The 243793-nt window shown below is 44.5% G+C and overlaps 4 protein-coding genes across 8 annotated transcripts; 3 read left to right on the top strand and 1 right to left on the bottom strand.

The window, feature by feature from the left end:
* The first annotated feature begins 2842 nt into the window (after nucleotides 1-2842).
* LOC140468133 (retinol dehydrogenase 8-like) lies at nucleotides 2843-23143 on the top strand. 2 transcript variants are annotated; one of them, XM_072564327.1, is made up of 7 exons: nucleotides 2843-2902; nucleotides 10443-10560; nucleotides 15882-16043; nucleotides 17362-17541; nucleotides 17683-17776; nucleotides 19750-19933; nucleotides 22496-23143. In XM_072564327.1, the coding sequence occupies exons 2-7, from the start codon at nucleotides 10464-10466 to the stop codon at nucleotides 22721-22723; spliced, it is 945 nt and encodes a 314-aa protein (XP_072420428.1). In that variant the 5' UTR covers nucleotides 2843-2902; nucleotides 10443-10463; the 3' UTR covers nucleotides 22724-23143. The 2 variants fall into 2 exon arrangements, with proteins under 2 accessions (XP_072420428.1, XP_072420429.1); XM_072564328.1 differs by lacking the exon at nucleotides 2843-2902 and adding an exon at nucleotides 5772-5923.
* A 5353-nt stretch (nucleotides 23144-28496) lies between these two features.
* gpr108 (G protein-coupled receptor 108) lies at nucleotides 28497-79038 on the bottom strand. 2 transcript variants are annotated; one of them, XM_072564325.1, is made up of 19 exons: nucleotides 78925-79017; nucleotides 73774-73980; nucleotides 71053-71169; nucleotides 67508-67558; nucleotides 66986-67077; nucleotides 65149-65306; nucleotides 60266-60348; nucleotides 58791-58856; nucleotides 58597-58707; nucleotides 57454-57587; nucleotides 55683-55758; nucleotides 54165-54238; nucleotides 53447-53564; nucleotides 49477-49607; nucleotides 47864-47907; nucleotides 46055-46104; nucleotides 43666-43749; nucleotides 40351-40472; nucleotides 28497-31551 (listed from the first exon to the last, which is right to left on the bottom strand). In XM_072564325.1, exons 2-19 carry the CDS (start codon nucleotides 73879-73881, stop codon nucleotides 31464-31466), a joined length of 1707 nt encoding a protein of 568 aa, XP_072420426.1. In that variant the 5' UTR covers nucleotides 73882-73980; nucleotides 78925-79017; the 3' UTR covers nucleotides 28497-31463. The 2 variants fall into 2 exon arrangements, with proteins under 2 accessions (XP_072420426.1, XP_072420427.1); XM_072564326.1 differs by lacking the exon at nucleotides 73774-73980 and having other exon boundaries at nucleotides 78925-79038.
* A 1001-nt stretch (nucleotides 79039-80039) lies between these two features.
* Nucleotides 80040-93105, top strand: LOC140468131 (protein Dr1-like). 2 transcript variants are annotated; one of them, XM_072564323.1, is made up of 4 exons: nucleotides 80040-80084; nucleotides 85200-85616; nucleotides 87569-87732; nucleotides 92542-93105. In XM_072564323.1, the coding sequence occupies exons 2-4, from the start codon at nucleotides 85244-85246 to the stop codon at nucleotides 92677-92679; spliced, it is 675 nt and encodes a 224-aa protein (XP_072420424.1). In that variant the 5' UTR covers nucleotides 80040-80084; nucleotides 85200-85243; the 3' UTR covers nucleotides 92680-93105. The 2 variants fall into 2 exon arrangements, with proteins under 2 accessions (XP_072420424.1, XP_072420425.1); XM_072564324.1 differs by having other exon boundaries at nucleotides 80074-80093.
* An 8144-nt stretch (nucleotides 93106-101249) lies between these two features.
* On the top strand, nucleotides 101250-228706 carry LOC140468129 (cdc42-interacting protein 4 homolog). 2 transcript variants are annotated; one of them, XM_072564321.1, is made up of 15 exons: nucleotides 101250-101536; nucleotides 184546-184661; nucleotides 188903-188959; nucleotides 193369-193516; nucleotides 194700-194762; nucleotides 196414-196518; nucleotides 198536-198664; nucleotides 199911-200057; nucleotides 201044-201241; nucleotides 209424-209582; nucleotides 218325-218434; nucleotides 222764-222896; nucleotides 223794-223912; nucleotides 224983-225116; nucleotides 227271-228706. In XM_072564321.1, the coding sequence occupies exons 1-15, from the start codon at nucleotides 101513-101515 to the stop codon at nucleotides 227423-227425; spliced, it is 1797 nt and encodes a 598-aa protein (XP_072420422.1). In that variant the 5' UTR covers nucleotides 101250-101512; the 3' UTR covers nucleotides 227426-228706. The 2 variants fall into 2 exon arrangements, with proteins under 2 accessions (XP_072420422.1, XP_072420423.1); XM_072564322.1 differs by lacking the exon at nucleotides 209424-209582 and having other exon boundaries at nucleotides 101252-101536.
* Nucleotides 228707-243793: the final 15087 nt, after the last annotated feature.

Here is a 243793-nt window from a genome sequence, read left to right as displayed (position 1 = left end):
CATAGAGCCATAGAGATGTGCATCACAGAAACACAACTCGTCCATGCCAACCAGATATCCCAACCTAATCTAATCCCATTGGCCAGCACTTGGCCCTATCCCTCTAAACCCTCCCTATTCATATACCCAACCAGATGCCTTTTAAATGTTGTAATTGTACCAGCCTCCACCACTTCCCTCTGGTAGCTCATCCCATACACACACCACCCTCTGCGTGAAAAAGTTGCCCCTTAGGTCACTTTTATATCTTTCCTCCTCACCCTAAACGTATACCCGCCATGATCTCATTGAATAGTGAAGTAGATTTAATGGGCTGAAATGCCTACTGCTGCTCCTAGGTTTCCTGGTCTAAAGGTGGGCTTGTATTCCCTTGTGCACAGGAGATTAAGAGCTAACATTAAGATGTACCAAGAGAAACAGTATCAAGAACGTGCTTTTCAGCTGTCCTACAGTCCAAAGACGTGCAGATTAGGTGGGTTGGCCATTGGAAATGCAGGATTACAGGATAGGATAGGTGGGACGCTCTTTGGAGAGTCAGTGTGGACTTGTTGGGTTGAATGGCCTGTTTCCACATTGTAGGGAATTTATAAACAATAAATAATTGGTTAAATAGAACCGGTGTGGCGAAAAAGGGACATGAAGTTGAAGTTTTTTTGTCTTTCACCCATCAGAACAAAATACAAGAAACAAACTTGGCAACAGATGCTCAAATTAAAAACAAAATACTTCAGATGATGGAAATCCATATTAAAGAGAGAGAAAATGCTGGCAGTATGTCTGGAGAGAAACAGCTGGTCTTGTGTGTCCAGTATAACTTTTCTTCAGAACTGAAAGGAGCTGGAAAATGCTGGTGATTTGGCCTCTAGTTTCCATCTCTATCCCTTCTTTACTATTCATTAGCACTCCGTTTGCGTTTTGCTCTGTACACCCTCACCGTCTGTTCCACTCATTTCCACCCCTCAATCAGTTAACAGACACTAACTGTCGGTCACTCCGAGTGCTGTAAACCAGGCAACAGGGCAACTAAAGGACTCTCTCACCCTGACTGCTGGAATCAAATGCACTCGGAAGGAATTAAAACTCAACCAATCTGCAAAATGAAGGAATATGAAACCTTCTTTGCCAACAGTAACCTCCATTAAAACAACCTTTAATGATTAATTCTTTGTCAACAACACAGAGGCAAATCCATCTGTCTGTGCTCTTTGGGCGTTTAGAACTTTGGACTTGTTTCATTTGTAATTTTTGTGGAGATAGAAGGCTAATGCTTCTCACTTTTTAATAATTAAAAACTTTCCCTCTTTGTTGGGAAGAAAGCTGGATACATTTACTCCCTTTTAAAGCGCAAGTTCATTTCAGTCTGGGAAAAAGATATCCACAAGGCAAAGAGAACTTACTAACTTCAATTTATGATCAGAGTGGTGCTGGAAAAGCACAGCAGCTCAGGCAGCATCTGAGGAGCAGGAAAATCGACATTTCGGGCAAAAGCCCTTCATCAGCCCTACCTGTCCATCTTCCTTCCCACCTATCCACTCCACCCTCCCCTCGGACCTATCACCATTACCCCCACCTCCATCCACCTATTGCACTCTCAGCTAACTTCCCCCCCCCCCCCCCCAGCCCCAGCCCCCTCCTATTTATCTCTCCATCCCCTCGTCACACAAGCCTCATTCTTGATGAAGGGCTCTTGCCTGAAACATCGATTCTCCTGCTCCTCGGATGCTGCCTGACCTGCTGTGTTTTTCTAGCACCCCACTCTAGACTTATATATGGTCAAGATTAGGAGAGTAAGTGGCAAATTGAGTCAAGCATAAAGTCCTCAGAGGTATTGGCCGGGTGAATGCGGAGAGGATGTTTCCTCTTGTGAATGAACCTCGGACGAGGGGTCAAAATAAGGCATTGTCCATTGAAGGCAGAAATAAGGGGAACCCTTTCTCACAAGGTTTGCAAACACTTCCTCGATAGGCATTGGAGATGCCAGTGTTGGACTGGGTTGGACAAGGTCAAAAATCACATGACACTAGGTTATAGTCCAACTTTTTTATTTGAAAATGCTAGCTTTCGGAGCGCTACTCCTTCAGGAGCTCACAAGTACCTGATAAAGGAGCAGAGCTCCAAAGGATGCACAGACACCTGGTGTCGTCTGACTTTTGTAACAAAGGCATTGGAAGCAAAGTCCTTGAATATTTTTAAGGCAAAGGAAGAGAGACTCTTGATCAGCAAAGGGTGTGAAAGGCTGTTGGCATTAGGCAGGGACATCAATGCAATCAGATTAGCCGTGAGCTGTTTGAACGTCAATGGATCAGCGGCTCAGTGGTTAGCCCTGCTGCCTCACGGCATCAGCGACCTGGGCTCAATCCCAGTCTTGGGTGACTGTCTGTGTGGAGTTTGCAAATTCTTCCTGTGTCTGTGTGGGTTCCCTCCCTTGAGATATGGAGGTTAGGTGGATTGGCTGTGCTAAATTGCCCACAGTAGTTATGGGAAATGCCGGGGGATAGAGTAAGTGGGATTCTCTTCAGAGAGTTGTGTGGATTTGATTGGCCTAATAGCCTCCTTCCACGTTTTAGGGATTCTACCATGTCCATCTGAAGCAGAAATACACACTTGACTGACCAAACGAAAATGTGGAGTCTTTTTGTTTAATATTCAGTTCAAGATAAATCAAAGTGCCATTTGGTAGGTTCTGGTTAAAAAATAACATTCGGCAGACAACATCACACTTATAATTGCTTAAGTTATTCAACAAAAACAAAAGAGGTACAAAAACTAATGAAAACTCCGAACACGCACAGCCCCTGCGTGTGTCCGTGTGGGAAGCTGTTGCTAGGGATTACAGTAAGCAGATCTATTCTGACCAGAGTTTAGTCCTGTTGCTGATGGTCAGACTGCGCTCAATTAAAAGGTAATGTGCTGTTATCCTGCGCAATAATTTAAAATTGCTGCCTTTGTATTAGTCCTTGTGTATGCATTTATGTTATCTAATAATTTCTACAAACTTGCTAAAAATCACATTTGTTGAAAAAAATTACATTGGTGCATATAATAGGAAGAAAGGGAAGGAACTGTGTGCCTGCTTTTTGATGAAACTCTGAATAAGCACCATCTTAACTGTAATTAAAAATGTTCACTCATCCTTGTTCAAATTAAGGCAATGTTTCTCTTGAAAATGTAGGCGTTTGCAACGTTACTCATTTCTGTTTTATCTTAATTGCCATCCAAATTTCCATATTCTCATAAACTATTTTCAACACTGCGGTCTCTGTTGCAACAAATCCAAACTAGAAATAGCTTTCAGCTATTAGAACAGAATGCAAAATAACTGGGTCACCCGAAACTGAGCACCATTTAGCCTTGAGAAATTGTCACGTTTCCAGTCCATCTGCGTCCACCAATTGCTTAATTTGCTCCGTAGAAACTCGTGGAAATATATTGTGACAGTTTTTATGCATGCAAGAGTTGCAATGCATTGAGCAGTCGTGCAAATCAGTATGACTATTTCCCTGTCAATTGTCCGGTGCAGAGGAGAAAACATGAAGACTTCAGCCCTGTGCTGTTACTGATTGCAGACATTATACATCAACAGCGACAAACTATAAGCAATTTTCAGGGTTCTTGTGGTACAGTGGCAACACACATATCTCTGGGCCAGGAGACCCAGGTTCAAGTCCCACCTGCTCCAGGGCTCCAACAACATATGTGAACAGGTTGGTTAGAAAATATCCAGCGAGCTACAGGGCTCTTGTGACAAAGTGGTAGTGCCCTTTCCTGGTGACCCAGGTTCAAGTCGCACTTGCTTCAGAGGTGTACAATAAAAGGTTTTAACAGGGTGACTGGAAAATATCTGTCAGCAATTTATGTTGACAGACTGTACAAGGTGGGATTGTTCTCCTTGGGAGCAGAACAATGGTTGAGGCTGGATTTATTAAAAACATTTAATTTATGTTGGCTTTGAATAAATTAGGTAGGGAGAAATTGTTTCCAGTGGTGATTAAAAGAACAGGTATGAAATAACTAGCAAAAGATAAAGGAGGATAGGTGAGGTGAAATCTTTTTTACTCAGCGGGTTATGATCTGGAATGCAGTGTCTAACAAAAGATTCCACAGTAACTTTCAAAAAGGCAATTGGAATAATATTTAGAAAATAAAATAGTTCCAAGGCTGTTGCCAAAGAATGGAGAAACAGGACTAATTGACAACTTTGTCAAGGTTCCTCATGGCAGACTGGTACAAAAGATGAAGTCACATGGTATCAGGAGTGAGTTGGTAATTTGGATACAGAGCTGGCTTAGTCATAGGAGACAGAGGGTAGCGGTGGAGGGATGCTTCTTCGGAATGGAGGAGTGTGACTATTGGTATTCCACAGGGATCAGTGCTGGGACCTCTGCTGCTAATGGTCTACATCAATGATTCGGAGGAAAATGGGGCTGGTATAATTAGTAAATTCGCAGACAATTCAAAGATTGGTGGAGTTGCTGATAGTGAGGAGGTCTGTCAGATAGCGGAGGACTGTCAGATAGCACAGCAAGAGATAGGTCACTTGGAGGCATGGGCAGAAAAATGGCAAGTGGAGCTTAATCTAGACAATTGTGTTCGGGAGACCGTGTTTAGGGAGGTGAAATTGGAGCTGGATGTACTCAGGATCATCCGAGATGCTGAGCACGTCATAGATAAGTGTTTTAGTGAGATGAAATAGCTGAAGAGTCATTCAGTGAGGCTTTGTGGGTAGAGCTAAGAACTAAGGGGATAGTGACATTACTGAGGTTGTACTATAGGCCCCCAAATAGTCAACGGGAATTCGAAGAACAAATATGTAGGGAGATTGGGGAGACTTGCAGGAGCAATAGGATTGTCATAGTCTCCTAACATAGACTGGGTCTGCCAAACTGTTGAGGGCTCAGATGGAGTGAAATTTGTTCAGTGCACTCAGGAAAGTGTCCTCAAGCAGTATATAGAGGGTCCCACTTGGGAAGGGGCAAAACCCGACCTACTCTTGGGAAATAGGGTGGGACAGGTGACAGCGGGGGGAGCACTTAGGGACTAGTGACCATAATTCTATCAATTTTTAAATAGTTATGGAGAGGGACAAAATTAGTCTACACGTTCAAATTCTAAATTGGGGCAAGGCAAATTTTGATGGAATTAGACTGGAACGTGCGGGGGTTGATTGGAGCATTTGGTTTACAGGCAAAGGAGCCTCTGGCAAGTAGGAGGCCTTTATAAGTGAGATAGCGAGAATTCAAGGTCTATGCGTTCCTGTGAGGGTGAAAGGCAAGGTTGGCAGGAATAGGGAACGCTGGATGACAAGAAAAAAGGAGGTATGGCTCAGATACAGGCAGCTGGGATCAAGGGAATCCCTGGAGGTATACAGGGGATACAGGAGTTTACTGAAGAAGGAAATCAGTAGGGCGAAAAGGGGGCACAAAATAGCCTTGGCTGAGTAGAAGAGGGTGAATCCAAAGAGATTCTTTAAGTATAGTAAAGGAAAAAGAATAACTATAGAGACAATAGGGCCCCTCAAGGGCTAAAGTGGACATGTATGTATTGAACCTAAGGAGATAGGTAAGATTCTCAATGAATATTTCTCCTCTGTGTCCACTGCGGAGAAAGACGTAAAGACTTAGGAACTTGGGGAAGTTAGTGGTGATATTTTGGGAACAGTCTATATCACAGTAGAGGTGGTATTGGATGTATTACAATGTATGAAGGTGGATAAATCTCATGACCCTGACCAAATATACTCAAGAACACTGCAAAGAGGCTGTGGAAGAAATTGTGGGGGCCCTGGCTGATATTTTTGCATCATCGTTAGCCATGGGTGAGGTCCCGGAAGACTGGAGGGTAGCAAATGTTGTACCCTTATTCAAGAAGGACTACAAAGAAAAACCTGGGAACTGTAGACCAGTAAGCTTAACATCTGTGGTAGGTAAGTTACTCGAGAAGATTCTGAGGGATAAGATATACGCGCATTTGGAAAGACAGGGTTTAATTTGGAGTAGTCAGCATGGCTTTGTGAATGAGAGATCATGGCTCAGACATTTGTGAGAGTTCTTTGATGAAGTGGCCAGGAAGGTTGACGAGGGCAGGGCGGTAGTCTATATGGATTTCAGTAAGGCCTTTGATATGGTTCCACATGGTAGGCTGCTCTGGAAAGTTAAATCACACTGGAATCCAGTGGGAGCTGGCAAACTGGATTTAAAATTGGCTTGATGGTAGGAAGCAGAGGGTAATAGTGGAAGGATGCTTGTCAAACTGGAGGCCTGTGACTAGTGGAGTGCCTCATGGGTTGGTGCTGGGCCCATTATTATTTATTATCTATATCAATGATTTGGATGAGAATGTACAAGATATGATTAGTAAGCTTGCAGATGACACTAAAATAGGCAGTATCGTGAACAGTGAGGAAGGTTATCAGAAATTGTAACAGGACCTTCATCACCTGGGGAAGTATGCCAAGAAATGGCAAATGGAGTTTAATACAGATAAGAGTGAGGTCTTGCATTTTGTAAAGTCAAATCAAGGTAGAAGTTTCATAGTGAATGGTAGGGCCTTAAGGAGTATAGTGGAACAGAGGGATCTTGATATTCAGGTGCATGGTTCTCTGAAAGTGGAGTCACAGGTAGACAGGGGAGTGAAGAAGGCTTTTGGCACACTGGCCTTCATCAGTCAGGGCACTGAGTATAGAAAGTTGGAAGTTATGTTGCAGTTCTACAGGAAGTTGGGGAGGCCACACTTGGAATATTGTGTTCAGTTTTGGTCACCTTCTTATTGGAAGGATGCTATTAAACTGGAAAGAGTGCAGGAGAAATTTACGAGGACGTTGCCAGGACTTAGCGGACTGAGTTATAGGGAGAGGTTGGTCAAACTAGGACATTTTCCTTTAGCATGTAGGAAACTGAAGGGGGATCTTATAGAAGTGTATAAGATCACAAGAGGCCTGGAGAGGGTGAATGCACTCAGTCTTTTTGCCAGGTTTGGGGAATCAAGGACTGGAGGGAATCAGTTTAAGGTTAGAGAGGAAAGAATAAAAGGGAACCTGAGGGGCAACCTTTTTACATAGAGGGTGGTACACATATGGAATGAGCTGTCAGTGGAAGTGGTTGAGGTTGGTACATTAACAGCATTTAAAAGGTAGTTAGACAAATACATGGATAGGAAATGTTTAGAAGGATATGGGCCAAGTGTAGGGAAATGGGGTTAGCGTGGATGGATATTTTGGTCAGCATGGACCAGTTTGGGCCAAAGGGCCTGTCTCGGAGCTGTGTGACTCTTTGACTCTAAATGTGATGTGATGCATTTTGCAAGGTCATTTACACATGGAAATTATACAGTGAATGGCAGAACCCTTCAGAGTATTGATATGAAGAGGGTGTGCAGGTCCACAGATCACTGAAGGTGGTAGCGCAGGTAGATAAGGGAGTAAACAAGGCCTGTGGCCTGCTTGCCTTCATTGAAAGGGACTTTGAGTATAAGGACAGGCTCATTATGCTGCATCTTTATAGAACCTTAGTTAGACCACACTTGGAATGTTACCTACTGTTCTGGTCTCCAGATTAGCAGAGGGCTATGAATGCTTTGGAACGGTTACAGAAAAGGTTTACCAGGATGTTTGCCTGGCATGGGGGATTTTAGCTCTGAAGAAAGGTTGGACAGACTGGGTTTGTTATTACTGGAACAAAGGAGATTAAGGGGCAGCTTGATAGACGTTTATAAGATTGTGAATGGCATGGACAGAGTGGGAAATATGAGGCGTTTTCCCAGGGTGAAGAGGTCAATTGCTCAAGTTCAAGGTTCAAGGGGCAGGGGGGGGAGTTTAAAAGAGATGTGCAAGGCAGGTTTTTCACACAAAGGGTGGTAAGTGCCTGGAACACGCTGCCAGAAGGAGGTGGTGGAAGCAGAGACTATAGCAGTGTTCAAGAAGCGCCTGGACAAATACAGGAATAGGAAGGGAATAGAGGGATATGGATCCTGTAAGGGAAGACAGTTTTAGTATGGAAGGGCAGAATGTGTTGGTGCAGGCCTGGAGGGCCGAAGGGCCTGCTCCTATTGGTGTATTATTCTTTCATCTTTGTCAGTGAACTATCACAAGCATGATGGGCTGAATGAAAACAGAAAGTGCTGGAGAAATTCAGCAGGTCTGGCAGCATGCGTGGAGAGAGAAACAGAGTTCATGTTTGGAGTTCAGTCCGATTCTTTTTTAGAACTGAACTGCACAACCTTCTTCTGTGTCCTAACATCAAAGGGTTATCTGTTTCAAACAAAAGAGAGTCGGCGTATGGTTTCCAAGATGTATATAAGTACAGTAGCGCCTCGACATACGACGACTACCGTTCACGAACAAATCGGTTTATGAACAGGATTGTACGTAAAATTTTGCTTCAACGTACGTATGAAATTCAAGGTACGAACGCAAAAAGCCCGTGTGCGACCACGTGGTTTCACTGTTCTGCTTTGCTACACGCTTGTTGAACGCAAAAGCTCTCGGGCCCTGCATGATCTCATTCAGTTCGTCTTTGGCGCGTGAACAGCGTTCGTTGCTACGTCCAAGCATTCTTACGCTATCCGAACAATGGGAAAAATTGATTCAGTTCGCGAACCGGGTCCCGGAACAGATTAAGTTCGTAAGTCAAGGCGCTACTGTACATCCTCCGAAAGTAACCCCATGTCAGAGCCTGAGGTTGGGCAATAGCATGTGACTGAAGAAAATTTCAAAAAGGGAAAGATCTATAATTTAGGCAAATAACCTCATTACCTGTAAATCAAGCATTATGCTCAGGTACACGAGAGTTCTCAAGTTGACTTAGACATGCATTTACTTACAGTACATATGTGCTTCCAGATAGGCATGAGCTTCCAGCGAAGCAACCTCTTGATTCTAAAATTATGTCATTGCCTCGCCCCTTCCTGTTTCTTTAATCGTCTCCGACTCTCCAACCCTTTGCAATTCTGGCCTTTTAAAATCTTCTAAGTTTCATGATTTCACTATCGGCCACCCTGCCTTCTGCTGCCAGGGTCCCGAGCATTAGAATTCCACCCCGAAACAGCTCCAGCTTGCTTTTGCTCTTAAGACATGCATTTTAAAATCGAACACTTTAACTATGCTTTTGGTCGTCGACCAGAATATTTCCTTATGCAGCTTGGTGTCAAAATATGCTTTATATTATTTCGTTAGATGTTTATATACTTAAAGGTGCTACATAAATGCAGGACGTTGTCATGTGGATCACCCATGCTTAAGGTCAGTGAAGAGACAGATGGATACATTCATAGAGGGACTGTATCTGTTCTTTTTTAGCTTCTTTACTTATCACCATGGAAAACAAAACAGCTCAGTTGTCTGGTTTGTGATGCAAAATAATGTCAACAACGTGGGTTCAATTCTCTCACTGGCTGAGGTTACCATGAAGGACTTTGCTTCTCAACCCCTCCCCTCACCTGAGGCGCAGTGACCCTCAGGTTAAACTATCACTAGTTGTCTCTCTCTCATGGAATATGGCAACTTGCCCTTTTAACTTATTACTATGCGATCTATCCCTGGCATGGCAGCTATAGTATGTTATAGACCAGGCTAAAGCCCCTCAAAACATTTCAAGACAGTAGCCCAGACCCTAACTCTGCAAGTTGTTTTAAGCAGGTATAACACAAATATCCCAGGAGTAATGCAGTTGGTTCAAGCTATTTAGTTTTAAACAAAACACAATTTATTTACAAGATTACTGAATGAAACACAAACAAAAGAGAACAGAATATGGAATAACTTAACCTATCTGACAACCCAACAGATTATCCCAACTTAATGATGCCATTCCCAATACGTACAACAATCCCCATAAACACCCCTTGGCACAAAAGGTAAAATCAAACACAGTGCCTTACAGGAGAAAGAGCGATGGCAGAGAGATTCAGCGTGGAACTCTTTCTTCCATGTAGCTGCTCCTTAGAGCAGCAGCCTCAAAACTGACTGTCTGTTTTCAGTCAACAGCCAGACTGTTAACCCAAACCAAACCAGAGAAAAGCTGAGCTGGGAGAACTGGGCACTCCCCTTTCATTGTGCAAGTGTGTGTTTTTTTTTAACTTGAAAGCCTTTTTTACCGAGGCAGTATCTGTTGGCTATAATCAAATTGGCCCTAAAACCCTTCAAACCCAGACTTTTCAGAATCACTGCTTCATGACCTCTCTGAAAACAAAAGCCCAAGGACAGTAAACCTTGTTAAAGAAGTAGCATCATCACAAGTAACCAGTCTGAGACCTTTTTTTAGAAAAGTTAAATAAATCACCATAACCAATTATTAAGCTTGCAAATGGATTTGTGAAGAGCCCTGTATTTCTCAGGACCAAATGCAAGCTTTTCTGTTTAACACACGAATCTATGTACAGATTGTTTTGTTCAGAATCAAAATGCAGAACCTTACGGACCCTGTTATCTTTTTCTGTGTTTGAAATAGTCCACAACAGGAAAACCCACCATGTCTCCAAAAACGGTTGTAATCACAGGCTGTTCCTCTGGTATTGGCCTGGCGCTGGCAGTCAAACTAGCAAAAGATCAGTTGAAACGATTCAAAGGTAAGACAGCTTCTGCTGTGTTCTAACCAAGAGTTAATATTGAAGCAAGATCTTTAGGCTATGTTGTGAAAATGTACATAAAAATGTACATAAATGTACATAAAAAATTCCAGCACAGAAAGACATCATTGTGACCACCATGTCTGTACCAGGAGATGGGCGTTCCAGTTTAGTTGTATTTTCTAGCTCTTTCTATGTCCATACTCCTTGACTGACAGTTCCATAACCTCCAGGCAGGGGGGTTAACAAGGTAGGACGATACTGCACAGGAACAGGCCCTTCAGCCCACTATGTTGTGCCGAACATGACACCAAATTAAACTAATCCCTTCCACCTATCCTTGGTCCATATCCCTCCACTCCTTGCATATTCATGTGCTTAGCTAAAAGTCCCTGAAACGCTCCTACCATAACTGCCTCCACCTGACAGCACATTCCAGACTCCTAAAAATTCTTGGCAGAAGTGGGTACTGCAGATGCTGGAGATTAGAGTCAAGATCAGAGTGGTGCTGGAAAAGCACAGCAGGTCAGGCAGCATCCGAGAAGCAGGAAAATCGGTGTTTCGGGCAAAAGCCCTTCATCAGCCCTCCTAAAAAAACTTGCCCCTCACATCTCCTTTGAACTTTCATCCCCTCACCTTAAATGCATGCCCGCCAGTATTAGACATTTCAACTCCGGGAAAAAGATCTTGACCGTCAACCCTATCTATGCATCTCATAATTTTATAGATTTCCATCAAGTCACCTCTCAGCCTTCACCACTCCAGAGAAAACAACCCAAATTCTTCTAGTCTCTCCTTATTGTCATACCCTCTAATCCAGGCAGCATCCTGGTAAACCTCTTCTGCACCCTCTCCAAAGCCTCCACATCATTCCTGTAATGTGGCAACTAGAATTGAATGCAATACTGTAAGTGCTGTGTAACCAAAACCTTATAAAGCTGCAACATGATATCCTGACTCTTGTATTTAATTCCCTGACCAATAAAGGCAAGCCTTCTTTACCACCCTATCTACTTGAGTGGCCACATTGCAGGGAGCTATGGACTTGAACCCCAAGATCTCTCTGTACATCAATGCTGTTCATGGTCCTCCCACAAAGTGAAACAAAATTTGAAGGGAGAACTCTTGACCCAGTTGGATTGCAGTTCTGAAACTCTCAGTCTGAAAGTGTGATAGAGACAGGAACCCCCACAACTTCCAAAAAGGAAAGGAGGCCACCCCTGGGTTCTGAACGGGTGCAGGTTTACTCGCAAGGTCAGGACACAGTGCAGGACAATGTAAAGCAGCCATTCGGAAAAGCCCCTATGTCTGATCTTTAAAACTGCAACCTGTATGAGATCGCATGCATTAGTACAAGCGTTCATAAGTCAGATGTTTGTAAATCAGGTTTCTCCCATACATGGACCTACATTCAAAATGGAATAATTTATAAGACAATGGAAGAAGAGCTGAACATGAGATTATGCTGAATAGCTATTTGTCAGTCAGCATGGACACAATGGGCTGAATGGCCTCATTGAACTATACATTTTAAAGATACTACGATTTGCCCTTACAGACGATCAGTTAAAACCGGTGTTAATACAGAACTTGCTTTTAGAACTCTGGTGCACATTACTATTAGTAAGAGTGTCAATCCTTCATTACTGACATTTAACTTGCCTTCACACAGTAAAACATCAAAAGCTGTTTGACAATTTGGTGAAAGAACCAAGTTGGGATTTGGAGTCGGGGGGGGAGTTTGGACGATCAAGGAGATAAGTCTTATAAAAGTGATGATTGAAGATTGGGAGAGATGTAATAATATAAATGAAATTGGTGTTCAATCCATTTGGATGTAACTACCTATATCTCACTAAACGTGGGAAATATAAGCAGGAGTAGACCCAATATCCCATTCCAATGTTTGACATGATCATCACTGATCCTCGACCTCAAACAACCTACTCCCCCCAACCCCTGCCACCATACCTCTTGACAGCCATAGATTCTAAAAATCTATCTCTTGAAATATATTCAATTACTTAATGGAGTTCAATCTGGACAAATGCAAAATATTGCATTTTGGTACAATAAGCAATGGTAGGGCCTTGGGTAATGTTGTAGAACAGTAGGACCTGGGGGTGCACGTACATAATTCTTTAAAGTTTGCATCACATATAGAGAGGATAGCTAAAAAGGCGTTTGGCAGACTTGCCTTCATTGCTCAGTCCTTTGAGTACAGGAGTTTGGATCTTATATTGAGGTTTTACAGGGCATTGGTGAGGCCTCGTCTGGAGTACTGTCCAGTTCTGGTCACTCTGTTATAGGAAGGATATTATCAAGCTGGAGAGAGTTTAAAAGGGATTTGACATGATGTTGTTGGGTATGAAAAGCTTGAGTTATAAAGAAAGCTGGATAGGCTGGGGGATGTTTTTCACTGAAGCATAGAAGGTTGAGAGGTGAGCTGATAGAAGTTTATAAAGTAATGAGAGGTACAGATCGGGCTAATGGTAGTTGTCTTTTCCCCAAGATGGGGAATTTCAAGACTAGGGGGCACATTTTTAAGCTGAGAGGAGAGCCATTTAAAAAAGACGAGGTAAACCTTTTACACAAAGGGTGTGGGGAATGAACTTCCTCAGGAAGTGGTGGATGTGGGGACAGTTACAACATTTAAAAGACATTTGGATGAATACGTAAATAGGGAAGGTTTGGAGGGATATGGGCCCGGAGCAGGCAGGTGGGACTGGTTTAGTTTGGGATTATATCCGGTGTGGACTGGTTGTACCACAGGGTCTGTTTCGGTACTGTATGATTTAATGACTTGACCTCCACAGCCTTCTGTGGCAGAGAATTCCACAGGTTCAACACCTGACTGAAGCAATTTATCCCAATTATCTCAATCGGAAGTGGCTTACTGTGTGTCGTTCCTGCACAGAATTCTGAGTTGCCTGCATGCTATATTTAAAGCAAAGCAAAGGTTATATGCACAGAGTGTCAGAATCATAGAGTTGTACAGCACAGAAACAGACCCTTCAGTCCAACTCATCCATGCTGACCAGATATCCTAAATTAATCTAGTCTCATTTGCCAACGTTTGGCCCACATCCCTCTAAATCCTTCCTATTCACATACCCAACCAGATGCCTTTTAAATGTAGTAATTGTACCAGCCTCCACCACTTCCTCTGGCAGCTCAATCCATACACGCATCACCCTCTGCATGAGAAATGTTGCCCTTAAGATCCCTTTTAAATCTTTTCCCTTTCACCTTAAACCTATGCCCTCTAGTTTTAGACTATTCACCCTATCCATGCCCCTCATGATTTTATAAACCTCTATAAGGTCACCCCTCAGCCTCCTGACGCTCCAGAGAAAATAGCCCCAGCCTGTTCAGCCTTTCCCTGTAGCTCAAATCCTCCAACCCTGACAACATCCTTGTAAATCTCTTCTGAACCCTTTCAAGTTTCACAACAACCTTCCCATAGAAGGAAGGTCAAAATTGCACAGAGTTTAATTTCGATAATAGTGAAGTGCTACACTTTGGAAAGGCAAATCAGGGTGGGACTTAACGCTAACATCCCAGGGAGTGTTGCTGAACAAAGAGACCTTGGAGTGGAGGTTCATAGCTCCTTGAAAGTGGAGTCACAGGTAGATAGAATAGTGAAGGTGTTTGGTATGCTTTCCTTTATTGGCCAGAGTATTGAGTACAGGAGCTAGGAGGTCATGTTGCAGCTGCACAGGCCATTGGTTAGGCCACTGTTGGAATATTGCGTGCAATTCTGGTCTCCCAGCTATAAGAAGGACATTCTGAGGAAGGGTAATTGGACCCAAACCTTTAACTTTTGACTTCTTTTCCCAGATGCTGCCAGACTTGCTGAGCTTTCTCCAGCAATCTCTGTTTTTGTGTCTGATTTACAGCATCCATTTCATACAGCTTCATTTTGATTTACCCAGAACATTACCTGGCTCTTCAGATTAATAATATCGCGATAATACCACTGGGCCATCACTTCCCATATGCTGCTTTGAAGGCGGGGTGTTGAACTGAATTTCTGACTGTTTGCCTCAGGTGGTTGTAAAACATCTTATGACACTCTTTTAAAGACCATAACATCGCCTTGACCAATATTTATCTGTCAATTGACAACAGTCAAGCAAATTATCTGGTGTTATTCCATTGCTGTTTGTGGGAGCTTGCTGTGCATGAATTGACTGCTCTGTTTCCACAGTAGTGACTATACCTCAAAAAGGATTTCATTGGTGACAAGGCACTTTGGAATATTCTGAGGTTACTAAAGGTGAGATAGAAAAATGAGCCTTTAATAAGCAAAGCTGGTTTGATGGACTGACTACATCTGTGTTCAGTTACGAAGAAAGACGATCACAGAGAAAAGTACACGCATTTGAGAAATAAGATGGAATGGTAACATGGATTAAACTGATATTCAGCTAAGGTGAGACAAAACAGTTCAGAGGAATTCAGAACAGTTCACAGTATAGCTCATGCTGCAACTATACAAAACGCTAGTGCGGCCACACTTGGAATATTGTGTACAATTCCGGTCGCTCCATTACAGGAAAGATGTGGAAGCATTGGAAAAGGAGATTTTCCAGGATGTTGCCTGGTCTGAAGGGAAGGTCTTACGAGGAAAGGCTGAGAGACTTGGGTCTGTTCTCATTGGAAAGAAGAAGGCTAAGGGGGGATTTGATAGAGACATACAAGATGATCAGAGGATTAGATAGGGTAGACAGTGAAACGCTTTTTCCTAGGATGATGAGGGGACATAGCTACAATTTGAGGGGTGGTAGCTTTAAGACAGATATCAGAGGCAGGTTTGTTACTCAGAGAGTGGTAAGGGCGTGGAATGCCCTGCCTGCCAATGTAGTTAACACAGCCACATTAGGGAGATTTAAACAATCCTTGGATGATGATGGGATAGTATAGAGGGGTGGACTTAGATTAGTTCACAGGTTGGCGCAACATCGAGGGCCAAAGGGCCTGTTCTGCACTGTATTGTTCTGTGTTCTATGTTCTATAACTTCATCTAAATCTTATCTTGTGAATGGACATGACTTGAACTCCCTCTATGTGATTTACAACATGGATTCTACTGTTAAATTGCATTGGTGACTATTATTGCACTATTAAACTGGGTTAACTGATCACTTTTTAAGCTCAATACTCATTCCAACTCTGTATTGATATAAAATGAAAACAATATAAACTATTATTTACGTTTAGAATATGAAATATGTTCTGTGTATACCAAGTGGCTCTATTATACATCAAAAAGAATTGCCACAAATAAGATGCCACAGTTTAACTTTATCTTGTTGGAGTTATTGCAACAATGCGAGATTTAGGCAAGAAGAAACAATTGGAAGACGCAGCACGCGAGACATTGGACAACATGCTGGAAATTAAAGAACTTGATGTTTGCAGTGAAGATTCCATCTGCAAATGTGTGAACAGTATTCCAGGACAAAAAGTGGACATTCTGGGTGAGGTTTATACAACTAAAAGAAAGAAACACAAGATGAATTCATTTTTAAAGTTTCCTCATTGAAATAATAAAAAAAGTAATTGAATAGAATCAAGTCACCCTTGAACATAATGAGCTTTATCCTAACTTCAGTCCTGGAAATCAGTTTAGCCCAGTTGCTGGTTTAAAAGCAGTGTGATGCCAACAGCGTGGGTTCGATTCCCATCACTGGTTTGAGGTTACAATGAAGGACAGTCCTTCTCAATCTCTCTTCCCTTGCCTGAAGTCTGGTGGCCCTCAGGTTAAATTACCACCAGTTGCTTCTCTCTCTAATGAGAGAGCAGCCCCTGTGGTCTTGTAAGACAATGGTGACATAATACAACTCCAACCCTAGTTCTAAACCTAAAGCCCCAGCTCCATGGTAAAGCTAACTATAACTACATCCGAACCTCAAGCAATTCAGACTAATTGGAAACCCACCTCTAGCTCTTAACCCAGCCAAACCCTAATTTGACTTCAAATTTTTGAACACAATTCTATTCTACAGATTATTCTCAGAGTGGGAACAAAGTAAATTAGGACACAGAATTCGCTGCAGCAAGTTTATTGCTTCAATTCCACTGCTGTGGAAGGCAGCGGAGGCCAGCTACTTTTCAACAGGGTTTTTTTTTCAGAAAGAACCACAGCATAATACAACATAGGAGGATGGTGCCTCTACAGGTTCAATCAAAGAGCTATCTAATTATTCCCACTGACCTGATCTTTGCCTCATAGCTCTGTTAAAGTTTCCTAAACACATCATAACCAGGGCCAAGGGCTGCATGGTGGCTCAGTGGTTAGCACTGCTGCCTCACGGCACCAGATACCCAGGTTTGATTCCAGCCTCGGGTGGCTGTCTGTACGGAATCTGCCTGAGTTTCTTCTGGGTGCTCCGGTTTCCTCCCACAGTCCAAGAATGCGCAGGTTAGATAGATTAGCCATGCTAAAATTGCCCTGTAGTGTCAAGGTGCAGTGAATTCGCTATGGTAAAAATACAGGGTTGCAGGGATAGATTGGGGGTACGGAATCAGGGTGGGATGCTCTTGGAGGATTGTCGCAGATGCGATGGGCTGAATGGCTGCTTTCCACACTGCAGGGTTTCCATGGTAGCGTTAGTTCACCTCTATTCACAGGTAACTAGGAAGAACAAGCTCACATAGGTAGTTAGCATTATGAAAACTTAAGTCTTAATCAGTTCCACACTTTGGGGTATAACATTTTACATTTGTTTCTGATTCATGATAACATCTATTTGAGCAAAATCATTAAATTGCACTTGATTGTTCTCTTTGTTTTAGTAAGCAATGCTGGAATGGGACTCATCGGACCAGTTGAGTGCCAAAGCTTAGACACCATGAAAATGGTGTTTGACACAAACTTCTTTGGTCTGACTCGCTTGGTGAAGGAGATTTTACCTGACATGAAAAGAAGGCAGAAGGGCCACATTGTCGTCATGAGTAGCGTTATGGGAATCCACGGTAGGTTGGAGATTTTGATGTCCCATCAGCTCAGTGACATTTAATGTGTCTGCAGTATGGAACGCATAACATTTTATTATCAAATTTAAACTTCGCTTTCATTTGGCTGGGAATAACATCATTTTTTCTTCATATTTCCAGGTCTTCTCTTCAACGATGTCTATGCAGCATCAAAATTTGCTGTGGAGGGTTTCTGTGAAAGTTTGGCAATTCAAGCCTTAAAATTCAATATAAAGTAAGAGCATTGAAGATTTTTGAACCAGAAGTTTTAAAAAAAATTCAGAAATCCATCCTTTTAAAAGGCTCAGGCTTCATTTACATCTGGTGTGTTCAATAAACTTATATTTTCTTCACTTCCCTAGTTGCATGACGCTGATCTGATATGTAGCATACGCACGTATTACTTTGCTTAGCCAAGATCACCTTATCTCAAAATAGCCCCTAAGCTTGCTAGCATTATAGAATTCAGTGTCACAAATCATAGGTGTAGTTTATACACTTGTTGAACTTTGTGATTCTTGTGTTTGAGGCGTGATGTTTCCATCCCTGAGCTAGGAGAGGTGAGTTCAAGTCAACCTGCATGCAAATGGTTCAGTTAGAAAATACACCTGATTTACTGATTAGATTAGATTAGATTAGATCACTTACAGTGTGGAAATAGGTCCTTCGGCCCAACAAGTCCACACCAACCCGCCGAAGAGCAACCTACCCAGACCCAGTCCCCTACATTTACCCCTTCACCTAACACTACAGGCAATTTAGCATGGCCAATTCACCTAACCTGCACATTTTTGGATTGTGGGAGGAAACCGGAGCACCCGAAGGAAACCCACGCAGACACAGGGAGAATGTGCAAACTCCACACAGAGAGTCGCCTGAGGCGGGAATTGAACCCGGGTCTCTGGCACTGTGAGGCAGCATTGCTATTTACTGATGATGGCTAATAGATGAAACAACAATACTCCAGGTGTTTGGGTGATTTAATGACACATTCAGATTTGTGTAAGAACATTTCTGAATATTAGTTGCTAAAGAAAGATCAGGGGAGCTCTTAGGGGCTCTTGTAGTGCCCTTACCTCTGAAGCTAGGAGACCTGAATTTAAGTCATACCTCCTTCAGAGGTACGTAATAATATCTTTGAACAGGTTGGGTAAGGAACAAGAATCTCGGGAGCTATAAGGGTTCTTGTAGAGCAGTGCTCCACAAGATAGTGGCCCTATCTCTGATCCAGGAGACCTGCATTCAAGCCCCACCTGCTCCAAAGGTGTGTAGTAGCATCTCTGAACAGGTTTATTCAAAAATACAAAGAGAAAATTCAGGTAAGCTACATTTAGAGAGAGGTGAGCACCACAGGGGTTGGAGTGCATTGTTTCTCTCTCTAATTCACTTTTTAAAAAATTAGTGTGCTGCTCTGAGGGCTCTTGCAATGCAGTGGCAGTGTCTCTACCTCCAAGCCAGGAGACCCAGGTTCAAATCCTACCTGCTCCACATTCAGGTTGATTGAATAAACATTTTTTCAAAGAAATCAGGTGAGCTACAATGCCTATACTGCCACTGGTTCATGTTGTATTGAGATAATAACTTGAGGCCATTTTAAGATGGAGTGTCTTGGAGCTATCCAGGCTTGCTGGTAATTGGCCATTCATAAGGAATGTATTTAGAAGTCAGAGCTGTACAGCAGGGAAGCAGACCCTTCAGTTCAACTCGGCCATGCTGACCAGATATCCTCAATTAATCTATTACCCAATACCAGGTTATAATCTGGAAGCACTAGCTTTCGGAGACAACCATCTGAGGAAGGAGCAGCACTCTGAAAGCTTGTGCTTCCAATTAAACCTGTTGGACTATAACCTGGTGTTGTGTGATTTTTAACTATGTATACCCCAGTCCAACACTGGCTCCTCCAAATCATAATCTGTTACCATTTGCCAGCACTTGGCCCACATCCCTCTAAACCCTTCCTATTTGTGTACCCATCCAGATGCCTTTTAAATGTTGTAATTATGCCAGCCTCCACCAATTCCTCTGGCAGCTCATTCCATCAATCTACTTCAGGACAAAATATGTCTTTGTATTCTAGAGGTATTCCAATGATGAAAGGTATGTTGACATACCCTTCCATTATTCCATTAGGTCCATCTAACCTGTAATTACATTATTTCTCCATAGTTGGCCATGCTGATGCACTGTTCTTGTCTTTTCCTTTAGCATCAGTCTCATTGAGCCAGGACCAGTCATCACTGAGTTTGAAGCCAAATTGTATGAGGAGGCTGCTAAAATGGACCTCTCCAGTACGGATGAGGAAACAGCAAAAATGTTTCGGCAACTTTACCTTCCCTATTCCAAGAAAGTCTTCCATACTCTTGGACAAACAGCAGAAGATGTAGCAGAGGTATTCTTTAAAAACCAGTGGTCTTGAGCAAATCGTATTTGTAATTTTTATTGGTTTGTTACAGTTTCTTTTTCCTGCATAGAACGTGGGTATTGCTGGCCAGCCCAGCATTTATTGCCCAACTCTAAATGGCCAGGGGCCAGTTATGAATCAACTACATTGCTGTGGGTCACATGGAAGTGAGACCATATGAGGACTGCAGTTTTCAGAGAATCCCTAAACTGTGGAAACAGGCCTTTTGGCCCAACAAGTCCACACTAACCCTCCACAGAGTAGCCCACCCAGACCCATTCCCCTACCACCCTACATTTACCCCTGACTAATGCATCTAACCCGCACATCCCTGAACACTACGGGTAATTAAGCACGGCCAAATTGTACATCTTTGGGTTGTGGGAGGGAACCAGAGCACCTGGGTGAAAACCCACGCAGACACGGGGAGAATGTGCAAACTCCACACAGACAGTTTCCTGAGGCAGGAATTGAACCTGGGTCCCTGATGCTGTGAGGCAGCAGTGCTAACCAATGAACCACCCGGCTGTGCCACTCCAACTGGTGGCAGAAAAAGAACAGCAAAACTTCTATATACGCAGAGATGAGAGCCTAGCATTCATTACTTCAGTAGTTAAAATGAGTGACATAGATGGGAAGTTAGGTAGCTATGGGTGGGATAGGAAAGATGTATTGATGGGAGGGGTTGGCTTTCTCAGTTGGCAAGACCAGTGGTTTGCGATGCAGAGCGATTCCAACAGCACAGGTTCTATATCCACACCAGCTGAGGTTACAGTGTACGTCCCACCTTCTCATCCTCTCCCCTCGCCAGAGATGCGGTGACCCTTGGACCACCAGCAGTCATCCCTCCCTAATGACAGAGCAGTCCTCCAGGACCCTGGCACCTTTACCTTCATTAATGATGTAACAGCAAGGAAGTTGGGAGGAGGCTTGATTAAAGCTTGGATCTATGGGGCTAAATGTCCTGTTTCTGTGGAGTTAATATATCGTAATACTTTGTAAACTATCGGGGGTGAAGACCTGAGCAGGGGAGAAGTGAATTCCTTTATATAGAGACCGGTTATAATCTGAAATGCATTGCCTGAAATGAAAATTGAATCGATGCATTCGTGACTTGGATAATTCTTTGAGGGGAAGAAAGATTTGCACAGTTCAAAGATGTGCAGGCTAAGTGGACTAGCCATAGTCAAGATTAGACGAGTTGGAAAAGCACAGCAGGTCAGGCAGCATCCAAGGAGCAGGAAAATCGATGTTTTCCTGCTCCTCGGATGCTGCCTGACCTGCTGTGCTTTTCCAGCACTACTCTAATCTTGACGTTAACCTCCAGCATCTGCAGTACCCACTTTCGCCGGACTGGTCATAGTGTTCAGGAATGTGTAGGTTAGGTGCATTGGTCAGAGGTAAATATAGGAGAGGGAAATGGGTCTGGGTGGGTTACTCTTCGGAAGGTCAGTGTGAACCTGTTGGACCAGAGGCCTGGTTCCACCCTGTAGGGGGTTCTATGACCACATACCCTTAACTCGGTGGGCCTTTTTCAAAGGCAGCAGATAAACTAAAAGGTTTAGCAGTGTGGTCCCATATTCCTGATCAGGTATGGATATTGCCAAAGGAAAGGGATTCTTTGGCTGTGATGCCCATCCACTCATAGTGAGGAGTCTGAGGCAAATCACTGGAGAGTGCTGAATGTCCACTGAGCTCTATCGATGTCTCCAAGAGGAAACGGGACAAGGATTGACAACACAGGAGCAAAGACATGCCCCATTTCACATGAAAACATTCGGAGAGATGAGCAAATTTGCTCACTGCAATCCTTGGCTCAGATACTTTGTCGATTGATGCACATTCATTCTATAAAGACTAAAAAGACTATGAAATCATAAAATACAGGAGCAGAATGAGGCTATTTGGTCCTTTAAGTCTGCACTACCATTTGGGCTTATCTGATCTGTTTCTTAATCCCATTCTTCTGCCTTCTCCCAGTATCCTTTGACCGCCTTATTAATCATGCTTATCAATCTCTCTCTTAAAGACACTCAATGACTTAGCTTCAACAGCCTTCTGCCACAGATTGACCACCCTCTGATGGAAGAAATATCTCTTCATCTCAGTAAAAGGAGTCCCTCTTGCATCAATTCAACATATGTTCAGCTGTAGGTAAAAACAATGACTGCAGATGCTGAAAACCAAATACTGGATTAGTGGTGCTGGAAGAGCACAGCAGTTCAGGCAGCATCCAACGAGCAGCGAAATCAACGTTTCGGGCAAAAGCCCATTATTCCTGATGAAGGGCTTTTACCCGAAACGTCGATTTCGCTGCTCGTTGGATGCTGCCTGAACTGCTGTGCTCTTCCAGCACCACTAATCCAATATGTTCAGCTGTGCCAACTAGTGTTGGGTTTGAGTTCAATAAGACTGTTCACATTTGTAAAGTTAACTGGGCGCAGTGGGGAAATGGGACAGGGGAAGGCAGTGGGAATGCAGATTAATTGGGTTTGTGCTTGCGAATTATGAAAATCTTGGCTTATGTCATTTTTCTGATCCTGTTAACAGCACACAGTGAAGGTGATTACAGCCGAAAAGCCTCCGTTCCGTTACCAGACCAACAGTCTGTACACCCCACTCACGACATTGAAATTTGCTGACCCAACCGGGAACCTGCACCTTGACACTTACTACAAAATGATCTTCCAACATGACAGAATATTCAATGCAAGCCTCAGCCTTATCAAATTCTTAAGAGGGAGAAGTGGAAACCAGCCAGGAAGAAAACACTCTTGATTTCAATCCAGCTCAAATATTTCCTCTGGGCTTTTGCCCGAAATGTCGATTTTCCTGGCCCTCAGATGCTGCCTGACCTGCTGTGTTTTTCCAGCACCACTCTAATCTTGACTCTATTCCTTCTACAGTCTGATTCAGATAATATCTGTGTTTGTCACAAAGTTGTTTAGTTTACCCTTATTCAGGGAAAGAGGGATAACAATCAAAGTAACTACCAATGCTTGGTTGATTCTGGGTTGCCTGGGTTACAACAATGATTGTAATTCCAAAGTGGTTCATTGGCTATAAAATGCTTTGGGGAGTCCTGAAGTCACGAAGGGGATGAAAAACTCAAAACCTTTCTTTCACTGTTCTAAAACGAGCCCAGACAATGATTGTTAAATGTCTCTAAGGAGCAATAAAGATGCTTTGAAACAATAACTGCTGGAGATCATAGTGGGTCCTTAGCACATTGCAATGGCGCAGTGAATCAGTGAAAACTGAAGTAACAACATCTCATCCTGTAACCCGGCAACTGAGAATGCAATAGGTCAATGGAGGTGGGAGAGAAGGTGATAGGTCAGAGAGGAAGGTGGAGTGGATAGATGAGAAAGACGATGGACAGGTCAAAAGGGCGATGCCAATTTGGAGGCTTGGGACTGGGATAACATGGGTGGAAGGGAAATGAGGAAGCTGTTGAAATCCACATTGATCCCATGTGGTTACAGGGTCCCAAGGCAGAAGATGAGGCATTCTTCATCCAGCAGTAGGTGGTTAGGGTTTGGTGATGGAGGTGGCCCAGGACCCTCATGTCCTTGGTGGAGTGGGAGTTGAAGTGTTCAGCCACGGGGCAGTGGGGTTGGTTGGTATGGGTGCCCCAGAGATATTCTCTGAAACAATCTACAAGTTGGTGTCTTGTCTCCCCACTGTAGGGAAGACCACATCAGGTGCAACAGATACAGTAGATGACATTTATGGAGGTGCAGGTAAATTTCTGGTCAGATGTGGAAGGATCCTTTGGGGCCTTGGACGGGGGTGATAGGGGAGGTGTGGGCGCAGGTTTTGCACTTGCTGCAGTGGCGGGGAATGGATCTGACAAGGGAGTCACGGAGGCAACGATCTCTCTGAAACTAGGGGTGGGGAGGGAAAATGGTAGTGGAGGGAGCCAATATTTAATATGGGTGACAACTAAGCAGGCTACTTTGTGCTGGATGGTGGTAAGCTTCTTGAGCATAGTTGGCGTTGTGGTCAACCAGACAAATGCAGTGTATTCAATCACACTCCTTACTTAGAGGAAGGGGTGGAGGCTGGTACAATGACAACATCAAAAGGCATTTGAATGGTAGATGAATAATGGGTTTAGAGGGATATAGGCCAAATGCTGGCAAATGGGACAAGGTTAATTTAGAATATCTTGTCAGCATGGATGAGTTGGACTGAAGTGTCTGTTTCCATGTTGTACAGCTTTATAACTCTATACTTTGTAAGTGGTGGGAAAGGCTTTGGGGAGTCAGGAGGAGAGTTATTTTCCACAGAATTGCCACCCTCTGACCTGCTTCAAGAGCCATAGTATTTGCATGATTCATCTAATTTAGCTTCTGGCCATTATAGCTTGCTACTTTTAAGGCATTCACTTCCTTACTGTTGTATACCAGCATGTGTCCTGGATACTGTGCAGTGTCTCTCCAGCCTGGCCACTTCAGTAACACCCAAAAAAAGCAGCGACCAAAATTACACATGATAAACGACCATTAACAGGGCCTCCAGCTCTTAAAGTACTAGAAGTAGACAGCACTTTTTGATGTACAAGGTTGTGAAAGATGCGTAACTTCAAGCAATTCTAGCTATAAAAAGGAATTAAACAGAAATATAGAGCTTTTATCAATTTACTTTAATTAAAAGGCCATTTTTAAAAAGTCCTACTTTTGGGGCAACAGCTAACAGGCTAAATGGTTTCCTTTTCCATGGTCCCAATTGTTCCCATAATGAAAGCAGTGAAACAAACCAGACTTTGATTACTTCTGTGAAGGAGATAAATAGAAGCTGGAGTCTTCAGTAGGTGTGAAGTATTTGGGAAAGGCAGCTTAACGTTTTAGATTACAAAATCAATTAAAATAAAAAAACGTCCCTCGGAAATTGTGAATGCAAATCCTTGTTCTCCATTTACTTTAACAAATTGCAACTGTCAAGGTAGACAACTTACTCCCTGTGGTAGAAACAAGTCATACTTCATTATTCCTTTTAGAAACACTTTCCTTCAAAAGACCTGGATATTGTCTCACTCACCGCATAAAAGATATATCTAGTGTGCATGTATTTCACGTGGTGAGACAGCGTCTGGAGAACTGCGCCCAGCACAGAAGGGTGTTAATGCTTTGGAAGCAGTTCAGAGAAGGTTTACTAGACTAATACCTGGAATGAGTGGATTGCCTGATGAGTAAAGGCTAGACAGGCTAGGCCTGTATCCTCTGGAGTTTAGCAGAGTCGGAGGTGAATTAAATGTAACATGAGATTGAGGGGACTCGACCAGGTGGATGATGAACAGATGTTTCCTCTTGCGGAAGAATCTAGAACGAAGGGTCAAAATAAGGGAGCGCCCATTTAAAACAGAGATGAGGAAACATTTTTTTCCTCTCAGAGAAATAATGTCTTTGGAATTCCCTGCAAAAGATGCCGAATCTTTAAGTTAGTTTCAAGACACATGTAGATAGACTCTTGATGATCAAGAGGATGAAAGATTATCAGGGAAATGCAGGAATGTACAGTGGAGGTTAAAATCAGATCAGCCTTGATCGTACTGAATGATGCAGTGGACTGGAGGGGGTGAATGGCCTATTGTTGTTCCTTGTTTGTATGTTTCTGTGAAAAGAAAAACAGCCTTTGGAAACAAAATTGCAATAGCAAAAAACTAAATCATGGTTTCTGGGTCAGCCAGTCTTTGTTGAAAGGATTTGTCTGTACCGATACAGCTTGGGTGTTTGTTTTCGAATGGGGAAAAGGAGGCAGCTTCAAATTGTCTAAACATTGCAGCAGAGTAAATGCCAGATGTGGCAAAATACTTTTAATTTTCACTCTGCTTTAATATAGCACTGATGTAAGTTTTTAAAAATAATCAAATAATTTGTAAAAATGATGCCACACAGCTTCATAGCAGTGTAATCAGACAGAAGTTAACATCGGGCCAAAGGCAGAAGCCTGAGAACAGGTAATCAAAAGCCTGATTAATGATGCAAGTTTTCAGAAGGATTAAAAAGAAAAAAAAATGGAGAGGTTTGGGGTGGAATGCCCAGTGCTTTGGACTTGGAGGCACAGTAGCCAATGGCAAGATGAAGGTCATGCAAAAGCTGCAGATAATCAAAGGGAAATAGACTCTTCCCTTTCACAGCAAGTCTGCACCACTGTGCTGCGTGGAAGACTCCCATATTCTGTTACTTTCTCTCAAGAGATAGAGAACATGCTGTTGAAAGCTACAACTCTCCAAGAAACTACAACCAAGCAAAAGATTGTAGAGATAGAAGTACTTTACTGGACAAGAACACAATTAAAAAGGGGCCCACCAACTACATCAGTGCAGGTTTACAAACATCACTTTAGTCCTACAGTATGCTCAAGATGAAGATATTACAACCCATCCACTGTAGTACACAACACAACTGAAAACATAAGTTGCTGGATGTGGAAAAGTTAATGAACAAAAACATAACTGAGTATTCGACAGAGGTGGCAGTATACAAGAGGTTATAGGAGTTCAGGCAGCACAGAATACAACCCATTCGGTCTATGCTGGCTTGTATTCCACATGAATTTCTGCTCACCCCTCTTCATCTCAACCTATAACCAATTCCAGTTTGCCTTTCTCCCACGTGTGCTTATCCAGCCACCCTTTAAATACACTCGTACCACAGGGGGCCCCCAATTTATGAACATTGTGTTCATAAGTGTAAGTCTTCGTAAGCCCAATGCCGAAGAAGGGTGCAAGTTTGAAGGAATGACATATAATCATTTCCTCTACTTACAAAACAGCAACTTTATATTGTCCTGCATTATTTTCTGACTAGTGTACAAATCAACCTGTGAACAGACCACCTATATCTGCCTCAACCAATCCTGGCTATAGCAAGTTACTGGAGAAAGCAATGGGATAAAGCCAACCTTGGGGCAGATGGTCACCCAGGTGACAATAGTGAACATGAACAACCAGGTTTTATATTACACTTGTGGGCGGCACGGTGGCACAGTGGTTAGCACTGCTGCCTCACAGCGCCAGAGACCCGGGTTCAATTCCTGTCTCAGGCAACTGTGTGGAGTTTGCACATTCTCTCTGTGTCTGTGTGGGTTTCCTCCAGGTGCTCCGGTTTCCTCCCACATTCCAAAGATGTGCAGGTCAGGTGAATTGGCCATGCTAAATTGCCCGTAGTGTTAGGTAAGGGGTAAATGTAGGGATATGGGTGGGTTGCACTTCGGCGGGGTAGTGTGGACTTGTTGGGCCGAAGGGCCTGTTTCCACACTAAGTAATCTAATCTAAAAACTTTGGTTTATCCAACTCTCAAAATGAGCCTACAGCACAGCAAGGACCTTGAAAGAGCTAGAGTAAATAAGACTGCTCTCTATTAAAAAGTCCAACAAAGTAATCAGATTTGAGATGCAAACAAAGCTCCAGATGATTTAATACTCAGCCTGTTGCTTAGCAACCATGCGTCATTACAAAAGCAGATCCAGCACCTGTAATGGAAGTGATCATCAATGACCTGCTGTCCTTCAGATAAATTAGTACTCTGCAACACAGCAGAAGATTCAAAACTTTGAACAAAATAGGTTACTCACACAGCACATGGTTTGCTGATAAAGGATCCGCCACATATAGACTTACCTGCATTCTCAGATACTAATGCTCCAGTGTTTCCGGCATCTGTTTAGTACAGGCTTGACCATAGTTCACCAGGGCTCCAGAATGTGGCTTTTAGAGACTGGGTAAGAAGCCTGTCAGACCTTGTCTGAGGTAGACAGAGGAACAGGGGAGTAGCCTCTTTGCTGTTGATCATTAAAATCCAACTGGCTTATTTGAGAAAGAACCCCTATGGCACTTACCGGGTCTGGGATTACACGTACCGGGCCAATTCCAGGGGTGGTGAGACTGACGTATGAGGACAGATTGAGATGGTTGCTGCTGGAATTCAGACGAATGAGGGGAGATCTCAGAGACTTATAGAATTCGGACAGGGCTAGGTGGGGTAGATGCAGCGAGGATGTTCCCGATGGTGGGGTGCGTCCAGAACCAGGGGGCACACTGAGGATTCGGGGTGGACCATTTAGGACGGAGATGAGGAGACATTTCTTCACCCAAACAGTGGCGAGCCTGCGGAATCCATTACCACAGGAAGTCACTGGTGCCAAAAAACCGAATGTATTCAAGAGGTGGCTAGTTATAGCACTTGGGGCGAATGGAATCCAAGGTTATGGGGAGAAAACAGGACTTGGCGACTGGGTTGGACAATCAGACAATGATTGTGATGAAAAGTGGAACAGGCTCAAAAAGGCCAATGGCCTCCTCCAGCTTCTATGTTTCTATACATCACTTCTGAACTGCTGTTTGATGCAGCTCCAGTAATCAGTTACCGTATTTTTCCTGTGAGAAAAGGTTAGGGCAGTGACATTCAGACAATCATGTTAAGAAGACAACTAAAAAAAAAGTACATTTGTGGCCACTTGAAGGAGACAATGGATCAGAAAGAATTGCTCTTTAATAATGAGATATGTAAAAATCAATTCACACAGCCAAAGTTTAAAAAGTTGGTAATTTGTAAACTAAAGATTTATTTTCAGGGGTAAAGAGGATTAAATTACAGAAGCAGGATGCTTAACACAGCAAAGAAATTCCACTGCCACATCAAAATTTGTGTTTTTAAAAAGATCACACAAAATTGTACGTTTCAAAACTGGCGAGAGTCTAAAAATAAACTGGTGTGCAGGTGTTGAAATTAAATAAATTTATTAAATATTAAAAAACAATTAAGCAACTTCTAGACCAGCACTTAAAACGCCACAGTATAACAAGCTATGGATTGGTGTAGTTGAGTGTTTGCTGGTCAGCATAGATACGATGGGCCCGTATCTATGCTGTATGACGCTATGGAAAGCCAGGTACAGGTGTCAGAGAGTGAAGCCTATTGTTTAGGTATATTTGGGCAGACAGGGGGAGGGTAGACTTTCCAACTTGATCAGAAGTGATCCCAGGACTCTGAATCCACTAGCCGTTACACTGGACATCACTTCTTTCTATATGATACAACGGATTGAATGAATCAGGTCTCAAACTATAAGCCAATCCATAAAGTAGAGTCTTGCCCTGGCTCATGAGGGAACATGATACAACCTTAAATACATTTCTTCACTCCAGACTTCTGGAAATTTCCAGTGTTGCAGCAACGACACAGGGTCTTAATCTGGTGATTTAGAGCAGAGTTTAATCTTGCTTAAAAATAAAAACTGGTTGCAGCAACAGTGAACCAATTTAAAGCATGAACTTATTTATAAAGAAGAAAATAAATATACAGCTGGTGTCTCACAATTTTGGGCTTCGAAAAGAATAATTATTTTCCAAGATCAACAGCAAATATGTACAAGCATGTCTGATTAGAAACTGCAGATAACCACACCACTGATTATTGCTTTGACATTGTATCTACAATTCTGCACTGGCTGTTATAAAAAGCAAATTGCACCACGAGGTCATCACTGTTCCATATGGGTATGAGACAGGCATAACAATGCTAGCCATAGACAATAACGATCCTAGCCAGCAAGTAACCATCAAGCCAAACTGCTGGAAAAGGCACTCATGGGATGTTATTTTGTTGAGACCAGGATCTAGTTTGATGATGGCGACCTCTCTTCAACACTGTCCATCCCACAGTCAGACAAGCTGCTCAGTCATTCTCTTGTTTTGGACAAGACTGACCTCTGACAGCTCAGCCTGTGGGACAGGAGCCCAACAATTAACCACAGAACACAAGAGAGAATGAGACAGAGACACTGGCTTACACATGGAGACAGAGTGGGAGACAGAGTGGGAGACAGAGTGGGAGACAGAGTGGGAGACAGAGTGGGAGACAGAGTGGGAGACAGAGTGGGAGACAGAGTGGGAGACAGAGTGGGAGACAGAGTGGGAGACAGAGTGGGAGACAGAGTGGGAGACAGAGTGGGAGACAGAGTGGGAGACAGAGTGGGAGACAGAGTGGGAGACAGAGTGGGAGACAGAGTGGGAGACAGAGTGGGAGACAGAGTGGGAGACAGAGTGGGAGACAGAGTGAAACAAAACTGGTCTTGAATTGTCTATTCTTTTCTAATGCTCGAGAGGGAGACAGTGTCATTCAAACAAAGAGGCAGAATGAGGAGAGACAGAAAATGAAACGAGAGAGAGAGAGAGAGAGAGAGAGAGAGAGAGAGAGAGAGAGAGAGAGAGAGAGAAAGTACAAAAATGAAATAGCTGATTTGAATAATTCTTCAAGAGTCCCATAATCTGAGCACTAGGAATGCAAATTCAAAAGCATAAAAGCTCTTTTTTAAATATATATTGTACATAGGCTTGTAAGAAAATTATACAACTCTATACCCACAATTTCTTTATAAAGATCAATTTTTATACAAATTATTATTATTTCCTCATCAAGTTGGTTCAAACCCTTTTAAAACAGGAAACCCAAATCAGGAGTTCTCCGCGATACAGCACTGAAGTTATCGAAAAAGTAAACACACTACAAAACTGGCCACCTTTAAACCACGCTCTGGAAAAAAAAATCGGGAATGAAGCAGAGTTCGTACCAATCCAAGGGCTCAGCAAAATGTCACTGCCAAACCAAAATCATTTGCATTTCACACACAAAAAAAAGAGGTTCTACTCCATTGCAGCAACCCAACTGATTTTCATACCTTCTCCAGCAAACGCATTGGAAAGTTGAAATTCTTGCACAGACACCACGCCATCTCTTTGCCACCACCTCCCCAAAAAAGGACTTACATTTATGCAAAATACCAACAAAAATAGAGTAATAGGGAAAATGGTTGCTGTGTTCTGGCTTGTTTTCCTTACTCCCAGCCATAGAGAGTTGTCACAAATCACGTGCACTCTCACATGAGGTGATACTGTGTTTCAGTAGAACATGGGCTCTCCATACAGGAATCGTGCCCGCAGATTTGGGTTGGGAGACCAACAAGCCACAGTTCACAGTTCTTCTGAACCAGTCGAGAGAGCTAGGTAACATTATCTGCTCTTGGAAAAAGGGGACAGGACTGACTGGACAGGCCACGGGGGAGATTATACCACTGCATATGGTGCATATCTGCAAACTGACTGTAGGTAGAGTGGGCACACAAGCAGTTCATATTTACAAGGTAATTCGAGCAGGAGGACAGTCGCATGGGAAAGCAAACCACAATTTAAAGGGAAAATTAGTTCCCCAAGAATCTGCCTAATCAGAGTCAAAACTGTTTTCCACCAAAACTAAGAATTTGGTTTTAAAGATTCAGGCAGATATACTCCAGTTTGCTACATTATATAAAGATATACCTTTTTGTATGACATATATACAGATCAGTCAGTCACATTGCTTTGCCTAACAGTTTTATAGCAGGAATTTCCAATTGTTTGCCAATCCATTTGATCTGTTTGGAATTCCTGCGTTAGTTCCTTCTCCCAATGTCCGTGTGGAGATCAGAGTGGGCCTCTTTTCCTTGGTAACTGTCAATCCTAAATTGCAAATGTTCATACTGAGGAATCCCGGATTTGCTCCCTTTCAAAGTTGCTTTTCTTCACTCTGGTCACACTTGCCAGCAAACCCGACTCAGTCACTCTTCAAGAAAGCAAATATCAATGAGTGAACACACCATCCAACCAATTTGTTGACCTACCGCGAGAAAGGCTTAAGCCTGGTTTGCAGATTAATGTTGACATGTTGTTTTTAAACACCATACTTTTATTTTCAAAGCAGTATAAATATATAGCTACCTGCAGCTGTTAAAAACACAAAGTCACTCCAATAATACAAGGCAGCACTGAGAGGAAAGGTCGCAAAGTAGAGTCTGCACATGGACCAACACCACGTCTTCAGATGATGTGGCAGCATGAATACAGTAGGAGACAAAGGATAGATCTTTGGGCTGCTGGTGACAATGGTGTCGGAAGAGAACTCATGGCAAACTGCAACTTAAGACCATGCTAGGGAGATCCCACAGAGTTCAGGGGAATGGAAGAGAACGGCACCATCAACTGTGTTAAAGCCTGCTGCAGAGAGACATGGAGAGATAGTGCGTGATGGTGACAGTCACAAAGGACTGTGACTGATAAAAGCAATCAAAACCACTCAAATTCAATTAAAACAGAATTGATAGGAGTTAGGAAATACCTGAAGATATTTTCGGTTTAGTTTGATAGTAATGCAGAAGGGATGTTACTGACCAATGTTGCAGCGTCTGGCACCCCCACCCCCCTCACCAGTTTATCTCCTGGGAGTCTCTGTGGGTGTGCGTCATAATCAGGTACTGTACTGGGACTACCAAGAGGCAATGTGGACCCACAGCTGGCATCATTCACACCAATGGGAAACCTTCCCCCACCCCCCTTTCAGCTGTGGTATCTGTCATTTGGTGTGGCACACTCCAAGCTGTGTGCGTTCCTTCAGGCTGAGTATACCCAGGTCAGTTCAGGGACTGAGCTAGAGTCCTCTCTCTGTTGACAGAGTCGATGCAGGTATTGGTCAAGGCAGCCACAGAGGCAGTAGCAGGGAGTTCATATTAATCACTGTGAAGCAACAAGCATAGTGACTTTTGCATTTTAAGCAGAAGATGATCAAATTTGCTGCACCCATCTTTTTAAGATGGAACTTGGATACATGGAGTAGAATTCACTAGTTTTGGACTACCCTTGTCCTTCAGAAAAATCACAGGTAAAAACAAACTGTTCAGTAACCATTTTTAAATAGCGTTTTCTACAACTCTGTAGTTTTCACTGATGCTCATTTGTTTAAAATAAAACATGCATATACCCAATTAAGTTTTGTAAAATACAGATTAATTTATCAGGACCTCAGCAAGAATGCCAATGTAAAGGGGAATGATATTATTACTCTACAGGAGGGCGTGCAACATGGGAAGCTAGCAGTTTCATGTTGCTACTCTATGGTAGCAAAACAACATTTGGTATACTGTGTTCAATTCTGGTCTCCCTGCTTTAGGAAGGATGTTGTGAAACTTGAAAGGGTTCAGAAAAGATTTAAGGATGTTGCCAGGGTTGGGACAGGCCAAATAGACTGGGACTGTTTTCCCTGGAGGTGAAGGGGTGATCTTAGAGAAGTTTATAAAATCATCAGGATCATGGATAGGGTGAATAATCAAGGTATTTTCCACTGGGTAGCGAGTTCAAAACTAGGAGGGTATACGTTTAAGGCGAGAGGGGCAAGATTTAAAAAGGGACCCAAGGGGCAACTTTTCGTGCAGAGGGTGGTGTGTGTATGGAATGAGCTGTCAAATGAAGTAGTGGAGGCTGGTACAATTACAACATTTCAAAAGGCATCTGGATGGGCATGTAAGAGTTTAGAGGGAAATGGGCCAAATGCTCACAAATGGGACTAGATTAATTTAGGATATCTGGTCGGCATGGAAGAGTTGGATCGAAAGGTCGGTTTCTGTGCTATACAGCTCATGACTAAGTGGCATTCACAACCACGCCAAAAAGACGTACTGCCTATCACAAATGGGCTCTAGTATTTCATTTCTCATGTCAAGCCAGGTACATTCCAAAGACTGGCTGCTTGTACAGGCAAGCTACTTTTCCAATATCCAACCAGCCTGTGCTTAGAAAACTCTAACCACACTGCCCGATATTGGATAGCATTTGGCAAATGGATAACATTTGCTGAATACACATGAGCATGTTAAATTGGCTGTCAGTGTAACAGTTATGATCGTCAGTCAGACAGTGAGACATAATAAGAGGCCTGCTCTGGGCAGATAGAACATATATACGCAAAGCGCCAATCTCAATTGGACAAAATAGGCAACAGCAATTCTCTCGCTCATTCCTCAGAGGAATGGCCTGACCAATCACAAGTCAACATGCCTGGTTAAAATTTAAACAAGGTTTGACAGTTAACTGCCAGTTATCATCTACTGATGTAAGAGGGCAATATCTTTACGGATCACATTCCATTTGCCAACCAGTCTGCATCCTCTTACAAGAATGAAAAATGTTGCTCCTTTTATTTTGATGTTTGTTGCAAACGTCCCGACTAGTCCAAGACAAAAAGCTTCAAAATGTGTCTTTTTTCAGCAAAATTCAAGTCTGTACTATATGACAAAAGCAACTTTTAGCATGTTGTAAAGCAAGATTAAATTTGAAGTGGATACAAGGCATGAGTAAAGTTCAAGGGCTGCACAGTAGCTCAGAGCTTAGTGCTGCTGCCTCACAGAGCCAGGGACCAGAGTTTGATTCCATTCTTGGACGACTGTGTTGAGTTTGCATGTTCTCCCTATGTCTGCGTGGGTTTCCTCCAGGTGTTCCAGTTTCCTCCCACAGTCCAAAGATGTGCAGGTTAGGTGAATTGGACATGCTAAAATTGCCCAATAGTGTTCAGGGATGTGTGGGCTAGGTGCATTAGTCGGGGGTTAAGTGTAGAGTAGGGGAATAGGTGTGTGTGGGTTATTCTTTAGAGGGTCAGTGTGGACTTCTTTGGCCGAAGGGCCTGTTTCCACACCATAAGGATTCTATTAAAAATATATATCTATGCAAATTATTATGACTCATACATCCTTTCAATAACTTGACATTGTGCACACATTTGAAAATCTGGGAGAGTGCCTTACAATCACATTGTCAAGGAAGATTCTGGGTAATCCAAGATGGAGGACGGGAAAAATTTCTGGCTGTAAAAGGCTGCTCCTTTTCTGAAGTATTTTAAATGTTGGAAGTGATTTCCTTGAATTCCAGGAGCAGCAATTATTGTTTTATATGCTGTTGCAATTGTTTCGGAACTTTGAAATTCAAAAAAGTCAAAACAACAGCACTTTTAAAAGGGAGAAAGATAGACAAAGGCAGCAAGCACACGGTCTGTAAGAGAGAGAGAGAGAGAGAGAGAGAGAGAGAGAGAGAGAGAGAGAGAGAGAGAGAGAGAGAGAGAGAGAGAGAGAGAGAGAGAGAGAGAGAGAGAGAGAGAGAGACAAGGAAACCTATACTGCTAATTGAGCACAGCAGTGAATCTGCGCAGTTACTGCCTTTGCTGTTTGAATTCATGTATCGCTGGACATTTGACTGTGTCTAGAAAACTTAAACAGCGAGATCCACAACTGATCTTGGAAGAACCTGTTTAGGAGGCGCCACAACACAGAAGCACAAGTAAATAGTTTTAAGTATAGCCTTGCTGTAAATCTACGATAGTGAGTAGAGTGGGGTGTTTCTTGATTTTATGTTTTTATTGGGATCTGTCTCTCAATCCTGGAGCAGTGTTTTGTAGAGCAATAAGATGGTGTTATTTTCTGGGTCTGTAGATCGGAAGGAGCAAAATGGCTTTTAGTAGAGTGTTATGCTCTCCTTGTCGGATGTGGGAGTTTTGGGAGAGTTTAAAGGTTATTGAGTATTATATCTGTAATAGGTTGCAAATCCTATCAGATCGGATGGATCAGTTGGAGTGACAGGTAGAGACAGAGACAATGAGGAATTTACAAGAGCTAGGGGGTGTGATGAATGGCAGTTATAAGAAGGGAAAAAAAGCCACAGATACAGTCAGGTAGATGGGTTAACTCCAAGAAAGGTAGGAGGGTACAGGAGTCTTCTGTGGCTATCCCCATTTGAAACATGTATACTGTTTTGGAAAACATAGGGCGTGATGGACTCTCAGGGGAATGTACCATGAACAGCCAGGTTTCTGGTATCAAGACAGGCTCTAATCTAATGAGGGGTACATCAGGTGCCAATTGATCAATTGTGATAGGGGACTCTAGTCCAAGGTACAAACAGACACTTCTGTGTCCAGCAGCGAAGCAGCAGAATGGTGTGTTGCTTCCCTGGTGCCAGGATCAAGGACGTCTCAGAGAGGGTGCAGGATGTTCTCAAAGGGGAGGTGGGTCAGCAGGAGGTCATTGTACACATTGGTACCAATGACATAGGAAGGGAAAAGATGAGATTCTGAAGGGAGAACATAGAAAGTTAGGCAGGAATTTTAAAACGAGGTCCTCAAGGGGAGTATAATCTGGATTACACCTGGTACTATGAGCTGGTCAGGGTAGAATAGGAGGATGGAGCAGAAGAATGTGTGGCTGAACAGCTTGTGTATGGGAAAAGTATTCACATTTTTTGAAACATTGAAATCTCTTCTGGGGTAGAAGGGTGGATTGCACCTGAATTGGAAGGGGACTAATATACTGGCAGGAAGATTTGTTAGAGCTGCTCAGGAGGATTTAAACTAGTAAGGACGAGAGAGTTGGGACCCAGGGAGGTATGGAGGAAAGATCAATCTGAGACTGGAACAGTTGAGAAAAGAAGCTAGACAAACATCTAGGGCAAGCAGGAACAAAGCAGAGAACAAGGTAGGGCCGATAATTAAACTACATTTATTTCATTGCAAAAGGGATGACAGATGAACTCAGGGCATGGTTAGGAACATGGGACTGGGACATCATAGGAATTACAGAAATATGACTCAGGGATGGACAGGACTGGCAGCTTAATGTTCCAGGATACAAATGCTACAGAAAGGATAGAAAGGGAGGCAAGAGAGGAAGAGGAGTGGCATTTTTGATAAGGGATAGCATTACAGCTGTACTTAGGTAGGATATTCCTGGGAATACGTCCAAGGAAGTTATTTGGGTGGAAATGAGAAATAAGAAAGGGATGATCACCTTATTGGGATTGTATTATAGACCCCCCCCCCCCCCCCCCCTAAAAGTCAGAGGGAAATTGAGAAACAAATTTGTAAGGAGATCTGTTATCTGTAAGGATAATAGGGTGGTTATGGTAAGGGATTTTAACTTTCCAAACATAGACTAGGACTGCAATACTGTTAAGAGTTTAGATGGAGAGGAATGTGTTCAGAGTGCACAAGAAACTTTGAGTCAGTGTGTGGATGTACCTACTAGAGAAGATGCAAAAACTTGACCTACTCTTGGGAAATCAGGCAGGGCAGGTGACAGAGGTGTCAGTGAGGGAGCACTTTGGGGCCAGCGACCATAATTCTATTCGTTTTTAAAATAGTGATGAAAAAGGATAGACCAGATTGAACAGTTGAAGTTCTAAATTGGAGGATGGTTAATTTTAACAGTATTAGGCTAGAACTTTCAAAAGTTGAAAAATGTGGTGCTGGAAAAAACACAGCAGGCCAGGCAACATCCAAGGAGCAGGAGAATCGATGTTTCAGGCACAAGCCCGGAAGAAGGGCTTATGCCAGAAACGTCGATTCTCCTGCTCCTCGGATGCTGCCTGGTCTGCTGTGTTTTTCCAGCACCACATTTTTCCAACTCTGGTCTCCAACATCTGCAGTCCTCACTTTCTCCCAGAACTTTCAAAAGCTGATTGGGTTCAGATGTTCACAGGTAAAGGGATGGCTGGAAATGGAAAGCCTTCACAAATGAGATAACGAGAGTCCAGAGACAGTACATTCCTGTGAGGGTGAAAGGAAAGGCTGGTAGGTGTAGGGAACGCTGGATAACTAGAGAAATTGAGGGTTTGGTTAAGAAAAAGGAATGTCAGGTAAAGACAGGATAGGTCGAGTGAATCCTTAGAAGAGTATAAAGGCAGTAGGAGTATATGTAAGAGGGAAATCAGGTGGGCAAAAAAGGGAGAAAGAGATAGCTTTGGCAAATAGAGTTAAGAAGAATCCAAAGAGCTTTTACAAATACATTAACAATAAAAGGGTAACTCGGGAGCAAATATGGCGGATTAAAGATCAGGAAGGCAGCCTTTGTGTGGAGCCGCAGAAGATGGGGGGAGGCGCAGAAAAGAGGAGATACTAAATGAATATTTTGCATTGGTGTTTGCTGTGCAGAAGGACATGGAAGATATAGAATGTGGGGAAATAGATGGTGACATCTTGAAAAAATGTCCATATTACAGAGGTGGTGATGCTGGATGTCTTAAAATGCATAAAGGTGGACAAATCCCCAGGATCTGATCAGGTGTACCCTAGAGCTCTATGGGAAGCTAGGAAAGTGATTGCTTGGCCCCTTGCTAAGATATTTGTATCATCGATAGTTACAGTTGAGGTGCCAGAAGACTGGAGGTTGGCTAACGTGGTACCATTATTTCAGAAAAGGTGGTAAGGACAAGCCAGGGAACTATAGACCAGTGAGCCTGACATTAGTGGTGGGCAAGTTGTTGGAGGGAATCCTGAGGGACAGGATGTACATATGTTTGAAAAGGACTGGTTCAGGATAGTCAACATGGCTTTGTGCGTGGGAAATCATGTCTCATGAATGGGATTGAATTTTTTGAAAAAGTAACAGAGGATTGATAGGGCAGAGCTGTAGATGTGATCTATATGGACTTCAGTAAGGCATTCGACAAGGTTCCCCATGGGAGACTGATTAGATCTCATGGAATACAGGGAGAACTAGTCATTTTGAGTCAGCTCTGTATCCAAAAGGTAGAAGACAGAGGGTGGTAGTGGAGGGTTGTTTTTCAGACTGGAGGCCCATGACCAGTGAAATGCCACAAGGATCGGTGCTGGGTCCTCTACTTTTGGTCACTTATATAAATGATTTGGATGTGAACATAGGAAGTATAGTAAGCAAGTTTGCAGGTGACACCAAAATTGGCGGTGTAGTGAACAATGAAGAAGATTACCTCAGATTACAACAGGATCTGGATCACATGGGCCAATGCGCTGAGGAGTGGCAGATGGAATTTAATTCAAATAAATGCAAGGTGCTGCATTTTGGGAAAGCAAATCTTAGCAGGATTTATACATTTAATGGTAAGGTCCTAGGGAGTGTCGCTGAACAAAGACTTTGGAGTGCAGGTTCATAGCGCCTTGGAAGTAGAGTCACAGGTAGATAGAATAGTGAAGGCAGCCTTTGGTATGCTTTCCTTTATTGGTCAGAGTATTGAGTATAGGATTTGGGAGGTCATGTGGTGGATGTGCAATTCTGGTCTCCTTCCTATCGGAAGGATGTTGTGAAACTTGAAAACATTCAGATAAGATTTAAGGATGTTGCCAGAGTTGGAGGATTTGAGCTATAGGGAGAGGCTGACGAGGCTGGAGTTATTTTCCCTGGAGTAAAGGCTGAGGGGTGACCTTATAGAGGTTTATAAAATCACGAGTGGCATGGATAGGGAAAATAGACAAAATCTTTTCCCTGGGTTGGGGGCATCCAGAACTGGAGGGTATAGGTTTAGGGTGAGAGGGGAAAAGATATAAAAGGGACCTCGAGGCAACTTTTTTCATGCAGAGGGTGGTGTGTGTATGGAATGTGCTGCCAAAGTAGTGGAGGCTGGTACAATTGTAAAATTTAAAAGGCATCTGGATGGATATATGAATAGCAAGGGTTTGAGGGATGTGGGCCAAGAGCTGGCAAATGGGACTAGATTAGGTTGGGATATCTAGTCAGCATGGACAAGTTGGTCCAAAGGGTCTGTTTCCATGCTGTACATCTCTATGACTCTGACTCTAAGTAGGCTATTCAATCAGGAATGTAATATATATCTTTGAAAAAGTTATCCAACTTCGGCCCACCTCCCTGCTCTTTCTATCTCACCCTGCAAATATTTCCCCTTTAAGCATTTACCAAATTCAGCAATATCTTTCAGATTGGAATCTGCTTCCACTACCCTTTCAGGATATGCACTCCAGAATCTTAGTTTTCTTAAATTTCAGTTCAGATTAACCATTTATCTAAAGGGATGTTAAAATGTGAGCTAAGTGCTGGATGTAGAGAGGAAAAGAAACCGTTCTCATTGTGGGTCACTGGAGTATCTAGATTTAAAACCGATTACAGGAATCACACTAATACATAGACAGCCAGCTTTCATTTGGGAGAGATGGTCACAGTGATAATGTCACTGAGGTAGCAATCAAGTAGCCCAGGCTAATGCTATGAGGACATGGGTTCAAATCTCACTGTGGCAGCGCATGGAATTTACTTAAATTCAATTAATAAAATCTAGAGTGTAAAGCCAATCTCAGAGTCGGTGCAACATTGAGGGCCAAAGGGCCCGTTCTGCGCTGTATTGGTCTATGATCAATAACGTGACCAAAACTGTCAATAGTTGCAAAAACCATCTTGTCCCTCAGGGAAGGAAATCTGCTATCCTTTACTTGCCCATCATCTATTTAGTAGGATGAGGTAGTAAGTAGAATAAAAGGAGTTTGCAAGAAACTTTCCAAGCAGCATTGACTAGGTTGGGAACAGGTTTACCATCTGATCGGTTTGGTCACCAACATCCAATATCTGCCATCCTTCACCTGCTCTGACCTACACAGGACAGAGACACAATGTGGTTCACTCTGAACTGGCACAACATGCTACTTCTCTCAAGGGCAATTCGAGATAGGTAATAAATGCTGACTTTGACAGCAACATCTGATGACAGAATAAATAAAGAATTTGTCCATCTACTATTTGTGTAAAAAGAAATGTTGTTACTGAGAATACGTCCAGTTACTTACACTTCATCCATCGTGACATCTTCCTCATCCTGAGGGAGCTGTAAGTAGGGGTTGTTGGAGGCTGGCCGAAACTTGTACCCAGTCAGCACAAAGAACACCAGTGTTGACGCCTCTACTAGAAACTGGAATGTTGAAAATAAAACAAAGTCAGAAAATAAAAGGACAGGACATAAAATGCCAAACAAATGAGATTAGAGCTCCTGCTTGTGTAACCAGTAACATTTGACTGAAATCTCTTGGACTGGCACAATAAATTGAAGACATTCAAGATGTCGGGTGGGAATCCAATTTGTCTTCCATGTTCAATAACAGCAAACTAGAAAGCATCCCTGCTTTAAATCAAAAAAAAGAGCACAGCAATTGTCCACAGACTGCACTGTTTCAGAAGACTATCAAAATGAAAATCTGGGATTTTTTATTCAATGAAAAAAAACAGGTACATGGGCAGGTGCACTCTAAAACATTTAATGTTCGCCAATAAGATGGCTACTGCACAGAAAATTTGTATGGTGTTCAGCATGGTTTTCTGTGGTATGAAATTGGGATTAAACACTCCAGTGAGAATGCCTCATGATTAATTATTTCCAGTTGTACTAATAAAACTGAACCAGATTTTCAGTCCAATATCAAGAAATCAAATATCAAGAATCAAAGCAAGGAAGAAAAATAATGACCCTCTATTACGATACCCACTTGCAGTGGCTCAAAAAAGATATTTACATTAATGAAATGAATTAGAGAAACTTGAACTAATTTCACTTTGGGTCAATCGTGCTATTTGAGAAACGACTTACACCAGTTTGCCAACTATCCCTAGCTTTTAGTGTAGGGCATTTAGGAATCAAATCAGTCGTCAAGGTGTTTCAGTAAATAAACTGGTGTTTTCCCAACATTGAACAGAATGCAAAAGAACATTTGCCCCAAAAAAAACCCGTCTTTCCAACACCCCAATGCTCACAAACAACTGCCCTATCTGACAGATTTTATTAAAATGCTTATTCCTTGCACAGAGAGGGGTTGCTCCTAATACCCAGTTTAAATGCATTTCTCAGACATATATGTGCTTAATTTCTAGTGCTATAGTCCCACAAATTTTAAAGTGATATTCTGGGTTCAACGTATTTCAGATTTGCACTTCAGTAAGGCCTTTGATAAGGTTCCAAGTGGTTGCTCTTGAAAGTTAGATCGCAGAGAATCCGGGATGCGCTGGCAAATTGGATACCAAACTGGCTTGATGTTCGGAAGCAGAGGGTAATAGTGGAAGGATGCTTGTCGGACTGGAAGCTGTGACTAGTAAAGTGCCTCAGGGATCAGTGCTGGGCCCATTACTGTTTGTTATCCACATCAAATGATCTGGAGGACAGCGTACAAGACATGATTAGGAAGTTTGCTGATGACACGAAAATAGGCGGTATCATGGATCGTGAGGAAGGTTATCAGAAATTGCAGCAGGACCTTGATCAGGTGGGGAAGTGGGCTGACAAATGGCAAATGGGAGTTTAGTATAGATAAGTATGAGGTCTTGTATTTTGGAAAGTCAAGTCAAGGTGGGAGTTTCATAGTGAATGGTAGGGCCTTAAGGGGTATAGTGGAACAGGTTCACAGTTCTCTGAAAGTGGAGTCACAGGTAGACAGGGCACTGAAGGCGGCTTTTGGCACACTGGCCTTCATCAGTCAGGGCACTGAGTTCTGTTGCAGTCGGACAGAATGTTAGTAAGGCCGCACTTGGGAGTATGGTGTTGAGTTTTGGTCACCTTGTTACGAGAAGTAATTTACAGGGATGTTGCCAGGACTCAATGGCTGGAGTTAAATGGAGAGGTTGGACAAGTTAGGACCTTTTTCTTTAGAGTGTAGGAGGCTGAGGCGCAGGCGGGGGGAGTCTTATAGAAGTGTATAAGATCACAAGATGCATGGATAGGGTGAACGCACTCAGTCTTTATACCAGGTTTGGGAAAATCGAGGACTAGAAGGCATCAGTTTAAGGTTCGAGGAGCAAGAATAAAAGGGAACCTGAGGGGGCAACTGTTGTACACATAGGGTGGTACACATTTGGAGTGAGCTGCCAATGGAAGTGGTTGAATATTTAAAAGGCATTTGGACAAATACAGAGGGGAGGATTAGAAGGACATGGGCCACGTGCTGGGAAGTGGGGTGAGCACGGATGGACATTTTGGTCAGCATGGACCAACTGGGGTCAATGAGCCTGTCTCTGTGCTGCAGGAGTCTATATTTAAAATACAAGGTCACCCATGAAAACCTCTTCAAATCTTGCTAAGCTTTCTCCTGCCATTTCTAACAAACTCTTTAGTTCTGGGCAGCATGGCGGCTCAGTGGTTAGCACTGCTGCCTCACAGCACCAAGGTCCCGGGTTCGTTTCCAGCCTCAGGTGATTGACTGTGTGGAGTTTGCACATTCTCCCAGTGGCTGTGTGGGTTTCCTCCGGGTGCTCCGGTTTCCTCCCACAGTCCAAAGATGTGCACATTAGGCGAATTGGCCATGCTAAATTTCCGATAGTCCTAAGTGCATTAGACAGAGGGAAATGGGTCTGGGTGGGTTACTCTTCAGAGGGTCAGTGTGAACTGGTTGGGCCGAAGGGCCTGTTTCCACACTGTAGGGAATCTAATCTATGACACTATAGGCCCGTTCCTGACTTTAGCTTTTCATACATCTCTATCAGCAATCGTGGCAACATCCCTTCAGCTAATTGGACCCCAGATTTACTACTCTTGCTGAACCGGTTTCCTTTCTCCATCTTTTGGACACTCCTTAATATTCAATTCTTCCCAAACCTTCTAAACATCAGTTTCATCCATTCCTTTTGGGATATTTTGCCAAGTTAAAAGGCACTGGAGTTGCATGCTATTGTTGACCATCTTTTCTCTCTGATGTAAATTTCCAATGTATTTCCTTTGTATTAGAGACATTGTTGATTACCTTAATAAAAAGCCCCAATAAGTGATCACAGCTCTATGTACATTATTCAATAATCAGAAGTATTCAAAAAGTTCAAAAATATCTAAACCTTCTAGTAATTCCCACATACACCATTATTTTATAACACAATACAAGCACCACTTACATTTCAGATCTATATTGAAAACATCCATATGGCATTAACTTGTTTTTCAACAGTTGCCAAAATTTGGAACTTTTGGTTTTAGCTGTTCCAATCTCCATTAGCTTAAGCCCTGATCAATCTTCCTTCATCTGTCAGACTAAACAGGCACATTCCATCATTTTGCTGTTACGGTTCACTTATCACAAACCCACAAATCTGTGCTGGTCACAATACTTAGATAATTGGTCCTTACTTACGTTGTACATCCACTGCCACTGAAACGGGACAGTGAATTTAAGAAGAATAGCGATGATTCTGGTGAAATATATATAACAAACAATCTGTGGAAAGACAAATTAGCAATTAGTAGAGACATTTTTATCTTCATCCCAAAATGGTCAACTCCTCGCCTTGGGACTATGATTTCCCCTAGCTCGAGACTCCTCAGGGAAGGGAAACCTACTCTGTCTGCCTTACCAAGGCTGCTTAAGAATTTTATGGATTCTAGCAAAGCCTTTGACAAGATCTCATATGGCATCTCTGATGGAGAAGGTAAACGCACATGGGATCCAGGAAAACTTAGCAAGTTGGAGCCAAAATTGGCATAGTGGCAGAAAACTGTGTGACTGGGAGCCAGTGTCCAGTGGCATAGTATAGGGATCAGTGAAGGGTCCCTTTTTGAGGATTATATATAAATGATCTTAATGAAAACATTGGCAGAAGGATTGGATGAGTAATTTTGTGGAAGTTTGTCTGGATGGTTGAGTGGACGAAAAAGCTCTTGGGTTACAGGAGGATATAATTGAAATCGGTCAGATCAATGGCAGATGGAATTTAACTCTTAAAAGTGAGACACAATACACTCAAAGTAACAAGACAGGGAAGTACTCAATGAATGGCAGGAAATTCAGAGTAACAAAGGGATCTTAGGATACTCGTCTAACGATCCTGATGGTAGCAATACAAGTTAGTAGAGTAGTTTTATATATATGAGTAGGTATATGGGACACTTACTGTCATCAGTCATGGCATAGATTACAAGATTATAGGGAGGTTATGTTAGTGTTATACAGAACTATGGGTAGGCCATAGCTGCAGTAGCATGTGCAGTTCTGGTCACACCAATATAAGATGAATGCGTGCAGAGGAGATTCACCAGAATATTACCTGGCATGCAGCATTTTAGATATAAAGGGAACTGGATAAGCTCACGTTGCTTTCTTCAGAGCAGAGAAGCCCAAGAGAGAACCTGACTGAAGTGTAGAAAATTATGAGGAACATGCACAGGGTTGATAAGAAGGAGCTGTTCAACCTAGTCAAAGGGTCACCAATGAGGAGTATAATCTTAAAGGGAAAAAGGCAAGCAGCTTTGAGGAATGTTGTTTCACTCAGAGGGCTGTGGGAATCTGGAATGCACTGCTTGGGAGGGTGGTTGAGGTGGGAAACCTCACCACCTTTCAAAAGTACTTGATGAACACTGGAAATGTCATAACATTCAAGGCTATGGGCTAAATATTGGGAAGTGGGACTGGTGTAGATTTAAAGGTACTTTGTCAGTGCAGACACCATGGACCAAAAGGGCATCTTCTGCACTATATGATTCTATGATTTTTATAAAATTTAAGTTTGTAATAAACATAGCAGGTCTCTGTCCTCCAATGTTACATTCCATTTACTTCTGAAACCATTACAGAAATAGGAAAAGGTGTCGAGAACACGGGCCCTGCTCCAACACTGAACAAAATTATGGTTGATCTTCACTTTTCTGCCAGTTCCATAACCTGACATTTCCTCAGTCCAAAACCTGCCAATTTCACTCTAATGAAACATACATAGGACCATGGGAAATAGGAGCATTAGGCCATTTAATCCAATCGATTTTACTCCAACACTGAACTGGATCATAGCTGAACGCCCACCTCATCACCTAACCTGCACTATCGCCAGAATCCCTTGATAGCTTTAAAATCCAGGAATCCATCAATCTCGGACTTGAACAACCCAAGAAAGTACTGATTGGAGAATGGAGAATTTTTTCAACTGTCTCAAAATGGTAAACTCCCCATCCTGAAACTGCAAGACTCCTAGTTTCAGGCTCCCTCGTGATGGAACAGAGGCTCTTGGTACCTACCCTGTCAAGCCCGCTTTAGAATTTTATACACTTCACTAGAAACAGCATCCACAAAACGGGAAAAGTCTTGTTCCTAAGGTTTGGAGGGAAATGGGCCAGGAACAGACAGCTGGGACTAGTTTAGCTTGGAATTATGTTCGGCATAGACAAGTTGGACTGCAGGGTTAATTTCAGTGCTGAATGACTAACTCTAACCTCTCACTGGTAAGGTAGATCACTCCATCCCTGATGTGGTTAGCCTCACCATTTGTAGCAATCTCAAAATGCACCACAAAACCTGCTTTCCAAAAGGCTGGATTGACATTTGTGGCAATTCTTGGCCTAACCCTTCACTAACTTTTTATAAAACCAAAGTCTGCCCATGAGGGATTTGAACACTACGGTCACGCACGGCAATATTTACGCAGCTCTCTCACTGATCCAAGCGGGATCCAGGGGGAGGAAAAAAAACAAAAGCCACGTGTTAAACAAACAAACATTTACACTTCATACAGTGACAGTGCGCATATACCCACCATGACATAAAAATGCCTGAAGAGTTTCAATTTGGCCAGATTCATTGCAGCTGCAGATAAAAATCAGGAAGAAAGTAGAATTAGTGATGAAAATCAGGACTGCATTTCCAGTTTGATCATTTTCTCATTTGCGCAAAATTCCATATTCTCTCCCTTTCACCAGTTTCTCCCTGCAAGGACAAAGGAACTGCAGTCGGAGTCATTGTCATGAGTAGTACAGTGTATATTATGGGTAGTAGCCCAATATTCAAGCATTCGGCATCACAAACTACCCCAAAACCAACATGCTCACACTTTGAATAAGTGATTTTGATTTATTACTACTATCACATATATAGGAGGTACAACGAGAAGTGTTGTACTATGTGCTCTACATGCACATCATTAAAGTGCATGAAGGTGACAGAACAGACTGCATAATAGTGTTTACAGGCAGACACACAGAGACAGACACACAAGAGGGTTCTTTGATTATGTTGGCTGCTTTTCCAAGGCAGCAAGTGGTATACTTGGAGTCAGTGGATGGCAGGCTGGTTCGTGTGATGGACTGGTCTGTGCTCACAACTCTGTAGTTTCTCACCGTCCTGTGAAGAGCAATTGCCACACCATGCTGTGATGCATCAAGATGGTTTCGACAGTGCATCCATGAAAATTTGAGCGCTTTATGAACATGCTGAATTTCATTAGCCTCCTGAGGAAGGAGGGATGTTGTTATCATCTCTTGACTGTCACATTGATGTGGGTGGACCTGGACAGATTGTTGGTGATTGTCACTCCTAGGAATGTGATGCTCTCGATCATTTCCACCTCAGCACCATCGATACAGTCAGGGGTGTGCCCTCCACTCTGCTTCCTGAAGTCAATGACCAGGTCCTTCATTTTGCTGATGTTGAAGACGACGTTGTCTTTACATCACAGTTATGCATTTGATCTCCTTATATGCCGTCTTGTCATTGTTTGAGATTCGATCTGCAATAATGGTGTTGTCAGCAAACTTTTAACTGGAGGTGGTGCAGAATTTGGCCAGACAGCAGAGAGTGTAGAAGGAGTTTTAGTAGGGGGTTGAGTACACAGCCCTCTGGGGTACCAATGTCGAGGATCATAATGGAGAAGATGCTGTTGCCTATCCTTACTGGCTGCAGTCTGGTCAGGAAGTCAAGATCCAGTTTGGGGGGGGGGCCGGAAAAGAGTGGGGAGCGGATCGAACAGTCTCAGCTTCTGGAGTTTACAGATGAATTTGTTTGGAACATGCTAAAAAATCTCAATCAAGAGCAAGAACACAGGCTGATATTTTCCCTCCCTTCTATCTAGGGTTAAAAATAATTGGACCAAAAATGTCACTATCTTATGGTCATGAAGAAGATTGAGTACGCGTTAGTAGATAGCAAGAGGTATTTACCCTTGGATGGAGAGTCTAGTACTTGGGGGGTCAGAGCCTTTGGACAAGTATCAGCCGCTTAAGACCGGTGGCATTTTTCTCTTTGGAGAATGATGATCTTAGGTCTGAGTCCAGAGAGATGTGGATGTTCAGCTGTTGCATACATTCATGTCAAACAAACCAGAGACATGGGGATGCAGCAATTGACCAAAATTGATGTAGAAGATCAGCCAGGATTGTAATGAACACCACACACAGCAGGCACAAGGGGCACAATGGCCTACTCCTACAGACAAACTGCAAGTTGCTAACAATACTGCAGCATCTGACAGTTCATAGAGTATATTTCGATTGAGCTTTAAAAACAAATTGAACTGATCAATAATAACTTACTGTCGCCTTCCACGTAGCTGTTAGGCTATCAAACTTACCCTTACCATCTGTGCTTGAAGCCTCCTGCAAGTGCCTAATTGACCTGAAAAATACAAAAGATCGAAATCAAATTGAATTAATGATGTTCCCTCCTATCATTTTAAAATAAGTCAACTATCTGAATCAGTCAAAAACAAAAAAAATTGTGGATGCTGGAGATGTGAAACAAAAACAAAAATTGTTGGAGAAACTCAGTAGGTCTGGCAGCAACTGTGGAGAGAAAGCACAATCGACATTTAAAGGTCCAGAGACCCTTTTTCAGAACTGAAGTACGCTGTGCGCATGCATCAGATCCACACAACCTAACTTAAGGGCCCATCACAAAGTGCTCTGAGCAACTGCTTGAACACTTCCCAGATGTCCGGTCTGAATTTGAGCAGACAGAGAAAATAACAAAATGAAGTTTCTGAAGAAACCAATGAAAATGTATCAGAGAACTGCAGTGTTGCATTATCCATGTCCTACCACCAAGTGGAGCAAGGGGACAAGATAACATTCAACCCTGACTACCCTTCTTATATCACAGAAGAAACAGCTGATTCAGACCAGCCAGCACCAAGACATCCATGTCACTGTTTAACTTCCACCAGAGTCTCTGCCTGCTCCTTGTCAACAGAATGTGCTTTGATTTCAACTTAGGTTTCCCCTTAGATTCTATTCACTCTTCATCAAGTCATATTCTCACAACTCTCTCTGTGAAGAGGTTTCCCTAACCTTCTTTATGAATTTACCTTGCAGTTGCTAGTTTTGGACTCTCCCCACAAACGAATACACCTTCTCCAACATCTACCAAAAGCAAACTTTTCTCAATCTTGAGGACATCCAGGAGGTTACACCCCGGTCTCTTGCAAGAGACAAACCTTCGCTGATATTTAATTCCACCTAATTTTGGTTAAATTCAAAGCTTATAAACTCGAAGCTCTGAGCCCACAAGTGTAGTGTAAGCATAATGGGAAAATCAAAGCCAACGTCAGCTGCACAAATGATCTGTTTTGTAATGTTTCATCCAGACCAGGACTTCACCCAGTCTGGGTGATAACATTTCCTGAAGTGTTTTTTTTTAAAACAAATAATGAGTGGGAATTTTAATTGGCAGGTGCATCTAGTGGCTAGAAAAGAGAAGGCTGAAGGAGTTCTTGTCAAAGTTTAAGATATTCGCAGTAATTAAAACAAAGGTCAGCAAGGTGAATGTCACAGAATAGGAGTTCTCTGATTGGAGCTGTTCAATCTGGCCCAGTCAGGGAGTCCAGGATGACAGACAGCAAACAGGGCACCTGACACTCCTGTTTTGAGAGCTACCTCTGACAGAGCTGGATCAGTGTCAAGGACTGTAGAGAAAGGGTGACTCAGTAACAGGATACCAGCCTCTGGAGAGTTATTGCAATATTAAAAAGGGTCCGATAGGAAAGGTTGAGAGAAATTATCTTTGCTGGTTGGGGAGTCTAGCAGTAAAAGGACATAACCCATAAGGTGAAGGCAGATCTTTCAGAACTGAAAGTAGGAAGCACTTCAACACGCAAAGAGCAAAAGGACGGCAACACATGAAAATAGAAACATAAGGGAGAAGACATTTGTCGTACATGCATTTCAGAGCTTTGCAAAGAATACTTACCAAACAACAGGAAACAGAATCGCTCCACAGCAAATAAGATCCACTAGGAACAGAATCTCCTTCCACAAAGCGTACTCACTCGTTCCCTCTTCAGTCGATTCAATGATGATAAAGGCTGTATTTGCTAACACCTTAAGAGACAACAGAAAAAGGAATTTAACATTTCTGCCCCCCCAACAGTATTTTTAATTTAACAAAAAAAAATGGAGAATTGATAGTTGCACAGCACTTTGTCTGAAATAGGTTTTATACAGTCAGTCGGCTTTCCTGTTACCACATCCTATTACTGTAGAAATGCAGTCCAAGCACTGCTGAATTGAGCTGCCCCCGCTATCTGCTGGCCCAGTTACTCAGGAATTAAATCCTTCCCAGATAATTGCAATTTTTCTTCAATTGCCCAACTTCCTTTGCCATCATTAGCAAATATGGTGCTCTGCCATGTGTAGTCTGCAAAGCCAAGATTCTAACATATTATACTGTCCAAGAAAAATTCCATTTCCTGCAGGCCTTATGTAATTTTTAAAATCACTAAAATAAAACAAACAACTGTGGATGCTGGTGATGTACAACAACTAAAAACAGAAATTGCTGGAGAAACTCTGTAGGTCTGGTAGCATCTGCAGACAAATCAAGTTAACGCTGGAGTTCAACGATCCCTCTGCCTGATGTGCCAAGTTTCTCCAGCAATTTGTTTGTTTGCTTCGTTTTTTGTTAATCAAATGCTTTCAACCCACTTTTACACTTTACCTCAAGTCTGGTCTGCCATTGACGAGGCAGTGTGGAAACCAATGTGAAAATGTTTGATTTTGACAATATATTGCTGTCACGTATGGTTACATCCTGAACCAGAGGACACCTGTCAGAATATTGTTCAGGACACAAAAATACATCCAATTTCTTTGGTGCGGTCATATCATAGGGTTCTCAAAGTTCACCTGAAAGGTTAAGCAACTCTGGGTTCAACACCACTCCCTGGAGATAATCAGGACTGGTAGTCAGATTCACACAGCATGGAAACAACCCTTTAGTCCAACCAATTCATGCCAAGCATAATCCCAAACTAAACTAGTCCCACCTGCCTGTGCTTGGCCCACATACTCCCCTGAACACTTATTCATGTACTTACTTAAATGTCTTTGAAATGTTGGAAATGTAGCCCCATATCCACCAGTTGCTCTGGAAGTTCATTCTACACACGACCCACTAAAAGAAAATTGTCCCTCATGTCTTTTTAAAATCTTCCTCCTCATCTTAAAAATCTGCCCCTTAGTCTTGAAATCCCCCATCCAAGGGAAAGACACCTGCCAATCTATACTCATTATTTTATAAACCTCTAATGTCACCCCTCAACCTCTGACACTCCAGTGAAAAACATCCCAGCCGATTCAACCTCACCTTTAATTCAAACCCTCCATTCTGGTGACATCCTGAAAAACCTTTGCTGAATCCTTTCCAGCTCAATAATATCCTTCATCTAACGCAGTGACCAGACTAGAGACAGTACTCCAGAAGAGGCCTCAAAAAGAGTACACTTTCTGAAACATGTCAAAAACTTCTCAAAACTGGCAAACATGTCATTTGAAGAAAATTGCTAACCACTATGAAAGTAGAGCAACCCTCATCCTGCCTGTCTATTTTAATAAGTTCCTCTCAACTCTGGAAGACATTTTCAATGATCTAACATTCCACCATGAATATTAGCCATGCTTGTTATGAGTCTAACTTTAGATTTGAACTGTATAAGGAGGAGAGAGTATCCGATTATGAAGGACTGCCCACAAATTGTTCATGTCCACAATCTTGTCTTCCCACGCACCACTGCCTCCAAAGTACAAACTGTCCAACTGATGAGCACCAGCAGACAATATTGTTGCTGCACAGTCAACAGGCCAGCGTGTCACATACTGCACAGCATCAAAATTATAACTTTACAGTAAAGAAGGAGGCCAATCAACCCACAGTGTCTGTACCAGCTCCCAAAAGAGCCATCCAGCTAGTTCCACTCTCCATCCCTATCTCTGTGGCCCTCTAACTTCATCCTTTTCAAATATATATCCAGCTCTCTTTTAAGCCCTCCTACAGAATCCATCTTCACCACCTCCCAAGGCTGCTCATTCCAAACCCTAACAACTGAGTAAAGAAGTTTCTCCTCATCCCACTCCTAGTTCGCTCCCTGACAATCTTGAAATGGTGACCCCCTATTTACTGACACACCAACCAATGGGGATAGAATATGCTGCCCTACCCTGTCAAAATTGTTCATAATTTTGAGCACATCAGTAAGGTCACCTCTTAATCTTCTCTCTCCAAGGAGAACAAGCCCAATCTCTCTCGTCTTGTATTATATCTAAAGTCCCTCACTTCTGGTATCATTCTAGTAAATCCCCTTTGAATTCTCCAGGACTTTAATATCCTTTCCTTAAATAAGTGCCCAGAACTGAACACAATGCACCAAATGTAGTCTGACCAATGTCTGTAGAGATGTAGCATTACTTCCTTGTTGTATTCTATGCCTCTATTTTTGAATCCAAGGATCCAACAAGCCTTCTTAACTGTTACAACTTGCCTGGCCATCTTCAGAAAATCATATGTGAAACCCAAGTTCCCTCGAAGTTGTACCATTGAGTCTGTTTTGTCTCTCCATGTTTCTTCTACCAAGATGCATTGCCTCACATTTCACGGCATTGGAATTTCATTTGCCAGGTGTCTGCTTGATTGGCCAACTTGATGCCCCTCTGAATTTGCTCAGCATCACCCTCAGTTCACTACTCTCCCTAGCTTAGTGTCATCTGCAAATTTAGAAATCTTGCCCTCAACTCCTATCTCCAAATCACTTGTATACATGAGAAAAGACAAGTGTTCCAACAACAGTCCCAGGGGAACACCATTTTCAAGTAGTCTCCAGTTTGAGACTTTCCCATCTATACCTAACCTCTGTTTCCTAATCTACGCTGTCTAGGACCAATCCTAAACATTTCCAATTTGCTCACCAACCTGGCACATGGCACTGTTTCAAATGCTTTCTGCAAGTCCAAATATACAACATCCACAGCACTACCCTCACCCACTCCCTGAGTTATCTTGTCAAAGAACTGAAACGTCCAAATAATTATATTTTTACATTGTTGGCTGCTCCTTGATTTCCATAGTCCTAGGCCTTTGCTGTGGGTCTTCGTGTTTTACATAAACATATTAAATTGATTAAAGTATTTTACAACTATTCTTGGAACAAGAGAGGGATCAAGGGGCTTTGCAACATTTTTAGTCCTGGACACCAGTGGATTGTTCTCCTGAAATGGCTTTAGTGATACGTAACTTGCGTAATTTGTTCAAACCACTATCAAGTTTAATAGTTGACATTAAAAAGGTGAAGTGCACCTTGACATAATGGGACACAGTGTTACAGAGCAGCAATGCCTCAGCTCAGTTCCATGTAATGAATTACTAGATTCAGGAAGAGTAATGATTTAAAGACGCTGAGGAAATTTTTCTGACTTCTTGGCAGGTTAAGAGGAGATGAGAAGCAGAAGTACTGTGCGGTGGGGAAAAATAAGGCACCTCAAACTCTTGCAGCTGCTGTCTAACCCAGAAGCCCCTCTGAAAAAAGATGACGGGACAAGATTGGTATCATCTTAGATGACTTCACCCTCCTCCGCACAGAGAGATGTCCTACTGATACTTTGTTGGAACTTAAGCAAAAGGCCAAATTGACAACTTCCAAGATAGCCCAGTGACTGTCGAATCAGGAGAATGGAAATAAGGAGAAGAAAAGAAGTGTTGGAACAGAAAAGTCAGAATGGAACTGGAAGCCAGTTTCTTTGTGAACTGTAAAAACTAAAGCATCAAAATGTTTGCTGACATAATTACTTTTAAAATCATCTACTTAGTACTGCAAAACTCCCTGCAGTTCTCAAATCCTTACACATTAAACAGATGAATTCCAGTCCAGAGTATTTGAAATCTTCTTTACCTGAAGAGGAATCACGATCATAAAGATTTTTTTGTCTTTATCTGACAGGATATATTTTATAAAAGCCCATCCTGTGCCGATCAAAGCCAAAGTAATAAACAGCAAGGCACCTTTCAATCTGCAGAACAAGGTGGACATGAAGTTCAAATTGTTACCATCACTTGAAAAGAAGCATCCTTGTCAAAAATATTTTGCACATGGCTTTTAAACTTGATTCAAGAAAAGATTTCCATTTGTACATTACATCTTCCACAATCTCGTGAGCTCTCAAGCCACTCTCTACCCTGTTGCAATGTTAAGGAACACTGCAGAATTTCTGCACACAAGTGAGCTAGCACAGCAACGATCAGATAATGCGTTTCGGTCATGTACTTTAGATGGTAAATACTGGTAAAGGCAACAAGTCCTCTGCCCTTCATCAAACAGTGCCTTGGGATTTTTGAAGTCTACCCAACTGTGCGGACAGGGCTTTGGTTTAATATCTCTTAAAAAAGACAGCACTTCCAACACTGTGGCACTCCCTTAGTACCTACACTTGTGACTTGCTGACTCAGAGGAGAATGCAACTCAAAAGAGCCACAACAAACACCAAGACTATGGTAGGAACAGAGACCAAAAGGGAGTTAGTGTTCAATGGTCAGCTGAAGCTTTGAGTGGAAGCCCAGAAGTCCTCCACAGTTCAAACCACACCCTCTCCTTCAAACATCCAAGTACTTACAGATGAGTAATGTAGTACATGACAGCCCAACCTTCAATCGCTGATCCTTTAACAGCAATGAAATAGTAGTTTATCTGGAAAAGAATAAATGAATAAGAATTGTAAATAAAACTGGAATGTTAGACAAACATTAATTCAAACAGTTACAGCCAGTGTACATCATCGCATAATGGTAATGTCACTGGATCAGTAACTCAGAGTCCAAGGATGTTGCTGTGGGGACAAAGAGAATTTGCTGAGAAACCCATGTCAGTATCTAAAGTCAGTGAGCTGTACAGCATGTAAACAGACCCCTCAGTCCAAATAGTCCACACTGACCAGATATCCTAATCTAATCTAATCCCAACTGCCATCATTTCACCCATATCCCTCTAAACCCTTCCTATTCATATACCTATCCAGATGCCTTTTAAATGTGGTAATTGTACCAGCCTCCACCACTTCCTCTGGCAGCTCATTCCATACACACCATCCTCTGCGTGGAAAGGTTGCCCCTTAGGTTTCTTTCAAATCTTCCCCCTCTCATCTTAAACTTATGCCTCCTAGATTCGGGTTCCCCCAACGTAGGGAAGAGACTTTGTCTATTCACCCTATCTGTGCCCTTCACGATTTTATAAACCTCTGTAAGGTCACCCCTCAGTCTCCGACGCTCCAGGGAAAATAGCCTCAGCTTATTCAGCCTCTCCCTGTCGATCAAACCCTCCAAGCTCAGTAACATCCTTGTACATCTTTTCTGCACCCTTTCAAGTTTCACAACATCTTTCCTGCAGCAAGGAGATCAGAACTGAACGCGGTTTTCCAAAAGTTGCCTAATCAGTGGCCTGTGCAGCTGCATCATGACCTCTCAACTCCATTCTCAATGGCCATCTGTGGAGATAAAACAGAGTCAAGTCACTGAAAGGTCACTGCGCACGAAACATGAATTCTGTTTTGTCTCTCCACAGATGCTGCTGAGTTTCTCCAGCAATTTCTCTTTTTTTTTTGGGTTGCCAGTGTCCACAGTTCTTTGTTTTATTGGCCTGAAGACATGGTTCAAATCCCACCAACGCAGCCAGAAGTTAAATTTGGTTAATAAATCCAGAATGTAAGAAGCTAGTTTCAGTAACAGTGACCATGAAATTATTGGCAAATGTCAAAATAAAGACATCTGGTTCACTAATACCTTTTAGGGAGGAAATCTGCCAAGGTTTCCTGGTCTGGCCTACTGCCCTCATAGCTGAGCAGGTTACTCATTTAAAGGGTAATCAGCAATGGACAATAAATACTGGGTTTTCCAATCATGCCCAAAGACCATGAAAGAATTTTTGAAAAGGTTGGATACTGCCCAGAGTAGTCTCGTGCATCATTTTGGAACAGTTATTTTTATTCTGCTCTTATTTCATCCCGTTTTTTTTTAAAAAGGTGGGACTGGGAGCAGTAGGAAACTTTAAAGACCAGCTTTGTCTTTAAAGTGAGAAGTGAAAGCAAGTTGCTGGTTTTGAAGATTTGCCACTAGTTGCAGTGGTTAATAATACTTACAGCGTGGAACAGTATGGAGATGGATTTGGTGAATGCCAATGCAGCCATCAACCAATGGATTTTAAACACACTGCTCCTGGGAGAGACAAGTACGATTAGGGTGCAGTAGGAACTGATAGCAACAAAATCAAATAAACACTGAAATGGAGGTCAGGCAGCATTGGCACAAAGAAACACTTTCATATTGTCTAGCAGAGTCGAATACCGCCCTCATTTCCTTACACCAGCCTGTTTAGTGTCTGCTACAATCTTCAGAAAACTTACTTTTGATAGATGTGTGCAGTTTCAGTTTTCCTTTCTTATTTGGAGTGCAGTAATAAATAAAATCCATTCCCAGCCTCATTAATCTGCAGCTCATTACACTGAAACACTGAGGATTAATCTTGATGAGTGAACTTTCTTCATTGGGGCAGCACAGTGGCTCGCACTGCTGCCTCATAGCACCAGGTACCCAGGTTCAAATGCAGTCTCGGGTGACTGTGCAGAGTTTGCACATTCTTCCAGTATCTGCATGGGTTTTTCTCAGGGTGCTTCAGTTTCCTTGCACAGCCCAAAGAGGTCCAGGTTAGGTAATTTGCCCATGCCAAATTGCCCCATAATAAACAAGAACATGCAGACTAGGTGGATGAGCCAATGCTAAATACAAGGTGATGGGAATAAGCGGAATCTGGACAGGATGCCCTTCAGAGGGTTGGGATAATTCATTGGGCCAAATGGCCTCTTTCTGCAATCAGGTGAAAGTGAGGACTGCAGATGCTGGAGACCAGAGTTGAAAAAAACACAGCAGGCCAGGCAGCATCCGAGGAGCAGGAGAATCAATGTTTCTGAAGAAGGGCATATACCCAAAACGTCGATTCTCCTGCTCCTCGGATGCTACCTGGCCTGCTGTGTTTTTCCAGCACCACATTTTTCAATTCTTTCTGCAATCATACAAATCTGGGGACAACATGGTGGCTCAGTGGTTAGCATTGCTGCCTCAGAACACCAGGGACCCGGATTCCATTCTGGCCTCGGGCAACCGTCTGTGTGGAGTTTCACGTTCTCCCTGTGTCTATTTGGGTTTTCTCTGGGGTTCTGGTTCCTTCCCATCGTCCAAAGATAGGTAGGTTAGGTGGATTGGCCATGCCCTCTAGTGTTCAGGAATATGCTGGCTAGGTGGATTAGCCATGAGAAATATATGGTTACAGGGAGAGAGTTTTTTTTGGGGGGGTTGACATGCTTTGTGGAGGGATGGTATAGAATCTATGGGCTGAATGGCCTTCTTCCACACTATAGGGATTCTAGGATTCTAACAGCAGATCACACCTTACAGCTCAACGCCACCTGTTCCAAACTATTCACGCTACCCCTTCCTTTCAGTTTTGGTTAGTGCAGTGACAACAGGATAAACGGAAAATATTTCAAATGTAATTGGTAAAGACAGAAAGAAGCTAGAATGTGCTTATTAAAACATGCAAATTAATTAATTATTCTAAAATATACAAAGTGTTTGAGAGGACTAAAACAGCAGACACTGGCTAGATTAAGGGTAACTCAAATTTCCCTAATCCTGAGTTTTTGTTGGTTCACAGCTTGGGCAGCTTAAAAGGTCAAATCTTTGAAAGGAATAAAACTAAAATTGTTTGTCACCACAAGACAGATTACCCAGCTCACCCACATCAACACAAAACAGTTGTTAAACAGCTCACTGGTACTCTACAAAGCATTGAGTCACTCACATACTTCATCATAATAAAAAAAACTTGAAGAGTGGACACTGAAGGAGCATTACCTGTGTTTTAGGAGCAGGGAAACCCAGAATAAGGCTGCCACAAAGAAAAAACCAGACATCACTAGATACAGCAGAGGCAGGGGGAACTCGCCAGCCGAAAGGTAGGTCCTCGGATTTCTCGCCGTTATGTCAATCTGTGAAGGAAAGTCTGAAGTGCTAAAGTACAGACTGTAGACGTTAAGGAAAAAAAAAGGAGTGACAATAGCAAATAATAAGAACCATCTGAGCTCCACTTATGTGCTGCCCAGTGTGTACCCAAGCAGGATCGTAGGTTTGAGCTTTTCAGGAAGTTACTTTGATTAGCATGCCAACTGGACTTTGACACACTATCCTCACAACAGTACTTCATCTCATCTCAACTCACTAGTCTTTCAGCCCCAATACCTCCAATGTATTTGTTACAACTACAAATAACAAGTTATGTTCAAACAAGATTATACAGGTCATTCAGAGTTAGAGTGTAGTTTCACTACAGATCACCCAGGGAATCAGAGTTGCTGTATTTGACATATATTATATAGCCTGGGGTATGGAGAGATCTAAAAATGTTCCTTTATCTCTCCCTTCCCCCCACCCCCACAACGTGGATAACCAGGAATCTCTCTGGTCTTACCACCTGCTGTTGGTGTGTTGGAAGAATTTGCAGATTGATACTCAACATGTTCGGCATGTCATATGTGGACCACCCTTGGCCACCGTGGTTGGGCTGGGACTTGAACTCCAAAAGGTTCAAGGTCAAGGGCGCTAACCACTTATCCACACAACCTTGTGTAGCTGGCACCAACAATCAACCTTCGGAAAACTAAGATTACCTGATGTTGGCACCTGTCGCGGTGAGAAGCCAATTAAGCGTGTTTTATTTAACATGCACATTCCAATTTGCATGAACTGCAAAGACACTAACTAGGAATTGAGCAAAACGTTTTATGGAATACAAGAAGCGATGGTGGGATCATAGGTACAAGATGGCAGCCGTTCAATCCCCCTTGAGCTTGCTCCTGCATTCAACCTGACCAGAACTGATCCGTATTTTAATTCTATCTACCTTCCTTGATTTGTTGGAAAGCTAGAAACTTAAAGGCAATTGAGGAGAAATAGATCTCCCATTTCCCCCTCCCAGTGTCCTTCAACAAACATACTTACTGTCATGTCAAATGCAACAGCATGTTTTTTCTCTGAAGGGATCTTATGACAGTTGTGGAAGCTGAGCGTATAAAGACCTTCCTCTGCTGGGCTTAGAATCTTCACAAAGAACTGTGTGGAAGAATTACAAAATGGTACTAAGATCAATACATATCACAGGAAGCAATTAGGTTTTGTGAAGAAAAGATTCTTACATTGAAGGTGTAGCTTGCATTTGTGTAGAGCAATTCAAAAACTTCCTCGTTCTTTTCAGCATTGCTCTGCAGAAGAAACAAATTTGATATAAGATACTGCAAAACACTTAGCCAAGCAGAGAAACTGAGAGAACCACCATAACTTTGTTACTGAAGCATATAATCAGGGAGCAAACGGGTGCCTGCACTATGGACAACTGCCACACACCCAACTTGAACCTAGCCAAGCCCTTCGAACAGAAAGGTCACCCACTTCACCAGCTTTAGAGACTAACATTCAATATGCACCACCAAGAAAACTGATGATCTACTGTTTACCTCAGCGCTGCTTTTGGGATCTTGCCTTATGCAATATCCCTACATTACAAAGCAATTGCATTTCGAGACATACAGTATTTTATTGAACTATAGTAAACTTCATAGATTTCAAAAAAGTCTGACGTTAAGAAAGAGGGGAGTTTGTTTCTACAGCTCAGGATCCCCCAGGTTCTCATCATTAATTAAAAGGAGTTATGCATTACGCCTACACCACGCCAATAAAGCTCAACCTGGTATTAATAAAAAAAACTGCACTGACAATTTCAATCTGTACTCCCTACTAGAATGCTAATTATGCTCCACTGCTACTCCCTTCAAAGCTTTCTTGTTCTGCTCTGGCTCCAGCTCTCCACATCCTGAGAGAGGATGAGATGAGATTGTAAAGGAGAGAGCAAGTGAGCACTTTCACAAACCAGATGAATGCATACATACTCAACTCAATTATTGTCACTTTGTGGGTCAAAAGGCCTCCTCCAGTGCCGTACATTTTTATAACTTGAGGACCTAGTAACAGCTATGCCCGTGCAAATGAATCTGATCCACTCACTTCCTTCAGCTTGGAGCTACTCATCCACAGAGACAATTCCCAACTCCGCTGCCAGACTAGGAGACGTACCAACCCAAAACATTTCCAAGTCTGGAGGCGGTAAAACGAGACTAGTGATTTCACAGTGTCTCTGTGACTCCCCTCTCCTGCTTTTCTCTGACACATCAGAACAACCCTGCTCCCCCATCCTCACTCACCACCATATTTTCCTCAAATGGTAACTTTAAATATCTAGTCAGTGCCATCTTTCCCAGGCAGCCCCTTCCAATAACAGCACCCATCTATAATCTGCAGACAACCAAATTTGACCAAGGACCTCATGAAAACATTGATTTGACTTACTCAGTCACAACAAAATCCAGAACCGCAAGAACTATTTTATACATTACAACAGGATAGAGCAGTAGATTCTCAGACACAATGAACAGTTGGTTAGGAAAAGCTATCTCCCTAATCTGGTAGGTGTCAGGGTCACTAGTTTGAGTCCAGCTGCATTCTCTGGTTAGATAGAAGGTAACCGTGCCAATGCTGATACTCAGAGTAACCATTTTCTCTGAAATGGAATTTGAACCAAAACATTTGATGCAATTATAACGCTGCAGAGACCAACCTCTTTAACCGGCTGCACTTTTCCTTTTGGCGCTTCTTTGGCCTTGCTTTGATCGGTTTCTCTTTTCCGTCTCGTCTTTGAACCTAGTGAAATACAATTTCAGCATGAGGCCATACCTCAAACATGAGCAATTTGACAAGGAGAATAGCTAGGCCAGGCCTAACCAGCAACTTTAAAACTGGACGCTAGCAAGTGATAGAAAAGCTAACCAAGCAAACTCCTCCAGCTTCTTCGGTCGCCAAGTACACAGAGACAGCATGGAAACAGACCCTTGGCTCCAACTTGCTCATGCCAAACAAATATCCTACATTAATCTCACCCCATTTAGCAGCATTTGATGAGAACTCATTGACCGAGGTAAGAAACAGGAAAATAGAGGTCCCCTTGTTGGGAGATTTCTAAAGGCCTCTGAATAGTTCCAGAAACAGAGAGAGGAGAGGATTCTGGTTAAGAGTAAAAGAAACAGGGTAGCTGTTACAGAAGACCAACTTTCCAAATATGGACTGGAAATGGTACGGTTAAAGTACTTTAGATGGGTCAGTTTTTGTCCAAGGTGTGCAGGAGGGTTTCCTGACTCAGTATGTAGACAAGCCAAAAATAGGTGTAGCCACATTACCCAGTACCAAATCCAACGAACCAGGCCAGGTGTTAGATTTGGATGTAGGTGAGCACTTTGGTGATAGTCACTACAATTCAGTTATGTTTACTTTAGTGATGGAAAGGGATAGGTACATAACGCAGGGAAAGATAATGATGTTTAAATTAGGCAAGATTTGGGATGCATAAGATGGGGAAGGAAAGCCAGGGGATGGGCCCAATAGAAATGTGGAGGTTGTTCAAGGAACAGCTACTGCGTGTCCTTGATAAGTCAGGCAGAGAGGAAATGGCCGAGTGAGTGAGCTGTGGTTTACTAAAGAAGTTGAATCTCTTGTCAAGAGGAAGGAGGCAGCTTATGTAGAGAAGAGGCATGAAGGCTCAGCTAGGCCACTTGAAAGATACAGGTTAGCCAGGAAAAAAGAGAGAGCACTAAGAAGAGCCAGACGGGGACATGAGAAATCTTTGGCAGGTAAGATCATGGAAAATCCTAAAGCTTTGTATAGGTATGTCAGGAATAAAGGAATGACTAGATTAAGATTAGGGCCAGTCAAGGATAGCAGTGGGATGTTGTGCGTGGAGTCCTTAGAGATAGGAGAGGAGGAGAGGCGGTAAATGAATATTATTTTTGCCATATTCACACAGGAAAAAGACAATGATGCCGAGGAGAATACTGAGATACAGGCTACTAGACTAGACAGAATTGAGGTTCATAAGGAAGTTGTGTTAGCAATTCCGGAGAATATGAAACTAAATCAGTCCCCTAGGATTTATCAAAGGATTTTTTGGGAAGCTAGGGAGGAGATTGCAGAGTCTTTGGCTTTGATCTTTATGTTGTGGTTGACTACAGGAATGGTACCAGATGACTGCAGAATAGCAAATGTTGTCCCTTATTCAAGAAGGGGAGTAGAGACAACCCTGGTAATTAGAGACCAGTGAACCTTACTTCGGTTGTGGGTAAAATGTTGGAAAGGATTATGAGAGAGGGGATTTATCATCATCTAGAAAGGAATAAGTTGACTAGGGATAGTCAACATGGTTTTGTGAAGAGTAGATCTTGCCTCGAATTCTTTGAGCTGGTGACCAAACAGGTGGATGAGGATAAAGCGGTTGATGTGGTGTATATGGATTTCAGTAAGGCGTTTGACAAGGTTCCCCGTAGTAGAAAATTGCAGAAAATACAGAGTCATGGGATTGAGGATGATTTAGCAGTTTAGATCAGAAATTGGCTAGCTGAAAGAATACAGAGGGGAGTAGTTGATAGGAAATGCTCACCTTGGAGTTCAGTTACTCATTGTGTACTGCAAGGACTTGTTTTGGGGCCACTGCTATTTGTCATGTTTATAAATGACTTGATGAGGACTTAGATAGGTTAGTACGTTGCAGATGACAAAATTGATGCAGTGGTGGACAATGCGGAAGGATGTTACAGGTTACAGAGAAACATAGATAAGCTGCACAGCTGGGCTGAGAGGTGGCAAATGGAGTTTAATGGCAAAAAGGAAGGTGTTTCTCTTTGGAAGTAGTAACAGGAATAAAGAGTCCTAGGCTAATGAGGGGATTCTTGGTAGTGTGAATGAGCAGAGAGATCTGTGTCCATGTGCATAGATGCCTGAAAGTTGCCAATCTGGTTGATAAAATTGTTAAGAAAGTGTACTGTGTGTTAGCTTTTATTGGTGGAGGGATTAAGTTTCAGGGCAATGAGGTCATGTTGCAGTTGTACAAAACTCTGGTACGGCCGCACTTGGAGTATCGCGTACAGTTCTGGTCGCCTCATTATAGGAAGGATGCGGAAACATTGGTAAGGGTGCAGAGGGTATTTACCAGGATGTTGCCTGGTATGGAGGGAAGGTGTTGAGGAAAGGCTGAGGAACTGGAGGTGACTTAATTGAGACATAGAAAATGATCAGAGGATTAGATCAGGTAGACAGTGAGTGCCTTTTTCCTTGGATGGTGATGGCTATCACGAGGGGACATAGCTTTAAATTGAGGGCTGATAGAGAAAGGACAGATGGCAGAGATAGGTTCTTCAGAGAGTAGTTAAGGGCAGGGAATCTCCGGTCTGTAACAATAGTAGACTCAACTTTGGGAATCGACATTTCAAGCATAAGCTCTTCATCAGGAATGAGGAATTCCTGATGAAGAGCTGATGCTTGAAACATCGATTCTCCTCCTCCTTGAGCAGCTGGGCTTTTCCAGCACCAAACACTCAATTCTGATCTGCAGTCCTCACGTTCTCCCTCACCAAATTTAAGGGCATTTAAATGGTCATTGGATAAACATATGGATGATAATGGAACAACGTAGGTTAGATGGGCTTCAGACTGGTTTCACAGTTGACAACATTGAGGGCTGATGGGCCTGTATTGCACTGTAATGTTCCACATTCTATTTGGCCCATATCCCTCTCAACCCTTCCTGTCTATGTGCCCATCCAGATTCCTTTTAAATGTTGTAATTGTATCCACCACTTCCTCTGGCAGCTCATTCCATACACACACCACCATCTGCATGAGTAGGCTGGCCATTAAGTCCCTTTTAACTCTTTCTCCTCTCACTTTAAAACTTGTGCCTCTAGTTTTGGATTCTCCAGCTTTGCAAAAACGACCTTGACTATTCACCCTATCCATGCCCCTCATGATTTTATATACCTCTATAGAGGTCATCCCTGGCCTCCAGTACTTCAGGTTAGGTGTTAGCTAGGTTCAGGTATCACTCTCAGTGTTCAGAATTACTAAAATTGCTACAGTGTGGAAACAGGCCAGTCTGTCCATCCTGTCCATACCTAGAACCACTCCCTTCCCTTCTCTCCATAGCCATGTGTACTGTGTTCTTTCAGATAAAACAATTCCTTTGGAGTTGAGACCCCTATTTCTTAACTTGTACTAAGTCCTGGTCCCCGATCGCTGCGGGGTGCCGGTCTTGATTTTAAAATTCTCAACCTCGCTTTCAAATCCCTGTGTGGTTTTGTGCCTCCCTAATCTCCTCCAGCACCACAACCTTCCACGACATAATCATTCCTCTAAATCAGAGGTGTTGTGCATCCCTGAATGTAATCGTTCCACCATTGGTGGTCATGTCATTTGATTAGACTCCAAGCCCTGGAATTCCCTTCCTTCGCGTCTCCACCCCCACCTTATTTGCCTCCTTCTAAACATTCCTCAAAAAACTGCCTACTCAAGCTTTATCTCCTCAAGGTTTGTTTTACAATGCTCCTGTGGGCACCTTCAGACCTATCGGTATGTTAAATTTGCTATATAGGTTCTTGCAGCCACAGTAAATGTCTCAGTAGGAGTATTGTGGGACACAGTCTGGGTACCATCTTCTAAAAAACATTCAATAGCGGTCCACCTATGGTGGACATGAGAGACTTCGCGCACTGTTCAAGGAGGACAAGGGACAGTCTCTCGATATCTTGGCAAAAGATTAGCCAACACTACCAAAATGAATTAGGTGGTTACTGATTCACCTTGCGTAGACAGGAACTCCCAGTGCACAATTTGGCCACTATGTCCCTGCAGTAGCACATGTCAAAAGTATCATTCTGCCTATGAAAACATTGAGACATCCTGAGAACGTGAAAGGCATGAATAAAGATGCAAATTATCTCTTCCCTTTTACACTTATTATGAAATAAATGTTATCCAGTGAACTATTGTTGAAGGACAACAGCAAAGACAGTATTTTCTGCTCATAAATTAGGATCAGCCATTCACCTTAAGACAGTTGCATGACCGCAGTAACTGCTAGGCATTCTTTATAATATTCACAAAAATAGTGGATTACTGCTAGTGAATCTGGGTCATGGTAAAAAGACTACCACAGTCAAAAGGAGAGTTAGCACCTCTCTGAATTTAATGTCTTGCAGAATCCCCCAGCACTTCTTTGCTCGATTACAGCACTGGAGCAGGATGCAGAAACCACGCTACACCTCATGCACTGGGGGAGATTGCAGCACCTGAAACTTACAATACTGCATGCTATTCCTCACTGTCGGTAGAGAGACAGCCAGAATCCAAGAGGCAACTGGTGGTGGTTTTCACACAAGGTCATTGTATTTCTTTTTTTAAATGTTCAATTTAATTGCAATGCAGCCATGATTTAGAAACTCCACCCCCAGATCAAAGCTAAGTAAACATGTCAAGTTTCCTCCAAATATATCAATACTGTTTCAGACACAAACAGCTGCATACATCAGCGACTGAGAGAGGGGTATAAAAAAGTTACAGCCTGTCTGTATACTTTCTTTCTTGGAAAATACAAGTCAAAAGTCTCATGACCAGATTTACCATTCTTGTCTTTTTGGTCTGTTCCTTTTGTCTCCTGGCTCTTTGCCTGTTTATCATCTTTCTTCGCATCTGGTGCATTTTTCGTTTCAGAGTTCTGTTGATAATCCGGTCCCACTATCCACAGCTTTTTCTGTCCACCTTGTTTCTTCATGAAAACTCTGTGGACATAGGATTTCAACATTTGACTTTCAGCATTATTAACACCAACGCTGACACAACACTTTCTGACTTTCAATGTTTTTTCGCCATGGGGATAAGACTCAGGGAGATGGTGATCCAGTTGTGATGTCAATGGAAGTGAGAATCCAGAAATCCAGAGACCCAGCTAATGCTCTGAAAATAGGGTTTAAAACCAATTAAACCAACTGGTAGAATTTAAGTTCAATTAATAAATTGGGAATGTAAAGATGCAGGAGGGGTGGAAAACCATAGTTTAAGGATGGGGGGGGGAGCCTCTTAAGACTAAGATGAGGAGAAATCTCTTCAACCAGAGTGGTGAGCCTGAGGAATTCAGTACCACACAAACTGGTCGAGGCCAAAACATTTTGTTTTTTTTTAAGATATAGCTCTTGTGGCTAAAGGGATTAGGGGTACTGGGCTTGATGATCAGCCATGGACATATATTAATTGGTGGAGCAGGTTAATGGCGTATTCCTGCTCCTATTTTCTATGTCTCCATATTATAACTAAAATATGGCGTGACTGAGATGAAAATATAATGCTGGCAAAGTCAAGATCGTGGAGAGAATGAGGTGTGGCTGCCAGAGGGGTTGCTGGAATAGTTTAAAGACAAAAGAACTATTTTGCCCTTGTTTATTCTCCACAGCTTGAGCGCTTCACTGGCTAGTCCAGCATCAATTTGCCCATCCCTAACTTTATTTATTCACCTGCAGACTTTGGTGTCGCTGGCTCAGCCAATGTTTAGTGAGCATCTCTGTTGCCCCAGAGAAGGTGGTGGTGAGCTACCTTCTTGAACCACGGTAGTCTGTGCTTATGTAGACCCACAATGCCAGGGTTTTGAACCAGCCACGCTGAAGGAATGGTGATATATCTTCAAGTCGGGATGGTAAGCTGCTTGGGAGACAAACCTGCAGGGGGTGGTGTTCCCATGTATCTGCTGCCCTTATCCTTCGAAAACGGTCATTGTTGTAAGTGTGGAAGGAGCTGCTTGGTGAATTACTTCTGGACAAGCTGCTGGAGGAGCAGGTTTTTGGGAGGGTGGTGGTGATGTTTCCAGAATTTTGATCATGTGACCATGAAAAATGGTGACGTTGTACCAAGTTAGCATGGCACGTGGCTTGGCAGAAAACTTGAGGGGTGGTTGTGCTCCTATAGCGCAGGGAGACATCGTGGATTCAGCAGTGCTTGAGTGAGCAGAGATGTGTTGCAGCAGTGCATCTTGTAGCTAGCACACATTGCTGTCACGGTGTGTCAGTGATAAAAGGGGTGAGTGGTAAAAGTGTCAGGAGTGATGCCAATCAAGCAGGCGGCTTTGGTTTTCTAGTATGGCTAACAGACTTATTTGTTGCCTCAAGTTTTTAAAAGATGGAGTCAGAGAACAGGCCTTCTTTCCACATGAAGTCAAATGTAGCACCATATCAAATCAAAACATTTACAAGACATGACTAAAGTGTCCAGAGTATAGAATATACAGAGGAACCTCAATTATCTGAACGACACGGGCAGGGAGTGTTACGTTGGATAACTGATCGTTCGGATAACAGTTTAGCCAAGCATCGGGACCTTGTTCGGATAATTCGAATGCCGGATAATCAAGGTTCCTCTGTAATCCCTTCCACATGGGATACAGACAATTTTCGCATGAGGCAAAACTTACTTTTTCTGCGTTAGATCAAACTTGAAGAGGGTGAGGGAATCCCCTGAAGAACTGTTGTATTTCTCGAGCAAACATGCATCAGACTCATCTACCTGTACGAGAAACATTTAAGGCAGACATGTTAGAAAGGTATTTGAAATTGCCATCAAGCCAGCAAAGCATTTTTTCATTGTCGGAAAGGAAGGTTACTGTTGGAGGTGGGACTGTCGGTCCGGAGAGTCCACCTGAAACAACTGCAGCCCATGCAGTGGACTAAGTGGCAGAAGCAACAAATGACGTTGTACAGCACTCTGTAAACCCTCACTGCCCTTAAAGCAGACAGTCGCATCAATTTTTACAAAGGCTTGTTTTAGTGAAGCAATGCCAACAATTTAGAGAGTGCCAGCTGTCGTTCAGTGGGTAGGTCCCACTTAAAGTCAGAAGCCTACGAACTCAAGTTGCACTCAGAGGTTGGAACACAACCCACCGCCCGAAGTGACATAAAGAATGTGGTGTATAAGAACTTTCTTTAACAATACTCACTGTATAGGCAGCCACACCATCAGTCTTCGTTTTTGAAAGGCTAAACCCCATCTGGTGTATGAAAGGAGTCAGAAAACAATCAGCAAGATCATTTTAAAAACAAAAATCAAAAAAACAGATACGAGATCATCTCGCTAGTGGTCGAGAAATCATATTTAGCACAAAGGTCCTCCTGCATTTTCCACAGGAACCGAAGCAGACCCAGCCTCCCCAAACTATGAATTTGCATCATGTAACAATATTACTCGAGGCAGGACGCAGAGAGACAAGAGCTGTGGGGCTACGGTCTAACCTTGCAATTTACCAACTTAAACAACAGAAGGGTGGGAAGCTCAAGGAAGGAGTGGGAGTCACCTGGTGGGCAGGGATAAAGAAACCCTGAGGAGATGCAGTATGCAGAGGTGTGATGAAAAGGAGTAGAATTATGCAAGTTTGTCTTCAGGATGGTCAAGACAGACCCGATAGGTCAAGTAGTTTTGTATTCTGCTGTGCAATTTTATAACCGAGCTGTTGCTGATCTTTCCTTCATGATTCTCTCACTTGCATTACCTTTGAATGCTTGCCCTTCCATTCGGACTGGCCTACCTCTGTCTTTCTAACATGGATCTTTTTAGTTTCTGTGCCTCACCATTTGCATCCCCAACCATCTCCTACTGCTCCACCATAATGACTTGTTGACTTTCGGGTACTAAAACACACTTGTTACAACAATTTCTGAAACATCTGCTACCAGGTCATGACCAGACTGACAATCTCTTCTCCTTCTGGGGCAGTTTGTTACACATTCACATAAACTCTGCTTACCAACCAACAACCTGCCAGGTTGAAGTCTAGTGAAAGATCAGTCGATGATCTGACCTTTTTCTTCCCAGGTTGAATGGCCATGGGACCAAGTCCCATGCTTGACACTGATCAAAGACGAAAAGGCTGACACCTCAGCATAGTGCTGATGAGTACTGCTTCTCCAGAGGAGGTACTATACAGAGGCCACATCCCACTCAGATGATGAACGTTGAAGATCCCATGGAGAGTGGTTGCACAGCCACCCGGAGGGTCTGCATTTTGAAATGGTACTATTTCTAAAAGCCTACATTTAAATAGGGATGTTCATGTTCACTGGATATCTCAAAGGGTTTTAACTGACAAGGAGTTACTCTGAAACATCACTGTAGTTATGTTGGAAATAACTAAGATGTACAAGCAGAAGGTGGTCATTTGGCCGAGTCTCAACATTGCTTTCTTATCTTTTCGCCATAATCAGTCAGGGAATTGATGGTTAAAAAGAAAAATCTCTCAGCCTTGAAGAAACCGAACAGCCCAATCTCTCCGATAAAGAAATCCCTGAAGTGTTGCCACAGCTGGAACGTAAGAAACAGCATGCAATTTACACAGAGCAAACGTCCACAATGGGCTAAGGACAAGAAGCGAGCAATTCAAAGAAAACTAAGCAAATTCTCCTTGGTGCCTCGGCAAAGTCATCTCTGAATCAAGGTGACTAAAACACAATCTCTAGTTATTTTCACATTGTTGTTTGTGGGAGTTTGCTGTGCACAAAATAGATGCTGCACTTCCTATGGCACCTTTTGGAAGGGAATCACTTTAATTAGTTAAGATCTTTGAACATTTTTGAAAGTTGCTATATTACAAAAATGCAGATTTTCTTTTGTTCCAACTACTCACTTCCAAACTACATTTCAGATTTGACACATTTCCAAGCTTCCTTCTACCATTTGCTAGTATAGCCTTTGGTCAACTTTATCCCCACACCAGCACTCATCACTTGGAGGCAGGGCACTCTATAGCATCCTGTATCCATACAGCTCAGATGGACCAACAGGTAAGCACGCATGCACACAAATGTTGGGGATTGCATTTAAACTGAAGTAACAAAGTACATATTCTCCAAACAAAGTGGAACTGGAGAGCTAGCAACATGCAATTCTATTTTTTTGTCTGAATAAACCACCCAACAGAATGGTGGCCAAAGTCGTCCCTGAGCACATATTGAACCCACAATTACTGGCCAGCTAGCCTGCAGGGCAGCAGGGAAACATGCTTTCAGTATACAAGGGGTGCATGTCAAATTTATGAACATTTGACTTATGGACACTTGTACTTACAAATTCAACCCCTTGTAAGGGGTGCAATTTTGAAGACCCTACATATGAATAGTTTCTGTACTTATAAACAGCTGCCTTTCATTATCCTGCATTATGGTCCAACAACTCGGGTACAAGTACTCTTGCAAACAGAGCTGAAAATGTGTTGCTGGAAAAGCGCAGCAGGTCAGGCAGCATCCAAGGAACAGGAGAATCGACGTTTCAGGCATCAGCCCTTCTTCAGGATGATGCCTGAAACGTCAATTCTCCTGTTCCTTGGATGCTGCCTGACCTGCTGCACTTTTCCAGCAACACATTTTCAGCTCTGATCTCCAGCGTCTGCAGTCCTCACTTTCTCCTCTTGCAAACAGAGTCCAGGATGGAGCCCATTCACAAGCCAGGGATTGCCTGTACGCTTTTCTCACACAGCACAAGCTTCTAGTGGCTTGACGGAGTATGGATTAGGTAGAAAAGATTGCTTTATTTTTATACAACCCTTCCAGCTCATTTTCAATTGCAACTCTGGCACATGGGGCTCTAGGGATACAACTAGGTAACATTGCAAGACCAAAGTACCAACCACAGAAACCAGTTGGAACCAATATCTCAGCCAGGGATGACCAACTACTCCAATCCTTGGTAATGTTTGACTCAATACATCAAGAAGTGAGAACTGCAGATGCTGGAGATCAGAGTGGAGGGTGTGGTGCTGGAAAAGCACAGCAGGTCGGGCAGCATCAGAGGAGCAGGAGAATCGATGTTTCGGGCATAAGCCCTTTGTCAGGAATTCCTGACGAAGGGCTTTTTCCCCAAAACGTCGATTCTCCCGCTCCTCGGATGCTGCCTGACCTGCTGTGCTTCTCCAGCACCACACTCTCGACTTCCTCAACAAGTCGGCTTCACAAGCTTAAAATAGGGAATCAACTCTTGGCTACACCTGAGTACAGTGATCAGAAATGGACTACATTTAGCTCCAAGTCCGCTATGAACCCCTCCAGAGTCTAACAACTAATGGGGAAATATTAAATGACACCTCTCCAACTGTTTAGTGACTTCCATGCACACTTCTACATATCATGTTGTATGAAAACAGTGTGCGGAAATCCAATATTTCAAATTACTTTTATGGCTATAATTCAAAATGGTTACTTTAGGCAAAGTACAGGTGCATAACATTCTTCTCCTGAACAGGATGAACCAAGTCAGGCATTTTACTTTTTAATTCTTTGAAGGTACAGCATTAGTAGTACTAATCCCCATTAACCCTGGAGAAGATGATTGTTAGCCATTTACAGGACTGCCCAGCAGCAGAGGGAAGCTTGGGCAGGGGCACGGAGGTCATTTCAAACTAAGCTTTGAACATTCGAGTAAGTCAGGACATTATTATTGTGGCACAGCGTTGAGATGGATTTCTAAACTACATTGCATTTCACCAAAACCACTCACTATGATCTTCCTCAAGTCAAGAGCTGTCTTTAATCGAAGATTCGTGAGGTTGACCTCCAAAGTCCCATTGGTGTTGAAGCCAAAGGTGTTCAAATGAACTCTTGATCTGGTGTCATCCTGAAACAAGCAAAAAATGAGATTAGCCCAGGGAGACATACTATAGCCTTGAATTGCATGATATTTCGAGTCTATCGGCCAAATGTTGAGAAGTGGAATTGGTGAAATTCAGTCAAATGGATGAAACATTTCTTCTGTGCTGTATGACTCTGTAGATCATAGCATTTTAACCTGGATTTCATAGCCTATAAGGGTCAGATAGTCACAGAATCGAGAAACTCAATTCCATTTCCAAGAGGGATCAGCTGAGAAAGCTAGTCAGGAGAAAGCCATTTTTTTAAATATTAACTGATAAATAACATTGAACAATCTCTCTGGTTCCTTAAAAATTCATGTTATGACTGCAGAACAAAAAAAAATTGATGCGGAAAATTTCAGTTTCCCTCTAAATGTTCCTTTTAAGTGCACCATTTTCAATCAGATTTATTTTTCATTCCTTTGTGCTACCTCATTAGGATTCCCCACGTCTCAGTGAGGATTGTCCAATCAGATGGAGCCTCGTACCTTGCTATTCCTTGTCATGTTCACAGTCACCCTTCAAGGTCACCACACTGGATCAGGTGCCAGATCGGTCTAATTTTGAACGATCTCAAGTTTGCAGACAGTAAATCCACTGACAACTTTAAAGGAACACACAAACAAATTGCTGGAGAAATCCAGCCGGTCTGGCAGGCTCTGTGCTGAGAAAACATATAGCATTTCCAAGTCCAGTGACCCTTCAAAATGTTGACTGATTTTTCTCCACAGATGCTGCCAAACCTGCTGAAACCCTCCAGCAATCGCAGTTCTTTACTTTACTTTACTTTAGATAAAAGTAAGGAGCGTCTTGAAAGAGAGAGAAAGGTAGAGTAGTGGCAAGGTTAGGAGAGAATTCCAGAACATCAGGTCTAAGCTGCTGAAGGCATTGGTAGAGAAATTAAAATTAGACGTGTACAAGAAATGACAGAATTGTACGGTTGAAGAGAGGGAGGGAATGAGGCCAAGGCTTCCAAACCGAAACGAGAATTTTAAAACTGAAGAGGCATCAGATCAGGAGCTAATGGGAATCAATAGTGACAGATGTAACAAGTGAACTGGACTCGATCACAGTCAGGATACCAGCAGGTGAGATATGGATGAGATCAAGTTTACATGGGGAAGTCAGAACAGAGAGAGAGAGAATGGTATTTGGTAGAAATGTTTCACTCATCCCCCAGAACAGGCTAGTCTAAGGGATTTCCACTGCTGCTGTGGGTTTGCATTCAGATCTTAAGGAAGAGCAGGACTCGACTTGGTGACAAGATCCCCAGACTCGTACTGTGCTGTCACATCATCTTGGTTTAGGAATGGCCTTGTGGCATTACCACAATAAAATTGCTGTAAACATGCATCACCACGAAAAGCACCCAAGTCCACTTCCACAACATCACCCAACACCAACACTGCTTCAGCTCAACTGTTGCTACCAATCTCATCTGTCATCTTGCTGTTTGAAGACCTGACTGTTCCTAGACACTCGCATCGACTAGTTTGACTCTTTACAAACTTAAGGTTTTCAAAATTACACAATCATGTCAAAATGCGCTGTAAACCCTGCTTCATAGGCTACATTAGCAGTTGGTTAAGAAAAGGTTTGATTTCAAACAAAGAGCAGAACACTGCAATTAGTGGAAATGTAACATAAAAGACAGAAAAAAACTGAGCAGGTCGGTGCATACAAACGCAGTTAATGTTTAGCATTGACCTTTTATGAGGTGCGATATAGGAGAGAGATTCAAACGAAATACTGAGGGGCTGGGTTCAGTTAAGTTGCGGTGCGCTCAGCAGGGTCATTAAAGTTCCCAGGAAAAGCTATAGGGCGGAGAAGATGGAAAGGGTCACGAAACTTAACTTGAAGCTCAGCAGACAAGGACTGAGGGCCTTGTACAGGGTGACACACTTATCCACAGAATCACTTTCCGCGGTTTCAGTTACCCCCAGTTTACCACAGCCAGAACATATTGTCGGCAACGTTCTGGAACCAGCAACCAGGAGGCTGCTGGGAAGGTCAGTTTCCCATTTAATTGAATGGGTCCACTCCGGAGTTAGGTCCTGGAACGTATCCCCAATGGGTACAGGGGGACTACTGAACTTAAGTGCATATAATATACAAAACATGTTAAATGGGTTTGTAGCGCAGATGGAAATTGGCAGGTATGATGTTGTGGGCATCACAGAGACATGGCTGCAAGGGGATCAGGGCTGGTGACTAAATATCCAAGAATACACATCCTCTCAAAAAGGACAAGCAGATGAGCAGAAGTGTCTGTGTTGCCTTATCAGTAAGAACAGAAACTAAATCAATAGCAAGAAGTGGTATAGAGTTGGAATGTAAAGAAGCTGCATGGGTAAAGATGAGGAACAGTAAAGGAAAAAAGACCCTGATGGGAGTTGTGTACAGCACGAGTCAGGATGTGAGGAAGAAAATAAATCAGGAAATAGAAAAGAATGTAAGGTGGCAGGAATAGAATAATCACGCAGACCTCAATATGCACACAGACTGGGAAAATCAGGTTCAGAGTGGATCTCAAGAAAGGGAACATATGGAATCGCTACAAGTTTTTTTTGGAGCAGTTTGTGGGGTACCTTTAACGGTAAGGTCCAAGGTAGTGCTGCTGAACAAAGATGTTGGTGTGCAAGTTCATAGTTCCTTGAATGTAGAGTCGCAGGTAGATCGGATAGCGAAGGCAGCATTTGGTCAGATCATCAGTATAGCAGTTGGGAGGTCATATTGCGGCTGTACAAGACATTGGTTAGGCCTCTTTTGGAATATTGCGTGCAATTCTGGTCTCCCTGCAATATGAAGGATGTTGTGAAACTTGAAAGGATTCAGAAAAGATTTACAAGGATGTTGGTGGGGTTGGAGGGCATGAGCTACAGGGAGAGGGGCCGGGCTGTTTTCCCTGGAGCGTCGGAGGCTGAGGGAAGATGTTGTAGAGGTTTAGAAAATTATGAGTGGCATGGATCAGTAAATAGCCAAGGTCTTTCCCCTAGAATGGAGGAATCAGGAACTAGAGGCATAGACTTAGGATTCGAGGGGAAAGATATAAAATGGAGAGAAGAGACAATGTGTTCACATAGAGGGTAGTGAGTGTATGGAATGAGTTGCCAGAGGAAGGGGTGGAGGCTGGTACATTTACAGCATTTCAAAGGCATCTGCATGGATATATAACTAGGAAGGGTTTAGAGGAATAAGGGGATCGAGAGTGTGGTGCTGGAAAAACACAGGTCAGGCAGCATCTAAGGAGCAGGAGAATCGACATTTCGGGCATAAGCCTTGTATCTAAGGAAGAATGCGTGGCATGGGGTGGGGGGGGGGGGGGTGTCCAGAGGAGGTTTACAAGAATGGTCCCAAGGATGAAGAAGCAGTTGAGGATTCCAGAATATTGAGGGGGCTGGATAGAGGTGGATGTGAAACGCTGCTTCATCAGTCAGAGACTTTAGGACCTGACGGCACAGCCTCAGAGTGAAGAGATGACCCTTGGGAACTGAGGTTAAGAATTTCTTCAACCTAAGGGAGATTCATCTGTGCAACTCATTGCTGCAGAAGGCTGTCGAGTCCAAGTCATTGGGTATCTTTAAGACAGAGATAGATAGGTTCTTGATTAATAGATGATCAATAGTTACTGGGCGACAGCAGGAAAATGGGGTTGAGAAACATATTAGCCAAGATTGAACAGCGAAGCAGATTCAATGGGCCAAATGGCTTTATGATTTTCCACTTCATCAAATGGTAAAACTATCATGTAATCAAACTGATTAAATGTAATCAGCCGAAATGCAAAGTCTGTTTCTCTCTCCACAGGTATTACCTAACCTGTGGAGTAATTCCTGCATTGATTTTAAAATTCTCTTCCTTGTTTCAAACCCTCCATGGCACTACTCTGCAGTCTCCTCCAGCCCCATGATTGCCAAGATATTGCACTCATTCAGTTCTGCCACCCTTCCTTCCCTTTTCTAATTAACGCATCACTGGCAACTGTGCCCGGAGTCCGAAACTCAAATTCCTTTCCTGAACCTCTTGCCTTACTTTACTTCCTCAGAATCCACTTTTTTGACCAAGTTTTTGTTCACCTTCCTTAAATCATTCCTTCTGTGGCTCAGCACGAAAGTATGTTTTATAATCTCACCCATCAAGCGCTTAGGGATGTTGAAATAATGTTATACAGACTATTTAAAAGCAAGCTATATAGTATTAGCTGAAATGAACAGAACACTACACAAGTGCTGCAGCACTAGTTGCTCAGCAAGAAACACAAAAACAGTCAACGCTGAATTACAATCTGTGTGCCCACTTATACTGCTTTGATTAATATCATCAAGCGATCACAAATTTAAGAACAATAGTTATTGGATGGGGTTTAAACACAGACATAAAGGGAAACAGACATTCAAACACAAACTGTGAAAGTGGCTCTCCAGCATCTCACAGAGAAAGAACATGAGCAACTAAGCACTTCAGTAGGGGGAGGGAAGAAAGATCATTAGCCCACAAGACTATAAGATAAAAGGAGTGGAAGAGTGCAATTTGGCCCATTGAGTTTGCTCTGTCACATTAGGAGAGACAATTGCCGTGTGGTACCATCACTTGACTATTAATCTAAAGACCAAAGTAATGTACTGAGAACCCAGATTCACATCCCACGACGGAAGAAGGTGGAAATTGAATTCAATAAGTAAGAAATCTGGAATCAGAGTCTAATGATGACGAAACCATAGTTGACTGTCACAATCTGGTTCACTAATACCCTTTTGGGAAGAAAATCTGACCTCCCTACCCTGTCTGTCCTACATGTGATTCCAAATCCACAGCAATGTTGGTTGACACTCAACTGTCCTTTGGGTAATTAGGGATGGGCAATAAATTCTGGCAAGCCAGTGACATCCATGCCCTGTCAATGAATTCTTAAAATGATGCACTTCTGATCCTACATCTTACGGTCTAACAATCTTTCTTTCTTCACTATCCTAAGAGGAAATGAGGATCAACGAGAACAGGCAATAAGGTTGAATCAGCTATATACAGTACTAAGACTTTACTGAAACAGGCAAAAGGATTATTAGGAACATGTAGACCAGGAAGGAGAAAGAAAACAACGATGTTGAAATTCAAAATGTGAGGCTCCTATGAGCAACTAGCAGATCAAGTTGGATGATCCCTGGAATGGTAGGTCTAACATATGAGGAACGGCTGAGGATCCTGGGATTGTATTCATTGGAGTTTAGAAGATTAAGGGGAGACTTAATAGAGACATACAAGATAATACATGGCTTGGAAAGGGTGGATGCTAGGAAATTGTTTCCGTTAGGTGAGGAGACTAGGACCCGTGGACACAGCCTTAGAATTAGAGGGGGTAAATTCAGAACAGAAATGCGGAGACATTTCTTCAGCCAGAGAGTGGTGGGCCTGTGCAATTCATTGCCACAGAGTGCAGTGGAGGCCGGGACGCTAAATGTCTTCAAGGCAGAGATTGATAGATTCTTGTTGTCTCGGGGAATTAAGGGCTACGGGGAGAATGCGGATAAGTGGAGTTGAAGTGCCCATCAGCCATGATTGAATGGCGGAGTGGACTCAATGGGCCGAATGGCCTTACTTCCACTCCTATGTCTTTTGGTCTTAAGTGAAAGGTTCATAAGATATAAGGGCAGAATTAGACCAGTCAGCCCATCGGGTCTGCTTCATCATTCGATCATGGCTGATATGCTCCTCATCCCTGTTTTCCTGCCTTCTTCCCAAAACCCTTCACCCCATTACTAAAGAAAAAATCTTTCTAACTCATCAAATTTGCTCACTGTCCAGCCTCCATTGCAGTTTGGGGTTGCAAATTCCACAGATTCACAATCCTTTGTGGAAAGTAGTTTCTCGTCAAATTTAAAACAGAGTTGAGGATAAACTACTTTTCCCAAAGGGTTGTGAATCTGTAGAATTCCCTACCTCCTTATCCTAATATGATGACCTCTTGTCCTAGAATGCCCCACAAGAGGAAGCATCCACTCCACATCTATTTTATATCATCCTGAATACCTCAATTTGATCTCCCTTCATTCTTCTAAATTCCAGAGAGTATAGGTCTGAAGATGAGCAAAGGACCTTCTTTTTCCAGAACTGGCACAGTCTGCAAAATGCTGGTTAGAATGACAACTTTGGTCATCACACATGGGTAAAAGTCACCAACGTCACAGAGAACAACACTCTCATTAAAGAGAGTGGCTATTGTGTCAGGTGAAGGGAAGAGACTGAAAAGGAGGGATCTTCATGCATCACTGGTCTGACAATCAATTGGGACTGCATGGTGGCTCAGTGGTTCACACCGTCACCTCAAAGCATTAGGGATCCAGGTTCAATTCCAGCTTCAGGTGACTGTCTGAGGGAGTTTGCATATTCTCCCCATGTCTGCCTGCGTTTCCACAAAGTGTACCGGTTTCCTCCCACAAACCAAAGATGTGTACGTCAAGTGAATTAGTCACAACATCTTCAGGTTCTGGATGCCTCCTCTTTTCCCTTTGGCCTCGGAGGTGTTCGCCTCATCCCCATCTTCAACTCCCCAGTTAAAATACCCCATGAGCTGTCTTCACTGATGGAGGGTGTGTGTGTGTGGAGGAGTCTGTTCAGGGACACGTAGGTGAGGTGCATTAGTCAGGGGTAAATGGACCTGAGGCACAGCCTCAGAGTGAAGAGATGACCCTTCAGAACTGAGATTAGGAATTTCTTCAGACAAAGGGAGGTTCACCTGTGGAACTCATTGCTGCAGAAGGGTGTTGAGTCTAAGTCATTGGGTGTCTAAGACAGAGATAGATAGGTTCTTGATTATTAAGAAAATCAATAGTTACTGGGGGACAGCAGGAAAATGGGGTTGAGAAACATATTAGCCAAGATTGAACAGCAAAGCAGATTCAACGGGCCAAATGGCCTTACGATTTTCCACTTCACCAAATGGTTTTGTCCTGAGGCCCACTGAAGACGTTAACTAGGATGGCTACAAAATGCCTGGAAATGAACCTTCCAGCTCAGCAAGCAAATCTACCCGAGCTACAAATCTTCTCAAAATTCAGGGGTAAGTGTACAGTAAGGGGAATGGGTCTGGGTGGGCTACTCTTCAGAGAGTCGGTGTGGACTTGTAGGGCCGAAGGGCCTGCTTCCACACTGTAGGGATTCTGTGAAGTGAGTATGGCAAAGATGTCGGCATCATAGAGATGTACAGCATGGAACGAGACCCTTTGGTCCAACCCTTCCATGCCGACCAGATATCCCAACCCAATCTAGTCCCACCTGCCAGCACCCGGCCCATATCCCTCCAAACCCCTCCCTACTTATATACCCATCCAGACGCCTCTTAAAATGTTACAATTGTACCAGCCTCCTCCACTGCCCCTGGCAGCTCATTCCATACCCGTACCACCCTCTGTGTGGTAAAGGTTGCCCTCACGACCAGGGTCCTTCCTCCAGCCTGGCCACACTGCCAGGTCATCAACAGCAGTAACACACACCCACCCACATCCCTCCACACACACACACACACCCAGACAGACAGACAGCCCTCCACCACTGAAGACAGGGGGTCATTTTCACCAGGGAACTGGGGCCGGGGGTGGGGGATAAGGTGAACACCTCAGAGGACCAAGGGAGGAGAGGAGGCCTCCAGTTGTCATGGGGGGGGGAGGGGAAGAGAGAGAGACAGGGGTGTTCTCCAACCGCACTGACAACCCGGCCACCCGCGACGAGCACCTCTCCCTTACCCGAAGGGTGAGGTGGTGGATCCGCGCGGCCGCCCCGGCGAGGAACAAGACAAACAGCAGCACGGCCCAAGAACCTCTCCCTGCCATCATCACACAACCGGAAGCAGCGGTGAGGGGGGGGAGGAGGACCCGCCATCAGACAAGCACCGCCCACCCCCTCCGCGCAAAAACTGATAGCTGGACGGGCCAATCAGCAGCGTAACCTCCCCTCACGATCAACCCACCGCCACACGCGTTTCATGATTGACGGATCGATGCACCAATAGGCGGCGGGCCGTCTTCTTTGTTGACGGACGTTGCAAGACACGGCTTTTGATAGGCAACGGGGCGCACCAATGAGGGAAGCCACATTCCTTGATTAAAAGGCCAACCAACCAACCGCAGATCCGGCACTGTGATAGACAGCTGTACGCACCAATGGGCGATACCTTAGTGCCATAATCATACTCGGATTGACCAACCGCAGATCAGACACTGTGATTAACAGCCACTTTTTGTCACTGATGTTCCGCCTTTCCTTGACGGACTGACCAACCGTGGCTTGACACTTTGTACACAATAGACGGCAACAACCAACCGAAAGGCAGCATTTCAGTCTGGACCGGCCCTAAAAGGGTGGGACCTGTGGTCTTGTTGTCCATGAAGAAAAAATAAACGGTTTAAGAAGATAGTTAATAAATAAGCAAAAGATAATTTTATTATATTTTAGAATACAAATATAAAGACAAAGATATTGTCTTGCGAAATCCAATTTACAGTGGAGTAAATAACATTAATTGAGATAAACTACAATTCCCAGACATCTTTGTGCGCCAATTCCACAAGAAACTTTTTTAAATTCCAATTACACAATCAAACCAGTTTCAGTTACAAAAGATGACCTTTCAGCAAAGTATTTCTTAACATTCTGATTTTATCTCCGATTAAACACTGATAAACTACAACTCCCAGCGTGCAGCATGTAACAAGGTGTTTTCTATATTTGTGACTTTTAATAAATTCAGTAGATTATTAAAAGGAGCAAATGAAGAGAAAAAATGAATCTAAACTTGAAAGAGGCAAAAGGCCTTTTTTTAAAAAACCGGTTGCCATGGGAAACGGAAGCAGTGCTGGCGGAGACTTCCGGTGGAGCTGGCGGGGGGTCTGTGGAGTGAGAGAAGGTGAAGATGGTAAAGGTGGCGGCAGGCAGGGGGACGGGGGAAAGGTGGTGGGAGGGAGCTCTGTGTCGGTTCAATCTCCTTCTTATAACCGCCGTCTCACTCCTCCCCCCCCCCCCCCCCCCCACACACACACACACACACACACCCCCCCCACACACACACACACACCCCCCCCACACACACACACCCATCCCCCCCACACACACACACCCATCCCCCCCACACACACACACACACACCCATCCCCCCCCCACACACACACACACACACCCATCCCCCCCCACACACACACACCCATCCCCCCCCACACACACACACCCATCCCCCCCCCACACACACACCCATCCCCCCCACACACACACACATCCCCCCCCCACACACACACTCCTCCCCCCCCCACACACACACTCCTCCCCCCCCCCACACACACACATCCCCCCCCCCACACACACACTCCTCCCCCCCACACACACACTCCTCCCCCCCCACACACACACACCCATCCCCCCACACACACAACCCCCCCACACACACACACACACCCATCCCCCCCCACACACACACATCCCCCCCCCCACACACACACTCCTCCCCCCCCCACACACACACATCCCCCCCCACACACACACCCCCCCCACACACACACCCATCCCCCCCCCACACACACACCCATCCCCCCCCCACACACACACCCATCCCCCCCCCACACACACACCCATCCCCCCCCCACACACACACCCATCCCACCCCCACACACACACCCATCCCCCCCCCACATACACACACATCCCCCCCCCCACACACACACTCCTCCCCCCCACACACACACACACATCCCCCCCCACACACACACACCCATCCCCCCACACACACATCCCCCCCCCCCACACACACACCCATCCCCCCCCACACACACACCCATCCCCCCCACACACACACACTCCTTCCCCCCCCCCCACACACACATACACACACACACGCTCCCCCAGACACAAACCCACCCCCCACACACACACACATCCCACCCACACACACACACACACCCCTCCCCCACAGACACACACAACACACACCCCTCCCCCCCACACACACCCATCCCCCAGACACAAACCCATCCCCCCCCACACACACACACCCATCCCCCACACACACACACCCATCCCCCCCCACACACCCATTCCCCCCCCCACACACCCATTCCCCCCCCCACACACCCATCCCCCACACACACACCCATTCCCCCCCCCACACACACCCATCCCACCCACACACACCCACATCCCCCTCCCCACACACACCCCCATCCCCCACACATCCCCCCCCACAAACACCCACACACACCCATCCCCCCACACATACACCCTCCCCCCCACATACATGCCTTCCCCCACCACACACACACTCCCCACTTCCCCCCCCACACACACACACATCCCCCCCACACACACACACATCCCCCCCCCACACACACACATCCCCCCCCCACACACACACATCCCCCCCCCACACACACACATCCCCCCCCACACACACACATCCCCCCCCCACACACACACATCCCCCCCACACACACATACATCCCCCCCACACACACACACTTCCTCCCCCCCGCACACACACACACACACTTCACACTTCCCCCCCCCCCAACACACACACTCTTTCCCCCCCACAACACTCTTCTCCTCCCCCCCCAAACCACTCTTCTCCTCCCCCACCACACCACTCTTCTCCTCCCCCCCCCACCACTCTTCCCCCCCCCACCACTCTTCCCCCCCCCCCCCACCACTCTTCCCCCCCCCCCCACCACTCTTCCCCCCCCCCCCACCACCACAATTTCCCCACTCCCCACACCACAATTTCCCCACTCCCCACACCACAATTTCCCCACTCCCCACACCACAATTTCCCCACTCCCCACACCACAATTTCCCCACTCCCCACACCACAATTTCCCCACTCCCCACACCACAATTTCCCCACTCCCCACACCACAATTTCCCCACTCCCCACACCACAATTTCCCCACTCCCCACACCACAATTTCCCCACTCCCCACACCACAATTTCCCCCCCACGCCACTATTCCCCCCCCACACCACCCTTCTCCTCCCCTCCCCACGCCGCTCTTTCCCCACTCCCCACGCCGCTCTTTCCCCACTCCCCACGCCGCTCTTTCCCCACTCCCCACGCCGCTCTTTCCCCACTCCCCACGCCGCTCTTTCCCCACTCCCCACGCCGCTCTTTCCCCACTCCCCACGCCGCTCTTTCCCCACTCCCCACGCCGCTCTTTCCCCACTCCCCACGCCGCTCTTTCCCCACTCCCCACGCCGCTCTTTCCCCACTCCCCACGCCGCTCTTTCCCCACTCCCCACGCCGCTCTTTCCCCACTCCCCACGCCGCTCTTTCCCCACTCCCCACGCCGCTCTTTCCCCACTCCCCACGCCGCTCTTTCCCCACTCCCCACGCCGCTCTTTCCCCACTCCCCACGCCGCTCTTTCCCCACTCCCCACGCCGCTCTTTCCCCACTCCCCACGCCGCTCTTTCCCCACTCCCCACGCCGCTCTTTCCCCACTCCCCACGCCGCTCTTTCCCCACTCCCCACGCCGCTCTTTCCCCACTCCCCACGCCGCTCTTTCCCCACTCCCCACGCCGCTCTTTCCCCACTCCCCACGCCGCTCTTTCCCCACTCCCCACGCCGCTCTTTCCCCACTCCCACGCCGCTCTTTCCCCACTCCCCACGCCGCTCTTTCCCCACTCCCCACGCCGCTCTTTCCCTCCCCACCCCCCACGCCGCTCTTTCCCTCCCCACCCCCCACGCCGCTCTTTCCCTCCCCACCCCCCACGCCGCTCTTTCCCTCCCCACCCCCCACGCCGCTCTTTCCCTCCCCCCCCCCCCCACGCGCACGCCCGTCTCCCCCCCCCACGCGCACGCCCGTCTCTCCCCCCCCCCACGCGCACGCCCGTCTCCCCCCCCACACACACCCCGTTCCCCCCCCGCGCACATCCCATTCCCCTCCCCACACACTCCCACCCCTACACACACAGCCCCCTCCCCCCCACACGCACACACCACATTCCCCCTCTGCACACGCACACCCTGTTGCCCCCACACACAGCCCCTCTTCCCCCCACACACCTCCACCCCTACACTCTCAGCCCCCTCCTCCCACACCCACCCAATTTTTCCCCACACTCTTAGCCTCCTCCCCCCACGTACACCCCATTCACCCACACACACACCACCTCCCCCACATTCCCCTCTCCCCCACACACCCCACCTACCACACATACCCCCTGAACACCTCCCCCACACACCACCCTCCACATTCCCGTCTTTCCCCCCCCCCCACACTCCCCAGCAAACACTTTTACTCCATCAACATGCCTCCTCCCCACATACCTGTTCAACACCCCACCCCACTAACTCCACACCCATACCGACACACTAACCCCCACATTCCTGCTGCAAAGACACCCCCACTCCTCCACCCCCCCCCACATACACCTCCCAACGGCCCGCTGCTGCTGGGCTGCCTCCATCGCCACTCACCCCCCCCCCCCCCCCCCCCGAACATGTTCACCTCCCCACCACACATTTCCCTCTTCCCCCTACTTCAGACACACACACACACACACACACACACGTATCCTGTCCGCACACAATCCCCCATTCTTCCCCCCCCCCACTCTTCCCCCCCCCCCCCACTCTTCCCCCCCCCCCCCCACACACACACACACAATGACCCAAACATCCTCTCCTCCTCATTCCCTTAGCAAACACCCCCACCTATTTGCTCACCCCTCCTCCCCACAAATGCCCCTCCACCTACACACCCCATCACATTCATTCCCCCTTCCCCAAACACACCCTCCCCCACACATACTTCCCCATGCCTCCCCCCCATTTCTTCCCTCCTCCACGCATTCCACTTCTTTCCCCACCCCCAAATTTTCACTTCTTCCATCCCCCATTGTACCTCATCTTTCCCACCCCTCCTCTTTGCTATTTCCCTGAGGGCATCGGAGGCTGAGGGTGACCTTATCGAGGTTTTTCAAATCGTGAGGGTCATGGACTGGTTGAATATCCAATATCTTTTTTTTCCCAGGGTAGTGGAGTCCAAAACTACTGAACACTGATTTGAGATGAGAGGTGAAAGATACAAAAGAGATCTAAGGGGCAGCTTTTACACTCAGGGTGATGCTTGTGTGAAGGCATTCCTAATGAAGGTCTTATGGCCATAATGTCGGTTCTCCTGCTTCTCGGACGCTGCCAAACCTGCCTGTGCTTTTTGAGCACCACACTTTTTGACTCTGACCTCCAGCATCTGCAGTCTTCACTTTCTCCATAGTGCATGTATGGAATGAGATGCCAGAGGAAGTGGTGGAGGCTGGTACAATTGCAACATTTAAAAGGCATCTAGATGGGTATATGAATAGGAAGGGTTTAGAGCGATATGGGATAAACGATGGCAAATAGGACGAGATTAGTTTAGGATATCTTGTCTGCATGAACGAGTTGGACCAAAGAATCTGTTTCTGTGCTGTACAGCTCTACGACTGACTCTATGACCTCCATCTCTCCATCTCTGTTCCTCTTCCTTCCTCTCCACTCACTTAGCGCACCCTGGAATTCCCTTCATGAGGGCATTGTGGGTCAACCCAGAGCAGGTAGACTGCAGCAGTTCAGTAATGCAGCCCACCAGCACATTCTGAAGGGGAGTTATGGACTGGCAGTAAATGCTGGCCAGCCAACGACACCCCATATCTCATATACAAATAAAATTAATCTCGCCAAGTTAAAAATGCCCTGAGTTTCTTTCTGAGTCAATTAGTCTTGAATGTTGAGCATTGTTGTAAGGATACAAAGCTGGAGAAGAATGAGGCCATGGATTGATTGGAAAACCAGAATGTGTATCAGTTTAAAAAGGCCAGGTTTTACATATATGGTCCACTCATTTATTGCATTGAGTTTCACAAGATTTGTTTGTTTTGTTCATGGAATCAGATGTTTTTTTTGATCGTGTTATTTTCTCTATAATAATAAATGTGTCTTCGCTTTCCACTGGTAAGATGTTATGTTTTAATATCTGATGTTTTTGCATTTTTCTCTAGGATAGCAAGATCGTATTAAATTCCTTCCTTAATCTCTAAACCAAATGTTCTTCATATTTTGGTTTTGGAATCGAACTGGATTAAATACCATTGTTTTGATAAAACCATTCCACGTTGATTTGGTGCACTCCCACCTTATTAGGAAAAATTGCTTTTTTGTTTTAAAGAAAAAGACTTTGGCCACTTTATATGAAATGGCCTCAGCTTCAGGTAATAGTGATGATGACTTAACCATTCCAAGAGCTGCCATCAACAAGATTATCAAACAGATTCTACCAAATGTCAGGGTAGCAAATGATGCCAGAGAAATGGTGGTGAATTGCTGCACTGAATTTATTCACTTAGTATCCTCTGAAGCTAATGAAATCTGCAATAGGTCGGATAAGAAAACCATCTCACCAGAACATATCATGCAAGGTATGTGTTAATCTATAGAAATACACTTTGGAATTGCAGCAATGTTTTCTCCCTGCTTTCAGCTCACAACTGAAGTTTGTGTATGATTGTTCATGCCATCACCCATGTGACCATTCTTCAGCTCAGTCAGTAACAGCTTCAGAGACAGAAATCAAGCAAGTTAACAGGGAATGCTGTACTCTTGAAGATGTCACACATCAAAGTAAACATTAAGGTTAAGGTCCCTGTACCCCTGTTGCGTGGGTGTGAAAGGTCTTGTCGTTTCCATTCATTGAACAGACCTCCCTAGTGTCCTGGTCAGTATTTATCCTGCACCCAGCGCCTGATGGATGACAGCTGATCTGATTCATTCCAGTTTGTGGGAACTTGCTGCCCAATGTATTACTATATTTCCTATGTTGCAGCAATGAGTACACCTCAAAAGTTTTCTTTTTAAATTCATTCATGGCATGAGGGTGTCAAAGGCTGGGTAACATTTATTTCCCATTCCTCATTGCCCAGGATTCAAATTTCACCATCTTCCATGGTGGGATGTGAACCCGGGTCCCCCGAACATTACCTGGGTCTCTAGATTAACAGTCCAGTGATAAATCCAAACAGTTTCAGCAGCTTGTTAGGTTGAGAGGCCATGCAGTGCAGTCTATAACCAGAATCTTTTTCCCTCTGTGTACAGCTGCACAGTAAGCTGTAGAAGACTATTGAAGTATGCCAAGTTGATAAATTTAATGCCATAGGGGCAGCAATGACTCAATGGTATTGTTGCTAGACTGAAAATCCAGTGATTGAGTTCTGGGGAACCAGGTTCAAATCCGACCACAAATTTGAATTCAATAACAGTTAAATCTAAAACCATATGGTTCACTAATGTCCTTTAGAGAAGGAAACTGCCATTCAACACCAGCAATGTCATTGACTCTGAAATGGACAAGAAAGCCATTTACTAGAATTCAACCAGTCTCAAAAAATAAATGAAACTGGACAGACACAGGCCATCTGGAATCGCCTAAGGCTCAGAAATGATCACAATAAAGCCTGGTGTCCCTGCAAAGTCCTCCTTTCTAACATCTGGGGTTAGTACTAAAATTGGGAGAGTAATCTCTCAGATTGGTCAAGCAGCAGCCTGACATCATACTCTCGGAATCATACCTTAAAGTCCCTGACAACACTGTTGACATCCATTCCTTTCCCAGGGGCAGGACAGACCCAGGAAGGCTGATGGATGTGGTGCACAGTCTATAGGGAGTTGCCCTTGGAGTCCTCAAAACCTGACTCCAAATCCCATGAATTCTCATAGGACCAGGTGGGGAAGGCAGTGCAATTATACTAAGGCATAGGAATGATCACAATAAAGCCCTGTTGTCCCTGCAAAGTTATTCTTACACACATTTGGGGTTAATACTAACCTCGGATGATTATGGATAGTATGTACGTTCTCCCTGTGTCTGAGTGGGTTTCCTTCCCTAGACTAAGGAGCTAGAAAGATCAGCTTGTGTTCTCAATTCAAGTTGTAATCTGGTGACTCCGTTGACACTGTGGAAATCGAACGAGGATAGGACCTAACCTGGTTGTACTGCCCTCAAAATGTTTTGTTGGCACTGTCATAAGTTCGCATAATGGTCACTTGGGCAAGATACTGAAGGTAGCTTATACACTTGGGATGACCACAGCTGAAGTGTTTTGGAAAGGCAAAATGCCAAGAGAATGTGAATGAAATGAATTTGAAATGAAACTGAACACAGCTGGTTCTCTACATGAATACAAATGGATTTTGATATCCGACTGTTGAGTTTAGATCAATACCCAACAAAAGTGTAGAATTAAATCATAAACCCGTCTGTGAATACAAAGATTTTGATATCGGATTTGTCAGGTCTAAATTAATATGCAGCAGAGATCTTTTGCAGAGCCAGGGGAATGTTACAACATGCTTTCTGTGTTACCTTGTGCAACAGCCTTGGTAAGTCTAGGCTTTGGATCGTACATAACGGAAGTAAAGGAAGTTCTACGGGAATGCAAGACAGTTGCCTTAGAAAGGAGAAAGGCGAACGCTCGCTTAGAGAATCTTGGCATACCAGAGGAGGAACTGCTACGCCAGCAACAAGAGTTGTTTGCAAAAGTAAGGAAACTTGCTCAATATTTTTGACATGTATCACTACTTTCCAAGTAAGTTGCCCCCAGCTTTTCAAAATTGTAGCTTATAACCAACTATACCACACTCAGCCCCACTTCCATTCACCTTATAGGCAGACTGTAAAATCTGAGCTTGACTGTTAATCAATTGTTCTTTATTTCACCTGCCTCATAACCAAAATTGATACGAGAGGCATTATACAGAATTCATCTAGACTTCTTGCCTTGATTATCACTGAAGGCAAAGCCCATCATTAAGAGACTTTTGAGGAAATATGATGACTTGAAATGCCCCATGTTGTGGAGAGGATGTGTGTGTCTCTCTCTCAACTCTACCATGACTGTTGTCTCATTTTTTTGAAACTACTGGGACAACTGAATGGGTTGTCCTGGCTGAATTCATTTTGACATGGTGAAAGAGAAGTATTTAATACAATTACATATCACAGGAAGCCATAATTTACCTCATCATGCCTGGGCTGCCTCATTGAAATAATTTAGTCCTACTCTCCTGCTCTTATCGTACAGCCCCACAAGTTTCTGTTTTTGAGTGTTTATCTAATTCTCTTTGAAAGTTACCAAAGAATCTGCTTCCAGTACCATTTCAGTCTCTGCATCCCAAATCAAAACTCAGTGCCTTTTAAGAAGAAAATATCTTCCATCACCTCTGGTTCTTTGTTTATTAATTTAACTCTGTGTTCTCTAGTTAGTGACCTCCCTCCGAGTGCCGACAGTTTCTCGGGAATTACTCAAATAAATCTTCTCATAAAGTTGAGCATTAGAACTTTGTGATTCATCTCCGATTCCTGGAGAACAATGCCAGTTCCCAATCCTTCAAAACATCCAAAGACCCTCATTTTGTTTGAGCTCCTCTACACTAGTGTCAGGGATTTTGTTGGGAAGAAAGTTACTCAACAAGAATCTGCATTTATACAGCTATGTTAGCTCATATAACATATTGAAGCATTTTAGTGGAGTGCTTAAAGAAAATTTGACATCAAGCCACGTGAGGATAAAGTGACCAAAAACTTAGCCAAGAAACATCTTAAAAGAGTTGAATAGAGAGATATTTGTTTAGATATGAAGTGCAAATCCCTGAAGCCGAACAATAGCCTCATTTGTTGAGTTTAGGGTGATTAGACCACCTCTCAATCTTTAGCAGGAACACTCCTCAGTAATGTATAGTATTGTTTGTGTCTCTCCACATGTGGATAAGGTAATTGTACTGAGGCCCCAATGGTAGACTTAGCTTTCTTACCCTCAACTGTTTAGCATGAGCCACTCTTGCCATGATAATTCATAACCTGCCACTGACTGATTGGATTTGTCACAAGCAACTTCGTGTTGACCTCTGGTGTTTCCCATTTCACGATGCGAAGGATATTTGCTGTTAGATCTTGCTCGGGAAGGTTGCTTCAAATTGGGCGCTGAGATGGAAGTTGGGCAGTTGCTAGATTGAACAGGCCATCACGGAGTGGATAGATGAAGTGCTGGAGGGGTTATTGCAACCAATATGTGAGTTTTTTTTGTCAGTCAACGTGATTTTCTGTGTTTGGGACTGGGGCAGCTGAAGACCACCAGTTGTGCAATGAAGTTGGATGTAGAGGAGACCAGAATTGGAGGAGCACAAAGCTATTGGAGAGTTGTGAGGCTGGAGGCATTTCAGAATTGGAATGGAGTGAACCATTTTAAATGACTGCTTACTCACCTGATTTCTGTTTTGTGAGGCAATGGTTTGCATTCTGGTGGTTAACTGTATTAAGCGTCGCCTAGTGTGGACCAGCAGGCTCTGCCAGCTTTCTCTTGATGCAGAGAACGACAGTGAACTGAATGGTGCAAGATTTTCAGGTCAACATAGATGAGCAAGGCATGGGGTGATAGGTGAATAGTCAAGTTGGAATATAGGCAGTAGGGCTTTGACTTGGTGAAGCAGAACTAGTTCATACAATTATGGGTACAAGATATTCAGTGCAACTATAAGACATAGGAGCAGAAATTAGGCCATTCAGCCCATCAAGTCTGTTCAACCATGGCTAATAGTTTCTCAACTCCATTCTCCTGCTTTTTCCCCCTCACCCTTGATCCCCTTGACAATCAAGAACCTATCTATCACCTCTGGATTAGTCCAGTTTAACAGCAATGACGTAGATGAATTAAAGCAGGGGATGCATTTGGTCAAGATATTGGAAGTGAAAGAAATTAATTTTGATGGAATCAATTTGCCGTCAGAAGTCTATCTTGGAGTCAAATCGGGCCAGGCTGTAAATGGTCTGGTTCAGTCACAGTGACAGGGAGCAGGTGAGAGTCTGTGTATTTGAAACAAGAGCCGGAACTTGAATCAAAGTTCATTCCTTTGGTCTGTAGTATTTAGCTGGAGGATATTTCTACCCATCCAGGACTGAATGTCAGATAATCGTGTAAAAATTAAGCAAAGATTATTTCTTCTCAAAACGTGAAATACAAAATTATCAAACTTTAACCACTGCAGCAAGCTCTAAAATGCACCCAAACCGTGGTATTCCATATTCTGATTATGGCCATTATCTGTCTACAGTTTCCTTTTAACTCTATTTTTTGCTTAGCAGCCAGACTCTCTGGAGTCCACAAGCGGCAAACTGTTTCTTGCTTCCATATTATTTAGATGACCATATATCCATAGGGTAAGGCAACAGTGTGTTTTAAATCACAATAGTAGTGTCAGCTGTGATCCATGGTGCTGGAAATCAGGTCAAACACTTTTCGAAATGATTTTGCAGCTTTTAAAAAAAGTTGCAAAACAAATTTAATTAACTTGTTTCCTTACCCATTTTAGATTGATATGCTACACACCATTTCCCAGATAAGGTTCTTGTGTGCAAGGCAGCATATTATCGTTAGTTGTTGGGAGGTAGGTGTGAGGGCTGACTACTCACTGCATTTTCCAGCCTGGCTTCCTCCAACTCCACATCTTCCAGCTGGTTTGGTCCAGCCATGTTGAGCAACTTACAACACAACGTTTTCCACCCCTAGCTGTTGACTTCTTCCTCGGTTGACTGTCAGTTCCTTGACCTGTCAACTGATCCACCGGTTGTAAGACTCTTTCGACTGCAAACAACATCCAAACATTACAGAAGGCTGGATGCTGGGTGTGTGAGGAGGAGAAATCAGAAAAATGATTGGGGCCACGGGGAGTCAATTAAAACAAAATGGAGGGTTCGAAAACAAAACAAAACTATCAGGCAGGTAAATCTTGGAAACAACTCCCAGATTATGGGGTTGAAAAAGAACGTGCTGTACAGGTGTAGGCCATTTGGCACAGCTGGTCCATATTGGTGTTCATGTTGTATGTGAGTGCCCTCCCATCCTTAACTCCTCTCGGTCATTGTGACAGCATTTTCTTCCTTTTGCAGGTACCTGTCTAGCTTCCCTTCAACAGTGTTTAATCCAGGATTTAGAACAGGCAAGAAGTGGACGATGGGGGGGCTGTCGTGATTAGAGTGGTGCTGGAGATGCACTGTAGGTCAGGCAGCATCCAAGGAGCATCAAAATCCTGATAAAGGGCTTTTGCCCGAAAAGTTGATTTTCCTGCTCCTCTAATGCTGTCTTACCTGCTGTGCATTTTCAGCACCACTCTAATCTCCAGCATCTGCAGTACCCACCTCTGCCAAGAAGTGGATGGTGTCAGAGTAGCAGAGGGTTTAACAAAGATTTAAAGTTGAGGAAGATGGATGTGGTAGGCTTGAGTGAAATCATGAAGGGAGTTGGTTGGAATTTTGTAATTAGTTTCTTGGGGTCAAGAAAATCATGGAATCATTTCAAAGGCAAGAACAAAGCTTGAGTCATGGCATTTTGACAGAATATTACTTTTAAAAACTAGCAAGAAGAGTATTTTGATGGTAAGGCTGAAGGTAATAATAGCACAAAGTAGACAGTGATTGCCAGCACATAGTTCAGCTCACATAGTTAACACTTCCCAGGAGGACATTAGCAGTGATGAGGAGCTGCTGGGTAAATGTGCTGAGAGAATCAGTCATGCCCCAACTACCAATCGTGCTGGAATTGGAAAACATGCCACAGATGAAGGTTTCAACTTGAGACATTACTGATATGTGTCGTTCCCGCCCCCCCCCCCAATGTTGAAGTTACTCACTGTAACCAAAATAAGGAGCCCCGAAATCAATCTGTCCCTCTCACTGTCACAGATTTGTACCTGTTGAACAGGTTGAGCTTCTCTGGTATTCAGAATTGTGAAAGTGAGCTGTCACTGTTATGAAAGAATTTCAGTCTGCGTGCTCATCCAGCATTTGCAGATGTCCATCCGCGATTGATTTGATACCCTCACCTGTGACTGAGGCAAGAGAGAGTGCTTCATACTGACCCATGGCTGACAACTTGAAGATACGGCACTAGTGAAATTTCAGCTTAACACAAGTTAATTGAATGAGAACAGGGGCAAGGAATTGAGAGGAATACTCAAATTTAGAGTTGTCCCTAAGGTGATGATGGAGGCTGCTTTGTAAGTTCTATCTGGAAAGTATTGCCTCCTTGTAGACTGCATACTCTGTCTGTGTAATAAATCACTTAAGTCCCTAACGTACATATCACAACCAAACTGGCTGCATGCTAGAGTGGCACTTTCAATAGGTTTCTCGTCAATGTTATTTGCATCAAGGAGGGTTGAGTTAGATATAGAGCAAGATCTCTCTCTCTCTTCTCCACCTGCCCCCCCCCCCCCAACACCCAAAAAAGATTCCAGTCCCACCCACCGGGGAGATTTGCTTTGAACCCCAGCCTGACTTTCTCCATTTCCCCTCAGGCTCGCCAGCAGCAGGCAGAACTGGCACAGCAAGAATGGTTACAGATGCAACAAGCTGCCCAGCAGGCACAGCTAGCAGCAACAACCGCCAACAAGGCTGGCTCCTCGCAGGACGAGGAAGAGGAGGAGGACACCTAGAACACAGTTCAGGATGTCTCACTCCCCTTCCATCTACCCGTGTCCTGCCATGTTCACAGTGGCAGCGTAGATGGTCATCAGTGGACATCTGCTCATGTCCACAACTGGAGACTGAAGTGCCAGCTGTGGAATTTTTAACAGACCAGCCTAAAACGGGAGGAAAGATAACATGGTTTCTGTCTTTGGACTTCAGACTTGCTGGATTTAAAAAGTGACATGGTCTGAGATGGACAATATACACTCAGGATCTTCAGGCCATAACATGGATTTTTATATATGTGAGCTTTTGGTTAATTGGAGTGATGTATTAAACAGATAAATGTTCCTGTTGAACATGTATTTTGTGGGTTTCATTAACGTGTTAGGTAATTGAAGATGAAGTTGCCTTGTTTACAGTAATGAAAAATAAAAGTGAAGTAGACATTCCTTTGTGTCTGTAACACATTTTTGCTGCTTTTCATTAGTGTTTAATTACATTCTATCTTTTCTTTTGTAACAAGAGCATTTCTGAATTGTTTCTTGTGATGCTGAGTCATGCTTGTCCTTAATTTGCTATCTGAAGGGGAGCATTGCTGGCAAGGTTTGCATTTACTTTGTTGGGTTGATGGGGGATGCTGGATTTCTTTCAGAAAACATTATGGTTTGCTGGGCCCATTAAGAGTTGTGAAGGATCCCTTCCCTGAAGGAGACTAGGTCTGCATTTTTGTGTTAATTAGGCAGCATTCAAGGCTACCTGTATCTGTGGGTGGGACAGTACCTGTCGACAGTCTCACCTGTCACACTGCACCCTTGATATCGGAAGGATAATGATAGTGGTGGAAATTAAAAATGTTAAGCAGTCTTTACCCCTCATTAAACGGAACTCAAACACCCAGAGGAAAAGACTTATTTTGTAGCTGGTACAACCTGCTTTTAAGTTCCACTGAAGTACAGCAGAGGAAACTAGCTATTTTAAACATCATGTCAAAACTATAATTCCATTTCAAATTGTTTTTATGCCTTTTAATTGACTTCTAAATCATTGAATGTTTCACTAAGCAGTGGGAATTAACCGGAAGGCTATAATTAATCCTTGTCAATGTTTTAATTTCCATCTAAGTTTGCAGAAATTACAGGGGAGCCGATTTTATTTCTCTTTTGGTTTTTCATTAGAAGCAGCAGGTAGCTCCTAAATCTCAGCTGCTAAGAGCAACATTTAGCCCTGCTGTGCTGACCAGACAGTTTCCAGTTGGAATCCCCAGTGCTGAGTTTGCTGATTTCTCAAGACAGCAATTGAGAGTTTACTCTTGCTTTCGGAGTATCCCTGCCCCTGTAGGTGCCAGGGAGTTTCTTGCATTCCAACCTTTTCGCTCCGATCAGCCAACACATAGTGCAATGAGCGCTACAAGTGAGGAGTATGGAGAGCGTAAGGCTCCAAATGATAGCCTCTACCCCTGAGGGAGGACATGAGAGAACGCCACCACGTGCAAGTTCCCTTCAAGCCACCAACCACTCAGCTTGGAACAGGGAAGACCAATAAGGAGCACTTAATGAACTTGGACACAGTCCTTAGATATTTCTCCCAGGTAGGCATATGCCTTTGAAGAGAACAATGTGTGTTCCAGCCACCTCATGTGACCTACTTGGGTTAGAGAGTCAACAAGACAGGGTTACACCTGTTGGAAGATAAAGTGATGGTGACCAAAGGTGCCCTCGCTCCCACATCTGTACAAGAGCTTAGGTCTCTCTTTGAGCTGGTTAATTATTACAGAGAGTTCATGCACAATCTGGCCTCTATCCTGGCATCTTTGCATCAACTCAAAAGAGGGTTAGCCTTAGCAATAAGTTAAAAATCACACAACACCAGGTTTAGTCCAACAGATTTAATTGCAACCACTAGCTTTTGGAGTGCAGCTTCTTCATCAGGTGGTTGTGAGCAGTGCTCTGAAAGCTCGTGCTCCCAATTAAACCTGTTGGACTATAACCTGGTGTTGTGTGATTTTTAACTTTGTACACCCCAGTCCAACACCAGCGTCTCCAAATCAAGCCTTGGAATTGGTTGTGTGGTCAAGCCATCACTTTCAGGGAAATGAAGAAACAGTTATCATCCTCTAAGGTGTTGGCAAGCTACGGTCCCAAGTGAGATTGTGGTATTGACATGCGAGGTTCCCCCTGTACTGCACTGGGGTAGTCTTAGCTCATGAGTGGCCCAATGGAGAGGAACGCCCGATAATGTATGCATACAGGACTTTGGCTAATGCAGACCATAAGTGCACCCAAATAGAGATGGAGGGTTTGGTTTGTAATCAGGAAGTTCCACCCATACCTTTAGTGGAAGTAAATTTGTAATAACAGGCCACGTACCCCTGCTAGGTTTACTTAAAGAGGACAAGGTTATGCCACCCATAGCTTCAGGCCGCATTTAGCAGTAAGCTGTAAAATAAAGTGTGTAGAATTATAAGTTGGAACACCATCCTGGAGTACATGTAGCAAACGCAGATGCCCCAGCAGTGGTACTGCCACTGGAAGAGTCCATGATGTTTTAGATTTTCTGCGCACACTTCAGGTTAGAGCTGACAATATCGACTTTGGATACAGAAAGGTCCGCTTCTGGCAAAACTGAAACAGCGGGTGGTGGATGGGGGGAAACCAAAAGGCTATCACAACCAAAACTGAAACCTTTGTGGACCTGGCAAGACCAGATCAGAGTAGAGGATGGATATTGTTATCAGGAGGAGGAATGACTGTCTCGAGCAAAGGTTGCTGCCAGATATTGGTTGAACTCCACCAGCATCAACCCGGGACTTCTGAAATGAAGCTGTTGGCGAGAAGGTATGCCTGGTGGCCAGGATTGGTTGCAGATGTAGCTGGATTGGAGGGGCAATGCCCAGAGCGCCAAGCAGGACAAAAATTACTGCCAGCAGCTCCCCCACATTAGTGGCAATGGCCAGCTAAACCCTGGACTTGGTACCACCAACTATGCAAGTTCTTTCATGGGGTCAATGTTCTTAGTCATTGTGGATGCTCACTCAAAGTGATAGGATGTGTGTAGAGTTCATTTGTCAAACACAGGGATGGCGATAGAAAACCTATGTGCATCTTGTGTAAAAGACTGACTCCCAGAAGTGTTGGTCACAGATAATGGGCCATCGTTTACTGGTTGTATGGGTTTGACATGTAACATCATCATCCGATGGCCTGGCAGAAAGAGCAGTCCAAAGGCAGGTTTAAAGAAACAGCCTACACCCTCGCTACATTCCAAACTGTCCTGGTTCCTTTTTGATTATCGGACCACTCCTCATGCAACTACAGGGAGAGCTCCAGCAGAGTTGCTAATGGGGTGAAGACTCCGCACCAAGTTAAATCTGATTTTCCTGGACCTGAGGAGGATGAAACTGCTTTTGAAACGCCAACGCCAAGCACACAACTCTGCTAAGTGAGGGAGACGGTTTACTTCAGTGTACGAAGTATGGTGTAGGAACCAAGGGATGGGGAAGAGGTGTGGTCGACCCAAGATCAGATCCAGTGACATGTAAAGTTTAGGGTAGCTGCGACAGTCCTGAGCAAGCAGGTGGTCCATGTGAAAGGTGCAAATGGAGTGGGAGCAAAATGTGCCCAACTCATCAAAAGCCTTTCTGACTGTCCCAAAACCCGTGGGGTTGAGCGTTGAAGTTACCTCAACATCCGAGCTACACACAGTGGGTGTTGCTGCCTCGACCCCTTTGCCACCTGAAAAAGAGTGATTTTTTTTTTCCCAAGACTCTCCAGGTGCAAGAGGTGAGCTCCTGTGTGTTACACGCTGCCCATATCAGAGGCAGGGTCAGAGGAACCTGACCCGGTGCTGGAATGCCCCAGGCTGAATTACAAAACAAAGAACCGGCCTATGTCCTTGGACTCAGAGGAGGAGGGATATAGTGATTGTAATGAGGCCAGCCAGGGTTGAAGTCATAGAATATGAGTTCCCTGATTGAACCAGGTTAACAGCCCCAATCAGGGAGCCTTGGCTGACAGATATAAACAGGATTTGGAGTATCGCCCTCTGAGATGGGCACTGCTTGTCACAGGCTACTCGGGTGTTTCCTTTCTTCTGGTGGTGGAAATTTGAATAAAGATTCGTGCACCTTGTGTTTCTCACTGTGTCTCACACCTACACACACACACACCATGGGTGCTGGGGATTAATAAGCACTACCGCAGTTAGGCGAAAAAAAAGAAGAAATAAAATTTTAAAATAAACAGGATTTGGAGTATCGCCCTCTGAGATGGGCACTGCTTGTCACAGGCTACTCGGGTGTTTCCTTTCTTCCTGGTGGTAGAAATTGAATAAAGATTTGTATTTGTGTTGTCTCTCATTGTATCCTATATCTGCACACACACAACATGGGTTCTGGGGAAAATATAAGCACTACTACAGTTAGGCAGTAGTGTGGGGTTAAAAAATCTTTTAAAAATAGGAGATTTAGAATTTTCTCAGAAAAAAAAAACAGGATTTGGAAGTGCCCGTGTTGGACTGGGGTACATGAAGTTAAAAATCAACAACACCAGGTTATAGTCCAACAGGTTTATTATAAACAGGAGTATCAGAGGATCTGTTCACTCTGATACAGCTCCCTCAGAGCCAGCTCTCAGTGTCAAGGAAGTAAAGGGTTATCCTCCCAATAACAATATCCATGTGTAAGCAAAGGGTGACTTGGAGATACCAGCCTCTCTGGAGTTATTTCACTTTGTAGTCAACAAGTCTATTGATGCTTACTGCCCAGGCTTATGCAAGCAATGACCTCTCCCTGAGGATCATGGGTACCTATTGTACATGAGTCTGGCCATAGAGGGCGATAGGAATATTTATAAATTAAACCAAATATGTGCTGTGAGAAAGATCTGGAAGTTGTATGTCTGAAAGAACTGGATTCTTGTGAATGAGTGCACATTTACTGCACACCATTAGGTGGCATTAGGTATACAGACTGTGAAGTTCATTTTGAATACATCCTCATAGTTTTCTGGGTTTATTTAAACATATGTTGAACAATCAATGCTGGATGGCGTGCAGCAATCAGCACATGTTAAACTGATTATATTCTGTGCATGAAATACTGAATGATACTTACAATAAATTCCAAGCATATCTGTGGAAGTACTAATTATTGTATATCATAGCTCAAAAATGCTGTTTATGATATACCAACTCTTTATATTGTGTGTGTGAGAGGCCAGGCAGACTATTTTGCTTTTGGGACAACAATGAAAATTCATACACGTGTACATTCCAGCATTAACAGTCAGAGATGGTAAAACCTCCTCCCTTTTGCCTAAGGACTACAAGCCAATGATTACACTAGCCCTGTAATCTCAGCCAGCTCCTTACCACCTGAAACTGTCCTTGTGCTGGACTAAATGGTTTTGTTGCATTTACTTGCTGGGGAACCCAAAACAAATCTTACACTAATCTGTAATGAGCTGTTACCCGCAATGCAGCCAAATAACTGTGCAATGACTATTGAGGTTAATTTCAGATGTACATTACACCAACCAGGCCAGGATTTAGATCTTCTAGCCCCCCTTTAAAATGTTGGTTAGGAGGGTTTGTTTTTTGACAAAGATGTGGTAGTTTCATGGCCATCGTGTCTAATATGACTTTTGTTATTCCAGATTGATTTAATTAATTGAAGTTAAATTCCCCAGCTGCTCCCTATTTGAACTCATTGCTGATTCATTAGTACAAAGCTAAGGGATTATTGATCTGCTGACATAGAAATTATACCATCAAACACTTTACATACTTCCCGTTCTCACCTGTGGCTGCTTCTTGTAACTGTACTGACCAAGAAATAGTTACCTTCTCATCAAACTATTCAGAGATGTTATGACACATTTCTAGAGCATGCAGGACTTGAACCTAGACCTCCTGGTTCAGAGGTAGAGACACTACCAATGTGCCACAAGAACCCTTGCTGTAATGAAATGTCACATTTGTTTGTTTTGTGCCATCCTAAGCCACAATCTCAGTGAATACTGGAGAAAATTCAATGGGCTGAATGACCTACGTCCACTCCTATAACTTATGCTCACACAGCCAGCATGGCTCTTCTGCAACCATGGAGTCATACAACACAAAAGAGACCCTTCAGTCCATTGTATCTATGCTGACCTATCTACACTAATCCCACTTTCCAACATTTGTCCTATAACCTTGAATGCTATGACATTTCAAATGCCCACCCAACCAATTCTACAGATCGTGAGGTTTTCCTGCCTCAGGTAGCATCCAATGTAGTCTGGAATGGTATGTAGGCCATGCCAGGTAAGGATAGCGGTTTCCTTCCCTCAAGGACATTAGTGAACCAGATGGATTTTCCTGACAATTGGCAGTGGATTTATGATCATCACTAGACTCTTAGTTTCAGATTTTTTATTGAGTTCAAATTCCACCATCTCCTGTAGCAGGACTTGAACCTAAGTCATCCTCTGTCTTCAGGATTACATCTATTACCTTCTGTTATCATTTGTTCGAAATAGACAACTTACTGACTTGTTCCAGTCTTCACTCTAGTCTCTTCTAACGTATTCCTACGAACTGCAATTCTTTTTATCCAATTGCTGACATTCTTACCACGCGGTGGTTAAAAGTTCCGTCTGGATTCCCTGTGTAATGTCGCAGGGTCATAACTGCATCGAATCCATGATGGCTGTCTGTAGACTGATCCAATCAGTCCTAATCTCCAACTGTATATCCATAGACCTGTGGGTTTATTTCCCTCAAACACCCATGGCATTTCCTTTTGCAACACAGCTCCAGACAATGAGGCTGTGGAATTGATCTCCTCGTCATTACTGTTAATCTTGTAACAACCATTCGGTGAAGGAGAGGAAGCAAAGTCAATCTTTGCTCAGTTTCGATTTATATAGCTCCCAATCTTTCTTTCAATTCCACTGTCAGTCAATATCTCTTCCTATTTGCTCAAAAGTGATTTTCTGGTGCAGTGGTAGTATCCTGACTCTGGACCAGAGGGTCCAGATTCAAATCCCACCTACTCCATATCTGAAAAGGTTGGTTAATTCTTCCTCAAAGAACTATATTTGTTCAAATATTGAATTATTTTCACCTGTTTATCCCGACTCAACATTTATGCAATTATCAATTGTCTCCAACTCTCTCACATATTTCTCCACCTCAAATATATCTTCACCCAAAAATTTAAATCTGTGGTGCCGAGTCATTGTACCTTCGATTGATGGGAAATTTGTGTCTTTGTCCACCCTTTCTCAGCTTATCACAATCTTGTACACCTCTATCAGGTCTCCCTTTGTTCAAAAAAAACAAACCTAGCTTCTCCAACCTAACCTTGTAACTAAAATCCCTTATCCCTGGAACCATCTTGGTCAGTCTGTTCTGCACACCCCTACCAAATTGGACATCCTTTGAACATCTTGTGACTATTTATATTAAAGTTTACTTGTCTATGCATTGTGAGAGATTACTCTGTACACTGTTTTGATGTTGTTCTTTGTGGCAATGTTAGACCATAATCAAGTCTACAGTCTATCCTACTGTATCTGCAACATATAGGCAACTTATAAGCTACTTCCCACTTCTTCTGAGCTATAATTAAGGAAAGTATGTAGATTATCATGACAGCTAGGCAGGTATAACAACCACGGAGTGTCACTTGCATTCCTGACACTGTTGGGATGATCCACACTGTATAATCCACACTGAGATGGACTGCAGGGATTGTGAACAGAAACGAAAGCCCATCATTGATGGGAGAATTCACGAGCTGTCACTTTCCCTTGCACCCGTGCACTTTAAAAAGGATGTTAAGTCTTTGGAGAGAGTGCAGCAGAGATTTAACAAGCAACGAAAGCTTTTGGTTGTCTGCAGAGATTTTTAATTGGAATAAAAACAGAAAATGCTGGAAATACTCAGCCACTCAGACAATACCTGTGGAGACAGAAACTGTTCAGGTCAATGACCTTTCAGCAGACATTAGATTTGATCTCCTTGGAGAGGCGAAGGTTAGAGGGATTGAAGAGAGATGTCTAAAATCTGGAAAGGTTTTCACAGAGATGATCGAAAGATACTGATTCTACTGAAAGTGAGAAGGCTATTTCAGATTTCTGCAACTTCCACAGTTTGGTTTCCATTTAGCACAGCAGAACTGAGTAAGAAAATTGAAAATTAACAAGGTAGAAAGGACTAACTAACACTGAGACTAGACAGTCTGTTATGTCTTCCCCCACCCACAGCCAAGCAATCTCCTGGGAATAGCAAGTCAAAACAGGGGTAAACCCAAACCCCATTGTGGGGGGATGAGGGAAAAATATACTCAGGGAGAATTCCTCTCTGACCTTGCTGTCAGTATTAATTCAGAAGATTTCATGATGCAGGTGATGTTTGTGAATATTTCTCTTTTATGTGGCTTGGGCTCATTTGACAGTGGCCTTACCTCTGAGCCAGGAGGCCCAAGTGTGTTAGTGTGACGGTGTCCCTTTAACAACACCAGCCGTGTACACCTTGCTGCAGACTGATTGCAGACAGGGTGCTTGCTGTGTTAGTGTGATCTTGCAGAGAGGCGCAGTTGAGCTGTCTCTGAGGCGGACTGGTCTCGGTGACGCGGGATTGCGCAGCGCAGGCAAAGTCGCAGCTTGGAATTAACCAGGGGGCTGGAGAAATGCTTACAGTTTAAAGGATGCCAGGCACACCATTCATATAGAGAGCAGTTTCTGTAATCAAATTCAACATAGAACAAGAGACCGGACCAAGTGACTGGAGAAACAAAAAGGAAATTAACAAAGAGACTGCTGATCAATCTTCTCTCTTCCCAGCCTGAATTAAAGGCAAAGTTAAACCATCATGGAGTGGGGTTCGGAGCTTTGGGTGAGTATTACTTTTTTTTTACAAAATGTATACTGAGAAACCCTGGGGATGTTGGTGGTGAGGTTTTTGGGGAGGTGTATTGGATTTGGGAAGATTGAGAAAGGGAGCATTTACAATTCACTCCCATCCAGAAACGAGTTGGGAAAGTTGTTTTTCCCAATTGGGTCCCAATTATCTTCTTTAAAAGTTGTAATGACAAAAGTTGTTTCTTCCCTGCTCTCTAATGTCTGCTGGTGCGTTTGTTGTGGGAGAGAGTGTCTTTAGTCTTTACTTGTTAAGATGGAAAGGGTTGGCTCTCTCTCTCTATCTCTCTGTGCTGTTGTTTCAGATTTTAGCTCTTTTTTTTTAAGTTGGGAGTGATCGAGTTCCCAACTTCCCCCAAGTGCATGTTTGTTTTTTTTTGGGGGGGGGGGGGGGTGAGGAAATGCTCCTCGATCCTCTCGCCACCCTCCTGCCCCGTCCAGTTGTGTTCGCTGTTAACCAACGTGAGGAAAACACAGTCGCATTTTGCAATTTCTTTTTCACTTATTAAACAAAAAGAAACGACTTGCTTTTCATTTTAAAGCCCCCTCTGTGATACACTAGCGCTTCCCAGTTCACTGGTTTGATTGGGGGCTGTACATATGCGAGATTTCGACGCCTCTGGGGAACCTTGGTCCTTGCGATTCTCCCCTTGCCCAGTCTCTCCTGCAGACCTTTTGTGAGGAAACCCAGAGCCCTGTTCACTGTAGCTGCGTTACCCTTTTGTTTTCCCTTCTGGTGGAGGAGCTGAGAGATGAATCTTTATTGAGATTCACCTTGACCAGCCCTGTTTTTATTCCGAGCCATTTATCAAGGCTTTTACTGAGCGTGGTTGGGGGTTTTGGGAGCTCAGCTTTTCGGGTGTATCCGCTGAACCGCAGATCCCATGCAGTTTGCTTTCTTACAATCACAGCACAAAGGGAGCCCTTTCGGCCCGTCGTTGCCTGTACAAGCTCGTTTAATCTGACGAGGCAGCTCTTTTTTTCCCCCAGAGCTTCACTTGAGAAATCGCAGGACCAAATCCTCAGCAGAGGAATTCACTGGCATTTGTACTAGTCTTGTTGGTGTCAAATATCAGGCCATTTGGCCCAACTTCCTTTTACTTGTTTATGAAGGACTGCTGGCATGACCAGCCCATCCCTAATAGGCCTGGAGTTGGTGGAGGCAAGGTGCCTTCTTGAACAGCGACAATCCATGTGGTGTAGGTGTACCTTTTTATTACTGTTTGGGGTGATGTTTCGGGACTTTAACCCAGTAACAGTGACCGAGCAGCAATTATAGTTCCAAGTCAGGGTAGTCTGTGACTTGGAGGAGAACTGGTGCTGGCGTTCCTGTTCATTTACTGCACTTGTCCTTCGAGGGAGTGGGGATTATGCTTTAGATTGTTCTGTCGAGGGGGCCTTGGTAAATTTCTGCCATGCATCTTGTAAATGGGACGTGCTGCTGCTGAGTGTCAGTGGTGGAGGGTTTGGATTCTGTGGGTGCGGTGCCAATTAGGTGGGCTGCTTTGTCTTGGATGGTAGATTTAGAGTGGTGCTGGAAAAGCACAGCAGTTCAGGCAGCATCCATGGGGACATGACCTGTCCTACCGGCCTATCTTCCTTTCCACCTATCCACTCCACCCTCCTCTCTGACCTATCACCTCCGTCCCCACCCCCACTCACCTATTGTACTCTGTGCTACTTTCTCCCCACCCCGACCCTCCTCTCCGTTATCTCTCCACCCTGCAGGCGCTCTGAAGGGCTTTTGCTCGAAACGTCGATTTTCCTGCTCCTCGGATGCTGCCTGAACTGCTGTGCTCTTCCAGCACCACTCTAATCTAGAAACTGGTTTCCAGCATCTGCAGTCATTGTTTTACCTTGTCCTGGATGGTGTTGAGCTTCACGAGTGTTGTTGAAGCAGCACCCATCCAGGTATGTTGGGAGTGTTCCATCACACTCCTGACTTGTGCCTCATCAGCTCTGAGGAGAGAGGAAACAGGAGACTCTTCACACAGTTCCTAGTCTCTGACCTGCTCTTGCTGCAGTATTTAAATTAATGGTCCAGTTCTGTTTCAGGTCCATAATGATTTCGAGGTTGTTGATTAGTCCGGAACTAAGTGATGGTAACGTCATTGGGTGTCAAGGGGAGATGGTCAGTTATATCTTTGATCATTTGTTCCATGGGATATGGATGTATGAATTGTCCATCCCTCATTGGAAATAATGGAGGGTTGCTTTGAACCACTGTTTTAGGTAATAGTTGCCAGGAACTTGTGTGACACAAATGTTATTTGTCCAGTGCTCAGAGTAATCCAGGTTTTACCACATACAAGCACTAACTGTTCAATGTTGGTATTTCTGCTCCATGTGAATTCCTCCCACCCTTTTGATCTCCCCCTATCAGTTACGCCGAATGTTCTTGTCTCCTCCATGTGGTTTTTCTAGTTTCTCTTCAAATGTTATGTCTCCCAACTACTTCCTGTGAGAGGGAGTTCCATTTTCTCACTACTCTGTGTAAAGACGTTTTACCTGAATTCCCATTATTAGTGATGATCTCATTTAGGTCTGGTCTGCCCGGCATGGGGAAATATCCACTCTTTGTCAATCCTATCAAAGCTGATTTGTCATTTTGACACTTGCCCCTCCATTGTCTGTTTTACAGATAAATGAACCATTCACTCTTTCCTGACAGACTCTCAATTGTTGTGACCATTTTTTGCATATAATCCAGTGTCCCTGTATCCTACTTATAATCTGAGGACCAGGACGGTTCGCAATCCTGAGTTTGTCGAACTCAACTTTAATGCACTACTCTGCTTTCAATTCAACCTGTTTCTAACTTTAGTGACTTCTTTCTCTACAGCCCGAGATCCTTCTGTTTTCTACTTAAATGCTTATTCTTCCTACCAAAGTGTTTAATCTTGCATCATGTTAAAATGTATTTGCCATTACGGGCACATTCTGCAAGTTTGTTAATGTGTTTGTGTTATCTTGTAATCCTCCACATTAACTATTCCCTTCAATTTCGGTTACACCTGCAAATTTTGAAATTGCGTGCCAGAATCGTAATCGCTGTTCCGAGGATCAATCCTTATGGAATGCCACTTCCCATCTTTTGCCTGTGGGCCCTACCCTGTTACCTGTCGCCTCACAATACATGTTGTCACAACAAGATGAGGAACAGTTGTAAAGAGAAAGGATTAATGAGTGTTGTGGGGGAAGGGCAGGGAGTAATGATGGCCACAAATTTCCGCCTGTGATGGTTATCACTGGAGTCAGAGAGCTGTATAGCACAGAAACAGACCCTTCGGTCCAACTCGTCCATGCCGACCAGATATCCCAACCCAATCTAGTCCCCCCTGCCAGCACCCGGCCCATATCCCTCCAAACCCTTCCTATTCATATCCCCATCCAGATGCCTTTTACATGTTGTAATTGTACCAGCCTCCACCACTTCCTCTGGCAGCTCATTTTATACACGAGCCACCTTCTGCATGAAAGAATTGCCCCTTAGGTCTCTTTTATATCTTTCCCCTCTCACCCTAAACCTATACCCTCTAGTTCTGGACTCCCCCACCTCAGGGGAAAAAACCTTGTCTATTTACCCTATCCATGCCCCTCATGATTTTATAAACCTGTGTAAGGTCATTCCTCAGCATCCGACGCTCCAGGGAAAACAGCCCCAGCCTATTCAACCTCTCCTTGTAGCTCAAATCCTCCAACCCTGGCAACATACTTGTAAATCTTTTTTGAACCTTTTCAAGCTTCACAACATCTTTCCGATAGGAAGGAGACCAGAATTGCACACTATATTCCAACAGTGGATTTTCATTCAATTTCTTTTTGTTTATATGCTTGCATTTGTGTTTTTCATCTTTTTGACCAATCTCTGCACCGACTCCAGCCTGCCCTCCCTCTCCTTTCCTGAACAGGCTGACTCTGGGGTGCTCTATTCTCGTCTCCAGAGTTTTATCAGTGTGATTATTCTGCCTGGTCAACCTTCATCCTCCAGCAACATCACTAGAGCAGATGATCTGAATGTGTGTTCTTGTACATAGGATTGGGAGTTCCCTTGAGAAAGTCCACAGGATAACTTAAAGATGAATAAATAAGCCTTAAAGATGAATAAATAAGCCTTGAAGATTCAAATGGTCCACATTAATCTTTATAGTCCACGTGAGTTTCCCCTCTCCCGAGTACCCGTACCCCTCTATTCCTTCTCTCTCCGTTAAACATCCTGGCGACTGTGGTGCTGAACCAGAATAACTGGAAATAGAGAAACACCTGTTTTATTGATATAATTTGAAGTGTTTAGATCAGAGTGGGGCTGGAAAAGCGCAGCAGGTCAGGCAGCATCCGAGGAGCAGGAATATTGACATTGAGGGCAAAAGCCAGTGACTGAGGCCCAGGAATGTTCTAGCTTTGATTTGTCAGTGGGTGTGGAACACTCCTCCGATGTGACAGCAGACCTGTCTCAATAGTTAAAAATCTCACAACACCAGGTTATAGTGCAACCGGTTTATTTGGAAGCACTAGCTTTCGGAGCCCTACTCAAAGCTAGTGCTTCCAAATAAACCTGTTGCACGATAACCTGGTTTTGTGAGATTTTTTTTTTAAACTTTGGACACCCCAGTCCAACACCGGCTCCTCCAAACCCTGGCGTAGATATAGAGTGGGAGGAGGTGGGTTCAAAATTGAGCTGGGGAGAAATTACTTCTTTCAGAGGGCGGTGAATCTGTGGAACACGCTGCTCCAAAATGGAGACAGAATCAATCAACACATTCAAGAAAAGAATAGATAACGTTGCTGATGACAAGCTATATTAAGAGCTATGGAGACCAGGATAAGGTCAGTCATGATCATGTTAAATGGCAGAGTAGGCTTGTAGGGCTGAATTCCCTACTCCTGCTCCTAATCCCTCTGGTTTTGTGTAATTCCTATGTTCAAATCCCATGGCACATAGCGGAATTTGAATTCAATTTTGTTTTAAAAGGCGAACAATGTGAAACCATTGTTTATTGTACTAAAGTCCATCTGGTTTAATTACGATGTGGAGGTGCCGGTGTTGGACTGGGATGTACAAATCACACAACACCAGGTTCTAGTCCAACAGGCTTATTTGGAAGCACTAGATTTTGGAGTGCTGCTCCTTCATCAGGTGGTTATGGAGAATAAGATCGTAAGGCACAGAATTTATAGCAAAAGTTTGCAGTGTGATGATGTAATGAAAGAATTGCCCCTTAGGTCTCTTTTATATCTTTCCCCCTCACCCTAAACCTATGCCCTCTAGTTCTAGACTCCCTGACCACAGGGGAAAGACCTTGTCTATTTATCAATGCCCCTGGGGAGTTGCTTTGTTACTCCATTCACGGGAAAGTTGGGGGGGGGGGGGGGGAGGACAAGAGATAGGTTTATAAATTAAAGCATTCGGTCAATTCAGAGGTTTTACAGATTCAAACACATGAGCTGCGACTTCTTGAGATCATTGGACAACAGTATATTCCTCAGTGATCTTGTTTGTTAAGTTTCGCATCTTTTTGTCTCAATAGAATTGTGTGCTCTGGATTAGGGAGGGGAAACCTGACTGGGAGCTTTCTCTCCTTGTTATATAACACCCTGAAATCTAATCGGTTGAGTGTGATTCGGGGATGACCTGTACGGGTGGGGAATCTACAAACTGTCGGAAACAACTTGCATTGATGTAGCGCCATTTATAACCAGGGCTGCTTCACAGCAGAGGAAGTACTTTAGGAGTGGAGTCGCTGTTATGACATAGGAAACATGGCAGTCATAACCTCCCACGAACAGCACTGCGGTTATGGCCGGATTGTTTATTCTCGTGATGTTGGTTGAGGATGAAGGTTGACCAGGCAGAATAATCACACTGATTAAAACACAGGAGACTAGAATAGAGCACCCCGGGGTCAGCGTGTTCAGGAAAGGAGAGGGAGGGCAGGCTGGAGTCGGTGCAGAGATTGGTTAAAAAGATGAAAAACACAAATGCAAGCAAAAAGAAATTGAATGAAAACCCGCTGTTGGAATATAGTGAGCAATTCTGGACTCCTTCCTATCGGAAAGATGTTGTGAAGCTTGAAAAGGTTCAAAAAAGATTTACAAGGATGTTGCCAGAATTGGAGGATTTGAGCTACAAGGAGAGGTTGAATAGGCTGGGGCTGTTTTCCCTGGAGCGTCGGATGCTGAGGAATGACCTTACACAAGTTTATAAAATCATGAGGGGCATGGATAGGGTAAATAGACAAGGTTTTTTCCCCTGAGGTGGGGGAGTCCAGAACTAGAGGGTATAGGTTTAGGGTGAGAGGGGAAAGATATAAAAGAGACCTAAGGGGCAATTCTTTCATGCAGAAGGTGGCTCGTGTATAAAATGAGCAGCCAGAGGAAGTGGTGGAGGCTGGTACAATTACAACATGTAAAAGGCATCTGGATAGGGATATGAATAGGAAGCGTTTGGAGGGATATGGGCCAGGTGCTGGCAGGTGGGACTAGATTGGGTTGGGATATCTGGTCGGCATGGACAGGTTGGACCGAAAGGTCTGTTTCTGTGCTGTACAACTCTATGACACTCAAACCACCAAAGAACTGCAGATGCTGTAAATCAGAAATCAAAACAGAAATTGCTGGAAAAGCTCAGCAGGTCTGGCAGCATCTGTGGAGAGAAACCAGAGTTAACCTTTCAGGTCCAGTGAGCTTTGCTCCAAACTGAACAATTCTGAACAGTTCTGAGGAAGGGTCACTGGACCTGAAACATTAACTCTTGAGTTCTCTTCACAGGTGCTGCTGGACCTGTTGAGCTTTTCCAGCAGCTTGAGAAACTGAATGATTTTGGTAACAGATTGGTGAGGGGTCTTGAATCAAAAGAGTGCCTTTGTTGAGTTTCACAGACCCTCTTATCAATGGATCAATTTCAAAAGTCTGCTTTCTGAGACTGAGATCAGCAGGTCTTTTGTTGGATGAGGGTACTAATTGCTTCGCAGCAAAGATGAGTCAACTGAGTTGTGATGCAGATCAGATTTCATCTGGCAGACCAGGCTTGAAGCGTCAACTGGGGTCTTGCAGCTAACTCCATGGGAAAGTAAATGATTAAAAAACTTAAGAAAGATGTTTTTGTTGATGTGTTGGGCACTTCTCATAAACGATTAATTTTCTGTAGTCTTACTTTATATGATTTTGTGCCCGGTATTGTTCAGTGTAAGAGTTGAGAGTGTCAGGCAGCATCCGAAGTGCAGGAGAATCGACGTTTCGGGCCTCCTGGAGAGTTTAGGCCCTAAACATCGATTCTCCTGCTGTTTGGATGCTGCCTGACCTGCTGTGCTTTTCCAGCACCACATTGTTGACTCGAATCTCCAGGATCTGCAGTCCTCATTTTCTCTGTTGTAAGCAGTTTTGAGATTTTTGAGTCCATTAAATGTGGAGTCCAGTGTTTTAATAAATTTACTGTGAAAAATATGCAAAAGAAAGAATGTTCATTTATATAGCAAGCTTAATGTCCTTTGGAATGACTCGATTGGAGGATTTGAGCTATCGGGAGAGGTTGAATAGGCTAGGGCTGTTCTCCCAGAGCAACGGAGGCTGAGAAGTGACTTTATAGAGGTTTATAAAATCATGAGGGACATAAATAGACAAGGTTTTTTTTCCCCTAGGATTGGGGAGTCCAGGACGAGAGGGTATAGGTTTAGGGTGAGAAGGGAAAGATATAAGAGGGACCTAGGGGGCAGTGATTGTGTGCAGAGGGTGGTACGTGTATGGAATGAGCTGCCAGAGGAAGTGGTGGAGGCTAGTACAATTAAACATTTAAAAGGCATCTGGATGGGTTTATGAATAGAAAGGGTTTAGAGAGATATGGGCCGGGTGCTGGTAAGTGGGACGGGATTAATTTAGGATAGCTAGTCGGCATGGACGAGTTGGACTGAAGGGTCTGTTTCTGTGCTATACATCTGTATGACTCTATAATTGACCTGAAAGTAATGTCACAGGCAAGTACTCATCCCACGGTCTAAACACAGCAAGATCCCACTAGCAACAGTGAGATGTTGTAAGTAATTGGATAATCTTGTCTTGGTGATGTTTGAGGGATGAATGATGGCAGGTGCCCTTGGCGAACTGCGGAGGACCTCTGAGCTTTGTTGCAAGTTAAATGGACTTCAGTTTAATAACTCGCCTGAAAGATCACACTTCTTGCAGCATTACACTACCATAGCATAGCATTGGAGGAGTATCAGCCTAGATTATGTGCAGTAGGTTTGGAGGTGAGGACGCTGCCATGGGACAAGACTGACACATAGGGTTCTGCACTTGTCCTCAACCTAGGTTTCTCACAGGGAGAGTCTGTCCTGGGCTACCACTAGCTTGATGCTCCTTAGTCTTAAGTGCAGGAAGCACTGGAAAATCTCATCAGTCACCATCTGCTGAGAGAAAAACAGTTAATGCTTTGAGTCCAGGCTGAGTCCCAACAGTTCTGAAGAAAATGCCTAGACATAGGGAGAATGGGGTGAATTTAAATTATGCTTTGCCCCTCTTAATCCTAAAACAGTGATGTATTTGATTTATTTACTCTTTTCACTGACTAAGATAGGCCAAAGGGTGTTCCTGAAAACTTAGTTTTTGCATTCCAATTTCTGAAATAAACATACGACAGAAATCCTTTTTGAGGTGAAATCGACAAATTTAACAAAATTAATTATTGGCGAAATTTACAAAGCACTGGGGGAGTTGCTTTGTTACTCCATTCTCAGGGAATTACGGGGAGGAGAAGCAGGACAGGAGATATTTTATAAATTAAAGCGTTTGGTTAATTCAGAGGTTTTACAGATCCGTAAACATGAGCTGCGACTTCTTGAGATCATTGGACAACAGTAAATTCCTCAGTGATTGGCTTCCTCCTCGCAGTCAAATCTGAGTTTCTTTTCAGCCAGCAACGTATAGGTAGAGATAGAGAGTCTGAGGCAGGAGGCCAACTCAGCCTGGAGTCCTGTCTCTCTGTCTGTCTCAGTCTCTCTTTCTCGAGGTCAAGCCACAACTGACTTAGAATCCCAGATTCAACCAGCTCTGATTTCAGTCATGTGACAAGGACAGGCATTTCAGGTGCAGATGGTCCATCTCAGTGAGTTACTTGGAAGGTCATAAAGCCAACAGCTCCCCCCCCCGCCCCCATTACAGTCTGCAATGCAAGGTGACGAGTTAATTTAAAGCATTAGTGCTCATTTTAACATCGCTGGTCTTGATGTTTTCCTTTGTCTCAAGCTGGCTGGAAGCCGATAGCTCTCCTCTGAGTCCTTTCTCTCCACTTTCATAGAAATTCGTAGAACCCCTACAGTGTGGAAACAGGCCCTTCGGCCCAACAAGTCCACACTGACTCTCTGAAGAGTAACCCACCCACACCCATTCCCCTACTACTCTACGTTTACTCCAGACTAATGCACCTAACCTACACATCCCTGAATGCTATGGGCAATTTAGCATGGCCAATTCGCCTATCTTTGGATTGTGGGAGAAAACTGGAACACCCAAAGGAAACCCTTCAAACTCCACACAGAGAGTCGCCCGAGGCTAGAATCGAACCCAGGTCCCTGGCGCTGTGAGACAGCAGTGCTAACCACTGAGCCCCCATGCTGCCATTAATGTCTGTAACATATAGGGGTTCAGATGCTGTTGGAAATATGATCAGCCTTGGCCATTTTCGGAGCCCAGGAAAATGTCAGTTTTTCGAAGGGATCAAATTTAAACACAAAAAGACTAGCTTTTTCTTTGGGGATTTTCCGCTTGACGTCTGGCCATGACACAACATGCAGATGACATTTGCAGGATTTAGTTTGTTATTTCGGTTCCTCAATTCTTTTTTTTAAAATTAAATTCACAAATCAAGCTGACCAGCATATCTTCGAAGCAAGTGGTACTGGCCTCTTGGTTCAGAGGTAGGTGCACTACGACTGTGCCATGAGCCCAAGAGTGAAAGCCTCAGTTGGAAGTCAGCAATATTGGCCAGTGGGCATTGGGGATTGGCTGTAGATGACGTGTGTCATCCAGAGCCCCATTCAATTTATCATTGTTCCTGTGGGTCCAGATAGTGATTCTGAGCAGGATGTTTAGGACTGAGAAAATATTGCCCAGTCTTTGCCTCATCCAACGGCTTCATATGTAGCAGTTGTCCGACTGTGATTGTAGAGTCATAGAGATGTACAGCATGGAAGCAGACCCTTCGGTCCAACCCGTCCATGCCGACCAGATATCCCAATCCAATCTCGTCTCACCTGCCAGCACCTGGCCCATATCCCTCCAAACCCTTCCTATTCATGGACCCATCCAAATGTCTCTTAAATGTTGCAATTGTACCAGCCTCCACCACTTCCTCTGGCAGCTCATTCCATACACGTACCACCCTCTGCGTGAAAAAGTTGCCCCTTAGATCTCTTTTATATCTTTTCCCCCCTCACCCTAAACCTATGCCCTCTAGTTCTGGACTCCCCGACCCCAGAGAAAAGACTTTGCCTATTTACCCTATCCATGCCCCTTATAATTTTATAAACCTCAGTAAGGTCCACCCCTCAGCCTCCAACGCTCCAGGGAAAAGAAGCCCCATCCTGTTCAGCCTCTCCCGATAGCTCAAATCCTTTTTCCGCTTTTCCAGTCTCTAGTCTACTCAATGCTGTTGTAGAAATGCCTACCACTGAACACATGATTAGCACACAGTAGGGTTTATGTAAGAATGGGGGAGGAGGCCATCCTGTTCCCAGAACCTGTTCTACCATTCAATCAGGTTATGACTGATTTTAGCCGAGAACATTGCCAGGTTTGGATGCATTCACAAACTGAAGCCTTCCATCTGTCCACGTTTCAGGAAGCATCCAAGATTATTGCGGTAAGCTTCTGAGCTTTTCTCTTTAGCTCCTTTTCAAATGGATATAACCCGATGATGAAACAGAAGGCAGTGCTGGAGATCTGTAACTCTTTGTTTCACCTTCCCACCCACGTATGATTCACTAATCGTTCTCTCCTGGAAGCCTTACAAGGACGTGAAAGGAGAACATTCTTCTGTTTTTATGGGCATGGGTGTTGGCCAAGAAGCTTTTGATTGTTCTTTGATGTCAGGGTTGGAGTCCTTTAAAACTGCAGAAGTCCAAAATCGCATTGAAATGAGGGCGGAATTTGCAAAGATGAAGTACTTGCAGCTCAGAAACGGGCCTTTCAGTCCAACTGGTTCACCTGCTCCACATGCGTTTACTCCCATTTCTGTCCATTTTGTCATAGCTGTCTGCTCCTTGTGTGTTTATCCACTTCCTGTTAGTGCATTTACACATCCACCTCCAATAATCCTCACGATCACGAGTTCCACATTGTCACCAATAAGATGTTTCTCCCGAATTCCCGATTGGATTTATTAATTATTGCCTAGTATTTAAGGCTGTTAATTCTGTTCTCCTCTGTAAGTGGAATTATCTTCCCTTAGAGTTAATGTATTAGTTTAGGGTGTAGGTTTGCTCGCTGAGCCGTAGGTTTGATATCCAGATGTTTCATTACCTGGCTAGGTAACATCATCAGTGGTGACCTCCAAGTGAAGCGAAGCTATTGTCTCCTGCTTTCTATTTATATCTTTCTCCTGGATTTCCGCCCCCATCCAGGAGAAAGATATAAATAGAATGCAGAAGAAAACAGCTTCGCTTCACTTGGAGGTCACCACTGATGATGTTACCTAGCCAGGTAATGAAACGTCTGGATAACAAACCTACACCCTAAACCTCAACCTTGTAATGTATTAGTGTGGATTCAGGAGTGGTTAACACACAGAAGGCAGAGAGTTAGGATTAATTGGTCTCTTTCAGGTTGGAAAGGTTAATAGTGCCACAACAATCAGTCCTAGGGCCTCAGTTGATTTAGAGTCATGGAGCTATACAACACGGAAACAAACCCTCTCGTCTGACTCATCCATGCTGACCAGATATCTTTTAAATTATCTAGTCCCATTTGCCAGCATTTGGCCCATTTCCCTCTAAACCCTTCCTATTCATATACCCATTCAGATGCCTCTTAAATATTGTCATTGCATCAGCCTCCATCACTTCCTCTGGCAGCTCATTCCATACACTCACCACCCTCTGTGAAAGAGTTGCCCCTGAGGCCCCTTTTAAATCTTTCCCCTCTCACCTTAAACCTATCCCCTCTAGTCTGGACTCCCCCCACCCCAGGGGAAAAGACCTTATCTCTTCACCCTATCCATGCCCCTTCATGAATTTATAAACCTTTAAAAGGTCGGCCCTCAGCCTCCAGTGCTCCAGGGAAAACTATCCGTCTATCTATAATAATAACTTGGATAGGTTGATTGCAATGTATCTGATTTTGCTGACGATACAAAAATAGGTCAGCGGCCATATTGTTATGGGGACAAAGGAGTAAAAGGATTTAAATGGGTCAAATGAACGGGCAGAAACTGGGTAGATGGTCTTTAAGGTAGGAAAGTGTGCGGTTGTGCACACTAGCGGGGATAATGAAAAAGGAGACTTTTTCCAAAATGGAGGAAGAGACTCCCAGGAACAAAGTGTAGCACGGATGGGCCGAGGTGTTCTTTGTGCTTCCATACTAATTTTGGTGTTTGAAAAGTACATGAATGAATACTTGAAGTTTCATGACATTCAAGACTGTGTCTAGTGTGGAAGAGTGGTTCCAATGTAGGCGGTAGCATGTTTTTGCAGTACCGAATTGATGGGCTGAAGAGCCTCTTCTCTACCATATGATTCTTTGATATGCAGCAAGTAATTAAGAAAGCAAATAGAATTTTGGCTTTCATTGCTAGGGGGTGAAGTTTAAAAATAGTGAAGTCCTGTTACAACTGTACTGGGTTGGTGAATCTGCACAAGGAGTGCTGTGTATAGTTTTGGTTCCTGCATTTAAGACAGGATCTGTTGGCACTGGAGATTAGTTCAGTTTATTCCTGAGATGGAGAGGTTGACTTAAGATCGGCTAAACGGGATTTCGTTCTTTAGAGCTTAGAAGAATGAAGGCTAATCACACTAAAATGTAAAGGATTCTGAGGTGGCTTGAAAGTGGGAGAATCTCAAGCTAGGAAATATAGTTACAGAATAAGGAGATAGTGATTTTAAACTGAGATGAGAAGGAATTTTTTTCTCTGAGAGTAACGAATGTCCTCGAGCTCTCAATCCCAGAGAGGGTCTTGAATGAAATAGCAGGGAGTTGATGGCTGTGTAGAGCTGACATGAAAGAGGAGTTGAGGCTCGAGGCAGATCATCCGTGGAGTTGTTGGATGACGGGGCAGGCTTGTAGGGATGAATGACCTACTCTTGCTCCTGTTTCTTATGTTCTCTACATTCAGCTTGTCGATCAGATCACCCTTTGGACCTTTTCTGGAGAAATGAGCCTTAGCCTCTTCCGTATTTCCTGATGCTGACCCATGAGGATCCAGATTTCATTTGGACTACCAAGAAATGATGTTAGACTGGCACCAATGCCAGGCCCAACGTGTTCGCTATTACTTTGGAACACCAGGCCTCACCACCTGTACTGGAGCAGCTTCGTTTCCAGTTGGTGCTTTTGGAAGGAGCCCATTGTTCCTTGTCGGCTTCCTTGTTAACTTAGGTTTTCGCAATATGATCCAGTCGTGAAAGTTCCTTATCTTTTCTCCATATGTCTGTTCCTTGGATTACGAGGCATGTTGAAACCTGCCTGCAGGCACATCCTGTCCCTGCACAAGCCCATTGACCTGAGATTAACAATGAACATTGGAGCCTGCTAACCTGTGGCTGGCCTGGTCCCACCGTTCCATGAGACTTATCTACGCCCCCTGCAATCCATCACACCCTGTGTACTGCTGTTGAATTTGCAAATGGGTTCGTTGAAAGTTCGTGGAAGTTGTAATTCTTTTCTCTTTCCTTCCTCGACATACCAGTTCTCCAAACCAGAATTTGTCTTCACTTGAAAATTTCATAAGCAAAAAGGCAAGGACCTGGGCTGTTCAGGGTCACATCTCACTGTTGAAAATGAATTGCAAACATTTGCAGCTAATTATCTTGCACAGTGAGGCACAGACTAAATTGGAAGGGGACGAGGAGAGAAGGACATTCACTTTAAGAGGCAGACCTTTGGTGCATGGCTTTGTTTCTTTTAATTCACTGGGTATTACTGGCAGCACCAGCATTTATTGCCCTGGAGAAGGTGGGGGTGAGCTGCCTTCTTGAACTGTTCCAGTTTATGGCATTTAAGTAGACCCACAATGCACCAGGAAGGGAATTTCAAAATTTTGACTCAGCGACTGTGAGGGAACAGCAATATAGTTCCAAGTCACAATGGTGAGTGGCTTTGAGGGGAACTTGCAGGTGGTGGTGTTCCCACATATCTGCTGTCCTTGTCCTTCTAAATCGAGTGGCCATGATTTGGAACGTGTTGTTTAAGGATCTTTGGTGAATTTCTACAGTGCATCTTGTACACACTGCGGCTACTGAGCGTCGGTTAAGGTAGTGAATGTTTGTGGATGTAGTGCCAATCAAGCGAGTTGCTCTATCCTGGATGATGTTTCTACAGATTAGCTGGGGGTTTCAGCAGGATAAAGAATGATCCACCCACTCTCTCTCATCACCTTTTTCTCTCCTCTTCCCCCTTTGCTACCCTTCTCCCCTGTCAGTTAGACTCGAAACGTCAGCTCTTTTCTCTCCTTACAGATGCTGCCAGACCGGCTGAGATTTTCCAGCATTTTCTCTTTTTTTGGTTTCAGATCCCAGCATCCGGAGTAATTTGCTTTTATTTTAAAGAATGATCCTTGTTTGAGCACCAAACTCTGACCAACCTCTACCTGCATGTTTCCTACCCCGCCTTGCATTCTTAAAATGAGTGGCTATCCCACTTTAATTATCAACCCAGTGCCGTCTTTCAAATTGTACAGAAAAGTGTTGGGAGATAGAATTAGCAATAAAGGTATAGTCAGGTTGGTTGATATTGTTGAAGTGTGATTGACTTTATTGTCAATAAGCATTGGCAAGTAATTAGTTGTTTCATATGGTTTATATTTATGTATTCCATTAAGGAACGATGATCCCGATGGAGATAAGTGGGTTACAGGCATTGCTGGCTCCAGTAAATGGGTTTGAGGTGTAACACAGTAACACAGACCTCTTGCGTGACTGCTGTCAGAGATGGCACGTTGTTACAGCCTTTTTTGCTCTGTTTGAGGTGACATAGATTAGCCGCAGCTTTTGAAGCTCCTGTGTTGAGCTTTGTGACATCCCTGGCTGAAATCAAAGACTGGTTAGGGCTTAAATCCTGCTGTAAAAGGTTTTAAACTCAAAAGTGGTAGATGGAGTTCAACCTGGAAAAGTGTGAAGTGACTTATTTTGGAAGGTTGAATTTGAATGCAGATTACAGGGTTAAAGGCAGGATTCTTGGCAGTGTGGAGGAACAGAGGGATCTTGGGGTCCATGTCCATAGATCCTTCAAAGTTTCCACCCACATTGATAGGATTATTAAGGTGTGTGGTGTGTTGGATTTCATTAGCAAGGGATTGGGTTTAAGAGCCACGAGGTTGAGCTGCAACTCTGTAGAGCCCTGGTTTGACCCCACTTGGAATATTATGTTCAGTTCTGGTCATAGAGATGTACAGCACGGAAACAGACCCTTCGGTCCAACCTGTCCATGTCAACCAGATATCCCAACCCCAATCTAGTCCCACCTGCCAGCACCTGGCCCGTATCCCTCCAAATCCTTCCTAATCATATACCCATCCAAATGCCTCTTAAATGTTGCAATTGTACCAGCCTCCACCACATCCTCTGGCAGCTCATTCCATACACATACCACCTTCTGCAAGAAAAAGTTGCCCCTTTGATCTCTTTTATATCTTTTCCCCCCCTCACCCTAAACCTATGCCCTCTAGTTCTGGACTCCCCGACCCCAGGGAAGAGGCTTTGTCTATTTACCCTATTCATGTCCCTCATAATTTTATAAACCTCCATAAGGTCACCCCTCAGCCTCCGACGCTCCAGGGAAAACAGCCCCAGCCTGTTCAGCCTCTCCCTGTAGCTCAAATCCTCCAACTCTGGCAACATTCTTGTAAATCTTTTCTGAACCCTTTCAAGTTTCACAACATCTTTCCGATAGGAAGGAGACCAGAATTGCACACAATATTCCAACAGTGGCCGAACCAATGTCCTGTACAGTCGCAACTCCTGTCCTCAATACTCTGACCAATAAAGGAAAGCATACCAAATGTCACCTTCACTATCCTATCTACCTGCGACTCCATTTTCAAGGAGCTATTAACCTGCACTCCAAGGTCTCTTTGTTCAGCAACACTCCCTAGGCTCTTACCATTAAGTAATCCTGATGAAGGGCTTTTGCCCGAAACGTTGATTTCGCTGCTTGTTGGATGCTGCCTGAACTGCTGTGCTCTTCCAGCACCACCAATCCAGTATTTGGTTTTCAGCATCTGCAGTCATTGTTTTTACCTAGTTGATTTTAACCCTACTGCGAATCCTCTTGCAAGGATGCCTGCCTTGAAGAAGTTTTCCTCCTCTCTCTACAAGAATCTCAGGGAGTCCCTCTCCCACTGCAACTCCCAGGTCATTTCCTCTGCTCTGAAGCTCTTCAACCATGTTGTGAAACAAACTCGGTACCACAGCAGCTCAGTTACTGTCTCCTTGACTTGTCCTACCTGCCTATCTTCTTTCCCACCTATCCACTCCACCCTCTCCTCCTTGACCTATCACCTTCATCTCCTCCCCCACTCACCCATTGTACTCTATGCTACTCTCTCCCCACCCCCACCCTCCTCTAGCTTATCTCTCCACGCTTCAGGTTCACTGCCTTTATTCCTGATGAAGGGCTTTTGCCCGAAACGTTGATTTCGCTGCTCGTTGGATGCTGCCTGAACTGCTGTGCTCTTCCAGCACCACTAATCCAGTATTTGGTTTTCAGCATCTACAGTCATTGTTTTTACCATCTTACCATTAAGTGTATAAGTCCTGCTAAGATTTGCTTTCCCAAAATGCAGCACCTCGAATTTATCTGAATTAAACTCCATCTGCCACTTCTCAGCCCATTGGCCCATCTGGTCCAGATCCTGTTGTAATCTGAGGTAACCTTCGCTGTCCACTACACCTCCAATTTTGGTGTCATCTGCAAACTTACTAACTGTACCTCTTATGCTCGCATCCAAATCGTTTATGTAAATGACAAAAAATAGACATCTCCTTGGTCTCCTCGTTATAGGAAGGGTTTGGAAGTTTTGGAGTGGGTGCAGAGGAGACTTACCAGAATGCTGCCTGGACTGGAGGGCATGTCTTATGAAGAAAGGTTGAAGGAGCTAGAGCTTTTCTGACTGGACCAAAGGATGAGAGGTGACTTGATAGAGATGTACAAGATAATGAGAGACATGGATAGAATGGATAGCCAGCAATATTTTCCCAGGGTGGACATGGCTGTCACGAGGGGACATAATTTTAAGGTGATTTGGAGGAAAGTTTAGGGGTGATATCAGAGGTAGGTTCTTCACACAGAGAGTGATGGTTGTGTGGAATGCACTGTCAGCAGTGTTAGAAGAATCAGATACATTAGCGACATTTAAGCGACTCTTGGATGGATGATAGTAAAACGAGGGTATGTAGGTTAGTTTGATCATTGAGTAGGATAAAAGGTCGGTACAACATCGAGGGCCAAAGGGCTCGTACTGTGCTGTACTGTTCTTTGTTCTAAAGCACTTCAGTGCAGTACTGAGAGAATGCTACCGAGTCACTGCCACTCCACCATGTTTCAGATGAGAATAAATAAAAGCCAATCTGCTTTTCCAGGTGTCGATGAAAGATCTTGTTTGCACTTGTCTGGAAAGGGAAAGGGAGCTCTCCCTGTGTCCTGGCCAATGTCTCCTCCTGAATTGAAACCAGCAAGACAGAGTAACCGATTGTTATTACGTAGCATTTGCAAGACCTTGCTGTGCACAGATTTAGCTGCTGTCTTTACTTACATTAGCAAACCTGACCAAAGTTTACTCACTACATTATCTTGCGGGATCTCTCACTCTCTCTCTCGCTCTCGCTCTCTCTGTGGATGCTGCCTGACCCACTGTGGTTCCCAGCACTTTTTGTTTTCAGCACAGTTTACACTTAACCAGGTCAAGGATGCAAAAGAAGCCTTCCTTTGTGTCTGACAAGCACTGTATTCTTCATATGAGGGTTTTAGAATTTGTTGGTTCAGTAAGATACAACTTTCTATTTTAAACACGACATTTAGCTTACTTGAGCTAAAAGCTGTGTGATCATGAGCCTTTTGCTCATTACTCCATGCTTTGTAGTCTTGTGCTATCCTCTTCAGTTATTTCCCCTTTTCAATATTAAATTGGCTAACATCATTCTTTCCTCCACTGGGCTTCTCACCTCTGACCTTCCGTTGGTCACCTCCTTCAGCCATCTTTCACGTCATTGAATGTGATCATTGTTGCCTTTCTTGATGATATTCACTCGCCATCTTCCTTCCTTCCCCATCTTGAGACCTTTCTCACTACTTCAATGTTCTCTCCGTGTGGCTCACTTCAGAACCACGTTTCACAACTTTCCAAACTTTTCCTCCCTAGTTCCTGTGCTGTGTTTTTTTTTGACACCCATCAAGTATTAGAGTCTTAGAGATGTACAGCACAGAAACAGACCCTTCGGTCCAACTCTTCCATGCTGACCAGATATCCCAACCCAATCTAGTCCCACCTGCCAGCACCTGGCCCATGTCCCTCCAAACCCTTCCTATTCATATACCCATCCAGATGCCTTTTAAATGCTGTAATTGTACCAGCCTCCACCACTTCCTCTGGCAGCTCATTCCATACACGTACCACCCTCTTTATGAAAGAATTGCCCCTTAGGTCTCTTTTATATCTTTCCTCCTCACCCTAAACCTATGCCCTCTAGTTCTGGACTCCCCCACCCCAGGGAAAAGACTTTGCCTATTTATCCTATTCATGCCCCTCATGATTTTATACACCTCCTAGAAGGTCACCCCTCAGGCTCCCTTGCTCCAGGGAAAACAGCCCTAGCCTATTCGACCTCTCCCTGTAGCTCAAATCCTCCAACCCTGGCAACATCCTTATTAAAAAAAACTTCTGTAATGTGGGCGATCGTAAAGACTGAGACAGGAAAATCACCTTCATGTCATCATCTTCTCTCCTGAAGGAATTGCATCTTGCTCAGTCAACGCTGCTTCAATTAAATATTTTCCCAATTATCATTTATTTTGACCTGGTTGAGCTGCAAGGTAACTGAACAGAGACTGGGTTCAAGTTCACATCCTGAAGAAAATACATTTAGGCCCCTCTTTAATGTGCATTTATGTGGCTGTAATTTCCTGTTGATGATGGAGATTCCATATTTTGGGTGCTCCTCCTCAATAATATAGCATTCTGCAACATATCCTGACCGCAGACAGGAGTTCAGTTTGATTGCAGCCACCGTATGTTACTGCCTGTTGAACAGACACAGGTGACTGTGCCGAGAATCTTCTCTTGTGGAGGAGGCTCAGAGTCTTTATTTCATTACTGCCAACGCCCACATACTACTCCTACTGCAGAGGATCTCATCAGCCAAGCTCCAGTCTAATCCTCTGTGGCTGAAAATTGGGACTCCTGAGGCAACATTCCTTTCACTCAAGTGGAATAGAGCAAAGAATGGCAGACACTGAAGATCTGAAACCAAAAAAAAAACAGAAATTGCTGGAGAAACCCAGCAGGGGAAAGATATAAAAGAGACCTCAGGGGCAACTTTTTCACGCAGAGGGTGGTATGTGTGTGGAATGAGCTGCCAGAGGAAGTGGTGGAGGCTGGTACAATTGCAACATTGAACAGGCATCTGGATGGGTATATGAATAGTGTCATAGAGACCCTTCAGAAAGGGTTTGGAGGGATATGGCCAGGTGCTGGCAGGTGGGACTAGATTGGGTTGTGATATCTGGTCGGCATGGACGGGTTGGACCGAAGGGTCTGTTTCTGTGCTGTACATCTCTATGACTCTAACTGCCTGCATTTGTGAAGAGAGAAAGCAGGGTTAATATCCAGTGACCCTTCTTCAGAACCAGTTCGTCAGATCCACTGGCCTCGAAAGATTAACTCCACTTTCTCTCTCCACAGGTACAGGCAGACCTGCTAAGCGCCTCCAGGAAACTTTGCTTTTGATTCCTTGTATTGTTGTTTCAAAGCACCGTGACACTTGGTACTTTTCCTGTCACTCCATACTGTAGAGTTAGATTTATGGCAGTGCTGTGCTGTTTTCCCCAAATTTAATTGCTTCATCGTTGGTGGTCATACCTTGAGCTGCCTGAGCCCTAAGCTCTGGAATTTCTTCACTAAACATCTCTGACATTTAATTAAGACGCTCCTTTTAAATTTGTTTTTGGTTTTATCCTCCCCAATATTATCCACTGTAACTCACTGTCAATTAGTGCTTCTGTGAAATATCGACAGTTGTTTTCCTGTGTGGAAGGTGCTACATAAATGCACATTCTCCTCCATTAAAGAGGGGCCTACATGTATTTTCTTCAGGATCGTTGCATGCAAACTTAAACTGAGACAAAGTTCAGTTACCTTGCAACTCAACCAGATGGAACTAAATTATTATTGGGAAAATCTTGCTTTGACTCAGCAAGATGCAATGCCTTCAGGACTGAGAAGACACAGAGGCGATTTTCCTGCATGAGTCTTTACAATTGTGTTTATAGTGACCTGGACATATGACAGCCTTTACCCCAGGTTTTCATTTACACTGGCCTTGACTTTTCTGGTCTCTGGTGTCTAAGAGGACGAGCTGAGGCTGCAGAAACCTCAGCACAGGTATCCCAGGCTTGCACGAACCATACAGCCGTGAGAGTCGATGGCGCCGTCTCTCAGCTGCGATGTTAAACTATGGCCTCTTCCGAAGAAAGTAAACCATTCCATGGCCTTACTCAAAACTCGGGGGTGGGATCTAGCCAATATTTAACTCTCAAGCGGCAAGGAGGGACTGGGATGAAGGGAGTTAGGGTGGGAATTTCAGGAAGTGGAATTTCAGGAAGTGGAATCTCATTGACTAAAATCACGGTCACGAAGAGTCAGACAAAGGAAGGAGTGGAAACCACAACCAGGAACAGATAATTTAATGGGTAGGCAGTTGTCTGGAGGAAGGGTTCAGAGGGAGTAGAGGAGTGAGTACAAAGGAGTTTAAATACCAATTGTGATCACAACCGATTAGAGGCTTCTTAACGACGATATCTCTTTTAAATCTTACCATATTACTCAATCTAAACTCATCTCTTCCTTGATAGGCAAAGCAATGTACTGCTCTTAAAAAAACAATCATCATAGAATCTCCAAAGTGTGGGATTCTTGGACATTGCAGGCAGTTTCCCATGGCTAACCTGCCTAGCCTGCATATCCTTGAACACTGTGGGCAATTTAGCATGGCCAATCTACCCTAACCTGCACACCTTTGGACTGTGGGAGGAAATGGAGCACCCAGAGGAAACCCACACAGACACTGGGAGAATGTGCAAATGCCACACAGACAGGTGCCCAAGGATGGAATCTTACCTGGTGCTGTGAGACAGCAGTGCTAACCACCGTGCCACCACACTTGCACTGTACAAATTTATCTTCCATGTGACCCTTGCCCACCTGTCCAGTTAACATGCAGATTAAAAGGACCTTTGACAACTGCCGTGCCCTTCTTACACCTCACGATTATTTCCTGATTTATGCTTTGTCCTACAGTAAGGCAGCTCTTTAGGGATTAGAAATGATTCCTACCCATAACATGTTTTCCTGGTTATTCCGTGATCTAGTGCACTGATATCACTGATTACCGCAGTGATACAATCCTTTATTAACAATGCAACCCCACCTCCTTTTTCTTTTTGCCTGTTGATCCATAATGTCGAGTACTCTTGAATCTTGTTAATTCTGCAACTACATCTCTGTAATAATCACTAAAATAATCATATTCTATTTATGCTGTCAATTCATCTATCTTGTTACAAATACTGTATGCATTCAGATGATGATCCTTATGATTTGAGTTTTTACCATTATTGTTTGTTTTGGTTCTAATTCCTCTGGCACTATTCTGCAAATATTTTCTGCCTTTCATGTCACGTTTTGATGATTGTTCACCTCTTCATTACTTTGCACCTCTGCTCTCTTGATTTGCTGAATATTTTTCAAACCTCCCTTCAATTGAGCCACCCCCAACTAATTAGTTTAAAGCCCTATCCATAACCTAGATATAGGTGTCACCAGGCACCAGTCTTGGTATGGTCAAAACAGGCCTGTTCGACTAGAACAGCTCCTTTCTTTCCCCCTCGCACTGGAGCCAATGTTCCATGAATCAGAACCAATGTCTCACACCAATGTTTGAGCAACACACATATATCTTTCCAATCTTGTTTACCAACATTATTTGCATACGGCTCAGATAGTAATCCTTAGATTGTTTGCTTTGAGGCTGTAATTTTAAACTTAGCCCCCAGCTAACTGTAATCCTCAGCAGAATCTCCTTCCTTATCCTACCTATGCTGTTGGTATCTATGGCAACCGGTCATGATTTGGAGATGCTGGTGTTGGACTGGGGTGTACAAAGTTAAAAAATCACACAACACCAGGTTATAGTCCAACAGGTTTATTTGGAAGCACTAGTTTTTGGAGCGACGTTCCTTCATCAGGTGGTTGTCTGATAATGGAGCGGTGTTCTAAAGGCTAGTGCTTCCAATTACACCTATTGGACTATAACCTGGTGTTGTGTGCTATTTAACTTCTGGTAACTGGACCTTTCTCATCCCACTGTCAGTTACTGTCTAGCCCAGGAGAGATTAGATTAGGTTAGATTAGATTAGATTACTTACAGTGTGGAAACAGGCCCTTCGGCCCAACAAGTCCACACTGACCCGCCGAAGCGCAACCCACCCAGACCCATTCCCCTACATTTACCCCTGCCCCTAATACTACGGGTAATTTGGCATGACCAATTCACCTAACCTGCACATTTTTGGACTGTGGGAGGAAACCAAAGCACCTAGAGGAAACCCATGCAGACACAGGGAGAATGTGCAAACTCCACCCAGACAGTCCCCTGAGGCTGGAATCGAACCCTGGCACTGTGAGGCAGCAGTGCTAACCACTGAGCCACTGTCCTAATTTGCTCGTTCAGTTTAGCCAGTTTTCTCAATTGCTCCTATTTAGCTTTTGTATCTTCTGCCTGATGGAAGAGGTTGGGAGAGATTGTAACTGGGATGTGTTGGTGGCTGCCTTTGCAAGGCACCGGGAAGTGTACATGGAGTCCATGAGTGGAAGGTTGGCTTGCAGGATGAACTGGGCTGTGTTCACAACGTTTCCACAATGGGAGTGAGAACCTTATACCCAGTTGGACAATGACAATGGCTGAAGGTGCTACCTCCAAAGCCTGTTCCAGATCCCAAATACCTGCCTTGCTCCCAAGAACACCACCTGTCCCTGACCAAATGTAGTATAATTCAGATAAAGGCTGAGACTTGCCCCTAAAACACTTCCACCCTCACTGATGTGCAACGTTATCTGCTGCTTAGACAGTAGCCCATCAATGCTAAACCTCAATTCCTCGAGTATCCAACATTTCCTGCAGATATAGCACCATGGATTGTCCTGGCATCCATAAACTACAGCCGCAACACATCACCTCTGGCTCAGTCACCTCCATTCTATTCAATTAATTAAATGAGATGTTAAGTATTTTGAATGAACTTCCTAACTGTATTGTTCAGCTGTAATAATTTCTCCTGATGATTGAAACTTGGCCAGCAGTAGGTCCATGGAAGTAATAACCACCAGCCATCTCCTAGTTTTCCAGGGACCACAGGGTGAAGCTTGGGGGGTACTCACTCTCTCTCTGCCACCGGTTTTTGTCTCTGCCACTGCCGTGCTTATGCATGTCCCCTCTGCAAGTCTGCTTCACACTGACGCTGTCCCACCGCGCACTCCTCCCTCGCGGTGACGCTGTCCCACCGCGCACTCCTCCCTCGCGGTGACGCTGTCCCACCGCGCACTCCTCCCTCGCGGTGACGCTGTCCCACCGCGCACTCCTCCCTCGCGGTGACGCTGTCCCACCGCGCACTCCTCCCAGAGAGATGTACTAAAAAGCATTTGGCCTCGAAAAGAAATGACTTTTTTTTAAAAAGCATAAACTTCAAGTGATATTTCTCTACAAAGATGTTTTGTGACTATGGAATGCATAACACACATGAATAATGACAGGAAATTAATTTATCTTCCCTTGGAACTATTTAGCAAAATGAAGAATGTTTCGGTATGTATTCAGTTCAAACGAGCTGTGTTGGAAGAAAATTTCAATTGACGGCAATGTCTACACAACTATCAATAGACGCAAAAATTAATGAAAGAGCACTGGAGATGGATGAAACTCTAAATTTAGCAGACTAACTTGGACTGACTCAATGTCTGTGTTTTCCAGTGGAGCAGGTCTGTAGCTGTGGGTGTGCCTTTGCAACAAATAAAATGCTCACTAGAAACAGACATGCCCTTTAACCAAGATCATAGTCATAGAGATGTACAGCACGGAAACAGACCCTTCGGTCCAACCCGTCCATGCTGACCCAGATATCCCAACCCAATCTAGTCCCACCTGCCAGCACCCGGCCCACATCCCTCCAAACCCTTCCTATTCACATGCCTATCTAGATGCCTCTTAAATGTTGCAATTGTACCAGCCTCCACCACATCCTCTGGCAGCTCATTCCATACATGCACCAACGCCTGTGTGGGAAAAGTTGCCCCTTAGGTCCCTTGTATATCTTTCCCCTCTCACCCTCAACCTGTGCCCTCTATTTCTGGATTTCCCCCACTCCAGGGAAAAGACTTTATCTGTTTTTCTTATCCATGCCCCTCATAATCTTGATTTTTAAAAAAAAGCATTCTGCACAGGCAAATCTGCTGAGCTACAGTGATGGAGTGGACAGGTTCTGTATGGCAAATGAGAAAACATTTGCAAAAAATATTAAGTGTCGTACAATCAAATTTCTGCAGCATACCCAACCCCAGTTAGTATCTTTGAGGTGAGCAGTGTTATGGCAATGTGAGGATACTGGTTTAGTGAGGTAGAGGAGACCAGAGTTGGATAGATTGTTATGGATTTCTGGGATGATTTGGATGTTCCCACATCCTGCTTTGGAATGCTATCCTTAAACCTTTTTGCCGATTTGTTTCTCTCCCTTGTCCAATCAGGTGCTCCTTAAAGCCTATCTCATAACGAGCTGTTCAGTCATCCTGTGATCTGTTTGACCTTGTATGATCTGCCTGTACTGCATGCAAAACAAAACTTTCCGCTTTACTGAGGTACACGTGAGAGCAATAAATCAAATCAAAAGCTTTTTGGCCACATATTTTAAGAACTCATAAGGATTGGTGGCTTGATAATTCTTCTGTGAGTTGATTTTGGACAGTTTTACGATGTTGAGTGAGAGTGTTTACGTTTATTCTTTATTATTCCAACATTTGTTGCTGATCCCTAAGTTATTTTCTCAAGCCATTTCAGAGGGTAGTTGTGAGCAAACCACATTGCTGTGGGTCTGGAGTCATGTGTAGACCAGATCAGATAAGAACGACAGATTGCCCTCCCTGAAGGACATCAGTGAACAGGATGGGTTTTTGACAACGATGATAGTTTCATCGTCAGCATTATTTAGACAAGCTCTAAATTGTAGATTTATTATTTAAATTTAAATTGCATCATCAAACAGAAGCTTAAAAATGTGTTGCTGGAAAAGCGCAGCAGGTCAGGCAGCATCCAAGGAACAGGAGAATCGACGTTTCGGGCATAAGCTCTTCAGGAATGAGGAGGGTGTCCCAAGCAGGCTAAGATAAAAGGTAGGGAGAAGGGACTTGGGGGAGGGGCGTTGGGAATGCGATAGGTGGAAGGAGGTTAAGGTGAGGGTGATAGGCCGGAGAGGGGGTGGGGCGGAGAGGTCGGGAAGAAGATTGCAGGTCAAGAAGGCGGTGCTGAGTCTGAGGGTTGGGACTGAGACAAGGTGGGGGGGAGGGGAAATGAGGAAGCTGGAGAAATCCGCATTCATCCCTTGTGGTTGGAGGGTTCCCAGGCGGAAGATGAGGCGCTCTTCCTCCAACCGTCGTGTTGCCATGGTCTGGCGATGGAGGAGGCCAAGGACCTGCATGTCCTTGGCGAAGTGGGAGGGGGAGTTAAAGTGTTTAGCCACGGGGCGGTTGGGTTGGTTGGTGCGGGTGTCCCAGAGGTGTTCTCTGAAACGTTCCCCTCCTCCCTCATCAAACAGAAGGCCAGACCATCAGTTGAGGGCTTTTAATTTAGGTCTCCAGTGCAGATGCCAGCATAAAAAGACAGTGCATGTCTAATGAGCATCAACAATTCCTCAAACTCTTGCTTTAAAATTTTTTTTTTGGGATGTTTGAAGCGAGGGGAGATGGACACAATGTTAATATTCTAATCGCTTCCCCAACTCAAGGCAAGGAATTTCAATGTCACTGGGTGTTCAGGCAACAATTGCAGGTTAAAACAGAAACAGAAATTGCTGGAAAAACTCAGCAGGTCTGGCAGCATCTCTGAAAAGTGAAAGTCTCAAGTTAAACCTTGCATCCTGAATGAAAATAATTGTCGGATTGCTGCAGGGGGTGGGGGATTGAGTTTGTGGTGTTCACATTGGCTGCTGTGGAGTTGGTGACTGCATTTTGAAAGTACATCATTGACTCAGAAGGACTTTAGGATGTTCTGAGGTAGTGGAAGGTGCTACATAAATGCAAGACTTTGCTGAACCTCTCTGTAGAAGGTACTAGCTTGGAGTTCTTGCTCTTTCTGATTTCCAGAAGCCACGATTTTGTTATTTTTAACATTGTCTGATTTCGTTAACTCGTTGTTTGAGAGCTATTAGTATACTGACAGCTGTCAACTCACTGTCTTGTAATTATTATTTTTGAGGTCTGTGGTTCTGTGTGAGAGAGAAAGGCAAGTTGACTACGTAGTGACCCAGAATAGAATCGGACTGTGGGCCAGTCATTGATCCCACCTCTGCTTGTCATTTTGGAGTGGCAGATTGACTGACTCTGTTGCCAGTGACCTCTGTCCAATGGTTGTAAGTGCATTCCTTACAACAACTTAAACTGACACCTCCGTACTGAGAGAACACTCATTCAAGGAAAACTATGTACCATCTCTCTTCGAGAGGAGCTTACAAACTCTGCAGCACTATTTAGTTAAAGAGAATTTTGGTGTTCTGGCCAATATTTATGCCTAGCTCAACCTGGTTATTTTCTTTCTTTTCCCAATATTCACACTCAAATACTCCCTAATATTCCAAAGTCCTTGGGGTGGGGTGGGGGGGCGGGGGGGGTGGTGTGGTGCCTCTGTCTCTCAAGTTATGGTCTCTGTCCTGCACTTACTGAGATTGGTTGACTCATCTCTCAGCCTTGGGTGCAGCTGGGTCGATGCTGATTGGTCACTTAGTGTCAATGTCTGCACCCATCTGGAAAATGTCATTATCTGATGCATGTGACTAATTCTTCCTGGAGTGCAAGATGTGTGTGTGTGTGTGTGTGTGTCATTCATTCCTGTACAAGGAGATTGTGCTTAACATTAATTGCAAGTCAGTCATGTTCAAGCAGAAACTACAAAAGAAATTTGATCCTTCAAGATCTATTCATTCAAATGTTCAACTCAATCAGTTTGACATCAACAGCCACTTTTCTATTTCTATAGCATGTTTCATGCAATGAACTGAAACATCCCTCACTTTCACAAGGGCATTATGAAGCAACATATGACACTGGTCCACATGCTTTATTGTGGAAGGGAGCTAAAAGCTTGGGCATCTAGGTATGTTTCACGAGTCTCCAAGCAGGAACGTGAGAGCGAGAGGCAAGGATCTGTAGGGAGACAATTCCAGAGCTTGTGGGCTGAAGGCCATCAATGGTGAAGCAATTGACATTGGGAATGCACAAGCCATTGGAATTAGAGAAGCACAGCTATTGAGCACCATTTTAACGATCTCTCCTTTTGGATTTTTGAAGCTATAACTACAAGATGTTTCCAAATGCTCATTGAGTTCAGGAATTTGTTTTGGAAACTCTTTTGATTTTCCACTGTTCTGACTTGTTACGTTCCCCTTCCCTCCACCCTTACTGCACTGCAATTACAACTAATGCAACGTTTTATTAAATACCTGCCATTGACTGCAGATCTCTGAGCCTGTCAGTCCTGCTGTTGTATGATGTTGCAAGTTGGTGCCAAGGCAGCAGTGCCACCCTGAGCTGTTGGAACACGGGCGACGAAGGGGGTCACTTTGACCTTTTTGAGACTGTTCCATTACCCAATGAGACTTTCCATGAATCAGTTGGGTGTTTAATGGGATAAGGAGGATAGCAGTAAAGTCAGCTCTACACGTTGTCATCGGCTGCTGGCTTATTGCACGTAATGCCCTTAAAGACTTTGAGGTCAATCTCTTGGGCGACATTGGTTTGGGTAGCAATACAGCTGCTGCCATTGTCCTGGGTCAGGGGACAGGACCACTAGGAATAAATCTAAGTGGGTCAAGGCTTGGATATGACAGACATTTCTACCCATTCAGGGTCCACTCTTGCACACCAGGATTGCTGCGTAGGGCACATTGGCAGAGCGGACATCAATCCAGCTAACCGTCCTGCAAGATAGGCAAGGGAGGAGAAACCAGACGCCTTTCACACTGCATCCAACCTTCCTGCTGACCATTACGTGTAAAAATCCAAAATGTTGGCTAGATACAGTGTGCATCACACGAAAGCACTCTTGCCTTCACGCTCTCTCTCTCTCTCTCTCTCTCTCTCTCTCTCTCTCTCTCTCTCTCTCTCTCTCTCTCTCTCTCTCTCTCTCTCTCTCTCTCTCTCTCTCTCTCTCTCTCTCTCTCTCTCTCTCTCTCTCTCACTCACTCACTCACAACATCCCTGGCTCTCAGTCTCTCTGGTTATGAATAGTGCACTGAAACCTTCAATTCATAACCCAATGTGAGTGCACTTTTGTGAAATATAAGTTGTCACCAATTGTGTCTCTGTTAAAACTCTGGAGCATTGCCAGTGATGCAGCCAAATGAGAAGGGAAGCCTGTGGACATGGTAGAAGCGTTCAACACCAAGTGAACCTTCGTCTACAGCCACAATCTGATGTTGGTCGAGGGTGGGCAAAGTCAGAAATCACACGATGTCAGGTTATAGTCCGACAGGTTTATTTGAAATCTCAAGCTTTTGGAGGGTTGCCCCTTCCGTCAGATGAAGTCCCTCACAGGGGCAGCTCTCTGAAAGCTTGTGGTTTCAAATAAAGCTGTTGGACTAGAAGCTGGTGTCATGTGACTTCTGACAAGCAAAATAGTTTGAGTTGCCAGAGGTTGTTTTTGAGTGGCACAGCTCATCAGACAGCAGCCGCTCTTCAGGGGAACTACCTGACAGGTATTAACACCATTCACATCATCCTGTCCAGCCCAGTACATTGGGGTCAACACAGAACATTCACCCAGCGTTCACTGGCTGCGTGCTATGGCTCTCATTGCGATCATTGGCTGAGGGTATTGTTTATATGAGACAACAAGCAATTAAAAGAACTTGTAAATATACAAGTCTGTCCCAAAGCTCTTTACACTTCAGAAGTTCTTAATTAGGTGTAGTCAACGTGGAATGTCAAAAACACAGCACTGTAAGCTCCACAAACAACAATTGCCCATTCCTCAACTTTGATAATATTGTTTGAGGTAAATATTGGCCCAGAACACAGTCTTGCCCACTTACCTGAGAGATGTGATGTGTAATCAATTGAAATTGTCACCCGAAAGGCAGAATACAGTCACCCCCAGTCCAACGCTTTCAGTGCTAACCTAAGTGCTTTAACAAAATGGGACTTTAACTTTCCTGATGAGCATTATCAGCTGAATCACAGTTTAGAAACATCCCCCGTGCCATCTCTCTCATTTTTGTTGGCACAGTTTTCAGAATAGGAGAAATGGCCCCTTTCCTGGGAGGATACTGAGCTTTAATATTCGGAACAATTTCCTGAAAAGTAGTTGAAACTTCCTAGTTAACAACTTTTCCCTATTTTTCTCAAATGTGAACTGGGTCTGCTGGGGGAGAGGAGATTAGTGTGAAATTTTTCCCTCCCTTTCCTGTGCAAACACTTGCACTACACATGTTAGACCATTGAAGACAGTGTAGATGGTAGCATAAAATTACAAAGAGATATTGATAGACTACGGGCAAAACCGTGACAGATGGATAATCCGATTTTTGGATAATTGATATTTGGATAATTGAGGTACCACTGTATATGAATAGGAAGGATTTAGAGGGATAGAGGGCCAAATGTTGGCAAATGGGACAAGATTAGGTCAGGATATCTGGTCGGCATGGACGAGTTGAACCAAAGGGTCTGTTTCTGTGCTGTACATCGGAGTCTCTGACTGCTGCAACAACTACCAGAATAAACTCTTATTTGCAATTGGCAGCTTGGCTTTTGTTCCCACTGGGATCTTTCCCTGACGCTGCCCTTACCGAAGCAGGTGGATTGGCCTAACATACAATGAATAGCTGAGGATCCTGGGATTGTATTCATTAGAGTTTAGAAGGTTGAGAGAGATCTAATGGAGTCTTACAAGATAATACATGGCTTAAAAAGGGTGGACGCTGGGAATTTGTTTCCGTTAGGCGGGGAGACTAGGACCCATGGGCACAGCTTTAGTACTAGAGGGGGTCAATTTAGAACAGAAATGAGGAGACATTTCTTCAGCCAGAGAATGGTGGGCCTGTGGAATTCATTGCCATGGAGCACAGTGGAGGCCGGGATGTTAAATGTCTTCAAGGCAGAGATTGATAAATTCTTGATCTCGCAAAGAACTAAGGACTACGGGGAGAGTGCGGGTCAGTGGAGTTGAAATGCCCATCAGCCATAATGGAATGGCGGAGTGAACTCGATGGGCCAAATGGCCTTACTTCCACTCTTACAGTCTTATGGTTGTGACTTGTATCGAGACCACCAGGGGCTGGGCGATGGAAGTGATGTTGAGCCTGACTTTATGAAAGGGCTCATTGACTGGAATGGTGACTTCCAAAACAGGAGCAGTCTGACCGTAAGGGATCCTAATTGCCCAGAGGACTGGCTGATCCTGATTTTACTGTTTAAAAACCCCCATCCCCCATCTTCTCAACCTCTGGGGACAGTTCTAAACCCTTCTCCTGCTCTTGAAACCCCCGGGTTGCCCGGGCTGAGATGAGCAAGGTTGGGTTGAAAGCAGAGATGTTGCACAGCACAGTCCCAGTCCTTGGGAATGCCAGGTCATTTAGTGAGCAGGAGGAAATTGAGCCTGTCTGAAATCTTCAGGATGAAATATTTGAAGTAAGTTGATAAATAAGTCTGTGATGTTAGCCAAACTGCTTGGATGCTGGAATGCATCAAATTGACTCTTGTGATATTTATTTATTCTTCTTAATTTCTCGTTACCATGACAATCATTCCACATGAATCTGGCAGGCGAGTTTATTGTGTGTGCTTTTTTTTTGTCTGGTAACCCCTTCCTTTTCTCTCGGTCTCATCACCATTATCCCTCTCTCTCTCTCTCTCTTTTCTGTCTGTCTAACTCTATCTGCATCCGCCCCCTCACCCCTCTCCAGTTTTGCTGTCTGTCTTTATCAAATTCCTGGTGCCCACATCATTGCAGAACCCAAAGGTTGGAGGTGCAGGGAGATGTGATCGAACCCTGAAATGATCCTTTTGAGATGGAATGCTGGTTGTGGTAATAGTGGCTTTCCAGCTCAGGAGGACTGGGGTGGATGGGGGTGAACACAGTGAGTGGCTGGGAGCAGCTCACCACCCCTCGCTGCCACTCTGCAGCCTCTCCGTGCACTCTGATCACAAACCAGGAAACAGACAAACCCAAATCAGATACAGATGGGAGCAGCCAGCTGTTTCCCAATCCTCTTTCTCCACCCGCCCCGGCTCCAGTGAAGCCACGATGGATAAGAATCGTGATTCGGTCAAATGCCAGGGTGTGGATGGGCACGTCTGTTTGGGCGGGAGTAGGGGTGGGGTCGTATTCAGCTTCAGAAAGCTGCCAGGGCAGCCTGAATGGCAAACGTGAGAATTAGATTCCCTACAGTGTGGAAGCAGGCCCTTCAGCCCAACCAGTCCACACCGACCCTCTGAAGAGTAACCACCCAGAACCACTTCCCTCTGACTAATGCACCTAACGTTATGGGCAATTTAGCGTGGCCAATTAACCTGACCTGCGCATCTTTGGACAGTGGGAGGAAACCGGAGCACCCGGAGGAAACCCATGCAGACACGGGGAGAATGTTTGTTTCCTGGTCGAGCCCTGGACAACTGCAGACACTTCTCGCAGATCTAAAGCATCCACTGTGTACAGTTTTGTACAGGTCCATCTTCTCTATGCCGGTGTGTGTTGCAATCAGTGTAAAGTTGACCCTTTGCCTGAGTCAGCGCCGTTGGTAAATGGTTGTGTGGTTCAGACCATGTCAACAGCGAGGGGTTGAAATGGCATCAGGCATTGGCAGGTGGGGACCAGGGGTGGTCAGAAATGTGGATTTCAGGTTCCAGTCAGAAATCCACATTTCTGTGACCTTATTGAGTGATAGAGCGGACTTGAGGGGCCGAAAGGCCTACTCGTTTGCTGATGGATGCGTTCACGTGGTGACGTAAGTCCATTCACCACATGCTCTTATTCCAATGCCTGGATCACCACTTGCTGTTCTTCATTAAGAATCAGCAACTCATCAAGGACATGTCTTCATTTGGGTGCTAGCGATGAGTTGGAGGATGTGCATGGTGCCTCGGGTTATCTGATACTGGAGTGCTGATGTATTCTATTGTATAATACTACTCTCGATTCTTGACCTTGTCCTCCTCCATCCCTAAAATGCTGCCAAAGCTTTGCACTGTTGCTGTCTTCCAATATTACCTGAGGTAACTCCCCGAGTCCTGTCTGGTGACATTCCTATGAAACATCCCAGGAGGTTTTACTATGATGAGGGAAATCTGCAAATGCCTGTTGTTGCTTTCACTGCATTGTCAACGGGTTTTGAAGTTTTTAATGATACAACTTGCAGGCCATTAGTGAGTGTTTCACAACGGGGACTGCAGGATGTGGAAGTGTTAGACTGAGTTACAGCTCAGGAAATTCTCCTCCAAACAGCTAGATGCTAATTGCTCTCTCCTCCCCCAATAAAATCTTCAGCTTCTCTCTCTGCTTGCGGTGATGATGCACATTGCCAAGATACAGCAACTTGTACCACCCACCTCCCTGATACTGGATTGCCACTCATCTCCTAGTGCTTACCACTCCCATCTCAAAACCTTTCCGAAATCATCTTTGCTGCAATCCTCCAACACCCACCTCTTGCTTGGAATTAACCCTGCCATCTTCAGCTATATTACAGATGTAAGTTGAACATATCTGTCTGGGCTGAACTGCTCTTTTCCAGCTCTCTCTGGGGTCCAGTTTTGGCCCAGTATTTAAGAAAGGGTGTGCTGGCTTTGGATGAAGTTCAAGAGAGAGAATCACTGGTGATTCCTGGGCTGAAGGGGTTGACTTATCAAGAATGACTAAACAGGTTAGGCCTTTCTTCATTCGAGTTTAAAAGAGTCAGGAGCGATGTTTATTTTTTATTTTGTTTTTAAAAACATACAAGATTCCCAAGTGTAGATGTTCAGAAGATGTTCCCACTAGTGAGGGGAATCTCAAACTAGGGCACAGTTAGAGAAAAAGGAGGACTCATTTCCAATGGAAATGAGGAAAACATTTCTTCTCCCAGTGGGCAGAGTGTTTCTAGAATTCTCTACCATGGAGAGTTGCGTTGGTTAAGTACGATTTAAAGAGGAGGCAGATAAACATTTCAAAAATCTAGTAATCTCAGCTCTGAGGAGCTGGCACCGAAGAGAAATTGAAGCTTAGGGCAGATCAACTATGGCAGGGTCTTGAGGCTGATTGGCCTACTGCTTGTGTTCCATATGTTTTTAATGTCCTCCCTCCATCTTCCTGGAAGATGGGAGTATTTTAAAGAGTCTGCCGCCCTTTTCCTTCTAGATGGTACAGTTTGCAGGTTTGCAAAATGCTGTCAGAGGTGTCACTCTCACAAGAGGCACACTAGGGAGGAGGAGCTGCAAGACCATATACAAATGCAGTCAAATAAGCAAGCTTGGGAGGAGGCTTCAGTGGAGGTTAAGATTAGAGTGGACCAGCCTGTTCATTATATTCAATGTCTTCGTGGTCACCATTAGAACAGGGTGTACTCTGAATTGAGTATTTTCCTGGCATGTCTATCGCTGCCTTTACATTACTGTTGATGCTGCTGTAATCAGAGATTAGCACATAGCAGTCACCCAATCTGGTAAAACTATGGCTTTGCAGGCCCCAGCCAATTTCTATCCTGCTCTGAGTCCTTCCGTTCCTCCCATGATACCATGCTATCGGAGAGGACAATCTCATCTTAACTTCATTCTTAACCTTCTACACAACTTCCTGCATTCACTTTTTTGTTTAAAACAGTGTCATAAATCCAGGGAAATCCATTAATATAATAGATTTAAACTCTGATTAAAGGCCATTATTCTGACACAATCTCCCCTGACAACCCCAAGTTGGAATCAGAGTCGGGTCAAATGGGTTCTGCTGCAGTCTGACTCAGCGTTGGTTCAGTTAGATAATAAAACATTGCAGCTCGTCACATTCAGATATGGTATGCCAAAGGCCAATGACCCCTGTGTTTGCTGATCTCGTGTGTGAAAGGCCATGAGATTGGCCATCTTCGAGACACACTACCATGGGCTCATTGAGCTCTCTGGTGGTAGAGGGGAATGAATTCTTCATTCACCCTGTAGCTAGGCACCCCTGTTCAACGGTGATTAATCCCTGCAACAGCCCCCTCTCCTCTTCAAGACATTGATTGCTGTTGAGATTGGACATCTGGTATCACTATTAACACACTTTCTATGCCCGAGTGTCTGTTGATGATGAATGGTGTGGTTTTACAGTCTGAGACAGCCTGTAACTGACCTCAATCCCGTTCCTGCCCAACATCCAGGTACGTGTTAGCTGGCACAGAGATATTGTTAGATAACATTTGGAAGGAGGAACTCTAACTTATATTGAGGGGACTGAGATACTATTTCTCATTGATCTCCTAGTGATGTGCCCATAGCCCTAACACAACTTTATAACTGTGTTCCAATGAGAGCATTCTGAGATTTTCACTGCATTAGCTCACATAGATCACTTGTAATATTCTTCTCTGGCTTCTATGACCCTTTCAGTCAGTGTATACCAGATTATAACAATGACATTTCAAAAATATTTTTTATCTCTCCTCTGGCTCACTTTCATTTTCTGAAAGCTGCCTAAACTGGTTCCTCTTTCCTCTGGCATCTCTTCACCTTGTCTACTCAACCTTTTAAAAACCCTGAAGAATTTTAACATCTTTCCTAAATCTTCCCTTTAACCTTTCTCTGGTACGTCAAAAAGATTTCCACCTTTGTTGTTCACTCCTCATTCCTGATACCAAATCATGTAAATCTGTCCTTTAGGTTCTGGATGTAGTTTTGCTCTCTGAGGTGGAAGGTTCACTTCCAGACATTTCGTCACCCTAGTAGCAAACCGCTTCAGTGGGCCTCAGGTGAAGCACTGCTCATAATTCCTGCTTTCTAATTATATGTTTGGGTATCTTTGGGTTGGTGATGTCATTTCCCATGGTGATGTCGTTTCCTTGACATGCTGCATGGTGATGCTGCGGCCAGAGTGGATACAGTATTCCAGTTGTGGCCTGACCAGGGTTTTATGGTGTTCGAAACGTAGGAGCTAGGAGCAGGAGTAGGTCATTCAGCCCTTTTTTTGAGCCTGCTCTGCCATTCAATATCATTATGGCTAATCAGTATGCTTTTCCTGCTTTCTTCACCCATTCCATTTGATCCCTTTAGCCCTAAGAACTACATCTAACTCCTTCTTAAAGCTTTTAATGTTTTGTCCTCAACCACTTTCTGTGGCAGAGAATTCCACAGGCTCCCCCACTCTCTGTGATGATGTTTCTCCTCATCTCAGTCAGAAATGACCTACCCCTGTCTCCTTACACTGTGACCCATGTCCTCCCTGGACATCAGGAATAGCCTGTTTACCCTGCCGAGTCCTGTTAGACTTTTATAGGTTTCTTTGAGATCTCTCTTGTTCTTCTAAACTCCAGTTAATATATTGGGTCAACATACTCACTCACCAATCCATTTGGCATAACTTCCTTGATTCTGAACTTCCTTTCAACAGGTGCTCTCCAGGTTGGCTGTGGATGGGAATGTACCGCACTTTGAGAATCTCTGTGGGAATATCTAGGTTTCTATTGGAATGGAATGTTAACTTAAAATTTTCAAAGCGTCTCGGAGGGTTGAGCTGACAGCCTTCTGATCTCACATTGCCTCCCAAACTCTGGGTGATGGCCAAACAATTGTGTTGAGAAATACAGATGGAGTAGCCATCCTGTGGATAGATAGTTTGTCTTCATTCTGACAATGTTTGGAAACTACTTTTTTTTTTTGGCTTATTATTTTGCTGAATGACATTGCCATGGTGATTGAAACCCTTTGGTGAGTTGGTTGACGCTGGAGCAGATGTGAGTGCAGTGACATCATTTCCTTTGGCTGCCATTGACCTGTTAGTTCTTGGAAGTGAGACTGTGAGCACAAAGCCTCTGAGATGCTAAAGATTTGCTGGCAAAGTTCAGCTTTAAAAGCCTGTCTGTTTACTTTTTTTTAAATTGACTTCATCTCGTGCCTTTATTTTTTTCAGAAGCATTCCAGATCGCTTTGCATCCAATGATTCATTGCATTTCTCAAGTGTTTTCATGTGGGTGCTCTCAGTTGCCATTTGCACACAGACAAACCCATATATTAATCTGAATTCCAAACCGTTGAGTGAGGAATGGAGGGTCAGGATACAGAGAGCTCCCTACTCTTCAGATAGTATCGTGAATTATTGGAAGGGACCGATAAGACTTCAGCTTAACCTCAGCCAGAAGGCATGCATGGTTCTGTGGGATATGAACGGTATTTCCCCTTGCATCATCAGTCACCACAGTCATTCTGTTTTGCATTCGGGCTTGGATTGTAAGGCTTAGTTGTTAAGAATAGTTCTGGGATAAGCGTTGCACAGTACAGTACTTTCATACAGCCCAGGGATATCAGCTTGGGTGGAGGCTTATGATGTGCATTTGACCTTGGTCACCCACTTTGCTAATCGAGAGTTGAGCCAGCTATCCTAGTGCTGTTATGCATTGCCATTTCAAAGTTAAAAATTATTTAATAGCTTGGACATCCCAGAGGTTATGGAAGACGCACTATCAAGACAAGCCTGCCTTAATTTCTACAACAGAAGAAATACAATGCTCCCACAATGATTATACTGAATTGACAACCCCTGTTTAGTCACAAGACATACCTAGTGCCCAGCAGCATTACTGCTATCTTTCCCCCCCCATAATCGTCCCAACCTTTCCACACCATCTCTTTTTTAAAAAAAAACCCAGTATAATCTCGGTTTTAAACTATTGGTTGTTCTGCTATAATGCGAATTTGGTGTAACTGATGAATTGGGGAAGCTTTCTACAGCGTGAACCTATAAAACATGTGTTGATTGTAACACAGTTACATCGCCTACACTTTATGTGCTGTTTCTAAAGCACAATTTTTCTATAATATGGAGTTGCACAAGACCATCGCCATCGCGTTCTAGAAGAACTGACTCTACAGTGTTCCTAACATTGGCTCACAAGTACTAAGAGGTTGTTTCTCCCTGATTGGGACATCGAGAACACAGGGCACATACTGTGTGTTGAGGGTTCATTCATTTTAGGGCAAGAGATTAGGAGAAAGTGGAAAAGTTGTGAGGGTTTGTAGTCACTCCATCATTGAACAAGTTCAGTATTGCACTTAGTAGGAAAAGAAGCAAGCTGAAAAGGCTGGAAAACATTTGCAGGTCAGGTAGCGTCTATGGAGGGAAGCAGAGTTAGTGTTTCAAGTCAGAACTGAAGGGAAATAGTGATCTTAATGTTTTTTTAAGCCAATGGAAAGGAAGTGGGGGTGATTGCAGGAGGAACACAGGAAAGGATCTGTGATGGGGTGAAGGTAGGTCGATGAAATAATGAAAGATTTCACAATGGAGTAACCAACAAGAGTGGTAGAGAAGAGATTTGTTGTTCTTGGGGGAATTGAGGGGGGAAAAAAGGAATAGGGCAGGCAAGTGGAAGTAGGTCTGCCATGAAAGACCTGAGGAGCTGAATGAGCTGGCCAGACTGTTTATGGTCTCACAGTGCATCTGGATGACGTTGCAGGTTTCTGTACTGATTGGAATCTCCCTGCCTGCCCTGTGTGGTTTTGGAAGAGGAATTTATTGACCACAATGTGTGAGGTGCTGCTGGACTCAAGAGGCACAAACATCAGTGTTTGAGTCACTGTGGTTGTCCTTCCACTCACCTCCTGATTAGTGAATGTTCCAGAAGCCTGGTGAGATGCGCTACTAATTCCCTCCTTGAGTTTCACAGAAGAGTCATATCGCACTTGAAATGTCAGCTCCGTTTCTCCCTGCCTGGATGCTGCTGAGTTTCTCCAGCACTGTCTCTTCTCTTATCCCTTCCTGAAATGGTGCCGGAGCCAGTTCCAAATGGATTTAGCTGAATTACTCCAAGCCTTTGGCGCACCTGAGAACTTCGATATGGTCTACCTACAACTTCCGAAAGGGTTAACCCTCTTCTGCAGCCAGCGTGTCTGGGCACCCAAGCCAATTTTATGAATCATTCGTGAAGTGGTTAGTCAGATCCTGAATTATGCAGAAGTCTTGAGGTAGGAAGTGATACTCAGTGTTGTAGGTTTGATAGAGCGCTCATTAATCGAATTCAATACATGAGTAAAATGGGAAAGAGCTCAAGTGAGAGTTTCATGAATTGGCACGTAAAAGGTGCAGCTCTCTCTGAGTGTGACTGCTTCCATGCCATACAGTTCCATGGGCAGTATTTGCCACTACCTTATCTAGTGGTCATTATTGACAAAGCAAATTTGTCAGCGATCTGCCAAGTTCAATTCTGTTGGTTCATCTTTTCACACAGAAATCTAGCAGGAGTAGGCCATCTGACTCCTTGGGTCTGCTCTGACTAGCAGTGTGATCATGGCTGATCATTGAGCTCAGCACATTAATCCTGCCCTCACCCCATATCTCTTAATTCCTTTAGCCACGTGAGCTATATCTATCTCCTTCTTAAAAACACATCAAGCTTTAGTCTTGACCTCTCTCTGTCTGTGGTAGAGATTTCCACAGGCTCACCACTCTGTGGGTGAAGAAATTTCTCCTCGTCTCAGTCTGATCGGTTTACCTGTTAAACTGTGACTCCTGCTTCTAGTCTCCTCACCTTCGGGAACATCCAACCTACATCTAACTTGTCTAGTCCTGTTAGAATCGTAAAGGTTTTTGTTATCCCATAGAGGGATCATTGGCTCGGTCAAAATTTACTGTTGTTACAAACTGCCCTGGAGGCGGTTGTGCCATAAAACTATGCAGTCCATGTGATGTAGGTACATCCACAGGGCAGATAGAGGTGGGGAGTTCCAGGATAGGGTAAAAACAATGACTGCAGATGCTGAAAACCAAATACTGGATTAGTGGTGCTGGAAGAGCACAGCAGTTCAGGCAGCATCCAACGAGCAGCGAAATCGACGTTTCGAAACGTCGATTTCACTGCTCGTTGGATGCTGCCTGAACTGCTGTGCTCTTCCAGCACCACTAATCCAGTGGGAGTTCCAGGATGTTGACTCAGTGACATGAAAGAATGGCGATATACCTCCACGTCAGAGCAGTGTGTGACTGGCAAGTGGTGGTATCCCAATACATCTGCTGCCATCGTCCTTCGAAACGGAAGGGGTTGTGCATTTGGAAGGTGCTGACAAAGGTATTAACCTGGATGTAGGTTTGCTCGCTGAGCTGGGAGGTTCATTTCCAGACATTTCATCACCCTCCTAGGTAACATCTTCATGGGCCTCGGGCAAAGTACTGCTGATAATTCTTGCTTTCTGTTTGTATGTTTGGGGTTCTTTTGGGTTGGTGATGTTATTTCCTGTGGTGAAGCCACTTCCGGTTTCTTTTCTCAGGGGGTGGTAGATGGGGGTCTAACTCGATGTGTTTGTTGATAGCCATGGTTGGAATGCCATGCTTCTAGGAATTCTCGTGCGTGTAATAGCCATCCAGCAACCTTTGTCTTCCCTGCCCCTCCAATGCCAGTGCAGAACACTGTCCCCACTGCCACAGCTAATTCACTTCTGAACCCAGAGAGACTTGGAACCTTCTGGGTCAGTCTAACCCACACCGAATCTTTGTCTCTAGAACCCCAACAATTATCTCTTGGTTGGGCTTAACTTTGTAATGGGTTTTATACTGAAACAGTGGTGAAAGATTGTTATCCAGAATTAAGCTGTCCTTTATCCTTGAGAATTGTCATGTTTATGCCTGCTTCTGAACCCCCTAAAACCAAGTGACATAGATAGGGAGGCAGAGGCTGGTTGAAAAACACAGGCAAAAGCAAATTTCAGTTTTTATAGCTCAATTAAGCAAGAGGTGGAATAGGCTTGAGGGGCTGAATGGCCTCTTCCTATCTTTCCAAAGGTTCTCACAGAAGTGCAAGACCCCACAGAAACGTGTCTCTACTCTGTGCTGTTGGAACCATCCCTACCCAAAAACATGCACTTTAAGGTTTGACTGTGATTTCAAATGTCATATTACTAAAGGCCAGTGATTACATGGGACTTAAAGCAATTACGAAGGCTCTCAAGCTGTGGAAAATGATAAACATAGAACCTTGTGTGTATTTGATTAGATTTGGGGGTGGGAAGGGGAGGTTTGTGGGAGGGAATTAAGGGGAACAGCGACGCGGAGGAATTTTGATGTCTGCAAGAATTTAATGGAACTTCAGTCAAGGAGAACAGTTGTCAGGAGTGTGTCTATTTTTAGCTAAGAGGTAGATGATTGTTGAAGTTGGGTTTGTCTTTCTGAAAGGTCAGTTGTGCAAAGGAATTAATTTGCTATTCAGTTTCCGGGTGCTGTGTTTGTGTGAGTCTGTGCAAATAGCAAATGCAGGGTTGTTTTTAAGAGGAAGATCATTTGGACTCACTCAATGGTTCATGTTAAATAACTGAGCCAACAGAGTCCAGGGGACCAGGACCTGATTCTGACTATGCTGTGAATTAACTCCTCTCCCAGCTTGAATAATTGGTTTCAGAAGACCCTGGTTTAAGTGACCGGGAGGGGAATGCGTAAGATTAACCAAACTTCCTACCTTTTATTGGGAAGGCTCCATTAGTGGACTTTGTACATGTCCAAGGTAGAGTAGAGCCGAGGATTACGTGGTTAACCAGTCCCCTAAGGTTTACTATCTTGTGGAAGAATCGAAGAGCTATTGGCTTGTTATAAGGAGGTGTCGACCCCATTCCCCATCACACCGTTCCCTCTTTGCTCCATGTTTTGAGTAGACCGTCATCCACTAGCCTCCTCTGATTCCCCATCCTCCACCCCTCGACAGGAAAGCACATTGGGGTGTTGGAGACAGATTGGACATCAACTTGAGGAGTGAGAAAGTTTGCCACAAGCCCTGTGTCTTCGCCTCTCTGAAGAAGGGGACGATGTGATGGGGAGTGGGGGGTGGTCAACACCTTACAACCAAACCATTGGCTCACCAATTCTTCCACCAGACGGTGAACTTTCTGGCCCTCGTTAACCATGTCATCCTTGGTACAGCTTTACCTTGGCTGTACAAAGTCCACTTTTCAAGCCTCTCCAGTAAGAGAACAAAATGTCGGAAGTTTGGTTAATCTTACGCATTCCCCTCCCTGTCTCTCTTAAACCAGGATACTGAAATGAATTGTTGTTCCAGTTGGGAGAAGAGCTAGTTCACCACAAGGGCCTGGTCCTCTTGACCCTGTTGCCTCAATAATTAAACATGAACCACAGCTTCAATTGAAGGACAGAAACTTCGCCCAACTGCCCCCTCCATGATATTTTTGTTTTAATTGTGAATTTTCTCTTTACCCAGCTGCCAACAATTGCAACACCAATAACGATCAATGGTGAGAATGGCAGATACCAAGGTCAAGGCTGGGCTCCCAAATTGGGAAAAGCCTTGAACTTAAAGGGTCAATCCTCCCAGCCCACCCTGTGCCCCCTTACCACTGCCCAGTAGCACCTGCTGTTTCGGGTTTCTCTTGATTCAGTATTCCCCTAACATGTTGAACAAACATTCTTTCTGTGGCCTTGCTAAGCCTCTTGTATTCCATTATAGTCCAGCATACCTCGTGTTGTCCTGACATTTTTCCCACACTGGAAGGAGGATGTATCGCTACCCTGGTATGGCAACTGTACATTCAAGATCGGGGATGGTTACAAAGAGTGGTGAACTCGGCCCGGACAATCTCAAGGGCCAACCTCCCACCAATAGAATCCATCTACCAGGCCTCGCTGTCAAGGAAAGGCCGCCAGCATTTTTAAAGATCCATCCCACCCTGGCACTGTTTTTATACAACGTCTGCTATCAAGGAGAAGGTACAGAAGTCTGAACACACGCACCAGCTGGTTTTGAAACAGTTTCTACCCTACTGTTGTTAGAATACTGAATGGACTCTCAAACTCTTAACATTCACCTATACCTGTGTTTTTGTTTTTGTTTTTGCTGCTGTTTACCTGTGATTTCCTACAGTGTGGAAACAGGCCCTTTAGCCCAATAAATCACACTGACCCTCCAAAGAGCAACCCACCCAAACCTATTTCCCTCTGACTAATATACCTAACACTACGGGCACTTTCCCATGGCCAATTCACCTGACCTGCACATCTTTGGACTGTGGGAGGAAACCAGAGCACCCGGAGGAAACCCACGTGTGCAAACTCCACACAGACAATGGCCCGAGGCAGGAATAGAACCTGGGTCCCTGGCACTGTGCCGCCCCTATTACTTACTATCTATGCTGATTAACTCTGTCTTATGAGCAATACAGGTAGATCACAAAGCTTTTCACTGCCCCTCGGTACACGTGACAATAAATTCAATTCAATTATTTGCCTTTCTTTGCCTGCCTTTGTGGTCTTTCATCTTCAACCCTACCTTTGCTATTCTCCATTCAAACTTGTTGGTGGTGTCTTCCAGTCTGTTTCACCTTGAGGGCCTCCTGTTTTGAATGTTTTTGTTCTGTCGTTCTAATGATCAGAAAAACTTGAAGAAAATACTTGCTTTTCTGTCGCACCTTGTGCGACCACCAGACATCTCCGAGTGCTTTAAGGTGATGAAGTCATGTCACTGTTGTAAAGTAGGAATTGCAACAGCTAATTTGCGCACAGCCAGTGCCCACAAGCAGTAATGTGACAGTCACCAGGTCATCCATTTGAGCGAGAGTTTTTGACTGGGCTGACAGAGAGAACTGCCCTCCCACAGGATCGATTACATCCACCTGGAATGACAGCTACAAATTTGGTTCAATGTCCAAAAGATGGCATCCCAACAATGCAGCACTCCCTCGGTGTTGCACTGAAGTTACCGTTTTTATGTTTTAAGCCTGGCAGTGAGATTCAAACCCCACAACTCAGTCTGAAGAGTACTCCCCAGTATGTCACAGCTGATGTACATTAGAGTGTGTCACTGGTGGATGTGTCTCTGTTTGCTGTGCTCTGCAGTGAGGGAAGAACCTTTGTGTGTGATCATTGCAGGAACTGGGGAAGTGGCATTCTTCATGTTTCTTAGTGAGCTGTGGTTCCAGCCTGAGGGTGGGGGTCTGGGGGTGGTCTGGTTGGATAAGTAGGTGCAGGTAGTCAGCCAGAGTGCCTGTATCACTGCCACTGAATAAATGTGGTTCATGGAATCTAAGCAGAAGTCCATGAAATATTTCTGCAGTGATGGCTCGGTGCTTTGGACTCTTGTGGTGCAGTGGTAATGTCTAGAAGATTTGGGTTCAAATCTCACTTTCCCCTGACATGTGGAATTCATGTCTAAACAGATTGGTTTAAAAATCTAATGTTGTGCCTCCACAGATTAGTTGTGTATTATAGAGTCAAAGAGATGTACAGCACAGAAACAGACCCTTCGATCCAACTCGTCCAGGCCGACTAGATATCCCAAATTAGTCGGGTCTCATTTGGCCCACGTCCCCCTCCAACCCTTCCTGTACATATACACATCCAGTGCCTTTTAAAATCTGTAATTGTACCAGCCTCCTCCACTTCCTCTGGCAGCTCATTCCATACACGCACCACCCTCTGCGTGAAAAAGTTGCCCCTTAGGTCCTTTTTCAATTTTTCCCCTGTATACCTTAAACCTATGCCCTCTAGTTCTGGACTGCCCTACCCTGGGGAAAAGACCTTTGTCTATTCAACCTATCCATGCCCCTGATGATTTTATAAACCTCTATAAGGTCACCCCTCAGCTTCTGATGCTCCAGGGAAAACAGCCCCAGCCTGTTCAGCCTCTCCCTGTAGATGAAACCATCCAACCCTGGCAACATCCTTGAAAACATTTCTGAATCCTTTCTAGTTGTACAACATCCATCCTGGATTCTGAGAAGTGAGCGTCTCAAAGTTCACTTTGATTGTGAATGGCAGTGGTTGTGTGTTGGTCATGTGGAGAGGATTCTGGTAATTAGCATGCGATAATGGGGAAAACTGATTAGGAATGTAAATTGGTCAGAGTTTAATCAAATTAATACGCTCAGTTTTATCCTCTCCTTCGTTAGCGGCTTTCTCTTGAAACATTTGGACTTTAATCTCCTGAATTCATTCTCTCTCTCTCTATTCCTCTCTCTCTCTCTCTCTCTCTCTCTCTCTCTCTCTCTCTCTCTCTCTATTCCCCCTCTCTCTCTCTCTCTCTCTCTCTCTATTCCCCCTCTCTCTCTCTCGCTCTCTATTCCCTCTCTCTGTGTCTCTCTATCCCCCCCCTCTGTGTGTGTCTCTCTCTCTATCCCCCCCCTCTCTCTCTCTCTCTCTCTCTCTCTCTCTCTCTCTATTCCCCCCCCTCTCTATTTCCCCCCCCCCTCTCTATTCCCCCCCCCCCCCCCCCCCCTTCTCTCTCTCTATATGGCAGAGTTTCAACTTTTATTAACAGCCCTCCTTTGAAGTGCCTTGCATTGCTTGACTACATTTACCTATATAAATAAAGATCAAAGCCAGGCAATCTGAGTTCAAGTCCCGCCTGGTGCAGAGGTGTGTCATGCATCCCTGAAATTCCTATCAGGGAAGGTTGTTGATTGTACTTTGATCACAGTGAGACCGGTTCCTTCTGTCTAAGACCTTTTGGCAGTTTGTGTAGAGCTGATGGCAGGAGTGAATTTCTTGTTCAGCTCAATGGTTGGTGTAAAGCTGTTGCTGGCTTTCTGTAGCCATTGTTCTAAAAGCGATTCTAATGTTTGGAATTGTGTTGCAGTGGTAGTGTCTCTACCTCTGACCCTGGCGGTAGGGAAAATAGAGTGTGCTCTGGTGGTGTGTGAATTAATGCCCCTAAACTGGTTGTTGGAAACTATCTCGAATAAGCTCTGGTTCAGAGGGGCATACTGCTCCGCATAGAATACTTGGGCTGAATGGCCTGTTTCTTCCTACTGATTTGTAATTCCTTGGATATATTAAATGAGGATAGGATGAATAGCCGAGGTGTTTTTTTTCTTGGGGAATCCAAACGAGAGGGCATAGATTTAGGATGAGGGGGGAAAGATATAAAAGGGATCTTTTCACACAGAGGGATGTACGTGCATGGAATGAGCTGCCAGAGGATGTGGTGGAGGCTGGTACAATTACAACATTTAAAAGGCATCTGGATGGGTATATGAATAGGAAGGGTTTAGAGGGATAGGGCCAAGTGCTGGCAAAGGGGACAAGATTAGTTTAGGCTATCTGGTCGGCATTGATGAGTTGGACCGAAGGGTCTGTTGCTGTGCTGGGCAGCTCTGGCTTGTTTTTGGTGACTGTATCCTATAACATTAAAGAATCTCCTTTTTGAGTGCTGTGTGGTGTTGGGGAGGGAAGGATTGTAAGAGTTGGGCTGTATCTTGTAAGCTGCGACTGTGTAAACACAAGCAGCCCCAGCCCCTCCATGTTAGGAGTCGATTAGCCTTGGAAATGTTTGATGACCCCAGGCAAATTCCGCCGAGGTCTCTTCGATCCCAGCCTGCTGTCGAAGCAGGCGAGCTGTCGCATCTCAAAGACCAGTTCCTCTGCTTCTGTCAATGTCACCAAGCCTGATCAGCGGGCTCGTTTATTGCTATAGAAAGAAAAGAAAAGGCCACTCCTGTGAGAGCAGGTACAGGGAATCTGTCTGACCCCACAGCTGATGGTGCACAATTGTGAAGAGGAGATTGTGGCGAAATGGTTCTCTTTCTCTCTCTCTCTCTTTCTCTTTCACACACCCCACCCCTCAGCCCAGTCCAACCTCCTCACCCAGTTTTCGGTTCCCACCCAGCTAGAAACATTCAAGCAACACACAGGGCACAAAAATAAAGATATTAATTAGGTTATAGATCATTATGTCATCTCTGGCTCAATCTCTGTCCCAACCTTCAGATGGAATTCCCTCTCTAAACATCTCTGTTTCTCCCTCCCTTTTTAACATGCTGTTTGTCAGCTCCCTCCTTGCCCAAGTATTTGACGGCTTATGTTCCTGGTTGGCCATCCATTTACTTTATCTCATAAACTCTGGTAAAGCAGCTCAGGATGTTCAGACTCTTAGGAAATATAGCAGGCAACCTTATTCAAGCCTCCATGATTCTTTGTGGGTATAATAGGGTAGATGTTGCTACCCCTTGTGGGAGAATTTAGGCCCAGAGTACATCATCTCAGAGTAAGTGGTCCCTCAATTTAAGCCACAGATTAGGAAGAATTTCTCCTTTCGAAGGGAATGAATCTGTGGAATTCTTTGCTGCAGAGGGTTGTAGAGACTGGGTGATTAAGTACATTCAAGGCTGAGAGAGACAGATTTATAAGCAATAGGGGAATCAATCAGGGTTATGGGGAAAAGGCTGGAAAGTGGAGTTGAAGATCAGCCATGACCTTGTTGAGTGGCGGAGTAGACTCAATGGGCTGAATGGCCTTCTTCCGTTCCTTTGTCTAAAGGTGCTGTGTAACTGTGAGTTGTTGTGGATGCAGCCACTCCTGATCTCCCACTGTCCTGGCACGTGGTGACCGGTATGTACTGGGATATGACTACTGTCGGTTTGTAAACGTGAGAGAGCTGTGGCTCAGTGGGTAGCCTCCTTGGCTGATTGGTCAGAAGTTTGCGAAGTCAAACTCCAGGGTCAGGGTACATAACCCAGATTGACAGTCCAGCGTTGTGTTAGCACTCCCTCAGTCCGGCCGCGGTCCAGGCGAGATGATTGACCAAGGGCCCCAGCTAACCTCTCGCGTGAGTGCAATAGATCCTGCAGCACTACATCTGATGGACGGAACTCCCCTTCTCTTCAATATCTACCTCCTCTCACCAACATCCGTGATTGCTGTTTGTGGGAGCTTGCTGTGCAAATTGGCTGACACCTTTTCCTCCATTTGAAACACTTCAAAAGTACCCTATTGAGACCAAAATGACACTTGCTAAACAGGAGCAAACCTTACGAGTGGGCAGTCACAGTTGGTGGTCTGTCTCCACAAGCTCCAAGCTTGCTGTCTCCGTGTGGAAAAAGGCCATATGCACCATAGCCCTGGGTGAGGTGTGTCTTTATTTATTTCATCCAACTTTTAAAAGTTTTCATGGAATTCAGTAGAAGGTATAATGGAGTCTCAAGCCTGGGTTAATCCATGGGGCAGCTCATGTCGAGTTGTCTCCCTGTTTTGAGCTCCTTTGGTTCTGTGTTCACTGTCTTTGTCTGTCAGTGCATGTGGGGCATGAGATAATGATGCATTCACAGCTGAGTAAGATGTGCTTATCCAGCACCCTAACACTCCACCGCCTCCAGGATTCTGGATGGCTCTGTTCTGATGACTCCAGCTTGAGAAGCTTCTTTTGACGATATACTCATTTTTTTTTTTGGAGATTCCGATTCCTCCCAAGTCTCAACTCGGTGGTGTTGGTTTGTGGGAGTTGCAATGGAAAAAATGTTGCTGACTTCCCCGGCATCACTGAGCACAAATAATAATTAGACGGTGAGAAAGTTTCACCAGTTGAGCAAGATGTCAGTAACTTGCAATTGTGGAGGGCCGAAAACATGCTTCACGTGAGTGTTTTTTTCAAACACAGTTTGACAACAGGCTATATATTTGGACAGATTTTAAGGAGTGTCAGGAAAAAAAACAACGCAAGAGCGACTTAGATTCAAACTTTAAGTTTAGTTCTCAGTTTGGAATGGTAGAATTCTTACTCTCTCTTTACTGCTGGCCCAGGTATCATTGTACATAGTGCACTTTGGCCTGTGAATGTATTTGTAACATGAATGGTTCACCTCACAATGAAACTACAGTTATAGGTTTATTCAGGAGTGAACGTCCGGTCTGGCGTGAGATGTTTTGTTTTGCTTTGGTTTGGTTTACCCTGCACAAGTAGGCATACCGATTCAGCACGGGTAGTCCATTCGGCCCATCTGGCCTGCTGTGACATTCCCCAAGATTGTGGTTGATCATACTGTGCCCTCAAGGACACTTTCCTGCTTAATCCCCTACCCTTTGACCCACCTAGGTCAGCCAAGAATCTCTGCATGAAAAGTATTCAATGACCCAAACTCCCTCCTCACTCTGGAGAAGTTAATTGTGCAGGATGACGGCCCTCCTGAGGTGGTTGGGTGGGGGAGAGGCCAAAGTTCTCCTATTCTCCATTTTAAATGGGAGAACCCCAGTTTCTACCTCTGTCTAACTCTGTCCCACAATGCGGACAGAGTTTGTGTCCACCGTGTCGAGTCCCCTTGGGATCATATTGCTGTGAAATTAATGCCAATTTGGTTATACTTTGGTGTGTGGGCTTGAACTCAGGAGGTCAGGCTCGTGGCTGTGAGCAAAAACCTTGGGTGCATTGTTTGTATTTGCCGCCCTCTGCCTGTTCACTTTCCAAGGTGAGTCAGCACGCCCCTGTGTGAGAGTGTGAGATGCTCAGAATTGTTCCATGATTGGACTCCAGCAACCCTTATCCTCACCCCCCCCCCTCCCCCCCGCCACAGAGTGTCTGAGAGGAAGAGTGCCTGGCCGTCTTCAGGCAACCCAGTGTAAGTGCTGCAGAAGTTGGCAAATCTGACAAAAGAGCAGAGAACGCTGGAAATGCCCCAGTGAGCCAGCCAAGAGAGTAGGATGGAGCACGCATTGCATGTCAGTGACCTTTTGTCAGAGATCATGTCACGTGGCATTACCACGGGATGTTGGGACGGGCTGGAAGAAACTACAGGCCAACAATCAGGAAATATTCCATAGGTGATGCATGGAGAGGGTACAGAGGAGATTGACCAGGATGTTGCCTGGACTGGAGTGATTCAGCTCTGGGAGAGATGAGTCAGGTTGGGGTTGTTCTCCTTGGTATAGAGAGGGCTGGGAGACCTGATTTGAGGTGTTCAGAGTTTTGAGAGAAGCGGATGGGGTGGACAGACAGGAAAATTCCTCCTTTTTATAGAGGGGTCAATTGGGGGGGAGCACAGTTTTAAGGGAAGGAGCAGGAGGTTGAAAGAAAGTTGGAGGGTAAGATTTTGTTTTATCACCAGAGCATTGTTGGAACTCACTGCCTGAAAGGATGGTAGAGGCAGGAACATCTCGAGACATTTAAGTATTTATTGAGTTTTGAAACACCATCACAACCAAGGTTGCAGTCCAACTGCATAGATAAATGGATAATGATCAGCACAGGCTAGATGGGCCAAAGGTCCTCTTTCCATACTGTCACATCTCTGTGGCTGTCTAGGTTGTACGCTGTTTCCGAGAGCAGAAAAGAAAGTGATCAGGCATCCAGACTTCCTCTTTGTGCAATGTGGCACACTGACCAAATTTTGCTTTGTACATGATTCCGCATTCGACTCGATCCTGTCAGGTTCCTAATTGCGGAGCAACGGTTGATGGGTCCCACAGCTGCCATTGTCACGCACCGGTGTGTTGACTGCAAGCATTTTGGAAGCAAGACTCTGATTGGACTCTTGCTGCCAGTGCATGTGGCATCCTGGGATTGTCTCACTCAGCTGCTGCTTCCAGGGCCTTGACCCTATGCCATTCAAGGTCGAAGGGGTAAGGGGAGATGACTTGTAATGGTTTATGACTGTGAGTAATAGGTCACCGCTCTAACCCACCCCCCGCCCCCCCCCCCGCCCAAACAATGTGTGTTTCTTGGCTGCATGACCCTGTAGATGTTAGACTTCTCCGTTATATGATCCAAAATGATTAGCCTGTTCAACTACAAAAGCAGTGTGTCCCACCTTGGCCTTCCACGTGTTCTTTCACTGGCCAACAGCAGGCCAGTAGATTAACACCAACTGGTACCTGTTCTGAGGGTGGGTAACTGTGAGCAGACCAGCACCAGTGATTATTTAGGCCAGGAATGTATAGCCTGAGTGTGTGGGCTGGTGGAGACAATAGGGGGAAAACATCTGAAGAGAGAACATTTGCGGGGTTACAGGGAATGGACAGCTCTTTGAGAGAACCAGCACAGAGATGATGAACTGAATGGTCTCCTGCCTGTGAATGATCCCATAATCACTCTGATACCCTGGTATGATAATGGGCATACATTGGTTCACTCGGTTGGTATGATAATGGGCATACATTGGTTCACTCGGTTGGTAGGACAATGGGCAGACACCGGTTCACTCGGTTGGTAGGACAATGGGCAGACACCGGTTCACTCAGTTGGTTCTGGAGTTGAGAGGGTTGCCTTGTAAGGAGAGACTGAGTAGACTGGGACTGTACTCATTGGAATTGAGAAGAGGAGATCTTATCGAAACGTAGAAACTTTTGAAGGGAATAGACAGGGTAGAAGCTCAGAGGGTGTTTCCACTGAAACCAGAACTCGGGGCATAGCCTCAAAATAATGGGGAGCAGATTTCTGACTGAGCTGAGGAGCTTCTTCTCCCAAAGGGTTGTGAATCTGTGGAATTCCCTGCCCAGTGAAGCAGTTGAGGCTACCTCACTGAATGTTTGTTTGAACAGTAAAGGAATTAAGGGTTATGGTGAGAGGGTGGGTAAGTGGAGCTGAGTCCATGAAAATATCAGCCATGATTTTATTGAATGGTGGAGCGGGCTCGAGGAGACAAACGGCCTACTCCTGCTCCTGGTTCTTAGATTCATACAAAGAAGCTCCAATCTGCTTTAATTCCCTTTTACCACATCCCTTCTAAACTGTGACCGTCCCGGCTGCACTTGGGGGCTTGCAATGTGTGTAGAGCATTCAGAGTCATAGGGATCTACAGGGCAACAAGAGGCTATTTGAAAACCAGCACCTGACGATTAAGGTGTGTGTGGTAATCCAGCTAACACCGATATGTGGGGGATTTCTGAGCTATGGCGCATCAGTGAGATTCATCGTCAACACATTGTGCGGGTTTCGAAGAGTTTTTTTTTACCACATTTCAAAGGGAAATTTTACACTGAAATCCCTGCCATAAGTAGTTTTTATTTCTGAAGATGGGCACAAATAGACAGTCGACCATTTTTAGGTCCCTTTAAGTGGTCAGATAGTTGGTTTAGGATGCAGACTTCCCAGCAGTCCGTTCTTTCTTTTACTTACAAGAATGGGGCTGAAAATGTTTGACCGTTTTAAAAATTTTTTTGACAAAAGTGGTGATAAAACAACGAGTAAGAAATATTGGCACGCCTGATAGAGGTTTTTTGGATGCACCTCTGGGTAATGGTGCAATGAACAAGATATGATTTGGGAAGGTGAGGGAAAGAGAGAACCGGTCGCTCTCTGAGGCAGACCTGTTTGTGCGGGGGGAATGACCAATTTGGGGACTTACCATCATTGACAAAGTTGGGGGGGGCTGAAGGGGCACCTCCAAACAGGACAGGCGTCACTTCCCTGCATACATGCTTCATTACAGGAATGATCAGTTTCTGTAGCATCGCTCGATGGAGGGTGCAGTTGTCAAAGAACTTCAGGTCATAAGAATTAGGAGCAGGAGCTTGACCAGTAATCTCTCAGTATGATGGAATATAAAGGAGGAATTAATGGGATAAAGGCATAAACGCTGCGGATGCTGGAAATCTGAACAAACACCAAAAATGCTGGAGAAACTCAGCAGGTCTGGCAGCATCTGTGGAAAGAGAAACAAGAGTTCATGTTTAGAGTCTTCTTGGGAAGAGCCCATACCAGGCTCGAAATAATAACTCGGTTTCTGTCTCCACAGATGCTGCAAGAATTAGCTTGTCAGAAGGCACGATAAGGATTGTGCAGGATTTTAATCTCTACATAGATTGGAAAAATCAAAGAGGCGAAAGCAGCCCCAGATACAGAGTTCATAGAATGATTTCAGTGTGGTGTCTTAGCACAGCATGTTCTGGAGCCAATGTTGGTTGCATTTCAGTGCTGAAACTGCTGCTGGCCAGGCAACACATTAAACCCTGGTGCTGTCCTAACTTGTTGAGCTGGGTATTAAAAGGCACTGTTTCAAGGAACGAGAGAACTCAGTTGGAATTTTGACCAAGGTCCGTTCCTAAACTGACAACGCAAACCTGTCGTCCCGCTTGTCTGTAACCAGGTTACCTGTCACGTCATGCCTACACAACCTGCTGCACAAAAAATAAAATCACTCTGTCAGACTGTTTCAGAAATTCCAGCGCTTGGATGAGGCCTTTCTTTCTTAAAGGCCAAAGAATGTACAAATAAGGAAGTGCAGGTCGTCCAACAAGCACAGAGCACAGTGCTGTACCAGCTTGCCTGCTCTGCCCAGACCTGTTGCCACATTTTTCTGTCTGGAATGCATTCTGCTTTACTCCAGTCAGACTCTTGTAATTTCAAATGCAGTTGGGCTGTAATTTTAGATAATAATTACGCTGGCTTTGTTAATCTGTTCTGATGTGTATTTTTGATTTATTGGGTACCAAAAAAAGTTGCATACGGCAGGTTGATTGCCGAAACTGCAAATCCTCTGTGTGAAAGTGACTTACTTTTTCTCCCTGTTTTATTCGCAATAATGCCGGGTTGGGTTATCAAAGAATCCCTACAGCATGGAAGCAGGTCATTCGGCCCATCTAGTTCACGCTGACCTTCTGAAGCGCCCCTAGCTTGGCCCTGTAACCCAGCTTTTCCCATGGCGAATCTGCCTAGCCTGAGTATCCCTGGACACTATAAAACAATTAAGCATGGCTAATCAATCCAATCTTTGGACTGTGGGAGGAAACCAGGGCACCCGGAGGAAACCCACACAGACACTGGGAGAATGTGCACTCCACACAGGCAGTCACCCAAGGCTGGAATCGAACCTGGGTCCCTGGCGCTGTGAGGCAGCAGTGCTGACCACTGAGCCATTGATGTCTGGTCTGTATTCACCCTGACCTGGCTTGCTTCCATTCAAGTGCTCTCTGTGGCACTGCACTGTATCTGAGATGGGGAATATCTCTTAGCTTTTCACTGTTCAAGTGGACGTTTCCCACACTCGAGTGTTACTGAGATCCTCATTGATGATATGGACAGACTGCAAGCTGGAGTGAAAAATGTTGGTGTTCTGTGCAGTAAGTGGTGAAATATTCACCAGAAGCTAGAGAGGTAGTTGGGGTTAGTCCTACATCCTGAAAGGCAAAAATGAGGACTGCTGATACTGGAGATCAGAGTCAAGATTAGAGTGGTGCTAGAGACGTCACATACTGTAGGTTGATTGCCAAAGCTGCAAAGCTTCTGTGTGAACGTGATTTATTTTTTTCCCCCCGTTTTATTCACAATAATGGTGGGTTGGGATATCAAAGAATCCCTACAGCGTGGAAGCAGGCCATTCGGCCCATCTAGTTCATGCCAACCTTCTGAAAGCGCATCCCTCCTGGACCCCCACCCCTAGCCTAGCCCTGAAACCCAGCATTTCCTATGGCTAGGAGCAGGAGCAATTGATGTTTCAGGTATAAGCCTTTCATCAGGTGCCAGAGAGGTGATGCTGGAGCTGTACAGAACTATGTTTGGGCTATAGCTGGAGTAATGTGAAGGAAGGGTGTATTTGCACTGAAGGATGTGCACAAGAGATTCACCAGGATATTAAAATAAAACAAAGAACTACAGATACTGAAAATCTGAACCAAACACAGAAATTTCAGGAGAAACTCAGCAAGTCTGGCAGCATCTGAGGAGAGAGAAACACAGCTAACATTTCGAGTCCAGTGACCCTTCCTCAGAACCATGTTGATGAAGAGTAACACTGGACTGTGTTTTGCTCTCCATAGATGCTGCCAGACTTGCTGTGTTTCCCAAGCATTCTGTGTTGATATCACCAGCATATTAGTGATGAAGAGAGGCTGGATCAGCTGGGATTCCTCCCTTCCAAACAGAGAATTTTGAGGGAGGTCTGATAGGCATGTGTAAGATTATGAGAGAAACAAACAATTGGAAAGGAAGCAGCTTCTCTACTTTGTTGATAGGTCAATAATGAAAAAGCGCAGTTTTACGGTGAGGGGCAGGAGCTTTGGAGGGAGTTTGAGGAAATATTTTTTACCCAGAGGGTGGTGGGGATTTGGAATGCACTGCCTGGGAAGGTAGTTGAGGTGTAAACCTTGCAACCTTTGAAAAGTGTGTGGGTGAGCATTTATGGGATACTTGTGAATAGGTTTGATGCAGAAATGCCTCTCCTGTGCTGTACAACTCTATGACACTTGGCTTCACAGGCAAGGGAACTACGACAGAAAATTACTCCTGGTTTTAGACTGAACACTGAAGCAAATGTTGGTGGTGGTGAGCTGTTGACCGAGACGCTGGAACTGTCCCTGGTCATCAAACGTTCCTCTGGAATTAGAGGTTAGATTAGAATCCATACAGTGTGGAAATAGACTATTTGGCCCAGCACGCCCACGCTGACCCTCCGAAGAGTAACCCACCCAGACCCATTTCCCTCTGACTAATGCTCCTAACACTCTGGGCAATATAGCATGGCCAATTCACCTCACCTGCACATCTTTGGATTGTGGGAGGAAACCGGAGCACCCAGAGGGAACCCACGCAGACACTGGGAGAATGCGTGGAGTTTGCACAATCCATCGCCCGAGGCTGGAATCGAACCCTGGTCCCTGGCGCTGCGAGGCAGCAGTGCTAACCACTGAGCCACCATACCGCCCTATCTTGAACCATCTTGAGCTGTTGCTGACAGGAAGCAGATAGGAACAATGCTGCGGCTTTGGACATCGCTCTGTCAAGCAGGCGCCTCTCGCTATTTTCTTTCATGCAACAAGCGCTAGTGAATACCATCGAGTTCACTGATTTGCTCAATGGATGCGCTCAGGGAGAGTTGTAAGCATAGATTGGCGAACGTGTTGACATTTGCTGTGCTAGCAATTAAATTGCCAGAGGCCGACACAAGTGAAATTTGTAGAAGAATTCTCCAAATCCAGTTTCTGGAAACACCCAAGATTTCCAGTCAGGCTTTGTTCGAAACCTGCGAGAATTTCTGTTCCAGTTTTGGCATCAGAAATCGTCCTTTCTAAACGCAATTGGAAAACCTGAAAAAAAACATATGTTTTGTGTTTCTTATTTCTTAGAATACTTTTTTTTTATTCAAGCTTAGTTCAAGAAAGATTGGAGCTTGGCAGAAAATGCTTTCAAGGGTGTAATGTTTGGTGTTAAAAATCACACAACACCAGGTTATAGTCCAACAGGTTTATTTGGAAGCACTGGTTTTCGGAGCGCCACTCCTTCATCAGGTGGTTGTTTGGAGGTCACATGATGAAGTCTCCAGGACTCTGTCCAGTCAAAACTGGCCACGCTGTTGGAATTTCAGACTGAAGAGGGTAATTCATACTGCTGAGCTGTCAGGGTGGGTGTGCTGGAGAACTGGGCTACAATTGCCAGTGTTTTTGTAGCCCTTTTAACAAAGGCATCTGCTTGTTCCAGTGACAGACCCTCCGTAGTTAATGCGAGAATGGCCAAATGGTTATTCTATGGGGTCGCTCATGTTCCTCTGTTCTCACCTTTCCAATGTTTGCTCCCGTGGTAGCAGGAAGAGGGTTCCATGTCAAAAAGGTTATTTGTTTCAGCCTGTATTGACTTGAAGTGGCTTTAGCCCAATCCAAAGTGCCCACTATGTGGCTGGTGGCGTGAGCCATCAATGCCCTAACAGACTGTAACACCCTGTACACTTCTGCTGTGCTGTAGTCATTCAATGTGTTGGAGTTAGAATCCCTAAAGCATGGAAGTAGGCCATTCGGCCCACTGACTCTCCAAACAGCATCCCACCCAAACCCCGCCCTGCTACCTTATCCCTGTTACTCGACATTTCCCATGGCTAACCCACCTAGCCTGCACATCCCTGGACACTATGGGCAATCTGGCATGGCCAATCCACTCTAACCTGCACATCTTTGGACTGTGGGAGGAAACTGGAGCAAAGCCAGGCAGATTCTGGGAGAATGGTGCCAATTCCACTCAGTCACCAAGGGTGGAATTGAGCCTGACTCTCTGGTGCTGTGAGGTAGCCATGCTAACCATTGAGCTACCATGCCACCCAGTTCGGAGAGACTTCCATTATATTGCCAGTTCAACAGTGCTCTCTGGCCGTGTATAATGGGGAGGATAAGTAGTAACTGATAATTCATGCCCAAGTTAAGTTTTAATACTGAGCCACCATTTTTCTGAATCAAAATGATTGATGTGTGGGAATAGCTTTGTTTTTACTCTGCTGCAATTCAGACTGAGTTTTCATTTTTGGCTGGGGAAAGTGCATGAGGCAAAGTTAATTCGGAATCGACAGATAATCATTATTCACCAACATAAAGATCAAATCTGCTCATTTTGGATGGATCTGGCCAACAAAAAAATAATAATTAAGTAATCGAGAAATTAATTTTTTTTCAAACAGTTGACATTTGGGAAGTTTTTAAAACTTGGCTATTCTGTCCCTGCTGGTTTTCTTCGGGAATCTGAAGTTTTGATGACCACTGCACTGATTCAGTTGATGTGTGGCTAGGCTGTGGTTAGTAGTTTAGGAACCCGGCTGGTCATGTGGTATCCTCCTGTCGTCATTTGCTGTCTGCTTTCCTTCTTGTACAGTGCGCGAAGCTGCGAGTGAGCAGATTTGGGGAAGTCTAAGGGGGGGACTGGGGACAGAAAGCTGTTTTGAGAACAATCGCAGGCTCAGCATTCTAGAATGGGGCAACCTTTTCTCACTGCGACCCCATCCTGGCCTCCCTTTGGTAACAGCATCTAATGCCCATCCTTCCTGGAAACAGATTTGAGAGTGCACATCGTCACTTGGATGCAGGTGACTTCGATGTGGCCAGTGTTGCCAATCTCTGGAAAGGGTCGATTGATTTGATTTGCTTATTTGCTTCATACAAGTGACAACTTGTGCTTGGCTTCTTATGATCTTGCAGCACGTGCCTATCAGTTTCCCGCTAAATCCATTGAGTCATAGAGATGTACAGCACGGAAACAAACCCTTTGGCTCAACTCGTCCATGCCAACCAGATATCCCAACCCAATCTCGTCCCACCTGCCAGCACCCGGCCCATATCCCTCCAAACCCTTCCTATTCATATACCCATCTAGACGCCTTTTAAATGTTGTAATTGTGCCAGCCTCCACCACTTCCTCTTCAGCTCATTCCATACACGTACCACCCTCTGTGTGAAAAGGTTGCCTCTTATGGTCCCTTTTATATCTTTCCCCTCTCACCCTAAACCTATGCCCTCTAGTTCTAGATACCCCGACCCCAGGGAAAAGACTTAGTCTATTTATCCTATCTATGCCCCTCATAATTTTGTAAAACCTGATAAGGTCACCCCTCCAATACAGAGAATTCTGGGTCGTACAGGAATATTTACCCTAACGATAACGTCAGATGATGCCAGACAATCTCTTTGGCTGGAGGAACATCAACCATTGGATCTCATTTCTACAGCCAGTAAGTTGTTCTTGAGGAATTTACATTTCCTTACTTTCCTCTATTTTTATTCCCTCTTTCTTAATCCCTTTTCTATTTCCTTTTATTGACCTGGATTTGTTTTATTGCTTCTTCCAGCTTGTCCCCTCTTTCTCGATCCTTTTTGGTTAGAGACAGGGACCATTGTTCTCTCCATTCACTGAGCTCCCAAATACTTGTTCCCTTCAATGCACTGTTCCTTGCAGCACGTTTTACAGTAGCTTGCATTTAAACTGAGGGTCTGAGTGAAAACTACAAGTACAGCAGAGCCCAGGTTACAAATAGGTTCCTTTCTTAAATACATTCAGAAGTCAATTTGTATGCGAGTCAGATCACAATCCAGTACAACATAAAATAACTGGTTCATACGTGCGAGCAAACATTTGTGTGTTTAAAATTAATATTAATACACTCTACTTAGGGATCCTGTTCCTAAGTATGAGTTTTTGCTACGTGTCACAGGAACCCTTGTGTAATGCTAGGAAAGATCCTGTCACTAGATTATTGCTTCCTTTTATTGTTAGGTTTTGATTTTTAGCTACGGGTTGTTCATTGCAAGAACAAAACACATTGTGCTGTTTCATAAGAAGACCTCAATGCTGTCCCAGTAAATCTCTCTCTCTCTCTCTCTCTCTCTCTCTCTCTCCACGTTCCTAATCCGAATTGATTTCTATCTTGTGCATTTCTGGATTCGTTCTGCTCCTGCCTTCCCCAACTCCAGTATCATTCCGACTTTGCAATTTCCAGTGAAGCTGGTTTTACATGAGAAACGATTCATAGGATGTGGACGGACCACAAAAAGCCATCAGATCCTGCCCATTCCAGGTCACCCTTGAGAAGGTGGTTACAAGTAGCTGCCTTGAACCACAGCAGTCCATGTGGCTTTGATTCACTTCTACCAGAGGAGCTTATCCTGGCTCTCTGCGAGGTGTGGATCACTCCAGGGGCTAGGAACTGACTTTCAGGAAGGGAGGAATATTGTTGGAGCGAATCCCAAATGTGGAAAGTGTGGTATTCCCGGGGCGTGCTGGTGGAATGGGACAGTTGCTGATGAAGAAGGTTTACCAACGATCTGTTTTTCGGGTTGGAAATCTGGTGTCCTTACCCAGTGAGGATTATCTGTGACTCCAGACCCACAACAATGTGGTTGTGACCATTATCTGCCCTCTGAAATGACCACATCAGGGGAACATGTCCCTACCAGGCCATCACTTCTTGTAGCTTGCTGTGTAATTGGAAGATTTTGAGGGTTCCTGTAAAATTGCTTCCCCTCCCCTGTTCTCCTCAATCTTCATCATTTAGATACATGATCTGGATGAGTATTTCGGAGACATGGTCAGTAAGTTTGTGGATGACACCAAGATTGGTGGTGTGGTGGACATTGAAGAAGATTATAGGGAAAACCGGGAGATCTTGATCAACTGGGTCAGTGGGCTAAGGAATGGCTGATGGAATTTGAGATAAATGCAAGGTGTTGCATTTTGGTGGTCAAACCAGGACAAGACTTGCACATTCAATGGTAGGGCCTTGGGGAGTGTTCTAGAACGAAGAGATCTAGGGGTACAGGTTCATAGCTTCTTGGAAATAGAGTTGCAGGTAGACAGGGTGGCAAAGAAGGATTTCATCAGTCGGAGTATTTTAGTATCGGAGTTGGAATGTCTTGTGGCAGCTGTACAAGACATTGGTGAGACCACATTTGGAGCACTGTGCAGTTCTGGTCTGCACCTCATTATAGAAAGGATGTTATTAACCAGAAAGAGTGCAGAAAAGATTTACTGGGATGCTTTCTGGACTGGAGCGTTTGTGTTATAAGGAGAGGCTGGATAGGCTGGCACTTTTATTTTCCTCCCTGGAGTGTAGGAGACTGAGGGGTGACCTTAGAGGTCTATAAAATCATGACAGATATAGATAAGGTAGATCGCAGACAACCCCACCCCCTGGTAAGGGAGTCTAAAACCAGTGGACAGAGGTTTAAGGTGAGAGGGGAAAGATTGAAAAGAGTGCATGGGGCAATCTTTTCAAGGGAGGGTGGTGTGTGTGTGTGTGTGTGTGTGTGTGTGTGTGACACTGCTGGGGGGAGGCTGCTGGGGGGAGGGCATGGAAAGCTGTCTGTGTTGCCCTCCGATTTGTTATTCCCCCTCAGGTTATTCTCTTCCCCCTTTCCCCCCCCCACCACCAAGCCATTGCACAGTTGAGCATTCTCCCTCCAGGGGCAGCCCCGCATTGCAAGGGTAAGCGTGCAGTTGTATGGATTTTTTTTTTCACAGTTCGAGCTGGCTGTGTTTTTTACTGGCGAATCAGTTTGGGTCAGAGCCAGGATCTGGGTCTTTCCCGGGCCAGACCCCCTCTATACCTCCAACCCTGTGCCATATTTCCTGTACACATTAAGTAGTGAAGCCACATTAAGGTTGAAAATACTTTGGCACTGTTTCAGGTTAAACACACAAACTAATGCCACTTTTCAAACTATTTCCTGTTAACATTAAGCAGCATTTCAGAAACTTTTCCTTCTTGCAGTCGGTTGGGCTGATGCTGTTGCACTGTTATGTTTGGAACCGGGCCCTGTAGTTTGGGATATTTTAAAGTGCTGTTTGGTTGTGCTTTCAGGAGCAGAGCCATCTTTCTTCATTTCCTCCAAGTTTCACTTGCTCCCAAAACATTGTTTACTCTGTCGAGCTTTGTTTTATTTCCGTGTTCTTGTCATTTCACAGGGACTCGTTGAGTTTAGGCCTCTGATCACTGCTTCAGCTGGAGTGCTCAGTCAGGCCAGGCTTTGCACATTACAGGGGAATAGCAGCTTGCATACAGTTTGGATGCTGAATCTGAACCATTTTCTCACAATCGAGAGTCGAGGCTGACTCTCCAAGTGCACTACTGAGGGTGCTGCACTGCCTGAGATGCTTAATGTTTGAATATGACATTAAATTGAAGGACAACCAGCAGGCTGAGGTTGATATTGAGTGATAGAGCCAGATTCGTAGAGATGGACAGCACGGAAACAGACCCTTGGGTCCAACTTGTCCATGCCAACCAGATACCAGAAATTAATCTAGTCCCATTTGCCAGCATTTGGCCCATATCCCTCCAAACCCTTCCTATTCGTATACCCATCCAGATGCCTTTTAAATATTGTAATTGTACCAACCTCCACTTCCTCTGGCAGCTCATTCCATCCACTCACCACCCTCTGTGTGAAAAGGTTGCCCCTTAGGTCCCCCTTTAAATCTTTCCCCTTTCACCTCAAACCTATGCCCTCCAGTTTTGGACTCCCCTACCCTTTGTTATTCACCCATCCATGCTCCTCATGACCTTGATAAACTTCTATAAGGTCACTCCCTCAGCCTTTCCCTGTAGCTCAAACCTGACAACATCCTTGTAAATCTTTTCAGTTCAACAATGTCATTTTTCCACAGCAGGGAGACCAGAATTGAATGCAGTATACAAAAGATCACAAAGAGCAGGGGAGTTATCTCCAATTGCCCACTCAATATCTATCCCTCGATCAAGGGAGCAAACACCGATGATCTGGTCATTCTCAGGTTGGTCTTTGTGGGATCTTGCTGTTCCTAAATGGGATGCTGTGTTTTTCAGGTCACAAGTGACTGTTGGCTGTTAGCAGTTGTGAAAAGCGCTACATCAATGCAGTTTTCTTATTGATGTCCATCTAACAGAGCAATTCCAGCCCATCTTGCAGTCTCTGCATTTTACATGTCATTTCTTGCAGCAAGGTGTGGTTCCAGCTGGTGCCCGAATCTTTCTGGTGGTATGGAGGTCCACAAGCAACATCTGTCCTTCACTCACTCACCAAAATAACAATTTATTGCGATTGGCGACAACTTACATTTATCTAGCACCTTAGTGCGATGCACGCAAAGTCACTTCACTGGAGCATTGCCGCTCCAAGTGTGACATGAAGCTTTGTAAGGTATTGTGACAGGAGACGGTAAGTTTGGTTCACAGGGAAGCTTAAGGGTGTATCTTAAAATGAGGAAGAGGAAGCAGGTGAATTACAGAGCTCTACATTCAGGCCTGGCCACCAGTTGTCTGATGCGCAAGAAGTCAGAACTGGGAGCGCGCTGATGTCTCGGATGCTGTAGCAATGGAGGAAGTTAGCTAGACGGTGAGAGATGAGGCCACTAGAGGAATGTGAGCACGAGGACGGCAGTTTTAAATTCAAGGTAATGCTGGACTGGGAACTAAAGTGCTTGCAAGAGCAGGAGTGATGGGTGAGCCCAGCCTGTTCTTGTAAATGAGGTGTGTAAACCAAAATGTCAAGGCCTCTCAATACCGTTCCCATCAGGCACTCCTGAGATAGGGATAGCACTGAGGTAAATACAGTGTAAAGCTCATTGCCCTTTTTAAACTGAAAAGTAGTTTCCTTGGCTCTATGCAACTCTAAATAAAGTTATTTTGATTCCTTCAAAATAAAAGTGATATTCCCTCAACTCCGTCCCCATCAAACGGCATGATGGCTCAGTGGTTAGCACTGCTACCTCACAACGCCAGAGAGACCTGGGTTCGACCCTGGTGACTGTGTGGCGTTTGCATGTTCTCCCCGTGTCTGCGGGGGCTTCCATTGGGTGCTCCAGCTTCCTCCCACACTCCAAAAATGTGCATGTTCGGTGAATTGGCCATGCTAAATTGCCTGTAGTGTTCAGTGCATTAGTCCGGGATAACCGGTGGGCGGCACGGTGGCACAGTGGTTAGCACTGCTGACTCACAGCGCCAGAGACCCGGGTTCAATTCCCGTTTCAGGCGACTGACTGTGTGGAGTTTGCATGTTCTCCCCGTGTCTGCGTGGGTTTCCTCCGGGTGCTCCGGTTTCCTCCCATAGTCCAAAGATGTGCAGGTCAGGTGAATTGGCCATGCTAAGTTGCCCGTAGTGTTAGGTAAGGGGTAGATGTAGATGTAGGGGTATGAGTGGGTTGCGCTTCGGCGGGGCGGTGTGGACTTGTTGGGCCGAAGGGCCTGTTTCCACACTGTAAGTAATCTAATCTAGTAATCTAATCTAAAACCGTAGGGAAATGGGTTTGGGTGGATTACTCACTGGAAAGTTGGTGTGGACTTGTTCGGCCAAATAGCCTGTTTCCACACTGTACAGAATTTAATCTAAAGAATCTAACCTAATCTAATCAAATGCTCCTGGGATAGGGACAACAAGGGGTCAAAATGCAGAGTAATGTTACCTCTACTCGGTTGAACTGAAAATAAAGTTCCCTCCTCCCCAGCTGTTGGTAGCAGCAATGTTGAACTCAAACCTTCAAAATGCAGACATACGTAGTTTCTGTTTGATCATGAGGACGACTTTGAGCTGATGTTTCTACTGCCTGAATATTGCAGAGATACTGAACTCATTAGATGCAGTTCTGTTCCCTCAGCAAATATCTATTGCTACAGCACTAACCACAAAGTGTTCCATCTGAGATGTTCCAATTGTGTCCAGTCTCTCCAGTTGTCAATCAGCGCATTTTTTAAAAAATCCTCGGGAGGATGGTGGTATATTTGTGAAATCGCTGGGTTATGAATCCAGAGGCTGAAACAATTTATTTCAGTTTCAAAAGTATACTCTGTATATAAAAGGTATTTTTATGAATATACAGTCACTAATGCAGTTCGGTTCGGTGTATGGAGAAACAGACGTTGGAGTTTGACTCTACCGAGAAAACAAAATCAAGGCAGTTCTTTCTTGGACCTGCTTGTGAGGTGTTGGGAGGGTCCAATAACTGAACATCTGCTTAACTTCAGTAGGAAGACCCTCAGATGGTGGTCTTTCCTTGCTGAGCTAATGTTCTGAGGACACCGATTGATATCCACTAAGGGATCTGTCTGAATTTAGATTCCACAATATCAGGAATTGAACGTTTGCCTCAGTGACGGTGACTGTGAAGTGAACATTGAAATCTGTCTGGTTGGCTAAAATGGGAAGTAAATCTGCAGTCCTAACTCCATCTGGTCAACATATGACTCAAGAACAACAGCAACGTGAACACGAGGATGAGAATTTTAAATTCGAGGTAATGCTGACAGCGAGCTAAAGTGCTTGCAAGAGCAGGAGTAATGGGTGAGCCTCACCTACTGTTGGAAATGAGGTGTAAACCGAAAAGTCAAGTCCTCTCAACGCCATTCCCAATCAGGCCCTCCTGGGGTAAGGATAGCACTGGGTTAAATACAGAGTAAAGCTCACTGCCCTTTTTAAACAGAAAAGTAGGTTCCTTGGCTCTTTGCAACTGGGAAGTAAATCTGCAGTCTTGTCTGGTCAACATATGTTTGGAGAACAGCAGCAATGTGGTTGACCTGTATCTGACCTTGCCAGTATCGCCCACAAACACATGCAAGGACAAAGCAGTGGGGGGGAAAAAAACCCTCTTGATTCTAATTAAGTGATGGCATAGATGGGAGGGAAGAGAGAGTGGTTGGGAGTTTCTAATGGATGGGACTTTTCTGTCAAGTCTATTGTGTTAGCATTGCAGACTACCCAGGGAAATCCAATGGAAATAACCCAAGGTGAATTTTGTCACATTCCGGGAGACTAGAATATCCTAGTAACTACTTTTGTTCATCTGTGGGATGTGGGTGTCCCTGGCTGGGCCCAGTGTTTATTGCCCGACTCCAGTTGCCCTCGAAGAGGTGGTGGTGAGCTGCTTTCTGGAACCACTGCATGTGCAAAAATCAAGGTGGAATTGAAAAGTACAGGACTTTTGAGGTGAGCCCAATACCTCACTCCCCCATCCCAATCCATCCCACATCAAATCTTCTGCCACCTAACACCTCACCATTTAACTATGCTAAGAATGTTCTAGAAACACTCCACCGAGCCCGTTGTGGCTACCTCTGTAAAGACTGTTAAATTAGCCAGAGAGACTCGGTCAGCTCAATCTTTGATCTGAACAGTTAGTCATCCCTGCCTGAGGGGCCATGTGATTTCAACAAAGGAGCGTACTTGGGCATGTTAATAGACACGTAATCCAGAGATCTGGACTAATGATCCATTGGCAAGTTCAAACCCCATCCAAACAGCTGGGGATTAAAATTTGCATTGTTGGAAAAACCCATCAGGTTCTCGAACAAACTGTTCTTAGGAAGGAAATCCGGTGTCCTTACCCTGTCAGGATTATATGTGACTCTAGACCCAGTGCAATGTGGTTGTGACCATTATCGTTTTTTCTTTGTTTATTCAAGGGATGGGGACGTCACTGGCTAGGCCAGCATTTATTGCCCATCCCTAATTACCCAGAGGGCAGTTAAAAGTCAACCACGTTGCTGTGGGTCTGGAGTCCCAAGTAGGCCAGACCAGGTAAGTTTCCTTCCCTAAAGTTCATTAGTGAAGCAGATGGGTTTTCCCTGACGATCGACAATGGATTCATGGTCATCATTCGACACTTGATTCCCAATTTATTTTCATTGAATTTAAGTTCCACCATCTACCTAGGCAGGATTCTAACCCAGGTCCCCACCTAGGTCTCTGCACTAACCATCCAGAGATAATACCACTAGGCCATCAGCTCCCCCATCTGCCTTCTGAAATGACCACATCAGGGGAACATGTCCCTACCAGGCCACCATCTCTTGCAGCTTGCTGTTTGATCAGGAGATTGAGGGTTCCAGTAAAATTGCTTCCCCCTCCCCTTCTCCTTCCTTGCCGTCACTTACCTTGCTGGTCTCACTCAGTTGGGTGGTGATGGTCTAGTCACTGTGCACCTTCTGCCCACCAGCTGCACTGCTGCCCACGTTCTTGTCGAAAGCAGCTCGTGCTTCCCAATCCAGGGGCTTTAATAACAACCTAGCAGTGGCTTAACACATTGCACTGTATTCATGGCCTTGCACAGCATGTGCTTTCCATGTGAATTTTCTCGGAGAACAAATCAAAGCAGCTATTGATCAAACAACCAGTGTTCAAATGCAGAGTTCTTGCGTAAATTATTCAGAGGTCAGAGAGTGCTTGCTGTCCTGTAAGCTGCACATTTTTCATTCACCGTTATGGTGAGTAATAGAGTTCAAGGTAAGCAAGTGCGCGGTTATCCATTTTGGACTGAGAAAGGATAGAGCCCGGGTACTTTCTGGATGCTGTGGAGTGAAATACACTGAATGTCCAAAGTGACTTGGAGGTTCAGGTGCGTTGATCTTAAAAATGTCACAAACCACTGCAAAGAGTAATCAAGAAAGCTAATGCAATGCCAGCCTTTATACCTAGAGGACTAGAGTACAGGATGCAGAAGCTATGCTGCAGTTACACAATACCCTACTCTTCTGTTAAGCAAATGTATTGAGGGATTTGGGCCAAAGGCAGTCATATGGAGTTAGGCCATAGATTAGCCATGAACTCATTGAATGGTGGCTCAGGTTTGAGGGGCTGAATGGCCTACTTCTGTTCCAGGTTAGCTGGTAATACTTGAATTCCTAATGTGTTTTTGACATTTCAGCACATCCCAGAGTGCTTTATGCAACCTTTTAATCTTGGAAGCATGGCTACCAATTAGTGCACAGTCAGCCCCCACAATGTGATAATAATCTGATAAACAGTTTTCCCTGATATCAAGTGGCAGGGGACACTTGGGAGAACTCCCCTGCCACAGGATCTTTTGGATGTCTTGGATCCATTACCTCATCTGAAACATGGCATTTAGAGAATCTTGTGTTTTGTGTTTTGTGTTTTGTGTTTTGAAACACTCTTGTGTTTTGAATCGCTGGAATGGGATTTGAAGTCACAACTTCGAATTTAAGTGAACCCTGCCTCAGCCCAAGATCTGGAATTCTTGGACCTTCCTGCACGCCTGGCTTATCCTCCTCCTTAAGAACTCCTTGAAAACTTATCCATTTTGGTGTTGGAGGCTGGTACAATTACAACACTTGAGTCATTAGAGGTGTACAGCATGGAAACAGAACCTTCGGTCCAACCCGTCCATGCTGACCAAATATCCCAACCCAATCTAGTTCCACCTGCCAGCACCCAGCCCGTATCCCTCCAAACTCTTCCTCTTCATATACCCATCCAAATGCCTTTTACATGTTGCAATTGTACAAGATTTAAAAGGCATCAGGATGGGTATATGGATAGGAAGGGTTTGGAGAGAGATGGGCCAAGTGCTGGCAAATGGGACGAGAATAATGTCAGATATCTGGTCAGCATGGATAAGTTGGACTGAATGGTCGGTTTCCTTGCTGTACATCGCTATGACTATGACCCTGTCCTCTTGCTCCTTGTAGAGTTCTGAGAATATTTGGTGCATGTGAAGGCTGTTGGACAGAACCTCCTGCTAATGCAAACCCTTTGCTGTCAGAGCTCCTTTTCACTGGCTGTGCTTTAAGGACAAAAACCCCAATCTCGATAGTCTTGTCGCTCAGGTCCCTCATCCCCCCCGTTAGCAATCAAATCAACCTCTGCTTCCTCTCAAGGTCAGTGTGGGGCCTACGATTAAACAGTCCTTGATACAGTTTGTGCTCAACGGCTACATTCCTTCAGCCACTGTCCCATATCCTCATTAGCTCTGTTCCTTGAGCTACTTGAGAATATGCAACCATTTGGATATGAGATCTCATTTCGTTTGAGATGGTAACCAAACAGGTGAACGAGGGTAAAGTGGTTGATGTAGTGTATATGGATTTCAGTAAGGTATTTGAGAAGGTTCCCCACAGTAAGCTATTTCGCAAAATATAGAGGCATGGGATTGAGGGTGATTTAGACATTGGCTAGTTGAAAGAAGTGGTGGTTGATGGGAAATCTTCACCCTGAAGTTCAGTTACTAGTGGGGTACCGCAAGGATCTGTTTTAGGGCCACTGCTGTTTGTCATTTTCATAAATGACCTAGATGAGGGCGTAGAAGGATAGGTTGGTAAATTTACGGATGACACTACAGTCGGTAGAGTTGTGGATAATACTGAAGGATGTTGCAGGTTACAGAGGGATATAGATAAACTGCAGAGCTGGGCTGAGAGGTGGCAAATGGAGTTTAATGTGGAAAAGTGTGAGGTGATTCACTTTTCAAGGAGTAACAGGAATAAGGAGTACTGGGCTCATGGTAAGATTCTTGAAATGTAGATGAGCAGAGAGATCGGTGTCCGTGTACTTAGATCCCTGAAAGCTGCCACCCAGGTTGATAGGGTTGTTAAGAAGGCATACAGTGTGTTAGGTTTTATTGGTAAAGGGATTGAGTTTCAGAGCTACGAGGTCATGCTGCAGCGGTACAAAACTCTGGTGCGGCCGCACTTGGAGTATTGTGTACCATTTCGGTCATCACATTATAGGAAAGTTGTGGAAGCTTTGGAAAGGGTTCAGAGGTGATTTACTAGGATGTTGCCTGGTTGGGAGGGAACATCTTATGAGGAAAGGCTGAGGGACTGGAGGCTATTTTCTTTAGAGACAAGGTTGAGGTGTGACTTAATTGAGACATATAAGATAATCAGAGGGTGAGATAGGGTAAACAGTGAGAGCCTTTTTCCTCGGATAGCGATAGCCAGTGCGAGGGGACATAGCTTTAAATTGAGGGGTGATAGATAAAGGCCTGATGTCAGAGGTAGTTTCTTAATTCAGAAAGTAGTAGGGATGTGGAACACCCTGCCTGCAACAGCAATAGATTCGCCAACTTTAAGGGCATTTAAATAGTCATTGTATAAAGATAAGGATGAAAATGGAATAGTGTCGGTTAGATGGGCTTCAGATTTATTCCACAGGTCAGCGCAACATCAAGAGCTGCAGGACCTGTACTGTGCTGTAATATTCTATGTTCAGTGTCAAATCTGGTTTACTAACACCCCTGTGAGGGGCTTTGGTGCATTATGCTAGGATTAAGGTGCCGAATGTAAGTTGTTTAACTTCTGGAGCAGTGTTATTCAAAGAGCCTAGAGTCTGCAGTTACCAACTCAGCTGGTGAATCTTTCTCAGAGACCGACTGATTTGTTGGACTCTTTGCCAGACACTTTACCTACAAATACAGTCTCCTTTCTCTTTCATCCCTCTTGAGAACATGACACTGATTGAGTCAGTAAATGGAAAATAATGAGCTTCCTATTACAGTTGCAGTTACCTGCATGCCCAAAGGTGGGAAATTTGCAGTTTGACAGGAATTGAAAGTCTGACTGCAGACAGCAGGAATGTAAAGTTGTGTTTTTCCATGGGATGTCCCTTGCAGTGAGTCAGGGAATTTTGACTGGGATAGTTCTGGCAATTCACCTCGCCCTTAAACACTTTAATCACAGTACCACTAACATCTGGCCTTTGTTGTGGCTGAAGACATTTTTTAAAGTGAGCTGTAGAGGGGGCAACTGACAGATGGGACAGGGATGAAAGGTTTGTGGCCTTTGGGATTTATTAGTATGTGACCACCGTGGGTGAAAGGTCACACTGAAGCAAATTTGTGCCAACCTGACCTCGTTCCTTTGATTATTGCCTCCCTTGGTGACCTCTGACCACCGGAAACCAATCCCTAGTGTTACCGTAAAATACAGTTCTCAATAAAATGAAAACTTGCACAGCCTCGGGTGTGCACTTAGGTGAAATCCTGGTCACCATACCGTTAGATGGCTATCCCAGTCCTGTGTCTAAAGTGTGCTTGATATAGCCTTCAGCAAAATATCTGATTGTTGATTGGGAAGGATTTCTGCTCACCTTTTGATCCCTGAAGAACAGCCATTTCTGATTGGCGACTCTTGATGCAAAGCTGCACATGGTCTGAAAGGCAGGAGGACACCCACACAGACACGGGAAGAATGTGCAAACTCCACACAGACTGTCGCCCGAGGCTGGAATTGAACCTGGGTTCCTGGTGCTGTGAGGCAGCAGTGCTAACAATTGAGCCACCGTGCTGCCTGAGAATGTCAACATACTAACAATTGTCTCACTTTTCACCTGTTTCTTTCTCCTAACTCTGCATGCCTTTAGTAAAACAAAATGCCTACCCACCCAGAGTCTTTTCCTTTAAAGTCCCTCGTGGGATTTGGTTATTAGTGGCCAGCCCAGCATTTCTCACCTTTCCCTGTTGCCCAGAGGGTGGTTCAGAGTCAACTTAAAAGGACCTGAGGGGTAACATTTTCACCACCTGAGGGTGGTGCATGTATGGAATGAGCTGCTAGGGGAAATGGTGGAAGCTGGTACAATTACAACATTCAAAAGGATGGATATAGGAATAGGTTTGAGGGATATGGGCCAAATGGGACTAGGTCAGATTGGGATGTCTGGTCGACATGGACAAATTGGATCGAAGGGTCTGTTTCCATGCAGTGTGACTCTATAACCACATTGGTGTGGGTCTGCAGTCACACATAAGCCTGACCAGAGAGACTTGGTCGATTTCCTTCCTTAAGTCTTCATGTGGTTGCACTTACAAGGTGTGGAGTCTTGCAGCATAGGAAGAGGCTCTGTGGGCCAGCCCATCCACATTGGTCATCGAACACCAAGCATTTCTACTCCGTGGTGTTTAGCTCTTCAGAAGCGCTGAATTGTTACGGTACAGAGGAAGGCCATTCAACTCCTCCTTCCTGCATTGTTTCTCTTACCTCTGCCCTTTTCCCTATATCCCTACACACTATTAATATCCAAATAATCGTCCAATGCCCTCTTGAATGTGGTTTGCATGACCCATAGCCTTGTACATTTTGACTCCTGAGTATTATTAAATTCAAGTTTCACCATCTGTCCTGCTGGGATTGAAACCCACGTCAACAACCTGAGGTTCTGGATTACGAGACCAATGACATCACTGCCCCTCCCCCACCCCTCCAAAACCAATCAAATACCTCGCTGCTGCCATCTTAATTGTTTGTCTGCAAGTCTCTATAATTATTGCTTTTAGAGTGTTCTTGGATGTTAGAAGCTCCTGAAAATATTTCCAAGACCTTTTTAAGACCTTGTCAACGTGATAGATCCTCGTCCGTCAAGAATGTGACCTGTTCAGTCCATAAAAGGACTTTCGGTTAAGAGTTGAGAGTTGGCAGTACAGAGGTCATAGGTCAGTCAGATTAGAGTGTGAGGGCCTGTTTCCACTCCTCTGTTACTAACAGCTGAAACTGTTAAAATAGGTTGGGGTCAAGCCCGTGTCAGCCATGTATCCAAGGACATTTCCAACTCTTGTCTATACCCCTTGCTGAGGGGAAATGTTTGCAAATGTTTGTCTAACAACTTGAATTGTTACAGCATTTTTTTTAAATATTAGAAAATGGCTATCTCCTCATCATCACCAGAATATTATAACCCCAGGGATTGTTACAGCTTGTTCAGTAAGGTCTCCAACTTTCAAATTGCATCATTTACCCCTGCACCCCCACCCTACCTTGAATAACAAGGACAGGAGAATAGCATGAATTAGATTGCTTGTTCAGAGAGCTAGTCCACTAACGATGGGTTGAATCCTTTTTTTGTAACGTGGCAGTTCTGTGCTGCTGGAGGAACTTTACTTGGATTTCTAACGAGTGTTGCTAAAGGTAATGACAGTCAGGGGGCAAAGGTGACCACACATTCCTATCTCCTGGAGGGGTTACTCTGAGGATTGCACCGTTTGGTTTATCCTGTTGCCTTTATTGAGTGGGAGGGTGAAGACATGTGTCTGAACCAGAATATAGTCCTTCCAGTTCCCGAATGGGTGGCTTATGAATTATGGCAAAGGGAGGTGCGGGTTTGGTTTCTCACCCTGGTTAGTGACACAATGACATGGCGTTGTAGGACGATAAAGCCATATTTCCCCCTCCCCTGTCTGACACTTCCCCCTATTCCTCTGACACTGTGACTTGCTGCTGGTCCAGGAAGCTAGCTTCAGGTTCAGAATGGCGTGTAGTCGTTGTCTATATCCCAGTTGGTGTTGCAGTGGTGGTTCCCTGTCACACAGGAACAGGGGATTCTGGTGATGAAAATAACCATTTGTTTCTCTTCCTTTATCTACTACATAGAATGTAAGTTTCTTTTTATTCATGGGATGAGGGTGTCACTGACTAAGCCAGCCTTTATTGCCCATTGGGTAGTTAAGAGTCAACCACATTGCTGTGGGTCTGGAGTCACATATAGGCGAGGATTAGATACTGCAGATGCTGGAATTCAAAGTCGCAAAGCAGGACGCTGGGAGAACACAGCAAGTCAGGCAGCATCAGGAGGGACAGGCAGGACGCTGGGAGAACACAGCAAGGCAGGCAGCATCAGGAGGGACAGGCAGGAGGCTGGGAGAACACAGCAAGGCAGGCAGCATCAGGAGGTGGGGAAGTCGACGTTCAGGTGTAACCCATCTTCCTGATGCTGTTTGGCTTGCTGTGTTCTTGCAGCCCCCTGGTTGTCTAGACGAGGTAAGGTTGCCAGCTTCCTTCCCTGAAGGACATGAGTGGTCCAGATGGGTTTTCCCAACAATCAACAACAATGGATTCATGGTCATCATTAGACCATTATTTTTTATTATTGGATTCACATTCCACTGTCTGGTATAGCGGGATTTGAACCCGGGTCCCCAGAATGTTTATCTGGGTCTCTGGATTAACAATTCAGCAATAATACCACTAGGCCATCGCCTCTCCATGGCTCATGGGATCTTGTGCAATCTGGTGCAGTGGAGTTGCTGCTCCTGCCCTCTGTATTGGCGGAGGTTACAGAGGATGGGACACGCTGGTGAAATGAACTCCTTTGCGCTGTGTAGGCTGTGGGTCGCACAACGTTAACCCCAATTTCAGGGGGGGCACCTCTCAAACCAGCTGAAATCAGCGGCCTCCCAAAACTTAGCAATGCAGAAAGACTGCCAGCAACTTTCTCTGGCCAAACAAATAACATTTGAAGGAGAAAAGGTCAAACCAATTATGGGTTCCCGAAAACACAACAGCGCTTGAATAAATATATTTTGGATTTCGGAGCAGTGATTTCATTGCAAAGTAATTGTATCTTATCCACAAGCCTTTATGGTAATGGGCATTGACTTGGCAGGGAACCACCCACACAACAATATTGCTCTTTGCTTTCTCACATTTTCGGTGGTGCAGCTCTATGGTCGGTGCAAGGTCAAAGAATAACACTGCAATGTTCAAAAGGCTGGGTCTAATAGCAGTGCTTTTGTGCCAATGTAATTGTTTTCATTTCCTCTCACCTCTCCTGCATTACTGTTCTCTCACAGTTTCATTCTGTCTGTCACTCACTGTTGGTCTCTCTCTCTCTCTCTCTCTCTCTCTCTCTCTCTCCCCCTCTTAATAGTCTTTGGGCCCGTTGCCAAGTATTTTGAGGATATTCAAGATGGATTAATTTGGCCTCTGAGCTTTCCTGGCATAGGCAACGGATTGAGAAGTAAACAATGCCAGCTTGTTGAAGCAACCAAAATAAGCCTTTCTCAATTTCTGGACAATGGTACAAAGCTCTCCGAAGAAACCCATGGCCTACTTTTGTATTTCATTAAAGGGGCTTTGCCTTTTTTAATGAGCAAGAAATTCTCCATCTGTGTGTCAGGTGGTGAATGTTGCATCTGAACAATTATGTCCAGTTTCTGGTGCTCCACAAAACTGGCGTTCATTCTGTTTTTGAGGCGGTGGCCCATTGATGGTTGGTTGTGGTGGTGGAATTCATCAACGTCACTGTGAGGTAATAGAGGGAGAGGGAGGTGGAACCTGTCCCAGCTGTTACCTATTATAGGGAGACAGTGAGGCTCAGACTGGTAACACTCAGGGAGGGGGGAGTCGGGGGATGTAAGAAGAATTGGGTGGGATTTTCATCTCTCTGTCAAATCTCTCCAGCAGCTCGGTCAGAATGGGGTGGGAGATGAACTTCTCACCTGCTTTCTGAGATATACTGCTTTGAGGTAACCAAGATAAATCAAGTGAATGTCAACTTTGGGCTAAAAACAGAGAGGACCCCTGTAGTAGCTAGTATGAGAATGGGCTCCAAAGACCTTGATGGCCTTGAATTTAGTCAGAGTGTATAGTGTTAGCGGAGTTCAGCCAAGACTGGTGAAGAGGGTATTGTGTTTAACGTGCATGTGCGTGTTTCTGTTTGTGTACATGTGTCTGTGTCCCTGTGTGTGTTTGTCTGAGCATGCCCGTCTGTGCATGCACACGCCCATGCGAGAGAAAGTGAGAAAGGAAAAGGCACTTTCTCACGCAATGGAAGTGGAGATCCCAAGATTTCCTCTTCCCCAAAATTGAAGTATCTGAAATCTGGGGTGAATGGTGCAGTTTCAAAATTCCAATCTCCAGGACAGGTTTAGATCAGTTGAAGGGTATTAGTTGATGTAGGGTGAACACAGTTAGACTGAGCAGTTGTGGTAATTGAATGGTGAGGCTGGCATGGAGCATCAATGTCCCTGTTACTGCATCCCTTCAGGGGCAGGGTGGGAAAGGATGTGTGTTCAAACTTGCTACCCATGACCACCACTGAGAAAGAATGTGTCTGGGTGCTGGGACTGATGGGGAACGTGTCTGGGTGCTGGGACTGATGGGGAACGTGTCTGGGTGCTGGGTCGGGGACTGATGGGGAACGTGTCTGGGTGCTGGGTCGGGGACTGATGGGGAACGTGTCTGGACGCTGGGTCGGGGACTGATGGGGAACGTGTCTGGGCGCTGGGTCGGGGACTGATGGGGAACGTGTCTGGGCGCTGGGTTAGGGGACTGATGGGGAACGTGTCTGGGCGCTGGGTCGGGGACTGATGGGAAACATGCCTGGACGCTGGGTCGGGGACTGATGGGGAACGTGTCTGGGTGCTGGGTTAGGGTCTAAGCTCAGATCCCACAATGGAGTGGTGCATGAGAAATGTCATTGGCTTGACAAAGTGGGTGATGGCTGAATGCCTACAGAAGTGCAACTTGCCATCGGGTTGGATGGAAGAATTGGAAAGGGGAAGAATGAACTTTTCTTGGGACTTATAACGTGCACCTCCAGCAAGTCTTCCCAAGTCCCAGCTCGTGATTACACCAGAGGAGAACTTGGCTTTTCCCTATTCCTTCCAATAGATTATAAATATCCAAATAGTACTTAGTAGATGGAGACAAAGATCAAATACAATAAAACCACAATGTAAGTAAAACAATAAAGAGCTGAATAGAAAATTCTGTTTTCTCTTTCAAAGTAAAGCTTGCTCTTTGTTTGAAAAGGTCTCTGCTTATTATATGTCACTGTGTTGCAGAGTAATTCATTGTGTGCAGCCTGCTTTGAGGTATTTTTTGTGTGTTGATGGTCTACATAAATAGACTGGGTTGTAATTCCAAGTTGTTAACTTTCCCTCTGTTCATGCACATGTTCAAGCTTTCAAAAGTAGATTCTTCCATTTCCTCTTCATCTCACTAAACTAACTCCTCCAATGACTCCTTTTGTAAGAGGAGAAATTAACCTTAGATTATATTGTATTGATATCAGGTGATTGAGAGGCGATAAGATAGATATGAAAAGATTGTTGAGTCATCCAGGGTAAGGTTTGGCTGTTTAAGACAGAGATGTGAAATTTCTTCATTTCCAGGGTTCCGAATCTTCAGAGAATTTTCTATCTTGGGAGGCTGTTAATGCCTGAGCATTGAGTATGTTCCAGATTGATGGGCTTTCAGAACTGGAGGGATATGGTGACAATTGGCTATTCAGCCCTTTGAACCAGTTCCACAATAATGTTGATCCAGTAGTGATAAAATAGGAGCACAACTGTCACCTCGTCAAATAGTGGAATGGTCAAAAGACCAATGACTTCTATTTTCTAAATGCTAATCTGAAAGTTGCTTGTGGCGTGAGATTACTGGAGCAGGCTTTATGACTGAGAGGGGCGTGCACCTCTCTCTCTCTCTCCCCCTCTCTCTCTCTCTCACTTCTTCTCTCCTCTCTCTCACTTCCCTCTCCTCTCTCTCACTTCCCTCTTCTCTCCTCTCTCTCCTCTCCCTTCTCTCTTCTCTCTCCCTCTCTTCTCTCCCCCCTCCCTCTCCTCTCTCCCCCCTCCCTCTCTTCTCTCCCCCCACCTCTCTTCTCCCCCCTCCCTCTCTTCTTCTCCCCCCTCCCTCTCTTCTCTCCCCCCTCCCTCTCTTCTCTCCCCCCTCCCTCTCTTCTCTCCCCCCTCCCTCTCTTCTCTCCCCCCTCCCTCTCTTCTCTCCCCCCTCCCTCTCTCTCTCTCTCTCTCTCTCTCTCTTCTCCCCCTCTCTCTTCTCCTCTCCCCCCCCTCTCACTTCCCTCTCCTCTCTCTCTCTCACTTCTCTCCTCTCTCTCACTTCCCTCTCCTCTCTTATCTCTTCTCTCCCTCTCTTCTCCTCCCCCTCCTCCCCTCCTCCCCCTCCTCTTCCCTCTCTCTTCCCTCTCTCTTCCCTCTCTCTTCCCTCTCTCTTCCCTCTCTCTTCCCTCTCTCTTCCCTCTCTCTTCCCTCTCTCTTCCCTCTCTCTTCCCTCTCTCTTCCCTCTCTCTTCCCTCTCTCTTCCCTCTCTCTTCCCTCTCTCTTCCCTCTCTCTTCCCTCTCTCTTCCCTCTCTCTTCCCTCTCTCTTCCCTCTCTCTTCCCTCTCCCTCTCTTCTCTCCCCCCTCCCTCTCTTCTCTCCCCCCTCTCCCTCTCTTCTCTCCCCCCTCCCTCTCTTCTCTCCCCCCTCTCTCTCTCTCTTCTCTCCCCCCTCTCTCTCTCTCTTCTCTCCCCCCTCTCTCTCTCTCTTCTCTCCCCCCTCTCTCTCTCTCTTCTCTCCCCCCTCTCTCTCTCTCTTCTCTCCCCCCTCTCTCTCTCTCTTCTCTCCCCCTCTCTCTCTCTCTTCTCTCCCCCCTCTCTCTCTCTCTTCTCTCCCCCCTCTCTCTCTCTTCTCTCCCCCCTCTCTCTCTCTCTCTCTCTTCTCCTCTTCCTCCCCGCACTTCCCTCTCCTCTCTCTCTCTCACTTCTCTCCTCTCTCTCACTTCCCTCTCCTCTCTTCTCTATTCTCTCCTCTCTCTACTCCTCTCCCTTCTCTTCCCTCTCCCCTTTCTCTCTTCTCTCTTCCCTCTCCCTCTCCCTCTCTTCTCTCCGCCCCCTTTCTCTTCTCTACTTACTCACTCTCTCTCTCTCTCTCTCTCTCTCCCCTCTCTCTCCTCTCTCTCCTCTCCTCTCTCTCCCTTCTCTCCTCTCCTCTCTCACTTCTCATTCCCTCTCTCATTCCCTCTCTCATTCCCCCTCTCATTCCCCCTCTCATTCCCCCTCTCATTCCCCCTCTCATTCCCCCTCTCATTCCCCCTCTCATTCCCCCTCTCATTCCCCCTCTCATTCCCCCTCTCATTCCCCCTCTCATTCCCTCTCTCATTCCCTCTCTCATTCCCTCTCTCATTCCCTCTCTCATTCCCTCTCTCATTCCCTCTCTCATTCCCTCTCTCTTTCCCTCTCTCTTTCCCTCTCTCTTTCCCTCTCTCTTTCCCTCTCTCTTTCCCTCTCTCATTTTTCCCTCTCTCATTTTTCCCTCTCTCATTTTTCCCTCTCTCATTTTTCCCTCTCTCATTTTTCCCTCTCTCATTTTTCCCTCTCTCATTTTTCCCTCTCTCATTTTTCCCTCTCTCATTTTTCCCTCTCATATCTCTTCCCTCTCATATCTCTTCTCTCTCTCTCTCCCTCTGTCCTCTCTCTCGCTCTCCCCTCTGTCCTCTCTCTCGCTCTCCCTCTGTCCTCTCTCTCGCTCTCCCTCTGTCCTCTCTCTCGCTCTCCCTCTGTCCTCTCTCTCGCTCTCCCTCTGTCCTCTCTCTCGCTCTCCCTCTGTCCTCTTTCTCGCTCTCCCTCTGTCCTCTCTCTCGCTCTCCCTCTGTCCTCTCTCTCGCTCTCCCTCTGTCCTCTCTCTCGCTCTCCCTCTGTCCTCTCTCTCGCTCTCCCTCTGTCCCCTCTCTCTTACCTCCTATCACACACACACACTCACTCTCTCTCTCTCTCTCTCTCTCTCTTTCCTCTTTTCTCTCTCTCTCTCTCTTTCCTCTTTTCTCTCTCTCTCTCTTTCCTCTTTTCTCTCTCTCTCTTTCCTCTCTCTCTCTCTCTCTCTTTCCTCTTTTCTCTCTCTCTCTCTCTCTCTTTCCTCTTTTCTCTCTCTCTCTCTCTCTCTTTCCTCTTTTCTCTCTCTCTCTCTCTCTCTCTCTCTCTCTCTCTCTCTCTCTCTCTCTCTCTATACGATTTCAAACGGCTCGCACTAAATGATAGTTGACTCGATGCTTTCTCTTACGTGGAACAAAAACGTCCATCAACCCACTTTCTTAAATAAGTACAAAATTATTGATTTAACAAAGATGCAAAACTGGCTAATATGCACAGTTTTGTATGAAATCTACTAAATAACCCAAACCCCCCCCCCCCCCCCCCCCCCCCCCCCACACACACACACACACACACACTCTCTCTCTCTAGGTCGGGGGAATAAAATTGTTTTTCTTTGGAGAAAGTAAAAAAAACAATTTTGGCCAATAGTTGTTCATTGTTGAAAGGAAATAGAAGAAAATGGTATGGGATGAACATATTTCAAATTCTATGGATTGTTGGATTTAGTTTTAAAGGGGTTGCACATTGGAATGTTTTGTTTTAAAATGACACTTCTGGGAGAGCACATAACAACTTTCATGAATTCATTGGACCGACTTGCTAGAAATCCACTGCTGGGATTTAAATGCTGCCTTTTTTATCCCCAAGATCCTTTAAGGACGTCACTAGCATAGCCTGCTGGGTGGCATGGTAGCTCAGTGGTTAGCACCACCTCCTCACAGCATCAGGGACCTGGGCCACTCTCTGTGTGGAGTTTTCATGTTCTCTCGGTGTCTGCATGGGTTTCCTCCCCCAATCCAAAGATATGCAGGTCAGGTGAATTGGCCATGCTATATTGCCCAGAGTGTTGGATGCATTAGCAGGGGTAAAGGTAGGGTAGGGGAATGGGTCTGGGTGAGTTACTCTTCGGAGGGTCGGTGTGGACTTGTTGGGCCAAAGGGCTGTTTCCACACTGTAGGAAATCTAATGTGCATCCCTAATTACAAAGATGGCAGTTAAGAGTTAAGGTGTTCAGATGGCAGCTGCCCTGAGGTCTTGGCAGACACAGCTTGCTCAGGAAGCACAGTATCAAGAAGTTTTCTAGTAACTCTTCTAGAGGACACTGGATTCCACGTGCAAGGTTCTTTCAGCAGAGGCAACCTGGACAGACTTTTATCAGGCTTTTGGCCCTCAACCACCAACAATGTAGTAATGTTACTGGACTGATAATCTCAGACTAAGGATCTGGGGTTGTGGGTTCAATCCCACCCTGACAGATGGTGAAGTTTGAATTCAGTAGAAGTCTGGATTGAAAAGCTGGCTGAATATCAGCCATGTAACTACAATCTATTTGTCATCTTACAAAGAAAACTGTTGCACTAAATGTCCTTCAGGGAGGTAAATCTGCCAGATTTATCTGGTGTGGGCTACATCTGACTCCAGATCAATGTAGTTGTCTCTTATCTGTCCTGTGGGCAATTAGGGATGGACAACAAAGGCAGGCTCAGACAGTGAGGACAACATCCAGAGAGGAATAAAATGAGACAGCCTATAAACCCAGGTAGTTGACGTTTAAGATGCGAGTCCAAGCAATTCACTGAAGTTTTTCCCTTCTGATTTTGCAGAAGTGTCTTATTTTTAAAGCAGTTCCAGTATGTCCTTTCATCAACCCCAAGAACAAAATCCAGTTTCCACAGAATTTGAAACAAATCCATTTTCCTGCACGCCTTCAAAACTCAAGTCCTCACGGAAATGAAATTAAATATAAAGCCTTTGCGATATGTCATTTCTCGAGCATGCCTTTGTTTCTGAAACTGCGCAGCTTATTACTGCATGTCAATCCCCTCAGATACGCAAAAATCAAACTCCTAGGACTAGAAATGAAAGGTTTTTGTCTCGCATGAAAACATGGAAATATTAAGGAGATGATTTATAATGTGTTTGGTGCATTGTAATCTGAACTGATTCCAAAAGCAACAGAGTGGTGGCCTAAATCTGGGGAAGCTTTTGAATTCTTTTTTTTCAAAAGTCTATTTGGAATCATCAAAGGGTTGAAAAAAGGTTCTGTCAGTGTCTCGTCCCAGTGCTATAATGAGGGAAACATTCAGTCTGTCTGAGGGAAAGCCAGCTACTCTTTTCAATGCAGACTTCTGATTAGTGAAGTTCCTCTTGCTGTGCAAACAATTTATTATCTAACTTCCTATTTGGGTTAAAGTATATGAACTGTAGCCTTTTGACTTCTCCAATCTTTAGATATCCCTCTTTAAAATCTCTGCTTTTTCTCCCGACCTCTTTGCTCAATTGTTTTTCAAACATCTGTCCATGGGATGGGGGATCGCTGGCTGGGCAGGCATTTACTACTCTCACCACTAATTGCCCTGAGGGCAGTTTAGGTGGCAACCCCATTGCTCCTGGGTCAGGTGTCCCATGTAGGCCAGACCAGGAGAGGATGGCAAATTTCCTTTTACAAGGATGTTGCCAGGGTTGGAGGATTTGAGCTATAGGGAGAGGCTGAACAGGCTGGGGCTGCTTTCCCTGGAGCGTCGGAGGCTGAGGGGTGACCTTATAGAGGTTTACAAAATTATGAGGGGCATGGATAGGATAAATAGGCAAAGTCTTTTCCCTGGGGTCGGGGAGTCCAGAACTAGAGGGCATAGGTTTAGGGTGAGAGGGGAAAGATATAAAAGAGACCTAAGGGGACTTTTTCACGCAGAGGGTGGTACGTGTATGGAATGAGCTGCCAGAGGAAGTGGTGGAGGCTGGTACAATTGCAACATTTAAGAGGCATTTGGATGGGTATATGAATAGGAAGGGTTTGGAGGGATATGGGCCGGGTGCTGGCGGGTGGGACTAGATTGGGTTGGGATGTCCCGGTTGGGTCTGTTTTCCATGCTGTACACCTCTGACTTTATGACTGTATGACAGGAGTGAACCAGGTGGGATTTTACAATGGCTGTAATGAGGCTAGTTTTTCACTCCACATGTTTAAAACTTGAATTGGGTGGCATGTTCTTCGGGGGCTCAGTGTGGACCTGATGGGCCAAATGGCCTGCTTCCACACTGTATGAATTCACAATTCACTGTCTGCCATGGTGGGATCCAAGCCAGGTCCTCGGAATATTGAGTTGGACTGCTAGTCCATTTTTACACATTAACACTGTGCCAATGCCCCTCGAGGTTAGTGAACTGCCTTAATATGTCTTTTGGTTGTTCATTTGTGCCTGTTAAGCACCCTGGGGTGCCTCATTTGCTTAAAGATGTTATAAAGATGCAAGCTGTTTTCGCAGGTTCCCTCTGGGGAGCTGAGCAGATGATGTCAGCTCTCTCTCTCTCTCTCTCTCTCTCTCTCTCTCTCTCTCTCTCTCTCTCTCTCTCTCTCTCTCTCTCTCTCCTTAATTCCCTCTTTCCCGTAGCCAGGCCCCTATTGCAGCTCTGCACAGTCTGAGGCAAGGTGACATGGCTTGTGTCAGCAAAAGCACGTCCTGTGCTCCCGACACCGAGATAAACTTCCTCCTGACCCCGTAAATCAACAAAATGTCACCTAGCGTTTAGAGCCAGTCTGTTCCCTTGGCCATATAACCAATCTCAGCCTTCTCTGACGTGATGCAATTTTAGTGAATTATTATGCCACAGTTTGAATATGGGATATCAAATAACAGTGAAATATATCTCCTAGCAGTGAAATGACCACAAGAGTGGACAGAACCCAAAGTCTTGTTATGAGTAGTTGGAGACTGTGTCTCTCTCTCCATGAATCTTGTTATGTGTGTGATTTAAGGGAGCTGTATGTACTCAGTGCCACTGTCTCTCTCCCTTCTTGTCAATTTGTTGATTTGAAAAATGTTGTTTGAAGAGGAGCTGTTCTTTCCTCAAAAGCCATGCTTTGGCATTCTTAATACAGTTTCTCCATCCAAGAGGTGTCAGCCACAGCTCCATGATCAGAATTCTACGTTGAGGGTTGTGGGTTTAAATCACACTCACAGACCTGACACACTATCGGCTGGCCATCAGTATAGTACTGAAGGAGAGGTATATCCCGAACAGCTCTGTGATGCAGGACTCTGTGTTGTACGGTCTGTCCCCTAGGACGCAAACCTTGACAAACATTGACACTGCCTGGAGAACCATCAACTTAGTGAAAGACGCGATTTGATCTGCCTGAACCTTGTAAGTCTTCCAGAGCAAGAAGTTGACTTTGAGTATTGCACATTGTGAGGTCCAGGACCACTTGCTGAGGGATACACTAGAGTCTGGGACAGCTCTCTGCCGAAGTACAATGGGGTCCAATTGGTTATCAGACCCTCTGTATGCCTGAAAATCTATGTAAGTGATATCCTGCATAAGTAGGAAACCACAGGGAGTGTCAGATTCCAATGTTTGCTTTTCTTTATCTGCAGAGACTATACAGAACTGTTTTAGTACCTTGTGTATGTCCATAAAAGATAATTTTATGAATTAAGTATATTTTTGCCAAAAAATAGTCCTGACGGGACAGTTGTCCTGGTATTGAACAGAAGAACAGGAGAGTTATCCCTGGTGACCTGACCAATATCAGCACCCAGACGGGTAACCAGTCATTAGCATATTTTGACTTGTGGGAGCTTGCTGTGCTAAAGCCAGCTGCTTTGCTTCCTACAACACGACAGGTGATGACCACCAAAAGCACATCATTTGCTGTTAAGCTCTTTGAGGTGATCTGAGGTCATGAGAACAATATAATGAGTTATCTGTTTTTGTACACCTTTTCCAAGGTTACCTTTTCCCCCTTGGGTCATTCACCTGAGGGGAACATGTTCAATGACTCTGTCACTTAGCCCATGTGGTCTCCTTGTCGTGTGATCCCTGATCACCGGCGTGGGACTTCCCAAACAAGATCCACCGTCACGCAAGAACCAGAAGCAGAGCAAGCTGATGTTTGATCTGTTGGCGGCTGTAACCAGTTCAATCGTTCACTTGGGCTCTAAGAGCATAGTGTGCTGATTGCCGCAGAGATGAACATGAGAACAGCTCTCTGAGTTCTCAGTACCACGTAGCAATGTAATTCCATTTTCCCGCCCAACTTGAAGTTCTGACCGCCTGCTTTCTTTTCTGTTCCTTCACCTAGGACCAATATGACATCATAGACCGGCAGACCCAATGGGGGATTGACCTAATCGAGAAATACGTGAAGTTTGTGAAGGATCGGACGGAAATCGAACAGTCATATGCCAAGCAGCTGAGGTAAGCTCGCAGCCTGTGGGTATTTGAAGCCCAGTCAGGTCCAGGCTTGAGGCCTAGTGTCTGGTTTCCTTTCTGTCATCTTTAATCACTGCCCCTGTGTGCTCACAAACCCAGCCACATTCAACCCATTCCATCCTTATTATGCAATTGGACGAATCTGTTAAAGAACCATTACTCTCACTTCCCCAGACTTAGCCAAAACAATCCCAAGATTCCACCCAGTGAGTCTGGTAATATGAAGAATCAAATTGTGCGTGAGGAAGAATGAACTCTAATTTGGGAATGTTTCAAAGAGCATTGAACACTCTGGTTTTTGGAATCAAAGCACACAGTGAAAATGAGTGACAAATGGCTGGGAGAGTGAGCCTAACGCCAAACAGAGCAGAACCGGACCTTGGCATGGTACAGAAAAGCTCCATGAGTTAATTGGCTTTATCTGAATCTTCCAATCCCAGTAGGAAGGCTGGCATCTAAAACCATGAGGTGGAATGGGGAGATGCGCTATCTGCTTTAGGTTGTTGGAGCAGATCAAGAAACCTCCCTTTGTTTTGGATGGAATCCTTATTCCAAGTCACCAAGGCAAATTAAAGAAAATTAGAGACGGAAATGTATTGGAACACAAATGGCAATTGCTGAAATTTTAATGACAAGCTGGGATAGGATATGGAAAGATTTTGGCAGCAATGTTTAAAAAGAGTGGCCCATTGAATCCATGGTGACCCTCTGGGGGGGGGCGGTCCAATCAGTCTCATTTTGCAATAATCCTGCCAAGTTAGTCCCTTTATGTATCTGACCAATTTCCTTTTGAATCATTGGTCATCTCCACTTCCACCACCTTCCTAAGCAGCTTTTTCCATCCAGGTCATTACTAACTGCTTACATCAAAAAAGCTCTTCCTCACGTTGCCTACAGTTTACATACAAAAAATGTAAATAAAATAAAAATAAGTTGCATTTGTATAGCATCTTGGGATCCCCTAAAGCTCTTAAAACCCAAGGAAGTACCCAGGAAGAGTAGGCCCTTTGAAATATCGTAACTTCAGGCCTTCCCTTTTTTGATCCATTGTTGATTGGCCTGAGACCCTTATTTGGCAACTCCAAATAATTTCTGTTGCTGCCCAGAATTGTCAGTCCCTGTGGGTCTATTGGACTTTCTACCTGTTACCAGCTGCACAACTCTGAATTCGAAACCCAACGTGGCGGACCTCCAGCAAGCTGAGATCTTCATCCATGACTGTAATTTTTAGCAGGAAATGTTCAAGGCATACTGTGCCCTCCCCTTGCCTTTCCCCACCACAATATCCCATCCCCCACTATCCCATCCCCCACCTTGCTACCAGATCCTGCTGATGCAGAAAACGCAGTTGAAAAGATGTGTTTCACCATCTGGGGCTTACTTCCTTTTTCAAATGCCTTCAACAGCAGAACAAAAAAGGGCTGTCAATCAAAAATATTTCAGGAAGGATTCTAAACTCACCACATTTCTGTCCTCCCCGACACTTTTTCAGCTTCGACTGAGAGGCAGGTGCGTGTTCACTATTGGTTATCACATCTGGTTAAAGCAGTGGGAACAAGCACTAATTTATAGGCCTGGGATTATTTTATTGTTTAAAGTAGGGATGAAGAAAGGGAAAGACTCCCACATGCCCTTCCTTCCTCTCTGACCTTCACGTTCTCATCCCCTCTGCCATACATTGTCTTAAAGTGCTCACTTTCTCTCCATGTGCTCTCTCTGGAGTTTTTTGCATTGGTGTTCTCTTATCTTCTCACTACCTCTCTGTCCTCATTCTCTCCCTCATTCATAAATCATAGAATCCCTACAGTGTGGAAACAAGCCCTTCGGCCCAACAAGTCCACACCGACCCTCCAAAGAGTAATTAGCCCAGACCCATTCCCCTACCCTATCACTCTACCTTTTCCTTTGAGTGCACCTATCCGACATGTCCCTGAACACGATGGTCAGTTTAGCATGGCCAATCCACCTCAACCTGCACATCCTTGGGTTGTGGGAGGAAACCAGAGCAAGCCCGCACAGACACGGGGAGAATGTGCAAATTCCACACAGTCACCCAAGGCCGGAATCGAACCTGGGTCCCTTGTGCTGTGAGGCAGCAGTGCTAACCACTGAGTTATCATACTACCCATCGTTGTCACATATGCACGTGAACTCTCTCATGTTTTCAGCAACATTAAGCAGAGAGCATGCAGTCCCTTTAAGGAACCTTTACAAGGTCTTGGCCCTGTCCAGTTGGTAAATGCAGTGTGGCATTCCCTCGGTCTTATTCCCATTCTGTGCAACTGGGAGCAGTGGATCACCGCTGCCCCCCGAGACCCTGCGAAAGGGGAAATTGGACATGAATCTTGCTCCTGGTCACACTCCCTGACCCCTGTTGCTGCAGAAAAATAGCAGGTTCACATCCGACTATCTTGGGATGCTTTCCACAGTTGAATATCCTGTCAGCATTTACTCCCGCACAGCTCACAAATTTTAAAAAAAAAGTCTTGAGTGCGAGGTTTAGGAAAAAGAGGGCTGTTTCTATACGATGTTCATTCCACCGGGAGTGAACGTGGACTGGAGCAAGAACTGAGGAAGTAGAGGAATTTTTTTTAAAGAGGCCCTGTATTGGAATTTCTTCCTAGGGTTAACGCAGAATATATAGAATGCAATTTGATTCAATGGAGACTTTCCATCACCAACTCCATTTCCTTTTCTCCCCCAAGCAGGACATTCAAATCATGATCATAGAATCCCTACAGTATGAAAACAGGCCATTTGGCTCATTGAATCACCACCGACCCTCTGAAGACCATACCAGCCAGACCCAATCTTATCCCTGCATTTCCCATGGTTAATCCACCTTGCGTATCCCTGACACTATTGCTAAATTGAGCAATTTAGCGTAGTTAATGCACCTAATCTGCACATCTTTTGACTGTGGGAGGAAACCCACGCAGACACGGGGAGAATGTGCAAACTCCACACAGTCACCCAAGGCAGGAATTGAACCTGGGACCCTGGTGCTGTGAGGCAGCAGCGCTAACCACTGAGCCACTGTACTGCCCAGATTCCAGTCCCCACATTACCTATATTGCACTGCGATATAACTCCAAACATATACTCCATCAGAGCTATTATTGAAGCAGTATCCCATTCTGAGAATCTGTATGGCTGAACGTTGAAACATTTTACTTAGATAAAGGAATTAAATGGTGAAGCATGAGTGGTGTAGAAATGCTGAGACCCAAATCATGACCACAACCTCCATCTTCTCTGTGCTGTCGTCTATGACCTCAGCGTTTTAATTCTATAAAATGATTTAATTTTGTTTGCAGAGGCACATTTTGTATTAATAATGCTGTGGTTTACAGAAAACTGGAGTATTAGTGCAGAGACAGTGGGATAGATTGAGCAAGATCTGGTCTGAAAGTGCTTCATTTCCAAAATGAGATGCTAAAAAAACAGGGAAGGGTCCTAATTTGCATAGAGTAAAAGACACAAGCTCGAAGGAGGAAAGACTGTATCCTATAGCGCAGTAGCCAGCAAATGTGTTTACACTTTGCATAATATTATCTGTTGATGAAGGTAGCTCCTTCAGTACTGGATTGTCTTCTCCATTGAGCGTGTTTAGTCACTATCCACCAGAATATTCAGGAGATGGTGCTGTTAGATGAGGTTCAGATATCTCCTAGAAACTGGAACAAGAAAAACCCATTTTTTCCCCATTCACTGAGATCACGGTGAATCCGTGACCTAACTCTGCGTTTCAAATCCTGAATACCACTGATTAAAACAATTCTATCAATCTCCGATTTAAACTTGATGATTGACCTAGTTTTGAATGGTGCTTGGAGAAGAGCGTTCCAACTTCTGTCATTCTCTGTGTGCAGATTTGTTAGCTCCCCTTGAAAGATCTGACCTTTTAATGTTGTGAATAGGCCCCTTTGTCCAAGACTTGTTAACCAGTGGTAATAATTTCTCATTATCTAATCTATCGATTTCCCCTTAATGTAATGGAAAGGTCAATCCAATCTACTATTTACCTTGTAACTGTAAGGGAGTTCAATTGTCATTTCTGTAAATTTCCCCGTGTCATTTAATTGAGGGCTCGGGTATCACTCTGGTGAATCTATGCAGCACCTAGAGCATCTCCAGCTGTGGTCTAACCAGGGCTTTGCATCATCATGGACCAATGAGGAGAAGAGTGGTTTGCTCCACGTGATGATTGTGCTTCCTTCCCTCAGGACATTGGTGAAGAAATACAGCCCCAAGAGGGTCTCAAAGGAAGATCACGAAATGAAGTAAGTCGCTATCACTCGGCTGAAGTGAACAGAGGTACCTTGTTACATCTGGAAGTGGGGCATGGTTATGGTCACACTGGGTCGTTGAAGAGGTTATGTTGCACTGACAGACCCCCGGAGCAATTTGGAATTGGACTTTTTTGAGTGCAGGAGACGTGCTGTCCCCAAGGGTGGGGGGGTGGGGAGGGGATGGAAGATCCTTCAGATTCTTTAAGATGGGGTCAGATGATCACTCCAGAAGGTGAACATGGTGCTCACAAGTCTCTGCTGGGTGTTCATGGGCTGAGTTGCTATTATGTGGAGAGGGGTTTTAATTTCTGTCCCCATTTCTGAGGGGGCCATTTATCCTGGATTGTTATTGTAGGGCCCTTCAGTGGCTGACTTAAGTGAAACACTGGCAGATTTAGAGAGATCTGCTTTGTGCGTGTGTGCGTGGTGCGTGTGTGTGAGAGAGAGACAAGGGGCTGTTGGCACCAGGGCCCAATAAAAGGACCTTAGAAGTTTAGTTTAGTACTGGACCTAGTGCTTTGCAATGAACCAGACTCTATAAAAGATCTTAAAGTAAGGGAACCCTTAGGAAGTAGCGACCATAATATGGTAGAGTTCAGTCTGGAGTTTGAAAGGGAGAAGGCGAAATCTGATGTAATGATGTTACAGTTGAATAAAGGTAATTATGAGGGCATGAGAGAGGAACTGACTAAAATAGACTGGAAGCAGAGGCTAACCGGGAAGACACTAGAGCAAAAATGGCAGGAGTTTGTAGGTATAATTGAGGACACTGTACAGAGGTTCATTCCCAAGAAAAGAAAGATTAACCGGGGAGGGATTAGACAACCTTGGCTGACAAAGGAAGTCAGGAAATGTATTAAAGAAAAAGAGAGATCCTATAAAGTGGCTAAGAACAGTGGGAAATCAGAAGATTGGGAAGGATACAAAAGCAAACAGAGGATAACAAAGAGTGTAATAAGAAATGAGAGGATCAAATATGAAGGTAGGCTAGCCAGTAATATTAGAAATAATAGTAAAAGTTTCTTTCAGTACATAAGAAACAAACGACAGGCAAAAGTAGACATTGGGCCACTTCAAACTGATGCAGGGAGCCTAGTGATGGGAGATAAGGAAATAGCAGGAGAACTTAACAAGTACTTTGCGTCAGTTTTCACAGTGGAAGACATGAGTAATATCCCAAAAATTAAAGGGTGTCACGGGGCTGAGTTGAGTATGGTTGCCATTACGAAAGAGATAGTGCTAGAAAAGTTAAAAAGTCTTAAAATTGATAAATCTCCTGGCCCCGATGGGATACACCCTAGAGTTCTGAGAGAGGTTGCTGAGGAAATAGCAGAGGCATTGGTTGAGATCTTTCAAGAGTCACTGGAGTCAGGAAAGGTCCCGGATGATTGGAAGATGGCTGTAGTAACCCCCTTGTTCAAGAAAGGATCAAGGCAAAAGATGGAAAATTATAGGCCAATCAGCTTAACCTCGGTTGTTGGTAAAATTCTAGAATCCATCATTAAGGATGAGGTTTCTAAATTCTTGGAAGAGCAGAGTCTGATTAGAACAAGTCAACATGGATTTAGTAAAGGGAGGTCATGCCTGACAAACCTGTTGGAATTTTTTGAAGAGGTAACAAGTAGGTTAGACCAGGGGAACCCAGTGGATGTGGTCTATCTGGACTTTCAAAAGGCCTTTGATAAGGTGCCACACGGGAGACTGCTGAGCAAGGTGAGGGCCCATGGTGTTCGAGGTGAGCTGCTGGGATGGATTGAGGATTGGCTATCTAACAGAAGGCAGAGAGTTGGGATAAAAGGTTCTTTTTCAGAATGGCAGCCGGTGACGAGCGGTGTCCCGCAGGGTTCGGTGCTGGGGCCACAGCTGTTCGCATTATATATTAATGATTTGGATGAGGGAACCGGGGGCATTCTCTAGCGAAGTTTGCCGATGATACAAAGTTAGGTAGACAGGCAGGTAGTACTGAGGAAGTGGGGAGGCTACAGAAGGATCTAGACAGGTTGGGAGAGTGGTCCAGGAAATGGCTGATGGAATTTAACGTGAGCAAGTGCGAGGTCTTGCACTTTGGCAAAAAGAATATAGGAATGGACTACTTTCTAAATGGTGAGAAACTTAATAAAGCCAAAGCACAAAGGGATCTGGGAGTGCTAGTCGAGGATTCTCTAAAGGTAAACATGCAGGTTGAGTCTGTGATTAAGAAAGCGAATGCAATGTTGTCTCTTATCTCAAGAGGGTTGGAATATAAAAGCAGAGATGTACTACTAAGACTTTATAAAGCTCTGGTTAGGCCCCATTTGGAGTACTGTGTCCAGTTTTGGTCCCCACACCTCAGGAAGGACATACTGGCACTGGAACGTGTCCAGCGGAGATTCACACGGATGATCCCTGGAATGACAGGTCTAGCATATGAGGAACGGCTGAGGATACTGGGATTGTATTCGTTGGAGTTTAGAAGATTAAGGGGAGATCTAATAGAGACGTACAAAATAATACATGGCTTTGAAAAGGTGGATGCTAGAAAATTGTTTCTGTTAGGCGAGGAGACTAGGACCCGTGGACACAGCCTTAGAATTAGAGGGGGTCATTTCAGAACGGAAATGCGGAGACATTTCTTCAGCCAGAGAGTGGTGGGCCTGTGGAATTCATTGCCACGGAGTGCAGTGGAAGCCGGGACGCTAAATGTCTTCAAGGCTGAGATTGATAGGTTCTTGTTGTCTAGAGGAATTAAGGGCTACGGGGAGAACGCTGGCAAGTGGAGCTGAAATGCGCATCAGCCATGATTGAATGGCGGAGTGGACTCGATGGGCCGAATGGCCTTACTTCCACTCCTATGTCTTATGGTCTTATGGTCTTAATACTGGGCTCGTGTCAGGAGCACGTGATTTTTGCTTTTGGCCCCGCATTCCAATGTGTATGTGTGTCCGCATGCGTAAATGTATTGACTGTTGGGATGCTAGGGGAACTGCTTATGCCCCAATAACTGGTCCTTCAGGAATTACCAGGTGACTACAAAAGCTCCGTGATAGCGTTTCCGGGACTGGAGCCAGATCCTTTATTCACTCCGCGATAATGAAGTTGTTTTGCTGGCTTTCAAAGCATGCAATTCACTACCAGACATCAGAAGAAACTCAGTGGTCAGTTGTCAATGAGTTTTCTGTTCTACAGAGAAGAGAAGATCAAGTGGTTTCTTGTGGTCTTCAAGTTTCCAGATGTGGCCAGGGAGAGAGAATCTGTCGGATACTTAACCATTAAAATGCTGGGGAAAATTAGAGTCCACTGCAGCAGTAAACACAAACTTTAATTGGTGGGCTCTGAATGCTCAATCCCAGATTGTTAATTCCCCTCGGAATGTTCCAATGGCACACCACAACTAAAACAATGCATTCCTGGTAAATGCTAAGTGAATGTGTTCTTTATTACTGCAGGCATTGAAGGAGTTGGGTGGAGGTGTGTACTGATGAGGCGTTTTCCAGTCTCCTCATTGCGAGGCATCATGGGTTGTATTGCACACCATTTCCCCAGCTCATTGGAGCTGGGCAATGCCCCTCCAGTCAGTGTGGATTCCATCAGTATCCATTCCAGCAGAGTGCTTGTGTTTAGCAGATGAAGAGTCCAATTGAGACTCCTTCACACTCTGACAAGGAAGCTCCTGGTGGTCAGCCGGAGTTGGAATCAAAGTGGGGCCAATGTCCTGGTTGGTTTGTGCGAGGCTGTAAACCTTGCTTCCCTGGAGCACGTGCCTCTGGAATAATGGGCGAATAATTTGGTCTGAAACTCTTTCCACTTAGAATCTAGGCAGCAGGAGAGATCCTTTGACCCGTTCCCTTTGTCATGTCCCATTCGGAGCCCTGCACCCCCTCACGGTGATGCGTTCTGATAGGGAGACCAATGAGAAAAGAGCCTGACAGCAGGGAGGTTCGGTGTGAAGGGTCGGCTGGGGTTATTTACAGAGGTATTGCAGTTAATCCCCAATGAACAAGGCTGTATTTAATCTTGTATTACTTGGTGTTGGAGAATAGCTGCAGAACTCTTCAATAACAGTAACTACTGAGTAAAAGGCAGTGGTTGGGGTCATTGTCAATCAATATATATTAGAAAGCCCCTACACTTGGTTCTCTTGTGTGTGGGCAGAAAGGTGCACTCTGGTTGCATGGCAGCCATTAAAGCAACTTTGGGATTTCCTTCCCTAATTATATATTGGTGGGGTCAGGCCATAATGCCCACTGTCTCCTAATGTTGTGTAACTATTTGTACCAACTGGAGTGAGATATTGGAGAGATGTTTTGAGGTGGGACCTATGCAGGGGTCTGGACTGAAAGGGGATGGGAAAATTATCCCAAGGGAAATATTTCAATTGAATTTGAATCAATTATCACTCCTTGTTTTATTCCTCCCTGCAGGTTCTCCCAGTATCAGGCCTTCATCAACATTCTCAATGAATTGAATGACTACGCTGGGCAGCGGGAGATTATAGCAGAGAACCTGATGCAGAATATCTTTGCCCAATTGTTGAAATACTTGCACGAAAATAAACAGGAACGCAAAATGGTATGGCACAATGCTGCTCTGTGTTCATCCCTTCCCTACACCCACTCCCCAGGTTGGCAAATTGATTCCCCTCTGGTAGTTTTCATGATATATTCAGATGGTTTCTGAGTAATGTGTTTTAAGGATTCGTTAATGTGAAGGAACCTATCAGGAAAAGTTATCACAACAGAAGAGAATTTCACATTCAGATTGAGGTAGCTTTAGAAAAACGTTGTACAAAAATAAATGTGACTTAAAGTTGAAAAGTCTGCTCCACCTGATGGCATTATTCCAGAATATTAAACAAAGTTGCTGCAGAGATGGTGGGTGCACTGGCTGTAATCCTTCAAAATTCATGAGGTTTTTGAAAGGTTCCTGTCAACGGAAAACCACAAAACTCTTGTCCTTAACCCAAAAAAAGGAAAGGCATATGAACATTAGTAAGAGGTGGCCATTTGGCCCCTCAAGTTTGCTCCGCCATTTAATACGATCATGGCTGATCGCATCTTGGCCTCAACTCCACTTTCGTATTACAGTGAATAATTATTATAAAGAGGGAACTGCACAGAGCATGGGTGAGACCACGCACAGCTTGGAGATTTTGTATCCTTATTTAAGGAGCAAGATGGTTGCACTGAGACTTCTCGAAGAAGGCTAACAGTGCTGAGTCCTGGGATGGAAGGGTTGTTTTATGAGGAAAGAGAGAGCAGATTAGACCTACACTCACTAGAATCCAGAAAATGTGAGCTTGCCTCATTCAAACATACAAGGTTTAAGGAGACTTGACGGTGTTGACACTGTGTGTGTGTGTGTGTGTGTGTGTGTGTGTGTGTGTGTGTTCTCCTCCTTGTGGGAAGGTGGAGAAATAGTGGTCACATTTTTCAAGTCGGGGACCTTTCGGTCGAAGATACAAGTGAGGAGGAATTTTATCTTTTGAGGGTTGTTAATCTCTGGAAGTTGCTCACCCAGCGCACAGTGGAGGCTGGATCACAGAATGTATTCACACCCGAGTTTTAGACAAATCTTTGATCCAAATTGATGATGTGCAGTGAGGAAAATAAAAGTGAGATCATGATCAGATCAGCCATGATTTGAGTGAATGACAGAGCAACCTCAACAGTCCAAAGACCCTTTCCCTTCTCCTGTTTCTAATGTTTGGATGTGGTGGTGGTCTTTTTGATAATGGAGTCCTTTGTCTTTTCAGCATCTTCTAGAAGGAAGGAAAGCTCAACAGAACCTAGAAACTAGTTTTAAACAGCTGGACAATGTAAGTTTATTTAATGAGCTAAAAAAAGATTTCCGTTAGTGACAAGATGCATTTGTTTGCCATGATTTTGACTTTTTGTTTTCACTCATTGACCTCTAACAACCACAAAACCATCTTCCTTTGTATGACTCCAACCAGCAGAGAGCTTTCCTACTGATTCTCATTGACTTGAGTTCTCCCGTGGCCCCGTGGTACCACACACAGCCAAGTGCTGCCTCAGTGTCAAGAACTGTCGCTCTCTACTCCCCTCTGGAGTTCAGCTCTTAGGTCCATGTTTGGACCAAGGCTGTAATGAGGCCAAAAGCTGAGTGGCCCTGGTGGAACCCAAACTGCGTGTTAATGAGCAACTTATTCCTTTTGCACTTGTCGCTTGATAATAATGTCGATGGCCTTATCTACCGTTTTGCCAATGATCACGTGTGGACTGATAGGATGGGAATTGGTGGGCTTGGATTAGTCCTGGTTTTTGTGCACAGGGGTAACTGGGCAATTTTCCACATGATAAAGTGGATGCTGGCACCAGTCCTGTTTTGGAAGAAGTGGTCTCAGGGATGGGGTTGGTTGGAGACTGACGTGTGGAGCCTGGGGATTTCATTAGGAGGCTGAGAGAGATCATTCGTACAGCACTTCTGATCGTAGGTAGACGCAAAACCAGCAGCCCTGTCTTTTGCCCTAGTGTGTTGAGCTCCCCCATCATTGAAGTTGGGGATCCTCCACCACCTGTTAGTTGTTTAATTGTCCATCACCTTTCCCAACTAGATGTGGCAGGACTGCAGGGTTTACCTGATCTGTTGGTTGTGGGATCAAACCGCCCTGCTTAGTGCATGCTGTTTCCACTGTTTGTCATGCAGGTTGCCCTGTGTTGGAGATTCACTCAGTTGGCGCTTTATTTGTCAGCCAGCCTGTGTTTGCTCCCAGCATTCCCTCCTGCACTCCTAATGGAACCCATATTGACTTCCTGGTTTGGTAGCACAGTTAGACTGGGAGATACACAACCTGACCCTCCTAGTGCAGAGTTCGAATACAGTTCTGAAGCTGTTGAAGGCCTGTAGAGGATCTTGGATGCCCTGTTTTGAGTTGCCAGATCCATTCAAAATCTATCCCGTTGATACATTGATAGTGTCACACCGTGTGATAGTGGGTATCCTCATTGTGAAGGTGGGATTTTGTGTTCAGCTCCCAGATGTTGGCGGGGAGGGCTGTACAGGGTCAATCGGATGCCATTTCCAGTGGCAAGGTCATTGCCAGGAGGTCTGTCTACTCTTTTTTTTCCTTTTGAGACTTTTTAGCAGTTTTCATATAACTGAGTGGCTTGCTGTCTCATTTGAAGGGGCAGTTAAGAGTCTCACACGGTGCTGGTGTGTGGAGCACACATGTAGACCAGACCATGTAAGGATAGCAGATTTCCTTCCCTCTAGGCCTTTAGTGAACCAGTTGGGTTTTCTAACCATTGACAAAGGTTGTGTGATCACCATTCTGGTGTTTGTGATTTCACATTCGCGTATTGAATTTCAGTTTCACCATCTGCCGTGATGGTCTTCAAATCTCTTTAGCAGATGGGTCCAAACCACCCCCCCCAGGTACTGCCGCTTCCTAAGCCATCCAGCTGGAGTTGCAGTCAGTTTAAATCTGACTATCTGTGTCCCCACAGGCAAAAAGGAGGTTTGAACGAGACTGCAAGGAGGCAGAGAAGGCAATGCAGAATGCAGAGAAAGCCGACAATGACATCAACGCCACCAAAGCTGATGTGGAAAAGGTAGACTTGGCGTTCAGTCCAGCCCTCCAAGTTCCTTTCCCTCGAGACCTGTCAGAGCTTCATCCCAATGTGTGGTGGCTATGATTCCCACAGCACATCACGGTTTCTCTAATTTGTCACTGAAGTGATACAGCGAAGGCAACTAAGGCCTGTTTTGGAAATGCTGATCTGGCTTAGATGAACTCACATCCGTGAAACAGCTTCATGTAATCTTTACTCTGTATTTGACCTCTCTAAACACGGGTGTACTTGAACTAATGCAAAATGCACATGACCTTTTTGTTTAGGTACTTTATAGCCTTCTGCACTCAACATAGAGTATAGCCGTTCCAGACTGTAAACTCTGTCCCTCTATTTTGGTTCCTTCACACATTTTAGTTTCACTTTCTTCAGGCACATCTTCTTTTGTTTCTTTTCTTTTTATTAGTAGAATCCCTACATTGTGGAAACAGGCCCTTCGGCCCAACAAGTCCACACCGACCCTCCGAAGAGTATCCCACCAAGACTTATTTCCCATTACTCTACACTTACACCTGGCTAACGCACCTAATCTACACATCCCTGAACACTATGGCAATTTAGCATGGCCAATCCACCCTAACTTGCAAATCTTTGGATTGTCGGAGGAAACCCACGCAAGCAAGGGGAGAATGTGCAAACTCCACACAGACAGTCGCCTGAGGGTGGAATCGAACCCGGGTCCCTGGCGCTGTGAGGCAGCAGTCCGAACCACTGAGCCATCGTCCTTCTAGAATCCCTACAATGTGGAAACAGGCCCTACAGCCCAACAAGTCCACACCAACCCTCTGAAGAGTAACCCATCCCTCGTTCCAGTTCGCTTCCCCTGAAACACTAAATCATCTGTCACTGAATCTTTTTTGTCTTCCAATCTATCACAGACTTTCCTTCTGTCCTTGTCCCACTGACCACTTTCTCAAAACCTGTTACATCGCTAACTTTTCCAAGTTCTAATGAAGGATCATCGAGCTGAAATGTTGATTCTTTTTTTTAAACTCTCTTCCACAGATACTGCCTAACCTGCTAACCTACACATTTTCTGTTCTTCATTTAGCTTTGCAGCATCCACAGTATCCTTTATGATCTCTGCTTTCTAATTCAGTTCTAAAGGTTGTTTGCCTGTAGTTTAAAAGAGTTAATGGGAGTTTGTAAATAAGAAGATTGTCTATATGATCAGGAGACAACGTGCAATACCTCATGACTCCTCAGAGGTTGTTCTGTCTGGTTCAGTGTTGGTCTTGTGTTGTATGTAGTTACCACTTAAACCGTTCAAATAAAGGTGATGTTTACCAGCAATAAATACTCTTGTAATCTTTATCTGTCTGGGGCCCAACCAAAGTGGAAAATAGAAGTGTGAAAATGAATATAATTTTTTGATGTGCCCTTTTAATTATTTTTTAATTATAGAATTCCTAGTTATAGGTTTTGATTCTGAATTCAATAGTGAAGGGGAGGTGGCTCAGTGGTTAGCGCTGCTGCCTCACAGCGGCAGGGACCTGGGTTCGATTCCAGCCTCTGGCGACTGTCTGTGTGGAGTTTGCCCTGTGTCTGTGTGGGTTTCCTCCGGGTGCTCGGGTTTCCTCCCACAGTCCAAAGATGTGCAGGTCAGGCTGGATTGGCTAGGCTAAACTGCCCATAATGTTCAGGGATGTGTATGGTTAGGTGCATTGGTCAGGGGTAAATGTAGAATACTAGGGTGGGGGAAATAGGTCTGGTGAACTGGCCATGCTAAATTGTCTATAGTGTTAGGTGCATTAGTCAGAGGGAAATGGGTCTGGCTGGGTTACTCTTCAGGGGGGTCGGTGTGGACTGGTTGGGCCGAAGAGCTGAAGGGGGGATTCTACCAGATGTCCTGGCCAAAAGACACTGTAGGGATTCTAATCTCAACTGTTGGCAGGGAGGTGTCGTCCATACACTTCCCACTTTGAACATAAGTGGATTGATGCAATGCGCCCTTCACTGTCGAAGTATAAATTGTGTTTATTTGTTTGTCTCTCAGGCAAAACAACAGGCAAATCTGCGGAATCATATGGTGGAAGAAAGCAAGAATGAGTACGCCTCACAACTACAGAAATACAACAAGGACCAGAATCAGTTTTATTTTGTGGAGATGCCTCATGTTTTTAATGTAAGTCAAAGAAATTGGCACTTGGGAGCATCGAAACTAGGTGAGGTAAATTTAGCTGGAAGTAGGTTTGGAAGAAATATTTGTGTCAGAGGCATTTGGAGAAAGCTGTGCAAGTTTAAGCACAGAATGCAGAATAGAGTCGGCTGTTAACTTTGTGAAATTTAGTCTCTCAAAGGGATGAACTTTGGGTTAATTTTATTTGAGTGCATTACTTGAGTGCTAGTTATGACACCAGATTAGATGTTACGTTCCTTCCTATTCCTGCAAACTCTCTTTAGCTACTGAGGATTGCCAACACTCTGCGTCACCCAGATGTTTCTCTGGACAATTATAAATTAACCCATTAGGACATGGCAATGAAAAGTCCTAGCAGTAAAATCATAAGAGGCGATAAAACATCATACATTTCTTTTAAAATGAAAAAGAAAACATTTTGTTTATTAGCTATTAAAACGTATTTGGCACGTGGAACATGGCTGTATGACTGGTAGTCAAAAATCGACCAACAGGTAATCCGATAAAGAATCTAGTTGAGGATGAACAGGTTTCATATGGAAGTGCATGTACAGTAAGCCATTCAGCCCCATGAACCAGCTCTGGTCAGATCTGCTTTTCCACCTACTCCTGATAACCTTTTTTACACCCTTGCACTACAAGAATGTTAGGTGGCCAGTGACAGGAATGTGAGTGTGAGATAGCTGAAGGATGAAATGTCCAGGAATATGTCCAACCAGAGTTGACAATCCAGGTTAAAACCTTAATAATCAGTATTGGAAGCTACTGGTTTCGCCATTGTGACATTGATAGGTATTGCTCTGTGAATGGTGGGATTTCCCCTCTGCCCTTCAGTTCCTTCACAGGGCGGCACGGTGGCTCAGTGGTTAGCACCGCTGCCTCACAGCACCAGGGACCCGGGTTCGATTCCAGCCTCGGGCGACTGTCTGTGTGGAGTTTGCACATTCTCCCTGTGCCTGCGTGGGTCCTCTCCCACAATCCAAAGATGTGCAGGTTAAGTGAATTAATTGGCCATGGGAAATTGCCCCATAGTGTTCAGAGATGTGTAGGTTTAGGTGCATTAGTCAGGGGTAAATGTAGAATAATAGGGTAGAGGAATGGGTTTGGGTGGGATACTCTTCAGGGGGTCAGCGTGGACTTGTTGGGCCGAAGGGCCTGTTTCCACATTGTAGTGGCTCTAATTCCTGAATCGTCTCCTTTATCAATCAAGTTGCTGCATGTGTTTTTACAGAAACTTCAGGAGATGGATGAAAAGCGGATACAGAAGCTGTGCGAAGCATACAAAATGTTTGCAGACACAGAACGCCAAGTCATGCCGATCATTGGGAAGTGTCTGGACGGGATGACGAAAGCTGCGGAATCTGTAAACGAGAGCGGGGTACGTGAGCGCTGCCAACCGTTCAGATTGTTTGGCCACTGGGCATGTGTGGGACGTGGTTCAGTGAGTAGCACTCGCACCCCGGGGTCAGAATGTCATGGGTTCACGTCTCCTCCTTCAGAGATTTGAGGACAGACTCCAGGCTCATCCTTTCTGTATGCAGTATTGAGGCAATGCAGCATTCAGCTGTGTCTGCCCTCTCGGGGAAATGTCAAAGATGGCAAGGAACGGTTTTGAAGAGCAGAAGGGGGATTCTACCAGATGTCCTGGCCAAATGACAGATCACCTGGTCATTTCGGCAGCACAGTGGCTCAGTGGTTAGCACTGCTGCCTCATCGCACCAGGTACCTGGGTTCGATTCCAGCCCTGGGCGACTGTCTGTATTGAGTTTGCGCATTCTCCCCATGGGTTTCCTCCAGGTGCTCAGGTTTCCTCCTACAGTCCGAAGATGTGCAGGTTCGGTGAATTGGCCATGCTAAATTGGCCCATAGTGATCAGGCTAGATGTGCAGGCTAAGTGGATTAACTGTGATAAATGTGGGCTTACAGGGATATGACCCTCTTCAGAGGGTCAGTGCAGACTCGATGGGCCAAGTATATTGCAATTTCTGATCATCAGTTATTGTCTGAGGGATCTCACTGTGCAAAGTTGGCTGCTGCACTTCAACACTAACTATTCTTCAAAAATACTGACTTGGCTCTGAAGAGTTTGGGGACGTCCTGATAGGTCAAGTGAAAGTACAAGTCTTTGTTTGCAAAACAACTCAATTAGCTGCAGAACATTGAGTGCTTTCCTTGGCTTTCAGAATACTGAATCTGGATTCATCGCATGCAGTCGGCCCCCAAAGTACACCTCAGTTCAAGATGCAAAGGAATAATTTTCTCCTGCAAAACACCCTTTAATATGGTCGTTTCTGTCTGTGTGGATGGCATTGTTTAAAAGCAAGCCTGTTTCATGTGTTTTTCTCTTTGTTCACCTTTAATCAGGATTCACAAGTGCTGATTGAGGCGCACAAGTCAGGATTTGAGAGACCAGGGGAGCTCGAGTTTGAAGACTACAGCCAGATGATTAATCGGACTTCATCAGAGAACAGTATTGGTTCTCTTAAATCTGAGCCAAAGACCGACCATAGAACCATTGGCAAAAGCAAGACCAAACGCTGGCCATTCGGAAAAAAAAACAAGGTAGAGACAAATACACACAGCTATCAGTGAGGCTAGCAGATGAGTCCAATGTGCTTGAATGGTTGCTAACAATTCTAACATGAGGCATTGATTTGTGATTTTATTGATTTCACCTCACAACTAACAGCTGTGTTTTAGGTTTTACTGACGTGAACTTTCTTTCCTAGGCAGCGATACTTATTTCTGTTCTCTCCGTGACCTTGTATGAACCTGCTTGTCACCTGGGATCCGTCTCTGGATTACACTTGCATGTGGATCAGTATTTCAGCTTCTTTGTTTCCTTCCTACTTCTCTCTCTCTTTCCAAGGCGCACACGCGTACGCACACACAGAGCAGAGGCTCATGCACATGCACACGTTGACATTACATCGGACTGTGGCCCTAGTGCTCTGTTGGGTGAACAGAAGAGATCCCATTGCACCAGTGCAAAAATGAGCAGGTTCTCCTGTCAAAAGGCTGTCAGGGATATGATGACAATCACCTACCTCACTGCTGTGGGTTGGGGGCTCATGGTCCTCAAATTGATTGCCGTGTTACCTCCACTACAGCAACAACTGCACTTTGAAAGCTGCTGGCTGGCCGTGAGAGGTGCTATATAAATGCAAGTGTTTCTTTCAATAGTGGGTGTTAGGGCATCACTGCTGAATCCGGCTCTTTGACAGCACACACGCTCATTCCCCAAGAACAGTTACTGAACAGTTACCAGACCCTGCCTGATTTATTGTCTCTCTTTCCCCTTCCTCCTCCTTCCTTTCCCAGCTTCTGCTGGATCCGATTGTTCTACCCTTACCATTGCCAGCTGCAATAACTTAATTCATTTGGGAATCAACTCTGGATCTTTCCTGTCTCTGCAGCTTCTGGCCTAGAGTGATTTATCCACTTGACTCTCAGGAGAACTGCATGTTTAACCATTTGCTGTCCCTATTTAAGGATATTGCAGTTGTGCACTTCTGGGGGAAAAAAAAGATCAATTTATCAGATGTGGGCATCGCTGGTTGACCAGTCTCTATTGCCTTTGATAAGTGAGTGGGGAACCATGACCTTAAACTGAGACAGTCTTGGGGTGCTGGTACACCACAGAGAGATCCAGAGTTTTGACCCAGTGACAGCAAGGGCAAGTGCCATCATTCCGAGTCAGAATGGTGTGTGGTTTGGAGGCAGGTGATAGTGTTTCTATGCATCTACTGCTCGTGTCCTTCAGAGCTGCAGAAGTTGCAGGTTTGGAAAAGGTGGGAGAACTTGGCGGACTTGCAGCCGATTTAGCCTCCAACAGTATGTCCTCTGGTTTCTGACATCAGTAGTGAGAGGGATTTGATTCCCTGATCCAGACTTTACTGGTGCCAGCCATGGTTTCAATTGCCAGTGCACTTGAACAGAAATCCAGGCTCAGAAAAGAGTGTTGCATTGTCAGAGATTGCATCCTTCTAATTGTGACTTGCTCTGTGCTCTTGGATCGATGTGACAGATCCCATGACAAATCCCGTGATCTTGGAACAGTTATCCCTCGTGTCTTGGCCAGTATTTATCTCTCAGCTAACATCACTAAGACAGATTATCTGCCTGTGGTTGCAACGACATGTGTTGGAGCCTGTTGTGTGTAAACTGGTTGCCACGCTCCATGGTTAAAAGTACTTCACTGTTAATAGAGTGGTTTGGGATGTCTGGTGGTCATGAAGGGCGCAACGTAAATACAAGAACTCTCATTTAAATCCAAAGGAGCTAAGAAGGAACAAGTCAAGGCAGGCAGTTGAAAGTTCTTTTTTTTTTAATATTGGTACTTATTCATTCTCACAATGGGCTCCACTGCCAAGATTGTGATTCATTACCTTCAGGAGATGGTCAGTCAGCAGTATGAACTGCTGTGGTTTGGGTGGTTACTGGACTCCCATTGGATTTAGACTCTGCTAAGAAAAGCACTGAGTCACGCGAACCAGGAACGCTTCATGTCTCGGTCCCAGCTGTACACCAAAATTCACCGATCAGTCAAAACGGCCTACCGTGACTGGCCCCTGTGTCTCCCAGCTCAGTGAGGGTTAAGGTATGGTTCCCACTCCTCTCCGGTAACTGGTGGGTTGAAAGTAGGCATCGGGTGCAGCAGTGGTGAGGTCGGCAGACAGTATGTTGGCTTTCTTAATGGGAGTACTGGAGTAAGGATGGTCTTGCTGCAATTGTATGGGACCTTGCTGAGACCGCACCTGGAGTGGGATAGTTTTGGGCTCCTTCTCTGAGGAGGGATGTTCTGGATATGGAGGGACTGCAACAAGGGCTTATTTCCAGACTGATTTCTAGGATGGCAGGACTGATGCATGAAAAGATACTACATTGGTTAGGATTACATTGACTGGAGTTGAGAGGAATCAGCTGGGGGGAATCACATGCAGACCTGTAAAATTCAAACAGGGCTGGGGTATATTCTGGAAGGATGTTTCTGATGACCAGAGGAGTTCAGGACCAGCGTCACTATCTAAGGATACAGGGTAGGACATTTTAAGACTGAGATGAGGAGAAATTACTTTACCCAGAATCTGGTGAAGCTGTCACAGAAAGCTATTGAAGCCAGAACATCAAATGTTTTAAAGAAGGATTCAGATAGAATTCTTGGGGCTAAAGGGACCAAAAGGTATGGGGCGCAAGGAACAGGAGACTGAGTTGGATGATCAGCCTTGATTGTATGAAATGGTGGTCAGGCTCGAAGGGCCGAAAGGCCTACTCCTGCCATTTTCTAGGAGTTGACAACAGAAAACCCTTGCATTTATCTAGCACCTTTAATATTGTAACATATTGTAGGAGATGATATTTTTGACTGCAAGCCAAGTGAGGTTTCGGCAGCAGCTTGGTCATTGAGGCTTCCTGGGGAGCATGTGCCCACTTTACCTGGGTGCGGCCAGGCCCTCATGCCTGCCTCGTGCACCCTATCCAACTCCATACCTGACCAACCATAGGTAGACAGCTAAGGTCTGGTCAAATAGATGGGTTCCTGCTGAACTGCCCGAGCCAACGAGACCATAGCCCCAGCATCAGGCAGCCCCTCCCCAGGAGCTCAGCTCGCCAGCAGTGGTCGATGTTACCTTCATGGGGTGCCCTCCTCTACTTAGTTTGTAAATCTTGAGGAATGGAGCCAGCATTGGTCAGTATTTCTGCAGCTCTCTCTTCTGTTAACTCCAGGCGGCAATGTTTCATCGAAAAGGGCAGGTTGGTGTTCCTGCTGATGTTCCAATGCAGCTTTTTAATCGACTGACGGAAGACTAGTCTCATGCTGTCTCCTTCCTTCAGTCCTCGTAAAACACAACAGGCTCCATCCATCCCTCCTCGAGGTGACCACTTGCCATTGGGGAGACTTGGCAGTCGAGTATCCAGACAGCTGACACTGCTGGACACTGTCCAGACCATATGTCCACCTGCTGAGGAGTGAAAATGCTGGGGGTTTCCCCCACATACCCCTGCTGCCTTATCCCAGGGGTATCAGTAGTCGTTGTACCCTCATCACTGGCCTGACCCCGTAAAGCACATTTGGCATCTCCTGAGGTTTCCCTCATTTGATAGAAATGCAAATCTTTCTTTTCCTTCTATCCAGGCTTATTCTTCCTGGTTGAATCTTCATTCATTTTCCATTTTCTTTGATGATGTGACCTTGTTGCTGCAATAATTGTTCATTTTTTTTCTTGCAGTGGGTTGTGGACCGCGATATCAAATAATCTTTTAATCTCTTTGTGCAACCACTCTCCCCAACCAAACCCTTCACCGACCAAACAATACAAAAGCTTTGTGAAGTAGCCGTAATACTGCTCCTTGGGCGCTCGGCATGCATGCAATCTAACCAGCTTTAATGGGCACCAATGGAACATTTGGCATGTAGTGGTCTGACTCAACGATGACCATGTTGGAGCGCATGGAATGACTCTTTGAACTCTGAGAAAGAAGGGTGCAACGATTAGCAACATTCTCGAGTCCGTCGTAGCAAAGTGTGGGAAGAGGATAGGCTTGCAATGGCTTGCCCTGTTAATCACAGAGGGCGTTACCATCCAGCCCCCCCAGTGGAGGGAGGTTTGTGTGTTTCTCTGACAGCCAGCAGGTATAGAATGAGTTGAAAGATGATAAATGTCAGTGCGGGTATTGTGTTGTGAAAGATGAGAGAGATCACTGGTTTAATCCAAGCTTGGTGAGTTCCCGGATGGTCTTCATATTCCCTCCGACCAAAGTAAGAATTACAGTTTATCCACCAGCTCCTGACCCTCGGAGTCAATAGCCTGTGAATAGCCACTGTCCAAACTCACGCCAGGACAGGTGCTATCAGAGTGACATCTTTAGAATTTATGTCTCCAGTAGAGGAAGGAATAAATGAGAAGAAATAATGAATAAAATACTCTCACTTCCTTCAGCAGAAGAACTGGCATTGCTCTCAAACTGGGATTTGGCAATAATCTATGCTTTTTCACCATGGGTAGTTCAGTTAGTGATTTTCTGAAGATTCTTCCTCTCGTTGTGGATTTAATGCACGGGGCATGAGTTACTTCCAGTTGCAACATTTACTGGGCTACGGAAAACGAGCACAGAACTGAGAAGAGAGTTACAGAACATCCCAGTGCAAACAACCCAAATCTTTAGCACCAATCTATGCTTTGCCCTCTTCAGTTTACACTTCACAGATTTTTCACCTGTGCGTTATTTAAATGTTTCTCTGTCAGTCTCAGCTTTTATTGCTTCCATACATTTAGATTGAGAAATGGGAATGTGGGTGAGTTAACAGGGCCGGGTGCAGTTTGGCAATTTCGAATACCCACTCTCTTCCATCTGTATCCTTTCCACCCGCCCCCAGTGCCATCGAAACCAGGACAGTTGATCCCGACGGGATCTCGGAGTGTGCCAGGTGACTGAGTTTCACAGCCTAGCTTGCCACTTGTACCTGGCACTTTGCATTTCACTTCACAGTTGCTGGACCAAGGCTTCTGTTATGAATAAAGCTGCACTGTTGAGTAATTTCCAGGAACCGATAAATATCCGTCTCCTGTCGAGCGAACGACTCCAGTAGGTGAAACAGCTACACCTGAGCACTCTGCAGGTGTTTGGATAGTAAATATACCATGTAGGTGAAAATGTGCTGGGCCCAATCCATAATGCTGAATCTCTACAACAGGTTAGGTCATGGGAGTTTACAACACAAACCAACTACCTTCAGCCCATCGTGTCATTAATGGCTCTTTAAAAGAGTTGCACTTCGTCCCCTTGCCTTTGCCCTTTAACCCTGGGAAACGCCACGTCCTCAAGGATCTGTCCAACTCCCTTTAATTATTTACCAAGTCCACCACCATTTCAGTTAAAGCATACCAGATCCTGATAGCTCTCTGATGCTCCTGGATTTCTCCTCCGCCTGCTTTTAGACGTTTTGCTGATTAGTGTTTTGGATCTATGTCCTCTGGGGTAGTAGCAAAACAGCTTTCTTCTTTCTCTGTCCACCTCCCTGCTCCAAGGAGACCAGACCTATCTTTTCCAAAATACCCTGGGTAATGAACTCCTGTAACCCTCAGTGTTGAAATTGGCTGTGGTTCTTTTGAGCTAGATGGCCTGTAATGGCTGTGGGGAACAATACCATCTGGATTCTTGCTCCCAGTCTCTGTCTAGTTCCTTCTTGGTAAAATTTGAACCTTTTTTCTTTAAGTCCTCAGAGGGCCTGGTTGGGCAAAGGCTGCTCATAGCCAGTTGTGGCATTGTCACAAGAGACCAAGAGGGCACCGAAGACCTGGCTTGACTAACGCAGCTGTAATCTTCAGCACCAGTGAGACGAGAGGAGGAAATAGATTGTACTTTGCGTTTGGATGGGGGATGGTTTTCTAAATCTGAGTGACAAAAGTCCGAGTGCTAAGTGCTTCCTGTAATTGTTGCACCCTTCATTGTGTTTGACTTGAATCGGCTGAGCTGCAGCACAGGATTGTGGGCTGTGAAACGCTTCCTTATCTTCAGCCTTTCACCTCATTTTTAAAAGCGCGACCAACTTCATGAATGATTTCGTACCCTGCTCTTTCTGGCCAAGAGAACAACATTGGGCCATAGAACTGTGCTTAATGCCATACGCAGGGAAACCCTGATACTGGTGTGGCCTCGACGTTGTGATGAGCCACACTTTTTTTTTTGATATGAGCGTTTCCTACGCCTGAACCCATTTGGGAGAGGCTGGGGTGTGGTGAAGGAAATAGAGAAGGTCATTGAATCAGAGTCTTCACATGAGCAACACAGGGCCCAGGGGGTTGATATGAGAACATTACCTGACCCAAATATCCCACCCAATGCCCAGGGAAAGCCATGAAAAATTAACTTGGAAACAGGCCATTCAGCCCTTCAAACCCATTGCACCATTCATTTCGATCATGGTGGATTGAAAGACACCCACGACCTGTACAAGGGCCGATGCCATTGTGAAGATCATTATGTACTAGTAATAGTCCAAAGATATTTGTATCTTTTTTTGGTACCTCCTTTTGGAACAGCTTTATGCTTTTAAATGCTGCTCAGGGGTTTGATTTGTACAAATACACAAATTTGGTTTGAGGTTTCCCACCATCAATTTTAATCATCTGTGGATTTGATCTGACAATTTCTGATGACAGTCTTAAGTGACTTGGTAACTGTTGATCCTGGTCCTATCCCTAATGCAACACGAGTCCCAAAAACTTGGTTAAAGAGTTTTGCAACATGAGGCTGGATGGGAAATCGGAATGAATTTGGTCTGACAACTTTCCCTACTTAATCCTCACTTTGCAGCATTTAACTCTGATATTTGTTAAGTTTGTGCATGAGATTATGGATTTATCACAGTGTTATTCTAAGCAGCTCTTGAACAGCATCTAGCCTGATGAGTTTGATTCAAGTGCTACTGTTTGTGAAATGGAAAGTCAAGAAGGAGTTCTCTAGATTTTCTTCTGTATTTCACAAACATAAAAAAAAATTAGTCTCTTCAGCTGGATTTTCAACAGATTATTTTCAGCCCTAAACCTGGTTCCTGGGCAATACTGAGTTTGGGAAAGGCAGGGGGACTGCAATTCTCTTAACATCACTGAGGCAACCAGCCTGAGTTCCCAGTCTTATGCAGTTTGCCCTCCTGGAAAATGCCAGTGCGTTGGAGAGAACAGATTTCAGATCAACAACAATGGCTATTGTGGGATCGGTAATTTGTCTAAATTTAGATACCTGCTGCTTGTGGAGAATGAATACCTGAGCATAAGGACATGGAAATAGTCTCCTGCCCAGCAAGAATCAACACCTTTTGTGAGAAAAATGAGAGCTGTACGAAATCAATATTTCTAGGGAGAGTGTCAGATATTGAGCAGACACTGTAATCCAAGGCAGCACTTGACAAAATTTGTTTCTGTCTGGTTAATGAAGGTTGCTGTGCTTTCTGTTACACTGCTGTCATGGCTAGTTTATCCAGTTGGCTCCATATGTCAAATATCCCCCATCAACCCTGCATACTCAGGGAAAGGTATGTTGAAGCCGGGGTGAGTTTGTGGACAGTTTTTCATCGATATTCATTCTGGGCCTGTGTTTATTGCCCGTGTCTACTTACCCTGGGAAACTAGTGGGATGAGCTACCTTGAACTGCAGACTGTTTGTTTGGTTGCGGTTATGTGAATGGTTTGTTAGGGTGTTTTCAGAGTGCAGTTGAGAGTCAGCGACGTTGCTGGGGCCCCTGGAGTCTTCCTCAGGTCAGGGTTAAGATGCCAAGTTGAGCTTCGTGTAAAAGTTGCCACAAAGATTGCCCAACGACGCTGGATTTTGAGTTTCTGCTTCAATGGGGTGACAATCCCTATGTCCCCACACACCGCCCCCACCCCCCACCCCCATAAACTCTCAATCATGAAGCCGTGTGAGCGATTGTCACAATCTGATAAAGTTGCAAAGCTTGTGGTAACTTTGCCTGTCCGTCAGGAAAGGGAAGTGGGAATAGGGGTAGGACCAGGAAGTGGGGGCTCACTTCACTAGGACTGTGTTTGTATCATTGCTGGAAGTGAAGGTGTAGAAGAGACACTGTGGAGGTGAACTCCAAAGGAATTGCGCCTGCCTTGGTTTAGTAACTGAATGGCTGAAGGACTTTTCAAGAGCTGCATTGGACCTTGCTGTTTGTCCTCCCTTTCTTTCTCCCTTCTGTTGTTTTACACCATGGGTTGATTTCTCCCCTTTACATTAACAGCTTCCACCCCTCCCCTTCTCACCTTTGAACTTTTACCCCTCGTCTTTCGCTAATGGGCACCCGTCCCCCAAGTTCACCAGGGATCCGCTGTCTTACTGTCTGAACGAGATAAAGACAGTGAAACCCAGGATCCCTTCTTTCCAAAGCTTACGGAGGGGGGTAAGTTGGTTTCCTTTCAAATACTCGCATGCTGAAGGTGTCACCTTGAATGGGAAGCTGAGAAGCCCTTAAAAAAAAGCCTGACTTTTAATGCTGACTTTTGTCTGGTCTGATGACTGCATTACTTTCTTTGGGGCACTTGTAAGATTTCTCTTCCAAGTTACAAAAAAGGTGTTTCAATTACGTTTCTTGCATTTGGTTAGAGGAAAGGGAGAAGAGCTCCGGGGGAAATATGAAAGCAGGAGTGATAGAGAAAGGCAGATTATCGTATCCGAGTGTGACAGATTGGCAAGCACGACTTTGGTCGCTAAGGTCAACACAGCACTGAAGACTAGGGAAGGAAGGTGCAAGGGGGTTGGAGAACGGCTGCTTTTAACCCTGACCCAGATCAGAAGAGCTTGATTTTTCAGTTAGCCATGTCATTGAGTGAATGCAAATTGGAATTTCCAGCATTCAGAACATTCCACCTTCAAGCTGAAGGATGGGAGGGTAAAGGAATTGGACTCTGACTTCCAGGTGAGAGAATACAGCAACGCACACATACCACCCCCCCACCACCACACACACACACACACACACACACACACACACACACACACACACACACACCCCTGTTTGTTACATATTAGAACTCCTAACATGTGCATGAATGATATGTGGAGAGTCTAGTGACATTACGAATACATCACCATATTCCCAGTCGACTGAATAAATATCATCTTGTATGTATTTGTCAAGTAGTTGATCTACACTATGTTTTGTCAATAGAGACACTGTTGTAACTTGATAGTTACTGCACAGGCTGTTCTATCCTGGGAAGGCATTACAAACCACTACCCTGATTATGTCAGACTCAGCCAATAAATAAAATCCCAAATGTATTGCTAACTGGAGCACCCACTTTAATAGAATTAAATATCAGGAAAAGATTTTAAAGGTCACAACAGCGCTACCTGGTTGCATGATAATGTTGAGCAAGTTTGTTTTATCATCATTCAGAAACTAATCAGCCTGTCTTGTTTTGACTAACAGGAAATTCGCTGGTTTTCTCTTTATTTAGATAATCCTTCGTAGTTTTCTGTTTTTCAGTTTGATCGCCCTGTTGCCTAACTGTCTCATTTACGTTTCTGACATCCTTAACTATATGGTTTAATCCAAAAGACAACAAAATTACTTTCAGGATCTAAGTATGTAGCTTTATCTGATTTCTGAAAGATAAAGTAGACATTTTTCACATAACGCAGCCCTCTAAGTTGGAGAATCAGCTGATGTCACACTGTCAATTATTGGCCTTTCGACAGAACCTCAGAAGAACTAGGAGCTGGAAATTCCTTCTCTCGAGCCTGTTCCACCATTTAATACAATCGTGGCTAATGCAGCTCGCCCTCAACTCCAATATCCTATCAGCTCTCCCTAACCCTTCCACCCATTACTAATTAACTTTAATGGATGAGATAGATTAACGCAAAATCCCAGCAGCCACCACAATCTGTGGTAGTGAACTCCACAGATTCACCACTCTTTGAGTGAAGTAATTTCTCATCTCTGTTTTAAATCTGCTACCCCTTATCCTAAAACTCTTTCCAGTTTGCCTCAAATGTGTTTAACTTTAACTTCCCTGCACAGATGCTGCCAGACCTGCTGAGCTTTTCTAGCAAGTTCTGTTTTTGTTTCTATTTCTGAGTTAATATTTAGTTGTATTGAATTCCACTTTTCTATCTTCCCTCCTTTCCACATTTCCATGATGAAAATAAATTCCTTTACAATTCTTAATTTGAAAAATAATCATCTAAAATGAATAACTCCCTCCTGGAGTTACTTCTTGGAATATCTCTCATTGGTTTCTGGTTAGGTCAAGAAAGGATTTCATATGTGGATAAGGAGATGGGTTCAGAACATTGAAGTTCTGTGTACACCCTGCGCTATTCTGCAATAAACTCTGTGATCCTCATTTATGCAATCGTTGGGATTACTTTTATAAAGAGCCATTTCAAGTCAAAATTGGGAGGCAGGGACGGAACAAAACCACTGATGTGCCCTTGTCTGTCAAAGTAGTGGTTTCGGCGAGGTTGATCAGGAGATAAATAGAGTGGCGATTGTGGAGTAACGTCTCGCAGAAAGCGTGTGAAAATTTAGTAATCTTTCCTCCTCTAAATTCCATTTGCCCCCAGTGCCTAGCAAAATGCTGGGAATCCACAAACACGAAGGTTCAGTTGGAATTTCCACTGCGAAGGCTGATACCCTTTGTTTTGTTTGAAAAGGTGCTGAGGGATGAAGACCGACTTAATTTAGGATGGCACGATAGCTCAATGGTTAGCACTGCTGCCTCTCAGCGCCAGGGACCCGGGTTCAATTCCATCCTCGGGCGACTGTGTGGAGTTGGCGCGTTCTCTCCTATGTCTGAGTGGGTTTCCTCTGGGTGTTCTGGCTTCCTCCCACAGTCCAAATCTGTGCAGGTTAGAATGGATTGACCAAGCTAGGTTTCCCATAGTGGCCAGGGGTGTGCAGGCTAGCTGGACATGGAACCTTGTGTGGAGTGGGGCAGCAAATGAGCTGACTGTTTGGATCAGCTGTGCTCGTAAATATTGAAAGCACCCAGGGAGGGTGAGGAGAGAAACCGAAGACAAGTTTCAGTCATCGAGCTGGTAAAAATAGCCCCTTACCGCAGAAAATGTTTGAGGCTAAAGCATTGAATGTTTTCAAGAATGACTTAACTATAGTTCTTGGGACTAAAGGCATCAAAGGGAAGAAAGCAGGGTACAGGGAACTGAGTTGGATCAAAACTTTCTGGAGAAACTGAGCAGGTCTGGTAGGATCTCTGGAGAGAGAAACAGTTAACGTTTCAAGTCCAGTTCTGAATAAGAGTCACTGGACTCCGTGTTAACTCTGCTTTCTCTCCTGGGGTGGCACTGCTGCCTCACAGCACCAGGTACCCAGGTTTGATTCCAGCCTTAGGCAACTGTCTGTTTGGAGTTTCCACATTCTCCCTGTATCTGCGTGGGTTTCTTCCAGGTGTTCTGGTTTCCTCCCACAGTCCAAAGATGTGCAGGTTAGGGCGGATTGGCCATGCTAAATTGTCTCATAGTGTTCAGGGATGTGTAGGTTAGGTGCATCAGTCAGTGGAAATGTAGAGTAATAGGGGAAGGGGAATGGGTCTGGGTAGGATGCTCTTCTGAAGGTCACTGCGGACTTGGTGGGCCAAATGGCCTGTTTCCACACTGTAGGGATTCTTCTCTGTGAGGTGCTGCCAGACCTGTCGGGTTTCTCCAGCAGTTCCTATTTTTGTTTCACGTCTTCAACATCTGCACTTCTTTGTTTTTGGATGGCAGAGCTGGGTGGAATGGCCTGCTTCCTGTTCCTATTTTCAATGTCTGTAGTCAGCGAGCTGTGTCATTATTTGTTGTCAGGCACTAGGACCATGAGGAAGAGCATGATGCTATTCTATTTGTGCCACCAGTTTCCTGCCAGATGGTGCACTGTGGTCGCAAACAACTGGATTGCGATCCACCAAGAAGGAAAGATAACAATTTTGAAGCAAAACAAGTTAAGTGACATTTCAGGGGAGGAACATTCTGTCGATTGGCAGGTTTCAAATTGCCCTGTGAGCTAGAGTTCTCAGACACCTAGTTTCATAAACGCTGAGTACAACAACAAAGTGGTTTTGCCAAAGTTTAGTGAATCACAGGGTCAGGCCTCTGCTAGAAGGTTGTATCCAATTCTGGATACTTCAGAAAGAATGCCAAGGTCTGGCCGAGAGTACAGAGGGAATTTCTAAGAGATTGGTATTGGGGTGAGTCTTCAGGTGTGTCATGAAGCACGGTCAAAATTGACATTGATCTCCTCTGGAGCAGAGGAGGTTCAGGATCGATGAAAGGTTTACAAAACTTTGGAAGATTCTGATCGACAAACTAAGGAGAAACTGTTCTCGATGGCGGAGGCTCAGTGACACGAGGATTTATTAATGTCATTGGCAGGCACAGCCGAGAGAAGTTGAGAATTTTTTTTTCTAATGCAGTGAGTTGCATTGATTTGGACTGTGCTGCCTGAAATGGAGACTGAACCAGACCCAGTCGTAACTTTGGAAAGGAAGTTGGATAAGTGTTTGACGGGTGAAGAGAACAACTGTACGGAGCCAATGGGAAAAGAGCAAGAAGAGCGAGTCTAATTGGAGAGTGCTTTCAAAGTGCTAGTACAGGCGGGGTGGGCTGAATGGCCTCTACCTGTGCTGTGCCAGTCTGTGATTCAACACAAGTGTTGTGGGTGTGTGAGATCTTAGAATGCCTCTGCTATAGCAGAGCACTAAGTAAGAGTTGGCCAATCGGTTGTCTGTGAGCAAGTATGGCTGGTGCAGGCAGATTGGCCTGGGCTGTGTTGGCAATTGTTGTCCACCAACAGTGACTTCAAATACCGGAACTAGTTTGGTACAGGGAATGCTGCCCTCCAGCACAGGTTCGAGGTATGCAGAAGAAAACGTGTAAGAGAAATGAGGAAATATTTCATTTTGGGCAAGCTATTGTTTACCCTAATTCTTTTCGGTGTGTGGATTAGATTAGCCTGTCCTCTGATTGAAAGACTTGTAAACATACGTGTTACCATCACTGCTGAAATCCAGTGAGAAACACAAAAACCTTTCCTACTCTCGACACTGTTGTACCGTCATTTCTTGCCTTGAGCTTGTGGGAGGTATTTTGTGTGTGTTTACCATCCTGCAACACTTCCAGACGGGGAATGATGGATCCTGCAGTTCCTCATCTGACCTGGGCATCAACCTTAAAATGGCACCCCCTGCTGCCCGGTTGTGAGACTTCCCTTTCTCAAAAGAAAACCCAAAGCAGAATCAATGTCAGGCTAGACTTAAACAAAAACAGAAATTGCTGCGGAAACTCTCTTCGCCTGAACTTCAGATACTTGTTTCTTCAATCACTAAGATTGCTGGCTTTCACTTTGGAGTTATCTGAATCTGCCACACTCCCAGCCCCGTCCCAGCCACTCAGCTGCTGAAACAGTCAGAAAGATGACGTCCCCATTTGCGGCAGTGTTGATCAATAGGACTTTGATGACCGCTTGAGCTTGCTGTAGTTATCTTTATTAGCCCAACTATTCACAAAAAAAAATGGGGTGAATCTTGTTGAAATCTTCCAGGGAGAGACTAGCATTGAGGGACAGGAGTCAAGATAAGTATGCCACGGGAAAGCAATTCCGTCACAAAAATAAAACCAAAGTAATGAGGTCAGCCAGGTGGAACTTACAGAATGAGTTCCCTGACTGGACTGGCTTTTGCCCGAAACGTTGATTTTACTGCTCCTCAGATGCTGCCTGAACTGCTGTGCTTTTCCACCACCACTAATCCAGAACCTGGTCCAATCAGGGAGCCCTGGCTGACAGATATGAACAGGAGGGTCAGGGGTTCTGTTCACTCAGACAGCTGGCTCTGAGGTAGCTGGATTAGTGTCAAGTACTGTCCACGTGTAAATAAAGGGTGACTTGGTGACAGGATAGTGGCATCTGTGGAGTTATTTCACTGTGGATAGTGGAAATCCAACAAAAAACAAATTTGCTGGAGAAACACAGCAGATGTGGTATCAAATGTGGACAGAAAACAGTCAACGTTTTGGATCCAGTGTTCTGATGAAGGGTCATGGAGTCATAGAGATGTACAGCACAGAAACCGACCCTTCGGTCCATCATGTCCATGCCAACCAGATATCCCAACCCAATCTAGTTCCCCCTGCCAGCGCCCGGCCCATATCCCTCTAAACCCTTTCTATTCATATACCTATCCAGATGCCTTTTAAATGTTGCAATTGTACCAGCCTCCACCACTTCCTCTGGCAGGTGAAAGTGAGGACTGTAGATGCTGGAGATTAGAGCCAAGAGTATAGAGCCAGTATTCGAGGAGCATGGAGATTGACTTTCAGGCAAAAGCCCTTCAGCAGGAATGATGAAACGTTTTTGCCCAAAAGTCAATTTTCCTGCTCCTCAGATGCTGCCTGACCAGCTGTGCTTTTCCAGCACCATTCTCTTGGCACTCCCTCTGGCAGCTCATTCCAAGCACGTACTAACCTCTGTGTGAAAAAATTGCCCCGTAGATCTCTTTTATATCTTTCCCCTCTTACCCTAAACCTATCCCCTCTAGTTCTGGATCCCCCTATTTCAGGGAAAAGACTTTGTCTATTTACCCTATCCATGCCCCTCATGATTTTATAAACCTCTCTAAGGTCACCACTCAGCCTCTGATGCTCTGGGGAAAACAGCCCCAGCTTGTTCAGCCTCTCCCTATAGCTCAAACCCTTCAACCCTGGCAACATCCTTGTAAATCTTTTCTGCGCCCTTTCACTAGACCCGAAATGCTGACTGTGCCAAAAGTGTTTTTGTATCAGCAATATTCACTGTACAACACTTAGTTGTCGTGCAGCAACTAAAATATTTCAACATGCTTTCATTTCCTTCAGTGAGGGCCTCTTTATCCTGAGCCTTTCTGCAGCTGGACATCTGCTTTCTTATAGTCAGGATGTTTCTCTGTGTTTTCTTGACACAGCCACAGATTATTTCAGATCAGTCTGGAGCTGGGACCCAGTCGTGTGGCCTGCTTACAGGTCCCTAGTGATTTGGTTAAAGTCTCTCACCAGATGCACATCAGTTCTCCTCCTGTGAATGGCAGAGGTACTGGGATAGGACTGACCCACAATCTCCAGTGGTTGAAAACACTCCAAAACTGCTGTCTCATGCTCCACCCTCCATGGAGTCCAGCTCTGCCATTCTGCCTTTCGATAATAAAACAAAGAATTGCAGGTGCTGGAATCTGAAACAAAAACATTGTGCTGGAGAAACTCAGCAGGTTTCTGTGGGGAGGGGAAAAAAAAACAAGTTAACATCTCCACTCCACTGACCCTTGGTCTGAACTGAAAGCAGCTGGGAAACGGTGCTTTATGCTGATGTGTGGGGTTTGAAAAGGGGCAGTGGTGGGGTGGGAGTGGTTGAATGGATGGAGATGGTGTGTAGGGAGGGATAAATAAAAGGAAATGCACAGAAAAGCTAGAAGAAAGAGAAAGATGCAGAATGGGTGCTATCGGGAAATGTGAACATTGAAAATGGGTTGGCTGTGCTGATAGATCTCAGTACAGAACAGGGTCTGGGGCATGGGGTTAGGTAATGACCATGGAGGAAGCCATTCACTTTTCAAAATTGTTCAGCTCAGAGTTGAGCCCTGAGGGCTGTGCTGTACCTTCGGCAGATGTTGAGGTGTTGTTCCTCTGCTGACCTCGAGTCTTACTCAACCTGGCAGCCAGTCCTGTCTCACCTACACTGACCCGCTGTCCCCCAGTGTTCTGATAAAATGATTGCCCCCATCTTTAGGCTTTTATGTGGTTTCCCTTGTACTGTCACTGAACCATCCTTCCGCCTGTAACTCCCATGAGCTGCTTGTTCCTCTGACCCAAGATCCTCTCTGTCCCAGATGTGCTTACAAATTAGGGGCAGCATTTGGCCTTTCTGCCCCTTGAGCCTTGACTCGTGTTCGGTAGGTAAAAGTTTTCCAAAAGCACGGGTTGTTCTCAGACTTGATGTGTTGAAGGTGGTTGGAGAAAGTTGCTGCTTTGAAAATTTATTAGTGCTCTGTGGACAGCGTTGCGGTGGGAGGTTCAAACGTTTTTTTTTATTGCTGACTGACGCTAATTTTCAGGAAAAAATATCTGTGGTAACCATGAGGATTAAATAATGAAGTTAGCCTGTTTTGGCCAGAGTTAACCTGAGCAAAAGAAAATAGTGTTTAAATCAAACAGCGTGACAGGATTCAACCAGATAAAAGCGTTTTAAACTTTTGTTAAAACTCAAGTTTGGCCTCAGATAAAGTATTGTGTACAGAAACAACTTCAGAGTTGCAGGGGGAAGGATCTCCAGTTCCCTGGAATGATTGGGCGGCACGGTGGCTCAGTGGTTAGCACTGCTGCCTCACAGCGTCAGGGACCCGAGTTTGATTCCTGCCCCCGGGTGCCCGTCTGTGTGAATTTTGCACATTGTCTGCGTGGGTTTCCTCCGGCTTCCTCCCACAATCCAAAGATGTGCAGGTCAGGTGAATTGGCCATACTAAATTGCCTATAGTGTTAGGTGCATTAGTCAAAGATAAATGTAGAGGAATGGGTCTGGGTGGGTTACTCTTTGGAGGATCAGTGTGGACTTGTTGGGCTGAAGGGCCTGTTTCCATACTGTAAGGAATCTAGTCTAAATCTTTTTTAAAAAAAGTTGAGAGGCAATTTAGTTGTCGTGCTCAAAATTATGAAGAATCCGGATAGAGTGAGGCAGAAATACTTTGCATTCGGAGAAGGGTGAAGAAATGGAGTTAACCCATTTTTAAAAATGATTTCCAAAAAGAAATGATGAGAGAAACTTTCTTTGCTCTGCTCGGAGTGTGGAATTCACGGCCTGGGAGTGGGACTGGGGCAAACACAATCGTAGCTTTCAGAAGGCAGTTGGACAAGTGCCTGAAGAGAGGATTTGCAAAGCAATGGGTAGTTTCAGGAAGTGGCACTTGCTGAGTTAATGCTGGAGTGAATTCACATGGATGCAGTAGACTGAATGGCCTCCTCCTAGGAAGTAACTCTATCTTTTCCCTATAACCAAATCATGTTGGGAATATGGTGGTGGTGGTGGGGGGAGGGGGGAAGAACTCCTGTTTTTGTTGCTGTACTTTGTAGCAACCTTGTGTGACATGATCACTCACTAACCCAGGTTTGTTCCTCGCAGCTCATTGTATCTGAGGACTTTAGTCACCTACCCCCTGAGCAGCGTCGAAAAAAACTTCAGCAGAAAATTGAAGATCTGAACAAGGAGCTGCAGAAACAAGTGGACCAGAGGTAAATTCTGCAAATGGTGTATTGGGGCTGCAGGAAAGCAGCAGAAACTGCTTCCCGCTGCCTTCCAGCAGTGACAAAAAAATGCAAATCTGCGCTAACTACAAAAGGCCATTTGTTTCCAAGTAAACCAACAATTGTTCTTCACAAAAGCAATCCCATAAGCTGCCAAAGGAGAGAATCACAGCCCCAACACTTGAAATCAAGACCACAACTTCTCGATTCTAAAATTTTCATTTTCAGGACCTCCATTTCAGCACATAGTTTTAATTATTTTTATTCCTTCGTGGGTTGTGGGCATCACTGGCAAGGCCAGAATTTGTTGCCCATGAGCAGACCAGCTCACTAGGGCCATTTTGGAGGGCGTTTGTAGAGTCACCCATATTGCTGTGGGCTGTAGGTAAGAACAGCACACTTTCTTCCTTCAAGGACATCAGTGAACCAAACGTGTTCTTACAGCAACTGATGATGGTTTCCATGGTCACCATAACTGAAACTAATTTTGCATTCCAGATTGTATTAATTGAATGGAAATTCCACCAGCCGTCACGATAGGAATCGAGACCATGTCCCCAGAGCACGAGCCTATGCCTGGATTGCTAGCCTCGTGACATTGCCATGTCACCTCCAGCTTCCTCAGGAGGTGGTGGAATATGAATATTAGTCTGTGATGCTGACATAATCGGAGCAGATGCAAAGTGGAACCCAATTTTGTTTCCTCCGTGTGATTTGAACGGCTCTTTTAGTGGTTGTAATCCCTATTGTTCACTTGTGCAGTTTTGAAATCACATAGGGTACTGCCTCCTCCAGATTAGAATTGGGACAGTTTTGAATTTATCTGTTGCATTTTCTTGCAGACTACATAGCTAACTTCTTCATTTCTTTTTGTCTTGATGGGGACTGAATCAAGTCCATGTCTTCTCTGATCAATAGCATGAAGAGACAGAGCAGTTCTCTAACCGTTTGCTAAAATCCACACAGATCAGCGATTGAACCTAGGGACTGTCTTGTGTGCCTCAGTTCCAAATTGAGGAGAATACACTCTAGCGAAGACATATATGGTCAAATTAGGAGCAGCAGACCATTCAGCCATTCAAATCTGCTGTGCCTTTTAATTAGCTGATCTAACTTTGGCCTGTACTCCACTTCCTGTCTACCCCTGATATCCTTACTCAGCCTTACAAATGTTCTGGAGCAGAGAGTTGCACAGACTTGTGACCTTCTGAAACAAAAGCATTCCTCCTTATCTCTGTCTTCAGTGGGTGGTCCTTTATTTTTAAACTGTCCGCCGACTTTACTATCTCCCACACAGGGCAACATCCTTTCAGTATCCACCCTGAAACGTACTCTTGGAATCTTTTATGTTTCAGTAAGATCGCTTCTGGTTCTTGTAAACTCCACTGGTTACAGACCCAAACTGTTTAACCTAAAATAACCATCCTACTCCAGAAATCACGCAGCACAGTGGCTCAGTGGTTAGCCCTGCTGCCTCACAGCACCAGGGACCCTGTTTAATTCCAGCCTCGAGCAATTGTCTGTGTGGAGTTTACACATTTTCCCCGTGTCTGCATGGGGGTTTCCCCCAGATGCTCCGGTTTTCTCCCACAGTCCAAAGATGTGCAGGTCAGGGCGGATTGGCCATGGGAAATTGCCCGTAGTGTCCATGGATGTGTGGGTTAGGTGCATTAGTCAGGGGTAAATATAGGATAAGAGGGTTGGGGAATGGGTCTGGGTGGATTACCGTTCGGAGGGTTGGTGTGGACATGTTGGGCCGAAGGGCCTGTTTCCGCACTGTAGGGACTCTGTAATTCTGTGAACTGTCTGTGATCAAGTTCAAGTCTGAAAGGAAAGAGTCATGAGATGGCAATTGCCAACACTACGGTTGTGGGAGTGGCCACCTTATCTCCAACTCATTCTGTTAATGCAAATAAGCACTAAAACAGTGATGATTAATGATGGCTTCCAGTTACTTCAGGATTGACTCACATTGAGATGGGTCAGTCAAGTTTTGATGAGTGTAACTGAATTGCTCATTTATTTTCTCATCTCTGTGGTGATTTTTTAATTTGAGAAGTGATAAAACTGAACTGTGACCGGTCACACATGATAGTGTTCTTTGCTGCATGTATTTCAAGTAAATTATCTCTCTGTTGCCCAACCCCTAGTAAATTGTGTCCACAGAATGAAGCATTTATTGCAAGTCCATTTACTGCAGTTGTAAACGGACGTTTTACCCGTAGCAAAGATCATGTCTCTCACTTTATGTATTTTTACATTCAGCTAACTTGAGTTTTATGATGGAATCGCTACGTAATTAAAGAGCAGGATTATCATAACAGTAGTGGTTTAGGCTACTCATGTGGCAAATGGAGCCGTATGTGTCTGATTTGGCACACAGAGTGATGCCAACACAGTGGGTCCAATTTTGCTATCAGCTGAGGTTACCATGAAGGATTTGCCGCCTTGGCTCTTTTTTCTCCTGAGGTGTGGTGACCCTTTGGTTAAACCACCACCAGTCATCTCTCTAATGAGAGAATAGCTCTATGGTCTGGGAAGATTACAGCAACTTGACCCTTTTACAAGCCCTAACAAACAGGTGGCCATTGTTTCTCTGCACCTGGTATTGCAAGGTGATCTCCCGTCCGAGTTTTAACCAGGCCTGAGTCTGCTTAGCTTCTGACATCACACGAGGTTGGGTGTTTTCAGACAAGTATGGCGATGGAAAAAAAGAGGGTAAAAAAAAAATTGCGCTGTTGATGAGTCACAGTTGGGAGAGTATTTTAGGAAAATCTGTAGCGCTATTTCTCTGGGGGTTGAAGATGCTTTTCTCCAATCAGTGACCTTTCCAGTGATATTAATACCCACCTCAAGAATAGGTTGAACTTGAACATGGGACCCCTAGATCAGAGCTAGGGAAACTACCAGTTGGGTGCCAAAACTGAGCATCTCAGTCCAATTTGTGCTCATTAGTTGGCTTGTCCACTTTGACTTTTGTTTTGATCTCCAGATGTGAAAAGCACTTGCACCTTGCGATTTTGACTTATTGGGAGTTCAGAATGTTAAGGGCTGATGAAGGGCTCTGGCCCGAAACCTCAATTCTCCTGCTTCTCGGATGCTGCCTGACCTGCTGTGCTTTTCCAGCAACACAGTCTCAGTTCAGAATGTTAACACTTACCCACACTTGAGGTGCTCAAAAGTTAGCAGGGAGCTGGATTTAATCTCTTATATGTGGTCCTTAAGATTTCATCACATGAACGTGCTTCACCAACGAGGGATAAACAATTTGGAAGCTCCTGTTACAGGTTACTGCTGTGCTTGCTTAGTTCTCAATGAATTATGAGTAATGGTATTGGCCACATAACACGGTGCATTACTGCTCCTCTCTCTCTCTCTCTCTCTCTCTCTCTCTCTATTTCTTTCTCACTTTGAACAGTTCTCTTCCTTTTCATAGTCCAACAATAGCAGAAATAATTGGGGTGCTTCCCCCCCCAGCCAGCTACCCAACTTCATCTCCAATGCTCATACAGACAGACTGACTACTGCCTCCCCTCTCCATTATAGACTTCTTCAGTCTTGGCTGGAGTTGGGTGAGGATCAGTATGGAATTTGATGAAAATCAGCTGCATTTTTCACTCTGCTATTAGCGTCATGCCACTAAAGAGCTAACCCACTGGGTGTAATAAGAATGCTCAACAGTCAAGACACACCTATGTAGGTTGGTATGTTGGGTGAGGTGCAAGAGGATAACTGGCATTAGTGGAACAGAACCCCAGCTCGATGTCAGACCATCACATCCAGACTGAAGGGATTTATAATACCATAACAAATCGGAACAAGCGGGCCATTCAGCCCCTTGACCCTACTCCACCATTCAATAAGATAGTGGCTGATCCAACATTTCGTCCCCTTTCCAGCCCTTTCCACATAACACTCAATGTCCCAACTGATCAAGCAGTTTTAAATATACTCAAGGACTCTGCCCCTAGAGCTCTCTATGGCAAGGAGTTCCAAAGGCACTCAACTCTCTGAGAGAAGAAATTCCTCCTCATCTCAGCCTTAAATTCTGAGACTGTGCCTTCTGGTCATACACTCTCCCATGAGGAGAAACATCCTCCCAGATTGACCCTGTCAAGCCCCTTAAGAATCAGATTTGTTTCAATGAGATCACCTCTTGTTCTTCTAAACTCCAGTGAGTAGAGTGCCATGCTTAGCTCATTAGACAATCCCTGCGTACCAGAGATCATCCAGGTTCCATCATTTGGTGTATGTTTTGTACATGTGGCTAGGAATAGAAATGGAGGATTGATGTTCTGCCTTGATTTGCTCTTTCAGTGAAGCATTAGATAAGATGAAAGATGTCTATCAACGGAACCCACAGATGGGCGATCCAAACAGCCTTGAGCCCCGAATAATGGAGACAAACCAACAGATTGACAGGCTACGGAATGAGATTCAGAAGTACGAGGTGAGAACCTGTAGTTATCATTTCGGGAAGCGGGAGTGTTTTCAACTCAGATCAGCCGTGATAGAGAAATCTCAACAAGAAAAATGTGAGACGGGATTAATGGTTTTGAAGTTGGGCTGTTAATAATCTCTCATCTCAAGGAGGCAAAACTAACCCTCAAAGTAGCCCTGAGAGGTTTGGCCCATAGATCACTATCAAAGTACGGCTTTGTGATTATTTTGGGAGTTCCATTCTCGGTTTACCTGTGAGGAAGATGCACCATCTCAAGAGAATCACAACCTGAGCAACATTGGTTCAGTAAGATTAGATTCCCTATGGTATGGAAACAGACCCTTCGGCCCAACTAGTCCACACTGACTTTCCGAAGAGTAACCCACCCAGACCCATTCCCCATATTTATCCCTGACTAATGGACCTAACTCTATGGGCAATTTAGCATGACCAATTTGCCCTCATCTGTACATCTTTGGATTGTGGGACGAAACCCACCTAGACACGGGGAGAATGTGCAAACTCCACACAGACAGTCGCCCGAGGCTGGAATCGAACCTGGGACCCTGGCGCTGTGAGGTGGCAGTGTTAACCACTAAGCCACCGTGCTGCCCTAAGGATAAGAGAAAAGTATAAAGTGTAAAAGATAGTAACAGAGAAAGCTGGGGTAACTAGTAATTCTGGCAGCATCTGTGGGGAGAGAAGTAATTAATATTTTGAGTCCATCATGACTCTTCTATTTTTCGGAGTAAAAGAGTCATATTAGACCCCATTAACCCTGTTTCTCCCTCCGCAGTTGAGTTTTCCAGCCTTTTCTGTTATTATTTCAGATCTCCAGTATCCACAGTACTTTGATTAAATACATGCAAACGATATGGTACAGTAACCTTTGGTTTTGTTTTGAAGATGTGGCTGGCTGATGCAGAAGCGAAATTGGTTTCACGCAATGACAGCTACTTGCAGTACACTCCCCACTGTGAGCGTTCTCCCTCCTTGAATAACAATGGGTCGCACGATAAGGAAAGGTAAGTGAGTCCCTTGGATAGTTCTCCCGGTTTCCATTTATTCAGTGGTAACTTGAGTCATTTATTGCAAACAATGTACTTGTTTAGGCCATTGAATGGACATTACCTGCACTCACTGTGGCTATCCAAACCAGTGTCAGGTCAGACTCACCAAACCTCATCAAACTCTCTTCAGTCCATGCTGTTTCCAGCTCCCCTGCAGTAATTATAGAATCACACAATTGTTACAATGCAGAAGCAGACCATTTGGTGCATAGTGTCTGCATCAGCTCTCTCAACATTTTAACTGAGTGCCAAATCTCCTGCCTTTTTGGGGTGGGGGTCGACGTGGACTCAATGGACCAATAGCCTGCTCTCTCAATGTAAGGACTCTATGATCAATGCCCTAGGGCAGCACGGTGGCTCAGTGGTTAGCACTGCTACCTCACAGCACCAGGGAGCCAGGTTCGATTCCAGCCTTGGGTGACTGTGTGTGGAGTTTGCACGTTCTCCCCGTGTCTGCTCCGGTTTCCTCCCACAGTCCAAAGATGTGCAGGTCAGGGTGCATTGGACATGCTAAATTGCCCATCATGTCCAGGGATGTGTAGGTTAGGTTAGGTGCATTAGTCATGGGACATGTAGAGTAATAGGGGAGGGGAATGGGCTTGGGTGGGATACTCTTCGGAGAGTCGGTGTGGACTTGCTGGGCCAAAGGAATTCTTAAAGACAAAGTTGTGTAGAATGGCACAGGAGTATTGCTGAGTCTCTACAGAGGGCAGGTAGGGCTTCATTGCCTGAAAGGTGGCATCCAGTATTCCTCAGACTCCAGTATTCCTCAGACACTTGTAGTGTCAGCCTAAATTTTCAACTAGTTAAGACATGGGCAACAGAATTTTCAATAACCCTCCCATTTACATAGGGTAAAATATGTGGGGCCAGCCAGGAGTGCAGAGTCATAGTCAATCTAAGGGTAATAAGTAGTCAACACAGACCAGTCTGACGTGGATACTTATCCACTGATACACAGCTGACACCAGAGATTTGAGTTCTGAATTGGTTTGAAATGTTTGTTCCTTTTCTTCTTAAACCAGCCCCGACACAACTTATTCTGATGATAGCGGCCAGGAACCATTGGTGCAGCCTTCTCCTGTCTCAGAGTTTGACGATTTTGAGGACGATCTTGCTCATCCAATAGGAAGCTCAACTGCTCTGTATCCATTTGAAGGTAAGATGGATGACCTTTCTGAAATAACTAAGACAGAAGTGAAGCTGTTGGGAAAATGGGCACTGATGCTTTGTCCTTGTACAAAATCTGCCACCAAGGGGCTATATCTGAATGAAATCCTTTTTAAAATCTGCCACCAAGGGGCTATATCTGAATGCAGTCCTTTGTAAGATTTGCTACCAAGGGGCTATATCTGAATGCAGCCCTTTCTCTTTGGGAGCTCTGTATAAGTGAGATTTAAGATTTAAAATGTGGGCCACCATGAAAAATCTACAAGGTTTTTAAGAAAAGAGGCAGAGACCAGATTCACATTTTGCTGAATACAAAGTACAATCTGTTTTAGATTTTGGTATGAGTTAGAGAGCACGATATTATTCCGTCCTCCAGGAGATATTTAGACCCTGGTTCTTGTTCCTCCTCCATATGTGACAACATCTGGGTCCACTTTTCCCATCACAATACTCTTTGTCATCACTACCTTCTGTATAAAAAGTAACCTCCACACAGTCATGTGCCCAGTTTCCCAGCATTAAAGTATTCCTAATGAGATTCTGTCTATTTCACAAAGTCCTCGTATAGATAGCTAATATTTAAGATAATATTGGGCAAGCTCGCAGGTTGACCATGAACTACATATTCAATCTTTAGTTGTATAAATCCAAATGGACTTGTGCTCAGTAAGTAGAACTGAATTCACTGCAGGAGTGTACATGGAGCCAAATCAATGGCTTGATAGTGTGTCCCCCACAGTCCAATCATCCCTGCACCAACCCAGACTGAGAATGGTTTTCCAAACTAATCAAATATTTAGAACTTGCCCAACTGCAGCAATGAATTCAGAAGCTGCATTTGTTTGTGTGTGTGTGTGTGTGTGTGTGTGTGTGTTTGTGAGAAAGAGTGCTTTCCCATTTTGTTTTGTTTCCCTCTTTTCCATCCATTGACCTCAAAGTAGTTTAGCTTTAACCAGTCAGCTCTCCCATTGGCCCAGTCCAAGTTACAGATCTTTGTGTGCACACCAAAGGTGTTGTGTTTGGATGACTGTCTAACTGCATTTATGTTAAGGTAGCAAAATAGAGCAGAAATTCAAACCCTCCATCGCCACGCCCTCATTGGGATTATCTCGAAGGTGCGCAAGCAATATCAGCTTTGACCTGATCTGATGATTTGGCACGGTGTTAGAGTGCATGGCACACCTCACTCTTCAGCCTGGGTGGGGAGCCCTCGCTCTTTTTCTTGAACATAAAGAAATGCTCCCTTTTGTATGGGGCCTTTCACAAACCTCAGGATATCCCGAAGCATTTTGGAACCTGTTTGTTCTGAAAGGATGATCCGTTTGTAATCTAGGAAACATTGCAGTCATTTAGTGTGCAGCAAGCTCCCACAGAAAACAGTTGTGATTTGGAAATGACGGTGTTGGACTGGGGTGTACAAAGTTAAAAATCACCCAACACCAGGTTAGAGTCCAATAGGTTAAATTGAAAGGACTAGCATCAGGTGAAGAAGCAGTACTCCAAAAGCTAGTGCTTCCAATTAAACCTGGATTATAACCTGGTGTTGTGTGATTTTTAACAGAAAACAGTGTGATTGTGACCAGGTAATCTCTCCTATTTTAGTGATGTTAGTTGAGGGGCAAATATTGGTAAAAACATTTCTGCTCCATTTTTCAGTTGTGCCATTCTTTAAGCCCTCCTGAAGGAAGAGTTGGACCCCCGTTTAATGGCTACCAAAAGGTAGCACCTCCCAGTAGTACTGCATTGGGGCATCAGCCTAGAATTTGCACTCAAGTGTGGAATGGGACTCCAATCCACAAGCTTCTAACTCTGAGGGGAATGACAACCACTGAGCCATAGCTGAGACACCATTTCTACTTCCTCTCGCTCCAGCCACACCACTCGTTCATAACGCTGCAATAATAGTTGAACTCCGAGAGTCCAAACAGAGTTTGTCTCTGACATCAACAAATTTCTGGACGTGTGTGGTGTGGAAACGTGTTGAGACAGATGATCAGCCATGATCAAATTGAGTGCAGGAGTGGGCTCGATGAGCTGAATGGCCTACTCCTGTCCCAGTCCCAGCTCTTGAACACATGGGCATGCACACTGAAGGGTTGTGCGGACAAAACAATGAGTTAACACTCTGATTTGTTCCTTGCAGGTAACAGCGAAGGCACCATTCCAATGGCAGAGGGAGAGGTGCTGCAACTGATTGAGGAGGACAAGGGTGATGGATGGACCCGGGTGAGGCGGAGCGATGGGGAGGAAGGCTACGTACCCACCTCCTACGTGAAAATCACCCTGAGCAGGAAGTGAGCCAGGATTTGCCGGTGGTCAAAAGACATTTATCCTCTGGTTCGCAGTGTCTCATTTTCTTTCTTTGAACCAGGATGGAGCAGACAGAGAGCGTTCTGTGGGATAGATGGCTCCATGGACAAGTGGGAGAGGGACGAGGTTTAACTGACCCTCAGTGGTATTCACATTGGAAAATAAAAAACCCGAGAGTCGCTTAGTTACATTTGTAATACCTTCGGCACATTATTAGGAAAGCATCTATGATCTTTCAGTCCACTGTAAGATGACTCTGTCCAGCTGCAGTTTATGCTGGTACAATAGATACCACTCTAATGTACATAATATGTAGTAATAACTGTATTTAGGGATGAACATGCTGATCACCGATGGCATCTTTTATATAGGTATTTTGCATTGAATATAAGTTTCTTTTGTGCACATTTGTGGAATCATTTCAGGCAAGAAACAGGACAACATGCAGAACATAACCTGGAATCTGGTTGAAGGGCTTGTACAAACCAGATGATGATGCTTGCAAGGGAAGAAATCTAAGCTGCCAAAGCACCCTGTTGTTTAATGTCATGGCTTTGTTAGAAGGATATGAAAATCCTGCGAGAGTTGGCCCGTGCCTATTTCAAAAACAACAGGGCGTAGGGTCACAGGAAAATCCAAGCTCTCAGTGGAGCTGCTGGGGTCCACCTAGATGAAACAGGCTGGTGAAGGCCAACACTAAGAAGCTGCTTGCCCAAGAGTGTAGGGTATAGACGATGGGCTCTTCAAATGGCTGGATGCTGGACAGCAAAAGTCCCTGCCCAGCTCAGCCATAGTCCTGACGGTCCTTTTATTTTTAACCAGCACTCGCAGCCTTCTGGGATTTTTAATGAACACGACTGTCATGATGTCTCTGGAGATTTAAATTAAAAGGAGGAAGGTGGCCAGATTCAAGTGCATACCTGCTGTGCTTTTATCATAGAACATCGACTGGAATCATCGCCGAATTAATTGGTGTTTTAAGCGGAAATCATTCGGGAGGCAGACATGAATTGAGCACAGCAGCAAATTCTTCCAGAGTTGATACGTGTGTGGGGAGTCCTGACTCAAAACATCGCATCAGTTCTTTGGTGGTGTTTGGTGAGCTGTTCGGAATGTAGCCTATCTGTTATATCCTGGTGCAAAAACTACATTATGAATCATTTGTGATTGTATCATAGACTAATAATGCACTTGACGTTACAATAGGACAGTAACATGATTGTTACCCCACCTGGTTTTAATCCTGTAATAAAATGCTATTCCAACTGAGGACTCCATGTCTTATCACCTCTTATAAATATTCAACAGCTTGCATTGAAGCTATCTAGACGTGATTGTTTTCCCCGCTGGGTTTCTGTAATCTCATTTGTCATTCAGGCAGATCCAAAACACAATGTTGGATGGAGAGACATTTTGGGAAGAGTGTGGGTGAGAGAGAGAGAAGCCTGGGAGTTTGTTCCTTTTCCACATTTCCTCTACCTCGGTTTGATGATTCCGAGAAGAGATGAAACCCTCCTCTCTACTCGTTCACGTTGATGCACTCCATATTTTTCATGCTGCAACTTTGTACATCATCTTACGGAGATTTTTTTTTAAATAAACAGTGAATGTTGTCACCCTGCACGCTAACCTTCATGTCTTCCCAGAGGCCAATGATTGACTTTGATCTGGGCTACTCACTGACATCTGGCCTAGCTCACTAGCTGTGATCAATACAGCCATTCACCAGATCAAGTAAGGGCAGTGTACTGGGGTTTTATTTTACTCAACTGTTTCGATTATTTTAATCACTCTCACGAGCCATCCTGTCCTCCAGTTTCAGTGTACCTTGATGAAATACAACTTGTATTTATAAGGGATCCTAAGTATAGAAGCTGTAGCAACAGACATTTGAGCCTTTGAGAGGCAAGTTAAGAGATGTTACCAGAACATGTGGTGAAGGTTTGAGAAGGACTTTTAAGGAAATGGAGGGTTTTGGAAGAAGCAGGTAGGACCTGAGTCAGGATGCAGCCCTGGTGATGACCAGTGGGTCATGACATTGCCTTGGGTGGAACAGCACTTGATCATCTATTGCACGCTGTGGTTCTGACATTGCAAGGGATCCCCAAAGAAAAGTCCCTTCCCTTCTGAGTTTACAGGGAGCCATCACCTTTGAGGCTTGTTTCAGGAGAACTTTGAAGAAACAGGTATCTCCCTGATATTCCTGGCTGGGGAAAGCAGGAGAAATCAAGAAATATTTTGCAAAAGTGAGGAGGAGTTTGAGAGTAATTTTTTTTTTTAACAAACGAATCCTTTCCGCATTGTCTTCAGTGGGGACTTGTAATGTGTGGGGTGCAGTTTTACCCTTCTGACAATTGGTTTCTTTCTGGTTTCATTCAAATGCCTGAGCAGACAGAGCTGTCATTTATAATTGAAACTTGGTAAATAAAAGCAGGAGAGAAAATATTCAGCCCTTGAGCCTGCTCTGCCATTCAATGAGATCGAGGCTGATCTACCTCAATGTCATTTTCTGCACTTCCTTTGTCTAAAGTGCTTTCTCTCTTTGGATTTCCCCGTGGGTCAGCACAGTTAAGAATAAATTGCCCTGATCACACTCTTTGAGTGCGTTCTTTTTACAGGCGCTTACAGTGTGACTGGACAGTTAAATCCCTACTCTCACTCTTCCCTCCCCTTGTCACAATGTGTACAGTTCAAGGGATCTCTGCTGAGGAAGGTGGCAGTTGGGAGAATTGCTACCAGCTCTGCATTCCTAAATTAAGTGGAAAGGTGGTTCTGATAAATGGCCATCGATCTGAAAAGTTAATTTCATTCCCCCCCACCAACACAGATGCTGCCTGAGCCTGTTGAATATTCCCAGCAACGTTCATTTTTACTGTGGGATAAAGACCAACGTGGTCCTCCTTGTTTTGGGGAGGAAAGGGGGTGCAGGACATTATTGAGTGACATGGGAGCAGGAGGAGAATGTGCATCAGGTGAGGGTTCGGCAGCGTCTGGCAGTTTCCAAGTATTCATTGCTTCAGCCTTTGAATAGGCCAGGGAAAATGTCTTCCATTGACATACCCTTGACTCTGACTCCAAGTCATACAGCACAGAAACAGACCCTTCGGTCCAACTAGTCCAAACTGACCATGTTCCCAAACTAAACTAGTCCTGCCTGCCAGCACTTGGCCTGTATCCCTCCAAATAGAGTCATAGAGATGTTCAGCATGGAAACAGACCCTTCGGTCCAACCCATCCATGCCGACCAGATATCCCAACCCAATCTAGTCCCACCTGCCAGCACCCGGCCCATATCCCTCCAAACCCTCCTTATTCATATACCCATCCAAATGCCTCTTAAATGTTGCAATTGTACCAACCTCCACCACATCCTCTGGCAGCTCATTCCATACACGTACCACCCTCTGCGTGAAAAAGTTGTCCCTTAGGTCTCTTTTATATCTTTCCCCTCTCACCCTAAACCTATGCCCTCTAGTTCTGGACTCCCCGATCCTAGGGAAAAGACTTTGCCTATTTATCCTATCCATGCCCCTCAAAATTTTGTAAACCTCTATAAGATCACCCCTCAGCATCTGACACTCCAGGGAAAACAGCCCCAGCCTGTTCAGCCTCTCCCTGTAGCTCAGATCCTCCAACCCTGGCAACATCCTTGTAAATCTTTTCTGAACCCTTTCAAGTTTCACAACATCTTTCCGATAGGAAGGAGACCAGAATTGCACGCAATATTTCATCAGTGGCCTAACCAATATCCTGTACAGCCGCAACATGACCTCCTAACTCCTGTACTCAACACCCTGACCAATAAAGGAAAGCATACCAAACGCCTTCTTCACTATCCTATCTACCTGCGACTCCACTTTCAAGGAGCTATTAACCTGCACTCCAAGGTCTCTTTGTTCAGCAACACTCCCTAGGCTCTTACCATTAAGTGTATAAGTCCTGCTAAAATTTGCTTTCCCAAAATGCAGCACGTCACATTTATCTGAATTAAACTCCATCTGTCACTTCTCAGCCCATTGGCCCATCTGGTCAAGATCCTGTAGTAATCTGAGGTAACCCTCTTCGCTGTCCACTACACCTCCAATTTTGGTATCATCTGCAAACTTACTAACTGTACCTCTTATGCTCGCATCCAAATCATTTATGTAAATGACAAAAAGTCGAGGGCCCAGCACCGATCCTTGTGGCGCTCCACTGGTCACAGGCCTCCAGTCTGAAAAACAACCCTCCATCACCACCCTCAGTCTTCTACCTTTGAGCCAGTTCTGTATCTAAATGGCTAGTCTTTCTTATTCATGAACTTATCCAAATGTATTTTAAATGTTCTAACTGTACCTGCATCCACCACTTCCTCTGGCAGTTCATTTCACACACAAACCACTCTGTATAAAAGTAAAGTTGCCCTTCATGTTGTTTTAAATCTTTCTCCTCACATCTTAATAATATGCCCCCCTAGTTTTGAACACCCCCACCCTCGGGAAAAGACCCTTGTTATTCACCTTATCTATACCCCTCATGATTTTATAAACCTCAGCAAGATCACCCCTCAATCTCCTGCACTCCAGTGAGAAAAGTCCCAGCCTTTCCAGGTTATCTTTATACCTAAAACCATCCAGTCCTGGCAACATCCTGGTAATTTTTTTTCTGATCCTTGTCTAGTTTATTAGTGACATTCCTAAAACATGGTGACCAGCACTGCAAACAGTGCTCTAGATGTGGCCTCACCAACGTTCTGTCCAACCTCAACATGACATCCCAACTCCTGTACTCAGGTGTGAGCAATGAAGGTAAGCGTACTCAAACCTTAACCACCTTGCCTATCTGTGACTGAAATTTCAAAGAATTATGTGCCTGAACCCCTCGATCTCTGTTCTACAGCACTACCCAGGGCCACCTACCATTAATTGTATAAGTCGTGTTGTCGTTTGCATTACCAAAACACAATCCCTCATATTTATCCAAATTTCATCTGCCACTCCTCATCCCACTGAACCCAATGATTCAGAGAACCTTCTTCGCTATCCACTGTGCCACTAATTTTGCTGTCATCTGCAAACTTACTAACCATGCTTCCTATATTCTCATCCAAATCAGTTATATAAATGATAAACAAGAGTGGCCCCAGTACTGAACACCACTGGACCCAGACCTCTGGACCAAAAAAAACAAGCCTCTACCACCACCCTCTGTCTCCTACCGTCATACCAATCTTGTATCCAATTGGCAACCTTACCCTGAATCCCATGTGATCTAACTTTGCTAATTAGTCAAAGGCTTTACCAAAGCCCAAGTAAACAATTTCTACTGCTGTGCCCTAATCAATCTTTTTGGTTACTTAAAAAAAAAACTCAGCTCGTTAATATTTCAACCATCTGCTATTACTCTTTATGTGACTCTATTTCCCTTGCACAAAGCCATGCAGACCCTATCCCTAATTAATCTTTGCCTCTCCAAATGCATGTCGATCCTATCTTTCATAATCACCTCCAACAACGTACCCGTCATCAATGTCAAGACTCACCGGTCTGTAGTTTCCAGGCTGCTTCTTACAGTCTTGTTTTTTAAAATGCCACAACATTAGCCATCCTGCAGTCCTCTGGGTACTTCACCTGTGTTTATAGATAATACAAATACTTCTGTTGAGGCCCCACAATTTCCTACCTAACTTCCCACAACGTGCTGGGAAACACTTGATCAGATCCTGGAGATTAACCTACCTTTATGATTTCTAAGACCTCCAGTACTTCCTGTTCTGTAATGTGAACTGTTTTATCTTGATTTGCATTAATGCTGTACTGTTACACATTGGCTATGCACACCTTCTGTATAGGATAACAGAACATAGCATTTCTTTTACTGATAAACTTATTGGCGCTTTTAATGCTTCCACAAACAACGTCTGGTTTCACTCACTGGTGAAATACCTAGCTTCATGACACCTCCAAATATTCAATATAATTTGAACTTGGAAATGCTGAGTAAAATAACTCCATGCTTACTGAACTGAAAATATACTTGGAATAATATGGTGTATTACTCTGTCCATCTTTAGTGTTTAAACTGCAAATAGTGTTTTATCACTGCTGTGTTCTTTTAGCCTAAAAAAGTTGGACTGGTTTTGCTTCACAGCGTATAATGGCCAGATAACACAGTGATTCTGAAACGGCTGAAGACTTTGAGTTCAGTTGCCAACTCCATGTTTGCCTCATTAAAAAGGGGAGGAGAAATTGCCATTATCAAAAGCAGCTTGTGTGTTTATGAGTTAATGAGTCACCATTCTATTTATATTTAACTTTTAAGTTTGTAAATTAATTTTAATATATTTCATTAGTATTTCAACCACCTGCTGCTACTCTTTATATTTTTAACACTTTATTCGGATGGAACATGTTAATTTTGTTAAGCCTTTGTATAGCTCCCCACAATTCAATCTATTTTTGCTCATTGGGACTGGGACCCTGATTGAGGTCTCAATATTTTTGCTTTTCGTTGACCAATGTGATCCGAACAAATTAACCTTTGATGAGCACTGGTAGAGGCATATCATTTTTCTTTCCCAAAATGGTCTTTCTGGTCTTGTTCACTGTGCAAATTCAGTGCAACACCTCAACAAAGCTCACTGGGAATCTGCTGGGAAGACATGGTAATGTTTTCTATGTCTTAGGGTGGAGTTAAATTAATGCTGTTTTTCATTTCATTCAGTCACAGGATGTTCACATTGCAACATTGCTTGCCTGTCTGTAATTGCCCTGGAGAGCAAGGCAGTGAGCTGTCTCCTCAAAGACAACTGAGTTAGGCTGTTTTAAAGGAGAGTTCAGAGTCTGTCATATTGCTACTTGTCTGGAAGCAATGTCTGACCACTAAGATTGAGCTTAAAGTTTGCTGAGGAAAGGTACTTTTGAAGTTTTGAGCCTAATCCATTGCTAAAATACAAGTGCCAAAATGATATTTGGCTCTGAAGATATTTACAGCATTACTGGTCACAACATGATGGACATATGCCAATTCCCAAATGTAATGGGATTATGACCCCCCACACCCTTGTGAATCAACACAATGGTTCGATTCACAACCTGAGTTGATTATTTCAGTCTGAGTTACCTATAGTGCAATTTACATATCGAGATTAAAATTCAAAATATTCCCTCAGCTCCTCATGGTGATGGTCTGGATACTATTTCTCTCTAATGTGTTACTGTTGCCTACTTTAAATGTATAACATTTTGCAAAAATAATAAAATAATGCCTGAAACATCAGGTACTTATCGTAACTACCTCATTGTGTTGCTTTTTTTTAAATAAGAGTCCAAGATGTCTACAGCACAGAAAAAGGCCCTTCAGCCCATCAGTCTGCACCAATCAAAAACAATCACCTAACTATTCTAATCTCATTTCCAACACTTGGCCCATTGCCTTGCATGCTTTGGTTTCACAAGTATACATCTAAATATTCATGTTATGAGGATTCCTGACTCTACCATCCTTATAGGCAATGAGTTCCAAATTCCTACCATCCTCTGAGTGAAACAAATATTCCCTGCATCCCCTCTAAACTTACTGCCCTTTACCTTAAATCTATGATCCTGGTCAATGATCCCTGTACCCAGGAGAAAAGGACCTTCCTGTCTATCCTAACTATGCTCCTCTTAATTTTATACACCTCAATCAGGCCACCACCCCAGTCTTCTCTGCTTCAAGGAAAGCAACTCCAGCACTTTTTCCCTCTCATTTCGGTTCCTCCTGTTAATAAGACATTGCTGTTAGTGTTACTCTTGGATAAGTTGCTCAAGAAGTGTACGATATGATTAGGTGAACTTCTATTAGATTGTTTCCCACCAGACAGTGCAGCTGTGGTTGGGACTCACTGTGTAGGAATTCCTTAGAGCCATCAGAGCATTATTACTTTGCAATGTGTATCTAACTTAGTTAAGTTGATGGAATGATTTGACATTTCCAGGTATAAAAGATCTTGGCTACTTGTTTAACGATTGGTCCATTGATCTGATAGGCAACTAAAACATTTTTAACTGGTCTGTTACACTTATCTTTCTCTGTAATATGATGGGCATTTGTTGGTGTGGCGTTGCGCAGGTTCTGGTCACCCACTGGGTCTTGAGGTTTGAAAACCAATGATGAGGCAGCAACAGGATATTTGACCGCGTTGGCAGAACGTTTCAGCTCAAGTTCTACCTTTCCCGACTCTGCACAATTCTGGGAGGAAACTGAGTGCCAAGGCCCTGAATGATATTGGCAGCCCTTGCCCAAGTGAGGCATGTACACCAGTCATCACCAGATCTGGAGACAATCTGGAACCTTTCTACATGTAGGGATCAGTTAGGTGGAGATCGTGCACTTAGGAGGACAATTACCTCCACTCTTATCAGTGGCCTTTCCTCTTGAAGGGAGAGGAACAACCAAAGTGCCTAAACTGAATCCACCAACCAATAATCTGTGCTGAATGGTGAGTGTTGGGTTTGGCTTGTTTGGTTTACACTGTGTCATAATCGACTATGTCTAGGCTCCCACCTGGAAACCCAGGCATGCTATCGAATGTTTTCATGGGGGTACCATCCAGAATAAGTCAATATCTACAATTCAGCAATGGGCTGATGATGGAGAAACTTAGATGCTGGGCTGGGAGGTTTTGGAGAATTGTGACTTCTCCTTCATGGCTCAGTGGTTCGGTGAACTACTGGTTGAAACACCAAAATCAGGTCTTAAGTTAATTTCCCTAACAATGTTTCTGGTAGTTGTAGGCTTGTGCAGTTTTCAGGGAAATGTTCACAGAGCCATGCGTCAATTTGACTGCCATAGTAAGGGAGAAACTCCATAATAAACCCTTAAAAAAGAGATGGTTGCCATCTTCAAATGTTTTAACAGTATCAAGTAAGAAAGGGAAGTGACTATTAGTTCTCGAGGACTGCTTGCTCATTAGAGAGAAGCAACTGGTGGTGGTTGACCTGAGGGCCACCACACCTTGGGCAAGGGGAAGAGGTTGAGAAGGAGGAACCTTCATGATAACCTCAGCTGGAACAGGAATTGAACTCATAGCATGATAGCCTGGCCATTCAGCTAACCAACCAAACTGACCCAATAACATGTATTGCACGGAAATGGATAATTTGACTCATCCGGTCCATGCTCGTGTTTATGATCCACACAATCCTCCTCCCAACCCCACTTTCTCAGTCTAGCAATATATGCTTCTATTCCTTGGGAGCTAGCTTTAAGAGCAGACATGGACTTGATGGACTGAAATGCCTCCTCCGTCCTCTAAACCATCTTGAATTTTGTCTCTATCGTGTTTGTTCAGCTTCTCCTTAACAGTATCCAAGCAAGTTCCATATCTAAATCACTCTTTGGGTAAAATGGTTTCTTCTGAATTTCTAACTGAACTTTATCAATGACTATCTTATGTTTGTGGTCTTTATGTTTGGTCTCCCCAGCAAGCAGAAGTTTTTTCCATATCTAGCTTGCTTCCTAATTTCAACAGCGTTTATCGGGTCAGCCTCTTAGTATTCTGCTTTCTGGATAATGAGCTCCAGTCTTTTCCATTGTTAACAATGGGTTTATCCGCAGTGGTCATTAATCACACTCTGGTTTGCAGTATTACTGGCCTCCTGCTAAGAGGATGGACATGCAGCAAGCCAAGTCCGTTGTTAATGGACTAGCTTCACATGGTGTACTTTTGATGGCTGAAGAAACCAATTCATGACAGGCAGCTTCTTCCATCAAATGTTTATCCTATGTCTTTGTGAGTTTATTGCTTTCAGTATTGTTACCTGTTACCAAGCTGCTATAGGCACTGATTATCACGATGGTGAACACAGGACCACAGGGGCCATTTTCCTCTGTCATTAGGTGGTATCTTCCAGGTAGAAGAATCAAAGCCTTCACGTCACAATTGCTGGTATCCCTGAGCATCCAGCTGGTTGGCTGGCCCCAGCTACCTTGCCATACAAAAACAAAATCTTAATGGTATTTGATTGTCTCCAGTCCGCAAACATGCTCAAGCCTGGAATGTTCTCCTCCACTTGCTGAATCCGAATGTAATTAGGATGCGTCATGTAGGCAGTGAGTAACAGCAACACAAACCAGGAAGTTTCAGTTACCATTTCTGGTCTTCAGTTAGCAATCCCCAAGCTCAGCAATTCTCTTCCTGCATTTCTCTGTCTCTGTCTCTCTCTCTGCTTTGCAACACTCCTTCAAACCTAACTCCTTAGCTGGGCTTACATCAAATTTTGTTCAGTAATGTTTTTTTTATCTTGTTCATGAGATGTGGGAATCACTGGTTAAGCCAGCAGTTACTGTCCAGAGTGCTAAGAACAATTCAGTATAGGAACAGGCCCTTTGGCCCTCCAAGCCTGTGCTGATATATTTTGCACATTTAAGAGTTCACCCACATTGCTGTGGGTCAGACCAGATAAGGACAGCAGATTTCCTTCCCTAAAGGACATTGGTGAACCACATAGATATTCCTGACAATCAACAAAGGTCTTACAATCATCGTCAAACATTTCATTCCACATTTTCATTGAAATTCAAACTTCACCAACTACCACTGTGGGATACAAACCTAGGACCTGGAACATCACCTGGGTCTCTGAAATGATAGTCTAGCGGTAAATCCACTCGGTCAATGCCTCCCAATAATCCTGTTAAATAACGTGCTTTACTGCAGTAAATATATGTTAAATTGGCCATGATAAATTGTTCCATAGCATTAGGTGCATTAGTCAGGGTAGGGGAATGGGTCTGGATGGGTTATTCTTCGGAGGGTCGGTGTGGGCATGTGGGCCGAAGGGCCTGTTTCCATACTGCAGGTAATCTAATATAAATGCAAGTTGTTGTGGTGTTTATTCTGGTGGAAAGACAAACCTGATCTTTGTTTAAAGGTTACAACTTTCAGTCATTTATTCCCAAATAATCTTGTTGAAAAAAATCAGTATACAACATTGTACTTGTTCCTGACGGGACAGTGATGTATTCCCTATTTTTCCTGCTTACTTCATTATGGAATGGTTCCCAGTACAAATGCTCCCTGGTGAGGACATGTTACTGGAAACACTTGATTCCAAATTTCTGTTTTGAATTATGGATCCCACCTGGGGCCACTACGCTGGGAACAATGTATGCCCTTATCTAACACTCAGACCATGCTGTCTTTTGAGAAGCTCTTAGAAGAAATTATACAAGTACAGAATCTCTGTTTCAAAATGAAAACAAAAACCTATTTACCATTTATTACTTGGTTCCCAGGAAGATATGAATGTAGAAACATCATCTGACTTTTGTTCTGAATCATAGTTTTGCCTGATCCTATTCCTGTGGAAAAAGATTGATTAGTTCCATGAGGAGTGATGACCTTTGGCGTTCCCACAACTAATCATGTCATGTGAGTTTTCACAGTTGATTCAATCCTGGACACAGGATTGGTCTGGTAATTTGGGAGTAATTCCATGTTTAAATAACCGCATCTGATGTTTGTTGTCCACATTCCCAGGTGAAGGTCACCCCCAACTGAGCTGCCTGATCCAGAGGACATTATCTCAGCAGTTCTCAACTTTAGCAAAGGGAGGGAGTCAGAAAAAACTAAGTGCTATGATAAACACATCGATTACTTGGTCTACTCGGAGGTCAGTCAGCTCAGTTGGTGAGATGCTCGTTTGCAGAACAAAGTTCAAGTCCCACTGGCTGAGGTCACCATGAAGGACTCCCCTTTTCCATCTCTCCCCTTGTCTGAGGTGTGGTGACCCTCAGTTAGACCACCACAAGTTGTCTCTTTGAAGAGATAGCAGCCCTATGGTCAGGTAAGACTATGGCGTCTTTATATTTACTTGGTCTGCAGTTAATTTTTTTACATCTGCTGATGACCATAACCATTAAGTTCTGTTTTCACTGAAGATATTTGGAAATATGCTTATCTGAAGAAAGAAGACTTGCATTTATATAGCATCTTTCATGACTTCAGGCAGGCCTGATAAGTAGTGTAGTTACTGTTGTAATTGTTGTGGGGAAAACACCAGCCAATATGTACATGGCAAACTCCCACAAACAGCAATATGAGAAAAACCATGTATATTTTTTAGTGTTGTTGACTGAAGATAAAGGTTGGCCTGGACTCTGGTGAAGAATGCATAGCATTCTTCCAACAATGCTTTGTGACCTTTTAACACCTCAAATTATTGAGGAGTCTGGTTTAATGACTTGTTTGAATGTCAGCACTCAGAACAGTACATCCCTCCCTCAGTATTATACCCAGAGTGTCTTTCCAGATTATTACATGGTCAAGTCTTTAGATTGAGACTTGATCTGATGAGCTTCTGATTGACTTGGCTACGGCTAACTGCCCCAAAGAAACCCCAGATTTGTGAAAGGACAAATATCATTTCTGAAATCACACTGACCTTTTTTATGCTCTTCAGGTGAGTATCCTATGATGTGACCTCAACCATTTCCCCACAGTTAATAATGACTTAACCAGTGTACAATTCCTGAGTCCACCTTTCCTTCATTATATCAGTGACTACACTTGAAAAATACTCCACTAGCAGAAAAAGCTTTTGGGGCAACCTGAGGTCATGGCATGCTCATTCTAAATGCAAGTTCTTAAAGAAACAGTTCTGTGTTCATGGAGTACCTTAAATATGAACCAGAACTATTTCTTTATTCCCTTCCCTCTTAATTTCTACATAATTTCCATATGGTGCCTTGCAGCCATGAATTCTTTTGAGTTTCCGAATAACACATGCTTCATTCTTGTCCACATATGTTATAAATTCCCAGGACAATTTAACTGGGTTTGAAATTTGGAATTAATTTAACACACCTGACATTTCCGGAGACTCCAAATATTTCAAAACAGTTTATTCCTCAAAGGACTGATCCAGCCTTAGCTCCATCTGCATCTTCCATAGCTGACTGTTCCTCGTTGTTTGATCCTTATTTCTTAGGCCCAAAATTCCTGTGGCCCCTTGCACATTTTATTCGTAGCCCATTTTAATTCATTAAGATTGAATTCATTTAAAATCTTTGGCAAAAAAAAAATCTAGAGGGGAGATCTGGAAAAATCTTCTGATGGTTGTCAGGATCTGTGCCTGAACTGGTGGTGTAAGATGATTCCATAAACAATTTCAAAAGGAGTTGGATAGATGTTTGAGGATGAAGAACTTGTAGGGTTCCAGTTGAGAAACCACACACAATTGTTCCGTTAAAAATGTAACGTGGGCAAAATGGTGACCTCTTATGCTGTGAGTTTCCTGGATTCTGTAAATCTTAAAAAGTTACATTTCTTAAGAATTTTCCTTGGTATCATTCATTTTTTTATTATTATTTCAGAGGCTGTGGACATCAAAGGTTAGACCAGCCTATTGTCCAACCCTAAATTGCTCTTCAAGGGTATTTAAGGATAAGCAATTATTTTTTTCCTGGGAATTTGTACTCTAGAATCTGTACTTTGGTACTTTGGTACCTCAGATGGCAGTGTATGTGACAACTAGTCAACTTTTCACTGTACTTGTGTGAGTACATGTGATAATAAAGCTAATTTTATTCAATAAATTCTGGCTGAGCCGATGACACCCACATCACATGAAAGAATTACGTAAAAAAAAGTTTGGTCTTTTTGCACTCTGATGCCAGCAAATTGCTGAGGGAGTTTATGGGACTGTTACTCACAAGACATTAAATTCAAGCCTTCTCTGATTCTGGTGGATGTCCATGAATTCATGGTTTAGATGGTTATCACTTGGAAGGAGACCAGCTATTCTGATGATCATGTGATGAGTACTGAGTGAAATACGGTTGAGTCAATTATGTTAATTTTCTAGTCTGTCCATTGAGAAACTCCAGTCGTTTGATTAATGCAATATGAATAGATGTTTCCAACAAAACTTTTTATTCTGTTGATAAAATCTTTCATCACAGGCACATTCTTGTCTAGTCACGAAGGGAAGGGAATCATTGCATCTGCAATGTTGGCAGTAATGTACAGGGTGAGTACACAACACTGCAGTGCCGTCAGTGATTCCTATGATTGAACAGTCTCCCACAAATGGGAAAAGAATAGGATCAGCTTCTGATAAATTTCCATCACAAAAGATCTGCTTCAAATATGCAGCTCAATTGTTTCAATATCAGAACCTTGTTTGTTGTGGATTCAGTCCTGCTTTCTGCACAACTGATTAACATTTTTGCCAAAATAAACCAAGAGCAGAATTCATGATATAACCCAAGCTTTCTCTGATGGATCCTTATCGCTGAATCAGTTAATGCTGCACAGTCCTAGATTCAAAGCTGGGATCTTCTCTAACCATCTCCTAGATAACTTGGCTGTGAGATTATGGAAGGGAGAGATTATGGGACAAACTTGATGGACCAGTTTATTATTTCCTACCCATAATTTTAAGCGCTATATCATGTCATATTTTGGATAATTTTCAATGTCATCAAACTTCATGAAAGGTATCTCTGTGTGAGACTCAGTAAGATTTCTTGCCATATCATCCCAGGCCCAGTTCATTAACTACCAACATGCTCCTCAAGCATCCTTCTCATCTGATGCTAGCTGGATCCTGTTACTTGCCATATCCAGAAGAACTTGCCACTGCTGCCATATTCAGGATTAGGTCAAAATCCCTGCTAATGGCACCATCTTTCAAAGGTCATTGTGCACCTGGACAAACACTGTCAATCTGAGGTTGGCTGTTATTTTCCCCAGACATGGCAGAGCAGGGGATGTTGGCACCTCGCTTTGTGGATAGGGATCTGGTGGGTGGGGTGGTGCAGAGAAGGACTATCCCCTTACCCCAGGACCAGCAGTGGAAGCCATGACACCAGATTCTGCCAGCCTGGGCCAAGGTTGCTACTGGCTCAGTACGGGGGTCTCTGCCATCCACAGCAGTGGTCCCTGACCTTTTTCGTAATGTGGCACAGTTTGATGTCACAAACAATTCCAGGGGCATGCTCACTTTCCTTTCCACATCATATCAATTTTGCCCTTTGGCCACATGCGTTTAGAATGTTCACATTTTAGAATCAAACAACCAATATCACACTTTTGATTTGATTAATTTTCATGAGCTGTAACTTTGGTTTAGCAATATATTGTTTAAGGTCAAACAATGTTTTACATTGATTTTCATTTACTGTGTAGTAAACTTCACAGTACACTGGTTGAAAGCAACTTGTCTCAAGGAATGCCCAGCACTGTTGAATTACCTTCCCACAGCTCCAGGGTAAGTACCACCACTCCTCTCTGCTACCACAAACTTTCTATCGCTGCAACCAAGGTTCATGTTCTGCAATCCTCACATTTGCATGCAACAGCTACCCTCACTTGCTCCCACTCACCCTAATTCCTGTTGCCACTGACCTTGCATGCCCTCTGCACTGTACACTCATTGGCACGGGACAATTCATCCCTATCCGTCACCTGCACCAGACAAACAGCTGTGCCACCTGCTTTCAACTCACTCAATCACTCCTTTTCTCTCATTCCAGCAGAAAATAGCACATAATAGAATAGAAAGAGCCCCCTTGAGGAGAGAGTCCTGAGCCTGACTGCATCAAGTGGCCAACTGGCCATGTCCAAGCTTCTGCATTGATATTAGAGACTGCCCTGGACTTACTATCCTGGGAACCTCTGACTGAAGGCTGACCTCCTTGATTTGAGTAAGGCTGTTGACAATCATGACAAGAATCCTGGATTTGTGTTTACATTATACAACAAGTTAAGACAGAAATAACATGAATGTGGCAGGTCTGGCTGAAGGGCAAAGCACTGATAAACAAGGCAAGACAGGGATACAGTAAGCGTCCAGATGAGCTCAAAGTGAGTTTTTAAAAAAAAATTCACTCATAGTATTACTGCCGGGGCCAGTATTTATTGCTTGTCCCTGATTGTCCTTGAGAAGGTGGGGGTGAGCTGCCTTCTTGAACCGCTGCAGTTCATATACTGTGGGATGACCCACAGTGTCCTTAGGCAGGGAATTCAGGATTTGACCCAGGTGAAGGAACGATGATTATGTTTCCAAATCAGGACAGTGAGTGGCTCCGAGGAGAACTTGCAGGTGTTGGTGTTTCCATATATCTGCTGCGCTTGTCCTTGTAGACAGAGTGGCTGGGGATTTGAAGGTTCTGTGTGAAGATCTTCGGCAAATTTTTGCTGTGCATCTTGTAAAGAGTACACACTACTGCTAGTGAATATCGGTGGTGGAAGGAGTGGATGCTTGTGGATGTGTGCCAATTAAGTGGGCTAATTTGTTCTGGTTGGTGTCAAGCTTCTTGGATCTGGACTCATCCAGGCAAGTGGGGAGTATTCCATCACACTCCTGACTTGTACCTTGCAGGTGATGG

The sequence above is a fragment of the Chiloscyllium punctatum genome, chromosome 46 (genome assembly GCF_047496795.1).
Source record: "Chiloscyllium punctatum isolate Juve2018m chromosome 46, sChiPun1.3, whole genome shotgun sequence".
Lineage (NCBI taxonomy): Eukaryota > Metazoa > Chordata > Chondrichthyes > Orectolobiformes > Hemiscylliidae > Chiloscyllium > Chiloscyllium punctatum.
Note: the sequence above shows the minus strand (reverse complement) of the source record. Positions and strands in the feature narration are given on the sequence as shown.

Bases quoted from the DNA above. Each gene is read 5' to 3' on its own strand.
- LOC140468133 (XM_072564327.1), top strand. From the start codon at position 10,464: ATGTCTCCAAAAACGGTTGTAATCACAGGCTGTTCCTCTGGTATTGGC. The intron at 17,542-17,682 runs GTAGGTTGGAGA...TCATATTTCCAG, and splicing joins TAGCGTTATGGGAATCCACG to GTCTTCTCTTCAACGATGTC. The intron at 19,934-22,495 runs GTATTCTTTAAA...TCCTGTTAACAG, and splicing joins CAGCAGAAGATGTAGCAGAG to CACACAGTGAAGGTGATTAC.
- LOC140468131 (XM_072564323.1), top strand. From the start codon at position 85,244: ATGTTCTTCATATTTTGGTTTTGGAATCGAACTGGATTAAATACCATT. The intron at 85,617-87,568 runs GTATGTGTTAAT...CTTGTGCAACAG, and splicing joins ACCAGAACATATCATGCAAG to CCTTGGTAAGTCTAGGCTTT. The intron at 87,733-92,541 runs GTAAGGAAACTT...ATTTCCCCTCAG, and splicing joins AACAAGAGTTGTTTGCAAAA to GCTCGCCAGCAGCAGGCAGA.
- gpr108 (XM_072564325.1), bottom strand. From the start codon at position 73,881: ATGCTGCCTTCGCTATCCGATCTACCTGCGACTCTACATTCAAGGAAC. The intron at 58,857-60,265 runs GTTGGTCTCTGC...TTTCTTCTGCAG, and splicing joins AAGTGCAGCCGGTTAAAGAG to AGCAATGCTGAAAAGAACGA. The intron at 40,473-43,665 runs GTAAGTAAGGAC...TCAACATTCCAG, and splicing joins AGTGGCAGTGGATGTACAAC to TTTCTAGTAGAGGCGTCAAC.
- LOC140468129 (XM_072564321.1), top strand. From the start codon at position 101,513: ATGGAGTGGGGTTCGGAGCTTTGG. The intron at 198,665-199,910 runs GTAAGTCAAAGA...GTGTTTTTACAG, and splicing joins AGATGCCTCATGTTTTTAAT to AAACTTCAGGAGATGGATGA. The intron at 223,913-224,982 runs GTAAGTGAGTCC...TTCTTAAACCAG, and splicing joins GGGTCGCACGATAAGGAAAG to CCCCGACACAACTTATTCTG.